The sequence below is a fragment of the Thalassophryne amazonica genome, chromosome 15 (genome assembly GCF_902500255.1).
Source record: "Thalassophryne amazonica chromosome 15, fThaAma1.1, whole genome shotgun sequence".
NCBI lineage: Eukaryota > Metazoa > Chordata > Actinopteri > Batrachoidiformes > Batrachoididae > Thalassophryne > Thalassophryne amazonica.
Genome location: NC_047117.1, coordinates 22,531,572 through 22,819,929, shown reverse-complemented (window position 1 = coordinate 22,819,929; position 288,358 = coordinate 22,531,572). Strand labels below are relative to the sequence as shown.

Here is a 288,358-nt window from a genome sequence, read left to right as displayed (position 1 = left end):
TGCATCGTGGGAACTATCATAACTTATCACTGAAATACTCTGTATTTCAGCGTAATTTACAAACGATTATTCATAGCTATTTATTACAAACCATTCTGTCTTCACGGATAGATCTTTCACAAGGTAAGTTAGCCGCCTGTTTTGCTTAGAGACGTTAAGCTAGCCGTAGTAGCTAATGTTAGCTGCATTGTCTGGTGGTAGTCAACACGACGATCGCTGGGTTCACAAGCCATTCACAAAGTTGTCAGTTAACATTATGTGGTTAACCAGTACACAAACTATTCACCGAAATTGTATTTTTAAAATGAACGGCTTAATCAAAATGCGTCAAATCTGCAGTTCCTTTGTTTTCTGTTGCGTTTACAACACTTGGCGTGTATCAGTGGTTGGAAACTGCGTAAGAAAAGGATTATTTTAAAAAAAGTTGGAGTAAGTTTTGCATTGATTATAATGTGAAATTAATGCACGTAAAACTATTAATTACAAACAACGATTTGTTTTGTGGCCCCGTGAATGAGTACTGCAGTAAAAATGTTTGAGGTGTTTACGTTAAACTACAGCAATGTAAACCGTGTCAGCGTTATTTTCTATTGTAACACTAGTATAACTATTGCGTGCTTCCGTAGAATGTAAACATGATAACCAGCTTAAAAAAAGACTACGCCACAAGTTAGCCAGCCATCGTTAGCTAGCTAGCTGCTGTGCAACCTCGTCGATGCTTTTCTGTTGGTATTGCTTGTTTGAGCATTTAATGAATCATCAGACGAGTATTTGTGTCCCTTAAGTTTTTTTTTTCATTCTTTTCTCATGCAACCAGGTTAGGTAACGATCACTGACCCGACTGCAGGAAAATCGCGTGAAAATGTTGTTTGTCGTGTCGGTAAACACGAATATGAAAGGTGGCAGTTTAAATTGATGTAAATAAGAGTAGGCCTATGGTTCACAACGGGATTTGTAGCTGTGACGTCTGCCTGATCTAATATTAAAACTACGATTTAATCATGATAAACGTGTTGTCTTTCGTGTACACCTGCATTAGTCGCTTCCTCATTTCTCGACAGTCGTTTCCCCCTGCTCAGACTGGATGAACGCGATGGCGCAGTTAGTCAGCTATCTTAACTTTAGCTGCACGATTGACGAGGTTCAGATGAAGCATGGACGAAATCATTAATAACTAGAGCAACACAAAGGTCCATGCCTCGGCAGAACACCAGTTGTTGTGGTCAACCAAACTGAAAATGTTACTCTGTGTTGTGGGTCACAGCCTGTGTTTACATTAAGAGTTACTAACTGAATGGAATCATTCAGGTCAGATAGGTAAACCACATGTATAATTTACATGACAACACTAAAAAAATATAGGTTGGGTAAGGCAAGGCGCAGGAGCCTGCATTGGTACCACACATCATTGCATCCCACGTGCTAAGCATGACCTTGTGTCCTGGATGACATCCACCCAGGCAGAGAACTGGTCCATCCACACTTTTCAAAATTAAATGTTTAAATGTGGGCTTTCTCAAGCTATCTGGGCCCTAAACACTGTGGCATCTGTGTGCTGCATCATGCTTAGAGAACAGTGCCACATGGCCAAAGTCTTGGGGCTGATGTTCCCTCACAATACAAGTGATAGGCCTACTTCTCATTAAGGCTCAGTAAGCAGCCATTCCTTTGACACAGTCATTCCACCAGTACTCCAGGGTCTTACAAAGAGACCTAGTATTATAGGTTTCACACACATAACTGAGTGTAGTGAACCAAAGACAAGCACCTTACACTACATCTGTCATGTAGAATCTATTTAGACCTTCTCAGTATCTTTATAATTGGCTTACCTTGCCATATTACAATAGCTTCAACCATTTGAAGCATGATTCCTTCCTGGATTGTGATGATTTCTTCATCTGGAGTGGGTTTCTGATCTTTTTCTTCCTCCTCCGGCTGCTGCAGGTCAGAAATGAGGGCTTTGTCATTGCGGACGATTCCTGACGATTCAAAGTTTTCTTTACACTTTCACTGCCGGTTCAGATTTGGCTGGAATTTATATGTGTGTGGCGTGTATAAATTCCTGCCCAATCTCAGCTGGCAGGAAGGCTCTAAAGAGCCACATCCTAAAACATAGAATCGTCCACACATAATTGTCCACCCTTATCGCTGACCTGCAGCAGCCGGAGGCGGAAGAAGAAATCATCATCCAGAATCGTCTGCACCGACTATCCTTCCCAAAAGTGGTCAAATCAAAATTGACTTTTATACAGTAATCTAAATTTTCAGGGTCCACAACTTGACCGCGAGTAAAGCCGAATCGAGACTTGCGCCTGCACGAGTTAACGGGGCTCACCTGTAATATTTTATGGCAATTTTTTTTTTTTTTTTTTTTCAAAGCTGAAGAAGTAAATCTAACGTTGTGCTTCCTTTGCTTCATTTCATGACAATAATTAATTCATTCTTCAATTTCAATTTATTTAATTTATATAGCGCCAAATCACAACAAAGTTGCCTCAAGGTGCTTCACATAAGTAAGGTCTAACCTTACCAACCCCCAGAGCATGCACACAGGCGACAGTGGTAAGGAAAACTCCCTCTGATTTGAGGAAGAAACCTCAAGCAGACCAGACTCAAAGGGGTGACCCTCTGCTTGGGCCATGCAATTGACACAGTTGACAAAACAATTTACAAAACCAATATACAGGGAATTTTGCCCGTGCACAGGATGGGAGGGTTGCAGAAGAAGACACCATTCCCATCTCTGGATGGAGCCACACCTCAAACAGAGAAGGGTAAAAAGCATAGTAACATACTATACTAGTATGCTAGCCATACGAAAGGGAAAATAAGTGCATCTTAAGTCTGGAATTGAAAGTCTCTACAGAATCTGACTGTTTTATTGATGCAGGGAGATCATTCCACACAACAGGGGCAGGATAAGAGAAAGCTCTGTGACCTGCAGACTTTTTATTCACTCTGGGGACACAAAGCAGTCCTGCACCCTGAAAATGCAGGGCCCGGGCCAGTACGTAGGGTTTAATTAGGTCAGTAGCTAAGTAGGGGAGGTGCCAGTCTGTGAACAATTTTATAGGTTAGTAGCAGAACCTTAAAATCTGATCTCACAGGGACAGGAAGCCAGTGAAGAGATGCCAAAATGGCTATAATGTGGTCAAACTTTCTGCTTCGTGTCAAAAGTCTGGTAGCAGCATTTTGAACCAATTGGAGACCCGTAATGCTGGACTGTGGTAAACCAGAATATAGAACATTGCAGTACAGTGGTCCCTCGCTATAACGCGGCTCACCTTTCGCAGCATCGCAGTTTCGCAGAGTTTTTAAATGCAAGTTTGCATGCTTCTTTTTTTTTTTTTTAAACAGCGCATTGTGTTCTGCGTCCTTATCAGGCGGGCCGGTCGCGGCACTGGTCGGCATCACCGCGATTGCTCTCACTGCCTCCGATGCGGTTACTGAGTCTGCAGGCTCAGTATATATATTCAGAAAGAGTTTCCAGACATTCAGATTGGCAAAAGCAAATTTATAGAGTTGCGACCACAGAATATACAACTAAGCAGCAAATTGCCACATAATGTCCGTCTTCGTCACCACCACAAAAACTTCATATTAGCACTCAGTGCTTTGCATAAAGTCTATCCTTCTATGGAACTATATTCACATGATTTACCAGAGAAATTTTTGTGTGATCCAGTTAGACGAATGCTAGGTCACTGAATGTGAAGCCTGTTGTGATGGGAAAGAGTTCAAAAAAACCTTTGAATTAGAGGACTCACCTACAGTAACTTGGATGGTTTGGAAAAATGACTGTGATGAAAAACTGAGCAGAGTAACTGAGGAAGGTACCTCTTATGATCTTGTAGACCACATATGCAGCATGATACCCAGTTTTATGCAGCGCTGCTTCATTTAAAGGAAGCAGGCTGAATCAGATGAGGGAAAAAAAAAATGGGATGTTGCTGTTGCTTAGCACTCTGAATCTGACAAGGGTCTCTTGCAAGTGGACTTCTCAGAGAATTATGTCTGCGTTTCTCACGATGAGATTCAGAGTGCCCACTGGCAGCAAGCACAGGTTAGTCTGTTCACTGCTGCATTTTGGTATGAAAGTTTTCTTCATCCCCTCATTTTGTCACCAAATAATCTGACCCATTCCAAAGATACAGTTGTAGCATAAATTGACTGCATTTTGAATGAAGTTCCAAAAACTGTGGAAGAAAAGTGTCAATTTGGTCTGACTGCATCAGATTTTAAGAATAGGATTATTCTTGCTGTTTTGGCACCTTTGCTGGCAAAGCATAGCTTTGACGCATCACGTGGGAAGAGCCCTGTCAATGGCATTGGGGCAGTGAAACGGGTGGTATGGAATGCAGTGAGAAATAGAAAAGCTATCGCCACAAATGCATCTACATTCACTGAGGCAACCAGGGCAAGCAATGTCCAGATATTGAAATGAAGATCTCCAACATTGATGGGATCAGTAGTGAACTGGGAATAGAAGAGGTATTTACAAATGTTCCCCTAGTTCCTGGCATGGCAAATGTTGGCCGCATGAAGTTGATTGCTAGGAAAGCCACCTATTACACCCTCTCTTCAGGTGCAGTATTTAATGCTGCCGAACCTTTTGCTGAATCGGATTCAGGACTCAGAGAATTAAATGCTGACTCTGGAGAGAAGGCTGACAAAAGCTTCAGAGAAGCCAGTTCTATTGTGTTGATGGGTGACTGGTTTGGTGTAGAATATGATGGGAAGATTTACCCAGGGGAGGTAAAATGTATTGAAAATGGTGAATACAAACTTTCAGTAATGATACCAGCTGGCAAATTTTGGAAATGGCCTGTGAAACCAAATGAGATATTTTACACCCACAACAAACTCGTGAGAAGATACAGCCATCTTTTACTGTTAACAACTGCGGTCACTTAGGACTGTCACGATTAGGAATTTCTGTAGACTATTAATTGTCAGGCAAATAATTGCGATTGACGATTATATTGTCTATTTTTTCTTTTTTTTTTCCCTTCTTTATATTCTACTATCATAGTATGATTACACAACTCTGGAAGAACGTTTGGGTTTTGTGAGTGGAGAAACTGGGAATAGTGCAACATTTTTATTTTTATCCTCATTTTACATACAGTCCCAACTTTTTATGATTTGTGGTTGTTTCTGTTGAATTTCTGAAATTACAGAACTGCTATAAAGAACAGTGTGAACATTTTATTGTGCTTTAAAACTTTGTGGAGCAAACACCAAACTCTTATAAAGAAGGAAAAACACCTGGACATGTTCAGAAAAACTGATATAAACTTAACAGAACATTGCAGGCTGATTACACTACCCATGTTTATTTTTTATTTTTTTGTATAAATAAATCAGAATACAGAGGCAACTCACTTTGAAATAATTAAAACGTAGGACGGCTGCCTAAAACTATGAATTGAGAGGAAAAACAAAGACTTAAATAAATGACTTGTCAACTGCTAAATTAGTTGTTAATGATTTCAGTTGTCAGTGTAGTCGTGACTAGTCGTGGCAGCCCTACTTAAAACCGAAATGCATCCACAGCGGTGCCGTGGTACGTGGCTTTGGAACCAGAACCTCCTCACGCTCCGTGTTATTATCCGAGCCTCGCTAACCATCCGACCAAGACGAGAGGAAACAGAGGCAGCGAGGCTGCGTGTGGCTGCTGCAGCACGATGACGTCAGATTCTGAGTTGTTTTATGCAACTTTGTGGCTAGAAGAAGTAATTCACGGTAATCGCGATTATGAAAAATATTTGCGAATATGAAAAATAATCACGATTGGCGAAAATTGTAATAATTGTGACTGCCCTACGGTCACTTTGTTTTTATTATTATTATTTTGATTTGTAGTGATCTCTTGCAACATATTTGAAGAAAAAGAGTTGACCTTAGTATTGTAGAAATGTATATACATGTACATCTAATGGGCTGCTGATGTACATGTATTAGATTTAGAAATTACTTGATCTATTTAGTTAGGTAAATCATGTACACTGGATTCAGAAAACAAAGGGTTAGTTTATTTTGATAAAATATAGAGTCCCCTGGAAATCTGCTCATTCATAGGTTTAGTTTGAAATGAAAAATTGCTTCACATCTGGTCACTCAAATGTGCTTTTCCAGTTTTAGGAAAAAATGTAATGGGAGTCACGGTAATGCGAGTCCTGATGATTATGCAAGTCCCGAAGAATGTTTAGGGAGAAGTATTTTCTTTTCCTTCTTTTCCTTCTTAATATTATTATTATGTGTTACTAATGCATTGCATATATTTCTTTGTTCCAGTCATTTACAGTCGGAGACATTTATAAAATGTAAAATTTTTCACCCTTTTGTGTGTAATGTGATTCACAGTTACGGACGGGTATTGATAAGATTTTATTGATATCGATCCGATTCCCTTATCGATACCTCCTGTGAATTTTCTGTGTACTACAAATAGGCTTTTGTAGGTTTTTGATGTCAACATTTTATTGAGTCTTAAAGTAAATAAATATGAAATTGGTCACTGGATCCTCGATCTCTGTACATAAAGTTTTTGTCATAAGCATTTCCTTTCAGACATTAATGGCATGATTATCTCTCATGATTGTCTGAGCTGATCTCAGCTGGCTGCTGGAGTCTGCAGGTCTGCAGCCATACAGTCTTGGGCTGCTGCACATCAGCACAGGATGTCTCATTTTGGGAGGAAAAAACATTTTTGATCGATCGCAGTTTATTGGTTGTATTACAATGATTGGAAAGAGGTGTCATTTGATTTAAATGGCAATTCGCTTTGAAGTTATTAATTCCGAGCAGACTGTCTTTCTAACTTGACTCGGAGAGCGGTGCAGCGTTTGGAGCAACGGAACAGAGGACGATTGTCGTTTCTTGCCTGCAACAAGACAGGAGTCCCAGTAAGTCGCTTTAATCTGCACAAAAGTGACTCAACGATTAACATATTTAAATGGCTTTGAGAGAGGTTAAGAAGCGGAGTTGCCACTTCTGAAGAGGAACGAAGCAAAGAACCAATGAAACAGCAGATCGGAGCACAGCTTCATTGGTTCAAGGTTCATTTTCATTTTCCTGACAAACACTCTCAAAAACAACGGCCGCCCTGAAGGACTAATAAGGGAATCGTTGAGCAAAAAGTCTGACATTGGTGGATCGAATCATTTCTTAACGATACCCTAAAAGAACTGGTTCTCAATACCAGACCCTATTTGCGCTGTAATTAAGAGACTAATTAAAGATTTATCTTATCACACCTTGTGTCAACTGGGACATGCATACCAGAAATGGTGTCTAAAAATGTATATTGTATGGGAGGTACACAAAAAAAACTTGAAAAGTGACAAAAGAAAATGTAACACAAGTCACATGGAAATGCCCAGATGTGTTCAGTCAGTCAACAGCCAGCTGTAAAACGGAACACACCTGATTTAGCTCATTATATGCTGTTAGAGCTGAGACAAATGGAAAACATGGAGTGCTTTGGGTCCCAAGGACCAGGGTTGGATAACACTGCTGTATGAGAAAACTTTGGCCATTTCAAATGCTGGAAGATCCAGAGCAGTCTGCTGCTCTATGCAAGTGATGAACATGTGCTGAAAGTCCTGTCTGTAAAGTACAATCTGATTAGGTATTTACATGGTTAACAAGTACAAATGGCTTCCTGTTGATGGTTTGTAAAGGAACTGGACCACCTGCCATTACTGCCGGATCTCTGAATAAATCCAGCTGTTTAATTTTGATAGTTTATATGAAATATTTCTATTTTGATTCACAATCATTCTTGATTGTTGGTGTCAGTGTAAATGCAGCTAAATGGCAATGGTTCAGCAACCTCCACTGTTGGTTTCCTAACTCAGTATCACTTATGTCATTGGAATAAATGTGACAAAATCATGTTTTCTGTTGCAGCACTTAATATTGTTTACCAAAGAAATGGTGATGGAGAAGCCAAGTCCCCTGCTTGTAGGGCGGGAGTTTGTGAGGCAGTATTACACACTGTTAAACAAGGCACCTGATTTCCTCCACAGGTAACTATGAAAATGTAGACAGCTGCGTGAGGTTTGTGGCTGTTGGAAAATCTCAACTGTTTTGTTATTGTGTTATTAGGTTCTATGGGAGGAATTCTTCCTATGTTCACGGTGGACTTGATCCGAATGGAAAGCTGACAGAAGCAGTGTATGGACAAGCGGTAGGTAGTGATAATCAATAATGATTTACTTTGAAGGACAGTGTGGTGGTGTTTGGTATTAGTTTATTTAATACTTTGGCATCTGCCTACGTGATCATCCTCTGTCAGGCGGAGGGAGGAACGTGGTTATTGGAATAGGATCTTTTCATGCATCTCTCCAATCACATATGCATTTGTATATCTGTCCAGATTATGCAGGACAACATACAGTTTAAGCTACCAAAGACAACTGGGCTGAATTTGCCAGGCTTTATGAATAATACATTAATAAAACCTTTGTATAATCTTTTTTCAGAGAAGTATGGTAATTGTTTACCCTTCCGCAGGACAGGCAGGGCGGCTGACTGCTCTGCCAGTCACTTCTGAGTAGGGATGGGTATCGATAAGATATTATCAATTCCGCTTATCGATCCGATGCCATTATTGATCCGATTCCCTTATCGATACCTCTTGTGAATTTTTTTTTGTGTACTAAAAGTAGGCTTTACAGTTTTTCTATGTCAGAGGGTCAAAGAGCTTTTTCTTATCGTGCACCTGCTCTGTAGAACGGTCTTCCTGTGACCGTGAGTCCTTGGACATTTTTAAGTCAAGACTTAAAGCCTATTTTTATTTTCTTCCTTATGAATAGTTTTTATTTTTTGTCTGTTTTATTCTTTTCTGTTTTTAATTATGTATTTGAATTTTTAAATTTTAATTTATCCATTTATGTGAGGCTCCTTGAGACAGCTTTTGTTGTGATTTGGCTCTTTATAAGCCGATTGAATTGAAAGGGAACAACATTTTATTGAGTCTTAAAGTAAATAAATATGAAATTGGTCACTGGATCCTTAAACTTTGGACATAATAAACTCTACATGGTGGATCCTTGATCTCTGGACGTAAATAGAAATAAACAAAATCTGTAGTTTTTGTCAAAAGCATTTTCTTTCAGACGTTATTGGCATGAATGTCTTTCCATACATCTGAGCTGAACTCTTGCAGCTGGCAGCGCTGCACATCAGGATGTAATTATAAAGAATGCAGGACGTCTCATTTTGGGAAGGGAAAAAAAAACGTTTTAGTCGATTGTAGTTTCTTGTCTGTCTTGTCGGACCGATAAGGGAATCGTTAAGCACAAAGACTATTGATATCGGTGGATCGAATAATTTCTTAACGATACTCAAAGAACTGGTTCTTGATACCCAACCCTACTTCTGAGACCTCACTCTTCTGAATGTGCTTCACAGGAAAAGCATTTTCAATCCAGAGGAACTACAGCGACACTTAAGAACACATTAAAGAACTGCAGTGAACAAGAGTAGTACTGGTGCTTAGGCTAACTGTAAATAATTAAGACCAAAACAAGTGTGTTCTCATCAGGTTTTTGTGACATCAAAAGACAGATGTTAAAGAAAAAATGGGGAACACTGAGTCAGCTCTGCATCACCACTAAGACTGTTGGTGAAAGTTCTTAATTGCAGACAGAAAAACAGAATGGGGTATATTTGCTCCTCTTCTGTTTATTAGGGTTGGACTATGTGTGTCATTACGAAAGACTGGAAGAGAATATAATGAACAGATCCATGTCTTGAAACTGCTCATGCTAACTGTAAGTTCCTTCTGCTGCTCCCTTGTTTCCACTCAGGGTTGCCTTGCAGCATATCCATGGTTTATCTGCATGTTGATTTGGACCATTTTTTTTTTTTTTTATCCTGGATGTCCTTTCTGACGCAACTCCACATTATTACATGAAGAAATATGAAGCCAAGCACACTAATCACTTGGCCACCACCCCTGGCCACTGCTCATGCTAGCTGTATTTTTAATTATTCATATGCAACATTTCAGGGTAAACCTTGGCCATAATTTTAATCTCACTGTAAGGTTGTTAGAAATGGACACTAATTAGTTACTGAAGGCGATGGTGGGATGTCTTAGGAACTAGGTATCTTCTGAGATCCTTGCATTCCCCTGGAAAGGTGTTTCTAATTCTGACCAAAATTTCCTGTTCTTGTCTGTATATTCTAGGAAATTCACAAAAAGGTCATGTCTCTGCAATTCAGTGAATGCCACACAAAGATCAGGCATGTGGATGCCCATGCCACTCTAAATGATGGAGTGGTGGTTCAGGTCCTCGGAGAACTGTCCAACAACGGTCAGCCCATGAGGAAGTTTATGCAGACATTTGTGCTTGCTCCAGAGGTGAGTGTGTCACCATTTTAATACCAATAATGGTTCCTGTGGTTGAGAAATGAGCAGTAGGACAATTTATGTGATCTGATGTAGAAGGATGAACTGCCAGTTTGATATTTAAACATTACTTTGGACTCCTACTAGCCACTTAAAGAAAATAATTTATTATTAGCGAGAACTAATTTACTACAAAAAATGTGAAGTCTTTTTTTTTTTTTTTTTTTAAAGTGTAATTTAATATGTGCTTAGCTTTTCTTTTCTTAAAATTATGAACTGAAGTATGCACTTTATATATTTGCATTGTTTAGGGTTCGGTGGCAAACAAATTCTACGTCCACAATGACATCTTTCGTTATGAGGATGAGGTTTTTGGTGATTCTGAAGCGGAGCTTGATGAAGGTAAGATGTGGCTTGATCTTCCATGAAGTGTGTGTGTGTGGGACAGAGTTAATATATGCTCATAATAACTTCACAATGTTTCTGGCCCTGTATATTTCATAGAATCAGAGGAGGAAGTTGAAGAAGAGCCAGAAGAGAGACAGCCATCCCCAGAACCACTTCAAGAAAGCCCCAACAGCTCCACATACTATGAATCACACCCTGTCAGGTAAACCAAATTATTGCCACGACAGTATATTGAAATGCAATTCAATTCAAATTTTTTTTTTGCTTTTATTGCCTTTGCCAAGGAGGCAATGTTTTCAGTGTTGTTAGAAGGATTATGCAAAAACTACAAAACTGATTTTATTTAAAAAAAAAAAAATTTTACATGGTGGAAGGATGGAGTATGAGCCAAGGAAGACACTATTAACCTTTGGAAATTTCATTTCTGAGCGTCACCAGCAATTCACTGATTATCACCTTGTTTCTGCTTCAAACTGCACTCCAGTCATCATCTGTCTCAGCGACAGATATCTGAAGCTTTTATACAACAATCATTTCCACATAAAGTAAGCATTATTTCATAATAAAAGACGGCAGACCGATCAGAGTGCACAGCAGCTGCTGCTGCGTCTACGTCATTTCAGAGCGTCAATAACGACTCGCCAATTATTGCCTCGTTCTGCTTAAAGCTGACTTTAGAATGATTTAAGAGGTTTTACCTTGTCATCTGATGGTTAATAATCACATTAATCCATTTGATCACTTTGGGTGTAGAGAGTCTGTCACAGACGTGCTGTGAAATGATGCATGCGCAGTGAAGGCAGGGCGGACCCATTTTTAGGGGGGACCGTTTGGTCTGCGACACTAGCGTATAGGTAGCATTGGGGTGTGACTTGGTATCTCATTATTTGATTCAAGGAGCCATGATTCAATTAAAAATACATTTTTCATTCTAAATTAATTCAGTACATAGAGCTGCTAATTTCAGGAGCTACTAAACTGTGTTGCAATTTGCTAAAGGCAATGTGGCAAATTGTCATAAAAGCAAAAACTTTTAATATATGATGGGAGAGGAAGGAGTGGAGAAAAAAGGGACAAATCACAACCTTTTGCAGTGTTTGTCATAGCAGGTGTGCGGGTTTGCAGCCCCATGGAAGCTCTGATCTAAAATGGTTTGGTTTGTCACACCCAGGGATATATGTGAATCTTAACACCGTATTTCAGTGCAGGCAGCAAGCAGCATTTTGTTAATGAGCATGGTTTGGAAAAAAAATTGAATGCCCGTTCTGTTAATCACAGAAATACGGTGCTCACTTTCCTCGAATCGGCAATGTCCAGGCTGCTCTGTCTGGTACACGAGGGGTTTTTAATGAAAATGCATTGCAATCGTATAGGATGTTTTGTCTGATGGGAGCGAAAATCTGGTATATTAAAGGATTATTAACCGAACAAGAGGTCTGTACAGGGAAATATCACACCAAGGTGTTGGTACAGACCAAGCGCAGCAAGGTCCATGTGGAAAAACACAGAGGTCTGATATCCCTGTACAGACCGAGCATGCATGGTTAATAATTCATTTATTATATGGCTGTTATATACATATAAACATGCAAACTTTCAGTATTGCCCGAATATGCTGCTGGCGGTGTTGAGCTCGTTCGCTTTCTTCGCCTCCATGAAGAACTTGCTAACAGGTGGGCCGGTTGTTAGCTGGTAAGCTTTCAGTCCGTTTGTTTTTTTTTCAGATGTTGTTTAGATATTTATGGAGTACGCTCATGTCCGACTTGGGTTTTCTAATCATGTTTTTAGCTTCCTGATTTGTAACAAAAATAAGCATTGCGGACCGATTGTCATGGAAACCGGTCCGGATATGGGAAAATATCCGACTGGTAATCAGCCAGAAAATCAGAAAATGTTGACGAAAAGCTCTATTTCGCAATGTGAACTTTTGTGTGTGTTAGGGGTCGGGGGCATTCATAGATATGCTCCCTTAATTGGATTCACTCCAAAAGTTCATAAATCTTTTTTTTTTTTTTTTTTTTTTACACCTCTCCCAATGAAGTTGGGCAGAGGTTATGTTTTCACCCCTGTTTGTCTTTAACCCACAATTTTTCATATATTATGACATTTTTACTGGGGATTCATATCCTGATAGGCAAGAACTGATTCAGTTTTCAAGGTGAAAGTCAGAAAAAATCTTTTAAAATTGGAAAAATCCCTATCCTTTAACATTGAATGAATTTTTTAAAATTCACAACTCTCATTTCTTTTCATATTTGATAGCATAACGTAGGATGGTATCCTTTATCAACTGACAAGGTTTGAGCTGGACTACAGAGTTTGTGGCCATTTAAATTTAACATTGAAAACCACATTTTAATATATATTTTACATTATATCTTAAACATGCACCAATCACACTCATATTTTAAAGTGAGGTGCAGAATAGGAATCACTATCACCTGACAGTCTGATCCAGGTTGTGGACATTTGACTTTAATACTGAAAAGCCCAGTTGGAGTACATTTTGAATTATCTCAATCAAAAGTGCCTCAATAACTTCCATTTGTGACAATGAAGTGCAAACTGGCACTCTCAATGAATAGACTGATCCGTATTACGGATTTAGCAGCTATTTGATTCTAACATTGAAAAGCCCTTTTGATCTATAGTTTGTGTTATATTTTAGCTTATGAAAAGCCACTTCTAACAGGACTTTGACATTGAAATTTTTTTTCCAAGTTAAAAATTTGTGAAATTTGAAATTAGTGTTGGTGGAGGTTTGTGCTGAGTGCAGTGCTCTAGGTTAGCCTACACCCCACTATTTCACCAAGGTTCAAGAAAATTTATGTAGTAATTCATGCGTAATCTTACTAGAATTGAACTAAAATAGTTAATGTGGGAAGTGATGGTGAAAGTATGTGCTTTCAGGGCTGTCATATAGGAATCACCCTGTGTGTGTGTCCATGAGTCTTGTAAGTGCACCTTCTACTAAACTTCACATAATGGTAGTACACCTCATGGAGATATGCATGAAGGAAAATAATTACAGTCTGATGTCTTCAACAGGAGATATTTGGCCTTTAGTGTTTGACACACAATACTGACTTAGAGTACACCTTCTCCTAAAATGTATTTTAATAAAAACTTCACACAGTGGTTGCACATTTTTTTTTTTTTTTTTTCTTCCAGCAGACTTGTCTCTTCATTACAGTTTAATTTGGGTGTTTCAACATAAGATTTGCCATTATTGATACATGCAATAGGCTCATATGGTGAAGTGTCTAGTTATGTTGCTGGACTAAAGCAATTATTGGAAATCTTATTTTCCCCAATGTTTTGAATGTTCTTTGTATTTAAACAACTAATAACAAACTTGCCTTTTTCTCTGAAGTAATGGTGTAGAAGAGTCGATAGAGGAACCAGCTCCGGAGCCAGAACCAGAGCCTGAACCCGAGCCCAAAGTGGAGGAGATTAAGCCAGAAGATGATGAGAAGGCTCTGGAAGAGATGGAGGAAAAGACACCTTCACCTGTTCCTGTAGAGTCTCCTCCAAATACCCAGGAGCCTCCCAAGGTAGGATGACTATTTCTGTCACCGTTTGAACCCAGTTGTTAGCTTGTATGACATTATCTGAGGTTTTTTTGAGTATGAAAGCATTGCTGAAGTCTGTGCTGGTTTTCTGCTGATATATCATGGCTTACCTGAATCAAGGCGAGTAGTAATTGTATGCCATCTCATGAAACTGTGGCCTTGCTTTGGCAAGATGATGCCAAACTAAATATGACATCGAGTTATTTCCTGCAGTTTCTGTCGCTGATTTTGTTGCAATGGTAAAACGAAAACGTGCACACAGTAGCAATGTCTATTGCCCCTATTTTAGGTTACGAGGTACAACCTACAATACATGGTCAGGATGACCTTGACCAACACCTTCAGCTATGCATATTCAGGAAATATGGAAAACTTTTCAAGCACTGCTATGTAGGTTCTGGTCAAGGTTCTTTGTGTTATGACACAGCTGAGGTGTCCCCATTCTGTGCATAATCATTGTTGGCTGTCTCTAAACTGTAGTCTTATAACTGATGTTTTTATTTTTTTTTTTAAATCTATAGTAAAAATAAGTGTATCCTTTGGCTTTTCACTTGGGGTTGTCATAGCGGATCTGCCTGTTGAATTTCATTTGGAGTAAAATCAACATGAACATATCAAATGTATTATGCAAAGAACATTGGCACATTACTCCATCAAACAGAAACTTCTATAATAACAGTAGCACTGCCCAGTGCTACACCTGCTAACATGCTGTGGCAGTAAATCGGTCATTGTTGGAGCGCTAATGATGCATTACTGCATCCCTCACAGGCTTTCTCCTGGGCCTCTGTGACCAGTAAAAACCTGCCTCCTTCTGGTACAGTCACCTCCTCTGGAATCTCACCCCATGTTGTTAAAGCTCCAAGCTCACAGGTAACTTAAATCCACTGGCCATAAAATTGGTGGAATATTGATTACAAATTTGACATTTTCTAATGGGGGAAAAGTAAACGGTTGAAAATGGTTCATTTGAAGGCATATGTCCCAGCTTTGGTTGGTGCGCTGCAGAGGATAAAATATTTGTTGCATAGCTTGGCTCAGATTTTGGTTTTATGGAGAAATTGTTTGAATGTGTAAACACCGTGCCAGAACTGTTTGGCATTTACTCTCAGTAAAATAAACAGCAGTACTTTTTAAAATTATTATTTTTATTAGCCAGTAACATTATGGACCTTGTTACTAGTTGATGGCAAGCTTCTGTTGGTAGACAGTTTAACAATTCCGAAAGGTAATTGGTACTTAATGTAGTTATTGAGGTGACCTAAAGCTCTATACCAGTACAGCTGGATTTAAACAAATGACTCATTTTGTGATCACAGATTCTTTGGACAGAGAACGGCTTAGGTGTTGGCCTGGATCTATAGAAAGTCCTATCCCCTCAAGCAGGAAGAGAAACAGCCCTTGGTGTCATTTTGTAGAAGCATATAGTATTTAGATGAAGTACGTGTTCCGTGCCACCATCCCTGTGGTGGAAAAGGACCTGTAGATGCTGTTTGACATTGTGGAAAATTATTACAGGTTGTTCGATGTCTGTGTCATTAGCTGATGATCAAAGTCTTGATGACCTGTGTTTTACTTGACACATACAGAGATGCAGCGGGACCACCCACATGTTTGGGAATCCATCAGTCTTCAGTTGTTTCAGCACACCGCTAAATAAAATCTTCATATTGTGGAGGCACTATTGTGCAACAAGAGACCTAAAGTACCTTCTGGATGTCTTTAGCATGAGGTCTTTTAGAGGGGATCATTGAATCTACTGAAATGACTGTGTCAAATGAAAAGATTCTTAAAGGGATGACCAGTGTTAATGGCAGTTGTAGAGGGGGAAAAAAGAGGCAACCCACATTCTTACCTAGATGCATCCGTTACTTTTGAGAGGTGAGGATGGACCAGCTGTGTGTCTGGAAGGTAGCCATCCAGGACCCAGGGTGGTTCTATAGTGAGGTGATGCAGTGACAGCGAGTACCACCAGTAAATGCTCCCACATCTGACCTGCAGTGCAAGTTCCTCTAAAGCTCACCCAAAAAATGAAAGAGTAAACTGTACTTTTCACTGCCTTTTTCCATTTAGTCATCAGTCTTGCCAGTTTTTTTTTTTTTTTTTTTTCTCCATCCAAACTCATTCTTAAGCTACTCTCACACAGACTATTTCTAGTGTTTAGAGGTGTGTGTGTGTGTGTAGTCCTTGCCACTATACACCACAAACGTGCCACATGGTTGCCGGTGACGCCGACCGAACGATGCCCCTTAAAATCCCCCCCGCCCCCGCCTTCACTGCACATGCAGCGTTTCGGAGTGTCAACACTGATTCACAGATTATCGCCTCGTTTCTGCTTAAAACTGACTTTAGAATGATTTAAGAAGTTTTACTTTGTCATCTGATGGTTAATAATCACATTATTCCCTTTTATCGTTTTGGGTGTAGAGAGTAAGACTCCGAGTTAAACTCGGACGTGCTGCTGTCACACTGTGATTGCTTCCCCTGTCTTTTATTATGAAATAATGCTGAATTTATCTGGGAATGATTGTTATACAAAAGCTTCAGATATCTGTTGCTGAGATAGATGATAGCTGGAGTGCAGTTTTAAGCAGAAATGAGGCGAACTGCTGCTGATGCTCTGAAATGACGCATGCGCAGTGAAGGCAGGGGGAGAGGGGAGTTTGGTTTGTCACACTGACACTTGCAGGGTGTGGTGAGTGTTTGGTCACATTCAGAACACTCGCCACTCAACATCAGTCATCGTAAGGTTGCCTCTTACATGGCACATACATGTCGTCTTTGCGATGAGCTGGAAATCATCAGGTAGTTCCGAAATGCCACATGCATGAATTGAGGGTGAATGAAAAACAAAGTTGATAAAACACTCGCCAGAAAGCAGGAGAACATGTGTTAAATTCCGCTGAACTATGCACACACGCAGCAGTCACACACTGGTAGTCAGTCGATGGTGTTGGTTTCATTTGTCCACGCTGCCTGTTAGTGCCTTTGTGGGCTAGAATGTCAAAGAAGTATGAATGTTGGAATTTGAGAAATTCAGATCACTGTCAAAAATTTGCTCAAATCTGTATTTTCCAGGGACAATTTCTGGTCCAATTTCTGGACAATTTTTTGGTACAGGTTCAACCTTGGTTATTTGTGGTGTTCTACATTCCAGATGTGGCATTTTTTTGTATGTTCGGTCTTTCTAATATGTATATTAGTAGATACAAAGAGTTAAAAAAGCTCAGATGAAATTGGCCTTTAGGTCTGAGCTGAGCACCACTGTACAACTACAGCGTGATGTGTGGCTAATCTGGTTTGTTTTCTGACTCCCACCCCATGCAGCCCAGAGTTGAAGCCAAGCCAGAGACACAAACCCCACCCCTGCGACCCAGAGACCAACGCACACGTGACAGACCAGCTTTTACCTCACGGGGACCGAGACCCGGTATTGCACGCACACACTGTCCAGGATGAGGGGTTGTCACTTGATGAGCCTTTCTCCCCCCACACTCCCAATTTTTCTTGACACCCTTGCATGTCTCTGTCACTATTAGATGGTGTTGCATCTTCGGAGTCACAGACAGGAAAGCCGCACACGAGTTTTGTTAATAAGGGTAATTATCTGTTTGTTTGTGGGATTATTATTTTTCCCCTGCAGTTTTATTTTGCCCTCTTATGTTGCATATAGCATGTATTTTACTGTAATTACAGTCCTGGTCAATACAGTACCCCACCCATCACATAATACACAATATTTTCAAGAATAACTGCAATTATACTGATGATTTTATTTATTTTTTTGTAGAACTGGCATATTTAATGTCCAAGGTTACTAGGGAAAAAAGCTTGCATAAAAGTGAAATAATACATTTAAACATATACCCCTGGACACAGTTCTTGCCACCCTTGACTAATGTTTAGTTACACAACCTGTGGCATTAATGCACAGGTTGTTGGCAGCCTCTAATTCAGGCATGTCAGCTCTACTGTTTGAGAGCACCTGTCCTGCTTGTTTTCTATCTTTCCTGCCCCACCCACAGCTAACTCAGCCAGGTGTGTTCACCCATTCGAGCTGTGAAACACCAGAGTTAAAATAAATAAGTTGTTAGTAGAGTAGGTAGGCATAAAAAACATGGAGTGCAAGTGCTTCCCAGGATTGCAGACCCCCTGCACTTGTTCCTTTCAGCCATCAGGGTACATTACTGGCCAGTTTAAAACAAAGTATTTCCTTCTTACACATTTTATGATTTTGGATCTCTGTTCCGCTGAAAAACTCCCAACGCATCTTGCTCTAAAATACCTTGATGATCATCTGATTTTATCATTCCATGCCTCCAGAACCACAGGAAGCAAAGGATCCGATAGCATGCTATGACCTCCACCCTGCTTTTGAAGGTGTGGGTCTTCTTTTCCTTGAACTTTTATGTAATCCTCATTTTTATATATCCTGAAACCAATTTACACAGACCAAAAAGTACTTATGCCTTCCTTCTTGCAAGAAGAAGGGAAAAATAACCCAAAAAAACGATCCTTTAGATCTAAAAAAAAATAAGTCACAAATGAGTACAAAAACAAGAACATGTTGGACATTATTTAACGTCCCATTTAGCAACACAACAAAGTTTTTGGGATTGTAAGTCTGTTGGTGCACACATGACAGGAATTAGTGGTCGCTGATGTAGTTTATTGCTAATTATCCCTCTCGCTCCACAAGTCAGCAGGTCTATCTCCGGAAAATCTTACTCTGCATTTCTTGGCATGTGATGTACATTTTAGGAAAAGCAAAACCATCCCAATGGCTGACAGACAAAAGGAACGCTGCTACGTCCGATAATGAAGCTTTTGAGCATTCATTCAAAAGTGGTGGTGCTGTTTTACAGCCACATTGAACGCACACGCGGAATGTCTCCACTACGCTGTTTTTACAGAGTGCCTGAACACGCAGATGTATTTCTTACATTGGTAAAAAGTCAGAATACGATATTCTCAGGAAATAATGGACTTTCTACCTAACGTGCCAGTCGTGAGAGAACTTTGTGAAGAGCTCCGTGACATTTGGCTGGCAAGCATGCATGACGTCTTCTTTGGTGGAGTGGACTTTACATATTTAATCTTGGAAATCAATCTACAAGTGGGTCAGGGGTTTTTTTTTTCCCCTCCTTTTGTATTGTTCTCCTCAGTGGAGCTGGTAGGCTTTATTTTTATTTTACTTTGAGAACTTCTTTCTTGATGTGTGCAAGTCTGTTCTGTAATGGAGCAGGATGCACGGTATTGCACAAGGTGCACTTGGAACTCTGTTGTTTTTCAGGCTGTCTGATCACACAGATGAATTTCTTAGATTTTTCAGTTATATTGATGACCATGCTTAAGTGTACACAAAGCTAAGCCTTTAGTACAAACTATTTCATTTCTCACAGTGGAGAGTGGCTGCTGCTTTTAACATGACTGCTTCAAAATTAACAGTTGTCACTTAAAAACGAGTCATCATAACACATCACACTTTGCAGTTAATCTGCGGCTCCATTCTTAAAGTTAGCAGTTACATTCCATTAAAGCGCTCGCTGGGACGTTTTCCTCAAAGCTACATAAACCTTGTCTGAAGCATTCGGAAATGTTGTGATTTCTGTGCGACATGTCCTTTAAAGCATAGAAGATGAAATAATGTACACCGCTATCCAGCAACAAAATCTCAAAGAATGAAAGTATGTCTCAGTGCCTCCAACAATTTCGACTTCCGTTCTGCCGTTTTCTTTATTTAAGCCTCTCTGTTCACTGTCACAGTGGCCGCAGCATTGTTGTCCTCCGATCTGGTTAAACCCGTGGCAGACAGCGTAGATAAAGTTGGTTGTGCACTGGTCTTGGCCTCCGTGATGCCCGGGCGTACTGACAATCACAGTGCCAGTCCACAGTGCCACTGTGGGACATTTTTCTGGCTGGTCGGCTACACGGACTGTGGTCACTGCCAAGACGAAACAGAAAATGCAGAGATCTTCCTCTGATCATTGGGCTTCGTGTAATGCTTTCGTTTTATCATGGTCATTTGGGTGTAAACAAGATAAAATAAAGAGCTGAAGCTGTTTTTGTGAAATTTTCCTGCAAAATGGATTTTGCACCAAGTCTTGTGCTAAAACATCACAAGATGATGCCACAGTATAGCCCCGCTGGATTGGCAGAATAATGGCATGGCGCCGTTATTCCATTGTGTGGGGAGAACCCTGATCTGGCATACGGGACAGGCATGGACCCCTTCTAAATGTTGTGTGGCCTGTTCCCCTGCCACATACAGTGTGCACTGTCCTTAGCAGATTTCTGTTGGGTTTCTTCTTGGCAACATCCTGGAAGTTACTGTATAGTTTTAACTGGATTCTGGGTATAAGAAACTGGAGTCAGCCAGTCCAATTTCTGCCATAAAACAGTCACTGATAGATTCAGGCCATTTGAAAGAGTTTTATATCAGTTGCAGTAACTGTGTCCAGTATGCATTTCATGGGTTTTTATTTCACTATACAGTGCATCCAGAAAATATTCATAGCGCTTCACTTTTTTCCACATTTTATGTTACAGCCTTATATGAAACTGGAGTAAACTAAATTTTTTTCCCTCAAAATTCTACTCACAACACCCCATAATGAAGAAACGTTTTTTACAAATTTATCAACAAAATACAAAACTGAGAAATCACACGTACATAAGCATTCACACCCTTTGCTCAGTAATTTCTTGATGCACCTTTGGCAGCATTTACAGCCTTCTTGAATATGATGCGAGGAGCTTGGTGCACCTATCTTTGGGCAGTTTTGCCCATTCCTCTTTGCAGCACCTCTCAAGCTCCATCAGGGTGGATGGGGTGCGTCGGTCCACAAACATTTTCAGATCTCTCCAGAGATATTCAGTCGGATTTAGGTCTGGGGTCTGACTGGGCCACTCAAGGGCATTCACAGAGTTGTCCTGAAGCCATTCCTTTGAAATCTTGTCTGTGTGCTTAGGGTCATTGTCCTGCTGAAAGATGAACAGTCACCCCATTCTGAGGTCGAGAGCGCTCCAGAGCAGGTTTTCAAACAGGATGTCTCTGCACATCGCTGCATTCATCTTCCCCTTAATCTTGACTTGTCTCCCAGTTCCTGCCACTGAAAAACATCCCCACAGCATGATGCTGCCACCACCATGCTTCACTGTAAGGATGGTGCCTGGTTTCTTCCAAATATGACGCCTAGCATTCATGGCAGAGAGTTCAGTCTCTGTTTCGTCGGACCAGAGAGTTTTGTTTCTCATGGTCTTAGTCCTTCAGGTGCCTTTTGGCAAAGTCCAGGTGGGCTGCCATGTACCTTTTAACTAAGCAGTGTCTTCTCTCTGGCCTTTACTATATGGGCCTGACTGGTGAATTGCTGCAGAGATGGTTGTCCTTCTGGAAGGTTCTCCTCTCTCCATAGAGGAGTACTGGAGCTCCGACAGAGTGACCATTTGGTTCTTGGTCACCTCCCTTAAGGCCCTTCTCCTCCGATCACTCTGTTTAGATGTTCAGCCAGATCAAGGAAGAGTCCAGGTGGATCTGAAATTCTTTCATTTACAGATGATGGAGGCCACTGTGCTCATTGGGACCTTCAACCTTTAATTTTGAGCTCAGGTGCATCCTGTACTTGTCCTTTTTTATTTATTTATTTATTTATTTATTTATTTTTTAATACATTTTCAAAACTTTTTTCACATTGGCCCTCATAAATATTCAGACTCCGCTTCAGACACACCCTCATTTTACGACATGGAAGCCAGGAAGACGGCAATGAAAAAGAACTTCACCAATCACAACGCGTGCCAGTAGAGCGCCAAAAGCGGCCGTCGTATCAATTGTTTTGTAGTATATAATCAATAAAGTGTTACAGTGGTCCCTCATTAATCGCTGGAGTTACATTCTAAAAAATAGCCCGAAATACACCAAACCGCAACGTTAGGCAGCGTTATTTTTTAGTTATTATAGACGTTTCAAAGCTGTAAAACCCCTCACTACACAGTTTATACACTTGCTCAATCAGGCATGAACATTTTCTCACTTTTCTCTCGTGTGTAAACACTCTCAAAGTTCAAACCTTGGTAGGAAAATAATACCAAACTGTTTCAGGCCCAAACATTTGTTTGAGAAATAAAAATAGAAAGTTTTCCTATAAATAATTATGATGGCATTTAGAACTAACGAATTCATTTTAACCATCAACGAACGAGGACACATAAGAAATTATTAATAGTGACTCACCAGTATTTCACAGATCGCTCCTCTGCGTCCTGACGCCGCACCTTTTTCCACTCACACCTGGCTGTAGGTGTTTGTTTCCGAGTGACAAACACAGTTATGAGTAGTTGTTGGTGCTCTTTTTTTCTTCTGGGCGACAAGATTCTTATAAACAGATACACAGAACACTGTAAAAAAAAAAAAAAAAAAAAAAAAAAAAGGCATGCAAAATTGGACTAAATATTCCGCGAGACTCCGAGGCCACGACAGGTGAACGGCGTTATAGCGAGGGACCACTGTATTCTCTTTTCACGTCAATAATTCTTGACGTGGATATTTGCTCGCTCAATTAATAAGACACGCCTAATCTGTCAGATTTCTTTATTTTTTAAATGTATTTCTGTATTTATTTTATTGTGACAACCGAATGGAGATGACAAAACCTGATTGCAGCACGGGCGAATTAAGGGAATGACGAAACTACAGTTGTTGTTATCAATTTCATAGTCTAAAACGATCACACCACATGAAGTTAAGCTCAGCGCTGCTCTGGCTCCAGGCTCGAAGTCTGGAGAAAAGGGCGTGCAGCGCTGTCTTTGCAGTCAGCCCTGTAGCCACGGATCGTGCTCCATAACAATCCCACAAAAGCGGGATTTGTATTGATTATTATGTAGTATAATCAGGAAAGTGTTATTTATGTAACATATGCATTGATTTGTATAATGGCACTGTTTATCATGTTGATCATCTTCATTTTTATGTGGATTCCAGCTTTGGTTCATTTTGGTGTATAATTTACGCCACCTCTCGACCTGGTGTATATGTTCAGCGCAGCGTACGCCAACGACCACATTGATAAATGCCAAGTAGCGCAGCCGTTTTGGCGTACACCCCATATACACTCAAATATCGCCGTACGCAACGTTGATACATGAGGCCCATTGTCAGTATGGGGCATTGTATTTGGACAACTTGATAAGTACTGCAGTTGTGGTGAGGGCATAGGAATGTCTTGGAGAGATAGCAGTGGAGTTTCTAACAGATTGTTTCATAAAATCTTGGAAAGTGAGAGGGTGCCTGGAGAGTGTGCTGGTCCCTCTTTTTTAAGAACAAGGGTGATGTGCAGAGCTGCAGTAACTACAGAGGCCTAAAGTTGATCAGCCACAGCATGAAGTTATGTAAAGAGTAGTAGAAGCTAGCTTTAGAGAACAGGTAAAGATCTGTTTGATGCAATACGGTTTCATGCTGAGAAACAGCACTATGATGCAATGTTTGCTCAGATTTAGAGAAAGCGTATGACAGGGTGCCTAGAGAAGAGTTGTGGTATTGCATAAGGAAGTCTAGACTGGCAGAAAAGTATGTGAGGGACATGTACAGTGATAGTGTGACAGCGGTGAGATGCACAGTAGGAATGACGGACTCATTCAAGATGGAGGTGGGATTACACCAAGGATCAGCTCTGAGTCCTTTCTTGTTTGCAATGGTGATGGACAGGTTGACTGAGATCAGACGGGAGTCCCCATGGACAATGTTTGCATATGACACTGTGATCTGTAGTGAGCGTAGAGAACAGGTTGAGTCTATCCTGGAGAGGTGGAGATACACTCTGGAGAGCAGAGAAATGAAAGTCAGTAGGAGCAAGATTGAGTACATGTGTGTGTGAATGAGAGGGAGCCCAGTGGAAGAGTGCGTTTACAAGGAGTAGAAGTGGTGAAAGTAGAATGGTATACTTGGGGTCAGCTATCCAAAGTTATGGAGAGTTTGGAAGAGAGTGCAGACAGGGTGGAGAAGGGTGACAGGAGTGATTTGAGATTAGAAAATCTGCAAGAATGAGGGGGAAAGTTTACAAGACAGTAGTGAGACCAGCTATGTTGTACGGCTGATGGGCCTTTCACACTGAATCCGTCAGATGCGTCAAATGCATCAAAAATCGGTCTAAAAAGCATTATTTTCAATGAGACGCGTTGCGTTTTAGATGCGTCAGATGCGTTGCATCAAAAGCCGAGCTAAACCGACGCATCTGACGGGAGCGCGCATTGCCGCTTGTCAGCAGGCTGACGGAGTCAAAGTTCAATCCAATCTAACTTCCGACTTGCTGAGCTGTGACGTACCTTTCCGTTGTCCAATAGGAATGATGCGTCGGGCCAAAACACGGAAGACGGGTGGCAGAAACCACTGATCTCTACAAAATGGACGGTGCAGAAACCACTGATCTGTGCAAAACATACGTGTCACAGGATTCCTCATTTATGGAGCAGCTTTCTGAAGAAAAATCCTTCGAAATGTTTTTTGTTGTTACCTCATTTCTGATTACTGTTAAAAAAAAAAAAAGTTTAGAACACTTGTAATTAAAATAGCTAAATAAATCAATAAATGGTTCTTTAGAAACCTTTCATCTGTAAATTAAAACCACCTGTTATTTCAGATTATTTCATTTCTTGTTTAACATAAGGAACCTCGGGCATTTATTTTTAGACAAAATAACATGGAAATTTGTACCTTTTTTTTTTTTTTTTTTTAAGTCTGGTAGATTATTTATATCTCATTTTAACCAGAAAAACAGACACTGTAAATAAATACTAATGTTTATTATAAATGCAACAGGAAATACAACCCCTGGCAAAATGATGGAATCACCGGCCTCGGAGGATGTTCATTCAGTTGTTTAATTTTGTAGAAAAAAAAGCAGATCACAGACATGACACAGAACTAAAGTCATTTCAAATGACAACTTTCTGGCTTTAAGAAACACTATAAGAAATCAGGAAAGAAAATTGTGGCAGTCAGTAACGGTTACTTTTTTAGACCAAGCAGAGAGAGAAAAAAAATATGGAATCACTCAATTCTGAGGAAAAAATTATGGAATCATGAAAAACAAAAGAACGCTCCAACACATCACTAGTATTTTGTTGCACCACCTCTGGCTTTTATAACAGCTTGCAGTCTCTTGAGGCATGGACTTAATGAGTGACAAACAGTACTCTTCATCAATCTGGCTCCAACTTTCTCTGATTGCTGTTGCCAGATCAGCTTTGCAGGTTGGAGCCTTGTCATGGACCATTTTCTTCAACTTCCACCAAAGATTTTCAATTGGATTAAGATCCGGACTATTTGCAGGCCATGACATTGACCCTATGTGTTTGTTTGCAAGGAATGTTTTCACAGTTTTTGCTCTGGCAAGATGCATTATCATCTTGAAAAATGATTTCATCATCCCCAAACATCCTTTCAATTGATGGGATAAGTGTCCAAAATATCAACGTAAACTTGTGCATTTATTGATGATGTAATGACAGCCATCTCCCCAGTGCCTTTACCTGACATGCAGCCCCATATCATCAATGACTGTGGAAATTTACATGTTCTCTTCAGGCAGTCATCTTTATAAATCTCATTGAAACTGCACCAAACAAAAGTTCCAGCATCATCACCTTGCCCAATGCAGATTCGAGATTCATCACTGAATATGACTTTCATCCAGTCATCCACAGTCCACGATTGCTTTTCCTTAGCTCATTGTAACCTTGTTTTTTTCTGTTTAGGTGTTAATGATGGCTTTCGTTTAGCTTTTCTGCATGTAAATCCCATTTCCTTTAGGCGGTTTCTTACAGTTCGGTCAGACATTGACTCCAGTTTCCTCCCATTCATTCCTCATTTGTTTTGTTGTGCATTTTCGATTTTTGAGACATATTGCTTTTTCTGTCTTGACGCTTTGATGTCTTCCTTGGTCTACCAGTATGTTTGCCTTTAACAACCTTCCCATGTTTGTATTTGGTCCAGAGTTTAGACACAGCTGACTGTGAACCAACATCTTTTGCAACATTGCGTGATGATTTACCCTCTTTTAAGAGTTTGATAATCCTCTCCTTTGTTTCAATTGACGTCTCTCATGTTGGAGCCATGATTCATGTCAGTCCACTTGGTGCAACAGCTCTCCAAGGTGTGATCACTCCTTTTTAGATGCAGACTAACGAGCAGATCTGATTTGATGCAGGTGTTAGTTTTGGGGATGAAAATTTACAGGGTGATTCCATAATTTTTTCCTCAGAATTGAGTGAGTCCATATTTTTTTCCTTGTGCTTGGTAAAGTTACTGACTGCCACAATTTTTTTTTCCTGATTTCTTAGTGTTTCTTAAAGCCAGAAAGTTGCCATTTGAAATGACTTTAGTTTTGTGTCATGTCTGTCATCTGCTTTTTTTCTACAAAATTAAACAACTGAATGAACATCCGCCGAGGCCGGTGATTCCATAATTTTTGCCAGGGGTTGTAATTTAACAATGACTGCAGTGTGATTTTAAAGTAGGATTTCTGTGACATAAACCTCGTGATGATTTTATATATATATATATATATATATATATAATTGCCTTTAATGTTGCTATCAGGACAGAGTCATTTCTAAAATATGAATGAATGAGCTTCTACCTGTGCAAATGTCTTTTGACTTTGATTTCATGGACATTTTTAATGATCCATTCATTTATAAAATGAAACAGCTTTTTAAAAAATAATAGTTGCTGTTCAAAGAGCCTTTTATTTAGAAGCAGATGAAGTTCTGCTGGATTCTCTGGACCAGATGAAGGTCTCTTCTGCAGCTTTGAACTCTGGTGGTGTTGCTGAAAAGCAGAGATGTTTTCTTTCGACTGGACTTCGTGGTGTTCAGCTCATCAATGGAAGTTTGGCTGTCTGCACAGCAAATGTTCCTGATTGGGACAAATAAAAATATTTCTTTAAATATAAAGAAACACTAAACAGTTTATTTACAAAAAAAAGGGGGGGGGGGGGGGGGGGACGGGAAAAAAACGATGGAAAAACGTCCGAAAAAACAAGTTATTTAAAGTTGAGCTTTTGTGGTGTCTGAAAAAAGCTGTAGCTTTATTTGGTAAAAAAATAAAAAGACTGAACCATTTAGAAATTAAAGTGTTCACTCAGATCAACTGTGCTAAAAGGCTAAGCTAATGTTAACCGATCATTAAACCTTCAAAGCAGTTCAGTAAACGTCACGTTTTATTTTTACGTTATTCTCACCTCGATAAAGCTGCAGAACTAAACTTCGTTGGGAAAACTGGGACTTCGCATATATCCAAAAAGTGGGAGATTTCGGACTGAGTGGGTCTGCTCCATCACCCTGGCTGCCTGCCTCGGTCTGCCCAGTGATGATGCCTGAAGGCCGGCTTCTCCGTGCGGGTCGGCCTGCTGTCGCGGTTCGATCGATATCCCACCAAGTCGTCGGTCCTCCCTCGGTCGGCGTCACTCCGAAAAGTAGCTGGAAAAAAAAAAAAGCTTCTCCCAGCAGCGTGATGGGAGAATCGTTCTGCTGTTTTTTAAAGCTTTTTTTTTTGTGTGTGGTTCAGGCAACCCAAATTCAAGATGGCGATTGCTTAACTTTTTTCAGATTGTGGAAACAGCCAGAGTGTGACGTGGCAATCTCCACCCCCACCTTTTTTTTTTTTTTTTTTTTTTTGGCCGCTTCCAAAGCAACGCGTCTGACGTCATGCGTCGGATCCGTCATCCGACGGATTCCGACACGTTGACGGATTGGCCTGACGTATTCAGTGTGAAAGGCCCTTTAGACAGTGGCACTAACAAAAAGACAGGATAAAGATCTTGTGATTCTCTTTGGGAATGATGAGAATGGACAGGCTTAGGAATGAACGTCAGAGGGACAGCTCAAGTGGGACGGTTTGGAGACGGTCAGAGAGGCGAGATTGAGATGCTTTGGACATGTGCAGAGGAGGGACCCAGGGTATATAGGGAAAAGGATGCTGAGGATGGAGCCACCAGGCAGGAGGGGAAGAAGGAGGTCAAAGAGATTCATGGATGTGGTGAGGGAGGACATGCAGGTGGTTGGTGTGACAGAGGAAAATGCAGGGTGAGATGGAAACAATTGATCTGCTGTGGCGCCCCCTAACGGAAGCAGCTGAGAGAAGTGTGGTGAATTTTGAGGAACAAACGTGAATTTCCTCTATTTTAGAACAAGGCTGTAACAAAAGAAAATGTGAATAAAGTGAAGCGCTGTGAATACTTTCTGGGTGCACCGTATGAAAGCAGTGAGCAAATAGATAGCTGAATGAGTTATTCCTTCCACTTTCAAACAAGGTAACTCATTAAAATCTTGAAACTCTCAAAATTTAAAGGACATATAATGATGATGATAAAGTGATTAGAAGCTGGTTTGATACAGCACATCAATCCAAAAAAGCAACTTTGCCTTGCTTTCTGTTGAACACCGCCACCTGCTGGACATGTCTGAGTTTGTTGGAGTGAAAAATACCCACGTGCATTGTAGAAAATGTCATTTGTGGATGAAGTAGCATTTAGCTTGAAATGATCTTAGACAGTTTCTTTCATATTCAAAGTCTTGGTCTGGTGGCTGCCAAGGCCACCTATGCTTGGTCTAGCTTGTGTACTTGAAAATCAGCGGTGCCAATAATTTTGACCAGGACTGTAAAGACATTTGACATGGGTATTGCGTGTTAGCTTATGAGGGATTACATTTCTGCACATTATTCTGACCTGCAGGTGGCAGGGGAGACATGGAAAACAGTGAAATGGATGGTAGGCGGATTGTCCGGTACCCAGACAGCCACCAACTTTTTGTTGGCAACCTCCCACATGACATTGACGAGAGCGAGCTCAAAGAATTCTTCATGTGTACGTTTTTCATAATATTCTGAAGGCATTTGTTGTTCCAGGCATCTGTTACTGCACAGGCTGTTTTCTCTTTATTTTCTTGCAGCATATGGAAACGTTGTGGAGCTGCGAATCAACACCAAGGGTGTGGGTGGAAAGCTGCCTAATTTTGGATTTGTGGTCTTTGATGACTCTGACCCTGTTCAGAGAATTCTGGGGGCCAAGGTAGAAGGGGCATGTATTGACATTTCATTACCCACTTTTATTTGGTGCTGGTTTTGGTGACATTTGCTGTAATTAACTTATTTCCTGCTGATTATGGCCTAATTTACTGCAAGGCATGTAATTAAATGTTTTTAGAAGTTCTACAATCAATTTATTAATATATAGTACTGTGCAAACCTAATCACCACATTTGCTGTGCTTACCCCCTGCCCACCCCAAAAAAAGTAAGTTATTAAAGCAGTTTTCTGTGGCACCCCTATAATTAAGTGATTCATATTATAGCTATTACCAATATGATCAAAATTCATGCTGTCTAGAAACGATTTCAAATTTCGATCCACGTGGGTTGATATTCAAGTGATCAGGTGCCATGACGCTCCCCCCCCCCCAAGTGATGTTATGGATCATGTGGGGGTTTCCCCCAAGCTGTGCCAGGATGCTAAGAAGGAAATTTAAGCCGATCTCACAAATTGCATAGACATGGAGTAGATGACTGTTAATCTGGTAGACCTGCTAAAGTGACTGAAAGTGCAAGAAAAAGACACAAAGTTGAAGAAGGGCTAAAAAAGCAAAGGAGGCAGCTGATAAACATCGGTGATCAGAGAACGCTGGTCAAAGGCTCGGGAGTGGATGGTGGAGGAGCTCTTGCGCGGCTGACCAGGATAGTGTTCTACAAAAGCTTTGTCAGCAAATCCAGACAGCAGACAATCATAGACAGAAACACAGACTGTGTTGTCCTTTGTTGATTTTGGGGGTGAATTTGAAATTTGTAACAATAGGGACGGAAAATTGTCATTTAATAAGTTGTACCTGATAACAAAGATTTATAGTTTGTCAAACCTACCTCTTGATCCATTGGTTTTGTTGATAATACAACGTCACTTTGACATGACAGATCGTGCCAATTGTGTTGATCAGCTGATCTTTGCTGCTGACACACACACACACACACACACAAGCACGCTTACTTCCTCCTGTAGTCTGTCTGGAAGGAAGAGACAATATTTGCTATGGAATCCCCCCCCCCCCCGATAAATGTCATCTAAATTAAAATGAGCTGTAATTTCAGAAACAAATGTATTGCGAAGTAAGTTCTCGCATAACAAGGAATTTGAATTTTTCTGGTGTCATTGGTGCGTAAACAACAGTAAAAATAACTGGAAAAAATTCTTCTGTACGAAGTGAAGGAGTCAAATAAACAAAATAGGCAAAACTATGTTCACTGTTAAATATAACATAGTGGAATGCGGCTGTGCAACATTTTACAATGTTACAAAAATAAATTTACATTTATAAAGTTTCCATTTCATTAGATTCCATTTCATTTTTTTCCGTTTTGTGAAATTTGAAAGGCCTTAAATAAATAAACATTAACGCTTATAAAATGCTATATTGGTTGTTTTTGTTGGTAATAAAACATCGTTTAAGAGGTTTCCCTGTAAATTCGCAAAAATCGAGTTATATTTTATCTGGCTCCTACAATTTGAACAATTATTGACAACTGCGTTTGTTATGTACTGGACAGTACATGAAAAAGTAATTGGTTCCTTAAAATAAAATGAGGTTTGTAACTTAATTGATTGGACTCTTTAATGACATGGAGCAAATAAACCACATTTGAATTTATTTGGAACAGGAGAGTGTGGACTTTTCAACTTAGGTTTTTCTGTTGACCCACTCATGGGAGAAACCCATCAAAATGATCAACATTAACATCACAATTATGGTGTCTAATGGTTTTGCACACTGCTGTGTATTTGTGTGGATGCATGTGGATGTCTCTAAATTTAGTTTTTGTCATTTCATTTCATAGTCTGTCTTTTGTGTCCCTGACAATGGCAATTTTAAATGGAATTTTATCTTGAATGAATGTACCTTGAGGAACAGGGAAGCGCATCATAATAGCATGTGTTTTAGTTTGGGTCAGTCTAACTAATCAGAACTGTGACAGATGAGCAGGACTGCGTCTTCTGTTTTCTCCTATAATAACTTTGACCCTTCTTCCTGCAGCCCATTATGTTTCGAGGGGAGGTGCGTCTGAATGTGGAGGAGAAGAAAACGCGGGCAGTGCGTGAACGAGAGACCCGTGGTGGTGGAGCAGATGACAGACGGGACATGCGGCGCAATGACCGGGGTCCTGGAGGCTCACGCGGCATTGTTGGAAGTGGAGTGATGCGTGACCGCGACGGGAGGGGACCACCGCCTCGAGGCGGTATGGCCCCCAAACCTGGCATGGGGCGGGGCACAAGTGGCCAAGGAGAAGGTCGCTTCACAACCCAGCGCCGCTGAGAGGGGCACTGCCTGTGCTGTGGAAATAACACCATGTTCTTCATCAACTGTTCTTGTTAACGAAAAGAAATCTTCATGTATAGGAGCATATGGTTTGTTTGTTTTTTTTTTTGTCCCCCCATCCCCCTCTTTGCTTTGGAATGTGACAGCCTGTCAATAATTTGTTTGTGAAATAGACAAAAAAAGAAAACAAACAAAGCCTTTCACTTATTCGTTGCAAGCTGAACGTCCTTTTTGGGTATCTCAAGAGAAAACAAACTTTAATTTGTAAATTTGTGGAAAAGGCAATCCAACCAGGAATAACCTGCCACATTAAGAGGGACTGATAAGACTTAACTTCGATAATCCAGCCCGTCACTTGGAGAGTATATGCATTGACATAACTGGGCCGCTGCTTCAAGAAATCCCTCTATTGCACAATTAATACGGTCGTTTTTCCACCTGATGCTGTTGGAAAAGTGAGTTGCAAAATTTGTGCGGTTCCAGGGGAAACTCTTGTCTTTTTACTTTTTCCCTTGTGTGAGACCACTGCTTCAAAATTGCATAATGAGCTCATCAATATGCACTAATGGGTACTTTCGTCGTGTTTCATTGACATCCACGCTTGGAGTGCAGCTGGAGATACTGGTTTGTCTCGAAACGATACAACTCAGCAGGCCAGGCATCAGTCACAGCCTGTCTGCCTTGGCCAATATACGTACTTCTGACCCAAAACTGCTATTAAAATTACAGCAGGATGGACAACAGGACCAGTGATTCTATCTATCTACACCCCCCCCCCCCCCTTGTAAAGAAATTCTCAAATCCTGGACTATCGCCACATAAGTGGGGTGGGCGGGGCTTGAGACAAAGCTGAACAATAGTGATGGTGGTTCATTTTATTCTGTTCCAGGATGTTTGGTTCCCCCCCTCACTTTTGACCAGCTACACCAGGAACTTGGGATGGACACCACCTTCCCCTCTTCCCATCGTAACATGCGGAGTAATAGAATAAATGTACAGCAAAACTCATAGTTTACTCTTTTGTTTGGGTGTGTGTGTAACTTTGTCTCAACTTGATAAAAGCATGATGGTGCCTTCTATTTCACCTTTCCAGTCTTACTAAAAAAAAGTGACGTTTCCAGTTTACTGCTGTTCGTTTTGAAGTATTGTCAACTGGGAGAAACTTGCAGTATTCACAGGGTTTAAGTTTTTGAAGTGTGTATTTCTCTCCCTCTCCCACACACTTTTTCACTACCGTAGAAACTGCTGTGAGTCTTATGCATTCTTTTTTTTTTTTTTTTTTTTTTCCCCTGCTCATTGTTCTGGGTTTTGATGAGATAAGGTGCCTCACGTTTAGTTTGACATTAAGATTTGTTTGAGGAACTGTTCCCTGGAAAAAAAAAGTTCCATTAAAAACAATGATAACGAAATGTATGGTTCCATGCGTTAACATGTCACAGCTATAAGAATCTTTTTTTTTGGGGGGGGGGGGGGTGTATGACTGAGACATGAAGTGGACACTTGAGCCTTATTGTCAGTTGGACTGCAGGTTTTTCAGCTCATGGGTTAATCTCTGCCAGACTGTTCTTTTCTCAATGGAAAATTTTGTAATTCTGTGAGGTGGGTTGGCTGTGGTTCCAATCTACAGGCAGGCAAATAATTGCTCACTTTTATAGTAGATGATGCATTTGTATTTTCATATGCTGGTTATTCATTGTGCTGTTGATTTACATTTGACTGTACTACTTAGCTCGTTGTCAGCTTGCTTTTTTTTTTTTTTTAAATCATTTGCTCAATGGGGAGGGAAGATGCTGATTTCAGCTGGAAAGGAAACCGGTGAATGAGGATTTTTTTTGTTTTGTTTTTTTCTTGCACTGAAATGCAAAGTGAAATTGATGTAGCATGAGTTAGTTTTGTCTCTCCCCCACCCCACCCCACCCCAAATGGACAAATGTAACAAGGTCTTCCTTGCTTGGTGGTATTGCACTATTCATAGTATTTCTGGGACAATCTGTCAGTTTGAAAGCAGCTTATACAAATTTCTCAACTGGCTATTTAAAAGGACAACACATCCTAAGCATTAATATTGTCACGTGCCGTTTGAAGTGTGGTTTCTCCTGCAGCTGAATGTGTTTTTTTTTTTTTGTTTTTGTTTAAAGTTTAAATGAACATGTACGTATGCCATTTTCTGCAAGTTTCCACAGTAATGCTCAAACTTTGTAGGTGAGCAGAAATATCCCAAGTGTGACAAATAGTTTTGAATGGAGCCTTAATTTGCTATCGTCAGCTTTCGTGCTTATGAATTGATGAAATTGGTTAGTTGTTCGTGTGGTGTTTTGTGCAGTTGTCTGTAATTTACAGGCTCTGGACCAGACAAACTCCGAAAGTGGTGAAGAAGAGCCATCATGCTTTCTGACTAGTTTGTGCTTACATCTTAATGGTATTAATGTTTTGCGCACATAAATTTTAAGGAGTGATTGTTCTTTTTCACTGAGGGTGTCAACAACTTGCCCTACTCTCATGTCAGATGCGCCTTTTAAGCAGAAGCTGTACATTTTCACTTTTCTGTGACTGAAAATGCAGTAATGTGGTTCCTCATTGTGAATCATTCCAGTCCTTTTCAGGGGCGACCTTATTGGCTTTAGCGGTTCTCGTAAACAGTCGATTGCCATCTTAATTTACTGTGTTTAGCCATTTGTTGCTGGAACCAAACTGTTGCAGGCAGAGATTTTTTTTTTCCTCCCCTTTCCATTTTGAATGTTCAAATTAGCATACAATAAACTACTGATATCAGCACCACTCCCACGTCTGTCATGTGTAGATGGTGTGGTAAAGCCGGAGGTGCTGTAAACGTTTTGGTATCTATCAGTTTTGTCACAGTTCTACATCACACTCAGCTGCTCAATCAACTGATTTTTTTTTTTGAACCTGTGATTTTATAGATTATACTTTGTGCAGATGTTTTTGGTAAAATGTGCAGTTCACACTTTGGATCCTGGTTTTTCTCTGAACCCCAAAAACGTTATGCCTCCTAATGTCTGGTAGGGTTTTATCAGGATTTCTGCATGTAATTGTGCTTTCTAATTGTAATCGCAGGTCATTTTGTTACATTGTAATACCAACTCATTCCAACACCACATGCCCAAAAGTTTACAATCCAAACAAGTAGTGAATGAATATATATATATATATATATATATATATATATATGTACACACAAACACTTTTGTCCAGTTTAATAAATCAAAATAGTGTTTTTCAACTGGTGTCTGAATAGCAGGAAGTGCTGATAAATTGAGACTGCGTTCTGTGCTCCGTGTTCTCTTCCATGAGGTCTCTTTTGGTAAACCCTATGTTGCTGTAGTACTCTACACTCCAAAATCTTGGAGCCCTCCAGCTTGTGTAATGACTTGACAGTGTTTAGATGGAAACTGGAACGCCTGTAACTGGGGAGTGATATTACTCCCAGTTGTGCCTTCTGAGACAATTAGAAGGCAGCATAATGATTTTCAGGAAACTTGTAGGGAATGAGCCCATCACAGGTCACTTCCTCAGCCAAGGCTGGTGCCAGTTTGCAACTGGGTGCACTGGGGCAATGCAGATGAAGTGTCCTGTTCTAGGATTCAGACATATCTTGAGCAGGACTTAAACCCCAGTCAAATATTTACATTGTCTAAATCACAAACTTCTTATGACTGATTTTAGACTCACGCCAGCTTTGCGCTTGAGCACACCCCCACAGGGGCACAGACTTATCCAAAAGTGTCTTTGTAAGGTGTCTAGTCACCTTTCATTTGATTCAATAAGTTTCCGTGCCTTTACTGCAGGGATGGAACACCAATTGTCCAAATGATATGCCCTCATTTGGGGGTCTTGATGATGGCACGATGTAACACAATGGTCCAAAATCGGTTTACCAAATTTTCCAGAGTATAAGTTGCACCTGTTTAAATATATATATTAAAAACATATAATTCACACTGGAGTGTTTTTGTGTGTGTGTGAATACAGCTCTTTAATTTGGAATTTTTGTGTTGTTGCAGTGTACTTTTTTTTTTTTTTAATTATTGGACTCTAGTGTTTTATCATTGGTTTGTTTTGTGCTTTGATTCCAGGGTGAGTACTATGTAAATGGCCATTATTTTTATGATGGAAGAATGTTATTTTTCAGTGTGTAAGTTGCAAATCCTCTCAATCTAGTTGGTTTGAGATCTGGTGACTATAAAGGCCACAGTGTAATTCACATCATTTTCACACTGAATGGGGCAGTGACCCTCTGTGCCCTGTGGGTTGTGCTGCCGTTTGTTAGGCATCAGACACTCATTTGTTCTGCCCCCCCCCCCCCCCCCCGTTTTGTACCTAGATGTAGATAGTACAGCATACAAGGATGACAAGGTAGATGTACTCCTTGGCCAGTACTAGATAAGCAGGTTAAATTTTGGTCTCTGTATGCAGAAAAATAAACTGATTGGCTGCTTGTACTTGAGGTTCAACCTAACAACTTTTGAATATACATATTTTGACTGTGGCAGTTTATTTTGCTTCTCTATGTCTCAATGGAGATGAAACGAGATACTTATGTGCAGACTTTCACAGTTAAGTCTGGGAGTATGCACTGGAACTGTGCTTTGCCACATTCATGATACCACAAAACCTCCTTGGGTCCTGGAATGCTAACCACCCAGGCAAACAGCTGGTACATCCCCACCTCTTGAAAGTAACCATTGATCTGACACTGCTGGGTGAAATGTGGGCATCCCCTTGGCCTTCTCCACCCACTGGGGTCCTCAGTACTTTGGCACCTATGTGCTGTATCATGCCCAGATAAACACTACACATGGCTGAAATGTTGAAACTGATGCTCCTTCACAATGCAAATGATACTTGTGATTGGCACAAAATCATTCCAGCAGCACAGAAGGATCTTCCAAAGAAATCTTGTATGAAACACACCCAGTCATTGCCTTAGCTCACTGGTTTACATCAAGGTCTTGCAGCCATACACCTTGTACTGCCAGATCACCTTTCTTTTGAGTCTACCAGTCTCCATACCTTACAGTAAGCACCAGGACCTTGAAGACTTGAACCTTCGTTCTGCAAAGATGTTGGCCTCACCAAACACCTCTGTCCACTGTCCTCGTGACGCATCAAGTTCTTACGAGGAGTCTCTCGAGCTCAAAGGCTGAGTACCCAGAGACAGGAATTTCACTGCCAAGACAAGTGAATGTGTCGACAAGGTCAACACGTTTACTAGGCACTTACTCATTTCTGATTGGTTGAGTCAAGGAATTGATTAAAAGTTTGGGTCTTAGTCTTGGTCCAAGAGAGTCTCAAACCCAGCTTCTGAAGTGCTAAAACAGAGTATCCATTTATTTCACCAAGTCATGGTCAGTAAATAATTTCTCACCAATAAAAGCAAGCACCTAAATTGCTGGTTTACACAACTATACTCAACAGTCAGTCCATGCAAGAACACATTCCTGACTAATGGATCTTCACTCAGAAAAACTGCCCCAACTATCAGCATCAGCTGGTTATGATGTTGAGCAAATTCTTGGGGATCTCACAAATTCGTAGGATGTCCCAGAGAGTGTCCTGATTAATTGAATTGAAGGCTTTATGAGAGTCGGCATAGGCTACAAAGAAACACGACCAAAACTCTTGTGTTCTGTGTCCTCAGACAGAATGTGGTTGACTTGGGTGTGAAGCCAGACTGGTTGCAATGCAGAAAGAGTCTGGTACTGAATCTTATTAAGAGTAACCCTTGCAAGCACCTTCCCTGGCACAGAGAGCAGTGTAATGCCCTTGTAGTTGTTGCAATCTATGCAACTACCCTTTGCAGATTGGGACAACCACTCCTTTTTGCCAATCTGATGATACCTGTCTCCCAGATTGATAGTGTGCAATGTCAGGAGAACATCACCTGCCTGGAGTAGCTCAGCTTCGCTGCTGCAGATCCCTGAAGCTTTCCCTATAAGTAGCCAGCCCAACGTGACTGTACAGCAGAGGCATCTGTGAGGATTGAACCATTTTCTGCCATAACTGCAGTGGGACAAGGTGTGGTTTGGAAGAGCAAAGTGCTTTGATACCGCTGTAAACATGCTGAGGGTCACTAGACCACAGATGGTTAGTTACCTGGTAAGATTTGTTTAACAAACACCTCCTTTGCCACTATTGGTGCTATTACAGCCTGCTTTCTCAGCTCCCTCTATATACAGGCAATTTCCTTCAAGCCCAGCACTGAGTTTGAGAGCCCTCAGATATATCTTTAAAAGATACTCTATTTTTGTAGGGTATTTCAGAAAGGGAAAATTTTATATATAAGCTGAGGTCTTTCTTCTCATAGACATTATAAAGCGTAGACGCTGCATTGGTTGCTAAGGCGCAAGAAATGCGGCCGCCGTATCTTTCTACATTAAAGCTGTTTATTATTTTCTCTGTTATAGCACTGTGTAAAGCACTATATCATAATGTATTATTATTAGTAGTAGTAGTAGTATAAAGTGCTGAGAGCTGCAGAGGGTGACTGGCCAACCTTCTACAAAGCTCCCAAAGTGTCAACAGTCGCACACACGTCGTGCAGGAGGAGATTGGGATGGAGGATGTTTTCCTGCACCACATTGCCAAACTGACCTCTTTTGACCTGGAGAAAGGAAGCATGAGAAAGACGTTCTGTATATAGTCCTCTTTCAGGGCTTTTACCTGGAAAACATTTATGAGCAAGATTGTACATGTGTAAATATGGTTTGGGGCGGGACGTCATGTTCTTGTGTTAATTTGACAGTTTACATTTACATTACATTTTATTCTCTCTGCTTTGTACAGCCTTGGAACAATCTCTCTCTCTGACCTGATATGAAGTATATTGATACGCTATGTGATATACATATATCATTATATATATATATAATTATATTGACACTCTATACAGTTGTATGTAAACGTTTGGGCACCCCTGATCATTTTCATGATTTTCCTTTATAAATCATTGTTTGTCTGGATCAGAAATTTCAGTTAAATATATCATATAGCAGATGACACGCTGATATTTGAGAAGTGAAATTAAGTTTCTAGGATTTACAGAAAGTGTGCAATAATTATTTAAACAAAATTAAGCAGGTGCATAAATTTGGACAACCTTGTCATTTTATTGATTTGAATACATTTAGCACTAACTATTGGAACACAAAATTGGTTTGGTAAGCTCATTGACCCTTGACCTCCTTACACAGGTGAATCCAATTATGAGAAAGGGTATTTAAGGTTGCCATTTGCAAATATTTCTCCTCTTTGCATCACTTCTAATGAGTGGCAACATGGGAGCCTCTAAACAACTCTCAAATGACCTGAAAACAAAGATTGTTGAAGGGGAAGGATATAAAAAGCTATCTCAGAGATTTCAGCTGTCAGTTTCCACTGTGAGGAACATAGTGAGGAAATGGAAGACACAGGCACAGTACTAATTAAGGCCTGAAGTGGCAGGCCAAGAAATATCTCAGATAAGCTGAAGCGAGGATGGTGAGAACAGTCATAGTCAACCCACAAATCTGCTCCAAAGACCTACAACATGATCTTGCAGCAGATAGTGTCTCTGTGCATTGTTCAACTATACAGAGCACTTTGCACAAAGAGATGCTGTATGATGCTGTAATGCAGAGGAAGCATTTTCTGTGTACACGCCACAAACAAAGTAGCTTGAGGTATGCTAAAGAACATTTGGACAAGCCAGCTTCGTTTTTGAATAAGGTTCTGTGGACTGATGACACTAAAATTATTATTTGGACATAACAAGGGGTGGTATGCATGGCTGAAAAAGAACACAGCATTCCAAGAAAAACACTTGCTACCAACAGTAAAATTTGGAGGTGGTTCCATCATGCTGTGTGGCTCTGTGGCTAGTGCAGGTACTGGGAAGCTTGTTAAAGATGAGGGTCACATGGATTCCAGTCAATATTAGCAGATTCTTGAGAACAATGTTCATGAATCAGTGACAAAGTTGAAATTGCGCCAGTGCTGGATCTTTCAACAAGACAACGACCCTAAACACTGCTCAAAATCTACTAAGGCATTCATGCAGAGGAACAAGTACAATGTTCTGGAATGGCCATCTCAGTCCCCAGACCTGAATGTTATTGAAAATCTGTGGTGTGATTTTAAGCGGGCTGTCCATGCTCAGAAACCAACAAACCTGAGATGTTTTGTAAAGAAGAATGGTCCAAAATACCTTCAACCACAATCCAGACTCTGATTGGAAGCTATAGGAAGCGTTTAGAGGCTGTTATTTCTGCAAAAGGAAGCTCTACTAAATATTGATATATTTTTTTTCTGTTGTGGTGCCCAAATTTATGCACCTGCCTAATTTTCTTTAAAGAATTATTGCACACTTTCTGTAAATACTAGAAACTTCATTTCACTTCTCAAATATCAGTGTTTGTCTGCTATATGATATATTTAAATGAAATTTCTGATCCAGACAACCAATGATTTATAAAGGAAAATCATTAATATATATATATATATATATATATATATATATATATATATATATATATATATATATATATATTTTCATATATATATTTTCATATATATATTTTCATATATATATATATATAGCGTATAGCCTAAACTGTAAACAGGTATTTTTTTTTCATATATATATATATATATATAGTGTTTAAAAAAATACCTGTTTACAGTAAACAGGTATTTTTTTTTCATATATATATATATATATAGTGTTTAAAAAAATACCTGTTTACAGTTTAGGCTATACGTCTTCTTCTGCTACTTATCCCACATCAAAAGGAATCTCGCGATAGTTTGTGTTTACCGGGTAACGATAGCGCGGGTTAGCCGCGAGACAGAGGTGGCTAGCGTGAACCGGTGCTTCTTTCATCACGAATAACAGGAGATTCTTCGCTTTATTTTGTTAAAAGTTCGGGAATTTGTTAACGGTTTTCATAACGTCAGTACACAAACCTTCTAAGGACGTGGAGCAGAACAGCCGATAAAAATGTCTGAAAGCGAAAACTGCGTGAAACAGCACGAAGAGCAGACGGAACTTGACGACGCTGGAGGAGCGGAGGTGAGACGGTCTTAAATGTTCTTCCGTGGACCTATGCATCATAAACCCGACAAAATATTCATCCCTTGTGCCTGTAGTGTTTCTAGGTGGCTGCGTGGAAAATTTTCACTTTGTCAGCGTTAGTGTGAGATACAGCGCTAGCAAGCTAGTTAGCTCCGTCCCTTCAGACAGTGAAGCGACGAGGCCGGTTGTTAGCGGGGGACGAGCGCAGCCCTGTTAGCGTGGATGTTAACCATCTGCTAAGCACAATCGCACCGATGCTTTGTTGTGCTTGTCTTTATAAGATGATCGGATCCGCTGTTTGTGTGCTGCCAGCGACGTTAAAAAAAGTGAAGAGGAGCACGCTAAGCGGTGTCCTCCGCCTCTTTGTTTAGTCCGTACAGCTTCCACTAAAATTTCCTCATCCTCCCACAGAATGAATGATTTGATTGGCGTTAAGATCCACTGTTGATGTGGATACTCAGAACATAGCCAATACAGTCTTCTTTTTTATGCCACAGGAGAAATCTGACTCTTCAGATGCTGGAAAAGAGTCTTCTTCGGATGGTGGGCCTGATGGATCATCCTCCTCTTTTTCATCCAAAACTAAAGACTCTGCTCCAGGTTATGAGGAAAAAATGGTAAGGATACTGTAAAGCTTATATTTACAAGTAAGATGTGTCTGAGTCTACAGCTAGAGCTTTATTAAGAAACCTACCTTGGACATTGGCAAAAGCAACACTTGAATTACCAGCTAGGATGTTACATAAATGATCCAGATAAATGTCAGGTGTTGGGGAACCAGAGAAACTTAAATAGATGTAGACTGCTGGAACAAGATGCTCTGTTGAGCCAGTGGCGAGCAGATTCCAGGAAAACATCCGAGGTCTGTGTCTATAAGTGTGCAGTTTTAGGATTTGCTAACAATCTGCACAAATCCTTTGAACTCCTAGGTCTCTGATAGAGGCAGGTCAATAAATCATCAAGCAAATATAATTGGCCGATATAAGCTATTTGCAGATAAATTTGTATCTGTGCTTATACTGGCTAATAAAAGGTAATTCAAAAGAAACACAGATTTAATGTCAACTATGTGATGCAGCGATTTATATTTCAAATCAGCCAGCCTCACTGAAGCATTAAGTTTTTTAAAAGTACTCATTGAAAAGCTCCCAAACACGAGAACTTACATTGTTATTCTGAAAAATTAAGCTAAAAGGTTAACAACCTACAAATGTATTTAAATGCTGTGGCTGTATTCAGTTGTTTTTCCCATCTTACTGCTGTCAGCAGCAGCAGATAATGCCACTAAGGTAATTATAAAAGTTTAAATAATCTGTAAATTAGTGTAAGATTTCACAAAATGAAATGTTTGCAGAATAGTGATACTGCTGCACTGATTTTAAACCTTACAGAGTGACGTTTTATGAGATGCCGTCTTTTGCGCAAATTCAAACAAATTTAAATTGAAAATATTGAAGGCAGTGTGGTGCAACATGTCAAAAACAATTCTCTGTACCGCATATAGTCGCATCCAGACCACCGTTGGCCACATTTTTTGTAATCAAATTATTTGAGTTACTTGAGTAATTGTTACACCCCTAACTGGGTGCAATGTTGCAGACACAATATTTCAGTGAAGTGAGTAGGGGTGTGTCACATTGGCAAAATGGACAAAGCTGGTAGGCTTTTGGTTTCAGTGTCTCATGAAAAAACGAATGTCTCCGAAGGAGATCCATGAGGGCATAGTAATGACATTAGGGGAGGATAGCCCGTTTTATGCTACAGTTAAACACTGGTTATCCAAATTCAAGAGGGGCAGAACAAGCATTAAAGATGGACTAAGATCAGGAAGAGCCATAAGTGCCACCTCAACCGATATGATCCAGAAGATCCTTGATATGGTTGTCACTGAAAGAAGAGTAAGTGAACATCACATAGACAGTACTGTGGGCATTTCCCAGGAGAGAGTTAATTCGGTTCTGATGGAAGAACTGGGAATGACAAAACTTTCAGTGTGATGGCCGATCAGAAACGCATGAGGTTAAATGTGTCCAGAGAGAATCTTTGACTTTCTGAGGCAGATCTGGATAGCTTCATGAGACGATCTTGACCATGGATGAGATCTGGGTCTATCACTTAGGGTCGGAGTCCAGACTACAGTCAAAGCAATGGAAACATGGGTACTCCCATGCAGAAGAAAGCCAGAGCTGTCTCATCTGCTGGAAAGGTCATGGCCTCTGTCTTCTGGGATACTGAGGGCATCATAATGGAGAACAATCTTCAGAAGGGACAGACTATCAATGGGGCCTATTATGCTTCCCTGCTGTGATAGCTACAGGACAAAATAAAGCAAAAGTAGGGTGGAATGCTCCGATAAAGTATTCTGTTTCACCAGAACAATGCTGTGGACCATTTCACTCATTACATTAGCTGTCATTCATGAATGTGTCTTCAAACTTGTTCTGCACCTACTTTATTCACCTGATTTTGTTCCTCTGGTCCTCCATCTGTTTTAAAACATGAAAATGCATCTTTGCTTGAACTCATTATATAATGCTGATAATGAAATCATATCTCCAGGTTGAAGATGATGTGCACATCTTACAGTGTAGTTGTTGGTCTAAACTAATGGTTCTCAACCCTGGTCCTCGAAGACATCTTAACCTGTACATTTTCCATCTCTCCTGCTTTGCCACAAGAGGATTCAGGTGTGCTCAACCAATCGAGCCCTAACAGACACCTGAATGAGCTCATCTGCTTTTCGCAGTGCATGGAGAGAAATGTGCAGGTCTATTGGTTAAGCGTTGGAATTCAGACTAGAAGATCCTCTGTTCATAACCCAGCCAGACCAAAAAATCAAGAGCCCTTGGGCAAGGTCCTTAATCCCCTAGTTGCTCCCGGTGTGTAGTGAGCACCTTACGTGGCAGCACCTTGACATCGGCGTTTGAGTGTGTTTGTGTGAATGTGAGGCATAATTGTAAAGTGCTTTGCGTGTTTGATGCAGATGGAAAAGCGCTATGTAAAACCATTTGCTTAGCACACCTATCAGAGTTAATTAGCTATGTTGTTGAGCAGGACGAGTGGGAGAAAAAAACAAAAACATGCAGCCGCAGGTTCCCTCCAGGAGCAGATTTGGGATTGTCAACATTCGGTTCAGATGGCATTGTACTATATAAATATAGTTCTTGTACCATTTACACAGTCAATGAAACGGTGATGTCTTCTTTGACAAGTGACTGAAAGTGTTTCCTTGTGTGTCTATAGCAAACAGATCGGACCAACAGATTTGAGTACTTGTTGAAGCAAACAGAGTTGTTTGCTCATTTCATCCAACCAGCTGCGCAGAAGACCCCCACCTCTCCCCTGAAGATGAAACCAGGACGTCCTCGCATCAAGAAAGATGAGAAACAGAATCTACTGTCTGTTGGAGAGTGAGTATACATGCAACAAATAAATGATAGTTGTACATATCACGATAGACTGTATCCTTAATTAAATTCTTTGATAGGTCTTTCGTAGTTTCACTGGAAAGCGCAGCACAAATACACAAGTTTTTGTTGCATGTGTAAAACCCCAAGGGTCTTTTCTGTCTCATAAACAGCCAATAACTCTTGCAAGGGTTTCACGATAAAATTAACAGTTGCACACTTGTTCTTACACAGTGCCCACAAGAAAATCTGTGCTGTGATTTTGGTCTTGTACTTGTAGATACCGATGAGAGGAAACAGTACCATATTCAGTGATGGAAGTTTTCCGGAAATTCACGGAAATCTGGGTTTTTACTTACGTAGTGAACATTTCTGGGCTATTTTGATAGTATACCTCAGAGTCCATTAATAGTCCACACCCAAACAGTAGGTGGTGGCAGTAGTCAGTTTGACAATTCTCGTTATCACGGTCAGTTTAATAACGTGAACCTGTGCGTTGCTATGGTAAAAAATGATGAGACTTACCTTCTTTGTTGAGCTTCTTTAAGACTGCTCTCTCATCATTTTCCATCAAATATTTAGCGATATTTGCATACATGTTTACACCAGTATTTTTGTCAGTCCATCCATCAGTCAGTTTCAGGAGGTCTGGCGTAACAAATCCTCATAATCTTGTCCGATTTGTTTCACCTCAGTCGTTAAAACACAAGGCTAATTTGCAGTTTGTTTTTGTGTTTCCAATGAACATGGAACAACGAACTCTGTGTTTACAAAAAAGTTTAAATTCATGGATTTTCCACCTTTTTAAAGTCATCTAAACTGCACCAATCTCTCATGTTTATATTGCGAACTGCCATCTTTCCCTTGGTGGTTGGTAGCGGTGGTAGCCAATCAGTCCCACACTGAATTAGTTGAACTCAAATCGATTGTCTTAAACCATTTGAGTTTACCAACTTAAATAAAATAATTTTCAAAAATTTGTTAAAGTTTTAGGAATGTAATAATTTATAGTTAATTAAACCTATGTAAATCTAGTTTATGTTTTTCAATAAAAAAAATGACAAATTTCTGCCTTAAAAAAACTTGTATTACATTTTGGATTATATTTTTTTGGAGTCATTCTTTGGTTTACTTGTTGGCTCTGCGTTGTGTTATGACTCTGCCCATTCGCTCCCCTCGGGACGCGAACTCACGATCTCTGGCATGGAAGTCGGACTCTGTAACCAGAAGGCTAAAACCCAGAGCTCTGGCCTTGTGACCAGAGAATTCTTTTGAGCTGTTGGGAGTGAGGTTTGCTAACTACATATGCACAGTGACAGCTGCTGGCCTCCGTTATATAAACTCAGCTAAAATGAGTGAATGGAATGCACTGAAAATACATCACCAACACTTCAATACCCCAAAACATTAAATACACTTAAAGGAACTGAGTTGTTATGGCAACAATTCATTTTTGAGTTAGTTTAATTAATGGAAATGAGTGACTATAACTTTTTTCAAAGTTTGTGTTACATTAACTTAATTATTGTATTAAAATGAAGTGTTCGGTGTAACAGTGCACTTATAAGGCTTGCTTGGTTGCCAGGGCACATAAAGAGTCATGCATGCAAGAAAATCTAGCACCCCACTTGTGTTAATAAATCATTTTAATGCAGTTGATGTAGTGTGACATAGCCACTGAAAATAATTAGTAGTGAGGTTTCTTGGTTCCTTCTCACTTTTATTGAGTGGTGCTTATGTTGTGTTCCATGCTGGCCAGTTTTGACAAAATGGCAAAATGATGCAGATAAAATAAGGTTATTTTTCAAAGGTGTGAGTGATATTTTGACTGATTGTAGCACCTTGTGAAAATGCACACAGCTCAAGCAGAAACTAAAGGATTTTGAATTACCTTTGGGGTGAAGCGTGGCTTGGAAATGATGTAGTGTACTTAATTTTTAGTTCATGAACATTCAGATATTATATTGAGAAGTAGGCAGTTAAATGTGCAAAAAGTAAAACTGTAAAAATTAGTCCTGGATTTAGCAACGGTAGTGGACTGTTGAATGAATGAATGAATGAATGAAACTGTTTATTTTGAACATTTGATACAACAACAATTACAAGATAGATCAATAAAGACAACAACAAAAAAGTTCCTACTGTGTACCCAACATGTCCGAAAAGGGGTAGGGTGAAGCATCAGCTTATTTATCCCTACCCCTTCTTCCCCACAACCAGTAATACCCTTTGCCACATATACACATAGATTCCTACACACCTAAACCGATATCAATATATATATATATACATATATATATACACATACACATATATATATACATACACACATCAACATACATACACATATACATACACATATATACACATATACATATATACACATATATATACACAAACATAAATATACACCTACACATACCTACTTACATACAAAATACTATATATTTACAAGCCGAAGCAAAAAACCAAAACACCCTAACCCTCATTACCCTTCCTCCTCCCTATACCTAGAAAAAAACATATTTTTGTACCGCTGTTTGAACTGGTTCATGCTTGGACATTGTTTGAGCCCCACTCCCAATCTGTTCCACATCCTCACCCCACAGACAGAAATACAGAAACCTTTTAATGTTGTTCGTGCCCACTGATGCTTTAAATTAAATTTCCCCCTCAGACTGTAATCCCCTGATCTGTTAAAAAACATATTTTTAATATTTGCTGGAAGTAAATTGTTTATTGCTTTATACACAATTTGTACTGTTTGAAAATGAACCAACTCTGTGAATTTTAGGAATTTGGATTTTAAAAATAGTGGATTTGTATGATCTCTATAGCCAGTATTATGAATAATTCTTATAGCTCTTTTCTGCATTACTGATAGTGATTATGTTGTACCTTTATAAGTATTACCCCATACCTCTGCACAGTACTGTAAATATGGTAAAACCAGTGAGCAGTAAAGAATGCGGAGTGAGTTGTGGTCCAGAATATGTTTCGCTTTGTTTAGAACTGAAATGCTTCTTGACAGTTTACTTTGTATATGTCTTATATGAGTCTTCCAGTTTATCTTATCTATTATCACCCCCAGAAACTTATTTTCATGTACCCTTTCAATATCTACCCCCTCGACTTGTAACTGAACCTGTATGTCTGTATTACAATAGCCAAATAACATGTATTTTGTTTTACTTAAGTTTAATGATAATTGTTTCTGTCAAACCATATTTTCAATTTTCCCATTTCTATACTGATCCTCCTCAGTAACTCCTGCAAATCCCCCCCTGAACAAAAAATGCTTGTCATCTGCAAATAATACTAATTTTAATATTTTGGAAACATTGACAATATCATTTATATAAATTAGAAACAGTTTTGGACCCAATACTGACCCCTGTGGGACGCCACAAGCATTGTCCAAGCATGATGATGTATATTCCCCCAACTTCACAAACTGTTTTCTGTTACTTAAGTAGCTTCTCACCCAGTGCAACACCAACGCCCTAATCCCATACTGTTCAAGTTTATTGATTAATATGTCATGATTGATTGTATCAAAAGCCTTTTTAAGGTCTATAAATATTCCAACTGAATGTAATTTGTGGTCTATGGCGTTTGTAATCTCCTCAACTGATTCTATTAATGCAAGTGATGTTGAACTATGTGCTCTGAATCCATATTGACTATCAGTAAGTAATTTATGTTTATTTATGAATTTGTCTAATCTATTATTGAATAACTTTTCTAATAATTTGGAAAATTGTGGAAGCAAAGAAACAGGTCTATAATTTGTGAAGTGGTGTCTATCCCCAGTCTTATACAGCGGCACAACCTTAGCTATTTTCATTTGATTGGGAAATTTACCGGTTTGAAATGATAAGTTACAGATGTAAATGGTTCTACAATCCATTCAATGACCTGTTTTACCACCACCATATCAATTTCATTTAAATCGGTAGATGTTTTATATTTACAATTATTCACAATGTATATAATTTAATTTCCATCCACTGCTGTGAGGAACATTGAACAGGGATTTCTTTCTATGAGATTATTATCCCAATCCTCAGGTTGGGAATCGGGAATTTTTTCTGCCAAGCTTGGTCCAATATTTACAAAAAAATTATTAAAACCGTTGACTACCTCATCGTTGACATTATTATCAATGAAATACTGAGGGTAACTCTGTTTTTATTACCATTTTGATAATGCTATTTAATATATCCCATATCCTTTAATATTGTTTTTGTTATTATATAATATGTTACTATAATATTCCTTCCTACATACCCGTATAATATTAGTTAATCTATTTTGTATTTCTTATATCTATTTTCTGCCTCTTTAGTCTTTAGTTTTATGAATTCTCTATACAGTGTATTTTTCTTATTACATGCATTTCGTAACCCTTTCGTCATCCATGGTCGAGCTTGGATTTTTTGTTTTCTGTAGTCTTGTTTAATTGGACAATTTTTATCATATAATGATGTAAATATTTGTAAAAAAGTTTCATATGCACTATCAACATCACTTTCACTGTATACCTTTTCCCAGTTTTGCTCCTGTAAATCCTTCTTTAGTGTGTTCATGTTTTCCTCTGTCCGCACTCGCCTGTTTTTTATTTTCTCCTCTGGCTGATTCCGCCGATGGTTTCTATTATAAACGATGAAAACTGGTAGATGATCACTAATGTCATTGATTAATAATCCACTCACAGTGTTATTCTCAATATCATTGCTGAATATATTATCAATTAAGGTGGCACTATGGGATGTAATTCTGCTTGGCCTGGTGATTTTTGGATATAAACTCATACTGTACATATACTGATAAATTCATCTGTTATTTATGCTTATTTGGATTGAGCAGATCAATATTTAAGTCACCACAAATGAACACAGTTTTTTGATTAGTTTTTGAGAACATTTTTCCCATACAGTCAGTGAATGTTTCAATACTAGATCCTGGTGCTCTATATATACAGCTGACTAATACATTTTTGCTTTTTTTCTTCACATATTTCAATAGTTATACATTCTAATAAGTTATCAATCACAGTTGTCATATTGTCTACTATTTTATAATCCATGTTCTTATCCACATACACAGCCACTCCTCCTCCACTCTTATTTTTCTGTTTACACAATTAAATTCATATCCATCCAGTTTCAAAATCCATTCCTTTATCTTCATTGATCCATGTTTCTGATATAGCAATTGTTAATATTTTTTTAAACTGACTTAAATATTCTTTAATGTTGTTAAAGTTTGCATATAGACTTCTGCTGTTGAAATGGATTATTGATAATTGTTATCCATTCTAATGATCCGATTAAAACTGTTCATCTGTATAATAGCAACAACTGTCATTGATATTTGAGAAGAAATTATTGTCCGGGTCTATATCGTGCTCCAAGTCCAGTACATTGTGGTCTGTGTATTTAAATGTTCTCAGTTCTACTTTTCCATGATCAGCAATCCTTTGAGTTATATCCTTCTTGTCTCCAGATGTAGATGAATAGGTAGTAGATGAATAGGTTCCTCTGGTCTGTGTCATGGTGTTGTGATGTGTTTGTGTCCTCATACCTTATTGGTCATATTTGTCCAGATCCTCGATGTTCCTGATTACCATAACCTTCGCTTGTTCTGGTGTTCCATTCAATTTGATAAATGTTTGCAGTTGGATGTCCATGTCTGTTGAATTTTTCCCTGCTTTTTAAGAAACGAGCTTTCCTGGCGATGTCTGCGTTTCTTTTGGTCAGATGTTCATTGATGAATACGTTTGTTCCTTTGAGTTTCCGTCCCTGTTTTAACAATGCCATTTATGTTTTCTGTTGACAAACCTCATTATAACTGCTCGCTTGTCTCCATCCTCTCATCCTGGGCAGGGGGTGGCACGCTTCAATGTTATTACAGTCCATTTGAATACCTTTAGATTGCAGGAAGTCAGCCACCTGTTGTTCCACTGAGCTGGCCTCCTGCTCACTGGCCTCCCCTCCGCTGTCTTCTGACACCGCCCGTGCGTAGGATCGAGGTTTATTATGAATTCCTGTAATAATAACGTCGTTCATCCTTGTGTACTGTTCCAACTCCGCAACACGGTTCTCCAGGTACACCAGACGCCGGTCTTTCTCGGCATTCTGGATCCGGAGAGCCTTCACTTCTTCCACCAGCTCCATAATGGATTTCTGCTGCATTTTAACCACAGAAATTTCCTCAGACAAAAAGTCCAGGGACTTCTTGATATCGTCTCCCTCCTCCGCCGTCAGTGCCTTCTTCGGACCCATGGTCAGATAACTCCGCGCTGGCGCCTCGGGCCTCGGTAAAGCCGCGCCGGTGGAACTGCGCTGACGCCTCGGGCTTCAGGTGGAGCCGCGCCGGTGGAACTGCGCTGACGCCTCGGGCTTCAGGTGGAGCCGCGCCGGTGGAACTGCGCTGACGCCTCGGGCTTCAGGTGGAGCCGCGCCGGTGGAACTGCGCTGACGCCTCGGGCTTCAGGTGGAGCCGCGCCGGTGGATGTGCGCTGACGCCTCGGGCCTCGGTAAAGCCGCGCCGGTGGATGTGCGCTGGCGCCTCGGGCTTCAGGTGGAGCCGCGCCGGTGGATGTGCGCTGACGCCTCGGGCTTCAGGTGGAGCCGCGCCGGTGGAACTGCGCTGACGCCTCGGGCTTCAGGTGGAGCCGCGCCAGTGGATGAGGCAGAAAAAGCAAAGAGATATTTCTTACACACACAGCCCGCGTCTGTCTTCAGCCAGGATTAGGACGCATTAGCTCACAATTGTTCACAAGAATCAGAATAGCCTTTATTCGCCAAGAATAAAGAATACAAGAATTGACTCCAGTTAGAACTGTACTGTACGAGCATGTATAAATATACCCTAAATAATTCACAGTTAAAATGTGCAACCTCTTTGAATCATTTCAGTCAAGTCTTTGCTATTTGATAACTGTTAATCAATGAAACAGTTTTGTGGTGGGAGCAGTACAAATTTTTCCAGGGAACTACCCACTTTCTCAACTGGGCAAGAGAGGGGAAATGTTAACATTCAACCCTGAGTCTAATACTGATACTTAGAGAAGGATAACCAAATAAATGTGCAGAGGCTCTTGCATGAACAAAGAGTGGCAAATCTTGGCCACACTGACCACGGTCAAGCAACCTGTGTTCCACAAAGGGAAACATACACGCTTTTTGTCCTGACGTCTCACAGTAAATTCCCTGGGCATGCACTGCTGCTTCCCAGAGTCATAGAACGCTTATCATAAGATTTTGTTCCAACTGTGATATTCAAGCACAAACTGACATATGTTTGGATGGCATTCTGGTCATCAATGGCGATGACATGTCATTGAAGTAGTGCATCTGAGCAATTGACACACTCATGAAGTCAAGTCTTTGCTATTTGATAACTGTTAAATCAATGAAACAGTTTTGTGGTGGGAGCAGTACACATTTTTCCAGGGAACTACCCACTTTCTCAACTAGGCAAGAGAGGGGAAATGTTAACATTCAGCCCTGAGTCTAATACTGATACTTAGAGAAGGATAACCAAATAAATGTGCAGAGGCTCTTGCATGAACAAGAGTGGCAAATCTTGGCCACACTGACCACGGTCAAGCAACCTGTGTTCCACAAAGGGAAACATACACGCTTTTTGTCCTGACGTCTCAGTAAAATCCCTGGGCATGCACTGCTGCTTCCCAGAGTCATAGAACGCTTATCACAAGATTTTGTTCCAACTGTGATATTCAAGCACAAACTGACATATGTTGGATGGCATTCTGGTCATCAGTGGCGATGACATGTCATTGAAGTAGTGCATCTGAGCGATTGACACACTCATGATTGATCCGTAAGTAAACTATAAATTATATATATAAAAAAATTTGATTAATGAACTCTTTTTATTATACATTTATTTTAGTCTCATTTTATTGCCCTGGTATGAAATCCGTGGGGATATAGTGATCCGCATGTCCGTCCTCGCTTGTTAGCGTGATTTGTCAAGAACGAGTTGACCAATTTCATTCATATTTGTTATAAGGGTGTACCTGGGTGATGCCTCGTCACTGGTGTGTTACTGTGACTTTGGGGTCAATTTCATGGTTACAGCAAGATATTCTATGTATTGTCATTGGCACCCTTGTTGGAGTGATATCTCAAGAACCAGTTGACCAGTTTCATTCTTATTTAGTATAAGTCTGTACTTGGGTGATCGCTTGACACTTTTTATTACTGATTTATGTGGCTGGGGGGGATATGCCATCGCCTGATGACTCTTGTTAAATTAGTTTTTAATGTGAATATTGTTGCAGAATTGTTCATTTCCTAATTGTGATGCATCTTAAAATAGAAAACTTTACTTAGAATACTGTTTTTTTACAAAAAGTAGATGAACACAAATATTTGAGAATATGACTCCTGTTTGGGGAAGCACTCCGACTCTGACACATTGTGCCTTAATTTGTGGTTTCCAGTACCCGCCATCGCCGCACAGAGCAGGAGGAAGATGAAGAGCTTCTGAACGAGAGCACAAAGACGACTAATGTCTGCACTCGGTTTGACGATTCTCCATCCTGTAAGTAGCTACCTGTTTTCAATTGGACTTCACAGGACGGCACATTTAGCACAGGCAGTATGGCACTTATGTGGACCATAAGTGATACTTGAGAGTTGATTTTCTTTCTTTCATCTAGATGTCAAAACGGGAAAAATGAGAGATTACCAGGTCCGTGGTCTCAATTGGCTTATTTCTCTATATGAGAATGGAATTAATGGCATCCTTGCTGATGAAATGGTCAGTACTTTCTCCCAGTCAGAAATGTTACCTCTGTATGCAGTATTGCTGTGGATTACTTTTGTGTGTAACATTATTTCCTTACATACACCTCTTTGTTGTTTCTTAGGGGTGGGAAAAACTCTTCAAACTATCGCACTGCTTGGTTACATGAAACACTACAGAAACATTTCCTGGTCCCCACATGGTTCTTGTGCCAAAGTCGACTCTTTACAACTGGATGAATGAGTTCAAGCGCTGGGTGCCTTCACTCCGTGCCGTCTGCCTGATTGGAGACAGAGATGAGAGGGTGAGCTGTCAAATTTCACTATTTTCACACAAAGCCCTTTTAAAAGCTCCCCTTACACATACACTCTGGTTAGGGATGTCCCAATCTGGGTTTTATTTATTTATTTATTAGAAATCAATTAATTAATTTTGCTCACTATCCTGATCATACATTTAATATTGAGTATCTCCTGATATGAGTTTCCTAATTGTGCACAATGACACAATGCCAGCAGAAACCAAGTCAACCCATTGTATGTGCTTGACAGTTTAACAGCTCTGCCATGCATTAAGAAGAAAACTGCTTCAATCCAAGCTGCTCCTTAATGTTTTTTTAATTAAACAGTAAGTAGACAGATTTCTTTGTAATGACTTATCAGTTTCCACATAATGTAGCATTGACAGAAGTGTATCAGAGTAATAGTGGTTGAACAACCTTTACTGGTTAAAATACATTAATTTTCACCATTATTATTATTACTTCATTATATGCAAAAAAAAAAAATTTCAAATGTGGACCTTTGCTCTGGGGGTGCTTCCAACCTCTCGCCCCTTTGGCTACACAACTACAGTTTCTGTGAGCAGGAAGAAAACAGCCATGATGACAAGGAAAAACTTATTTATGTGTGCAATGCTACAAGGATGGCTTGAAACAAGCTTTATCTGTCAGAGACAGACTTTCTGTGTATTTGAAGCGAAGATTGAAATGTTTTTAAAATGCACACGGGCAGCGCTGATTGACTGACTGAGTGGTGTCTTCAGCACCGTGCCAGTGAAAATGAGAGACTGGTGCGCAGGGTTGGTGATCTGTGTGAATAAAGACTTGTTGCATATTTAAAGCAAAGAAGAGCGTTAATGTGCTTTCAAAACATGCACCACGGCTGTTTGGTAAAGCAGCATCAGTGCTGTTTGTTTGCCCTACTGGCACCGCGCATTTGAAATAAACTGAGGGGACGTGCAGATACCGATCCCCCCCCCCAAATGCCTTGAATGGGCGTGGTTCCGATTAGTTCATTTGGATCAGTATATTTTACAACAATTTCCCATGGGGGTGTGTGTGTGTGTGTGTGTGTGTGTGGAAAGCAAGTGGTCAAATGCAACGTATCACTGTGGTGCTTACAGGTTCTCTCTACTGTTAAAGAAGTATGTGCATCCAATAAATGCTGCATAGTTTCCACTAACACTCTATTTGAATGAAACTGATGCAGAAATTATGATTTTCTTGTTCTGTCAAGCTTAATAATAAAAATTAGTTTGGGAACCCATGCAATATTGTGGATATTACTACCAACATATGGCCATCGGGTATTGCGAAGACCTGACGTCTGTCTGTCTGTGTACAGCATCGGTCCAGTTCTATTACTGCCACAGTCTTTAAATTTATAGGGAACATTCTTGGACACAGACCTTGGACAAATTCAAACAAGACTGAAAACTCTGCAGATCCGAGCAATTCAGCAGATTTCATCATGTGAAGGGGTGGTGTCAATGTTATACTCTGTATTCGTGATCACCACTGAGTTTTTAAAATGCCTATCGCAAAGCGTTTTTTTTTTTTTTTTTACGACATTGTGCAAGTTTTATAAGTCCGCAGACACTGACCTGTGAGTTAGAGACAAATTTGTGTCCTCACATCTGTGGAAGTCCGCGGGAAAAAAAATACCTCTCTGAGTGTTGCTGTTGCGACAGTTGTTGTAAAGCGGGACTGGTTGGTTGCTATGGCGATGCTCCAAGATGCTGTTCTTTAAGCTAAACGTAGCATGTGGGCATCGCATACTTTAAGAGCCATCAAGCTATTAAAAAATAATTTTGCGGCATGTCTGTGTCACGGAGCGACGTCTGAGAGAGAGAAGATGGCAAGAAACGTGTGAAAAAGTTTGATATGGACAAGCATCTGTGGAATTGGCGCTGGGTTGAATTTAAACTTCGTCATCATGAACACATTAAAAAAAAACAAAAAAAAACGGGAAATGCGAACTGCATCTTGTGCCCTCAAGAAACATGGTAAGATTTTTTTTTCCTCATGGAAAATAAACATGTGCTGTTCAAACAGGGTTTCAGACAAGATTATATTACTTTTTTAAATGAAATGTAGAATTTCTTTCATTGGGAAAAAGGACATTGTGGCTTTGAGTGCATTTACAGGAATTTACACAAGGATAGAAATGACTTTTACTATAAGGTATGTTATTGATATTTTTACCATAATTTTCAAAATGTTCTACAAGCTTTAGCTGTGGTTTTTGAAATACTTTAACACTCTTTTCAATATTCATGAATTTCATGTAGTTTAATTGTTCTGAGTTAATGCATAATTTGGTTTACAATTAAAAGGAAAATCATTGCAGGTCCTACTTCTATGTCATATTCTGTTATTTCAGCATTATTATTGACAGTTCAAATAAAAGGTTGAATCTAGGATTATTTAAATGTACACTTCTTTTGAGATTTTTTTTCTTCCAGGAGATGCTGAAAATGTATCATTAGATACAAATCGCAGCTTCAGGGGGGGCTGCGCCCTCCAGACTCCCTACAAATTTTCCCTGGATTTCACAATTTTCATTTCACATCCTGTTCAATGATGGCTAACCTTGACCTAGTTTAAGAGGTATTTTAAGAAGTTAAAAAGTCACATCTGTTTCAATTTGTTCAGTTTTGTTTTTGAGTGGTGGGGTGACAGCCAGTCAGAGTAGAGGTGCACAGTGATGTCACAGTCTGGTTGCTAGCTGCAAACTCAGGTTTATTTGTGTGTAAATATATCCTCTTTGTCATGTATTATGTAAAAGCGAGTAAGAAATAAACACTTCTAAAACTGAAATACACTTTCTAGAAACTAATAATACTTCTGAAGTGATTTAAGACATTATCAGATGTTAGCATGCACATTAATGTCCGCTAACTTCGGTCTTTTCAAAAGCTCATGTTCACATATGTAAAAGTTAGTGACAATCTGAAACTGAAATCACTGTTTTGGAACCTAATAATTACTTAAACAATTGCAAATGATAAGAACACAATGCTCATAAGGCCGAGGGTATTTTAGCATTGCGTTATATTTCATTTTATTAACATTTGGTCTTTAAAGTACAGTTATTCATGGGTTAGGGGTATTGCAACAGGGTGATCCCATTAAGCCCAGCAAACATCCAAAAAATCTACACACAATATTTTGGTACAAAACTTACTACATTTCTATTTAAACCCCCTGCTCTGTGACTGGGCACAGACCCTGGACATACACACACGCACCAGATTTCATTATAGGCCACATAGCTTTATAAAATATTCAGAATGCTTATTCTCAAAAACCTCATCAATCATTACATTTTTGTGTAAATCACAACAGGGAAACTTTTTTTTTTTCTTTTTTTTTTTAACGTGTATAAATTTGTTATATTTTTATCATTTGGCAGGGGGAGCCTGTTACATCTGATTTTCAGTTATTTATTCTTCTACCCCGGAGACTCATGCCTAGATTTTGTCATGTTTTGCAAGCTATGGGAAAACGTGCTGTAGAAATGCAGGCTTCTTTGAAGCAGATTGATTTCCAATATTATTGGTTATTGTACACTCATGAAATACTGAAATTGTTTAGGTCCCATTATGGATAGTAAATTTTTCAGCTGTCATACTTTTTTTTTTTTTTTACATTCCAGACTGCCTCATCAGAGATGTGCTGTTGCCAGGAGAATGGGACGTGTGTGTCACATCCTACGAGATGCTCATCATTGAAAGGCAGTATTCAAAAAGTTCAACTGGAGATACTGGTCATCGATGAAGCTCACAGGATCAAGAATGAGAAGTCAAAGGTCAGTGGTTCACAAAATCTGACTCTTAAAGTGCTGTATAACACTATTTTGTCTTAATAGTAATAGACATTAGTTAGTTGACAGTTTTATGCACAGCCAAATCCTATTTTTGAGTTAATGTCTTAAAAGAGATTAAATGTCTTTAATTTTCCTGGTAGCTATCGGAAATTGTGCGCGAATTTAAGACGACCAATCGTTTACTGCTGACTGGAACCCCACTCCAAAATAATCTTCATGAGCTTTGGGCCTTGCTTAACTTCCTTCTGCCTGATGTCTTAACTCTGCAGAGGTGAGAATGTTCTGAAACACGAGATCAATGCAGATTTTATCAGATGGCATAGCTGCTCTCAAGTATGAAAGTAAAAATATCTCTGTGATGTGGTTTTAGTTTTGTAATTAGAAGAAAAGCAGATGCCTGTTATGAATTTAATATCTCTTCTTCCCCTCCCAAAGGACTTTGATTCCTGGTTTGACACAAACAACTGCTTGGGTGATCAGAAGTTGGTTGAACGCCTTCATACAGTATGTATTGAATCTTCACTTAAATCATCTGTTAATTCAAGGGTATGCTGTTACTTGTGCTGTATAACTGATGACATTGTGTGTTAGGTACTCCGCCCCTTTCTTGCTGCGTCGTATAAAGGCGGACGTAGAAAAGAGCTTGCTCCCGAAAAAGAGATAAAGAATATTGGGCCTGAGTAAGATGCAGCGAGAGTGGTAAGTACATTGTATTTAATTTATTTTTCAGTGACAAATTAGTATTGACTTGTTGTGGAGTATGTTGTAATATTAACTTGTGTCACAACCCTTCCAGGTACACAAGGATTCTGATGAAGGACATTGACATTTTGAACTCGGCAGGCAAAATGGACAAGATGAGACTCCTGAATGTTCTTATGCAGCTCAGGAAATGCTGCAACCACCCATATCTATTTGATGGAGCAGAACCAGGCCCCCATACACCACAGACCTCCACCTGGTGGTTAACAGTGGCAAGATGGTGGTACCTGGACAAGTTGCTACCCAAGATGAAGGAACAGGGTATGTCTGTGGTTGCCTCAATTTCAATTTTCATTTTTATATTAACTTTTATATTCACCTTGTCCAAGATGGCGCCACGTGAAGGTGCCCTGGTATTCTGGTGCTCCCTGTTTTGTCTGTTTTTGTGCGTAAATCGTGTGTCATCGTGCTCCTACACCCGCGAGGAGTTTCTAAACATCAGATCATCAACACCCATGGACATTATGCCAGTTCTTTTAGTGCCTGCAGCAGAACTGGTTCACTTTGCCTCAGACCAAAGGGACACGCGCGCACGCCCCTACATGGGATATTTCTCTCCAACGTCCGCTCACTCGGCAACAAGATGGATGAGCTGGCACTGCTGATGAAGAAGAGTAGAGATTTCTCTTCATCTTGTGTACTGTGCTTCACGGAGATGTGGTTAAATGCACAGACACCGGACTACGCGCATCCAACTAGAGGGATTCCAACTCCTCCGCGCGACAGAAAACCAGAGCACTCTCCGGTGGAAAAACAAGAGGTGGAGGACTCTGCTTCTATATCAACAACGCCTGGTGCTCCGATGTGACTGTGATCTCCCAACACTGCTCTCCCTCTATGGAATGTCTCCTCATAAACTGCAGGACTGTTCTACTCTCACGTTGAGTTTAACTCCTTCATACTTTGCTCCGTGTATATCCCACGAGCTCGGACGTGCACGAGGCCAAGCGCGCTCGCGGATCAGATTATGAGCGTGGAGAGATTTTCGGACTCCCTTGTTATAATTCTCGGCGATTTTAACAAAGGGAATCTCAGTCAGGAATTACCAAAATACAAACAGTTTGTTAAATGCCCGACCAGAGAAGGAGCACGTAGATCATTGTTACACGACAGTGAGTGACGCCTACACGTGCAGTGGCCCGTGCAGCTTTAGGACTCTTAGAACCATGTGATGGTCCATTGATCCCCACGTACAGACAGAGACTAAAACTCTCTAAACCTGTTGTGTGGAGCAATGAAGCTGTAGAGGAGCTACATGCGTGCTTGGCGCTACGGATTGGGATATGTTTGAGGCTTCAACAAGACAGTCTAGATAAACTACACGGACACGTGACGTCATATATTCATTTCTGTGAAGACAGCATCATCCACAGCGCACCAGGGTGAGATATAACAATGACAAGCCCTGGTTTCCACCTAAACTCCGGCAGCTCCGTCAGCAGAAAGGTGGCTTTCAGAGAAGGAGACAGAGACAGCTATAGAGGTGCAAAGTACAGATTTAGCAAGGAGGTGACAAAGGCTAAATCCATGTACAGTTCACGTCTGCAGCAAAGGTTCTCTGCCAACGACTCGGCCTCTGTGTGGAGGGGGTTGAAAGAGATCACCAACTACAAGCCCAAAGCACCTCGTTCTATTGACGACCTGAAGCTGGCCAACGACCTGAACGTCTTCTATTCACGTTTTGAAGACATGGACTCACACCTCCCCACCCCCCACACAACTGGATATTCAAACACTCTGGACCTCCCCCCGCTGCCCTCTCGGTCCAAGAGGAGGATGTGAGAAGACGTTTCAGAAGGCTGAATCCACGTAAGGCCCCGGGCCCACACTGTGTCTTTCCTGCCACCCTGAGACACTGAGCTGATGAGCTGGCCCCAGTCTTCACGGGGATCTTCAACACCTCCCTGGAGTCATGCCATGTTCCAGTCTGTTTCAAGTCCTCCATCATAGTTCCAGTCCCCAAGAAACCACATGTCACTGGACTTAATGACTACAGGCCTGTGGCTCTCACGTCTGTAGTCATGAAGACCTTCGAACGCCTGGTTTTATCCCACCTGAAGTCCATCACCAATCCCATCCTGGACCACCTGCAGTTTGCCTACAGAACCAACAGGTCTGTAGGTGACGCCATAAACCTGGCCCTGCATTCCATCCTGCAGCACTGGACTCCCCAAGAACCTACGCTAGGATCCTGTTTGTGGACTTCAGCTCTGCATTTCAACCACCATCCTTCCGGCTTTGCTCCAGGACAAGCTTTCTCTGCTCCACGTGCCCGACTCCTCCTGCAGGTGGATCACAGACTTCCTGACGGACCGGAGTCAGCGTGTGAGGCTGAGAAAGAATGTCTCGAACACTCGGGGTCTCAGCACAGGATCTCCACAGGGCTGTGTCCTTTCCCCTCTGCTCTTCTCCCTGTACACTAACTGCTGCACCTCCAGTCACGACTCCGTAAAGCTCATCAAGTTTGTGGACGACACCACCCCTATTGGACTCATTTCGGATGGAGATGAGTCTGCCTACAGGAAGGAGGTGGACCGGCTGGTGACCTGGTGCAGCAGCAACAACTTGGAGCTCAACGCCCAGAAAACAGTGGAGATGATCGTGGACTTCAGGAAAGCCACAGCCCCCCGCCCTCACCAACTGCCCCATCACCACTGTGGACTGTCACTGCTTCCTCGGCACCACCATCACCGAGGACCTCAAGTGGAATCAACCATCAGCTCCCTCATCAGAAGGCCCAGCAGAGGATGTACTTCCTGCGGCAGCTGAAGAAGGCCAAGCTGCCTGTCCAGCTGATGGTGCAGTTCTACACGGCCATCATCGAGTCCATCCTCTGCTCCTCCATCACGGTGTGGTACGCCGGGGCCAGGGACAGACACAGACTGCAGCGCATTGTGGCCTCTGCTGAGAAGGTGATTGGCTGTAGCCTTCCATCTCTCCACGACCTGCACGTCTCCAGGACTCTGGGCCAAACAGGTCGGATCACAGCTGACCCTTCTCACCCTGCACACGGTCTATTCGAATCACTCCCCTCGGGCAGGAGGCTACGGTCCATCCGGACCAGAACCTCCCGCCATAAGAACAGTTTCTTCCCCTCTGCTGTTAGACTCATGAACTCCTCATAACTCAGTCACCTTAACCTTAACTCTGTCACTTTATCATTTTATCACGGGTCACTTTAGACAAATGTACTTTGGTTTTTAATTGCACTCCTCCCACTGCACTGTTTTTCTGTTGTACACAGCATTTCATATTTCATATTTTATCTTATATTTGATCCTATTTTAGCACATATTTTATATTTTATCTTAGCATTTTATATTGCTTTCTGCTTAATGTTGCACCATTATATCAAAGCAAATTCCTAGTCTGTGAATCCTGTTCATTGGCAATGGCAATAAACTTATTCTGATTCTATATAGTGCCAGTTCACAACAAAGCTGCCTCAAGGCGCTTCACACTAGTAAGGTTTAACCCAAATTAACATCAGAATTACAAAATGTCTAGTAGTTTGTCACAAAGTGTCCCCATTTGCTATTATATTGGATCACAGCTTCTGTTGATAAGTAACAGGTGGCAACATCTAAAACATCAGATGCTGCAAACATACATGATTTGACTATTATTCTGCAGATTCAAGGCACACTTACCATCTTTTTCACACCATACAGTATGTCACACTGGAGTATTGGTCGCACCTATCCAAAAATGCACCATGAAGAGGAAAAAAAAAATTGCATGTCACACAGATCTATAAATTGCATTTATTTTTGAACCAAGGTTACTTCTGCTTCATGCAGCAAGAAGCAGAATGAGTTTAATCAGTGAATTATTTACTTCTAATGCAAACACCATGTGATGGTCTCGTGGTTAAGACCAGAGGTTCCCCTGTTCAAACCCTGACCGGAAAATCACTAAGGGCCCTTGGGCAAGGTCCCTAATGCCCTAGTTGCTCCCAGTGTGTAGTGAGCGCCTTGTATGGCAGCACCCTGAATTGGGGTGAATGTGAGGCATTATTGTAAAGCACTTTGAGCGTCTGATGCAGATGGAAAGCTCTATATAAATGCAGTACATTTACCATTTAGCGAGCATGCAATTAATGTTATTGTATGTGGTATAAAGAACACAAGTAAATTACTTCTTTTTGCCACTGAACAAGGAATTTTCTATTCAGAGGTAAAGGTGAGCACATTTACTTTACTAAATATGATTGACTTGAAAACACATTTTTAAACATAGCCTTTAGTATAGTCTGAGCTTGTCACAGGTGTAGACATTGCCATCTTGTGGCTATATATAATAATGCTGTATTTCACGTGTAGGTCATTTCAAAATGCAAGTTGAAAAACCAGCAATAGAAGTTGATGGAGTCACCTTGAAGCAATTTAATCAGTTTAAATCCCTGTGTGATATTTTTGACATTAAACCTACACATGAAAATGTTGTTTTGGTGTGCATTAAGCAATTTAACAAAAATCTGAACCTGGTCTTCTCTTTGCTAATGGATGAGCATATACCTCAAAAAGTAAAAAACAAAACAAAACTTGTATTTATGAGGCCATCTTATGAACAATGCTATTTTTTTGGTTGTGAAGCATGGACCCATAAATCTAAGTCATAAGTATAGGGTCAAAACAGGAGTAAACCTTGGGGAGGTGATGGTCTAGTGGTTAAAGCGTTGAGCATGAGACCAGAGGATCCTTGGTTCCAATTCCAGCCTGAACGGAAAATCATTAAGGGCCCTTGGGCAAGGTTCTTAATCCCCTAGTTGCTCCCGGTATGTAGTGAGCACCTTGTATGGCAGCAACCTCACATTGGGGTGAATGTGAGGCATCATTTGTAAAGCACTTAGAGCATCTGATGCAGATGGAAGAGTGCTATATAAATACTTGCATTACTGTTTTGTAGTTTTATCAACAAAAATAGCAGTTTGCCAGTTGTTTTCATGTGAATAAGGAACAATGACTATATGATTGAGAAGTGACTTTTGAGCAACACTTGTACAAAATTATCTGCTTCAAACTGATGGCCACCATGATTTGTGCACATATAGTAAGTGACTACAGCACTGACTTGTAGGGCAACGCCAGGGTTTTTATATTAAATTGAGGCACGTTATTGTAGGATAGTACAAGGTTGGACTTCTTGCCTTTTGACATGCCATTCAAGTGCAACTTCGGTTCAGAAACACATTTATTTGCTCTGGGTATTCATTTGTGAATCAGGTTTTTAAGTCTTCAGACTTTTATCAGCTTTATGATGATGTTCAAGGACGACTGCTTTATGTGGCAATGTGCAGGTCTGTCCTAAAGGCTCCTGTGTTTCTACTGATTATTTCAAAAGTTTTTCACTTTGTTTTGGCAACAGTGTACGAGCTAATCTAAATGGTGGCTGTACCATTTTAAAAACATAAGTGTCTGAAGCTTTGAAACCATTTTTGTCCCAAACACAGACATATCCCAAATGTCTGAGTCACAGTATACCCACCCGTACAATCACAATAAAGACTATTCCATCTGAAAACTTTTTTTTTTTTTTTTTACAGTGGTTGTTTTGTTTCCTTTTTAGGTTCACGTGTCCTCATCTTTAGTCAGATGACCAGGATGCTGGACATCTTGGAGGACTATTGCATGTGGAGGAACTACGGCTATTGTCGCCTAGATGGTCAGACACCACATGAAGAGCGACAGGTAGAATGTTTTGTGTGTGGTTTCTCATAAAACAAAAAAACAATCTGACTTTTTGGGGGGTGGGAGGCTTATTGGAGATTCACATGAATACATTAATTTTTATGAAACCGCAATGAACAGTAAAAACTTTTCTTTTTTTAATGAACTGTTTTTCAGATTTCTATTAATGCTTACAATGAGCCCAACAGTCCTAAATTTATCTTCATGTTGAGTACGAGAGCTGGTGGGCTGGGTATCAACCTGGCTACTGCTGATGTAGTAATCCTTTATGACTCAGACTGGAACCCTCAAGTTGACCTTCAGGCTATGGTCAGTATTTCAAGCAACTATTCAACGCTAGTTTGTTAGAGCATGTGCTTGTAAGAATACCTAAAAAATTATTGGGTTGGTCTTTTCACAAACAGGGACCTTGACCAATCTCCTCTTCTTCTTTCAGGATCGAGCTCATAGGATTGGTCAGCAGAAACAAGTGCGTGTCTTCCGTTTTATTACTGACAACACAGTGGAGGAGAGGATCGTGGAACGTGCTGAGATGAAACTGCGTCTGGACTCAATCGTCATCCAGCAAGGTACTTCACTGTTACATCACACACAGAGAACGGTTTAGAGGGGTATAAAAGAATCACCCTGTTTGTCCATATAATCACGATGGGGAGCACCAAGATAATCAGTGAATTATCTTAATAAAGTTGCAAGCCATGCAGAACTTAGTGGCAATGTGTTAGCTAAGGGTGTTCATAGATACTGTGCTCAGTCAAAAGTTGCTGCCAAAGAGCGGTTCTAGACTGACTAATGCAAGTTCATTCATTCTTAAATCATATTAGTCAACAATATTGTGGTCAGTGCACAGCAGCCTGACTTCTTAACAACTTAGGTGCCAACCAGTCATTATCACTTGAACTGTCTTAAATGAATTGCAAAGCATGCTGTGAGGTGTGCTGTACTAACAAGTACCTCCAGGCCTTTGCTTTTGCAAATTTTAAGGTTTGTGTCTTGCCTTTGTAAAATTGTAAATTGGTCATCAATTTTAAGTTTAACAGACATGAAAGTTTTTTTTTTGTTTGTTTGTTTGTTTGTTTTTGGCCCAACCATTGTAATTTGCCAGAGAAAGGGTTATGGCTGCAACCATCTTTTGTCATTTAAATTTAATTTGCTTGACTGAGTGACAGACAATCTGACACAAAATACAGCACATTCAATAGGAAATGTGGTCGTGGCTGTACTGTTCTGTATGTAGAATAAAAATCTCCCTGGCCCAATTTCAGCATGGTTGTGTTCCATCGTGGAGTTTCAAAACCCAGAGTCAGTGTCATGTCGACTAAGATGATTTCTGTAGTGACTATTCAGTGTCAAGACATGAGAATATTATTGGAAACAACATTAACAAATGTTACAATATCCACTGCAGTTATCTATTAATCCAAATGTCTTTATCATTATCATTGTACAACAGCAAACGGACAACATTACTGCAGAAGCTGTCATTGCTGAGTTAGCATGACATTAGCGCAGTCGTCTTGTAATGTTAATGGTTGTTAGCAAGCCCGTTAGTGCAATACTGCCACCAACTGGACAAGAGTGTGTAGCAGCAGACTGACAGAACAAGTAAAAGGTCTGCATTAAATAAAAGTATTGCTATAAAAATACACTTAAGTACAAAATGGAGCTAAATACCTAGAATGACCCATTTCAGAATAATATAGATGATATTGTTTGATTATATTTATGATTATTGCACTTTGTCTTCATATGGTGTTATAACATTTTTTGATTGTGTTCAGTGACATTGTGCAGTGCAAATACTGTTGTAATCTAATAATCCCAATCTCATAATGTTTCATATTTATCATTTTTGGCACAGTTTCTTTTTGTTGATCAGAAGCCAGACATTTGACTGCTATTGTGCATCAGAATGTACCCCAGAATGGACCCTGTTGATGACTTCAGGCCTTCGATAATTGCATGTTGACACTTTTACAGCTGTTCCTATAATCGCGCTTACTCGACACAAAAAAGTAAAAAAAAAATTAAGTAAAAGGGGGATTTAGATATTTCACCACATCAACAGTCATCTTTTTTTAAAATAATAGGACGACTTGTGGATCCAAGTGCAAACAAGATAGGAAAAGATGAGATGCTGTCCATCATTCGTCATGGTGCCACACATGTATTTGCTTCCAAGGAAAGTGAGATCACAGATGATGATATTGATGCCATCCTGGAGAGGGGTGAAAGAAAGGTGAGTCTAGATGATTTACAGGAAAATATATGTGGTGATAATGGTGATGATTCTTTTAGAAACTCTATTTCTGGTAAATATTAAAATGTTTGGCACAAAAATAAACCTGTCCTTCATAGACTTTGGAGATGAATGAGCGGCTATCTGCCCTGGGTGAGAGCTCTCTCAGGAACTTCACCATGGACACAGACAACAGCAGCGTGTACACATTTGAAGGAGAGGACTATCGAGAGAAGAAAAAGGTGATATTAGCCAACACCAGTATTCAGCTCTTCATTGCCCCAGTCGAGAACATGAACTTTTGAAAATTTAGGACTTTTTTTTTTCTTCTTCTTTATTCAGGTCATTACCAACTGGATAGAGCCACCCAAGAGAGAAAGGAAAGCCAATTATGCTGTGGATGCCTACTTCAGAGAGGCTCTGCGAGTCAGTGAGCCCAAAGCACCAAAGGTAGGAACAGGCCACTTGACAAACACAAAATTACAACACAAATATAGTGTTACTGTATGTGAGATGGTATCGTTATTTATGGTATAATGTCTGACTCCATTTTCTAGGCTCCTCGTCCTCCCAAGCAACCAAATGTACAGGACTTCCAGTTCTTCCCTCCACGACTGTTTGAGCTTCTTGAAAAGGAAATTCTCTTCTACAGGAAGACTATTGGCTACAAGGTACAGATGAGAACATTGGGAGTTTGATCATAAATGGACTGCATTTTATATAGCACTTTTCCATCTGCATCAGGCTTTCAAAGCGCTTTTACAATTATGCCGCACATTCACACAGACACACTTGCACACTGCCATGCAAGGTGTTTACTACACCAGGAGCACCTAGGGGATTAAGGACCTTGTCCAAGGGCCCTTAGGGATTTCCTGGTCAGGCTGGCGTTTGAACGTAGGATCCTCTGGTCTCACGCCCAATGTTTAACACTAGACCATCACCTCCCCTAATAAAAAAAGAGGGTGTCCTTGAACCAAACCAAGCCTTTTATTTTGCTATCTTTTAATTCATATCCACAATCAACCTTTCAGTATTTGCTACAGTAGGCTATGACAAAATTTGCTTACAGAAAAAAAAACATGCATTCAAAATCTGTAAGTCATAGAAACTCATAAAGTAGCCACAGATGGACTTTACTTTTACAGCACAAAACCACATATAGTAGCCTATCATTTGTGCATCCATCTAGGCAGAAAAATTGCACTTTTATATATGAGGTCTGTCCAAAAAGTAATGGACCTTTTTATTTTTTTCAAAAACTATATGGATTTGAATCACATGTGATTGCATCAGCCAAGCTTGAACCTTCGTGCGCATGCGTGAGTTTTTTCACGCCTGTCGGTTGCGTCATTCGCCTGTGGGCAGGCTTTGAGTGAGCACTGGTCCACCCCCCTCAAATGTCTGAATGATTTGGAGCTTTGCTGCATCAAATTTTTCCAGAAACTGTGAGAGACAGCCAGGTGGACACCATTCGCTAAATTCAGATGGCTTTCAGGGACTATTTTATGGGGATCACACAGATTGAGGAGTGTTACAGCCGGTTTAAAGACCGCCCACAGTGGCTGAGAACGCGCCGCGTTCCGAGCGGCGATCGACAGGCTCAAACGACCAAATCATTTCCAAACTGAACGCTGTGTTGATTCGGGACGTCGTCTGACTACCACAGAAATGGCAGAAGACGTGGACATCTAGACTTTTTCGGCACATTCCGCTGTTACAGGAGTTTTTGTCATGGAAAGAGGAGCGGAGGAATGCACCACCATGCCGCGAATGGCGCGGGACAAAACCACAGGAATTTGCGCGTCGAGACGGAGCCGCATGGCGCAAACCAACGCCGTGATGAAGCCTCACAGGACATGTTCTGGCATGTCCAGCTAATCCACAATTTCTCGGATAGTCACACGACTGAAAAGCCACCGAAAGCTGTCCTATGAGACCAACACGGAGGTGGTTTTGTGCCGCGCCATTCGCGGCACGGTGGTGCATTCCTCCGCTCCTCTTTCCATGACAAAAACTCCTGTAACAGTGGAATGTGCCGAAAAAGTCTTGATGTCCACGTCTTCTGCCATTTCTGTGGTAGTCAGACGACGTCCCGGATCAACACAGCGTTCAGTTTGGAAATTATCTGGTCGTTTGAGCCTGTCGATCGCCGCTCGGAACGCGGCGCGCTCTCAGCCGCTGTGGGCGGTCTTTAAACCGGCTGTAACACTCCTCAGTCTGTGTGATCCCCATAAAAACGTCCCTGAAAGCCATCTGAATTTAGCGAATGGTGTCCACCTGGCTGTCTCTAACAGTTTCTGGAAAAATTTGATGCAGCAAAGCTCCAAATCGTTCAGACATTTTCCTCACAATGAAAATCCGACGAGGGGGGTGGTCCAGTGCTCACTCAAAGCTTGCCCACAGGCAAATGACGCAACCGACAGGCGTGAAAAAACTCACGCATGCGCACGAAGGTTCAAGCTTGGCTGATGCAATCACACGTGATTCAAATCCATATAGTTTTTGAAAAAAAATAAAGTTCCATTACTTTTTGGACAGACCTCGTATTTCAGAAATTATTGTAAGAGCTGCAATTAATTTTTTGTAAACACTTTTATAGTGTGCACTGAAAAAACAATGTACTGTATATAGCTCATTTCTTATAGAAATGAAAACTTTGAAGTCTCTCAAAAAGTATGTTTTATTTAAAATATTTAAAGTAATGTTGGCATTGTATAAATGCAATTGAAAGTCTGTCCCCTCAAAAAGGTGTTGGCCTGGAGTATTTAAAGTGTAAGTCAAAGCCTTGCTACAATATGATGGCTGCATTAGAAAACAGCAGCAGTTGTTACTGGTGGGGTGGTAGTAATACTGAAATATACAGTATCAGTTGAAAGTGTGTCCAAACATTTGACTGGTTACTGTAATCTTGTTTAGGAAGAGAACACTCACTATGCCATTTCACAGCTGTTTCCATCTTCTTTTACATTAAAACCTATAAGATGTGGCCGCACATCTTAAGTCTATCTGTGCTCATCTCTCTTTAGGTTCCTCGTAATCCAGACATGCCCAACTCGGCCCAAGTTCAGAAAGAGGAGCAGGCCAAGATTGACGAGGCAGAGGCTCTCACAGAGGAAGAATTGGAGGAAAAGGAGAACCTTCTGCAACAGGTACCGGTTATGCTTTCTCAGTCCAGTACATACATTTAGACCAAATTAAGTCAATCACAGAGGAAAAGGTTACTTACAATGTGTTTTTTGACAGGGATTTACGATTTGGAACAAACGAGATTTCAATCAGTTCATTAAAGCCAATGAGAAGTGGGGAAGAGATGATATTGAGAACATTGCCAGAGAGGTTGAAGGAAAAACCCCAGAGGAAGTCATGGAATATTCTGGTAAAGACTTAATTTTCTTCTGTTTGCAAAGCGATCCCAGACATTTGAAAGCTATAATGTTTTGTGTGTGTCCACCAGCTGTCTTCTGGGAGCGCTGCAATGAGCTGCAAGATATTGAGAAAATCATGGCCCAAATAGAGAGAGGGGAAGCCAGGATTCAGAGGCGGATCAGCATCAAGAAAGCTCTGGACTCTAAGGTGGCTGACAGTCATTCTGCTGGTCTCATTACTTCTCTCTTTAAGTGTTAAACTGTCTGGCTCTCATCGCTTATTTTGATCTTGATATTATGTACTTCTTCTGATGAATTAATGATCATTCTGGGTATTTCTTATGTTCTTGTCTAGATTGGTCGCTACAAGGCTCCTTTCCATCAACTCCGAATCTCCTATGGCACTAACAAAGGCAAGAACTATACAGAGGAAGAGGACCGCTTCCTCATCTGTATGCTTCATAAACTTGGTTTTGACAAGGAGAGCGTGTACGACGAGCTGCGGCAGTGCATTCGAAACTCACCCCAGTTCCGGTTCGACTGGTTCCTCAAATCCAGGACTGCCATGGTCAGTTTTGGGTTTCAGTGCTTTTTTGGGGGGCTGCAAATACAATATATTTTGTGCTTTATAGTTTTAGAAGGTTGATGTAAAGTAAAGTTGGGTGTCCTTTTTGTACAGGAGCTCCAGAGGCGCTGCAACACCCTCATTACATTGATAGAGAGAGAGAACATGGAGCTGGAGGAGCGGGAAAAGGCAGAGAAAAAGAAGAGAGGCCCAAAGTCTGGTTCAGTAAGTCAGAAATGCAGCTTAGTTTAACAGCTCATATATACTGGTAATGACTGCCCAAAAAAAATTTAATTGCATTCATATCAGGTTGAAGTACATGTACCTGAGGTGTACCTTGTCACTTCAACCACTCAGCCAGAAGAGTAAGGCAGTTCTTATTTCTCAACAGTAGGCAGCTCTCTGTTGCAGCCAATTTCATTAACTTTGAGGCACTGACCTGGAGTACGCTCAGGAAAATGTGTCTCATAAACATATTCTTCACATTCTTTTGTAATGCAAGAAATAACTTCATATGAGATAAAACGGTAATAATCCAGTGCAAGGCAACTTTAAATGATAATGCTAAACATTAGTGTCACACAAAATTTATTAAAAAAAAAAAAAAAAAAAAAAGAAGCTATTTTTGGGGTAAATTTCGTGCATATCTGGAACTGTACGGAATTTTTCCATGAAATTTTCAGTACCTGTCAAAGAGATCATAGGCAACTCGCAGATAAATCTGGATGGTGCTAAATAAAATAATGGCTTGTTCATGACAAATGCAATGCAGATCAGCAGTTAGGCTTCATTATTTTTGAACTAGGCCAAAAGTGAGCAAGAAAATGGGACTGAGAAACGTCTCCTTTAGCTTATGAATTGCACCAAATTGCATGTAATTTTTTGGAATTTTATGGGGGAGGTTCACCCCAGCACTGTTACTTTGCAGGCCTTGCAAGGTGGTGTACAAATTTTCCTTTTTTTTTTTTTTTTTTTTTTTTCCCCTTCAGGGGCCACTTACGTCACTGTAATATTAAAACTCTTTTTTTTTTTTTTTTGGCTTCTTCAACAAGTAATATTAGTCTTTATTAACTAGTAACTAACACTTAGTTTCATGAACTGATATTGATTTTTCTTTATGTCCTCACTGTATAATTTGTCTTGGCTATGTGTTGGGATATTTATTACTCACTCACTCATCTTCAACCGCTTATCCGGGATCGGGTCGCAGGGCAACAGCTCCAGCAGGGGACCCCAGACTTCCCTTTCCCGGGCCACATTGATCACCTCCAACTGGGGGATCCGGAGGTGTTCTCAGGCCGGTGTGGAGATATAATCTTTCCGCCTAGTCCTGGTTATTCTCCGGGGTCTCCTCCCAGATGGACATGCCTGGAACACCTCCCTAGGGAGGTGCCCAGGGGGCATCCTTACCAGATGCCCCAACCACCTCAGCTGGCTCCTTTTCAACGCGAAGGAGCAGCAGCTCTACTCCGGATCCTTGTGAGAGTGAAGAGCTGGTCGGTTGTTCCACGACCGGGACGGAACCCATATCGTTCCTCTTCAATCAAAGGTTCGACTATCAGCTGAACCCTCCTTTCCAGCACCCTGGAGTAGACTTTACCAAGGAGGCAGAGTAGTGTGATGCCCCTGTATTTGGCACACACTGTCTCGTCCCCCTTTTTAAATATGGGTACCACCACCCCAGTTTGCCACTCCTTAGGCACTATCCCAGTCCTCAATGCAATATTGAAGAGATATCTCATCCAGGACACATCCTCCACACCCAGAGCCTTCATCATTTCTGGACAGATCTCATAAACACCCGGGGCCTTGCCACTGCGGAGTTGTTTGACTACCTCAGTGACTTCCACCAGGGAAATTGATGAAAATTCTCCATCAGCTTCCAGCTCTGCCCCTACTAGAAAGGACTCTCCGGTCTGATGCAGGAGTTCCTCAGTGTTCCATCCAGTGGCGGATTACATTCTCAGTTGAGGTCAACAGAATCCTATCGTTACTCTAGACAGCTTGGATGGTTCCCTGTTTTCCCCGCTGAGGTGCTTCATGGCCTGCCAGAAGCACCTTGGTGTCGACCAAAAGTCCTTTTCCATGGTTGCTCCGAACTCCTCCCACACCCACTGCTTTGTCTCCACCACAGCAGAGTCTACCGCCCTTTGGACCTTTCGGTACCTTGCAACTGCCTCTGAAGTCCTCCAAGATAACGTCCTGGAAAGACTCCTTCAGTTGGATGGCTTCTCTGACTGCCGGTGTCCACCACGGTATTCGAAGGTTGCTGCCCCTTGAGGCACCTAAGACCTTCAGGCTGCAGCTCCCTACTGCAGCTTCAGCAGTGGAAACTTTGAACATTGCCCATTCCTGTTCAGTGCCTCCAACTTCCACAGGGATGCTAGAAAAGCTCCGCCGGAAGTGTGAGTTGAAGATTTGTTGGACAGTGGGCTCCTCCAGACATTCCCAGTTCACTTGCACTTGGACAGTGCACCTGACACCAGCGGTTCCCCCTGAGGGTGGTGAGCCTACAGTGTGGAGGTGGAAGGTCTACGTTGCCTTTTCGGGCTGTGCCCGACTGGGCTCCGTGGCAAGCCCAGCCACCGGGCGTTCGCTGACGGGCCCTCCATCCAGGTCTGGCTCCAGACGAGGGCCCCTGACTTCCTCCGGGCCGGGTCTTCCTCATTTTGTCATGGTGTCTTGTGGTGTCTTAGTCTGGCCCCTCGCTGGAGACCAATTTGTCATGGGAGACCCTAGATATCACAGACCCTAAATATCATAGTGAAAATTATTATTACAATTTTTCACTGTGATATTTATTATTACAGTGAAAATTGATCATATTCCAAATTTATGTCAATGAATTTTATGTGTGAAAATGCACCAAATATTAACATTACGAGTTAGGAAAAAAAATCTTTGGGAGGGGGCTGTGCCAAATCCTCACTCTGCCTTGGTTGCTTCACAACCTCACTTCGGATGATTCACTTTTTTCAAACTCTCTCAATGACGTCCCTATTTTAAGCACTTCACAACTGTCCTTCAACCTCATAGGTCAAGCTCCCAAAGACAGGAATGTCATTGCCAAGGTAATGGAGTCATGACAACTTTGGCACTGACCACATACAGGCACACTTGATGGCAGAGTCCAGGAAGACATTGAAAGCCTGATTCTTAGTCTTAGTCCAGGGTGATCACAAACCCAGGCACTGAGTCCTCTATCAGCATCTTCAGTGCTACAGTTAGGTCATCCATGGATTCCACAAGAACATGGCATCAAAGTCAAATTCTGCCAACCTTTCCTGAGTGACAAAGACACCTTCATTATTGGACTCTGTAGCAGTGCCCAATACTCATGAAATCACTGAACACATCCCTGACTCTCCCTCCACTCTCCACTACTCATAATCACACGTCATTTTAAATGTGATGCATTCAGCTTTGGCCAATTTTGGAACAAGTTTCTCATTTTAAAAATGAATTTATGCATGTTCAGGTTCAGATAGCTCTATGGGTCCATTTCAGCTCAGTTCTCAACTTTTAGTGTCTGGAAGACCTGTTGTGATGGGTTTCCAATGCCACGAAGGTTTCAAGTATCAGCAATTGAGACTTCATGATGCAGCAAAAAGTACTAACATCCATAACAGATGTAAAAAAAAAAAAAAAAAAAAGTCATATTTTTAACATCAACGTTCCAGTATGTGCTTTGGAAAATGGCTTCCCATAACCTATTTATAAATTGAACATGTTGGGTTGAAACATCATAATGAAGCAGTGCTGCTCATCACACTGCTGTTTAGAGCCCGACCGATATATCGGCCGGCCGATATAAGCCCTTTTTAAAGTACTCACCATCGGCCGACATTTTGCCGATAAAATGCCGATAATTTCTCATAAACAGAACAGATACTGAAATAATGTTTGTGTCGGCAATGTAAAATGTACTTGCACCGTTTGTCCAGTAAATGGTGCTCTGACTCCATTCAACTGAGAGCTGCTTACACCCCTGCTTAAATGTGTTCATCACTGCCCCCGTAGTTCGCCGTCACACTGCACTGATTGGCTTGACAAAAGCATACAAGTTTATAAGGATGTTGTTTGTAATAACTTTGCGATTACATTCAACCCACATTTCTCCCGTTTCAGTTCAACTCAGTTTGATTAACTCAGTTTATGTAGTAATGTGTCAGATGTGCTTCATTGCGTCGGTCACACTTTTTAATAAGCCCACGTTGTGTAGACCTTATTTCTAGCATGAAAAACTTTTGTTTGCTGCTAAGAGGTTGAAACATTCAGATTCACTCGTCGTCCGGAAGGGTTCTGGGAATTACTGCCGTTCACCTTGCGTTACGGCCCGTTACGATATAATTTTGGACCGTTACGCTTATTTTGGACCGTGTCATCAACCGTTTCTGCAGCGCGACTCCAGTTTGAAGCGTGAATCACTGAAGCAATGCTTCGATTCAATGGCTTGTGGCTCTTTGATTCGCTGCTCTTCAGAAGCGGTAAGTCCGCTTCTTAACCCCTCTCAAAGCTATTAAAATATCATGAGTCATTTTTGTGTGTATTAAAGTCATTGACTAGGGCTCTTGTTGCATTCAACAAACGAGAATCGTCCTCCGTTCCGTTGTCACAGCTTTAACCGCTGCGTGGCTCTGTGCTGAAACAGAGTCCGCTCGGAATTAATAACTTCAAAACGAATCGCCGCTTTAAATAAAATGACACCTCTTACAAACGTTGCAATACAGACAATAAACTACAATCGACTAAAACATTTTTTCCTCTCAAAATGAGACGTCTGTGAGCTGTAGAGCTCAGCTCATAGGTATGGAAAGACATTCATGCCACTAATAATGTCTGAAAGGAAATGCTTTTGACAAAAACTAACATTTTATTTCTGTTTATGTCCAGAGATCAAGGATCCACCATGTAGAGTTTATTACGTCCAGAGTTTAAGGATCCAGTAACCAATTTAATATTTATTTACTTTAAGACTCAATAAAATGTTGTTCAATTTCAATGTAATCAGCTTATAAAGCGCCAAATTACAACAAAAGCCGTCTCAAGGTGCCTCACACAGAACAGTTCAACATAAAAAAAAATTAAAATAAATTAAAACAGACGTAAAAGAATAAAACATAAAATAAAAACTACTCATAACAAAGAGAATAAAAATAGGTTTTTGATTTCCACCCAAAGGGACCAAGAATGAAGGGTGATTGTTTCAAGATTTGTTTAATAACTTTTGTAGAGTTGAGTTTTGTTTTGTTTTGTTTTTTTGTTTTTTTTTGTAACATTATTTATCTTTTCCTTAGAGATTAATGCAACTTTGCACAGATTTTTTTTGTACTACACAGTTCTTTGTTACTGTTCTTGAAAATTGCACAAACATACTACAGGGTCTTGTGAAAAGAATCTTATTTTACTGTTATATGATAGTTTCCTCACATGTTATATCAGGGTCCATGTTTTCTTGTTAAAATGTGCCACCAGCAATAAAACCAACCTCTGCTTGCACTAAGGTTGTTTGAAAGTCTTTTTGTTCTTGAAAGTTGCAGAATAGAAAAATAAAGGAGTCTTGTGAAAATAATGTTTTCTAAATAGTGTTTCTTTCCTCTCACAATTACTTGTCTGCAACTGAAAAAGTTTTTCTACGTGTAATATAACCTATATCTAAATTGCAGCAACAAGAGGTACAAGATCAGATGTATTTCACAACTCTTTTTAAGGATATGTATGAATATGTATGAAAATTCTCTGTTATAAAGTTAATCAATATGAGGACAAAGCTTCAGCTTTTAGCTCATACTTTTTTGTTAAGGGTCCAAAAAAGAACATTTTATTCATTAAAAAAAAAAAATATTGGCTGATTTATTGGCTATCGGCAAATCAGCCGATTTATCGATTATCTGCATTTTTTTCATCCAAGTATTGTTATCGGCATCGGCCTCAAAAAAATCCATATCGGTCGGGCTCTACTGCTTTTTCTTTGATTGGCAGTGACTTTGTTTCTCTTCACATTGTCTTTTATTATGACTGTATTTTAAAAGATTTTTTGAAACTCTTTTCCTAGGCTCAGAAACGGAAGTCTGAGGGAACACCAGATGCTCGTGGACGAAGAAAGAAGCTGAAGTTGTAAAGCTGTAAACAGCTTGAACATTATGTGTACAGCAGAGGTGGAGACCAACAGCCAGCTCTGATGTTGTCCTTGTTTCTGTTTCTATTCCAGGCTGATGTTATTGTGCTGTCACTGACCTAATCACTGAACTGTCTAGTTTTTTTGTTTGCTAGTCCTCTGTTTTTTTATACTAGTATTTAATAAAGTCTAAAATCAAGTTGCTGGGGGCTTTTACATTCTGATACTTAACAGCGTTTCTCTGAAAGCCACGTTGATGCATGTTAACCTGACTAATACAGAGTATTTTCATCCTAACAATTCTCTAGTGATTTTGAAATACTGTATCCATACAGATGACTCAAACCATACATATCACAATCACATAATTCTAAACAATGATTTTAGTGCAAACATCACAAAAAATTATGAATTTGTCATCTGTTTTGGCATTTTTCATACTATCATAAGAAGATCTGAATGTTTTTTTTTTTTTGTTTTTTTTTTGTCAGACAAAAGCCTGGTTCTTTTACAGGCTTCAAGTGTAGTAGTCTGCACAACATAAGTGGAACAACTTCCTCTGGGAAATAATTTGTAATGTTATCATCTACACCCAACAGCTTAAGGCCTGTCTACTCAGCCAATCTTTGGCAGGACTTCATTGTGCAACATTGACCATTGGCAGTTGAAGTTACTAACAGTCTGGTTGCAACGGCACTTATCAGTGGGTGGGATACATAATAGGCAACAAGTTAACATTTTTCCTCAACATTGATATGCTTCAAGCAGGAAAAAAATGGGATGTGTAAAGATTTGAATAACAAGGGTCAAATTGTAATAGCTAAACCACTGGGTTCAAGTATCTCCAAAACTGTAACTTCTTGTTCTCAGTCTGTTTAGGGTCAGTACCTACCAAAAGCGGTCCAAGGAAGAACTGTTGAGCTGGCAACAGGGTTATAAACTACCACATCTGGGTGATTCTTTAACTACGGGCACTATTGGGCTTGTAAATGTAATTTCCACCACACCATTGCCTTTCAATATAAAGCGCCTTGGGGCAACTGTTTGTTGTGATTTGGTGCTATATACATGTGCTCTGATGTCACTGTTTATCTCCGTAGAAACTACCCAAACAATCTTTCATACAAACTGTTTAAAGGGACATTACATGTTGTGGTGGAAATTACGGTGATAGTGTGGGACAACTACATTTTGTTCAAAAAAATCACAACAGTTGTATGACATTGAATACCCCAATTATGTTTTGATTATTTTATTGATATTTTATTCAGAGATATTTTAAAACATTAGAAAAAATGTTTCTTTACCATTCATTTTTATCATTGAAGATCAAAAGTCTGGGTGTGGGACAAGCACAAAATGGCAATATTTGCATATAATGATGCTGAAAAAGGTGAAAAAGTCATCATAGACTACAACCCCTGGCAAAAATTATGGAATCACCGGCCTCGGAGGATGTTCATTCAGTTGTTTAATTTTGTAGACAAAAAGCAGATCACAGACATGACACAAAACTAAAGTCATTTCAAATGACAAGTTTCTGGCTTTAAGAAATCAAGAAAAAAAGATTGTGGCAGTCAGTAACGGTTACTTTTTTAGACCAAGCAGAGGAAAAAAATATGGAATCATTTCTGAGGAAAAAATTATGGAATCACCCTGTAAATTTTCATCCCGCAAACTAACACCTGCATCAAATCAGATATACTCGTTGACATTGACCCTATGCCATGACATTGACCCTATGTGTCTTTTTACAAGGAATGATTTCGCAGTTTTTGCTCTATGGCAAGATGCATTATCATCTTGAAACATCCCCAAACATCCTTTCAATTGTCCAAAATATCAACGTAAACTTGTGCATTTATTGATGATGTAATGACAGCCATCTCCCCAGTGCCTTTACCTGACATGCAGCCCCATATCATCAATGACTGTGGAAATTTACATGTTCTCTTCAGGCAGTCATCATTATAAATCTCATTGGAACGGCACCAAACAAAAGTTCCAGCATCATCACCTTGCCCAATGCAGATTCGAGATTCATCACTGAATATGACTTTCATCCAGTCATCCACAGTCCACGAATGCTTTTCCTTAGCCCATTGTAACCTTGTTTTTTTTCTGTTTAGGTGTTAATGATGGCTTTCGTTTAGCTTTTCTGTATGTAAATCCCATTTCCTTTAGGCGGTTTCTTACAGTTCGGTCACAGACGTTGACTCCAGTTTCCTCCCATTCGTTCCTCATTTGTTTTGTTGTGCATTTTTCGATTTTTGAGACATATTGTTTTAAGTTTTGTCTTGACGCTTTGATGTCTTCCTTGGTCTACCAGTATGTTTGCCTTTAACAACCTTCCCATGTTGTTTGTATTTGGTCCAGAGTTTAGACACAGCTGACTGTGAATAACCAACATCTTTTGCAACATTGCATGATGATTTACTCTCTTTTAAGAGTTTGATAATCCTCTCCTTTGTTTCAATTGACATCTCTCGTGTTAGAGCCATGATTCATGTCAGTCCACTTGGTGCAACAGCTCTCCAAGGTGTGTTCACTCGTTTTTAGATGCAGACTAACGAGCAGATCTGATATGATGCAGGTGTTAGTTTTGGGGATGAAAATTTACAGGGTGATTCCATAATTTTTTCCTCAGAATTGAGTGATTCCATATTTTTTTCCTCTGCTTGGTGTTTCTTAAAGCCAGAAAGTTGCCATTTGAAATGACTTTAGCTTTGTGTCATGTCTGTGATCTGCTTTTTTTCTACAAAATTAAACAACTGAATGAACATCCTCAGAGGCTGGTGATTCCATAATTTTTGCCAGGGGTTGTACTAGAACAAATTTCTTAACACACTTTCATTGTAAAGATAACTATAAAAGTGTGAAATTTCCCCCTTTTTTTTTTTTTTCCTGTTTTTCATACAATATGATCAAAGGACATAAGTGCCCGTAGTCTAAGAATCACCCATAAATAGTGTCTCGCCAAAATACGACAATTAGGAGAGTCAAGACATTGGTTAACTCTCACACCCCAGCTCAATCAAGGACAAAAGGCAACTGTTTTGTTTATTTAAAATACAGTAGTGTTCAGAATAATAGTAGTGCTATGTGACTAAAAAGATTAATCCAGGTTTTTGAGTATATTTCTTATTGTTACATGGGAAACAAGGTACCAGTAGATTAAGTAGATTCTCACAAATCCAACAAGACTAAGCATTCATGATATGCACACTCGTAAGGCTATGAAATTGGGCTATTAGTTAAAGTAGAAAGGAGGGGTGTTAACAATAATAGTAGCTGTTGATGCTACAAACGCAAAACTATTATGTTCAAACTGCTTTTTTAGCAATCCTGTGAATCACTAAACTAGTATTTAGTTGTATAACCACAGTTTTTCATGATTTCTTCACATCTGCGAGGTATTAATTTTGTTGGTTTGGAACCAAGATTTTACTCATTTACTAGTGTGCTTGGGGTCATTGTCTTGTTGAAACACCCATTCCAAGGGCATGTCCTCTTCAGCATAAGGCAACATGACCTCTTCAAGTATTTTGACATATCCAAACTGATCCATGATACCTGGTATGCGATATATAGGCCCAACACCATAGTAGGAGAAACATGCCCATATCATGATGCTTGCACCACCATGCTTCACTGTCTTCACTGTGAACTGTGGCTCGAATTCAGAGTTTGGCGGTCGTCTCACAAACTGTCTGCGGCCCTTGGACCCAAAAAGAACAATTTTACTCATCAGTCCACAAAATATTCCTCTATTTCTCTTTAGGCCAGTTGATGTGTTCTTTGGCAAATTGTAACCTCTTCTGCACGTCTTTTATTTAACAGAGGGACTTGGCGGGGGATTCTTGCAAATTAATTATATAAATAAATTATATAATTTTTTGCACCTGCGTATAAGTTTTCCTCTCTTCAATCAACTTTTTAATCAAACTACGCTGTTCTTCTGAACAATGTCTTGAACGTCCCATTTTCCTCAGGCATTCAAAGAGAAGCATGTTCAATAGGTGCTGGCTTCATCCTTAAATAGGGGACACCTGATTCACACCTGTTTGTTCCACAAATTTGATGAACTCACTGACGGAATGCCACACTACTATTATTGTGAACACCCCCTTTTCTACTTTTTTTTTTTTTTTACTAACAGTCCAATTTCATAACCTTAAGAGTGTGCATATCATGAATGCTTTGTCTTGTTGGATTGGTGAGAATCTACTGGTACCTTGTTTCCCATGTAACAATAAGAAATATACTCAAAACCTGGATTAATCTTTTTAGTCACATTGCACTACTATTATTCTGAACACTACTGTACTTGACCTGTTGGCCACCTGCTGAATACTTCCACCTGCTAGATGTGCCCATATCAAATTGTAATTTATGTTTTATTGGCTATAATTGGTGGAGGATCTGTATGTGCTGTAGCATGTATGTTATTTGTTTCTCAGTCCTGTTTACAGTCACATCCATAGGTATTTGGACATATCACTGTCATGGAGTTGAAATGAAATAGATGTTGTATAGACTTTCATCTGAAAGGGTCCAAGAGTTGGTGTCCAAGTACTGCAACAGTAAAGAAGAACCAGTAACCCAACATCTTGGACCTTCATTCACCTCTAAAGACATGTAAATTATCAAAAACCTGGCCAGGGACTTCATGACTCCATAAGCTCTTTAATTATGAAGTTTGGTTTACCTATTCTAAATGGTTTATTTACAGATGTTGAGGCATCCTGGCACTGACCTCTAATGACCTACAGATGTCAATGAAGAATTACAAAGGGGTCAAAATTTAAAAATGTTCCACTTGTATTGAAAGTTATACCATATTATTTGTCTGACCATAAAGATTCCAAGAAGGTATAGTTTGGGATATCTGAGTGAATGTTAGGGATTTTTGGAGTAAAAACAGCAAAAAGGATGACAAAAGGTCCATTTCAGTTTGTACTGCAGCAAATGAAGTTCAGCTTGCCAAAAACGATGGTGAACTGCTACTCTGCCATCACTGAGTCCATCATCTCTTCCATCACCGTCTGGTACGCTGCTGACACTGTTAACCCTATAAAGCCCACCCTGTGAAATAATTGTCAGAAAATTCTAATTTTTTGAAACAAGAGTCTTTATTGGACCTTTTAACAAACCCACCAAAAAAAAAAAAAAAAAAAAACCTTTTGCATATGTGTTTTTATTTGTATCATATTTGCTACATTCGGCATTCTAGCATAAAAACATCCATTTTAAATCCAGAGCAAACATAACATTTCAAACCTATAAAATGCTGCATTTTCTTAGGGAAATTACTGTGGATCACTTGTTTCAGGCAGCCATTATGAATGTCTCATCTGAAGGCCCTCTGATGCATAAGATACTGATATCTGGTGGTTTGTGCACTACAAGTATCATTGTATACGATGGGTTTTTTTTAGGAGAAAATATCACACTGATGAAGCAGACATCTCAGAAAATCCAGTATCAAATATGATACACTTGGCGTTATAGGGTTAAGGACAGGAGCAGACTGCAGCTTATCCACGCAGCAGAGAAGGCGATTGACTGCAGTCTGCCATCCCTGCAGGACCTACACCTACAGGGCCCCCGAGGTGAGTGAGCAAGGACTGTTGAATGCTATGGAGACCAAGCATTTAACTGTCAAAACTATTCCAGTTATTAATCCTTTTAGCTCCACTAATAATTTGCATCACTTTTTACCAAAATTGGAGCAACTTTAACATTTGACCCCTGTACAAACTGAAATTGACCTTTGCCACCCTTTTACTGTTTTTAACCCATAAATCCATAGTATTCATTCATAGATAGTTCAAGTTAGACCTTTTTGGAATCTTTATGAGCAGACAAATAATGTATATTTTTCAATACGATTAGAGCATTTTCTATTTTCATTTTCAAAAATGGCTGCCATGGGGGGCATTGAAAGTTCATGATGGCTCGATATCCAGTTTTATTTGGAATACCTTTGGTTATATGTGTACAAAATCTTATGTTTTTATCACAAAATGCGCAATTGTTACATTTTAGCTAAGCTGCACCACTACTCCCCAGACATTATTCCAAGCTCAATGGCTGAGGACCCAGAGATGTGAATGTGAATACAGAGAGAAGTAAATGTCTCCACAAGTTCAACACTTAACTGCATGCAGATACTTCTGATGGACAACACCAGAAAGTAACTGAAAGCCTGGATCTTGATCCAGATTAAAGTGCAAAACTAGACACTAATTCCTCATTCAGCTTCTTAAATGCAGCATTTTTTTTATGCTCCCAATTCAAAATATCAAACTGATTCATAGTAATTGTATATTTGATACACACGAGAATGATGTTGCTGATAAAAGTTTCAGGTTTGAGTGTATTTATTCCTTTTGGCGTACACTTACAATAATATGTACACACACTGTTTTTCTGTGGGATGTCAACTACATTAACCTGAAAATGTAAAAAAAAAAAAGATAACACCACACATATACTTATTCAAGTGGGTGGGTATACTGCTGCCTGTTTAAAACTTTTATTTCCACTGTTCACCGAGGTTAGCTTCAGCTAACTTTAAATCATTTTACACAACTGTTCCCGAAACAGAATCATGAACATAGTGAATTACGTTAATAATAATGCAAAACTAACCATCTTTGAAGGGGAACATACAAAATGTTTTGGTTGCTGTACTATCCAATTTAAAGTGTGGTTTTATTCATGAATAAATAGGGTGATCCTGATTGACATCAGTGGCCGCCATCTTGGGAGACGTGCAATGCACAGCAAAGCACAAACTGCTTTCTGTTTTGGGGTGGGAGAATATTCCATATTTCTGTGCTGTTGTTGGCTGTGGGCAACATGCCAACTGTTATATTGGTACGAAAGGTTGGCTAAATTACAAGGTAACATTAGGTAGCTAGCTAACAAGTGAGTGTCAGTATTAGCTTACAAGTGAGTCACCTACCAACTATGTGAGCCCAATTCTTTACTTTCTGCTTTGCCGAAGAGGTATGTAGATATTCTTTCACCTTTCATGCTTCATTCTTATACTGACTGTTAAAAAAGCTAAAGCACTGTTGTGTTTGTTACAGTAGAATCCCTGTCAGCCGCAGTGGGAAATTATAACCAGAGAAGTGGTAAGTCTCCAGTGCCAATTATAAAGTAATCTAATTAAATGAAGATGCCACAGTGTTTTAGTGCTTTACACAACATGAAACACAAACAGGAAGCTCTGGTGCTGATTATTTTTATGACTTTACTGCTTGACTTGTTACATTTTCACCCATTTGTTTGTCTGTTTGATTGTGAACAGCGTATTGTAATGAAAGTTTTACTGACGATTTATATCCTGATAGAAAAACTGTTTACATTTTCAAAGTCAAAGTAAGGAAAAATCGGAAAAAAATCCCTATCTTTGACCTTGAATGAATTTTCAAATATTCATAACTCAGTCAAAAAAGATTAAATGTCTTTCATATTTGAAAGCGTTATGTAGGATGATATCATTTAGCGCCTGATTTGTAAGTGACGACAGTGCACTGTGATCAGACACTAGGGTTAGTTGATGATAGCACACTTTGATCCAACACGAAGTGTGGATTTTCCCCTAAAGGTGCCCTGACACTTGCACGACTTTGATCCGCGCACTTGCACGCACTCTGCCGTGCAGGAGAGTAAACCGGTCTCAAACTCATTGTAAACCGTTGTAAACTGTGTGCGGCTTTGTGCAAGTGTGCAAAGAAAATTTTAAGATGTTCAAAATCTCCATCACGTATTTAATTACATGAATTTCACATGAACATTGCACAAACAATTCAAAAACATTGCATGTGAGTGCGAGTGATTGCATCAGCACACTGCATCACAGCGCAGCTCATCTGAATGATTATAACGAGATGTTAAATCTATCATAAACATACTTTTACAGCTGCTCATAAGAAGGAATGAACATGCAACGGTTTTACCAAGCCATTACAATATAAACATTACAAATAATTACCTTTTTAGATAGTTCCAAATGCTTTTTCCACCTCATTAAGTGCACAAGAGAGCAAGAGAGAAAAGCAGGAGCTGGAACGGTCCTCTATGATTCCGGAAGCGATTAGAGGCGTTTTCAACAGCCATATCTGAGTGAAAGTGATTAATCTGCCACAAAATAATTATTTTATATACGCAGCGTCCAGCCCCCAAAGCGCAGTGTCCAGTGGAACAAAGCATGGCATCCAGCTGGGAACACAACAGGTGGGATTGTCACGACGAAGCGCGTGCAAGTGCACAGATCAAAATCGTGTAAGTGTCAGGGTAACTTAAGGTGCTCCTGGATGAATGAAATTTCTCTGGGGAGGGCCACGGGTCCACAGACTGACATGTGCCCGGCTGGGGTTTGAGCCCCTCTGTGTCCCTGAGGGGTCGTGGGGCGGGGAGCAAATTGCCAGATTTATAAACGACGGCTGTGTGTCTGAAGTGTGGATTTTCCCTTAAGGTGTTCCTGGTGGAATGAGAAATGCAAGACCATGAATCGTGAATATGTGCGAAACGTAGCACAAATCATGAAGAAATTCACGTTTTGCAAGATGTGCATTCACGCTTTGTGAGATTTTTTTTTTTTCAGTATTCACGTTTTGCAATTCACGATTTGCAGATAATTCATGATTTGCAGCAGATTCATGTTTTGGGTGTCAACAGGCACTCACTATCACCTGACAAAGTTTGATCCGGATCTGTCCGAATTCTGGATTTTGTGGACATTTGAATTTAATATTGAAAAGCCCATTTGGTGTACGTTTTGCCTTATATCTCAATCAAAAGTGCTTAAAAATTACTCTCATTTTTTGGTTATGGATTTACATACACCACCAAAATTGGATGGAGGTTCCAATTTAATGCCTGTTTGTCTATCTTCCAGTTATCAGTCAGAAAGCAGTGACAAATTGTGCAAAGCAAAGATAACCACTGTTTTACCACTGTTTTATGAAAATGGTCTGAAAAATAATTCAGAAACCTAAAATATAAAAACAAACAAACCTGACAACACCACAAAAAACTTTGATTCATGTGCATGAACTAAGTACATACTCCTGACATTTGATTACATCTAATTTAGCTTGTGAAAAGTCACTTCTAACAGGACTTTGACCTTGAAAATTTTTTCCAAGGTAAAATTTTGTGGAATTGGAAACTAGTGTTGGCAGAGCTTTGCATGCTACGAGCGCGGTGCTCTAGTTTTGTAATGTCATGCAAGTCATATCTGTTTTTTCTGATAACACAACTGTGGTTGAACTAAAAGAAGTCATATTCTGTTGTACATCTGTGACTATTGCTGTAGATGAATTAACATCCAGTTTATCCTTGCAGCCAAGGAAAATATAAAATGTTGAAAATAATGTTTGACAGCATGTACCATTGAAGTACGTGTTGTGCTGCTGTCACAGCCAGCCATGGCAGAATTTTCCATCCTCTTCAATTTCAAATGATGGAACATCTAGTTTTCCATCTGCTGTAACATGTGAATGCAAATGAGTCATATTCCCAAAATGACTGGAGTCCAGGGGCCAGTGACATCATTTGGAACTCCCTCCTGCACTTTCTTCATTGAAAATTTCCCACATTTTGACAGGACACAGAGGGGTCTAATATAAGCTGGCACCCAATAAAGCAGGTTCATATAATTTACGCGCTCATAAGAGACATAAGTTGGGGATTCAGAATAGCTTGCAGCAACAAAAAGACTCAAACCTACGTACGGTATGTTACAGCAAACAAACAAACAAAAAAGCACCAAAATCCAAAATACTCTGGTTCATGCTCTGCGATGGCCAGAAGTACTGGCACATTGTGTTGTCCACCTTGTCCTGAGTGTTCACTGCTGCAAGACTTCGGCATGAAGGCATGGTTGTCTTAGAAACAACAGTCTTTTTAATAGAGGGCAGGTGTTTGGATGAGGCTGATCATATCTACACCTCAGAGCTGTCTGAACTGCTCCACATATGTGTTGGCCTGTGGCTGTAGCCATTGTAGGCAGAAGAAGACGAGGTGGTGTGCGGAGGGAACTCTGTTTTCTTTTCCTTCTTCTTGCGCCGCAGGAGCAGAATGACAATGGTGGCAATGAAGCAGATGAGGAGGATCAGACCTGCAAGGCCAACCAACATGGGCAGAGTAGAGGTGTCAGCAGGCTCTCTGCCAGAGCTCTCCAGCAAGGGGCGCTCTATGAGAGTGTCACTGTCACGACTGGGAGACCAGGGCTGGCGTTGGCTGACTAAAACCCGGTCTGTTCTGTCCAAGGCAATGTGCTGGATGTTGGTGCCTCGGTTGTTGTTCACACCGATGTCCTGAGCCAGCGCAGGACCAGAGAAAACAGGAGCAGCACGGCGATGCCGACGTGCCACGTTGAAGTCGTAGGATTTAGGCCGAGGCTCTTCGATATAAGATAAGCTGTGATGTAGATACTCCACACTGCGTTTGCCAATGTTGCGGTTGGCGTTTTCTCTGGAGCGGACAGTATAGATTGTGTGGATGAACCATTCTCGACCAGCAGCCACCTGGAGAAGAAGCAAGATGCTTGATAAAATTCTTTTTCCATGTGCATGAGCGTATAGGATGGACATTTTTTTAATATTTATGAAGACCTGGAACAGAGGAGATGAGGAGAGCGTGAAACCATCAGATCCTGGCTGTCTGAGCAAAGGCAGAGCATCAGGTGTGTTTTGGGCCAGTGTGGCCTGGAAGGCAACATCGCCGAATGCTGTGGCCTGTGTGTCTGGCTGGGCCTTATCCTGCAGATCATCCACAAGAATCAGAACTCAAAGTACTTCAAGTGTACTAACTTGAAGTTAGTTTTGGCTGTGAATTCACTGCATCTCACCAGGATCTTGAATCGATATAGTAAAAATGGAGCATCTGCCAGGCAGCCATACTCCTTGTTTGTGGGGTTGTACTTGGGGACATAGCCGTCTGTTCCAGTGCAGAGAAAAACTTTCTCAATACTGCAGGAGAAAGACTCACCCAGATTCTGGACTGGGTCCACCATCACTCGACCGTAGATTGTGGAGCCTGTATCAATAGACGGATGGACTGGTGTTGATACTCTTCAGTGTGATGTTTACTAAAATCCACTTGGTGTCAGTAGTGTATTACCTTCTGAAAAAGCAGCATCGGTGCCCTCTCCAAAGCCCATGGAGCCATCAGACAACCATAACTCCTTCTTTGATAACAAGAACATCTGTGTGTTGAGGCTAAACTCAGCTGCCACTGGGTCACTCACCTGGAGAACAAAACAAGGGTACAGACAAGGGTTTAGCCTGACAGGTAGCATGCCTCCTAAAGGGGAGATATTGTATACAATCAGACACACACCTACACTTACAGTCAATTTAAAGGTTCCAATTCACTTAACCAGCACCTTTTTGAAAGTTGGGAGGAAGAAATTCCAGGCAGACTTGGGGAGAACATCCAAACTCCACACAGAAAGGACCAGGCGGAAAGCAGTCCCAGGACCATCTTGCTATGAGGCAACAGTACGAACCACTAAGCCACTGTGTGGGCCCAATAGGGAATTGTTGCGTGAAAAGCTTTTCAGTATGGCATTCGCCCTTTCCAGTTGCTTAGATCCTCAACACAGAGATGCTTATGCAATGAATCTTGCTTACAGAAGTGCGCCAGATGGCCACAGTGTTGCAGCAAGCCTTTCCTCAAGGTGCAAGTAGTACACATCTGATTCTACCAAAGTATCCATTCTCTTGACACGAAGTCATTCCAACAGTATCCAAGGATGCTCAGAAACTACCTAGTACCAAGGACATGCACTTGTCCTCCTTGCACATTTGCTGTCTTACAAAAGTATCCGCATTGTCAAACACCTCGGTCCAGGGATCTCATAACTTCATAGACTCTTCCCAGTTATCTCTGGATCTCAAAGACTAAGGACCCAGTGATATAATGATGGTGATGATGATGTTAAATATTTGCAATCAGAATGTGACTAACCTGCTGGAAGCGTATGTCCATGTCAAAAGTAAGAGGCTCCCTTGGGTGACAGATGGGAGGGATGCTGAACTCTCCATTGGGGGACGCAATGCAGGGGATCAACTTGATTGTGTAGGTGCCTGAATAGTCGCGCACCTGGCGGTCACACAGACAGGCAGAAGGAACGTTTTGATGAGAACTGATGCATGATGCATTGATCCATCTGACCAGCTCTAATTGCATGAAGACTCACAGCAAAGTCTGAGACAAAACTCCACTGCTGCATTGGTTGGTTGTAGGTAGGTTCAGTCCTGACCAGCGACAGAGTGAATGTCAGCCCAGGGTGGTCAGCACACATCACTATGGATATCACGCTGGTTCCTGAAACCAACCGTAGGTCAAGGTGCATCTTTAAAAAAGCATTTTGGCAAAAATAAAATTAGCAAATGTGCCTACATTTGTATTCATAGAGTGGCCTTATGTGATCTTTGTGCCACTTCTTTCCAAACCCTAAATGTCGCAGTATCATTTTGACATTTGTCATACTGTCAAAACCTCAGTCTGATATTTTCCTGTACAGACCTCACGCTCAGTTAATAATCCTTTAATATGACAACTTTTACATAACTGATTTTTGCTCACATCAGACAAAACGTCCTGTCCCATCGCAGTGTATTCCATTAAAAACCCCTCTCATATACTGGACAAAGCAGTCTGGACGTACCCAGTAATAGAAGTAAGACATTAAAGTTCAGCACAGACAATCGCTGATTCAAGGAAAGTGGGTACCATATTCTTGTGATTAAAAGCCCGGCAGTTAATAAGGCTGTGATTTGTCACTTTTACATTTTCAGTCCTATGTTTCATTTTCAGTGTATGTTAACATCTTTAACACTGATTAGCAGGTATTGATAGCTTAGTGACATTAGCGTCACTGGTTCCATGGTGACTGAGGAAATACGCTAGTTATAGCTTTTATAAGACCCAGTATCCCATTGTCAAAAATATGCATTGATCAAATAAATTTACCCAATTAGCCATAGCTTGCTTGGTAACTATGAGTTTGGGGGCGTGTTTGGGATCCAATTGTCCTGCTCAGGTTAAGCCAGTCTTGCCCAAGCTCCATGTTTTTATCCATTTGTAGCTTGGTTAAGAGTTAGATGGAGTCAGGAACTGTCACATCGAGATCTACCTAGAGCTTCTAACCCACTGTTGGTGGGTATACATGTGTGTGTGTGTCACTCCCATACCTGAATGCGACATAACGAACTGTCCTCTGAAGCGAGCCTCTGTCTTGAAATTGACAACCAGGCGGCCCTCCTCATTTATTCTCATACTGGTGGGGTACATGGCTCCTTTTAGAAGAATGTCACAGTTTTATAATGCAGGCTTGACAGTAAATCATTAGGCCATTTCTTTTTTAACATAAGAGCCAGCAGCAAAACTCTGGTCTGAGAATGTACCTTGTAGCTCGGCCTCAGGTGGGCTGCCAATGCCATCCTGCCACAGAATGGCTGTATCGTACACAAAGGTGAGTTTGAGCTCTGACTGCAGGTCAAAGTGTTGCCAGCCTCCCACGGCGACAGGAGAGTGGAAGACGTAAGACACAAATAGAGGTACGCGCAAGGTGACATAGGACTGGACCAAGTTAAGTACCTTAAATAAAAAGAGAACTAGTCAGAGAATGTTGAGGCTGTTCTTTTCTTCTGTACTGCTGCATGTTTTAAGGTTTGAAAAATGCATTTTTGTGTTAATTTAGAGCTCTACTTCTGGTGCCGTGTTGAAACCCATGTAGTTGAGGTTCCAAATTTTTTGTTTAAAAACAGCATGTCTCTCATAGTATGTATGAACTTGTCCTTTGAACGTGTCCCACCTGACCGTCAGTGCCTATGGATCCTCCGCAGTCGTTCAGCAGCTCTGACATATCATAGTAGCTGGTGAACTCCCACAGGCAGGCCTCTAAGTTAAGGTTCCTGTAGAAGCGGAGAGAGTTGGCTGAGCGCATCACCATGCTGTACTGGTAGGGTGACGTCTCCCCGATGATTTCAGGATTCTTTGTAGCATCGATGATGAAGCCATATCTGGTTTGGATCTCATTAAAGTCAAGTAAATTGGAACAGCGGTGGTTGCCCACACGCGTCCCATCAGGGCTCAGGGTAAGCTCGAAGTTGGAGAGCGGTCTGGTAGAGATTACCGGCAACATGCCTGTTGACAGAGAAAAAGTTGTTGTTGTAAAGCAGTGAGGCTTTCTTAGCATTTCTCAAAAGGTACAGCTAATCACCATCCATGTGAGGCATGTTGATAATCAGTTTGATGAGGTTTGGGAAGTCTGGGTCATCTGGACCAGTGTAGCGGATCTTAGCAGAGAATGGTTCAGCTCCAACTGTACCAAGAACACGAGGCTGACACATACCTGCAAAGGATTAAAGGAGTCATATTGAGCAAAATCAGCTCACAAGAACAGCTCACCATGAATATAATTTACACATACTATAGTATCACGTGACTGCTGAAGGTTGCTGGAGATACCAGTAAGCATCACGCCACCAAAAGATTACTGGTGGATCAACCGCCTCAAAAATAGAACAGTGTATGGATGATGAACCAATTCAATTCAATTTATTTAAATTTATTTAATTTATATAGCCAAATCTTACAAATCACAGCAAAACTGCCTCAAGGCGCTTCACACAAGTCAGGTCTAACCTTACCAATACCTTACCTTTAGCCTTATGTTTCCTCCTATTTGAGGCTATAATCTACACCTTTGACCAGTTATTACATCCCATATGTGGTTTGGACTTCACATCAGAAAATGCAGGTCTGATTCTGGATGAGAGAGATAAGTCCTATGTGGGCCCCGTGTTATGTGTCGACGCGGGTTGAGGAGCGGACCTGCGTCAGACGGAACCCAGCGCTACAAATAACCAGAAAAGCGGTTCCAAAAACAATATATTTATTTCACCCGCTGGTGCATAAAAAGTGTAAAAACAGAAATAGCGTCCCTCTGGTGGAGTGAAGGCTGGCACGCTCTCCAGCGCCCAAAAGGATCGAAGCCCGGCGCTCCTGGACCCACTACCACCGCCAAACACCCCCCCAGGTGGACACGACAAACCGACTCTCTGCGAAGCATAGAAGGTGAGGTAAGTTAGCAATTACAACTAATATCCTTCAAAAGACACACACTATCAGCAACACATACAGGTCTGTATTTTAAGCTTTATGCAAATGAGCAGCTTCTCACAACAGGTGGAGGACCACTTGTCCGCATGCCACAGCAGTGAGAAGCGAGCTGCACAATCCTCATCACAATTCAAGTATACTGCGTAACAAAATACCAAATTACTATCAACAATTAGTCAAACACTTAATCACCTTTGATGTGTGCTGACAGCATGTGTCCCTCACCCTTCCTTGCTTCACGGGCTCGATGTGTCAAACCCAGGCGCGGTCCTCAGCGTCTCACAAACGAACATCACAAGGTCGAGTTCCCGGCAGTTCTGCTTGAATCACACATGACTTAAATGCAGAACGCCATCCAATTATCTGCTTCAGCTGAAAGTCTTTAAGGTTGCATGTGAGCACCATTCACAGGTGCTGCATATGATGTTGATGAGGGTGAAGGATTCTTCAGCCAGCACCTTCTCCACAGACAAATCAGTTCTCATGCCACCTGGAGAGCAAAGAAAAGAAAAGAACACCAAAATATCCAGCCACACCCCCCAACACACAACACCCTGAGGGTTATTGGACTGGTGCTGATTCCCAGAAATCATATCATCAAGTAGATGAGAATCCATGACTCCCCCTAGATGGGGCACTGGTCCATTACCATTTACTTGTCCATCCACAGCACCCATGTAGACTTGTGTTCTCTCTTTTACAAGTCATGGATACCTTTATGTCTTTGGGCATTTGGTCTGGTTTGATCCATGTAGTTGTCTACATTTGGCAGTGAAGCGGTGACCTGTGCGAATGATGTAGTTTTGTGTTTCCATGTTAATCAGCTTCAAAGTGACACAGCTCTATGTATGTGCATGTACAAACTTTACTGCTTGGAGCAAAACTGAGGCCTGGAACAGCTTAAATTACTCCTATAGATATGTTAAATACAAATTATTATGTCAAATACATATGTTACAGCAGTTTTTATCATATAACACCCACTAAGCCCATCTGTCTGTGCACTATTCCCAAAAAAACTGTGAGATAGTGCTGGACACGCAACCCACTCCATGCGTAAAGGCGTTGTGGCAAGCACAAGTGCTTGAATCGAAGGCAACACACACCTCCCAGAGCTGCCAACCGTCCCAGATTCAGCAGGATTTACCCCTTGTACCGCATGAGTGTGTGTGTGGGATGCCCATTAGTCCCACAGTTGTGTGGGTCTGGGCATGCCCCCAGACCCCATAGTTACACCTCGCGCCACTGGAGCTCGCGGCCATGTGTGGGTGTCCTGCATTGTGATGCCAAATGTTGGCAGGTATGACCTCCTAAGTGTCTGTGGGCCATTTTTGCCTATAAACTTTAAGTATTGCTCTTGAGTTACTTCTGACATGTATGACCTCTTTGAGTTGACACCAACAATAATTTTACTGTCATATCTTGTAAGCCTGTAAAATTATATAAATAATAAGAGTGCAATGTAATCATTGTAATCATTGTAGCCTGTCGAAAACCACAACTAATAAATAAATCAAATACATGCCCGATTCAGTTGTGCACTGACGCTTCCATTAGCTTGGCAGCAGGATCTGAATGTTGACAGAGCATTAGCTCCATGTTCAGTACGCACTGACGTTCGTATTCCCCTTCAAGTGCGACTCTACTTTCATCTCTCTTGGAATCGAATGGCTTCTTTCGTCTCTTAACACTCAAGCTCGGACTTTAACGCATTCTTTAGAATTTTATACTTGTGTTTTCAATGGTGAATGTCCTTCTTGGTTTAATGATTGCACATGCTGAAAATCGTACATCGGATCTGTTGTTGTAACAACACGTGGACTGTGTTTACGAAATTAAGCTGGTTTTCTGTGAAAAGTTTAACGGCTGATGCGAGATTATGGGGTGTTTCTGTCGGTGTAAGGACTTCCCACGGAGCGGGACGTCGCGCAACGCTTCCAGGCGCCGTCGTCGGCATGTTTCGAGCTGAAATCATCCTAATTTAAGGCTTAATTCACCCAGGACATCGTGAGAGAACAGAGAAGATTCAGAAGAGGCCGGCATGAGGAATTTATGCGGACATTCCACTGTTTAAGGACATTTTTTTAATGAAAGACGTACGCGCAAATTCGCCGAGTCGTTTCCGTGACGACTCGGCAAATCTGTGTGCGCCGCGACAGGAAAAACACCTCCGTGTTGAAAACCATTTGTATAATTCAGGCGGCTTTTAATGGCTTTCAACAAGTGAGTAACTGAGAAATTGTTTAACAGCTTGGGCATGTTCCAACTTGCCCGTTAAGATTTCCAACGGAGGTGTTTTTCCTGCCATGACCCCCCGCGGTCGGGTCCAGCCCGACATGCGACTCTGCCCGCACGTTCTTTCATTACAAAATGACCGTTAACAATGGAATGTCCGAATAAACTCCTCATGCCGACTTCTTCTGAAAGTTCTCTGTTCTCTGACGACTTACTGCGTCAACAGAGCCTGAAATGTGGAAGTTTTCAACTTGAAACGGCGAGACGCTGCCGCCTCGAAGCGCAGATCGCCGTCAGGCGCCGTGGACCGTCCTTACAGCGACACTACCAGACCAAAATCTCTCATCAGACGTTAAAATTTTTACCGAAAACCAGCTGAATTTATTGAATGGTGTCCACTCAGTTGTGCCTTACAGTTTTGAAAAAAATTTTATCAAACAAAGCAACAGTCTCTGAGCCATTCCTAAACAATGAAAAAAATCGACGAGCGGGTGGACGACTCCTCACTCAAAGACTGCCCACAGGCGAATGACGTAACCGACAGGGCGTGAAAAAACTCTTGCATGCCCACGAGGGTTCAAGCATGTCTGATGTAATCACACGTGATTCAAATCCATATGGTTTTTGAAAAAAATAATAAGGTCGGATACTTTTCTAATACACCTCGTATAACAAATTAATAAGCGTTAAGCTGGTAAATTATGAGGATTTCACTGGGGAACTTTTGTATTAAGTGATTAACGGGAGGAAGTACACATAGTGAAAAGTGACTGAGTACCGTTAAATCCAACCTTCAGGCGACTCACCTTCAGTCTTGCTGATCACAGTAATAGGGCTGGACAGCTCAAGGCCTGCATCTCCATTTGCGTTAAATGCCCTTGCTGCACATTGAACCCTGGAGCCAGCTTGGAAGTAGATGGAATCCAAGGTGATGGACTTTGTGTTGGAGAAGAAAGTGTTAGTGTCAACCTCCCTCATGGGGCTGGTCACTCCATCTGAGCCGGTGGGGGCACTGATCAGCCAGCGGTACTGAGTGTGAGTGTCATTGATGTTCTCCGCAGAACAGATGGAACCGGTTTTATCAAAGTCATGGTACTTAGGGTTGCAAGCCTGAAAGAGACAATGGTGGAAAACATATTTCATGCTTAGAACTGACCCCCCCCCCCCCCCCCAAAAAAAAAACAACAGATTTGGTGGTAACTTTTGTTATAGTGTCAAGAAATGTGTTGATGGGTGTCTCTCAAAAGCATCAGCTGTCTGCTCACCGTCACGCACACAACAGGGTATCCGTTTGGTGGGTGGGGCTTGTCTTTGGCTTTAGCTGTGTCATCATACATGAGCAGGGAAACCACCTGGGGCACGGCAGGGAAGGTAACATCTGCCACACTGTCCAGCTCCTCAATGTAAACAATTGCCTTGTTCATCTAAAGAGAAAGGATGTTGTTAGCCCTGAGGTTTACCAGTACATTAACATGAGGAACATGACTCATTCTTGGCGTGCACCGAGCAGTGATGGTAGCATTGCTAAAGAATCCAACTTGTAGCCCTGAATTGGACCAAATACTGGCCTCTCTCTCCTAGCCTGTGATTGGTTGGCGGCCGAGATGCAGACATCAGCCTCACTTTGATGGGTCGTGAGAGCTGCTCTCCTATTGGTCATTTGGGAGTGGGAAATCTCACTCCAAGATGGAGGCCAGTATCCGGCCCAATTCATAGCCGGGCTGGTTGTCGGGCTATCCAACTTGTAACTTCCAGATCATATGGTATAGAAATATAGATTTTTTTTGTGAAGTTCTTGTGGGTGTGGCCTATTTTACATAAGCTTACAGAAGAATTTCAATGTGTGTGTCTTCCTGTATAAATATTTTGTACAATATCCCACAGGTGTGCCTGAGATTCTGTTTAACTCATTATACAGTAGTGTTCAGAATAATAGTAGTGCTATGTAACTAAAAAGATTAATCCAGGTTTTGAGTATATTTCTTATTGTTACATGGGAAACAAGGTACCAGTAGATTCAGTAGATTCTCACAAATCCAACAAGACCAAGCATTCATGATATGCACATTCTTAAGGCTATGAAATTGGGCTATTAGTAAAAAAAGTAGGAAAGGGGGTGTTCACAATAATAGTAGCATCTGCTGTTGACGCTACAAACTCAAAACTATTATGTTCAAACTGCTTTTTTAGCAATCCTGTGAATCACTAAACTAGTATTTAGTTGTATAACCAGTTTTTCATGATTTCTTCACATCTGCGAGGCATTAATTTTGTTGGTTTGGAACCAAGATTTTGCTCATTTACTAGTGTGCTTGGGGTCATTGTCTTGTTGAAACATCCATTTCAAGGGCATGTCCTCTTCAGCATAAGGCAACATGACCTCTTCAAGTATTTTGACATGTCCAAACTGATCCATGATACCTGGTATGCGATATATAGGCCCAACACCATAGTAGGAGAAACATGCCCATATCATGATGCTTGCACCACCATGCTTCACTGTCTTCACTGTGAACTGTGGCTTGAATTCAGAGTTTGGGGGTCGTCTCACAAACTGTCTGCGGCCCTTGGACCCAAAAAGAACAATTTTACTCTCATCAGTCCACAAAATATTCCTCTATTTCTCTTTAGGCCAGTTGATGTGTTCTTTGGCAAATTGTAACCTCTTCTGCACATCTTTTATTTAACAGAGGGACTTTGCAGGGGATTCTTGCAAATAAATTAGAATCACACAGGCGTCTTCTGTCACAGCACTTACAGGTAACTCCAGACTGTCTTTGATCATCCTGGAGCTGATCAGTGGGTGAGCCTTTGCCATTCTGGTTATTCTTCTATCCATTTTGATGGTTGTTTTCCATTTTCTTCCACACGTCTCTGGTTTTTTTTTTTGTCCATTTTAAAGCATTGGAGATCACTGTAGATGAACCGCCTATAATTTTTTGCACCTGCGTATAAGTTTTCCCTCTCCAATCAATTTTTTAATTAAACTACGCTGTTCTTCTGAACAATGTCTTGAACGTCCCATTTTCCTCAGGCTTTCAAAGAGAAAAGCATGTTCAACAGGTGCTGACTTCATCCTTACATAGGGGACACCTGATTCACACCTGTTTGTTCCACAAAATTGACGAACTCACTGACTGAATGCCACACTACTGTTATTGTGAACACCCCCTTTTCTACTTTTTTTTTTTTTTTTACTAATAGCCCAATTTCATAGCCTTAAGAGTGTGCACATCATGAATGCTTGCTCTTGTTGGATTTGTGAGAATCTACTGAATCTACTGGTACCTTGTTTCCCATGTAACAATAAGAAATATACTCAAAACCTGGATTAATCTTTTTAGTCACATAGCACTACTATTATTCTGAACACTACCGTAGATTTGGACTTTGATAAATTTTTTTAATTTTTATTTTTGCTGTCTCACACCTTATTCAAGTTGCTCCCAAATAATAAAATGCTTTGATTGAAGGGTGGGTAGTTTAACTCAGGTGATGCTCACATTTCTAGATGTGGTGGATGTGGCAAAATATGGTACATACGAAAGTCAACGATCATCAAATTAGAACTTTTGATGTGGTGTACCTCTGTGGTGCGTGCTGCATTAGTCCATACAAAACTGTTACAGTGCACCACATGCATTATAATGAATAAATCACATGCAAAATATTTTAACAGGACAATGTAAACACAGCTGTAATCCTTGGGGTTTGCCTAAATGAGTCATTAAGAAATGTAAAGAGTGTAGTGCTACTGAGAGCAGGTCATAATCTAAAATTGACTGCATGAAGGAGGTTAGACCGAAATACCCTTGACAACTCTAAAAGTGTCACCACTGTGATTGCAGAGATTGTACATATATTTTCATTTCCATTTCATAATGATTGATTTAGCTAAACTCCCATCTATTTTCGTGTTCACACTCTCTTCTAAGAGAGGTGATAGTCTAATGGTTAAGCATTGGGCTTCAGACCAGAGGATCCTCTGTTCAAAACCCAGCCAGACCAGAAAACCACTAAGGGCTGTTGGGCAAGGTCCTTAATCCCCTAGTTGCTCCTGGTGTGTAGCGAGCGCCTTGCACGGCAGCACCCTGACATCGGTGTGTGAGTGTGAATGGGTGAATGTGAGGCATAATTGTAAAGTGCTTTGAGCTTCTGATGCAGATGGAAAAGCGCTATATAAATGCAGTCCATTTGCATTCTACAGTTTGAATACAAAAGGACTTTGTCTCAAGAAATCTATTTATGTTGTGAGAGAGGTCTCAGCCTGATGTGGAGTACATGGGTAGAAGGCCACGGTTCTGTTTATAGGTCCCTTTACTCTTTGGCTCTGCTGGGACATTTCTCCAGCATCCCGTTCCAAAGGGAAAAGCTTTTAATACGACGCTGTAGTTCAGGCATGCTGACAGCAATGGCAGCTGCTGCCTGGCTATTTTAACACGGGCTGACATGACAGGCCAAATGGTCACGTGTGTTGGTATGCAGCACTGTACTTGTGTGCTCATAGTCTTTTTGAGGACTTTCGGATTTACCCCATGCTGCCGTTGCCTCACCTGTATCTCAGCCACCATGTTGTCGTCAGGCTTCATGTGTACAGTGAACGCCTCTCGCATCTCTCTTTGACCATCGTACAGGATCTCAATCTCCACTACGTGTTCCTGATCACCTTCCTTGAACTCCACATCTTGGAAACACATTCAAATAAGTGTGTATTGCTCTCAGACAGGAACATCTCCAAAATAAAGGCATAATTCACACCAAGAAGCATTCAGTGACTTCACTTAGATGAAAGCAAGCAGCACTTTTATTAAACATTTTTATGAAGCTTTAGGGCTCCATTTTGTTTCTCAAAAGCACATAGATTAAGGGCATTTACGTAAGGTGTGTTCAATTCCACTTTCATATTTACACAGTGTAGGGCACAAAGGGGTTGTATTTTGGCACGTAACTACTCATGAGGTGGGTTTCCATCACTTGAAGCAGCATATTTGACAGATTTTTCTGGCGAGGACATGGTTCTGCAAAAATCCCAGTTGTGTAACTTGCTTAAGCTGAAATTTTTTAAGTAAAATTTCTATGTAAAACATTGTTTAATGTAAAACCAATGAAAGTTCTTTGACTTAACATTGATTGTTAGATTCCAGTGAAGTCCTCACCCTCAGACAGCGGGTTGTAGTCCTCTCCGGAGGTTGCAGATCCATCTTTAGTGTGCACTCTCACTACTGACAACTTTGAGGTGTCTCCAACTCGCAGGATGGGAATCTTTACTGTTGCTAAATCACCTTTGACCTGAGGTTCACGAACACTGTACTTGGTCTCAGAGAAACGAATGATTGGTTCTGTTGAGGAGCAGACAAAGGCAATTCAATATGCATTGAACAAAACACTTTGAGCTAGTTAGTTCCCTGCCTCCTTATACGTACAAGCATACTGAACAATTCACAGGCAGGGTTACAAGAGATGATGTGTGTTGGGATGTATGGTAAACTGTGTTTCTTCATTCTTATTTAGGTCATTTCTGGTTAGAAGACCTCTGCCCAGAAGAAGTTTTGATCATTTTTCACTTGGGACTTTAAACAGAACAAAAGCAAAGCTCCTCATGTCTCCTGACTCAAAGGTGGCCACGCCTTCCACTGGCAGTAAAGTTTTGCCTGCAGGACGCAGTAACACATGCAGGGATATTGTGTTTGTTCTCATCCTCCCAATGGACAACAGGATCTTTTTAATTTTTTGTCTCATGGCATTAAAAAACAACTAAAATACTAAATCCTGTGAATAAACATGTTAATGAGACTGAGAATAAAAATTGTATATTCAATTACTCAACAAGAAAAGATTAAAGAATAATTCAGTACCTTTATTTATTAAATTTGTAATTTAGACAAAGATATATTTGCCTTTCATTGCCTTCCAGGTGAAAAATTCCTTTGCACTTTTCTGCATTGAGCACAAATTACATTTTATTGCGACTGCGGATCATTGTTATCATTGATGAATTTTAAAGTCACTTTCATGTGAAAGCTGCAATAAATTTCATGAAAACTGGTATAAAATGTTATTCTTTAATGTGAAGTACAAAAAATTGACATGACATCAAATCCCAATGAACTAAATTTGCACTCACCCTGTGTCACTTAGGGTGCAGGTGCAACTATTTTTTTTTTTCAAAGTTTATCTTTAGACACCCTGGTAAAAAAGCATGTCCGCACAAAAGGAGGCCGGGCTAAACGTGGTATACGGGCCACCAGTTAGTGGCGCCGATTCAGATGCAGTACATCAACAGACTTAAAACAGTGCTGTCCGGAAAACATCACACAAATCACATTTAGAATCACAAAGTCTTCTAGATTTTTTAATGATACTTTGGATTTAGTACCACAGATGTCTGGTGTGAACAGGATGTATTGGTTAGGAGTTTTAACAGCACCATTGGATCGTGTGAATGGAGAGTGTTTCATGAACAAACATTTGCAGAGCAAAAACATATTTGGAAGTGTTATGCCCAAATATACATCTACAGGACTGAAAAATCTATGGATTAGATGTCATATTCTGAAATCTGGAACCTCTTTGACATACTGTCTTTGTCATCCGTGACGGTGATCAGTGTTTCCTTCTGTTCCCCGATAGAAGCTCCATAAGGAGATTTGCTCTTTGCAGTTCCTAGAACCAGCCGGAACTCTTCGTCCTCTTCGTGGATGGAGTCATCCACCAGGTTTACCACACAAGGCTTCTCTGTTTCACCTATGGATGAATGTTTAACATATGCAGTTTGTAGTGTGTATGTGACAACCACGAAAAGATTTACACACTGCAGATAGGTAGCATAGACTAAGACAATGTTGTCTCACCTGGTAGGAACGTGATGATTGATGCATCAGTATTGGGCCTTTCGATGTAGTCCATCATTACCTGAGCAGAAGCCTGGCGAGTGTAGCAGCGCACTGTCGACCTGAGCCTAACATCTCCGCTACGGTATATTATAGCTTTCACCTCCCCGTCAGACTCATCCACTTTGTAACTGCCTTCCTTAAACTGAACCTTTGGCACTGTAACAACACCAATCCACCCGTTACAAGAGTGTCTTATTGCATTCCAGTGAAGTGTTTGTCTGCAATGTGTACTGATGGCTTGAAAATGATGACAAACCCTCTAGCAAGCTGCCACGTGTTTTTAAACACTTACAGTCTGTAACCGTGTCATTGATGGTAATGATAGTCATGCTAGGTTCTCCCAGCACAGCATTCATGGGCATGCGTAGCACCAGGTCAAATGTCTCAGGCCCCTCTAGCTCTGGCTGACCCAGATCATCCAGGATGGTCACCCTAAATGTTTGCATGGTCACTCCAGGTGCAAAGTCCAGGTTACGACTAATACCGACATAGTCTAGACCAGCTGTTAGAAAGATAGAGAAGTTAGCAGGTGAGAGACTCAGGATTGCAATATCTTGTTTCTGTTGAACTACAGATCTTACCCTCTGCTGAGGCAGGATCACTCTTCCTGGAGCGGACTGTGACAGTAGCTGTTTTGGACAGGTCTGTCCCCGTCCTCCAGACCTTTACCTCAACGTAACCTGAACTCTCGTCCACAACATACTCAAGTTCCCCAAAATACAAGGAGGGCTCTGTGGAATTTGGGGGAAAAAAGTCCAAAAAGCAAAAGATTAAGACATGGTATATTTCAAATGCACATAAGGTTTGTTCTTGTTCATGGAAACGTTCTGTCAATTTATTGAAAACTAGGTAATGGTACCTATGGGCATGAACACAGTAAGGGCGAAATTAATCTGACATTTGACTCCAGTGACATTAACTGTGACTGAAATGATTGACCTCTAATTGACCTTGACAAGGAATCCACATCCAAACTGAGCTAAAAATGAAATTTGTTGACCTTTTCTGAAATAAATTCTTTGAGGACAGTTTTGAGATCAGACTTCAATGACATACCAAATTTGGTCAAAATCAGCAAAGGTAGGCCAACACAGACAGGCAGACATGACCTTGATTCACCTTCAGTAAATTTGATTTTGCTGGACAATTCTTGAACCCATCTCCATCTTAAATGTTGACCTTTCATCCATATGATTGACCCTTGTCAAACTTTATCTGGGCAGTTCCAGTACCCACTGACATTTGTGCCAGGCTTCGTAGATATCACAGTGAAAAAAACATAATTTTGGCTGACCCAAAATTTGACCCAATGACCTTGACCTTTGTAAAAAATCTCATTAAGGGCCATTCTGTGGTTGAGAGTCATCCACATATTAAGTTTGGTGGATATCAGTTAAAGCACCTGGGAGGAATAGGGAACAAGCAGACAGATAAACCAAAATTTTGACTTTGTATTCCAGTGACTTTGATCTTTGCCTAAATAAACCCCTTAAGAACAATGATGGGATCAGTCTACATGCACACAGTATGCTTGGTAGAAACTGGCCATATCACCTCAAGGCAGTAGTGCAACAAAGAAACACCTCTTATAGTATGATTCCTTTTATGTTTGTGGCATGACTATGACTATTATGTTTTCCCATTTTAGAGCAATATGAACTTTACATTGTGTGTGGACATTTGGATGCTTGTGGTTAACTTAATATTTTGTTGAAGATCAAGTTCAGGGCCAGGCTGGCACATTGCACAAACTCTCATTTTTGACTCGGCACAGGAAGAGACCTGTCATCCCTCTTAGCCCGTGTATTTTGTAGCTTCCTCCCTCATTTATCTGAAGCCAGACGACTGTCTGAAGTCAGTGCCAAAGAGCTGCTGAGGATATGATGACTAAGGCTTGTGAAAGTCTGATTGAGAGGACATTCCTAGATCTTGATGATGGAGCAGCAGATAAGCAGTAGAAGGATAAGCAAGGACTCAGACCCAAGTAACATGTCACTTCATCTGTTCTCACATCTGCATTAAACTTGTTTTTCATCAGACCCTGTCTCAGAGATTAGCATGGTTACATTTTCAGATTTGTGATCCAATGTCCCTGTAAATTTAGAGCTGCTGTAGGATGGGCATGCGACATAAAAACATGAGCAAACATACACATACTAGCACAATCTCCCAAATGTCAATAGCCAACTATTTTAGTGGGTTTCTTTAGTTATATTTTATTATGTTCATAGTCAATAAATTTGGCTATAATCTGTTGAACCATTAGTCTTTCCTGAAAGAAATTCAGTCAGAGAACTCACATTTGATCACCTTTATTGCTACATCAGCACATAGTTATAGTTTGGCGCCTAGGCTCTGACATCATCACTCATCACAGAATATTACTTGCGATATTTTGGAGGGGGGGCTGTGATTACCTATACAAATCATTCCCCCGTTTGAGCCCAAAGGTTAATGCTAGGGTGGAGACGGGGGCTGACAACAGGCAGCAAAATTGATGCAGCAATGGTGGCATTCACAGGCGAAGGGTGGGGGGTAGCTGGGAAATTGAGTCCTAAACAGCCCTCCCAGTTTGCAGGATGTGTTTGGGTTGATTATGAGGAGAGTGAGACATGATAAGTGAATGTTGAGCAAGGCAAATGGAGCAAGTTTGCTCCATTTATTGGGGAAATAGTGAGAAATACGCGCCGAGGTTCTTTTAAATTCTATAGTTAATCCATTTGTAGTTCATACTTGATAAATGCTGAAGCACCTTGAGGCAACTTTGTTGTGATTTGGTGCTATATAATTGAAATAAATTGAAATTGAGTACTGTTTCCTTATTTTAGTAAATATAAAATCTTTATACAATGTTTTGTATAATTAGCTTTGGTAATAGCTTAGCGTTTGGTGCTATGTCAAGTTGCTGACAATGTATCTATGTATCAGTAATTCACAATGAATTAAATTGTTCACGTGTCTTGAAAACTTGCTAGTGTCAAACAATGATAATGGGCTAATGTTAGTATGAAAAGTTGCTAGCATCACATAACACAATGCTAGCAGGCTAACATTAGCATAAGCTGAGTGCCTCCATTGTGGAAAAAGGATTTATAATGTGCTTTAAAACATACTTAGAATTAGATTTTTTTTCCTGAGAAAAACCTTATTGTACATCTTCAGGCAATTATACATTGCCTGACAAAATAACAGTCTAATATGACATTACTTTGAGGCTATATTCTATATTTTGTAGACAAAATAATTTTAAAAATTGCCAATGCCCAAATATTTATCAAGAAGAAAGAGAAGGAAAAAAAGTGTGGATGGTGCAGCAGACAACAAATGTTTAGTGAAGGATGTCTGACACATTTTTCAAAGCTTTTAAGACCCTCTGTCAGCTATTTGGCATCAAGTGCATGAATAGCAACAGTCAGGGGGAACCAGTGCCAACATGGCAACTTGGAAAAGAAAAAAAAAAAAAAAAAAACGGTGTGAGAAAGACCCAGACAAATACAATAACAACAGAGGCTTGATGTTGGCCAGGGTTCAAACCACAAATTTAGTCAGGCCATGAGATAGTTTCACACATTTACGCAGTCACATTTATGGTAGGGTGTTAGTTCAGGACCCCCTAGGATGTAGAACCACAATGGAGGCTTACACAATGGAGGCTTCTGTTGTCTCTTCATGCCTGGCAATGTAGACTAATTGTTTATGTGTAAAGCTAATTTGTATCCCCAGTTCAAATTGCATGGGTGTCACGGTTTGGTGCGTGAGTGGATCTGTTACTACAACAAGCAAAATCAATAAAGAAAATTTTTTTCAGGAAATTGACTTTCATGAATAGATGGAGACGCAGCGTGAGACCAAATGAAACTTTGTCAGGCATCATAAAAGAGAAAATGCAAATATTAGGGTGATAACAATGTATTACTAAATACTAACAGGGGTACCAGTCTTAGTTTTGATGAAGAATAATTGCCACGTTTTAAGTGTATCTGGTAAGCAGCCGGTCTGCTCTGTCAGCCTGATCCTGTCAGATCTCAGAAGCTAAGCGGAGCAGGATCTGGTTAATACTTGGATGGGAGACCTCTTCGGAATACCAGCGGCTGTGTTTGTTTCTCAAGGTAAAACTGGAGTTGCATCAGGAAGGGAATCCGGCATAAAATGGTGCCAAATACCAATGCGGATTTGGCTGTATTTGCTGTGGCAACACCGAACAAAACAGGAGCAGCCAAATGGACAACAACATAAGTGTGTTTGGTTAAAAAAAAAAGTCATTGGAATCAGCACATCAACACAGTGGTTTAGGGTATAAATAAACTACTAAACTACAGCATTCACGGAGTGCTAATGTTCAGTCTTTTAAATGTGCTGTATGATTGTGCTAAAACTGTTAAATGTGCTTTTTCCTAATAGTGTTAAGCTATTTATTGTACATTTAGATTATTTTTCATTTTATTATTTCATGTTCTGTATTGTATTGATTTAAAATAATTAATGGCATGATTCCCAGAGGTGAGACAAAGTCACCATCAAGTCACTCTCAAGTCATGAATCAGCAAGTCCCAAGTCAAGTCTCAAGTCATAATTAAAACCAATTATTTTCAAGCTGACTTGAGACTTGACTTGAGACTTGGAGATTGATGACTTGAGAATGACTTGACAGTGACTTCGTCCCACCTCTGATGATTCCACACACGCTGATACAGTAGGTGGTGGGATGCACCTCTAAAGCTGGTTTGTGGTCCACTGATAAACAGAAGTAGTAGTTTTACTGAGTGATTTATATGTAGAAGCCTGTTTTCACTGCAGGAACACGTGATGCATTTTAGGGGACCCGACACCTTTGCACATGACTCCACTGCAGGAAAAGAGATTTTTGAGGCCAGTGTTGGTGGGTGAAATTGGTCCCAACTTCATAGTAGGTACTTTTGAATGGCCCTGAAAAAATGTTGGGCGGGCCTTGAAATTGACTGGATGCTAACTTGTACAGCTAACGTGCTCCTGCTATCCATTCTGTTTCAGAAGAACTGAAACAGAATGGATAGCAGAAGCCCCATTTCCATTACAGAAACACGACCGACTTCCCAGTGGTTGCGAATGTTTACAGGATTGGGCCATACCTGGGCTTCTCAGCCACTGTGTCTCCATCACGGTGTAATCCTCATGATCGGTAACAAGTACTCTTTAACATTAGATGTAAGGCAACATAAAAGTTTGCTTGCTAGCTGTTGATAGTATTCAGTGTTAGCGCTAGTCAGGAGGCAATTTGCCTTTCCACTAGCTTGCTAAAATAATATTGTGCAAGGTAATGCAAACTCTTAAAATATCTATATTTCATGAATTGGTTACCTGACTATAGACTTCTTGAGTCTTCAGTCCCTGCATTCCTGGCACACAAAGGGCAGTGGTTTTGTTTGTTGGTTTTGTCATGTGAGCCACTTTTGTTGTTGTGGTCCTTCAGGTGCTTGTAGTCCTGCTTGAACTTTTGAATTCCTCTCAGCATTGTTTTGTGGTGTGTTTAATTCAGAATCCAGGTGTTCTGACATGCCATGTAGATAGTAATGGAGACATGTGCAATGGTGTTGGTCCCCTAAAATGGCTCACAACTTCCTACGGTTGAAACAACCTGCAGTAGATGAACTGATGAGCAGTTAAAGGTGTTGGTTTTGTTCTTGCTGGACAAGGTCCACCATGGATTCCAGCCCTTGAGGAAGAAAGTCAAAATCTATGTTGCATCCAACTGTTGCTGAGTTATTACGCCACTGCATACATAGCTGCATGAGCCTGGTCTGTCTTCACCACAATGGATCCACAAATGCTGGGAAAACTATTCTCTGGTGGTGCTATTCTCCTGCACCTATTTATCAATCAATCAATTTTTTTATATAGCGCCAAATCACAACAAACAGTTGCCCCAAGGCGCTTTATATTGTAAGGCAAGGCCATACAATAATTATGTAAAATTATTGTATTGTATAGAGTTGTCAGACAACTCTGGACAGAGTTGTCTGACAAGGAATTTCTCAATTTTTGTCCATGCCAGCATACCAACAAAAATGGAATAGTGAAAATAAATTGATTATGTGAGTGTGATACACTCGCTGTGGATTTCAGTACAGTGCATTAACATTCTCAGTGGTGCTGTAGAAACTGAAAGCGCTGTGGGACTGGATCAGTCTGAGAATTTTGGTGATATTGAAAGGCAAATATCAACCTTCCGATGACATTATGGTGGGACTTCTAACATGGGGGGGGGGGGGGGGGGGGGTGCTCCAACACCATGAAGTACCACTCTAGAGTGGTCTGATTGAAAAATTGCACAGAACTCCACTAAACAATGGCACGAGTAAAAACAACATCATTCATTTACAATCCTTGCACAACAGTCCCCTTTGTCTCTTCCACCACCTGTGTTTTGTTCCCTGCAGACAAAGGGATGCCATCTCACTCCTCTGTGCTCCACTGAATGTCAATGGGGGGGGGGGGGGGGGTGTCATCCAGGGAGCACAGCACATTTTAGCCCTTTTATGTGTCTGACAGGTGATGGTGTAGTGTAACATCCACTGGAGATGCTGTACTCTTCTCCACACCTGTCTATTGTTGTCTTGTTTCCAACAGTAAGACAGTCAGAGACACATAGACATAGCATAGTGGCTGACAAAACAGCGTGCAAACAGCTGGATACAAACGTGAAAGATGCTGCACATAGGAAAGAGTACAAACCCCAAGAGGCACATACAGTATCCAGGGTTTTCTTGTGGCAGTGTGTTCATTTTTGACTGATTAATGCTAAAACTGGCACAGTAAATCATAAAACATGCACTTAGCAATGGTCTTATCTTCACCTGCCAACATCAGTGACGTCTTCATGCTGTAAATAACCAGTGAATCCAAGAGGAGAAGGTCTATCAGAATTTGGACAGTGATACAATTTTTGTAATTTTTCCACTTTGTACCACCACAGTGGAGTTGAAATGAAACATTTAATGTGATAGATAATGTTGACTTTCAGCTTTATTTAACGGGATTCAAACAGTATTACAGTAACTATTTAGGAATTAAAGCAATTTTTATACATGATTCCTCCATTTACTTAAAGTAATTGAGCAAAGTAAGCCTAACAATTATTTTTCCATACAGATGGTCAATTTTACAACTAGTTATCGTCAGACAAGTCAGGGAGCAGATGCATGAGCATTTCCAACTCAGTGAATATGTCCTGGAATTCATTAACCTTAATCATTTAGAAGTTCTGATGGTATGGTATTCTATGGGAAACCTGTCTGGAGTAGGAGTGCCTATGCAAGAAGGAGACTAGTAAGGGAAGCCACCAAGACACACAGGCAACTCTGATGGTGTTATAGGCCTCTGTGGATGTGTTTTGAGAAACTATGTGCACACTGCAACTTTTGTCTGCTATATCTATGGAGCTTCATGTTGCAGCACGGGAGTTTTCTGTAAAACACATGACATTTTAGCTGCAGTTTTTGAAGAAGGCTCATGGGAAACAGAAGGCTAGACTTGATCTGTCTTCTTGTAGCCTACACCACAAGCCTACACCACAAGCACATTTTGATTTTTTTTTCACCCTTTTCATTTCAACTCCACGTAGTGGCGTACAGAGGCAAAATCACAAAAATTGTGTCGATGTCCAAATACTTATGGACCAGATTGTATGTAAAATTTTAATTAAAGCATTTGATGGATGCTTGCTGACACAAGGAAGCATGGCGATACGATTGCTTCACTCACCATCGTCACTATCTGCCAAGATGGTGACCTTGGCTGTTGGGAAGTTGGCGCCCACCTGGCCGCCCATGGGCATACTGAGGCTGACATTAAAGCTCTCGTCCTCTTCATACAGAGAGTCGTCAATGACGATGATCCGGCAGACTTTCTCACGCTCGTGCTTGTCAAAACGCAGCACACTGGTGTGATCTTCAGGGCGGGTGATGTAGTCCGAGTAGGACAGCACAGTGCTGGGTATGGTGCCAGTAGCTGTGCCTGAAGAATTATAGCAGGAAAATAAGGAGAGAAAAGGGAAAATTCAGGGATCTGTGTGGGTTTGGATGTTAGTAATAATGGTACTTTGTTCATACACAAATGGACACAGGGCCCAAAGCAATACCCTAGTATGCGTGTGTAACTGGTTCATCTTATCTCATGCAAAGCACTTTTAGTTGCCTTCTCTATGAAATGTGTTATACAAATTAATCTGATTTGGTTTAATTTTAGAATTTTTGGTACGTCTGCGGTCTACTTGGCTGCATATAGACTAAAAGTGCTGTCCTGTCTTTGAACAAGAATAAACACAGACAGGTTTGACTGACCTTGATGCGTGTAGCAAACTACCATGAGCTCCTGGCTGATGTCTCCTGAGCGTCGGACTGGCACCAAAAGCTCTCCTATATCCTCTTCGATTTTGTACTCTGCTTGTGGAATGAAGACAGTCGACTCTATTTGGGAAGTGAAATGGAGAAAATGATAAATGATAACATCTCATACATTTAAGTCTTTGAATGAAAATGGACAGGATTCATCTAAACATTGGTGTGTACCATCTCCAGGGTCTACAATCTCCACTGTCGCAGTGTCTGGAAACTCCAGCACAGCCATGACTGGATCTGACAGCTGTATCTGAAAGGTCTCAGAGGTCTCAAACTCCTGGTCTGTGAAGACCTTCACCTTCCAGGTTGCTGTCGTCTGGCCAGGGTTAAATTGGACTTGCTTCTGGGCTTTACCACGAAAGTCCTTGTCTTTCTCAGCTGTGCCATCCTTGGTAGCAATGCCTGGGAGTAAGAGATTAAAATGTTTTAAGTAGATTTAGCAGTACTGCTAAAAATTAACAGTTTATTCTTTAGTAATAAAAAAGCATATTGTAACTGGAATAACATGCTGTGTATCCTGGCTTTTGCAAATGATGGCTTTGAAGTGGTCTGTCCCGACACCTGAATGTGAGTCAAGCTGAAAAGTGACCTAGACAAGCAGCTGAAGTTCCCATGAGAGATCACTACAACTTTTCGGAGATCAAAAATTCCCCTGTAATCAACCTGTTTCGGAAACAGCTTTGAAGAGACAGTCAAAGCACAGGGACCTGTCTTCGGCATGTACAGAGGAGGGATGGAGTTGATGTTAGCTGCAGAGGCTCCAGTGGAAAATCTGTTGAGCAATTCATGAAGGTTCCAGCAAGGTAGCCAAGGAACTGGCTGAGGAGACATAGCATGGGAATGTCTGGGTTTGGCTGAGAAAGAATGACGCAAAATGACATAAAAAAGATCATATCGTTGGCTGTAGAGAGAGGTAGGGAGACATTCCTGCCATTGCCCCACCACCTGGAGATTCTGAGACCAGGGGATGCTATCCAGTGAGGTGGAATATAATCTCCAATTCCAAGTACAGTATGTGATGGCAACAAAGCCTTCGGCTGATTTATCATAAAAAAATAATCAGAATAACTGTTGTCAAAGATTCCACTCAACTGACTTGTAACTCATGTAACTGCAAAAGATTATGTTGAATGTAAAGGTTTCATCTTCATAACAGTTAAAAAATGACTTCGGAAATGGGCACACTCAAATATTTTGGAATGTTCTCGAGTATAATTATTTTAAAAATAAATGTACAATGTGCAAAGAAGACAAGAAGGACTTCGAGACAATCTTTGTCTTCATGCACGCCATTCAATGTATAATCACGTTCTCACGCTTGTGAGAGAGCAGTAAGGGCGCTGTGATGCTAATAACAGTTAATTGTTGTTGTTATCAACTAATTTTGCATTCTTTTATTACAAATGAAAATATTTTCTGCTTCCAGTAACATAGTGATGAATTCAATTCCTGTCTTTTGTAAATGCCATGCATGTCTTTGAATGGCAGAGAGAAATTGAGCAGTAGCGTAAAGCATTTAAAACATATGTTCTTCATGTTTCCAACCAGAGGAAGTAAATATTAGGTATGAAACAATGCATTGTGAATAGTGATAATCATATCGTGACACCTCTATCAAATTGTATTTTTTAAAATTTCATATTTAAAATATTATATTTTAATTTTTTTTGTAATTTTCTAAAATATTTGTATTTGTCTAAAAATTCATATTATAAATTGGTATTGTGATGCCTTGAAATGCCAAGTACTGTAAGGAAGAAATACAGACTTCTTGCATAAGAATCATAAATGATTTCTAAACTATATAAATAAGAAACAGTCAATGACAAGGATTACATTTCGTACTTTTAGGTGCCAGCACTTACTGACAAAAGATGTTTCCCCCAGGTAGCCTCTGCGTTTCAGTGTCACCTCCAGGAATTTGGCATCCTCATCCACTAAGTAGTACTCCTTTTCCAGAGATATCCAGGACCAGTTGAGTCGGAATGGCTGAGGCTTCAGTTTGTTGCCACCTAGAAAGAGGACAGGTTTAATCTCACTGGTACTCCTGTGAAAGACAAGACCTATCCACGGCACAGCACAATAAGGAGACAGATTGTTCACATGAGTACTCACTGAGGCGTACAAATTGTGTTCTTTTCCGGACTGAAGGAAACAAATCAAAAGGGCATTATAATTTTGGAAGGGTAACAGGATAACTTAATACCAGGGCTTTCCTAACCCTTGTTTCACTTGGCTTCTCAGTTCCTCTGATCCACCTTCTACCACTTTAAACTGCTCTCTGTTTTAATTCACAGCCATTTTTGAGGGTTCAAGGGAAACTGACATTTTTAACCAAGGTCCTATTTTTTTTATATACTGTTATTGTACAAGGCAAGTTACAAAGGGTCTGTCTGTCTGACTGTCTTACAGAATGAGTCCCTCATTGGTATTCAACTTGCAATGACCCAATGATGAGCAGCAGTGCAGAATGGATTTCATGCTCTGGTAAGCTGCTAACTGTATAACTGTTGATCTTAAATATATACATTTAGTGGGGTAAACGTGCACAGTTACCTCCATTGGGATCTTGTCCATGCTACCAGTCACTTTTAATAATATTTTTGCCTTCGGTGGTGACAAGATGCAGTTTATGAGTGTTTTTAGCCTGCCCCATACGATAACATTAATTAACCTGTTAGCCCATAGCGGTATTTGCATTGTAAATTAATAACAGCACCAATTCATTTCATTTTTGTGCCCTGTAAAAAAATAAATAATAAAAGAAAAAAATCAAACACCTAAGGGCCCTGTCCCACTGGGGAGAGGATTAATTGCGCATGAATTGAGTACACAAATTGCGGGCGTTCGCTGTCGTCCGCAACAAAAATGGCCAAAAATGACAAATGTCCCAGTATGAATTACAGATATATTAATAATATATAGTGAATATATGATGAACAATCACGGTTATATAACGCATGTAGTGAGGAAACTGATCGGACACATTGAGATTATCACAGCAGTATTACGGGTGTATTATGAATGCATCGCGCACATGTTGCGTGTGCACGGCATCTGCATTGCGGTCATAAAATAAGCGCTCTCGGGCCGTCGGCATCACTATTCATACCAACAATACAGCCTCTGGAGCAAGTGCTGGACTTGGACAAGTTGCTGACAGAGTTAATGTTCATGTTGTCATTTGAGGGTTAACTGTTCATGAGTTTGGGGAGTGGGAGGGGGGGGAAGCCGCTCGGGGTGTGAGACGGTGTTTTTTTTTTTTTTTTTGAGAGTGTCACAGAAAACAGACTTCAGTGTGAGTTGTGGCTAAACAGCAACTCTTCCTTTTGTTGGTGTTAAATAAAAGTCCTGGATTGCAGCAGCTATGTCTTTGTGGATTTACACAGCCGGACCGGCACTGACTGGCAGGTATGTCACTTTCTGCCACATATAGTACTTTGGGTTTACGTGACGTGTTTGTTATGCATTCACAGATTGTCCGCAAATCAGCTGCAAAGCAGATGTAATAAAAACGCTTTATTCGTGGCCAAACTGTATGCATTCGGTACAACATATTTTAGTTTGTGATGTGGACATGATGGGCACGATATATATCTGTTTTAAACACTGTCCCGGTCCTCTGCCAAGCCGCAAATCCCCATCAGTTGCGGTTATCGGCGGTTAACGGCAGATATACAGCGCATAAAGTGAGTATGTATTGTGTATGAATTGAGTATGTATGGAGTATGTAAGGCAGATGTCATCCGCATCCAGATTTTTGAGCTACTCAGAAATCCTGGCTGCGGACATGTGTGCCTCTGAGGATGATCACGGGCGTGTTCGGATGACGGCTGACTCATACAGGCATGTTACACGGATATTGCGGATGTTTGGCGAATATGGGCCAATTTTGTGCACAGTCCATACGCAAATCCTCCTAAACGCCAGTGGGACAGGGCCCGAACATCTAAAATAGAGTCTAGGTTGAAAAATGTCAATGTTCCCCTTCAAATGATAGAATGTCAGCAACAGAATAGAAAAAATGGAAATACACACACACATACGTCAGAGTTGGCCCGTTGTGCTCCACACAACCACTGACTGGATTTGTTGGTCCCTTGAATGGAGTATTGATTGCATCTGAGGGTACACTGTCCCACTTGCTACGTCTTCCAACATTATTTAGTTTATGCCTGTTGTATATGTGTGTGTGCATTTGAGACAAAGAGACATTGGTATCTTTTTTCTTTTAAAGACTCAACTCTGACTCACCTTCTCATACTGACTTCTGTTGCCCTCCTTCCTCCCCTTTCCTCTTTTTTTTTTTTTTTTTTTAACCAAAGATGGCAGAGCTCACGTATGAGCCATGAGGTTTCTCTTCAGTGACCTTACTGCTTTGATCTTCCTTTTCTCTGAAGATCATCTTAGCGCTATTTATTCTGCAGCATTTTCAGTGCAGTCTGTTGGACTTTGATTTAGTTTAGAAATTCAAACATTTTGTCTGTAACACAGGTCAGGATTCATGGTGTTGATCATTTTGCACATATGTAGTCAAACTAGGCACGAATCTTCAAAAGATCAGTCACCTGCCACTAATCCCACAACTACAAAACCAATCCAGACTTTAATCCACACTATCTCATGATTCCCGTAATCCTTCTTGGTCTCTGATTTGATACCAGTTGATAAAGTAAATGAGTTTGCGCTCATAAAAGTAGTACTGTACTTAAAAAAAATAAAGAATGACACAACACCATTTTTCCTGACTTAGATGATACGTGGAACTTGTAGCTCTTGCTGACAAACTGCTTAGATTCACTGGATTCTTAGGAGGGGGTTTGGCTCTCCTTAGTGCTGCACGGCTGCTCAAGCTTTCAGGGGCCCTGCTGACCCGACTCTGCTGAACACGATTAGAGAAGCGCACAAACGTGTTTTGAATCACTCGTATAAAGAAGAAATTGGCAGTGAGATAGAAAGTGTGTTCTTCTTCATTGGTCATAATGAGCTTTGCAGTGATTTTCATCAAGCCTATAGGAATATTTGGATCTAACCGGGAATATGAGACATAACATTTTTAAAGCAAAAAAGACAGGGCTAAGACATTTAATACATTGTAATACATTGTTTTTAAAACAGCAAGATATGCCATGGTCATACAGCCGAGTAGCATGAATTTGTTGTAAAGCTTGGGCCAATCCTAGAATCTTTTATAAAAAAAATCCCAGAACAAGCACATGAATTTGTAACACTGAAAAATAAGACATTTTACAAATACATATATTCTGAAGAAACATACATTTTGATTTTGATCTAAATAAAGGCACAAACCAAGAATTATTTGAAAATATTTATAATATCCACACACAGCAGTTTTGTGTGTGTGTGTGGGGGTGGGGGGGTGGGGTGGGTTGTTTTTGGCACTGTGTGTCGTTCCCCATATATACATATATATATATACATATATACATATATATATATATATATATATATATACATATATATACATATATATATATATATACATATATATATATATATACATATATATATATATATACATATACATATATATATATATATATATATATATATATATATATATATATATATATATATATATATATATATATATATATATATATATATATATATATACATATATACATATATATATACATATATATATATATATACATACATATATATATACATATATACATACATATATATATACATATATACATACATATATATACATATATATATATATATATACATATATACATACATATATATATATATAATATATATATATATATACATATATATATATATACATATATACATATATACATACATATATACATATATATATAATATATATATATATATATATATATATATATATATACGAGGGCTGTCAATAAAGTTACGGTCCTTTTTATTTTTTTCAAAAACTATATGGATTTCATTCATATGTTTTTACGTCAGACATGCTTGAACCCTCGTGCGCATGCATGAGTTTTTCCACGCCTGTCGGTGACGTCATTCGCCTGTGAGCACGCCTTGTGGGAGGAGTCGTCCAGCCCCTCGTCGGAATTCCTTTGTCTGAGAAGTTGCTGAGAGACTGGCGCGTTGTTTGATCAAAATTTTTTCTAAACCTGTGAGACACATCGAAGTGGACACGGTTCGAAAAATTAAGCTGGTTTTCAGTGAAAATTTTAACGGCTGATGAGAGATTTTGAGGTGAGACTGTCGCTTTAAGGACTTTTCACGGTGCGAGACGTCGCTCAGCGCTCTCAGGCAGCGTCATCAGCCTGTTCAAGCTGAAAACCTCCACATTTCAGGCTCTATTGATCCAGGACGTCGTGAGAGAACAGAGAAGTTTCAGAAGAAGTCGGTTTCAGCATTTTATCCGGATATTCCACTGTTAAAGGAGATTTTTTTAATGAAAGACGTGCGGACGGGTCCGCGCGTCGGGACGCAGCTGCCGCGACGCTCCGCCACAGGAAAAACACCTCTGTTGAAAGCCTTAAGGACAAGTTGGAACATGTCCTGCCTGTTAAACAATTTCTCATATACTCACTCCACTGAAAGCCATCAAAAGCCGCCTGGATTTTACAAATGGTTATCAACACGGAGGTGTTTTTCCTGTGCCGCCGCACCGCGTTGGCTGCGTCCCGACGCGCGGATCCGTGGCGCATCAGTGCTAATCACTAAGCCGCTGTGCGGCCTTTTTTCCTGTACAATTCCTGAATTATCCTGTAAAATAAACCGGAAATGGACTGCATTTATATAGTGCTTTTCCATTTGCATCAGATGCTCAAAGCGCTTTACACACTGATGGTACTACACACCAGGAGCAATTAGGGGATTAAGGACCTTGCCCAAGGACCCTTAGTGATTTTCCAGTCAGGCTGGTATTTGAACGGAGGATCCTCTGGTCTCAAGCCCAACACTTAACCACTAGACCATCACCTCCCCCAATAATCCTGGGTAATCCTGTAGGATTTTATAGGAAATAATTGTTATAAAATTCCAAAGGTAATTCTGTTTGTATCCCCATAGTTATCAAGATGGGTGGACAGAGATGTCTGGACACAAATGCAGGACTCGACAAAGCAGCTCTGGTTTTCCAAAGCATATACTGTATGATTAAGCAGGGTCCGGTATACAAAAAGGCCGTCCAAAAACAGCAAACAAATCAGGTACATAAGGCAATAAGATGTGGTCGAAAAGACAGGTGGGTGGTCAGAAAGCACAACGTGGCAAGCAGGACTAGAAAAACACAAGAACAGAGCTGGAAGCGAAGGCATAAATCACAGTTATCTGGCGAGGGACTAGTGCAACCAGTAAAGCTTATATACACCCTGGTGATGAGCTGCAGATTAGAAACAGGTGTGTGGAAAACTCCAGAATAGGGTGTGGCCCAAACAGTGTGCCCCGCCCACCACCAAGCACAAAGAAAGACAGACAAGAGAGATAGGGAAAGACAAAGCCCAAGCAGGAAAAGCCCAGCAAGACAAATCACAAACTGAAAAAAACAATCAAACCTAAGATAAGAAGAACAAACTGAAAAACATGACACAAAAAATCCAGATGATGACAGTTGGATTTTTCTGCCTCAATCCTATAGGAAAAAGGTGTTTCAATTTCTGATAGACATTCTATCAGAATCATATTGACAAAAAACCCATCAGATCCCTATAGGATGTTTGAGTAGGGTGGTGCCGTGTGGCGATGCGTCCACCACACTGAAGAACCATCTTGGGTCTTCAATGACAACCGGCCAGGCAGACCATCAGTCTATCTCCACCTCTTGAAAGTGTCCATGTATCTGTCATAATTGGGTGAAATGTGGACTTTGTGTCGCCATCTATCCAGGGACGCCACAAATGAGGGAAAAATAACGCCAATTTTTACCATTCTTATACGAAAATTAGTTAATACTGTTTATCTTTTAACATAAAATAAATATAAGCCTATAATGATTTCACTGAATAGCAAAGCCTATTAAATAATAATGATGATAATAGTTTCCTTGTTGCCCACCCCCTCTAAAGTGTCTGATGAGCTCTTCAATTTCAATTTCAATTTATTTTAATTTATATAGTGCCAAATCACAACAGAGTTGCCTCAAGGCACTTCACACAAGTAAGGTCTAACCTTACTAACCCCCAGCCCTTCTGGGTCATTACATCATTGCGGCATAACAACGTCAAAATGGCCCAATCTGCCCTGGTGTCTGGTGTCGCAATCTGACACCAGACACCAGGGCCGGCTGTGGTTTGTTAATTCATATTTTTGGGGAGTGCGAGGTGGTTCTCATAATGGTTTGCTTTGGTTTGGCTTAAAAGTTTGTATTTCCTCAGTAATCGTGCATTAAGTGGACCGACCGACACCTGCTAAGAGTGCTAACACGGGTAGCATACAATATTAAATAAGACGAGTTTTACGCAGCATCAATATTGCAACACAGACGTCTTAGATGATCCGCTAGGATGTTTCACTGCACAACCAGAAGTATTATTCCAGTACCGTAACTTCCAGACGAAAGAGCGCACCTGAATATAAGCAGCACCCACCAATTTTAAAAAGAAAAAAAGGTATATAAATAGGTCCCACTTGTCTATCAGCCGCAGGCCTACACATTGTAACATGAGAGATTTACACAGAAAGATGTGAGACAGAAAGATTTTTTAACTTTTAAATGCTTTTTCTCCTGAAGGTGTTCCACGTAAATGTCTACCAGTATGGCATCCAGCTAGCACGGTCTCGCGCAGCGTCTCCGCTCCACACAGAGAACTGAATAACTTTAACTTTTTTTTTCTTTGTGGATCATGAGATAATTTCATTGCGTGCAGCCAGTATCGCCTGGTGTCTGTGGTAAATGAGGCGCTGTGACTGTTACAACTTGTGGCGCAAAGACAGAGACCAGCTGGGGAAGGGTGGGGGGAGAAGGCTCCGCTGACTATTCTAACAGTGCAACTGTGGCGCAAAGTGCCCGAGAGGGACTTTTCTTCAGCCACGACAAGGAATTAAAGTATTTTCAGATGTCGTTTTCCAAAATCAGGAGGCTTTATGTGGATAATTTTTCTTCAGGGCGTGTTGATGAATCCATTAAAATGAACAGGTAAGACTTTATATTTACTTTGTGTGTGAATTTACACCGCATGAGGATCGCAGCTTTCAGCCAATCAATGGACAGCATGAGAAAGCTGTAAAAATCCATAAATTAGCCGCATCATTGTTTAAGCCGCAGTGTTCAAAGTGTGTGAAAAAAGTAGCAGCTTATAGTCTGGAAATTACAGTAATAAAATACTCCAAACAGACTCAAAAGTGAGTGGCTCCATTTCAGTGGGAGACTAGAGGAAGAATTTCTTCTTCTTTCGAGTTTATTGGCGGTTTGCAAACCAACTCAGTGCATTACCGCCACCAACTGTTGGGGTGTGGCGTATTAATAGAATCTGACGTAAGCTATATTAATATGGAGATAAGGGAGGGGAGAAAACAAGTGGTGGAAATTACACTGTCCTATTCTTTTGAATAACCTGTTCCCTTTAAATATGCCAGTACATGCCTAGAGCTGGTGGTGTAAGTGTAGAAAAAGAAAGTAATTCCTGAAGTGTTAAACTGTTCTGTCCTAGTGCTCTGACATTGTCTAATAGTAGCCCAGTCTCGAGCTTTTTTTTCGTGCTCTGTCATGAAATGAGTCGCGTTTTCATGACACATTTGTTTGTTTTGAGGACAAAGACAGAGGCACAGTAAAAATCCAAGACAGAAGTACAGCAAAAATAATATTAATTATTTTTCCCTTGCATTGCATCAGGTAGCTAGCATTGTTATCGTACCTTTATCCATGGTTTGCTAATTCCTAAAGCATTTTGGAGTGAGGTTCGCCAAAACCAACCTACCCAAAATAAACTGTGTTTTGTTGGGGTGGGAATAGTTGATAGAGGCTTTGAGTCAATGTCAATCTCAGCGTCTGTTTACATTTTTATTGAAATGTCATGTGGTTAAGCAAAGCTAAAGTTTTCTCTGCTTGTAATAGCTAAAAAGTTCTCGGCTAAAAAATGCTGCCTCCACCTGTGTGTGGGTGGTGGAAGGGTGGGGGGCCCCATTTAAAATCTTGCCTAGAGCACCAAATTGGTTAGGACCGGCACTGCAGACAGGCATAGACTAAGACACACAGATGGATGCTGCATCGTAATACTCATACTAGTATACTATATATAAAAGGCAAAAGGCAGTATGCACAATCCATAGGTTGTCCAGTGCTCAGTCTGTAGTAGTTGTCATTTGGTGCCCAGATTCTGTACTACCTCCATAGCACACAAATGGACTGTACACTATCCAATGATGCAGCTGGAGCCTGGTAACTGAAGAAGAAGAACCTCCTGGGAAAATTCAAAGGCGATAGCGGACAAATGTGAAAACTGTAGAGACATCCAATGGACAGTAGAACTACAGTGGCGGTGTGTGGATGTACACCCCCCTATGTTCTGCCTTTAGAATCATTTTCATAACCTGGAATTATGATGTCTGGTTAAAATAATAAAGCTGCAAGTTGTCCTTGAACCTTTTCTTGAATATGCACTGCTTCCTACAGGAGGACATGAATAGAATCTTTGACGTGGAACTAAGTAGAAGTTAAATTCTGTTGGAAATACCGTCATACCAATGTGATGGACAATGAAAAAAGGAAAGTCTCTGACAAATCTGAATTATTAAATCGTCTCTGGGGTGGGGGGGTGGGGGGGGTGGGTTTGCGTTGGCAGGTTGATATGACAAGTATCTTAGCAGCTATCATCAAGGAGTATCAGATAAACATGACACAAGCAAAACATGACATATAATTTGATATCAGGCATCTGGAAGATTAGCTTGAGCTGTGATGTTTGACAGACTGCTGGCACATCTTTGATAATAAGAGAAAGAATTGAAAAATGGCACTACACAGATTACCCCTGGTCTTTTCCTGAAACTGTGTTCAGTATCTAACTGGAGATGTGGAATAAATAGTCTCTTTCTTGCAAAACGTTCCCTCCCCTTGATCACATGGAGCAGACTGACAGCTGTACTCTGCACACCTCCTCCCCAAGGGTTCTCCTTCCTCCTGGTGTCAGCTTTGTGCACCAATAGGCTGAACAACTGAGAGGGACAGCAGGCGACAGACTGGGTGGGTCGGATCCTCTGCCACTGCGCCCCTCCCTGCCTGCCTTCACATTATTCACACAAGTGCCAGTCTCCCATTCCCTGCCTTCTTTTGTATATCAATCAATCAATCAACTTTTTTCTTATATAGCGCCAAATCACAACAAACAGTTGCCCCAAGGCGCTCCAATATATCAAAAGTGCTGTCAGACACTGAGACAGAAGCTGGCATGTATCTCAGCAAATCGGGAAATAATCAGAATGCCAAGTTCCTCAGCAGGCCTTTACTCTAAGGCAAACATGAGCACACATACTGTGTAGAAAATAGAAAAATAACAAAAGACTTTTGAGAAAAAAGCACGTGCACAGTGTGGTAAATCTGCGTCAAGCAGGCTATCCTAAAAACGGCATGACTGTGCATAAAAGAGACAAGTGAGGGAAACCATCAAGGCATTCAGGTCAACATGAAGGGTCAAGGCCTGATTGCAAAGACAGTAAAAAAAAAAGACAGAAAGATCCAGGGATCTGCAGTGTTGAAGCTGGTCTCCTCTGGTGGAGGAGGTGCTGTTCTCCTGCCATTGCAAAGATTCTTTGTTTCAACCTGGGAAACAAGTGTCATCCCTATGAACTCAAAGAAAATCCCACTCTGGAAAGGAACCAGCGATCTCTTGACTTGCAACAATTACAGAGGTATTACACTGCTCTCTGTACTGGGAAAGGTGCTTGCAAGGATTATTCTTAACAGGCTTCAGTCCCATTTACTTGTCCCTCAGTGACTGTCTGGCTTCACAAGAAAAACCCAAAAGGTCAACCACTGACCACAATATTCCTCTGTATGTACTATGTAAGTACTCATTGAACACGAGCATGGATATTGGCCATAATTCTTTTCTGCAGACCAGATTACTGAGTGGATAAGGAGCTGGTCTGCCTGTCTGTGTCTTTGGACAAGACGCTTAATCTACATTGTACCAGTTCCAAGCTGTAAATGTTAGGGATGCACCGATCCCGATACCAGTATCGAGTATCGGCTGATACCATATCCATTTACTTGTACTTGTAATCATAAAACTTCACCGATACTACGACACCCAATACCACTTTACAGCAGCGTGATGTCAACCTCTCAACAGGGGATTTTCACACACTACCACGCTCTGTAATTTCTGGGCTATAAACTGCTAATTTTCAACAATGATGTGGCAAATTTATTGATTTTTACAGGCTTTCATGTAATTTACTCATAAATCGAAATACATCCATCAATGCTGTCCATTGATTGGCTGAAAGCTGCATGTTCTCATGCGGAATAAATTCACAAATTGAGTAAATATAAAGTCTTACCTGTTTGTTTCACTGGAATTCATCATCACATCCTGAAGAAAAATTATCCACATAAAGCTTCCTGATTTTGGAAAACAACATCTGAAAATACTTTAATTCCTTGTCGTGGCTGAAGAAAAGTTCCTCTGTGACATCGCACTTTGTGCCACAGTTCCTCTGTCAGATCATGCTTTCAGTGGCAGAGGTTGTCCATCAGGTGGCTGAGTTGCAGCTCCTGGTGTGGCTATCCAGGCAGATGTGAGACCAGTTTGGTGTGCTACAGGTGTAATCCATTTTTTGGATGTCTGTGGTGCTGCGAGCAGAGTCCCCCCCCCACAGGCTGCACTTTGCGCCACAATTTGAAAGAATCACTGCGCCTCATTATGTTTCAGTTACTATGTTTCAGTTTCTATCTGCATGCGATAAAATTATCGCATGATCCACGAAGAAAAAAAAAAAAAAAAATTACTTAGCTTTGCATCTGTGTGTAGCGGAGACGCAACACCATGTGTGTGCGCGATGCCATGCTCCTCAGTATCTACATGTTCCACCTTTGGGGAAAAAAACATTTACGGTATGTATTTGTGTATGTTGTAAATACTTGTTTAACTAAAAGTAAAAAAAAGTAGTGTGGAGCGTGAAATGCTGTTTAGCTCAGTGTCACACATTGTAGATGAAAACAGAAACAGACATAACAGAGAAATCTCTTTTCATCAAAAAGAAGGTGCCTCTCACATTTTCAAAAAAAGTCTTAGTCCTCACAGGCATAAGTGATGAACAATTTCAGTTCTGTTGGTGTAGGATTATAGATAATTTTGTAGTGCTGAAGTTCACAGGTTACTTTTAAGTGAGATGTCTGGCAGTGTCATGTTAAGAAACACACGGTTAATGTTAAAAGACAATTTGTTATAGTCAAAAAGTGAAGTTACATAATTTAAGTGAAATGTTTGCAGTGCAGTTTGTAAATAAAAAGAAAGCTATTCATATTGGTGCTCTGTATTGACGAGTACCCAAATGTATGCACTCGTACTTGTACTCAGTCTGGAAAAAAATGGTATTGGTGCATAGTAAGTGGATACTGGCCTTGGCTGGGGAAGTAATCTGTGTTGGACTGCCGTCCTGTGCAGGGCGAGTCGTAGACTCTCATCTGCTTGATGCTGCTGAATCTGGGGATAAGCACCAGCACCAAAGGGCTTGAGGACCTAATGTAGGACTTACTTCTTTGCAGTCAAAGTTGGTTTTTAGTTGCATTTGATTTGCGCCAATAGGCTTCTCTCTGAGACATCTTGAAAATTTACAGTATCTCCAAAAAGCTGCTGGACATCATAGATGATCTATACACAGGTCCTGTGGAGCAACTGCAGACTTCTACCAAGTGAAATCTGGCATTCATCAGCAATGTGTTCTGGCTTTGGCTCCTTTCAATGGTTACATAGGTGCCAGGAAAGGTTTACTGACCTTCAATGTGCAGATGATGCTGTTACTTTTGTGGAATTAACAGTTGCCCTGATTGCAGTACTTGAGACGCTGAGTGAGAATTCAGAATGTATGAGTTTGTGATTTTCCTGGATCAAGACTAAACTCCAGGCTTTCAATGACTTCCTGGCCATCAGAAGTGTATCTGTATGCAGTGAAAGAGTCAAACTTGTGGAGACATTCACTTATTTTGGCAGTGATGTTGTTCATGTGTCTACAGCTTCAGTCTTTAAGATTGAGAGATGCCTGGGAAGAGCTTGTGGAGTCACGAGGTCCCTGAACAGAGGTCTTTGATACCTTTGTAGGAGAATGAAGGTCCAAGTCTTTAGGGTCCTTGTCTTACTGAATCATTGTGAGGCTTTGATGCTAACCAGTGGCCTAAGGCAGTGCCTGGATGTTTTTGTAAGAAGACTCTTCAAAGAATCCTTGGGTATTACCGGAGTGACTTTGTGTCAAACAAACAGTTACTGAGTCTCAGATGAGGCGTATTACTTCCACTGTGAGGGAATGTTGGCTGTGGCATTTTGGCCATGTGGTGTGATTCTTTGGGCATGATTCAGAACATAGGTGGCTCAGTGTTGAGGATCCCAGCAACTGGACCTGTCTGCAGCAGATAGATGGCTATGTTCCAGATATAGTCATGGGCGGATCCTGTATGTCTCCAGGGCTCCAAGGTGAGCAAAAAAGATTATGGCTGATCCTTCCCATCCAGGACAGAAACTTTTTGTCACCCTCCCCTGTGGCAGGAGGCTGAAGTCCAACAGGACCCAAACCTCAAGAAACAAAAACAGCTTCTTTCCATCCACAGCTAGACTCATAAACAACATCAGAGACCCCACTTACTCTGCCTCCCTCCCCCACTACCATAATGAACAGATTGGTCATCCTGCACTGAAAGGGACTGTACTCCAGTCACCTGTTTTGCATGGTCCCATTCCATTATGGCTTATTTATTTAACAGTGAATATAGTTTTGTCTATTTGACTCTTTTTACATATAGAAGTGTTTTCTTTTCTTATTGTTTATGCACCAATAACACCAGATCAGATTCCTTGTATGTGCGAACTTACTTGGCAATAAATTCAATTCTGATTATATGAATGGGTGGTTGTCATCCAGGACCCAAGGCGGGTTCCACAGTGTGGTGGATGTGGTGACATGTAGGTTTCCATTTGATAGCATAATGATTATACTTTTAATACTAATACTAATAATGATTATACTTTTATTTTCCTATAGTATGCTAACAGAGTTACTTTAGATGGATACCAGTAGACTCATAGCTTCTGCTTCTATAGCTTAGTCTACTAACTATATTTGATTTTACTACTAGTCTACATACTAAATTACCTATACTACAATCTTGTCCTGTGATGTCTTATCCTTCTTATGTCTTATTATTTATTATATTAGATATACCTTTTTCTTGAGCTGCTTGGGTGGGTAGGGAGAGTTCCCATGGGATAAAAAAGCTTTTTAATCTACCATCCCTGGTTCTCAAGACCAGGCACCTAAGTGGCTCTACTTTACTCTTTTCTACTCCCCTATTTTACTTTTCATTTTTAGATATTTAGATATACCTTTGTGGCATAGCTCCACCTTAGAATTGGAATATAATATATAAGATATACCTTACTGAATTTTCATGTGGCACCAGTGCATGCTCCTAGACCTGATTTATTGACTTGACTTCATCTTATACAGTGGAATTAGCGCTATGATTGTCAAAGAACTTTCCTTGTCCAAACATCCTTTGACAGCACGTTCCTCTGGGTCACATTTCAACCCTGTCTCATGGCATTTCATGATGGCATCACGAAAAGAAATGTATTAGTTCATAATACCATCATGAAAATGTGGCGCCTTTTGTGCCAGGAGCAGAAATTCATTTTGTGATGGTATCAGGAAATGCGGGGTGACGTGCCGGGGGTGGGGGTGGGGTGCGCTGTGGGAGCTATGGTTTTGGTTTGGGGAAGTGAGAGTGTTAGGTTATGGTTAGTGTTAGGCTAGGGTTAGAAATAGTAAAATAAAAAATAAAGTGTCACGAAAATGTGACTTGTTTCGTGAAGGGAGCATGAAAAAAAAAGCGTGAGACACAGCAGCGCTGCACCATACATAGATGCAGATAGACAGTGGGTCAGCCAGGAGATATCCTTGGAAAGGAAGGTCAACGGTAGGCTTAAACATTTACCAGCATGACGCAAGAAAGAGCAACCTTCTAATAATATCCTCATCAAGTGACAGACAGCGCCATTATTGCATTTCCTCCTAAATCATTCTGCTGATATAAATACCGGGGAGGTTTCAAGCAACTATGCTTGGCATTTGAATACCAGAATATATGTTTTTTTTAACACTATGACTAATACAAGGTCTTGATTAAGATAGATGATTAGAATGCTCAAGCGCATCCTCGCATTTTTAATATGAAGCTGAAAGTAGGTTCCTTTGTGCATTCCAAAAAATTCATTTCTGGAGTGATTTGTATTAATCCATCAGGACACCTGCAACATGTGCTGTACATTGACACACGAGAGTGAGTAAATCCCTGCTGCAGTGCAGAGACGTGATACCTGCAGGATGTTGCAAATCATATTTTGACAGTACATGACACCTGCATCCTCTTTGATGCTTGTTTAACATACTTGTGGCAGAGATCAAGTTCGAGTCAGTTAAAGCTGAATTGGAGTTACGACCAGAACGGGGGGATTGGAACACCAGGGAAATGATCACATTACAGGTACAATTGGAACTGATCAATTCTCCTTTCCATTTTATTAATTTAGATTATTATGTTAAGGTTTTACACTGGGAAACAGCATTTTTAATAAGGTGAGAGCCATTGTTTTCTGGATGGGGGTGGGGTGTAAAATAAAAATTCCCCTAAAAAAGTGTATTTTTACTCTTTCATCATTTTGAAGCAGAGGATCATAACATTAATTTGTTTGTACAAAAAAGTCAAATCATAAAACTGAAATGAGCTTAATTTTAAAGTCCTTCTCTGTCATTTGAGAGTGTTGTAGTAAAGTATTTCCTTGATAGATCAGATGTTTTATTAACTTTCATCTAGAAATGGCAAGAAGTGTGCCTAAAATAACAACTCTTATTTTTCCTCATGCTGCTGAAGAATGGAAAAACTAAAGCAGATTACATTTCTTTGATAGTCATACAAAGAAGTGCTTCCACAAAATAAATGTTTTACATTTTGTTGGGCTTTTAAACATTTTGAATCATGAACCGATGCCGATATCAGTGAGACAGATGGTGAGGATTTTGAAGAGGGTTTCTCAGATAATCAGTGGCGTAATACTTGATTGTAGGGGTTAGCTTGGTGCTTCCTTTTAGGAGTTTGCATATAAATGGAATAAATCGGAATATTTTATAGAGATTGGCTGCCTTGTTCATTTGTCCCTTATGAATTATGAGGCACCTTTTTAGAAAATCTCTATTTTGGAACCCCGTGTGAATGCAGGGTTTCAAAATTATGTAAGGATGCAAGACACGTAGCTATAGGCACAACTGATCTGGATTTTCTGATCATGAAGTAGATCTTCTACTTCTGTAAGCTGTTATATAGAAAGCATGTCCATCCACCAAAGGCCCAAAATATCCAACCTGTCAAACTCAAAAACAGATTTTTACCAAAGGCCATCAAATATGGCCACTGGGTATTGCAAATGCTTTGCATCCATCCGTCTGTCTGTGCTCAACATAAGTTCAGTCTTATTACTGCCACAGTCTTCAAATTCACAGGGAACATTCTTGAGACACAGACCTTGGGCTATTTCAAAGATAGCTAACTTGATGTATTTTAGAGGTTAGAAAAGTCATATTCTGTTCTTATTTTTATGGTATGATCTCATGGATGCTAGCATGGTGATGTCACCTCCTGGTGTCGCTAGCTGCTAATTTTGCTTCATTTTTTGGCTAAATATAACATTTTTTCACATACGAGGTCTGTCAATAAAGTATAGGTCCTTTTTATTTTTTTCAAAAACTATATGGATTTCATTCATATGTTTTTACGTCAGACATGCTTGAACCCTTGTGCGCATGCGTGAGTTTTTCCACGCCTGTCGGTGACGTCATTCGCCTGTGAGCACTCCTTGTGGGAGGAGTCGTCCAGCCCCTCGTCGGAATTCCTTTGTCTGAGAAGTTGCTGAGAGACTGCTGAAACCGACTTCTTCTGAAACTTCTCTGTTCTCTCATGACGTTCTGGATCAATAGAGCCTGAAATGTGGAGGTTTTCATCATGAAACAGGCTGACGACGGCGCCTGGGACCGCTGCGCGACGTCTCGCATCGTGGGAAGTCCTTAAAGCGACAGTATCACCTCAAAATCTCTCATCAGCCGTTAAAATTTTCACCGAAAACCACCTTAATTTTTCGAACCGTGTCCACTTTGATGTGCCTCACAGGTTTAGAAAAAATTTTTGATCAAACAAAGCGCCAGTCTCTCAGCAACTTCTCACACAAAGGAATTCCGACGAGGGGCTGGACGACTCCTCCCACAAGGAGTGCTCACAGGTGAATGACGTCCCCGACAGGCGTGGAAAAACTCACACATGCACACGAGGGTTCAAGCATGTCTGACGTAAAAACATATGAATGAAATCCATATAGTTTTTGAAAAAAATGAAAAGGACCTATACTTTATTGACAGCCCTCGTATTATGTAAAAGCTAGTGAGAAATAAACACTTCTAAAACCAAATACGCTGTTTTTGTAACCTGATAACACCTCTGGAGTGATTTGCAAGATATATCGTGGACGTCAGCGTGCACGCTAACTTCTGCTCTTGTCAAAAGCTCATGTACACGTAGGCATGGCCTCCAGCAGACACCGTTAAAAAGGTAAATGTTGTTTATGATTGATTGGTTGGTTGATTGATAGAGGGGCTTTATTGAACATGTCCAGATTGTACGTAACACAGTAGGATATTAATAATTAATTAAACAACTGCAAATTATAAAGAAGACAATGCTCATACGGCCAAGGGTATTACAGCATTGCATTATATTTAACATTTCTCAGCTCCACCGTGAAAATGAATCATATCTTTTTCAGGCCAGTCTCCAATCTTTAATCAAATGTTGTGAAATGTAATTTTAGTTTTTAAGTAATGGGGTTGACGGCTTGGTTTGCATCAACAGCTCTGTCATCTGAGCACAGATAAGAATAACTGCTGCAGCCATGCATCATGTCTCCCACTCCCCGCAGCCCTCCAACTGCATAAATCAATACAGAAAAAAAAGAGGATGTAAGCAGAAAGATGGAGGTGTAGGATGAGGTGCACACAAAACAGAAAAAATAGAGAGGTGAAAACATGAATATGCCCTCCACCCAAAAAAGTGGGTTTATTTAGAAGTGTGTGGTGAAGGTGTGTGTGTGTGTTTTTTTTTTGTGGGGGGGAGTGATGTCTGGTCATAAGGGGTCTTGACTGTGGCACCATTACTCCGTAAATCACCTGGTGCCTGTTGACGTGGATGACATGTAAGATCCAAAAACACAGGAAGTTGGTATGTACAGTAACATGGCTGCAAGACAGTCGGCCACTGATGTAAACCTGTCCACCGACGTAAAAAAAAATCTAACAACAGAAAGTACAATTGTGTCCAAATCTACTGCCATTTTTATTAATTTAATTACATTTTTTTGGGGGGGGGGGGGGGGGTGATCAGTATCATTACTCTTTTGAAAAGGCATCCTCACAGTTATCTTTGAGAGATTGGGTTGGATTTCTATGGAGCTGAAAGTGGAGTCGTGCAGGGCTTTGAAATGGTATACCCCCAACCCCACCCCACGTACACACCTGTCTACTCTAGATACAACTTTAGTGTCTAAACCATTCGACTGGAGTCTAGAGTCTCTGTGTCACTGTGTTCCTCTTTTAGCTCTGAATGTTCACGTAGTCTCTACATCAGGGTCTGTAATCCCCCTCTGGTGCTGGAAAAATATATTGTTGTGATGGGAAAAGACCAACTGAACCAACCGTATCTCATGCCATTTCATGATGGCATCACGAAAGGTAAATTACTTTATGGTTTGTGATACCGTCACAAAAAGTGCCACATTTTGTGATGGTATCACAAAATGTGGGGTGACGCAGTGGGGGTAAAGGTTAGGGGAAGGGAGAGGGTTAAGTTAGGGTCAGGAGAACAGGTAGGGTTTGAAATAGTAAAAAAAAAACAACAACCGAATCACAAAAATGTGACTCATTTCGTGATGGGAGCACAAAAAAAGAAAAGCATGAGACTGGGTCTGACTGAACTTATGTTTGTATTTCCTTTTTTAATCTGTTCATTAGTTTAATTAGTATTGTAATGACATATAAAAGTTGTCTTGCATTTATTTTTATAAGAATATGGAGAACACTGGGTCCCAATATCTCATGATTTGATTAATTTTATGATTCATTTCTTTTATGAAGTGCCAGAAAACAGCAAAACCTTGTTTGACCGACTGTTCAAAGCTGACTGTTGACAGAGAGGATTTTTATTCTTGACAGATCCTTTGATGAAAAGAGTTGATCATAAATTTTATTCTGACTAACTAAACCATTAATCAACTTATTGTGTCAATCATACCCTAACCAATCATACCCTAACCAAAAGATAAAGAAACCTGTCTCAACATGTCCGACAGTAAATAGAGGTTTCTTTCTTAGCCTCTGGCCCACGAGTCCTTGGCCTGATAGACAAGAAAATACGAGAGCTGTATAACTAGTAATTATCACTGGAATATACCACATTGAATGGCTGTAGGGAGTTTCTGACCTGGTCACTTGGGGGGTGATTGCAGGTGATTACTCACTGAAACATCAGAAGTTAGATATTTTTTTCTTGCTATGTGCTAAGAATTAATCTTCTATGACTAATAATAATGACAATAACAAACTTTTTATTTTTGTGAACGCTATTAATCTGAAATTTACTTTAGTCCCATAACAATCCTTAAAGCTCCATCCATCTATTTATAACTCCTTATCCTCTTCATCCAAGACTAGAATGAACTAAATGTGTTATCAGACCTGGACAGGTTGGCAGTCCAACACAGTCATTCTCATAGTCACAGTACACAATATTGTCCAGTGAGCTAAAACACAGATTACCCACTAGAACCCTAAACGGGCTCAGTCTTTCCAGAGAAACCACTTGAGATATAGTATAATTGAAAAACTTTTCGAAGTATCGAATGTCATGGAATTATGTCTGATTTCTGTAGAAAAGCACAAAACCTGAAGTGAAAATGTCAACTGGTCGGTTTGTAGTGAAGTAGAAGTCATTTGTAATTGCTCAAAAATGAATAAGACTACTTCCATTTCTGAGTCTTTCCAACAGAAATATGTTGAGGTCATTATTGGGAACTTTTACATTTCATTGTGTTTTTGTAATTGTCAGATGTTTCCTTATGAAAAGCAGCAGCTCAAGGTAGAATATCTTTGAGATTAAAATCTGTAACAACAACAAACACTGATCATTTCAGACAACATTCTATAGTTGGTTAAAGTCTGTGGTGGTGAATGAGTCCTGTTATACGTATAGTGGTGACAATTTAAAAGAGTTAATCAGTAAAAATAAAGGGTAAAAGTAAGTCCCTTCGGCTGCTCCCTTGTTTTCACTTGGGGTCCCCAAGTGAAAACAACCAAGAGCCATCTGCACTTAAACCATGCACACTAACCACTTGGCCACCACCCCCCAAGTAAGTGTAAAGGGACAATATCTCAAATGGAAGAATGACAGTAAGACAGGAGACAGAAGTTGGTGGAAGAACTGAAGATGTTGTGATTTTCCTTGGGAGGGGTGAGGATGGAAAGGTTTGGGGTCAAGCATATCACATGGACAGTGTTGGTTGGACAGTTTGGAAACGATGTGAGAGACGCAAGTCTGACTTGATTTAGTTTGCTGGTTATATCAGACAGATGCTGAGGATGGAGCCACTAGCCAGGAGCCCTTTTGCAGTGTTAAATAAACAGACAAACAAAAACAATTCGTCACTAAAATATAATTGTCTTCCCTGACTCCAAATTTGTCATTCAAATTTTGAATGCCATGTGACTGTTGTTACCAGACGGGCTGGATTGGGTTTGACAAAAACCTTTGGATCTACTGGGATTTCCAGGCACCACCATCTCTAGACTCAACAAAGAATGGTTCAATAACAAAGAAACATCCAGGGAGAAGTGATTCTTTAGACGCAAATGCCTTCTTGATGTCAGAGAACAGAGAAGAATGGCCGTATTGGTTTGACCTAACAGAAAGCCAACTGCAACTCAATCACTTGTTACAACCAACGTATGCAGAAGAACATCTATGAAAACCCAACACGTTAGTCTTTGAAGCAGATTGGCTACAGTGGCAGAAAACCACATTACGTACCATTACTCTCAGCTAAGAAGAGAACGCTGATGGTATAGTGGTCACGAGCTCAGCAAAACTCAACAGTTAAAGACTGTTTATGGTGTAGTCTATGGTGTGTGTGATGGTATGGTCAGAATGTGATGTAAACAACATGAACCCATCCATCCTGACTTGTGTCAACAGTTCAGAATAATATACGGCAATGGTGTGGACGCTCTGTGACCAAACTGTCTGAGGAATGTTTCCAGCACTTCAATAAATTCATTTCAGGAGGAATAAAAGCATTTTAAGGCATGTCTGTCGGAACAAAAGGGAAGGGGCGGGGACGTGTCCCCCAATTTGGTGTACCTTATGAAGTGGCTATAAAATGTAGTTTCAACTGAATTTAAAACTGAGTATAACACTAATTGAAGAAAAAAATTAAGGAAAATAAAACTAAATGACCACTTGATTTATGACGCAAACTTAAATTCTCTATTAATTTAAAGCCACTTGATTGTAAGCTAACGCAAATGTTAACTGAATCCAAAAGTAGCTGACCATGAATGTACTGACTCTGAAACTAACTGAATGTAATCCTAATTAAATATAAATTAACTGATTCTGATACTATCTGAATATCAAGGTAAATTAATCCAAAAACAACTGAATGCAAAACGAATACAACAGAAAAAATGGTCTGAAAAGGAAACAAATGTTAAGCTAACTGAAAAGCTAATACGTTCTAAAAAACAAAAAATACTGAATCTAAATTTAAGTAGCAGAGAACAGAAAAAGCATAAATCTTTTTGAACAGTCATCAAAATTTCAAAGTGATTCATTTTTTAAAAATACTGTTAGATAAAATGTTCTACTATGAATACAAAAATGAGTCATTTAATTCAGTTCAGTTAATGCACATTTATAAACATTAAAATGTAACCAAAGAAAATCTATTTTCAGGGGATGATCACTCATGACCCCACAAACAGCTGCCTCAGGTTTATTTGCAGATAGTTTTGCCATCAGTGAGCTCTCCACCGGCATGTCTCCACATGTCCAGGACAAAGCCCCCTCAAAACCCCTGAGCTGCCTGTTCAACACTTTGGTTGTCTCATCTTGCTGTTTTTTTTTTTAAACCCTAAATGCATCTATGGCTGAGTTTGCAGGTGGGTTATGTGGAACCATATATTAATATGAATAATATAATGTATGTTTATCTGGCGTGTGGTGAAGGTGGCGCTGTTTGTGACCCTTGTACATGAATTGTTGTCATAAAAAAGACTCATAAAACATAAAACTATGCATGAAATGTGGGGTGTAAGATGGACATGTTTTATGCCCATGTGGAAGACATGTTTTATGTCTCAACTTGCATGCATGCACCTGGTTCAGTTGAGTCACCTGGAAGTGTACGTAAAGTGGGAAAACAAAAGAAAAAAGGCATGTTGAGCCTTTAAAGAGCCTATATTTAAAACTTCTTCTGTAGGCAGAAAATCCAACCAGCATTACATCAATCAGATGGTAAATGTACAAAGTATTTAAATGTATTTATTTATTTAAAATTATTACTTATATAAGTTTAGAATATCGAATAATGTGCTTTTTCCCTAGGCTTTGCAAAGGCTTTGGAATGTGTAAAATGTAGATTAACAGCTAGGTGATCATCATACCGTCATGTGCTGTATTTGGACAATGACACATTTCTAATTTGGCATTTATACATCTATGCATCTTTAGTAACTTGCGCCTCCAATGGTGGCTGTGATTTTGCCGCAAGTTGTGGACAAAACCACTATATAGGTGGATTTGATGAAAGTGGTTTGAATGGAATAATTGTTGGTGTGTCTACCATGTAAGTTTTCTGGCTGCTGCAGACTCGGTGGGTTGAACGTATATTAAATTTTCACTTATTTCCAGTCCTTCCAATATTGTGAATGTACTTTATTCCAAGCGTTCCATTTTTAGGAAAACATGGAAATGCACATGTTCATCCCTGAGATGGTTATTGAAACATCCAGGGACACAACAAGTAATCCCCACTGGCATTCTGAGCCTTTTGTTTACTTTCTGAGCATGTCTGTGTGTCCGCAGCAGGCACACATTTCCAGAAATCCCCAGCGCGATCAAAATCCAATATGGCAGGTATACAGTACAATGCCCCTGTTATCGCCTATTAATAACAGTGGACCAGAATCATTTTCCTTCAGGCATATCTTCGTATGGTGTGTTACCACCGTGTGAAGTTTCATTGACATTCTGAGGAGGAATTGCGTTTATAAGGCTCTTGGACATAACAGGGTGATTCCTGTATATCCTGCCAATTGTTGTTTATGGGGGGGTATAAGCATAAACCTAATACCTTCTTACAAAGACCTTTATACATCAAAGCATATCATGAAACAAGATGAGACATTTGAAAGCTACCCTTAGGGAAAAGACCCCATTGCTCTTCAACAGTAATGATTAAAGCATCTACTCGTTCCACCTCTTTCACTTTTACCAACCTTTAGTTAGTATTTGGCTTAAGTCCCCTTTGACCCCAGTCCTCTAAACCTTCTGCTCTTTTCAGTGAGGTGGAAAAGAAAGGTGGAGGGTGGGGGGTGTCCTAAACTGGGAGCTGCCAAACAGGTTGTCTTTTATGAATCAAACACTTTTGTGACTGAAAGAATGGCAGGAAATTTTAAAGCTTTTAAGCTGTTTTTGAGACAGATATGTGTGGGAAATCTATGATATATATATATGTAGGTGTCAGTGCATGATTTAAATATTAACGAATTCTTACCATTGTCTTCAACAGTGAAGTAGAAGATATCACTTGTGGCATTGTTCCCATCCAACAACACATAACAGATCTTCATATCATCGATGTCAGCTGTCGTGAAAACAGATGTGGGGATACAGTGTGTTACCTGAACAATGAGGTAACTGTTATAAAAGCATTTAAAATACAGAAACAATGTGGCCAAAAGCATTAAATATAGCATTTTCCGTTGTGATCGGAAGTTTACCAACACTCATCATGGACACAAATGTCATGCTAATTTTGTGCTGTTAATGATGTCCTTGAACTGTTTTTTTTTTGCCAGTGTGGATTAACTGTACAGCATACATTAATTCATTTAGGATCTTCTTTAATCCACACAGGGTCAAAATTATACATACAAGCTCAAATACATTGTCTTTTAATGTGACCAGGCCAAGCCCGAGACCTTCCCAAATTGTGTAAATCTACAATTCTCCTTCTTCAATCTTCACTGAGTTCACATAGTGGACTTTCCACCTACTACCGTGTCTTTCAACAGAATTAGCTACACTGAAAAATTGGCAGTTGTATTTGTAAAACTGGGGTGCAGAACATGGAACAAGACAACAGCTGTTACTAATATATATATATTCATGGGTATTTCATTTGTAAACCACCTCTCAAGCAAACCCAACTACAAGAAAGAAACTAAAAAAAAAACCCTCTAATGGAAATTGCTTTTACAAGTCATATATTTAATTTTCAAGAATAGAACATACAATTATTGAGTTTTTAAAAATCAAAGAATGTTTTTAGTCCTTATTTAAATGAGACAGAGATAGTGAGTCATAAATAATGAATGTGGGCACTCTTCCGAAGAACAAGCGTATATTTTCTAAAAGTAGGAATCACACCTAGACAACCAAAGACTTCAGTATTATGACCAGTTAGAAAATTTGTAATGCGCTGATGACACTTGTTATTTCATGATTAAATAACTGAGTTACATTATGAAATGTATCCCCCTGGAAGTCAGTCTGATGCTGAGCTGTGAAATGATACGTCTGTTTGTGGTGATACTTGTAAGGACTCTGCCGTATTCAGAATAAGTTGGTATTTTGTTTTGGAGGTTTTAGGCCGACCAGCAAAAACAATCAATCAATCAATCAATTCAATCAATTTTTTTATATAGCGCCAAATCACAACAAACAGTTGCCCCAAGGCGCTTTATATTGTAAGGCAAGGCCATACAATAATTATGTAAAACCCCAACGGTCAAAACGACCCCCTGTGAGCAAGCACTTGGCTACAGTGGGAAGGAAAAACTCCCTTTTAACAGGAAGAAACCTCCAGCAGAACCAGGCTCAGGGAGGGGCAGTCTTCTGCTGGGACTGGTTGGGGCTGAGGGAGAGAACCAGGAAAAAGACATGCTGTGGAGGGGAGCAGAGATCAATCACTAATGATTAAATGCAGAGTGGTGCATACAGAGCAAAAAGAGAAAGAAACAGTGCATCATGGGAACCCCCCAGCAGTTTACGTCTATAGCAGCATAACTAAGGGATGGTTCAGGGTCACCTGATCCAGCCCTAACTATAAGCTTTAGCAAAAAGGAAAGTTTAAGCCTAATCTTAAAAGTAGAGAGGGTGTCTGTCTCCCTGATCTGAATTGGGAGCTGGTTCCACAGGAGAGGAGCCTGAAAGCTGAAGGCTCTGCCTCCCATTCTACTCTTACAAACCCTAGGAACTACAAGTAAGCCTGCAGTCTGAGAGCGAAGCGCTCTATTGGGGTGATATGGTACTACGAGGTCCCTAAGATAAGATGGGACCTGATTATTCAAAACCTTATAAGTAAGAAGAAGAATTTTAAATTCTATTCTAGAATTAACAGGAAGCCAATGAAGAGAGGCCAATATGGGTGAGATATGCTCTCTCCTTCTAGTCCCCGTCAGTACTCTAGCTGCAGCATTTTGAATTAACTGAAGGCTTTTTAGGGAACTTTAGGACAACCTGATAATAATGAATTACAATAGTCCAGCCTAGAGGAAATAAATGCATGAATTAGTTTTTCAGCATCACTCTGAGACAAGACCTTTCTGATTTTAGAGATATTGCGTAAATGCAAAAAAGCAGTCCTACATATTTGTTTAATATGCGCTTTGAATGACATATCCTGATCAAAAATGACTCCAAGATTTCTCACAGTATTACTAGAGGTCAGGGTAATGCCATCCAGAGTAAGGATCTGGTTAGACACCATGTTTCTAAGATTTGTGGGCCAAGTACAATAACTTCAGTTTTATCTGAGTTTAAAAGCAGGAAATTAGAGGTCATCCATGTCTTTATGTCTGTAAGACAATCCTGCAGTTTAGCTAATTGGTGTGTGTCCTCTGGCTTCATGGATAGATAAAGCTGGGTATCATCTGCGTAACAATGAAAATTTAAGCAATACCGTCTAATAATACTGCCTAAGGGAAGCATGTATAAAGTGAATAAAATTGGTCCTAGCACAGAACCTTGTGGAACTCCATAATTAACTTTAGTCTGTGAAGAAGATTCCCCATTTACATGAACAAATTGTAATCTATTAGACAAATATGATTCAAACCACCGCAGCGCAGTGCCTTTAATACCTATGGCATGCTCTAATCTCTGTAATAAAATTTTATGGTCAACAGTATCAAAAGCAGCACTGAGGTCCAACAGAACAAGCACAGAGACGAGTCCACTGTCCGAGGCCATAAGAAGATCATTTGTAACCTTCACTAATGCTGTTTCTGTACTATGATGAATTCTAAAACCTGACTGAAACTCTTCAAATAGACCATTCCTCTGCAGATGATCAGTTAGCTGTTTTACAACTACCCTTTCAAGAATTTTTGAGAGAAAAGGAAGGTTGGAGATTGGCCTATAATTAGCTAAGATAGCTGGGTCAAGTGATGGCTTTTTAAGTAATGGTTTAATTACTGCCACCTTAAAAGCCTGTGGTACATAGCCAACTAACAAAGATAGATTGATCATATTTAAGATCGAAGCATTAAATAATGGTAGAGCTTCCTTGAGCAGCCTGGTAGGAATGGGGTCTAATAAACATGTTGATGGTTTGGATGAAGTAACTAATGAAAATAACTCAGACAGAACAATCGGAGAGAAAGAGTCTAACCAAATACCGGCATCACTGAAAGCAGCCAAAGATAACGATACGTCTTTGGGATGGTTATGAGTAATTTTTTCTCTAATAGTTAAAATTTTGTTAGCAAAGAAAGTCATGAAGTCATTACTAGTTAAAGTTAATGGAATACTCAGCTCAATTCTGTTCTGCTTGAAATACAGGCATGAACTTGTTTATGTAAATCAGATAAGTTATCTTCAGATAAGCTGTGTTATTTTAGTTGCATTCACTCTCCGATTTATGTTGCTAATATGTCTATCAAAGTTCAGGTCAACATCTAAAATACCCTTAAGAGTCAAACTGTGCTCAGTGGCTTTTAGGAACACTGGTTCTATGTATGAAGTGATGTCTCAAATTATTAGTACTTATTGCAAGTATTTATGATTTGTTAAATTTTATTTTATAGATTTACAGATGTTCAGTGATTTATTTAATTGATAAAGTTTACCTGCTTACTTAGGGGGCAGATATGCTATTAAGCATTTATTATTCATAGTCAGGAACATTTTGTATTTTGAAAGTGCACAATATTTGCAATTTTGCCTCTGTACACTGCCATGGTCGAGTTGAAATGAAACACTCAAAATGTGATTGAAGTGTAGGATTTCATCTTTAATTCAAGAGGATTAACAAAAATATTGTGTTAAAACATTTAGGAATTATGGCTATTTGTATTCCCCCCCATTTTCAGAGAATAAGGAATATTTTTAATAGCAATAATATTACTTTTGCAGCTGTTTTTGTTGAGACATGTTAGGGGATGGAAACAATACATTTTTTCCACTTTATTTTTAATATTTTAAGAAAATAAATGTAGAGAAAAACAGAAAATTAATTCAGCAACATAAATGATCATTCCATTTTCTGTCTGAAAAGGAATAGGGTGAAGCCAGTTGCTTATCTAGTCCTATGCCTGTACTAACTCATCAATAAGTCACATCACCTATTGTCTTAGAATTCATTTACATTAATCATTAAGAAACAGAAACAATATGGAACTACATGGTAAATCTGTGTCTGGAGTAAGAAGCTGTCAAACACTGAGTGACCAGAATGAGACGAGTGATAGAAGCCACCAAGGTACCCATGACAACTCTGAAGGAGTTATAACTTCTGTGGCTGTGACTGCAGAAAGTGTCATTTAAATTCCGCTGTGGTGGTGACTTGAGGCAAAATAACAAAATTTGTTGTTGTCCACTTACTTGTGGACCTGACTCCATACTCTAAATGGGAAGACTTTATTCGTTCTGTGCTTACTATTCCTCATCTATGAAAATCTTTCCCAAGATATTAAATGATAACAAATTTTGGTTTTTAAAGTTTATTAAGTGTATTTCTGGTGTTTCATTGGCTTACCTTGTGTGAAGGTCTTGATGCTGTCATTGCCCAAAGCAATGTTCATGATGAAGCCATGTAGTGGAGCCTGAGACACCCTGTACTTCAGAACTTTCTGGGGGCTATCACGATCCTCAGATCTAAGGGACTTGCTGGTGATCAGGAAGCCCATGTGGCCTGTGGGGAGGACTTTAAGTGAGGCAGCTGCCTTATTCACCACAATCTGGGGCATACCGTTGTCCACTGTGTTGATGTGAATTGTCATCATCTGGGGCTTGCGTGTCTCATACACAGTGTCAGGAAAGACATAAAAATCAGTATGTGTGCCATCTGTGACAGTGAAGGAGAAGCTGTCTTCATTGGTCTCAGTCCCATCGTGCTTGTAGCTGATGAGGTTCTCGTTTAGGTCCTGTTTGGTAAAGGATGTGATTGGTTGGTTATTGCTGAAAAGCAGCTGACCATGCACTGGCACCTGGGTGACTATGAAGCGCAACATATCATCTGGCGTATCACGGTCCTCAGCTGTCAACTCAAATGGAGTAATGAGCTTGGTTTCTCCTTCTTCCACAATCAGTTTGTGTATAGTCAAGACAGGTTTCTTATTATCAACATCAGTGATGGACACTCTGAAGGTACGGAAGACGGGATTGTAACCATCTGTTACCTCAAACTCAAAGCTGTCCATTTTGATCTCATCATCAGAGGTGTGGATGTAGTAAATCTTGTTGCCAGCAAGCTGTAATTGGGTGAAAGTGGAAATGGGAACACCTGGGTAGTCAGTGCTCTCTAAGTGTCCTCTGCTCGGGGCACGTGTGATGCTAAAACTGAGGTATTCATCAGGACTATTGATATCACTGGTGCTGAGGAGGTCTGTTGTCAGAGTTACTTTGCCTCCTTCTTTCAGTGTTACACCTTTGTTGATAACATCTGGAAAGACCATGTCAATACTTCCAATGTTGATGTAAAAGTAACGATCAATAAGGGGATTGATGCCATCCGTGACATCAAACTTCAGTAGGTCACGGATTCCCTCTTGGCCGGTGTGCACATACTGAATGAGGTTATTGTCAATTTCTTCCTGGGTGAAGTTCATTCCAAGGGTGATGTTGCCTATTACATCACCAAACTTGCTAATACGTTGAAGGTAGCCTTGGCCTGGACCATAACGCACAACATATACCAAATGTTTATCTTCAGAGTCAAGATCTGTGGCCTTCAACACTTTGTTACTGATGACTTGTGTCTCTCCGATCTCAACATCAAGACCATCATTTATAGCCATTCTTGGTGTTTCATCATCAACAGGAATGACCATGATGAGTACTGATTGCTCCACTTTGTGCTTCCCATCTGAAAGCCTGATTTCAAAGCTGTCCTCTTTTGTCTCTGAATCATTGTGTTCATACACAATGTTGGATGCCTCTTTGATCTGTTCTAAGTTAAACCTGTCCACAGGAATGGTGCCTGTGCTGAGTTGCTGGACTATTGTACCATGTTTGGGGTTTTTGATTATCTCAAAATGTAGCTCATCACCAGGAATATCGACATCAGCTGCATTTAAGATTGGTGTGTCAATGACCAGACTCATGCCCTCCATTACCACAAACTCACGAATGAAAATCTCAGGTTTCTCATCATTCGTTGGAATAATGACTATGGGTAAGAAGTGACGTTCAGAGAAGTTAATACCATCTGAGCAGCGGAAGGCAAAACGATCTTCCACAGGTTCCACCCCTTTGTGGATGCTTTGGACATAGTAGATATGACCAAGCACAACATCTTTAATGCTAAAGGCAGTGATAGCTGTTCCCGCCCTGGATTTCTCAGAGCCTGTGGATGGGGAAATATTCTCCACATATCCAGATTTTGGTTGGACAATGATTGTGCACAGGATATCATCATTGTCTGTGTCAATGTCCTCAGCCTGGATATGGTCAAGAGTGATGACATTCTTCTCCCCTTCTACGACAACGAACTGCCCTCCAACACTGACTACAGGTGGAATGCTGTCAACAGGAAGGATTGTAACATGAACTGTTACACCTTGGACCTTGTTGCCGCCAACTACCCACTGATCTGACATATCAGAAAGAGTAAGGTTGAAGGAGTCATGCTTTTTCACTGGTCCAATTTCACCAGATGTGTGAGCATATACCACTGCCCCGTTAATGATGTCTTCCTGGGTGAACCTCTCAGCAGGGGCACCGTTTACTAGGATTTCACCCAACCTGGGAGGTTCTTCCACTATAAAAGTTAGCATGAGGTCGTCTGTGTCTTCATCTTGGCCCTGAATGACATTGCTTGTTATTTCTGTTGCTCCATTCTCCAGTACATCGATGGAGGCTCCGAGCAGGCCCTCTGGGAGCTTGATAGTTGGGATCTCGTCATCGACTGGCTCTATGATAATCTTAATTGTGATGGGCACTTCATGGAAACCATCGCTGACATCAAGCTTGATGATGTCACTGAGTGATTCTTCTCCACCATGGCTGTAAGTTAGCCGGCTATTTTCTATGTCTTCAAGGGCAAACGTCTCACCATTTGACATATCAATACCCAAATATCGTAGCTGCCCAAATATCGGAAACTGAGTTACAGTGAATATGATGTTTTCATCATCAGTATCTGTGTCTGTGGCATCCAGTTCTTTTTTGGTGATAATATATGTGCTTCTTTCCATAACCGTGAACCCCGTGTTGGTAATAAGTGGGGGTTTGTTATCAACTGGCTGCAAGAAAATGGTGAAAAGACCATCTGCTCTGTTACCAGCTGTGTCTTCTACGGTGAATGTGAACTGGGCCACTTTTGGAGTAATGCCCAGCTCCTGGTCTGGAGGCATATAAGCAACTTTGTGGTGATTCACCTGGGCCTGTGTGAACTCAGTTATTATAGTGTCAGGGCTATCGGTCAGCACAATTGCACCCAGGATGGCTGGGTTGTTCTCATCTGTGTCAGTTGGAGGCTTAGTGATGGTATATTTCAGGTCTCGGTCATCTGAATCCAGATCAATATAACATAGAAATTTCTTCTTGAAGTATGTCAGCTCATACTCCTTGACGGTCATATGAAGGTTGGTACCTGGATAAAGCTCTGGGGGAAGGTCATCGACAGGATGGATTTTGATAGTGAATGTGTGTTTGTCTGATTGGTTTGGTGGGTCATTGTCATCTTGAACCCGGAACACAAAATGATCAGTTACACTGGTTGTGCTATGGGGTCCAATATGATGGTAGAACAGCTTTCCATCAAGAATGTCTTGCTGAAACCATTCCGTTACCGCCTGCTCAAACATTTCATCTGTCTCACTGAACTTCCACAGACTGGGGTCAGATGGAAGCTCCACTTGCCTTAGCAACAACTCCCCTACGGTAGAATATGGCGCTTCTAAGACAAACTTAATGGATGAATCCTCTGAATCAATATCTGTGGCACTTAGAATGAATGGAGAAATCTGCATGACTTCATTTTTAAACAGCACCAGACCCGTGTTGGCATTAATAATCGGGGGCTCATCGTCAGTGGGAGCAATAGTGATGGGGAACAAAAACTCCACTTCATTACTGCCATCAGTAATTCTGAAAATGATGTTATCACTGTAAGTATCGCTGCCATCATGCTGGTACACCACAATACCAGCATCTAGATCAGCAGGTGTGAAGAACTTCCTGCGAGTACCAAACACGGTCAACTCTCCATGCTTCAAGCCATCAACAACAGTGATTCGTACATCTTCTAGATTATCCTCATCACTAATCTCTAAATTCTGGGAGCTAGACAGAGCTCGGGACTGTCCTTCAAACAATAGTTGTCCTGTATTTTTTGTTGCAACAGGAGCCATGGTATTCATAGGTTTTACCACGATCATGAAAGCAAAAGGATCAGACACAGCACCATCAGTGTCAACAATTTCAAACTCTATCTGGAAAATCCTCTCTACATCTGAATCCTCTGAAGGCGGTTTGTAAGCTATTTTAAGATCTCTGACATCTCTCTGATAGAAGGAGGTGATGGGCAGGTTTTGATCATCTGTGCTGATTATATATCCCTGCTGAGGGCTGAGCGATGAAGTAATGTTGAAGATTAAATCATCTGGGTGAGATTCAACATCTTCGGCAGCCAGCATGTCATTTGTAATAGCTGTCATCACAAACTGATCAACCTCCATCATCATCATGGCTACAAAGCTTGGTTTTGGAGCAGTGTTTTCTGCACCTTCTTTGATTCTAACCATAATTTGAAAATGCTCTTGCATTATGGCGCCTCCATTATCCTGCAGCTCTACCATCATTGGGATGTAGTCTCTGTTTGGTGAGTTGGTCTTCGCAGTGTGCTTGTAGCGTATACCCTGCTTCACAAACTCATCACAGTCAATCATTTGGCCGTTAGCAGGACTGTTTAAAAGTGTGCCATACCTGGGAAGACCTCCAGCACCAGCCAGAGTAGCGATCTTACACTGTGTAACACCATCCTCATAAGAAAATTCTAAAGCCTTTCTGTCAATAGTGTTGCTGTCACCATTGAGCTTTTCTACATTAAGGGGCATATTCCTAGTGAGGATCTCAAGCTGCTGGAACATCACGTCCACTTCTAGCATGAAAGGAATGACAACTGTGTCCGTGTGGGAGTCATAACGGAGTTGTAGCTTCACACGATCCTTGTTGGGGCTCCTAGATCCAAAATGAGTATATTTGACTTCATTTGGTCCAAATAAGCAGGGGAACTTTTTAGGGGTCAACACTCCAGGTTTCTGGGCCAGTGGGTCATTATCCAGAACTGTGATGTGACAGCGGTCGCCAGGCTGAACCTCTATTATCAGGTCATTGATGGGGTCCAGAAACAAAGACCTCCCAAATGGTACCCTAATCCCATTGTTAGCGACAATGATGCTGTCTTCATTAGGTCCGGACCTAAAGCCATAGAGGTTAGCCGGGTTAAACGGCTCTGCTCCAGCTGAGGCAAAGTAGAAGCACAGTGCAAACAGAACAAGAAGGCATTTCAAAAAAGCCTGTGTTATGCAAGATTTGGAAGTTTGTAGACAACCAGCCATATTCACTGCTAGTTGCCTTCCAGTTTATTTAAAATCAGCAGGAGAAAGCAGACTTTTGTTCCAAGCAGGGAAAAAATTAAATCAAGAAAAATATCTGATGGTTTGGGCCTTCCACTCCTCTGTGTCTTCTCTCTGTTTCTAAGCAGCCACACACAAGCACAAATGCAGTGAATGCTGCCCGGCTGTGCAGGTAATAATGAAACAGAAGACAGTGACGGGCTCAGGCTCCTCCTTCTGTCAGTGCTGAGAGGGAGCCTCCTGCCCCCATGGCTAATTTAAGAAAAGCCATTGGACAAGACTGTGAAAGTACTCCCCCATCCGTCACTCATTCAACACTCGCAGTCTCTCACAGAAAAAAAAAATGTGTTAGGATTCTAACTAGTTTAATATAGAAGAATATCTGCTATTAAAATAACAGGCATTCACTATGTTTAATCCAGTTCATCAAAATATTTTATTTAATTATTTTATTATACATAACATTTAGGGACATTTATTCATGTCTCATGGTCTCTACAGTTTGTTTTTGAATGAACCAATTAAAATATGAGAGCTAAAGTTTACTATTGGAACCTAACGTGCATCGGGATTGTGTGATGTCGACTAATTTAACTTTTGAAATATTGTATTTTAGCTTGTCTTCTAGTTCTAAACAGATCTACACTGTGGCCATTAGTCCTAAGTTGAACGATCGTAAAGTATGGGCATGACAAGTTGATGGTAGATATTGATCAGCACTTCACTGATCAGATAGCTCAGTGAGATAAGGAGTTGTGTTACCAATATGTATACCTGGGACCACTTCTTGGTCAGACTCCCTCTCTTTGTCCCCAGACAAGAAACTTCAGATGCTTCCTCTCAGTCCACTCAGCTGTAAATTGACATGTATTTTTTCTATATACAACCCCTGGCAAAAATTATGGAATCACCGGCCTCGGAGGATGTTCATTCAGTTGTTTAATTTTGTAGAAAAAAAGCAGATCACAGACATGACACAAAACTAAAGTCATTTCAAATGGCAACTTTCTGGCTTTAAGAAACACTATAAGAAATCAGGAAAAAAAATTGTGGCAGTCAGTAATGGTTACTTTTTTAGACCAAGCAGAGGGGAAAAAAATAGGGAATCACTCAATTCTGAGGAAAAAATGATGGAATCATGAAAAACAAAAGAACGCTCCAACACATCATTAGTATTTTGTTGCACCACCTCTGGCTTTTATAACAGCTTGCAGTCTCTGACGCATGGACTTAATGAGTGACAAACTGTTGTGTGGGCCGCTGAAGAGGAGGTACTGCTGGCCCACCACCAGAAGGCGCCCTGCCTGAAGTGCGGGCTTCAGGCACGAGAGGGCGCTGCCGCCTCAGGAACAAGCCGTGGTGACAGCTGTCACCCATCATCCGTGACAGCTGTCACTAATCAACACATCTGGTATAAAAGCAGGAAGACGCCTCCACCAAACTGCCGAGATATCATCTTCATCTGGAGGTAATACTCTCAGCCCTTTTGTGAGATTTATAAATCTGTTATTGTGAGTGTTTGCAGGAGAACCGGTCGTTTTTTGCGGAGGCTGTGCAAGACCGCGCTCCTTTTCATCTGAGACCGCTGCAACGTGTTGAGTGAGAGGTGGAGGTGGCATTCCCACCATTGTTACTGGGTGTTCACACACCCACCCTTTGACTGTCTTTTGCTTTCTGCCAGCAGTACCAGATCCGACACGCCGGGAAGGTGGCCACCTGGGGACTCCGGGACTTGGCAGCTCCAGTATTCCTCGGGTTCAGGTGGCGGTGGAAATCGTGTGGTTCCGGTTCGTTTCCAGACGGGCGTCTCCTATCGTTGAGCCTGCCCACACGACACCTTTATTAATTGACTGTTGCATATTCTGAATCTGCTGTGTTTGGTTGTGACGTTCACAACAGTAAAGTGTTATAATTTGACTCCTTCCATTGTCTGTTCATTTACGCCCCCTGTTGTGGGTCCGTGTCACTACACTTTCCCAACAGGATATCTCGGCCAGCGTCATGGACTCCGAGGGGCGTCACCAGGCTGTTGAACAACCAATGGGAGAGCAGGGAGCGCAGGCATCTGCAGGAGGCGTGATTGGTGAGCTACAGCATATTCTCACCGCCTTTACGGCTCGAATGGATCAAATAGCCGAGCAAAACATCCTCCTGAACCGCAGGGTGGAGGCTCTCTCCGCGCAAATGGCGGCGAGCGCTCAGGGCGCTGCTGCAGCTCCTCCTCCTGTCGATCCTGTGCTAGATATTAATGTTCCAGTGGTGGTCCAACAACCCCTCCCACCATCCCCTGAAGCATACATAAGCCCTCCTGAGCCGTACGGAGGTTGTGTGGAGACGTGCGCGGACTTTCTTATGCAGTGTTCGCTCGTCTTCGCACAACGTCCCGTCATGTACGCGTCAGACGCAAGCAAAATAGCTTATGTGATCACTCTGCTTCGGGGAGAGGCACGCGCTTGGGCTACGGCGCTTTGGGAGCAAAATTCACGGCTCCTTCACACATACACTGGGTTTGTGAGGGAGTTCAGAACTGTGTTTGATCACCCTAACAGGGGAGAGACCGCTTCAACCGTGCTGCTGTCGATGAGACAGGGACGCCGGAGCGCAGCCGCTTATGCAGTCGACTTCCGCATCGTGGCTGCGAGGTCCGGCTGGAATAACGCTGCGCTCCGCGCCGCCTTTGTAAACGGACTGTCGTCAGTCCTAAAGGAGCACCTAGTGGCCAAGGATGAACCGTGGGAATTAGATGGGCTTATTGATCTCGTTATATGGTTAGAAAATCAGTTGGAGGAACGCCGTCGGGAACGAGACGAAGGACGTGGCCGGGCGCGCGCCGTCCCTCTTCCTTCCGGGCCCGAGAAAGGTCCGCCCTTCCCACGCTCCCTGGCCTCTACGTCCCGTGGGGCGACAGCTCCCCCTGCTGACGAAGCTATGGACACGAGCAGGGCCACATTTAGACCACCTAATAGACAGAGGAGGTTTCCACGCGGGGCGTGTTTTGCTTGTGGCTCAATGGAGCATCAATTGAGCGATTGCCCCGAACGGTTAAACACCAACGCCCGCCCCTAGAGACTGGGCTTAGGGTGGGCCAAAAAATTCACGTGGGACACACACATATTGCCGCATGACTCCCAGTTACAATCCTTAGTGGGGATTTAACCCTTCAGGCCCCAGCACTGGTAGACACAGGGTCAGAAGGGAATCTGTTAGACAGCAGATGGGCCAGGGAGGTAGGGCTCCCTCTGGTGGCGCTACCTACACCATTGCAGGTGCGAGCACTAGATGGCACCCTACTCCCTTTACTCACACACAAGACACCACCAGTAACTCTGGTAGTGTCAGGGAATCATAGGGAGGAGATTGAGTTTTTTGTGACTCCTTCTACCTCCCGTGTGATTCTGGGGTTCCCCTGGATGTTGAAACACAATCCCCGGATTGATTGGCCGTCTGGGGTGGTGGTACAGAGGAGCGAAACCTGCCATCGGATGTGTTTGGGATCCTCGGTTCCTCCCGGTTCCCAGGCTAAGGAGCAGGTCCAAGTTCCCCCCAATCTGTCGGCGGTGCCGGTTGAGTACCACGATCTTGCTGACGTTTTTAGCAAGGATCGGGCACTTACTCTTCCCCCGCACCGTCCGTATGATTGTGCCATCGATTTGTTGCCAGGCGTGGAGTTCCCGTCCAGCAGGCTGTACAACCTCTCCCGACCTGAGCGCGAATCAATGGAGACCTACATCCGGGACTCCTTAGCTGCCGGGCTGATCCGTAACTCCACCTCTCCGATGGGAGCAGGTTTCTTTTTTGTGGGCAAAAAAGATGGCGGTCTTCGTCCATGCATTGATTATCGGGGGCTGAACGAGATCACGGTTCGCAACCGATACCCGTTGCCTTTGTTGGATTCAGTGTTCACCCCCCTGCATGGAGCCAAAATCTTCACAAAGTTGGATCTTAGGAACGCATACCACCTAGTTCGGATCCGGAAGGGAGACGAATGGAAGACGGCATTTAACACCCCGTTAGGTCATTTTGAGTACCCGGTCATGCCGTTCGGCCTCACCAACGCCCCCGCGACGTTCCAAGCTTTGGTTCATGACGTCTTGCGGGACTTCCTGCACCGATTTGTCTTCGTATATCTGGATGATATACTCATCTTTTCTCCGGACCCTGAGACCCATGTACGGCATGTACGTCAGGTCCTGCAGCGGTTGTTGGAGAACCGGTTGTTTGTGAAGGGCGAGAAGTGTGAGTTTCACCGCACTTCTTTGTCCTTCCTGGGGTTTATCATCTCCTCCAACTCCGTCGCCCCGGATCTGGCCAAGGTCGCAGTGGTGAGAGACTGGCCCCAACCTACAAGCCGTAGGAAGCTGCAACAGTTCCTTGGCTTCGCAAATTTCTACAGGAGGTTCATTAAGGGGTATAGTCAGGTTGTTAGCCCCCTGACGGCCCTGACCTCACCAAAAGTTCCCTTCACCTGGTCGGATCGGTGCGAAGCCGCGTTTAGGGAGTTGAAACGCCGGTTCTCGACTGCACCGGTCTTGGTGCAGCCCGATCCTGGTCGCCAGTTTGTGGTTGAAGTGGACGCCTCTGTCTCAGGGATAGGAGCCGTGCTATCCCAGAGCGGAGAAACCGATAAGGTTCTTCACCCGTGTGCTTATTTTTCCCGCAGGTTGACCCCAGCAGAGCGGAACTATGACGTGGGCAATCGAGAGCTCCTTGCGGTGAAAGAGGCCCTTGAGGAGTGGAGACACCTGCTGGAGGGAGCGTCAGTGCCTTTCACGGTTTTCACTGACCACCGGAACCTGGAGTATATCAGGACCGCCAAGCGACTGAACCCCAGGCAAGCCCGCTGGTCACTGTTTTTCGGCCGTTTTGACTTCTGGATCACCTACCGCCCCGGGACCAAAAACCAAAGATTGGATGCCCTGTCCCGGGTGCATGAACAGGAAGTCAAGACCGAGCTGTCGGATCCACCGGAACCCATTCTCCCGGAGTCCACTATCGTGGCTGCTCTGACCTGGGACGTGGAGAAGACCGTCCGGGAGGCCCTGGCACGGAGCCCGGATCCCGGAACAGGGCCGAAGAACAGACTATACGTCCCACCAGAAGCCAGAGCTGCCATTCTGGACTTCTGTCACGGGTCCAAGCTCTCCTGCCACCCAGGGGTGCGTAGGACCGTGGCAGTAGTCCGGCAGCGCTTCTGGTGGGCGTCCCTGGAGACTGATGTCCGGGCTTACATCCAGGCCTGCACCACCTGCGCCAGGGGCAAGGCTGACCACCAGAAGGCACATGGACTTCTACAGCCACTTCCTGTGCCTCACCGCCCCTGGTCCCACATCGGTCTGGATTTTGTCACGGGCCTCCCGCCGTCCCGGGGACACACCACCATACTCACGATAGTGGACCGTTTCTCCAAGGCGGCCCACTTCGTGGCCCTCCCGAAGCTCCCGTCGGCCCAGGAGACGGCAGATCTCCTCGTCCACCATGTTGTCCGGCTGCATGGGATACCAACAGACATCGTTTCGGATCGCGGTCCCCAGTTCTCCTCGCAGGTGTGGAGGAGTTTCTGCCGGGAACTGGGGGCCACTGTAAGCCTCTCGTCTGGGTATCACCCGCAAACTAACGGACAGGTCGAACGGGCCAACCAGGAGTTGGAGCAGGCCCTCAGGTGCACGACCTCCGCACACCCGACAGCTTGGAGTGAACATCTGGCCTGGATCGAGTACGCTCATAACAGCCAACGGCCTCTCCCCGTTCGAGGTGTGTCTGGGGTACCAGCCCCCTTTGTTTCCTTTGGTGGAGGGAGAGGTCGGTGTGCCCTCGGTCCAGGCCCACCTGCGGAGATGCCGTCGGGTGTGGCGCACCGCCCGTTCGGCCTTGTTGAGGGCCCGGACGAGGGCTAAAGCCCATGCAGACCGTCGACGGTCCCCGGCCCCTACTTACCAGCCCGGGCAGGAGGTGTGGCTTTCCACCAAGGACATTCCACTCCAGGTCGAGTCCCCCAAGTTGAAGGACCGATTCATTGGACCCTTCCCCATCCTCAAGGTCCTCAGTCCTACCGCAGTGAGGCTCCAACTCCCGGCCTCACTGCGGATCCATCCGGTCTTTCATGTCTCCAGGATAAAACCACATCACACCTCGCCCCTCTGTGCACCCGGTCCAGCGCCCCCTCCTGCCCGTATTATCGACGGGGAGCCGGCTTGGACAGTTCGCCGGCTCTTGGACGTCCGTCGAATGGGCCGGGGTTTCCAGTATTTGGTGGACTGGGAGGGGTATGGACCCGAAGAACGCTCCTGGGTGAAGAGGAGCTTCATCCTGGACCCGGCCCTCCTGGCCGATTTCTATCGTCGCCACCCGGACAAGCCTGGTCGGGCGCCAGGAGGCGCCCGTTGAGGGGGGGGTCCTGTTGTGTGGGCCGCTGAAGAGGAGGTACTGCTGGTCCACCACCAGAAGGCGCCCTGCCTGAAGTGCGGGCTTCAGGCACGAGAGGGCGCTGCCGCCTCAGGAACAAGCCGTGGTGACAGCTGTCATCCATCATCCATGACAGCTGTCACTAATCAACACATCTGGTATAAAAGCAGGAAGACACCTCCACCAAATTGCCGAGATATCATCTTCATCTGGAGGTAATACTCTCAGCCCTTTTGTGAGATTTATAAATCTGTTATTGTGAGTGTTTGCAGGAGAACCGGTCGTTTTTTGCGGAGGCTGTGCAAGACGGCGCTCCTTTTCATCTGAGACCGCTGCAACGTGTTGAGTGAGAGGTGGAGGTGGCATTCCCACCATTGTTACTGGGTGTTCACACACCCACCCTTTGACTGTCTTTTGCTTTCTGCCAGCAGTACCAGATCTGACACGCCGGGAAGGTGGCCACCTGGGGACTCCGGGACTTGGCGGCTCCAGTATTCCTCGGGTTCAGGTGGCGGTGGAAATCGTGTGGTTCCGGTTCGTTTCCAGACGGGCGTCTCCTATCGTCGAGCCTGCCCACACGACACCTTTATTAATTGACTGTTGCACATTCTGAATCTGCTGTGTTTGGTTGTGACGTTCACAACAGTAAAGTGTTATAATTTGACTCCTTCCATTGTCCGTTCATTTACGCCCCCTGTTGTGGGTCCGTGTCACTACACTTTCCCAACACAAACAGTACTCTTCATCAATCTGGCTCCAACTTTCTCTGATTGCTGTTGCCAGATCAGCTTTGCAGGTTGAAGTCTTGTCATGGACCATTTTCTTCAACTTCCACCAAAGATTTTCAATTGGATTAAGATCCAGACTATTTGCAGACCATGACATTGACCCTATGCGTCTTTTTGCAAGGAATGTTTTCACAGTTTTTGCTCTATGGCAAGATGCATTATCATCTTGAGAAATGATTTCATCACCCCCAAACATCCTTCCAATTGATGGGATAAGAAAAGTGTCCAAAATATCAACGTAAACGTGTGCATTTATTGATGATGTAATGACAGCCATCTCCCCAGTGCCTTTACCTGACATGCAGCCCCATATCATCAATGACTGTGGAAATTTACATGTTCTCTTCAGGCAGTCATCTTTATGAATCTCATTGGAACGGCACCAAACAAAAGTTACAGCATCATCACCTTGCCCAATGCAGATTCGAGATTCATCACTGAATATGACTTTCATCCAGTCATCCACAATCCACGATTGCTTGTCCTTAGCCCATTGTAACCTTGTTTTTTTCTGTTTAGGTGTTAATGATGCCTTTCGTTTAGCTTTTCTGTATGTAAATCCCATTTCCTTTAGGCGGTTTCTTACAGTTCGGTCACAGACGTTGACTCCAGTTTCCTCCCATTCATTCCTCATTTGTTTTGTTGTGCATTTTCGATTTTTGAGACATATTGCTTTAAGTTTTCTGTCTTGAGGCTTTGATGTCTTCCTTGGTCTACCAGTATTTTTGCCTTTAACAACCTTCCCATGTTGTTTGTATTTGGTCCAGAGTTTAGACACAACTGACTGTGAACAACCAACATCTTTTGCAACATTGCGTGATGATTTACCCTCTTTTAAGAATTTGATAATCCTCTCCTTTGTTTCAATTGACATCTCTCGTGTTGGAGCCATGATTCATGTCAGTCCACTTGGTGCAACACCTCTCCAAGGTGTGATCACTCCTTTTTAGATGCAGACTAACGAGCAGATCTGATTTGATGCAGGTGTTAGTTTTGGGGATGATAATTTACAGGGTGATTCCATAATTTATTCCTCAGAATTGAGTGATTCCATATTTTTTTTCCCTCTGCTTGGTCTAAAAAAGTAACCGTTACTGACTGACATAATTTTTTTTCCTAATTTCTTATAGTGTTTCTTAAAGCCAGAAAGTTGCCCTTTGAAATGACTTTAGTTTTGTGTCATGTCTGTGATCTGCTTTTTTTCTACAAAATTAAACAACTGAATGAACATCCTCCAAGGCCAGTGATTCCATAATTTTTGCCAGGGGTTGTATATATTTTTGTAACTTAGTTAAATTGAAGTGGATATTTTGAAGTTATACATAAGTGAAAATACATTTGTTTATCTTTAACAGTGAAAATTCTAATGCGGAAAGGTTCATCTGTTTATCGGACACGCTAATACCGTGAGGCACTCTGCAACCTCTCGAGCATAGGCTGAATAGCAAACATGCCATATATATCCTTTCTGTATCATACTTTTCATTGCATCGTCTAAATAAATCCTTCACCCTTTTCACCCGACCAGCCAAGAATAAAAAAAGAAGGCACACACCACCCAGTGTATCTATAGAAACAAACACACCAAGCTGTTTATATACAGTTACTCCTGGATTTCATTCACATTCTTCCCACGGTGAAAAAGTGTGCTGCAGAAAGCCGTAAGTCAAAACTGATGTTTGGCTTCATATCATGCTGACATTGAATCCTACATCATGTTGTAAAATATGAAACAACCTTCATGGCATTAGGGGTCTCATTTTGAAGTCAAATAATGAATCCAACTCATACAGCAATCCAATTTAGTGATGAATCCTCATTGTTGGAGGAATGACTTTAACAAGGTTTGAGGAAAATAGAGACACAAACTGGGCCAAGCGAGGACCTGGTGCCTGGGATCAGTTCTTCCTCCAGGGATCACCTTTTGATGACAGCAGGCTCTAATGATCTCATGATGGATAGAGAGGAAAATTTAAGTGGATCCAATCTCTGTGTTTGAAACAGCCACCCAGGGAGAAGATGGGGTTTACTTTCTTTCTTTCAGATGTAATTATCAATCATTGCCAGCTTAGGATGTCTCAAATAGACACAAATGTATTTTGTTGAAATTAGTTGTTTGGGTAAGATGTCAAGATAGAGGCACATACAGATAGAGGAGATATTTTTTTTTAAACTAGGTGGTACTTTGTGCTGTGCACAACCATTGACTGGTTTGGTTACTCCAGATGCGAGGATACCATCAATGGAATATTGATCTGATGTCACACGGGCCCAAATTGCTATGTCTTATACACTAGCAAAATGGGAGAAGGGGATCCCCGCACCACCTCATGGGCTTAGTACCCTTCATATTTAATGTTTATGTCATTAGTTTATCCATAGAATTTCAATTTAGTTCATACCTGTAGTTTTTAGATACTCCACTCTATGCACAAACAAATTTGTGCTGGTTTTAGGGCAGTCTAATGGCGTGGTTACACCGCTACATGGGAGCTCACTTTTGAATCTGTATTATTAGTATGGACAGTATACAGTATTCTTCACTCACACCCCAGTGCTACTAACGGTCCCAAGGACCTTGACCTTCAACAGGTCTTGCTACTTGGAATAAATGCCGATTGTAGCTGTAAAACAGAGGGAGGTGATGCTGAACAAAACAAGATCAGTTGCCATATCTATATAGATTAGTATTCCTATACGTAATGTCCAAGTTATTTGTTCTTTACAAATTACTTTATTGCATCTTTATCATATCTTTTAACGTCATTTGTTGCTTTTAGGAACTGGAAAAGGCCAAAGGTATGCCCGTGTAGCACTTGGCTGTTGAGTTCTTCTGTACTGGTGAGTTGACACCAATTGCACCTTCATTTAAATCAACATAGTATGTTACAATGAAAGAGAAAGAACACAGTGTTAGGTTTGGCTCTACACCTAAATTTTTAGATGATATTATATTCAAATGTAGCTGCAACTATTCCTTGTACGGCAAGTAAGATGATGTTTGGAGAATCCCCAGTGACCTCAGGATGAAATTCCAACAACAAAAATTGGCAGCCCCTGGTGATGAATCTTGACTGAAGGCGGAAAACGTGTGCATTTTATGGCACATAAGCACTATCTAGGCAAAATGTAAAGTAGGTTGTTTTCTTCACATTTATCACTTTGTTTCTGGGCAAGGCTGTACACTTTGTCAAGGTCTGTGTGTCATTGACCATGAGGCTGCCTGGTTTTGAAGGTGTACCTACAGAACAAGTCTCTACTTCAGAGTCTGTTTTCTTACCGAACCCGCCCTGATAAACACCTTGTCCCCTTAGAATAGCTGAGGAGGACAGCCCCTAAATCCTCTCACACTATGCACTAGTATTCTAATCATTCAGCCCGTTGTAAATATATATTGTGTATAAATAGAGGACACTGAGACCTGAGACTTTTGGATCCAGTTCCGAGGGTGTGAGCAGGAAGAGGTTTGTGTTCTGCTGCACTGGGTGATTTGGTGCAGGGTGTCCATGACTGCGGTTGGGTTTGAGAGGTCCAGGCACAAATTTTAGAGCCACTCTCATTGCCACTGCTGCACCACTAACTCAGTGCAACGTTTCATTTGGTTAACGGCGGATTAAAGCATCCTGCTCACAGATTGATATAGACTGCTGCTATCACTTGCAGGCTGGATATAGCTGCTGGATCCCACCCAAAAACTGGGTAACACTTCTCTGTAGATGGAAAAATATAAATATGTTATATGCCTCCTGAAATGAAAATGAATGCAGTTCTAAATATACACTGTTCCTTTAATGGTGAGCTTTGCCAAACAGCAGATTGAGCCATGATCCTATTGACACTAATTTGGATCCTTTTCCACTTTAATGATTTATTAGTGTCAATAATGAGCTCACTACATATTGTAGTTGCATTTAAACACAACAGTGCCAGAAAGAGAAGGATGGCTACAGAAATGTACAATACAGTGTTTACTGTTTTAGTGCCTGCCTGTCTAAAATGTTTTGCCTTATGACATCACAAAGAAAAATGTTGCTTGATGATGTCATGAAGGAAAAAAAAACAAACATTTTGTCCCAAGACATTGTAATAAAGGAAAATCTTAACTATAGAACTATAACAAGAATAGTTACAACAAGAAGTTACAACAAGTTATAACAAGAATAGTTACTTGTTGTAACTATAGAAACAACAAGTAGTTGTTCCTCTGTGAATGGCTGTTTGATTTTTGGCTGAGTACAAGAAACTGGATCACTTAAGAGTAACTGTAACTGAGAGATGTAACTATAGGACCTAAAGTAGGAAGGACTGATAAGCAAACAGGGTTAAAGGTCAGAGATTAGGATCAAGGCTCATAAACTAAGATCAACAATCAAAGTGATCTGGATAAAAGATGTGTTTAATTTAGACTAAAGGAGACTACGTAGCCTAGGTGAAGGTATGCACTGTCTGTAATGAAACAGTTAGACCACAATAATTTATTAAAATTCAATATTTATTTATTATGTATAACATATTTATATATATATATATTTCAAGGTCATACAACATCAGCAAATTAGAAAGACAGAAACAGTACAGAGCAGTACAAAATAACAATGGCATCCTAATTAATACGCATCCAATTAAGTATTATATATATTTAAGCGTTTATGGTCATAATTTTCTATTGTTATTGTTTTTATTTATAAAACTATGATATATAGAAATATATTGCCTTGTACAATGAATGTGAAAAAACACATAATGCTGAAATTCTACATTTAAACATTGTAACTGTGACCAGTTTGAAGACATGCGCTATGTTAATGGATCACTGTAGCCTTGTTCATGTATGGACCTGTATTTGCTTGCCTGGTGTTCCTTTACCAATTATTTGTTTTGTTTTTTAATCATCAATAAAGAGGAGCCATTGTGGAAAACTCAGCTTTGCCTGGTGACTCTTCTAAAGCTTTCTGGAAGCTAAGTTATACACAAAGTGCACTGATGTCACACGCAACATGCGATTTTGTGTACGCAGCCATACTGGATGGCAAGCTCCGTGTACACCACAGTATGACTGACACTGGATCATCGGTGGACAGCTAAGCTAATGTGTCCGATATAGCTAAAGTGCTCAATCCTGAACATCAGAAGAGGTACTTAGAGAAAATACAGAGAATCAACGTGGATCCCTACAATATTTCCTTCGAGAAGTTAACCAGTTTTATCGATTCTAAACAGAAGCCAGACATGCGGTATTCAGACATTTTCAACGACTTTATCAACACTCCATCACCCTACATAGGAGAAGCCCTGAAGACTTATAAATGTTTGGATGCGTACAGCTTGTTCGCGGCTGGGTGCAGAATGTGGTCATCAGTTGGGTTACTGATGACATCTCGGTAATAAAAGCAAGCGTAATTACAGTAAAACTCGCCTAAACCATCATTAAAGTACAGCCCTGACACTCACCGATTCGAGGAAAGTGGGTGCTGTATTTCCCTGATTAAAAGCCCAGCCGTTTTTTTTTTTTTTTTTTAACCGTGCTCAGACACGGGATCCGCAGTCTGATGTGCACCTCCTAAATCAGACACCGCAAAAGGCTGTGATTTATCACTTTTTTTTACACATTTTTACTCCTTCTTCTCTCATCATATTTTAAAAGTTTTTGCAGTGCGCACACGATTACATTTCGATCATGGATCAAATACGTTTGGCAGAAAAGCCAGAAAATATGACCAACTTCACAACACAAAGTCAGAAAATGATGTGCAAATGACCCACAGTTCATGGAGGAAATTGAACACATTACCTTTGGTTTGGAGGATGGTAATTGTAGAAAGAGCTCATTGAGGGACAAATTAATTCAGAAAAAGCATAATCCAGAAAAACTGCATAAAGACGCAACAGCGAACTTTAAAATGGTCACTTTTCACACCTCTCTTTATCAGGAAAATCAATCAATCAATCAATCACGGCTTGTGTAATCCTATGCACAGCAATGAAACACCAGTTTGGTATAATTTGTGTAAACAGGCGTAAAAAGCAACAGGGCACACCTGCTAAGCATAACATGAAATTATTTGCCGTTCATGCAATGCGGAAGTTGCCATCCAATATGACTGCGTAAGCACATATCACATGATCCGTGGCGTCACCTGCACATTATCTATTAGCCGAGCTGACACTTGCTCTCCTGGTCAGTTCAGACAAGATCCCTTTGATTGATCCCTGCTTATTCTATTTATACAAATGCTAAAAGCTGCAGCAGGTAAAAACAGGTTAGGATCAGTTAATCAATGGTAATCAATAATTTAACTTAGAAACTTTTATGTAAGCAGTGTTGTGCAAAAAAAAAAAAAAAAAATCTTAGCAGTTAAAAAATGTAACGCAAAGATGCTATAAAAATAATGCAAACCTAAGGGCCCCTTCACACATAACACGAAAGATGCAGAAACAGGAAGAAAATCTCAGAACCATACACGAAATATGGAACCATGAACCATCCACCTGCTGTCGTGAGGGACGCACGGTCGCACAGGTGTGCACGACACACTGGTGACGGTTTCATGCATGCTCGTGTGCGTGCACGAACACAGTGCGAGCAACTGGAATGTGTTGCACCACATTGCGCTGCTGAAAATAAAAAAACAACCAGCTGTATAATTAGTGAAAATCACTGGGTTGATATAAATAATTAATAAAAGGGGACGCAATACAGAACCCTGCAGTTAAATAACCCTGGTAAAATAAAAAATAAATGCCGCTCACGGGATTCGAACCTGCAGTTTACAAAAACTCAGATTACCAGACGGAAACTTAACCATTGTGCTGCAATCACTGTCTTATAACAGGAAAAAATGCCTAAAATCAACAAGGAGATAAACATATTTTTTTTTAAAAAGAGAAAAAAGCACCGTAATAACTGACAAAATGTGTTTGTTACGGAGTATTTTTGGTGATACGTGACTGAAAGTGGTGTATTTGTGGCACTGTTGGCGTGTCATATTGTTATAGTCCTGCGGCATGCGTGTTCTGCCGGAAATGCGTGTTAGGCTGGACACACGTGACAGATCGCCTGCTGTGTGATCTGATGGTCTGGTTTGCATAGAGCAGTCTGCCGAGGTGCGCAGTGTGCGGCCACTGCAGCGCGGCCACTGCAGCGCGGCTGTGTGTGCTCAGACTTGGGTGTCCGGCCCCTGTGTGATCATGTCTGTACATACATATTAGCAAGGTTGGGTAGGATTACTTTGAAATGTAATCCAAAAGTAATCAGATTACAAGTAATCCAAATGTATGTACATACATACATGTAATCCACATGTATTCTTTCAACGTAATCCTACCCAACCTTGCATATTAGCATGTCATGTAAGTGTGCTCTCCTCCTGCAGGCCACATGTGTCGGGGGGAGGACACGCACGCCACGTGTGGGGGAGCGTGACACACGTGCGATACACACACACGCCACGTGTGTTGCTTTGCAATGCCGCACTTAGTCAACTTTCACTGCCAGTTCGAAAGTGGTCGCCTGTTCACTCTTTTCATATTGACAACGTGAATGGCCACACATTTTCTAAGTGTCCAGTGAGCGGTGTTGAATGTTCACGTGTGACACCTGGGATTTGGCTGACACCTGCCGTGAGAGGGATCGAATGGGCTCTCACAGGGCACTCTCTGTCTTTCGGCCGCTGGTGTGTGCGAATAGTTGTAGCGACAGGTGTACTAGGTGTTAGAGGCGGCTCCAATTTTTCACGAATGGCTTGCAATTCCTCCTTTGTGTGCTAGTCGGCTTCAATCGTGTTATGTGTGAAGGGGCCCTAAGAATAACTTCTCTTGAATTATTTCATTGGATGGCTGGTCTAGAGTTGCTCATTGTTGCTTCTCGTATCCTGGCAAGAAGCAACCATGATGAGTCACATTCTCGTCCCAGCACATGTCCTCCCCCTTGTGGGCGGGTTGCTCTTTGGTGGCCTTGCGTGGCTGTGCGGCTGCATCTCAATTCAGGGGGAATGTGGCACTGAATGTGGCATATGTGGCACGCATGTGACTCCTCATCAACATTCACATGATCACACGTCCACATAGATTCATAGCTTTCACACACACACACACACACACACACACACACACACACACACACACACACACACACACACACACACACACACACACACACACACACACACACACATATATATATATATATATACACACACACACACAAATGTATATTCAGTGTCTTCTCAATATACAAGGTAACTGACATAAAATCTTGCATATTTCAAAGACCGTAAGTGTCATCCTGACTCCCTCCTTGAGTATGACACTATGTTGTCACGGTACATATGCTGTTTGCTTATTTGTTTCTCTGCTTGTTGTTTATTGCTCTCTGTTTCTCTTCAGAGTCCTTGTTGCCATCTTTGTTGTTGTCACAAACACAGTCTTTGTTGATATGTCCTGTCACAGTTATTGTCACTGATTTATGGCGCCGTTATGTGTCACCCCCTTATTTCTTGGGAATGAGAAAAAGCAGCAAATCACTGTTGGAATATTCAAAATATAGATACTCTTTATGCTATGACTTCGCTGGGATTTATGCTGCAGTCCTTACTCTAATACCCCCGTCACACATAGCCAGAATCACGTAGAATGGCGTCAAAATGATGAATCGGCGAACATCCGAAAAGTGTTGGATTTCAGTTCCAAAATGTTCTGACAGTCATCTGTAGAAGTCGACACAGTTGGTCAAAATTGGCCGATGGCCCTGAACGTGATGCACATGTTCAAAACCCTCCGGGCGCCGTTGAGATGGAGCACCTGTGCGATGGTGGTCCATGTGCAATCTGAGGACCGTTGGACTGCAATTTACATATTCTGATAGTGGCAAAACAGGATCCAAAATGATTTGAGCACATATGAGGGAACCTCAAGATTGATCTGGCATGGCAAAGCCCGGATTATGGCAATATTAATATGGTTCCTGCACATTCTTGCTATGTGTGAGGGGGCTTAAAGATCCTCTACGTCACTGAACATAACATTGATCATGGCAATTTATTTTCATCCGGTTTTGTTTGTTTGTTTTTTGTCAGTATTAGCTGGCTCTTTTTCATAGCCCTACCCTAAGCAGTCAGCCACGAAGAAAAAAAACATTATTTAGTGTACATAAATTACAGATTTTCCAGCTAAACAGTTAGAAAGTAAAACTACCAATATTCAGTTTACCCAAATCCCAATGTGGTAGCGTGGTTAGGCCAGCAACACAGCTACTGTTGGTGTTATGTTTCAGTGAATATGTCATAATTTCTCTAACAAAATTATGAAAAAACGTTAAGGCAATGGAATATCATGTTTCAAATTACCATTGGGAAATGTTCAGTGCATGAGTATGCTTCTTTCTTTCTTCTCTCTTTTTTGAAGGGGTGGGGGTGTTAGATTAGTATGACCTTTTTTAATTGACATATTACTTATAACTTCTAAGATGAATTAAAATATTTAATTGATTTGATTTATGCAGAGTAACATATACTCTGCTGGGGCTACATTTCCTGTATTTATAACAGGAAATGTAAATCAACTCTATTGTAGTGGTAAATGAAGTTGTTGAACTCCAGAATCATTTGTACTAGGGATGGCACCATACCACTTTTTCATGTTTGATACAATACTGATACTGGAATATTCTGTCTGCCTAATCCAAGACTCTTTTCCCTGTCATAAACAACTAATCTCTTAATTAATCCATTTGTCTAGATGTACTTTGCAATCCTAGCAATCTAACAAAACATTGACTCAAACTGTGAAACAAACATTCTACCAATATCCTACCCAGTTATATTTTAGCCAATATTGGATCAATACCAATCCAAAATAACAGATTGGCACATTCCTGATTTTTCCCACGATAGAGCTGCTTTCTCTTTGGAATGTGACCAAATGTCCGGACACAGTAATTTTTACTCTGAATAATTGTCTCTGTTTTCCCACTAAGGCTTTGAGAAATAAAATTTCATATACATTATATTGGATTTTATGTTTCATACATAAATGCAAATGTGTTTTTTTTTTAGTCCTTCAAATCCTTGAATAAAATTGATATAATTTTCATAAAAAAACATTTGGTCTTTTGCTACAAATGAAGAGAAAACCACATTAAATCCACCTTTACAGAGAAATTGTAGAATTACAGAAAAATTTTGCACAGCATTTTACACCTTTTACTAATGCAAAAAAACAAAAAACAAAAAACATTTTCTCTGTATGTTTTGAAAATATGAAAGAAAAACCTGAGCACAACTGATACAAGTAGTTAATGTAAAAAGCCCATCGACGATACCAGATTACTCTTCAACAAGGAGGTCATTTAAATTGATCACATGATGTCAACACAGTCCTCCATTTCTCTCTAGGCCACTTCAATCTGAAAGAGAGGGAAAAAAAAGATAAAAACAACCATAACAGTTTCCCAGTGTCATGTGTTCTGCAGTCATCAGCCCCCCCCTCCCAATTATAACTTTTGTTTTGGCCAAGTTTATGTAGCCTTTGCCATGAACTTTGACCCTTGTGGTGCAACATCTGTTTTGAGGTAAAGCATAACTGACAATCCTACTTCTCATCTGCTGATGTCAGTTATACTTACACAGCTGTTGTGTGGGCCGCTGAAGAGGAGGTACTGCTGGCCCACCACCACCAGAGGGCGCCCTGCCTGGAGTACGGGCTCCAGGCACCAGAGGGCGCTGCCGCCTCACAGGAGCAGCCGGGATGACAGCTGTCACTTATCACCGACGACAGCTGTCATCAATCACCAGATCTACAGAGGTATATCAGCAAGACAGCATCTCCACCTGATTGCCGAGATATCGCTCTACTAAGGAGGTAATATTCTCAGCTGACTGTGTTTGTTGACAGGAATATCTGTTACTTGTGTGAGTTGGACAGTATTCATTCTGTTCCTTTTTTCGACGAGAGGTGGAGGTGGTTTCCCACCATACGTGTTGCTGGGTGCACACGCACCCACTTCTAACTGTGTTTGCTCCTCGCCAGCAGTACCAGATCCGACACGCGAAGGCAGTGGCCACCTGGGAGTTCGGGACTTGGCGGCTCCAGTATTCCCGGGGTTCGGTGGCGGAGAAATCGTGTGGTTCCGGTTCGACTTCGGACTGATGTCTCCTATCTTCGGGCCTGCCCACATGACATCTTGTATTTGACTTCATTCACTATTGTAATCTGTTGTTGTTGTGCATTTTCACAACAGTAAAGTGTTGTATTTGGCTTTATCCATTGTCCGTTCATTTGCGCCCCCTGTTGTGGGTCCGTGCTCCTACACTTTCCCAACAACAGCAGCCTAATGGGACAGAAATATTTGAATAAGTAAATAATGACTTATTTCTCTTTGAGTCACTTTTTTTTATAACACCTGTCACTTTGAAGACAACATGTTTTCATTTGGTTTTAGGGCTGTCTCATGTATTGCACTTTGACAGTCATTCAAGCCCAATTTCAAGGTTCATAGAGGTATTTTGGTTTTTAATATCTCCTAAGATTAATTTTTGCAAACTCACCTGAGTTTGTCTGAACTGGATCCAGTATAAAGGAATTTGGTTTTGGTCATGTGGCTGCTGCAAGTCGGCTCAGATTGCATGAAGCTCCACATTACATCTCAGTCTGTAAAGCTCTGCTGATCTGAGCCACTGGGGCAGATAATGATCTGTAGAGACCCGTGAGCCACCACAGAGAAACCGTGGTGCTGAAAGATCGGACATTCCAAGGAGAATTCGGGAGTGTGAAAATGCTGAACTGAATCTCAGGCTAACCTGTATTATAACTGATAGAAGACAGTACTGTGTATTACACAATAAATTGCTAGTGAGAAAGTATTATAAACAACTGAACTTGTAAAAATCATATACCTCAATTTTGACCTAGGTGGTGTCACCTAAGGTGCCAAAATAAGACGCTGTACCATTCACTGTACCGTGGCCTACACATAAGTATATGATAACATTTCCAGAGTGGCAGCTATAGCCAGTTAGGAGTCAATTAAGGACAACACAGGGAACAACATTTATCATTACTGCACATATTGAAATATATAAAATATAATTTGTGTACTAGTAAAGTTTGTAGTATCTACATCCTCAAGTTATTGAGTTATGGGGTAAAAATGGTGGCAACAAAAATACATTTCGGTTTGAACAGAGGTAAAAAGAAATTAGTTGCTCCAAATCTGGCAAAAAAAAAAAAAAGCTAATTGACTGAGCAAATAGAATTTTAAAAAAGGATTAATTTTCCCTATTTTGAATGTTTGGTTACCAAAGTAAAGGACAAACAAGACTAAGGTCCACTGAGCCAAGGTTCAACTCACAGGGTGTGTGGGCGGGTCTGGTCACACTAAAAAGACTTAAAAAGCACCCCCCCCACCCCCACCCCCCCCTTGACATTCGGAGAGGCCTAGAAAGAGCTCATGGATTCACATGCAGGTGCTGGGACAGAGGTGTTTGGCAATGCAGATATCTCTACAGGAGAATGAAGATCTAAGTGTTCAGGGTAGCTGGGCTCCCTTCAAGGAGTTAATTAGGCAAACTCAGGTAAGTTGTATCATTTGCATCATGAGGGCGTATCAAGTACAACATTTTGGCCATGTAACACGTTTCTCTCTGCATGATCCAGTGAGCAGGTGCCTCAGTGTTGAGGACCCAAGTGGCTGGAGAAGGTCAAGGGCATGCCCACTTTTTACCTGACTGTGGCAGATAAATGCATGCTTTCGAACGGTGGGGATAGACCAGTGGTCTTCCAATGTGGTTGACACCAATGGCCATGGTGTGGTGGATATGGTGATGCTTGGCATCTCCACGATTTCAGACTTGACTTAGGTGTAATTGTAAATATTGCAGTTTATTTTGCATATATGTGCTTGGAATTATCTTCAAATACACCTTGCAGTGCAAGTGTAATTCAGTTGTGGACACCCCTAAAGTGGACCCCACTATCTGTTAACCTTAGTCGATCATCTTGTCTGCTTGCCTCATTTTCATTATTGCATTAGCCAACGAGCTAATGTTAGGTCAGCACTGAGCTTATGACATTTGATGTATTTTGCCACATAATGTGGTATTACAGATGGTTCAAACTAGTTAGCATAAAAAATAATCAGTTCACGGTTTTACTTAAAACAGGGAGTGAATGATAACAGAGACGTAGCAAAACAACAGTGTGACTCTGTCACACAGTTTGAGGAATGTGGAGCCGATGCTGGAGGCGATACCAGCAGGTGAATGAATGTCTGTCTGTCAGCAGGCATCCTGATCACAGAAGCCAGCGGCACAAATCCAGGCCAGGAATGTAAAAAAAAAAAAGCAAAAAGCCTGGACAAGGAAATAAATGAGGGAACTGTCCCAACTACAACTCTACATTTCTTAGGGATTTACATTTCTTAGGACTTTTGTGGAAGAAAGAATGGCAATAAAAACAACTTCTTAATATGGTTTCACTGTCTTTTTGTTTAAATCATATTTATAGTAATTATTTTTAAATTAACATTTCATATTTTAAGAATTCTACTACCTACTTAAAAAACAAGCAACATACTACGTTTGTACGTGTACAAACCCTGTTTCAGTACCAGAGGGTGCAAACTGACCAGAATGTTTCAAAACAATTGGTGATGCAATGAGGCCCCATGTGATATCTTCCTTCTGCTATGTAACGCAGACCATTGTTTCAAATCACAGGTGGTGCAAAGGTTTTGAAACATTTTGTGGTGTTTTGAGTTGGGTGTCGATATTGAAGCATAGTCGGGGGAGGGGGGGTCTTCAGTTTGTTGGGCTCAGGGTCTCATCACTGCTTTTTGCAGATGATGTGGTGCTGTTGGAATTATCATCCTTTGACCTCCAACATTCACCAGATTGGTTTGCAGCCGAGTGTAAAGCTGCTGGGATGAGGTTCAGCACCTCTAAAGGCCATGATTCTCAGCAGAAAGCCGGCGGATTGCCTACTCTGGGTAGGGAATTCGGTCTTTCCCCAAGTGAAGGAGTTCAAGTACCTTGGGGTCTTGTTCATGAGTGAGGGGACAATGGAACGTGAGATTGACCAGAGAATCGGCACAGCAGGGGCGGTGTTGCATTCGCTCTACCGTACTGTTGTGACGATAAAGGAGCCAAAAGGCGAAGCTCTTGATCTACTGGTCAGTCTTCGTTCCTACTCTCACCTGTGGCCATGAGGGTTGGTTCATGACTGAAAGAACTAGATTGCGGGTACAAGCAGCCGAAATGTGTTTCCTCAGGAGGATGGCTGTGGTCTCCCTTAGAGATAGGGTGAGAAGCTCAGTCATTCGTGATGAGCTCGGAGTAGAGCTGCTGCTCCGTCGCGTTGAAAGGAGCCAGCTGAGGTGGTTCTGGCATCTGGTAAGGATGCCCCCTGGTTCCGTTCCTGGATAGGTGTTCCAGGCACGTCCATCTGGGAGGAGACCCTGGGGAAGACCCAGGACAAGGTGGAGAGATTATATCTCCACACTGGGAAGGCCTTGGTATCACCCAGTCAGAGGTGGTCAGTGTGGCATGGGCAGTTTGCAGTCCCCTGCTGGACCTGTTGCCCCCACGACCCGGTTCCGGATATGCGGTTGAAGATGAGTAAGAGTGAGTGTTTTGAATTAGCCCTCACTAATTTACAGTACAGATGCAAAGTTTTATTACCATCCTCAGTTACACGTTTAGTCCATTGTTTCATTATGGTTTTATTTTCCCGTTTTGCTCATGTACTGAGCCTTTTTCCTGATCTGGTACAAATTGAGGTTCTGTCATGCAGTTGTTTTCTCATCACAGCTGCTGGTGCACATTGTTTCTGCAGAGCTGCTCAATAACAGAGAAAGAATGCGGCGCCAACCATGGCGCCACATTATTCTGTTAGCAGTGTTGTGTACCTTTTAATTACAGGGTGACACCCCCCCCCCCCCCCGCCCCCAAAAACAGAACCCATAAAAATTGTAATAAATCCTTCAAAGGTCTAGCAAATTTCAAGAAATATGCTGGACTTAAACTACAGTCTGTGTACAATCATTCCCCCAAGTTTCAGTTATCTTGGTCGCTTTCCATAAAAGTCATGTTCTTTCAAATTTATGCTCAAAATTATGATTTGTTGCTGGAATAGGCTTCTAGGCAAAATGTCTTTTCCTCGGTTGACATGACTGCATAAATGAATATTGTTGTGTGTGCCTTGAAAGTATGGCTTGCGTTTCAATGTGTGTTCCAGGAGAAAGAACCAAACTTTTATGTGCTGCTGGATTTAATTTAAGGTATGTAAAAAACCATCCTATAAATACTCCATAAATTTTTACCCAGGTCTCATTTCACCGTATGAAAAGTTGTTTTTGTGTTGTTTTTGTGTGTAATATCACATGGCACCTAGTAAAACTAGATATTTTGAGCTGGGTGTCACTTATAAGAGCTTCTAATAGTTGCAAAAAAAACACCATGTGAAAATAACCGTTCATGTGTCAGATTTAATAAATATCTTGCTCTCACAGGTATTGAGATATTTTGTTCGCACACACACACACACACACACACACACACACACACACACACACACACACACACACACACACACACACACACACACACACACACACACATGCATGCACAGACAGACACACAGCAAACACTGCCCCAGTCATGCAATACCACAGTGTGCAATTAAAAAAAAGAAGCAGAAAGAAGAAAAAGATATCCAAAGAAAGTGTTGTAATTGGTATCTCTGTGTTGATTGCAGCCATGCTGCCAGCCCACAGTTTATAATGATGTAATGTTTTAGAGTTGATCCATGAGCAGTAGGGCTCGGCTCCACTATTCGGCATGCACATGAACCATGGATTAATTGCAAGATTTACATAATAGTATGAACTACAGATTCAACATCATGTTGAATTGTTTATAAAGCACGGACTGTGTAAATCTTGATACGTAGTTGCAATTAAATCAAAGCAGTTGTTTGTGGGGAAAAATCATTTATGCATTCATGTGAAACAGAACATGATAAAAGCAGATAGTCTGTACCACTTTGCACTCCACATGAAGCATGAGGAGGTGAGATCATTCAGATCAGTGAGTGAGCGCCTCATCTTCCCTGTGCTGTCCTGAGTCCAGGGCTGGTAGTTCACTGAGTTCCAGAAAAAACAAAACAAAACAAAAAAACAAAAAACCTTTTCCCTACTTGTCTGAGTGGTGTGCCTGCTCAGGACGACTAGTACATTTATTATTATTATTATTATTATTATTGCTGATCTGAAAAATTATCCAGTCTATGCATAAAAACCGTGATCCAATCTGAACTGTGATTTTTTTTAATTTTTTATATGGATTGGTCAGCTGGTAAATTTATCAATCTGTTAAAAAATTTAGTATATTCAGTGGTTCATATCATATGCTAACAATGCAAATGATAATATTTTACTTCATGTTAGGTGCTGATTGTTGATTGATATCATGTGATTCATCTTCGCAAGAGGGCTCATAGTGAACTATAAATTTGGTGACATTACCTCAGAGCTACACAGTTTTTTGGGGGGCAAAATTTTGTAAAAAGTGATTGATTTACTTTGTAAATTACTACTCCAAATAAAGTAATGTTTGTAAATAGCACATTTGCACATGTGCATGTTTCTATGCACGTACTTCACATTGAATATGCACAGGATACTGTTGAAACACACTGGATTCACAGTTCAAAGGGGAAAAATGCACTGAAATCTGTCGTTGTTGATGCGCTGTGTATGCAGGAACTTTAACAACCACCATAGAGGCCCAGAGAGCAACACCCCACACCACACACATCCCCAGGACACTCAGGCTAGCTACCAGGGGTGAAATGCAGGCACGCAGCCCGAGACACTCACCAGTGTCCCCCCTGGCCCCCAGCTGCACAAAGGCTCAAGATGCATCGTGGGGGTGGTCCACTCCAGCTGGAATGTGTCGATGCCCATGACTTTATGGCAATGTTTATCTCCTTAAGCTGTCAATTTAAACTTGTTGGTTTATGTTAGAAGTCCAGAACATGCAAGACAAGGGTGTGTGTGTGTGTGTGTGTGTGTGTGTATGTGCTGCTGTACCAGCTGTTTCTTTTGCTCGTGAGAAGGGCGTGTCATTCAGCACTTACTTACATTCCCTGCTTCCCACACAGCAGCTCAGGTGTAGCAGCTGATCGCCAGTTTGAAGTACATCAAACGCATTATAGCTTTCGCCCACAGTTATTACCAACATCCTACACTGGTGACATATGCAGTCATTATCCTGCCCACTATAAATCTGTTTACACCAGCGGTATCACCTGCGGATATAACTATTTCTAGGAAGATGATTGCATGACTCTGCCTAAATGAAAATGCAAAATGCATACGTTATGAACTATAACCTTCAGTTTCAGATCTTTGACCCTCCTCATTTCCGTGAACTGTTCTTGAACCAATGCTGCCACAGCCTCAAAAATACCCCTTTGAATCAACAAAACGCTGCCTTCAGGAAACTACTAGTTTCGCTTGCCTCACAGTTAACTCACACGTCCTGTGAAATTTTCACCCGACGCCTTCCTCCAACCATCAAACATGAAAGCCGACTTCTGACTAGAAAATAACATGGTGAAGTCTCAGCTCTAATTATGCTGCTTTACTTTATGACCTGTCAGCTCATATCCATTATCCTGCACTGCAGAATAGTGAGGTTCCTCCTCAACTTCAGTTTCCAGCTTCTGCATTGCTCCCCAAACCATGTGGGAATGAAAGAAGAGTTCACTTTTCAGCAATGTTATTTGCTGCTTTTGTAATGTGAACATGTTCTATTCTGTTGCAACCAGTGCCAGGTTTCTCTAAATCCATTTATTCATTCATTTTCTGATGCTTATCCTGGTCCCGGTCACGATGACAGCAGACCAAGCAGCTCAACCCACACTTCCCTACCCTCTGCCAAGTCTGGTAGCTCTTCCTGGGTGATCCTGAGGAGTTCCCAAGTTATCTGGGAAATAAAATGTCTGGGTCTTCTCCGCGGCCTCATCCCGGTTGGACATGCCTGGAAAACCTTCCTAAGGAGATGACCAGGGGCCAGGTTTGCATACACACTGCCTGACTCTGTCCTGGACAAGCCATTTCACATGCATTGTCTACCCAGCTGCAAATGGTTACAGGCCTTGGCTGGGAAAGTAACCTGTACTGGACTGGCATCCCCTACAGGAGGACTCTCTTTGGCTTGATGTTATGGAATCTGGAGATAAGCACCAGCAGCAAGAAACTCAAGACCCATGTGGGATTTCTTCTATGAAGCCTATGTCAATTTTCACAAAGTGCTCAACTTGCTCCATCAGACTGACAAGTTGCAAGATCACCTCTAAGTTGCTGCATATCACAGGTGATCTATACACAGGAACTCTGTGAATGATCTTGTGTGACCCAGCCAGAGCCCAGACCTGAATCCGATCAAACATCTCTGGAGTGATCTGAAAATGGCTGTGCAATGATGCTCCCCATCCAACCTCACGGGGCTTGAGATGTGCTGGAAAGAGGAATGGCCAAAATTGCCCAGAGATATGTGTGTCAAGGTTGTGGCATCATATTCAAGAAGACATGAGACTTGAATATCTGTTAATAAATTAGCAAAAATTTAAAAATAAATTACTTTTTTCATGTTGTCATTATGGGGTTTTGTGAATAGAAGTTTGAGGAAAAATAAATTTATTTTGGAATAAGGCTGCAACATAAATTGTGGAAAAAGTGAAGTGCTCTGAATACTTTCTGGATGCACCGTATATATATGCAAAGTAGTATGTAATGCAATATGTATGGACTAAGTACTTATGGAGAAGAATATATCCACAATGTCCATATACGTATGGACCTTCCTTCCTTCCTGCCTTTCAGCAATGTCCAGACAGCAAACATTACAGCCTAATGTAAATAAATAAAAATATTGATCAGTCAGCATCAAAGATTGGTGAGCTTCTGTATTGCATTGATATGGTACCATCTTACGTTGATTCGGCATCATCTCATTGTATCATCATGTAGTGACTGGTCATCTTAAGGCAGTAAGAGCAAAGATGACAGCTATTCTTTTGACACGTAACAGAACGTGTGAGATGAATTGTGTCGGCACCAACCTTTTACAGCATTGTTGCCATCTGACTCCTTCAGGGATTCTACAGATGTTTTATTGGACACCATGCCTTCATCATCAGTTTTCTCCCCCAGATTTTCCTCCGCAGGTGCGTGAGTCTTGTCTAAATTGTCTTCTTCCCCAGCGTCCCCTGGGCCATCTGCAGGCGAAGGTGGCACTGCAGCCTCAGCAGCAGATTTATCAGCTTCAGCTGTGAAGGACAACAAACCATACTGATTTTTAAATGGTTCTTAAAGAACTTTTAATCCGACCGTTGTGTAGTTTACAGTTTTGTTGACCTCAAATGTGTTCTGCATTTAGCAGCCCCATAATAACAGCGTTTTGTTATGCACCCCTTCTAGAAGGGATTTCTCTTGAATGAAGCCATCTGAAGGGGGCTACCATGTTGGTAATGAGGCGGCTGATTACTGACCGGCTTGTAATGATTCACAACCGTGCAGCTGTTTGAGTCTGTGGGAAAGTCGAGCAGCCCCGTCATTATCTGACCCATAGTTAGGAGGAGGGAAAGCGGAGATGAAGGGGGTGGGGGGAAGCCAACTATGGTTCCTTTTGCAATCAGGCAATCATCATGTGTGTCTTACATTGGAGGAGGGGGGTTGATTGTTGTTTGCAGGTATGGTGAAGAATCTGCATCTCTGTTTTAATGTTCACAGCCCACTTTCTCTTTTATTATTCTCTTTATTCTTTACAATGGAAATGGACAATTGTTTTGAATTTCCTTTTCAGTAAAAGTTTAAAGTAGGCACATGTATTCAGTGTTCTCAGCAAATTTCAAATACGAGGTCTATTAGAAAAGTATCCGACCTTATTATTTTTTTCAAAAACCATATGGATTTGAATCACGTGTGATTACATCAGACATGCTTGAACCCTCATGGGCATGCGAGAGTTTTTTCACGCCTGTCGGTTACGTCATTCGCCTGTGGGCAGTCTTTGAGTGAGGAGTGGCCCACCCTCTCATCGATTTTTTCATTGTTTAGGAATGCCTCAGAGACTGCTGCTTTGTTTGATCCAATTTTTTTCAAACCTGTAAGGCACAACTGAGTGGACACCATTCGATAAATTCAGCTGGTTTTCGGTAAAAATTTTAATGGCTGATGAGAGATTTTGGTCTGGTAGTGTCGCTTTAAGGACGGCTCACGGCGCCTGACGCCTGCACATCTGCGCTTTGAGGCGGCAGCGTCTCGCCGTTTCAAGTTGAAAACTTCCACATTTCAGGCTCTGTTGACGCAGTAAGTCGTCAGAGAACAGAGAACTTTCAGAAGAAGTCGGCATGAGGAGTTTATTCGGACATTCCGTTGTTAACGGACATTTTGTAATGAAAGAACGTGCGGGCAGAGTCGCATGTTGGGCTGGACCCGACCGCGGGGGGTCGCGACAGGAAAAACACCTCCGTTGGAAACCTTAACGGGCAAGTTGGAACATGCCCAAGCTGTTAAACAATTTCTCAGTTACTCACTTGTTGAAAGCCATCAAAAGCCACCTGAATTTTACAAATGGTTTTCAACACGGAGGTGTTTTTCCTGTCGCGGCGCACACAGATTCGCCGAGTTGTCACGGAAACGACTCGGCGAGTTTGCGCGCACGTCTTTCATTAAAAAATGTCCTTAAACAGTGGAATGTCCGCATAAAGTCCTCATGCCGGCCTCTTCTGAATCTTCTCTGTTCTCTCACGACGTCCTGGGTGAATTAAGCCTTAAATTAGGATGTTTTCAGGTCGAAACAGGCCGACGACGGCGCCTGGAAGCGCTGCAGGACGTCCCACTCCGTGGGAAGTCCTTACACCGACAGAAACACCCCATAATCTCTCATCAGCCGTTAAACTTTTCACCGAAAACCAGCTTAATTTCTCGAATAGTGTCCACTCAGAAATTCCTCACAGGTCCAGAAAAAATTTTGATAAAGCAACGCGCGCCGTCTCGAGCAGCGTGTGAAACAAAGGAATTCAGCCGAGAGGGCGGGACCACATCTCACTCAAGGCCTGCCCACAGGGAAATGACTTCACCGACACGCATGAAGTAACTCACGCATGCGCACAAGGGTTCAAGCATGATTGGTGTAATCGCACGTCATTCAAATCCATATAGTAAAAAAAATAAATAAAAGGGTCGGTTTATTATCTAATAGACCACGTATATAATGCAATGCTAAAATGCCCTCAGCTGTGTGAGCATTGTGCTCTTTATAATTTCCAGTTGTTTAATTAGTTATTAAGATCCTATTGTCTTACGTACAATTTGTACGTATTCAATAAAGCCCCTTTTTCAGTCAGTCAATCAATCAACAACAATATTTACGTTTTAACGGCGTCTGCCTTGCCTGTGCATATATGAGCTTTTGAGAAGAGCAGAAGTTGTGCAAACCAAGGAATATTTGTAGATCACCCTCTGTGCATTTGCAGGTATTGAGACAAATTTAACTCCAAAGGAAGTTAGCTATGAGTTAGTGGAAGTTAGCATGCACACTAACGTCCACGAATTGTCTTATAAATCAGTTCAGAGGTGTTAATAGGTTCCAAAAACAGGGATGTCAGGTTTAGAAGTGTTTATTTCTCGCTAGCTTTTTCATAATATATGAGAAAGGTGTTATTTCTAGCCAAAAATGAAGCAAAATTAGCAGTTAGCAAAACCAGGAAGTGATGTCACCACGCTAACATCCGCGAAATGTTTTGTAAATACTTCCAGAAGTGTTATCAGGTTACAGAAACAGCATTTTCAGGTTTAGAAGTGTTTATTTCTCGTTAGTTTTTACATAATATATGAAAAAGGTGTTATTTCTAGCCAAAAATGAAACAAAGTTAGGAGGTAGTGACACCAGGGGGTGACGTCACCATGCTAACGTCTGCGAGATCATACCATAAAATTAGATACAGAATATGACTTTTTAGCCTCTTAAAATACCTCTTAAAATAGTTCAAGGTTTGCCATCTTTGAAGTTGTCCAAGGTCTGTGTCCTAAGAATTTGTGAATTAGTGAATTTGATGACCCCGGCAGTAAAAGGACCGGACTTATGCTGAGCACAGACAGACGGACAGATTGACGGACGGATGGAAAGTCTTTGCAATACCCGATCGCCATATTTGATAGTTTCGGGTAACACGTCCCGTGGTTTCTTCTTCTGTGTGCAGCTTACCTGGTTTCCTTATGTGCATTTGTCTGGTTTCTCTCTTGTTTGTGGGTGTGTCATTTTTCTGTCTTGCTCTTGCACCAGTGTTTCATTGTTAATCACACACAGTTCACATTTCAGTTCAATATATCAGCCCTGATGCCACTATGGAGGTGTTTTTTTGTTGTTTGTTTTTTTAGCAGCAGCAGTTTGATTTCTGCTTTGGTCAGTATTTGGCCACTGTCCAGAGGGCGATCTGGATGCAGGAGTGCACACATGCACTGACAAATTTTGATTTTACTGTATTTGTGGAAGACTTTGGTCAGCATTATACAGAAGAGACACACACTTATGCTACTACATATAGTTGGAGAAGAGGGTCACAGCAACCATTTGGTATCACCCACATATTTATTGTATGTGAATTGCAAATGTATACATTTGCACTGTTGTTCCACGTGGTCACAATGAACCTTGATTATCTCAGAAGGTGTTTTGCTGTTTAGATCACAATCCAGTGCTTTAATCATTTTATCTTTAGTAAGTGCTGTTTTTTCAGTGCAAATGCAAGTACTGTAAATCTACTCCGCTGTTAGGCAGCAGGAAAAGCATTAAACCATTTTTAAATTGCTGTTTGTAAAAGCTTTTTGAAACTTCATATTGAATTTATTGTGTACAGAAAATGATTAAATAACTTCACTAATGCCTCACTGCTCAATAAAATATAACATGTTATGTCAACTAAACCAATTAAATAGAGAGGTATTGCTGAAAGAAACAGATACATTATGTGCTAACCTCATGGGGCCTCAAAAAAGGCTGTGCAGGAAGAAAATCTTTTCAGTGAATGCAAGTTTTACCATCATTATGTCTTTAAGGATCCTTGTGTGCCACTGGAATGACTAGTGTCAATTGAGTGGTTACTTGGGAAGCTTCAGATGATGTGTGGGGGGAACATCATCTACAGCATTTTGACCACATGCTTTGGGCATGATCCAGCATGTAGATTCCCTCGTCTTGAGGATTCCAGTAGCTGGAGATGGCCAAGAAGAGACCAAAGTTTCACCTGGTTATGGGAGTTAAATGGTTACATTTGAGAGGTGGGAATGGACCGGTTGTCTGCCTGGGTGGTTGCCATTCAGGACCCAGAGCAGTACCATAGCATGGTGGATATCACAATGTGTGGCACCAGCTCATTCTCCCAGACCTGATCTGAATACGGAAAAGTGGATCATTACAGTGGAGTGTAGTTATGGATCTCCTTTACGATAGCTGTTTCATCATCATTGCATTATTTGTCATCAGTTATTCTCTTTTCATTACAATGCAGCCATTCTTTTTTGTGTACACCTGATCCTATCAGATCTCAGAAGTGTAGCAGAGTAGGACCTGATTACAACTTGAGTTTGAGCCCACTGGGGAACACCTGTGGCTGTATGTATTTCTGCATGTAGAACTGGATTTAAATCAGGAAGCGCATCCATCATAAAACCTGTGTCAAATCTCAATGTGGGTCTTTAGTGGATCTCCTGTGGGGGCCCTGAGTAACCGGACACAGCCAAATTCAAATGACAGTTTTGTTGTTTCTTTTGTGTACTTCACATTGAAGTATCAGATTAGGATTTACATGAATACATGACCCTCCCAGAGCTGACTGTGCAATTGAGAAGTTGATACTTTGGTGTTAGGCAACCAACAGGAAATGACAAGTCAGACTTGAAGGCCACATGCTTTACCTTTAATTGCACTGCAGCCATTTAAATGCTTTTTTTTTTGTCCGTATCATACACCTTAAATGTCACCAACACATAACCAGTTGCATGTGTTTTCTACCATTGCTTGTTTCTATGTTCATCTATGTGTTAATCAATGTGTCACTTGGTCAGAGTTCCTTTAGTTTAACATATTTTTCATCATCTTGACGAATGATTGCTTTTACACAAGTGATGTGTTTCACACTTATTTTATTGCTAGAGCTCTTGGAGAAATTCTGTGGTACCTGCCTTAATGATAAACATCCACCAGGTGGAGATATTGCTCTAGACTTGGGACACAATGGCAACCAACCTGTTGCTTATAGCAGTAGATGTGCTTAAACTACTCATTACTGAATGAAACAAAATGCACATGCATGTATGTACATTTCCTAAAACAATGTTACAAAAGTTTATGCTGAAGACCAATTTAAAAGCAAAGGTTTTGGGCTGCTTTTGGGCTGTTTGCATTACAGCCCAGTTTTGTAAACTCAAATATTTTTGTCATTAGCATGTGCAATTAGTATACAGCAGCTGTTCCTAAACTTAAGAGTGGTGTGGCCCATTTTCAAACCTGAAAATCATCTGGGCCCCAGGCAATCACAACTTATTTCTTTTGACACACACACACACACACACACACACACACACACACACACACACACACACACACACACACACACACACACACACACACACACACACACACACACACACACACACACACACACACACACACACACAGACATACACACACACATACATATATATGTGTGTATATATATATATATATATATATATACGAGGTCTACTAGAAAAGTATCCGACCTTATTATTTTTTTCAAAAACCATATGGATTGGAATCGTGTGATTACATCAGACATGCTTGAACCCTCGTGGGCATGCGAGAGTTTTTTCACGCCTGTCGGTGAAAAAAGGATGAAGCCAGCACCTGTTGAACATCCTTTCTCTTTGAAAGCCTGAGGAAAATGGGATGTTCAAGACATTGTTCAGAAGAACAGCGTAGTTTGATTTAAAAAGTTGATTGGAGAGGGGAAAACTTATACACAGGTGCAAAAAATTATAGGCTGTTCATCTACAATGATCTCCAATGCTTTAAAATGGACAAAAAAAGAGACATGTGGAAGAAAATGGGAAACAACCATCAAAATGGATAGAAGAATAACCAGAATGGCAAAGGCTCACCCATTGTTCAGCTCCAGGATGATCAAAGACAGTTTGGAGTTACCTGTAAGTGCTGTGACAGTTAGAAGACGCCTGTGTGAAGCTAATTTATTTGCAAGAATCCCCCACAAAGTCCCTCTGTTAAATAAAGGACATGTGCAGAAGAGGTTACAAAGAAATATTTTGTGGACTGATGAGAGTAAAATTGTTCTTTTTGGGTCCAAGGGCCACAGACAGTTTGTGAGACGACCCCCAAACTCTGAATTCAAGCCACAGTTCACAGTGAAGACAGTGAAGCATGGTGGTGCAAGCATCATGATATGGGCATGTTTCTCCTACTATGGTGTTGGGCCTATATATCGCATACCAGGTATCATGGATCAGTTTGGATATGTCAGAATACTTGAAGAGGTCATGTTGCCTTATGCTGAAGAGGACATGCCCTTGAAATGGGTATTTCAACAAGACAATGACCCCAAGCACACTAGTAAACGAGCAAAATCGAGCAAAATCTTGGTTCCAAACCAACAAAATTAATGCCTCGCAGATGTGAAGAAATCATGAAAACTGTAGTTATACAACTAAATACTAGTTTAGTGATTCACGGGATTGCTAAAAAAGCAGTTTGAACATAATAGTTTTGAGTTTGTAGCGTTAACAGCAGATGCTACTATTATTGTGAACACCCCCTTTTCTACTTTTTTTTTTTACTAATAGCCCAATTTCATAGCCTTAAGAGTGTGTATATCATGAATGCTTGGTCTTGTTGGATTTGTGAGAATCTACTGAATCTACTGGTACCTTGTTTCCCATGTAACAATAAGAAATATACTCAAAACCTGGATTAATCTTTTTAATCACATAGCACTACTATTATTCTGAACACTACTGTATATTTCAGCTAAAAGTGTGCATGTACTCTTCAGTGTTGTCTCACACACTGGAATCAGTAAAGAGATTCTCACTGAATATATATATATATATATTGCATCCAGAAAGTATTCACAGTGGTTCACTTTTTCCACTTTTTTATGTTTCAGCCTTATTCCAAAAAATTCTACAACACCCAAGCATGACAACATGAAAAACATTAAAAATAAAAAAAAGAAGAAATCACTTGTACATAAGTATTCACACCCTTTTGCTCACTACTTTGTTGATGCACCTTCGGCAGCAATTACAGCCTCAAGTCTTCTTGAATATGATGACACAAGCTTGGTGCACCTATTTTTGGGCAGTTTTGACCATTCCTCTTTGCAGCACCTCTCAAGCTCCATCAGGTTGGATGGGGAGCATCAGTGCACAGCCATTTTCAGATCTCTCCAGAGCTGTTCAGTCAGATTCAGGTCTGGACTCTGGCTGGGCCACTCAAAGACATTCATAGAGTTGTGCTGAAGCCACTCCTTTGATATCTTGGCTGCGTGTTCAGGGTCATTGTCCTGCTGAAAGATGAACCTTCGCCCCAGTCTGAGGTCAAGAGCGCTCTGGAGCAGGTTTTCATCCAGGATGTCTCTGTACATTTCTGCATTCATTTTTCCCTCATACCTGACTAGTTTCCCAGTTGCTGCTGCTGAGAAACATCCCCACAGCATGATGCTGCCACCACCATGCTTCACTGTAGGGATGGTGTCTAGTTTCCTCCAAACATGATGCCTGGCATTCACGCCAACGAGTTCAATCTTTGAAGACTAGACAATTGTGTTTGTCATAGACTGAGAGTCCTTCAGGTGCCTTTTTGACAAACTGTACCTTTTACTAAGGAGCGACTTCCGTCTGGCCACTCTACCATACAGGCCTGACTGGTGGTTTGCTGCAGAGATGGTTGTCGTTCTGGAAGGTTCTTCTCTCTCCACAGAGGAATCCTGGAGCTCTGACAGAGTGACCATCAGGTTCTTGGTCACTTCCCTGACTAAGGCCCTTCTCCCCTGATTGCTCAGTTTAGACAAGTGTCCAGCTCTAGGAAGAGTCCTGGTGGATCCAAACTTCATCCATTTATGGATGATGGAGGCCACTGTGCTCACTGGGACCTTCAAAGCAGCAGAAATATTTCTGTACCCTTCCGCAAATTTGTGGCTCGAGACAACCCTGTCTCTGAGGTCTACAGACAATTCCTTTGACTTCATGCTTGATTTGTGCTCTGACATGCACTGTCAACTGTGACACCTTATATGTAGACAGGTGTGTTTCTTTCCAAATCATATCCAGTCAACTGAATTCACCCCAGCTGGACTCCAGTTAAGCTGTAGAAACATCTCAAGGATGGTCAGTGGAAACAGGATGCACCTGAGCTCAGTTTTGGCTGTGAATACTTATGCACACGTATTTTTTAGTTTTTTTATTTTTAATAAATTTGCAAAGATCTAAAACAAACAATAACAACAACAATAAAAAACAACTTTTCTCCCCATTGGCATTATGGGGTATTGTGTGTAGAATTTTGAGGAAAAAATGAATTTCATCCATGTTGGAATAAGGCTGTAACATAAAAAAGTATGGATAAAGTGAAGAGCTGTGAGTACTTTCTGGATGCACTATATGTTCTGGGCTGTTTTACAGCCATGTGTTAGTTATTCCCTCATTATTTAAGTCATTTTCTGATTACAGGTCTAAATTTGATTACTGATATTACATATCCTTTAAGATTCAGCAAATTTGGGTATTAAGAAATGAAAATTGTGCCACAGTGCAGCAGGCTGTCCTTAAAAATAAGCAGCCACGCACAAAGGAGGTTGATGAGGGAAGCCATGAAGGATCCCCCTCAGAAGTGTTTAGGGGTTACATGCCAGGATGAGGTGAGAAGGTACATTTAAATCAGGTGAGATTGTGCCAGTGGAAACAAGATTGTTACAGAAATCCCTTTATGTTAGAGGAAAAAATACTGCTGCAGAAATTTTAAAATGGTTAACTGCAAATTTGAGTGCACTGGAAAGCACTCAGAGCTGAATCATAACATCTTGAGCAAACCCAGGTGGGTGATTGTTGTGAGGTGTCCTAAACATTTCATTTCTTTCCTGTGAGAGTAAGAGAGCTATTTGAAAGTAGCTGCTTTCTGAAGTGGCCATCAATGCTGTCCTTTTAAGCAAAGTGTGGCCCCGGGCAGAGAGGCAGGTCCAGACGTGACTGCACCGTCTACCTGTGAACGCCAGCTTGGGTGACCTCTGAGTGCAACAGGGGCAATTAATTCAGAAAAACAAAGAAATCAGTATAACAACTAGCCAAATATTAGGCCACGCCCCCTCTCCCCAAATACATTTTTTAATAGAATATTGATTTTGGTGTCAAACTATTTCCATCATGCAAAACCATTGGCCTCCTGCTTTACAGTATCTTTTGGCTGTTTCTCCTTTTGCTCAGGGTTACAACAGCTGATTGATTTGACACAGGTTTTGTGCCTGATGCCTGTCATTGACACAACTCCAGATATACACTGACACTCTGCAATCAAGAAAGATATTGACTCCACTGTGATTATTTACATTTTATTTAGTTTAATTCTTACATTTCTCAAAATCAATTGATTTGCTGACCTTTTATGGCAGTAATGCAAGGGATTATTTCCATAGGGGGCAAAGGTCAAAAAGTTGTTTCTGGTCATTTTCAGGAAATATGTTCACTTAGATTAATTACAAGCTTGGGGTCACTGAGTAATTTGAGGCAAAAACATCTGCTCTTGAGCTTCAGTGAATACTGAGATCCAAGTACCATGTTTTTTATTAGTTTAGGAGGTTCTATGATTTATATTCTGAAAAAACATAAAAGGAAAAATATTGCATTATCATCTGTGGCCACAAGATGGCATCATCTACATGTGACAATCTGCTGCTGTGAACTGAGGTACTATATTTCCTACTCTGGGGCAGAAAGTGGTGGTAATGCACCATTAAGCTGGATGAAAACTGCCACAGAACAATAATAATAATAAGAACAAAATCTGACTAAAGAGGTGTGCTGTGTCTTGAATGAATGAAAATAATAAATTGTGCTCTCAAACTGAAAGACCACACTCTTGAATAAATAGAGGGAATAACCTTCATACCCCTTGGCACTACTCTTCTTTGGACTGTGTGTGAGAGCCAGAATAGCAACAAGTAGGACTGCTAAGATAAGGTTAATCTAACTGTAATGTTTTCAAAGCGTATATAGAATTTTAAAACATTTAATTACATTCAGTGAGGTAAATGTACATATATTCATCTCTGAACAGACAAGTGGTGACAAGAAGCAGTTTCTTGAGTTCTTTGTGCCTCATATAACAATCACCCCGTTAGCTTCTTCTCACTAACACAGTGTTCGCATTACAAATAAATCATGCTCCATTTAAATTCATTTTGCTACTTCTTGCATGAAACAATAGCACCATGTTTTAAAAATAAATGCTACTTATAGACTGGTGCAACTCATATATATTTTTTCCTTTCCATGAGACATTTTGGACAGATGTAATTAATATGCTGATGTAACTTATAGTTTTGAAAATACAGTAATGGGTGAAGTGAGTCTGTTACCATGGTAATGCTTGAGTGCCTGTGTTCCATTAAACAACTTGAAATAAGTGCCAACCTCGCTGGAGTAGAAGGTAGAGTATGGTTGTGTCCATTTGTCCATGCTTGAATTTTTAAATTTGATGACTTTTGGCCTTGATTTACAGCATGCAACCAGATAGCATGTTGGATAATGTTGAGGGAAGCGTAGTCAAGGTAATGCTCAACAGTTAACCTCAAACATCAAGGTACTTCAAAACAGGTTTCTTCACATATTGCATTAGGCCCCATTAAAAAACAACAACAACGAAAAAAAAAACATCCCCACCCACATGCCAAAATCAGCCCTCATCAGTTTTTTTTTTTTTTGGGGGGGGGGGGGGGGGGGGGCTAATTTTATTGACAGTGGTACAGATGGTGCAAGGACCAGCATGTCTGCTATGTGGCGAGTGTGCTTTGGCCAAAGACGCCCGAAGTTTACCAAGCTGGACCCAGAACTTACCACACATGTGAGGACGATGCCGTTTATCATGATACAGATTGCTGACAAAGCCAAGAAACTGAAGGCATGGTACGGAGTGAACGATCCCCCCGAGGCAACCATGAGTGTTATTTACAGCCAGTTTGCATGTGGTATGCTGGACCACTGAGGTTGCACTCGTGCTCAGTAGTTCCAGCCGCTTGGTCCGGCCCACGAGTTTTTTGTTTTTGTACAATACTTCTGGTATTATGTACATATTTTTGTGGATGTTAATGAAGTACTATTGCAGAACTGTGAGGCTGGTTTTGTCATAGTTCCAAGCCTCACAATTTGACTGTATTGTTTCTTCTCTGTTTCTAAGATTTTTTTAATCCGCCCTCCCTCATCTCTTTTTTCTGATGTCAAGGATGATGAACTAAGTTTTTTTTTAATGGATGGATTATTCAGTGAAGACCATTTATCTCTCAAGGTACTTTTTTGTGGCATTGTAATCGGTCTGACCTCATTTGGGGCCAGAAATGATAAAAAAAAATAATCTAGTAATTGTAGGGTAAGATATCACTCCATGTTTTACTAATCTTAACTTGCTTGGTAAATTTGCTTTGTAATATGACATTAAATAAAGAATGTACAGTGCACCCAGAAGGTATTCACAGCGCTTCACTTTTTTCACATTCTTTAATGTTATATCCTTATGCCAAAATGAATGAAATGATTTTTTCCCTCAAAAATTCTACACACAATACCCCATAATGACTACATGCAAAAGTTTTTTTTAGAGATTTTTGCAAATATATTAAAAATAGAAAACTAAGAAATCACATGTATTCACAGCCTTTGTCATGATAGATAGATAGATAGATAGCTTTTAATTGATCTACAATTATTACTTATTTACCGTAATAATGGCACACATCAGAATTAAGACAACACATATACATTTGACATTGTTTATGTGAGCTAAACTTGAAACAGTCCGTTTTCCAATTGAGGCGATGTGAGTGTGTTGGTAGCTGCTGCAACTGTCAAGTCGCGCAACCTGCCAGCTTGGGAAGAACGGGGGTCTGCCGCGGGGGGGAGGGGCAGGAAGAGAGGTAAGAGGAGAAAACTGGAGCATGCTTCAGTCCATATGTAAGTCTGTCAGTTTATTGTCCTTGTGGAGATAAGAATGGAGCCGAATAATCTCACCAGAGCCTGAATAAATTCCTCTTATGAATTATGAATTAAGAATATTCACCGGCCTCCGAAACCTTCAGCTTCAACTGCAAGGCATGCATCAGCTCCAAGGTGTCATCCAATTTGCATCTGAGTTCAAGAGTCAACGCAGTCTGAGAATGCACTGCCTTGCCAACCTTGTTAATCATGACAGACAAGCGAGGGCCCGTGGTTCTTGATGCCGCCATCTTGCCAATTTTCCGGTAGATCAGGGCAGCACATAAGCCAAAAAGTACCAGCCCTGCTGCCATGAGACCAAAAATTAATAAATCCTCGACATCCTCAACAGAGAAAGGCGCCAAGCATGCCACACGCCAGGAACTCCAGGAGTCGAGGACATAGCCCGCAGGATACATTCCATCTGGGCAGGCAGGATCCCCGGTCCTGACCTTCTTGTAGAAAAAATGGTGTCAATAGCATTCAGAGACCAGCTGATCAATTCCATGGTTAATCCAATAGTAGTCCAATAGATCCAGAATCCAATATAGTTTTGAGGAATTCACACTGGTGAAGTAGGGACTTGAAGGTTAAAAGCAGAGAGATAAGGGAGAGTGGAGGAGATGCGACCACCCTCGTCGGAGTCCCAACCTGAATGAAGCTCAAAATTGAGCACAGGTGCATCCTGTTTCCACTGATCATCCTTGAGATGTTTCTACAGCTTAATTGGAGTCCACTTGGGGTAAATTCAGTTAATTGGACATGATTTGGAAAGACACACACCTGTCTAAAATAAGGTCCTTCAGTTGACAGTGCATGTCAGAGCACAAACCAAGCATGAAGTCAAATGAATAGTCTGTAGACCTCTGAGACAGGATCGTCTCAAGGCACAAATCTGGGGAAGGGTACAGAAACATTTCTGCTGCTTTGAAGGTCCCAATGAGCACAGTGGCCTCCATCATCTGTAAACGGAAGAAGTTTGCATCCACCAGGACTCTTCCTAGAGGTGGCCGTCCATCTAAACTGAGCTTTTGGGGGAGAAGGGCCTTAGCCAGGGAGGTGACCAAGAACCTGATGATCACTCTGTCAAAGCTCCAGCATTCCTCTGTGGAGAGAGGAGAACCTTCCAGAAGGACAACCATCTCTGCAGCAAACCACCTATCAGGTCTGTATGGTAGAGTGGCCAGATGTAAGCCACTCCTTAGTAAAAGGCACATGGCAGCCCGCCTGGAGTTTGCCAAAAGGCACCTGAAGGACTCTCAGACCATGAGAAACAAAATTCTCTGGTCTAATGACACAAAGATTGAACTCTTTGGTGTGAACACCAGGCATCATGTTTGGAGGAAACCAGGCACCATCCCCACAGTGAAGCATGTAGGGACGATGCATCATCAGCATCAGGCAAGCCCTAAGCATGCTCTCGCTTCTGGCGTCAAGCGCCCGGCTCTGCTGGTTGTGACACGCTTCGGCGACAGTGGCAGGTGTGGAGTTTGATGGGGCAGTACACCTGTCAAATGGTAACACAGGTGTCCTAAGTCAAACTCTGGGAGGACAGAAGCCTCTTGTGGAGCAGAAGGGAAAAACCTTGCTTGATCTTGATTTTCAGTATGAATACAGACCGTGAAAGCGGGACCTCATGATCCTCCTGACTTTTTGGGTTTTAAGCAGGAAGTGTTGCAAAAGTTACCACAGGGACAACTGGCTTGTGGCAGCCAAGCATTCATAGTGAGGTCCTTTTTTGATCCTTCGATGTCAACTCTTCCTGTCATCATGAAGCAGAATTCACCAAGCATTGGATTGTTCATCCAAGTGCATGACTCGAAGGGTGGCGCGAAGCACCATGGTGCAGTGAAACTGAGAGGCGTGCAGTCAAAATCCCACAGATGTTTGTACCATTGGCTCCTCAGCCAACTGCATACACCAACCCATAAAGAAATTCATGTTTTGTGACTTACGTTTTGCCAGACCTGTGGTTACATTTCAGGAGATATTTTTTCAGTAATCATGTTTTGCAATTCAACGTTTGTGGATAATTAATGATTTGCAGCTGATTCACGTTTTGGGGGTTAACAGTTTTTGCTTTTAATAAATTTGCAAAGAAATTCAAAAAACCTTATTCGTGATGTCATTATGCGGTGTTGTAAGTAGAATTTTGAGGGAAAAAATTATTTACTCCATTTTGGAATAAGGCTATGGAGAGGTTGATTATAATATATGTACCTAGATTTTTCTTAAAAATATGTCCCTCGGCATGGTGGCCATGAGTGGTTGGTTCATACCAATGCCATCTACTGGCCAGTAGATGGGAGTGTTCATGGCAGTGTGAATACAATTGCTGCAACAAATTCTGCCACAAGTGCTGAATCCACTTAACAAACAGAATTTTCAGTTTTCAAATTCATATTTCATTCATATTTACAAATACAGATTTATTTGTAAAACCCACCACACATTTCAGTAAGTTGTGTGTTATACTGACTGGTATAACACAATAACTAATTTACCAATAATGCACTGCAACATGTGTCTAAACGCTAAAACCTTTCAAATTAGTGCATTACTTTAAAATGAAAAGCTAATATAATAATAATACTAATAATAATATAGCTAATATTTTCACTTTATAAAATGACAGCCATGACATTAATTTGAATGAATGAATGAAAACTATTTATTTCGAACATTTGATACAACAATTACAAGATAGATCAGTAAAGACAACAACAAAAAAGTTCCTACTGTGTACCCAACATGTCCGAAAAGGGGTAGGGTGAAGCATCAGTTTATTTATCCCTACCCCTTCTTCCCCACAACCAGTAATACCCTTTGCCACATATACACATAGATTCCTACACACCTAAACTGATATATATATATATATATATATATATATATATATATATATATATATATATATATATATATATATATATATATATATATATATATATATATATATATATATATATATATATCAACATACACACACATATATATACATATATACACACATATACATACACATACATATATATACACATATACACAAACATAAATATACACCTACACATACCTACTTACATACAAAATACTATATATTTACAAGCCGAAGCAAAAAACAAAAACACCCTAACCCTCATTACCCTTCCTCCTCCCTATACCTAGAAAAAAACATATTTTTGTACCGCTGTTTGAACTGGTTCATGCTTGGACATTGCTTGAGCCCCACTCCCAATCTGTTCCACATCCTCACCCCACAGACAGAAATACAGAAACCTTTTAATGTTGTTTGTGCTCACTGATGCTTTAAATTAAATTTCCCCCTCAGACTGCAATCCCCTGATCTGTTAAAAAACATATTTTTAATATTTGCTGGAAGTAAATTGTTTATTGCTTTATACACGATTTGTACTGTTTGAAAATGAACCAAGTCTTTGAATTTTAAGAATTTGGATTGTAAAAATAGTGGATTTGTATGATCTCTATAGCCAGTATTATGAATAATGCTTATAGCTCTTTTCTGCATTACTGATAGTGATTGTGTTGTACCTTTATAAGTATTACCCCATACCTCTGCACAGTACTGTAAATATGATAAAATCAGTGAACAGTAAAGAATGCAGAGTGAGTTGTGGTCCAGAATATGTTTCACTTTGTTTAGAACTGAAATGCTTCTTGACAGTTTACTTTGTATATGTTTTATATGAATCTTCCAGTTTATCTTATCATCTATTATCACCCCCAGAAACTTATTTTCATGTACCCTTTCAATATCTACCCCCTCAACTTGTAACTGAACCTGTATGTCTGTATTACAATAGCCAAATAACATGTATTTTGTTTTACTTAAGTTTAATGATAATTTGTTTCTGTCAAACCATATTTTCAATTTTCCCATTTCTATACTGATCCTCCTCAGTAACTCCTGCAAATCCCCCCCTGAACAAAAAATGCTTGTGTCATCTGCAAATAATACTAATTTTAATATTTTGGAAACATTGACAATATCATTTATATAAATTAGAAACAGTTTTGGACCCAATACTGACCCCTGTGGGACGCCACAAGCATTGTCCAAGCATGACGATGTATATTCCCCCAGCTTCACAAACTGTTTTCTGTTACTTAAGTAGCTTCTCACCCAGTGCAACACCAACTCCCTAATCCCATACTGTTCACGTTTACTGATTAATATGTCATGATTGATTGTATCAAAAGCCTTTTTAAGGTCTATAAATATTCCAACTGAATGTAATTTGTGGTCTATGGCGTTTGTAATCTCCTCAACTGACTCTATTAATGCAAGTGATGTTGAACTATGTGCTCTGAATCCATATTGACTATCAGTAAGTAATTTATGTTTATTTATGAATTTGTCTAATCTATTATTGAATAACGTTTCTAATAATTTGGAGAATTGTGGAAGCAAAGAAACAGGTCTATAATTTGTGAAGTGGTGTCTATCCCCAGTCTTATACAGCGGCACAACCTTAGCTATTTTCATTTGATTGGGAAATTTACCGGTTTGAAATGATAAGTTACAGATGTATACTCAACAAAAATATAAACGCAACACTTTTGGTTTTGCTCCCATTTTGTATGAGATGAACTCAAAGATCTAAAACTTTTTCCACATACACAATATCACCATTTCCCTCAAATATTGTTCAAAAACCAGTCTAAATCTGTGATAGTGAGCACTTCTCCTTTGCTGAGATAGTCCATCCCACCTCACAGGTGTGCCATATCAAGATGCTGATTAGACACCGTGATTAGTGCACAGGTGTGCCTTAGACTGCCCACAATAAAAGGCCACTCTGAAAGGTGCAGTTTTGTTTTATTGGGGGGGGGGATACCAGTCAGTATCTGGTGTGACCACCATTTGCCTCATGCAGTGCAACACATCTCCTTCGCATAGAGTTGATCAGGTTGTCAATTGTGGCCTGTGGAATGTTGGTCCACTCCTCTTTAATGGCTGTGCGAAGTTGCTGGATATTGGCAGGAACTGGTACACGCTGTCGTATACACCCGTCCAGAGCATCCCAAACATGCTCAATGGTTGACATGTCCGGTGAGTATGCCGGCCATGCAGGAACTGGGACATTTTCAGCTTCCAAGAATTGTGTACAGATCCTTACAACATGGGGCCGTGCATTATCCTGCTGCAACATGAGGTGATGTTCTTGGATGTATGGCACAACAATGGGCCTCAGGATCTCGTCACGGTATCTCTGTGCATTCAAAATGCCATCAATAAAATGCACCTGTGTTCTTCGTCCATAACAGATGCCGGCCCATACCATAACCCCACCGGGGCACTCGATCCACAACATTGACATCAGAAAACCGCTCACCCACATGACACCACACACGCTGTCTGCCATCTGCCCTGAACAGTGTGAACTGGGATTCATCCGTGAAGAGAACACCTCTCCAACGTGCCAAACGCCAGCGAATGTGAGCATTTGCCCACTCAGGTCGGTTACGACGACGAACTGGAGTCAGGTCGAGACCCCGATGAGGACGACGAGCATGCAGATGAGCTTCCCTGAGATGGTTTCTGACAGTTTGTGCAGAAATTCTTTGGTTATGCAAACCGACTGTTTCAGCAGCTGTCCGAGTGGCTGGTCTCAGACGATCTTGGAGGTGAACATGCTGGATGTGGAGGTCCTGGGCTGGTGTGGTTACACGTGGTCTGCGGTTGTGAGGCTGGTTGTACTGCCAAATTCTCTGAAACGCCTTTAGAGACGGCTTATGGTAGAGAAATAAACATTCAATACACGAGCAACAGCTCTGGTTGACATTCCTGCTGTCAGCATGCCAGTTGCACGCTCCCTCAAATCTTGCGACATCTGTGGCATTGTGCTGTGTGATAAAACTGCACCTTTCAGAGTGGCCTTTTATTGTGGGCAGTCTAAGGCACACCTGTGCACTAATCATGGTGTCTAATCAGCATCTTGATATGGCACACCTGTGAGGTGTGATGGATTATCTCAGCAAAGGAGAAGTGCTCACTATCACAGATTTAGACTGGTTTGTGAACAATATTTGAGGGAAATGGTGATATTGTGTATGTGGAAAAAGTTTTAGATCTTTGAGTTCATCTCATACAAAATGGGAGCAAAACCAAAAGTGTTGCGTTTATATTTTTGTTGAGTGTATGTTAATGGTTCTACAATCCATTCAATGACCTGTTTTACCACCACCATATCAATTTCATTTAAATCGGTAGATGTTTTATATTTACAATTATTCACAATGTCTATAATTTCTTTTCCATCCACTGCTGTGAGGAACATTGAACAGGGATTTCTTTCTATGAGATTATTATCCCAATCCTCAGGTTGGGAATTGGGATTTTTTTCTGCCAAGCTTGGTCCAATATTTACAAAAAAATTATTAAAACCGTTGACTACCTCATCCTTATTTTCCTTCTTGACATTATTATCAATGAAATACTGAGGGTAACTCTGTTTTTTATTACCATTTTTGATAATGCTATTTAATATATCCCATATTCCTTTAATATTGTTTTTGTTATTATATAATATGTTACTATAATATTCCTTCCTACATACCCATATAATATTAGTTAATCTATTTTTGTATTTCTTATATCTATTTTCTGCCTCTTTAGTCTTTAGTTTTATGAATTCTCTATACAGTGTATTTTTCTTATTACATGCATTTCGTAACCCTTTCGTCATCCATGGTCGAGCTTGGATTTTTTTGTTTTCTGTAGTCTTGTTTAATTGGACAATTTTTTATCATATAATGATGTAAATATTTGTAAAAAAGTTTCATATGCACTATCAACATCACTTTCACTGTATACCTTTTCCCAGTTTTGCTCCTGTAAATCCTTCTTTAGTGTGTTCATGTTTTCCTCTGTCCGCACTTGCCTGTATTTTATTTTCTCCTCTGGCTGATTCCGCCGATGGTTTCTATTATAAACGATGAAAACTGGTAGATGATCACTAATGTCATTGATTAATAATCCACTCAGTGTTATTCTCAATATCATTGCTGAATATATTATCAATTAAGGTAGCACTATGGGATGTAATTCTGCTTGGCCTGGTGATTTTTGGATATAAACTCATACTGTACATTATACTGATAAATTCATCTGTTATTTTATGCTTATTTGGATTGAGCAGATCAATATTTAAGTCACCACAAATGAACACAGTTTTTTGATTAGTTTTTGAGAACATTTTCCCCATACAGTCAGTGAATGTTTCAATACTAGATCCTGGTGCTCTATATATACAGCTGACTAATACATTTTTGCTTTTTTCTTCACATATTTCAATAGTTATACATTCTAATAAGTTATCAATCACAGTTGTCATATTGTCTACTATTTTATAATCCATGTTCTTATCCACATACACAGCCACTCCTCCTCCACTCTTATTCTTTCTGTTTACACAATTAAATTCATATCCATCCAGTTCAAAATCCATTCCTTTATCTTCATTGATCCATGTTTCTGATATAGCAATTATGTTAAATATTTTTTTAAATTGACTTAAATATTCTTTAATGTTGTTAAAGTTTGCATATAGACTTCTGCTGTTGAAATGGATTATTGATAATTTGTTATCCGTTTTAATGATCCGATTAAACTGTTCATCTGTATAATAGCAACAACTGTCATTGATATTTGAGAAGAAATTATTGTCCGGGTCTATATCGTGCTCCAAGTCCAGTACATTGTGGTCTGTGTATTTAAATGTTCTCAGTTCTACTTTTCCATGATCAGCAATCCTTTGAGTTATATCCTTCTTGTCTCCAGATGTAGATGATGTAGTAGATGAATAGGTTCCTCTGGTCTGTGTCATGGTGTTGTGATGTGTTTGTGTCCTCATACCTTATTGGTCGTATTTGTCCAGATCCTCGATGTTCCTGATTACCATAACCTTCGCTTGTTCTGGTGTTCCATTCAATTTGATAAATGTTTTGCAGTTGGATGTCCATGTCTGTTGAATTTTTCCCTGCTTTTTTAAGAAACGAGCTTTCCTGGCGATGTCTGCGTTTCTTTTGGTCAGATGTTCATTGATGAATATGTTTGTTCCTTTAAGTTTCCGTCCCTGTTTTAACAATGCCATTTTATGTTTTCTGTTGACAAACCTCATTATAACAGCTCGCTTGTCTCCATCCTCTCTCCTGGGCAGGGGGTGGCACGCTTCAATGTTATTACAGTCCATTTGAATACCTTTAGATTGCAGGAAGTCAGCCACCTGTTGTTCCACTGAGCTGGCCTCCTGCTCATTGGCCTCCCCTCCACTGTCTTCTGACACCGCCCGTGTGTAGGATCGAGGTTTATTATGAATTCCTGTAATAATAACGTCGTTCATCCTTGTGTACTGTTCCAACTCCGCAACACGGTTCTCCAGGTACACCAGACGCCGGTCTTTCTCGGCATTCTGGATCCGGAGAGCCTTCACTTCTTCCACCAGCTCCATAATGGATTTCTGCTGCATTTTAACAACAGAGATTTCCTCAGACAAAAAGTCCAGGGACTTTTTGATATCGTCTCCCTCCTCCGCCGTCAGTGCCTTCTTCGGACCCATGGTCAGATAACTCCGCGCTGGCGCCTCGGGCCTCGGTAAAGCCGCGCCGGTGGAACTGCGCTGACGCCTCGGGCTTCAGGTTGAGCCGCGCCGGTGGATGTGCGCTGACACCTCGGGCCTCGGTAAAGCCGCGCCGGTGGAAAACAATCCTGCTGCTGAAACCTTTGCTCACTCAATTGGAATCGTGAGCCAATTTAAATAACTTGTCTGGAATTAGTTTGTTTAAAATTTTTAACCATAAGTCAAAACTGTCTGCCTGTGCATGACTTGAGTGATATGCCAGCGAGTGTGGAGAGATGGTGTGAAGAGAAATTATCTTTATTTTCCTCCTTTTTCCCTTTTGCTCTTCTCTTTCCCTTCTTTCTGGTCACCAGGTCTCTTGCTGAAAAAAGAATGATCTAACACAGCAGCGTTGGCTCGTTGTTGTGTCAATAGCTGCTAGTGTACTGAAGTCAATGCTGAAAGTTTTCGGTTTAGCTTTTATCTGTAACGTCCACTAAATGTTTTAGGGGTTTATTGGTTTAGCTTTATAAAAATGAACTTTTCAGTTAGCGGATTAATTGTTATTGAAGCTAACTTTTTGGTTAGTTGTACCCACCACTGTCCTTCAAGTGAATTAATCAGTATGTGGTTTTTCCATCATGTTTTGGAGCAAGAATCCTTTAAAGTGACATCTGGTCAAATAATGTTGGATAACATTTTCTTTTAACATATGCACCAGCAAAAGGCTTGTTCTGCAGTTGCAGCAAGTTGATGAGGCTTGGAATTTGTTAATTTAACCTCCATTTCCATTCAGTGATGGACTTGAGCATTACACATACCATCTTCAGTTTTTCTGCTTTGATAATGAGGAACTGTTATTCAGCTCTGCCTTTGCTTCCTGTGGAACATATTTCAAAATTTTCACTGAACGTCTTTAGCTGTATGAGTCAGGATTAGCAGACACCTTCCACAAATCAAGCATCAACATGAGCGTTCCTGCTATTTTACAGCATCAGAGTTTGAAATGATGTAGCAAGTTGTCATGTAACATACTTCCTTTTATTCTGACTAACTGATCTTACAAAACAGGATGTCTCACACCTTATGTGTAAACTGCTTATAACTTAGCATCCAGGTTTCCAGTAATTCAAGCAAGTGTTCTGTATCTGCTTTGTAAAAACCCTGTTAAAGCTGAAATCAGTCACAGCTTTAGTGTTTGGACTGACCTTTCTCTTCCTCCTTTGCTACTGGTGCCGCCTCTGATTCTTCTGCAGCTTTTGTAGTTGTGTCTGCATTCTCAAATGTCTGTAAGCCTGAAGAACACACACAGGGGTCTGAGTATAGACGACTTTAAGAAAACACTCTGTTTATTTTTGGGGGGCATTTTTTTCTGGTTGCGCATACACAATTTTTGTAATTTTGCTTGTGTACACATGCTACTGCTGTGTAGCAAATCTGTCTGAAATAGGCAGGCGTGAAAAACTGAGTGATCAGGCAAGAAGGAAACTCGTGAGGGAAGCCACCAAGACAACCAAGACAACTCTGCAGGAGTTATGGACGTCTGTGGCTGGAAGTGGAGAAACTGTGCATAGTACAGCGTTTGTCTGTTGGATTGCCAGGTTCAGCTACATGGTGGAGTCGAACAGAGAAGGATGTTAGTACAAGAAAAGACATTAAACCTGTGGCCTCTGACAATAACTGAACTGTGTACAAAAATGGCTTTGATGCCTTCTAGTTCATGCTGTGATATGGGCCTCAGGGTCTATATACAGGGTTTACGTCTTCTTTGACTTAAAGCTGATAGTCTGCACTTCAATCACATCTGGATTGTTTCAACTCCATTGTGGTGCACGGAGGAAAAAATTACAAAATGTGTCACTGTCCAAATGCTTATGGACCGTATGTTCTTCAGCTGTGTCTATGTTGGACACACCGTTCTGTGGTGCAGCGCCTGCAGGCACTTCAGGCTCTATGGCGCTCAGAGGGATGTTTGCTTCATCTGGTCTGGAAGCAAAGTCAACAGAGTAGCGCTGTCAAACAAAAAGCACATGCACATCAGAGCCACCACACCTTAGTCACATCAGTGTATAGTTGTGGTGGCAGGAATCAAACTTACCCTTCCTCTTTTGCGTGCAAAGTAGCAGACAAGTACAAACACAATGGCTGCAATAATCATCAGCACGATGATGATGATGATGCCTTAGGGAGGTAATACATATGGTCACAGTAACATTATGCAGTAAAATTATGCAACGATATAATGCAGTAACAGTAACATAATATCAATCCATTATTTTTTAACAGCACATTGCGAACCACAATGCGACACTGAGATGGTGAGGCATGTTTAAATGTCACTCACCTGTGTTGCCACCGCTTCTTGAGGTTTCTGGTTTGACAGTGGTAGCTGACAGAAGTACAAAAGAACATTGATTTTTTTTTTTGTTTTTTTTGTTTTTTTTTTTGTTAACAAATTCGTTATCTCAACAAAAACACAAGAACAAAAATTGTAATGGCATGGAATCATACAAAGCTCTGATTCAGAAAGGCGCTTTAATGATTCTGTTCACTTATCAAGTCAACTATAAACCCTGAAAACAATGAGAAATAGAAAATTAAAACTAAAAAATAATACAGTGGCTTGCAAAAGTATTCAGCCCCTTGGTATTTCACGCATTTTAATTTGTTTATATATTTCAAATACAAAAAGTAAATCAGGCTTCTCAATATAAAAATTTCTAAAATTATCTTCCTTAGACTCAAATTGAAAGTACATTTCTACAACTTGATATAAATTAATTAAAAATATAAAAGCCAAGATGATGGGTTGCATAAATAATTAGCCACTTTGGTATAATACCTGTAAATGATTAGTATAATTGCTAGTTTTCTTCAGACAAGTCAGGGGATGGATACATGAACATTTCCAAGTTACTGAATATGTCTTGAACTTTATTTACATCACTTATGAAGAAATACAAACAGTATGGCACTCTGGTAAATCTGTGTGGAGTAGACAGTTCTCAAAAACTGAGTGACTGTGCAAGAAGCAGAAGAGTGAGGAAAGCAACTAAGACATCCAGACAACCCATAAGAAGTTACAGGCTTCTCTGCCTGTGATTGGAGAAATTGTGCAAGGTGCATATTGTGCATTTTGTATCCCCAGTTATATATCTTCATGATGAAGTGGTATAGAGGAGGATTTTGTTAAAAAGAAGACCTGAAACTTCAGCTACAATTTGCCAGAAGGTACATCTGATATGTAAGCCTTGATTTGATGTTTTGGTGAAAGAAAACCCTCCTCTGGATTGTGAGGGAATGTCAACTACAACATCATGGCAATGCTGAGCATGAGTCAGCATGTAGCTGCTTCAGTGCTGAGGACCCCAGTAACTGGAAAAGGCCAAGGAGGCACATACATATGGTCTGCTTTTAGCAAATAGATTGACTGTTTTTGTGAGGTGGATATAGAACAGTGGACCTGGGGCCATTCTGTAATGTGGTGAATGCAGTGACAGTCGTGACTACTTGACTACTCCCTGACCTGACCCGACCCTGACAGTTACTCCTTTATGACCGGTGGGTTTTCCACCTTATTGCGTTACAAAAAGGTAAAGGCTTAAGTATGACAGAAGGAATCCATCATTTTATACCAAATGACAAAAAAACCTTTTAAAATTTATTGAAAATAAGGTGGCATCAAATTTAGACATTCTCATTTTCAACAATAAGGATAAAAACACAAAAGCATTTCAGGAAAATAACACATATGTAAGTTTTAGGATTCACTTTCTGATGTTGCTAATCTAACTGCAGAAACATTTGGAATTATTGAACAAACGGGGGAAAAAAAATCACTGTAGCATTTGGCAGCATTGCGTCCCCGTTTTGTCAGTACAGTATACCTGATTCCACTGAATCAAATTCTTTGCTAATCTACCATTAGGGAGAAGCACATGAAAATATGACGAATTTCCAGAAGTGATATAATCAAGAAGTGAAGGCCTAAAGGCTATTATTTATTGGTTCCATGCATCTTAGACAATGCCCCATAGGTCCTATGTAGACTTTGAAGGCCCACTGGTGCCTGTGATGTTCCCCAGATACCATAGCTTGACACAGACGAGTGTCTACATCTCCATTTGGATGCCATGCCAGTCCATTGCAGGTTATTTCCCCAGCCACGTATTGGGACAGTGCAGATAAAGTGTCTTGTCCAAGGACACAGACAGGTAGCATGACACAGAATCAAACCCAGGCCTATGTATTGAGAGCCCAGCTCCTTATTCCATTGAGTTACAGTTGTATGTAAAAGTTTGGGAACCCCTGATGATTTCCATGATTTTCCTTTATAAATCGTTGGTTGTTTGGATCAGACATTTCAGTTAAATATATCGTATAGCAGACAAACACAGTGATATTTGAAAAGTGCAATGAAGTTCATAGGATTTACAGAATGTTTGCAAAATTCTTTGAACAAAATTAGGCAGGTGCATAAATTTGGACACCCCAACAGAAAAAATGCACCAATAATTACTACATCCTCCTTTTGCAGAAATAACAGCCTCTAAACACTGCCGATAGCTTCCAGTAAGAGTCTGGATTCTGGTTGAAGGTATTTTGGACCATTCTTCTTCACAAAACATCTCAGGTTTGTTGGTTTCCGAGTATGGACAGCCTGCTTAAAATTACACCACAGATTATCAATAATATTCAGGTCTGGGGACTGAGATGGCCATTCCAGAACGTTGCACTTGTTCCTCTGCATGAATGCCTTAGTAGATTTTGAGCAGTGTTTAGGGTCGTTGTCTTGTTGAAAGATCCAGCACCGATGCAACTTCAACTTTGCCACTGATTCATGAACATTGTTCTCAAGAATCTGCTGATATTGACTGGAATCCACGTGACCCTCAACTTTAACAAGATTCCCAGTACCTGCACTGGCCACACAGCCACACAGCATGATGGAACCACCTCCAAATTTTACTGTAGGTAGCAAGCGTTTGTCTTGCAATGCTGCGTTCTTTTTCAACCATGCATACCACCCCTTGTTATGTCCAAATAACTCAATTTTAGTTTCATCAGTCCACAGCACCTTATTCTAAAATGAAGCTGGCTTGTCCAAATGTTGAACAATGCACAGAGACACCATCTGCAGCAAGATCATGTTGTAGGTCTTTGGAGCAGGTCTGTGGGTGACTGTTCTCACCATCCTTCGCTTCAGCTTATGCAATATTTTTCTTGGGTTACCACTTTTGGCCTTAACTAGTACTGTGCCTGCAGTCTTCCATTTCCTCACTATGTTCCTTACAGTGGAAACTGACAGCTGAAATCTCTGAGATAGCTTTTTGTATCCTTCCCCTAAACCATGATGTTGAACAATTTTTGTTTTCAGGTCATTTGAGAGGTTTTTAGAGATTCACCTGTGTAAGGAGGTCAAGGATCAATGAGCTTACCAAACCAATTTTGTGTTCCAATAATTAGTGCAAAATGTATTCAAATCAATAAAATGACAAGTTAATGCACCTGCCTAATTTTGTTAAAATAATTATTGCACACTTTCTGTAGATACTAGAAACTTCATTTCACTTTTCAGATATCAGTGTGTTCGTCTGCTATATGATGTACTCGTATTTAACTGAAATTTCTGATCCAGACAATCAATGATTTATAAAGGAAAATCATGAAAATTATCAGTGGTGCCCAAACTTTCGCATACAACTATACATGCTCTGCATATATCTTCAAGACAGGGCCCTGAATATGGCTGGGATTAAAGTCATCCAGGTTTTGCAATGTAGGACCACCCCTGCCTCAAACAAAGTTTAGGTGTGAAAGTGCTTGTTATTATGGACTGTTTTATTGGTCAGTGAGACATGACTAGTGGCTTTTTTTGTGCTTTAACCAATGTCCACTTAGCTTCTGAAGAAATACTCCCATGTGACATTGCTCTTGCATCTCTCCTATAGGAGAGAAATCCCAGTGAGAAGCAATTGGTTTCCATTTGAGGAGTATTTTTTAATACAAATTTTAATTCTTAGATGTGCAGAATTGTATGAGGTGTGTAGGACCTCTTTAATCAAATTTGCCCAGACCATCAGCAGTTTTAGTTTTACCTCTTTTGTTCTGTGTAGGCAAGCTGGTAGGTACAGGAGTCAAGGGTTTAGGTGAGGTTGAAGGCCTTGGCGTGGTTATCACCTCAGCTTTTCGAGTGGTTTCTTGACCTGAAACATTCCACAAGACATCAACGACACAACTGCAAAACAGAGTTACATCAGCTTGACTTATTTGAGGAAAGGAATCATATTCGAGAGAAAACAGCAGCTGCTCACCTTTTGTTTGTGTAGTTGATGGTGTGCTGCTGATGGAGCTGCTCATGAGGTTGATGAAGGTGGTGCTGAAGGGTATGGTACTTCTAAGATACATCTCAGTAGCGGTTGAATTACTGTTAGACATTTGGCTGTTGAATGACTTTGTTATGTCTTGTGCTATAGCAGAAGCCATAAAAATACCTGTGGAAATCAACACAATATTTCTAAAACTAGCTATCAGATAAAGAGAAAATGTTCCATGTTTAAAAGGATTGGATTCTTCACTTTTTAAGCAAGTAACATTTATAAAAACTGTTTGTTGTTTTTGCCAAAATACCACCAGAGTAGGTATTAGTGTGCCACGAAGGGCCAAGATGACTGAGGTTGCCCGAGCTACCGATCATGTTAGCAGGTAGTTTTATTGATGACCTCCACCCTTCAGCCTACAGCACTTATCATCTATGAAACCACCTATGAGGCTGATCGATAGCCAGGGAAACCTGCACCATCTTGGCCCTACATGCCCACCCCTGCCAGAGACACTGAAGTGACCCCACCCACAGAGATTTCACTTTTTGTGCTGTACGTTCTTCCACACATTGCTACCGAGAGGGTGCATGTTTTGAGTGCCAACCTGAGCATTGTGTGCAAAGGGGCTGGATTAATGGTGCACATTATTCAAGGACGTGCTACGGGCACTTTGTAGTCATAACCTAACATCAACTATTGAAAATGTCACCTGATGAGGAAAATGATCTGCATGGACTGGGTGAGTACACGCAAGAGTGTACAGAATCAGCTGGTAAAAGGTACTGCCATAATGGTTAGATAACACATATGGTAATATTGCATCTTTTAACACTTGTTACTCTGCTGAGGTAAAGACTGTCCACTGACCGCAATGCAGGAGACATGCACATACTGCAAGTTGTAGCTGTTGCTGCTGCTCTTAGATTAGGGTTGAGCCGGATACCCATGTCAGACGAGTATCCAGCACAGATAGAGCATTTTTGACGAGTATGAGCATGATACAAATAAAACTCCTCAATATCTGTGCTCTTGCTGAAGGAAAATTCTCATTGGTTATCTGACTGTCTTCACACTCTGTGACTGGCCAGTCACACACAATGCCTGCCTCTCCCTACACAGACACGTCTCTGCAGCTTCTCACACACACACAGACAGGATCTCTCTCTGTGCTTGGCTTGATTCTACCTCACGTTGCTCTCAGTACTCCTTAAGTTTTCTTCAGCTCACCTCTTTTTGCGGTTTGTATGATACAAGTATTTAAAGTTACTTGGTGAACTTGTTTTGTATCGTATGCGGTGCTTTTGACAGAGCTGAAAACGGCTTATGTCACGTCTGTCACTGCCTCCACTCCGGTTGGGTTTATTTATTTTATTTATTGATTTTTTAACTGTTTGTTTGCTCTTCGTTTTGTTGGTGATATAATGTCAGGTGGAAAACTTTGCTCCTACTGAACGGGGTGCTTTTGTGAAGTATATAGTGAACAAGGCTGACATATTATTTCCCTGTTTGCCTTCACTGGATGTTTGCATGAATCACCAAGTTGACACAGATCATTAAAAAATAAACAGTCTTACAGACCACTTACATACATAGAGCTGAACACAAAAAGTAGCCTATATTAATATTTTTGTTGAATATGGCTGCATGCAGTATCTGACACTTTCTCACTGCAGTTCATATAAATAAATTGGTCAGTTGAACAACCTCTCTCCCCCTCTCACACAGTCACTCAGTCACACACTCGTGCACACACAAACAGACACACACACACCTTAATCAATATTGTTTAACTTTGGGTGCATCTGAGTGCTGCGGTCTTAAAATATCACAGTCATTGCTCTAGAATTAGGAATGTGCCAGGTTTGTGACTGACCACACCTTTTTTTCCGACAAAAATGGAAAATGGTCGGCTAAGGATGAAAATATCAACTGAACTGAGTGAAATCCAGCAGTGACACTTGCTTTGTTTCATAAGCTGCTTTACATGTATGAGAAGATCTGGCGACTTCAGTGTGTGATTAAGAAACCCCAACCATATTTCATTTTAAAATATAAAAATTTTATGCAATATGTCCCCTTTAAATAATTTGTCATCGACAAACAACAGACAGTACAATTATACAAAATAGAATGCGTTTAGATGTGGCCCTGCTAAGAACCATTTTTTTTTTTTTGTTTTACAACATAACACTTACAAAATTACTAAATTAGTATGAACCTGCAAATTTATAGGCACACATAAATATATAAGGACACTTACCCAGGATCAGGACAGAACTACCTGATGCCATCGTCACTGTTTGGTGGAGGAAAGACGTGCAAAATGTTGGAAAAGTCTAAATATATATGTCTTCCTGAAGGTGTTGGCTTTGTAAGCTGCTTCTCTTCCTGGATGTCAAAATGTTGCTTGTCTCTAAAGCAACCAGAAAAAAGATCAACGCCTATGACCACAGCAGAGTACATCAGTGTTCCTCAAAACTGTTGATACATTGCTTCAGCCTCTCTTCTAATCACACAATACATCTTCATTCGTCACTGATACTCAGAGACACTATATTTTTCTTTGATGTTGAACCTGCTTGTTTTGGGGAGGTTGTTTGTGGAAGAAAATATACTGAGGCCCCGATATTGATACCAGAAGCAAGAAGAGCTATGCAGATGTAGCATTTTCATTTGGGGTGTGTCCTAGTGCACAACGCTGTTGAACTGTGGAAAATGTCAGTGAAATGGGAGCAGGAATGTTTCAGAAGCATGTCATGTCATCAACCAATCAAAGTGTTATGTCTTCCCCTTTAATGGTGGAGATGTGCTGGAACATGGTGCATGAACACAGGAGGGAGTGGTTTGGGCGCATAGTGCGCTTGTATGGAATTAGCAGGCAGAGGAGACTGACAGGCCCGCAAATCAGGGAACTGTAACAAGTCAACCACATGGCCTCAAGGACAAAGGCTGAGGCCTACAGTGCTCATAAAAGCTTAAAACACATGGTTGTTGGAGACATAGGGACATATACCAAAGTCCCTTATCACTGTTGCCCAGCATGAGGTAAAAGGAGCTTGAGACAAAGTGGGACAAGACCTCGTGCCACGATTAGATGATTAAAAACATTCACAAACCTTGGTGGCAAGGTGGAACTTCAGTGGTATACAAAAAAAGGACATCAACAGACCATCAACCTCTTTTTTCGGTTCCAAGATGGCCCATGGAAACTAGTCACCGAGAGTCTCTCAGCTTCAACGCAGTACCTGGTGCCAACCAATGACTCACTCAAAGAACGAATCGATGTCAGCCGCTCCCATGCCAAGCCAAATCTGTTTGCACTCAGAGCTTCACTAAGTTGCTACCAAAGAGACTAATTGAAGCTATAAGCACCAAGCTGTGAAAAAATGTATGATTTTGCTTTCCAGGACAACCCTGCACACTGGGGATGGACTGCAACCAAACCAAATGTCTCACAGTAAGGTTACTACATCTGGGAAAAGGTTTTATGACATATGATAGCAACACTTCCAGGTGTGCAGTATTTTAAGAATGTTCTTTTAAATTTTTATTATTGATACTTATTTCCAGGGTGGTGCCCTGAAACTGAGTTTACTAATAAATAAATAAATGTGCATAATTAACTTTGACATATTAATTTTGACGGATTCACTTGCACTGGATGCGTCCAATGCATTGGATGCGACAAGGTGGGGTGGGGGGTTTCTACATCACTATCTGGCTTTTTGAGGGCCGGATGAACAAGCAGGACAGTCGCCATCTTGGATTTGCGTCAGGAAAAAGTGAAACATTCAGTCTGCCAGTCACAACAACAATATTATGAGTAAAAACCAGAAGAACTAGTGACGGACATCATCCTGCTGGGAGAAGTTTTTTTTCAGTGACTGGTTGGAGTGCCGCCGAGCCGAGGGGGGACCGATCAGTCCACAGACCTGGGCAGAGAGACACAGCAGCCGGTGTGAGCAGACCCACTCAATCCGAAATTCTTCACTTTTGGATATATATAAACACACAACTTGAGCAATGGAGCTTCTGTAAATTTGTCTGAGGTGAGAAAAAAAGTGATGTTAGTGCACCGCTGAAGATTTATCCATTAGCTTATCCTTTGTCCTGTAGCTGCAGAATCACTCAATCAAACTGAGTGAACATTTTATATTTGTAAATTGTTCAGTCTATTTTTATTTTACCAAATACCAAATAAAGCTACAGTTTTTAAATTGTTGCTGCTCTGACTACAAGAAAAGTCTAAACTTAACCCCTTAACGCCTGAATTTATATAGCTGTATATAAAAAAATGTTTTGTGTGTGTTTTTGCCTTTAAGTAGATGGTAAATAATGTTGAGATTATTAATTACACTTTTGCACAAAAAATAAATAGTAATTTTGGTATTTTGGTAATAATTTATGTTATAATGTTCTAATAATAATAATGGTATGTTGCAAATTTGCGACAACAGGCATACTGGTCAGTTTGGTATGTTGCATATTTGAGTCAAATATTGTAGCATATATGCGACAATAGGCTTTAAGGGGTTAAAATAACTTAGATTTTTAGTTTAATTTTTTATAACTGTTTCATGTTTCTTTATATTTTAAGAAATGCAAACTCACACCTGCTGCTACACTTTCGAAATAAAACAGCTATTTTATTATTTGAAAAGCTGTTTCCTTTTATATTTTAACATTAAGTGAATGAATCATTAAACATATCCATGAAGTCAAAGTTCATGTAGAAAGACACTTGCACAGTTGCAGACCCTGCCCCTATTGTGTGCAATTTCAAAGCATTCACAATCACTAGAAAAGTCAAATTAATATTTTAGTAATTACTCTGTCCTGATTACAACATTAACTGCTGGTAACGGAACCTCCTCATGTTCCATCGCGGGCTGCTTTGCACTGCAAGTTGAAAGACTCACAGTCCCTCATCTGTTCATAACGTCTTAGTCTGCATATGATGAAATTATCCTATGATCCACAAAACCATAAAATAAAATAATGTGAAAATACTGTTTTGCCTCCATGTCAAGTGGAGAACCTGCGGACACTGTGCATGTGTGCTCGTCAATATAAGTGTTCCATCTGCCAATCAAAAGGATTCTGCCGGTGAGATGTAACCGTTCTGACACTGAAAACACAGTGCAGCACCAATCCGAACCACTCGGTGGAAATGGGGCTGTCAGTAGCCTGTAAAAATCCATAAATTAATCCATAAATTAATGAGACTATTAAGATAATGGCTCCGGTGCAAATGTCACTTCCTCCTTCTTCTCCAGTGGGGGACTCACCCAGAAGTTCCTGGTTTTTAGTGGCGTGCAGCTCAAAATCTGAATATTTATCACTTCAGTAACTGTACACCAGGAAAGGATAAATTTCAAACTGTTGTTTAATTTTAGTCTTAAATACTCCAAAAAACAAACAAACAAACAAACAAAAAACTTATTGTGTCACTTATACTTTAATATTTCATCATAACGTGTTACACTAACTGTATTCAAGAAGGAAATAATATTTATTTTAAAAATAGCTGATATTTTCAGTCCCTCATGACATTTTTCACATTTGAAATGTATGTACCTGTTTCTCAGAAAAAAAAAAAATCCACACTTCCTCGCCACTTTTTTCAGATGTCACAGATAGTAAAACAAACTATTACGACAAAGAGCTGACAAAAAAATAAAAAAAAATTCTCACCTCCACCAGCTTGCCGAAATCACCTGCATTATTTATTTTTTTATTTTTTTATAATCACCATTCTGTGTTTTGAACTCTGCCAATATTGTCACTGTTGTGAGACTGAAGGTCTTCCTCCAATGTTTCGTCACCCTCGTTGTGGTCTAAATAAGGCTCAAATGATAATGCTTCTTAAAAACACCTTCAGACTGGACTTAAAAAAAACCTCCACACTAGAAAAAAAAAACAGCTCGACCTCCCCAGTGTTTACAATTGATTTGGGCTTGAATCAGCAGGTCCTGTTTTCGTGATGATGTAGCAAAAATATGGCCGTGGCTGAGGGCTGAAATAGAGTGCAGGCTTCAGACAGCTGCTGTTTATCCTTCACCCGCGCACTTATCATCTACTTTTATTAGAAGGTCAAAATTATGGCCAATGTTTATATATAAGGTGTACTAAGAATGGGTATTTCAAGGATTAATTTAAAGATAGGCCTACGTTATTATAAAACCATAATGTAAAGTTGTATATCATCTGTAGATTAGTCATATGGCCTTTTGATCTCGGATTACCTTGAGAGGTCAAACTCAAGATGATTAGTGTTTGGCTCAAACAGTTTGGAGCCAGAATTGATTAAACATGAAGGATCGTGTGCTGGTCAAGGATGAAGTGGGTCAGGTTTGGACAGAACTGATCAAATATCAAGGTCACACACAACCAAATATATCATGGTATCTGACTCACAAAGAATAAATTTTCATTGTGTCAAACCTGTCAGGTGTGTGCATTTACTTTGTGAAAAAGAAGAGATTTCCTTAAAATTTAGTGTAGCAGTAGACCTTTGGTCAAAGAATAAATTCTTATATTTACAACCAGATGAGTGTCAAGAGAATTTTCTTTATTTAAAACTCTTATAATACCTCCCATGGATTCAATTGCAGTTTGTACTTTTGGATCCTGGATCCTACTATAGTTAAAAATACTTAAACAGGACACTGCACTCTTTCTGAGGGCATGTCGAGATCAAAACGTTACAGAATAAGTGGTGATGCTGTTTTTACTCAGAAATGACAATACTATTTTCTTAGCACTAGATGTCGCTGTGACTAAGGGGAATGCACCAAAGGAAATAACGTTTGGCATTCCTGGCTACAGGCAGGTACAGCACGCACGCACGCACACACACACACACACACACACTCTCTCTCTCTCTCTCTCTCTCTCTCTCTCTCTCTCTCCCTCTCTGGAAATCTCTGCCGACCAGCCTTCAGGTCTGTTCATCGTGATGCATGTATGTGCCACGTATCAGCACCGAACCCAGACACCAGCCCCGGGATAGTGGATGAGCTAATCACTGCTCTTCAGCATGCAGGAGAAAGGAGAAGAGAGGAGCGATGGGGTGAGAAGAGGGTGTGTTTCTATGTGTGTGAGAGAGGGAGAGCAAGTGCTGGACCACCCACCCGGAGGATTCAGAGCCACAGGATTCACAGCCCATTCTGTTGACCCGCCACACCGCTCCAGCTCTGGGCAAGACCCTCCCCAATTGTTCCGCCTGCTAACACGAAAGGGGGGTTGGACACAGCGGGATGGGGGGTGGACGAGCAGTAAACAGTGGGCTGAGCTACTCTCCTTCAGCGCACAAAAGGCCTGAATTGTGTCAGCGCTGGAGCACATTTTAGAGTGGCCCTGCCATGGGGCCTGAATGAAACATCTGTGGAGGCTGAGCCTGAGGGCAAAAATGCACACGGACAACCTGTTTTCTCTTGCTTACCCCCCACCACCCTCCCCGAGCTGTTAGTTCTCTCTCGGCCTTGTAAAATAATTCATACTGTATACTGGCATTCGCTAAGTAACAGGCAGCAACATTCAATAAGGTGAGAGAGAGAGAAGGAGGGAGGGAAGGAGGTGATTTCAGGCGGGTTGGGGATACAGTATATTAGCAACTGCATTTCACATTTCACAACCATTGTCGTGCGTTCGTTGCCAACCTAAACCTATAAATTGAGAATGATCTAAGGTCAAATCCTCTTCAAGGCTTGATGCGATCTACGTTGTTTCACAAAATCTTAACGTATGGCAGGGTGACATCACAACTCACGCCATCAGCTTTTGTGTTGAGACATGCTTGGAAGTCTTGATGATCTATGGTACACTTTCTGCAGTGCAATGCATTTTGGGGCATATTCAACTCCTCAGTGCTACTGATGTGGTACATAATCTGCACAAAGAAAGAGTTTTATACACTTAGTTATCTACTAATATAAGCAACAGGTTGGTCATCATTGTTGGTGTCCCACAGCAGCCTATACTCATGGTTCTTGAAATGGTGCAATATCTCCACCTGGTGGATATTTACCATTAAAGCAGGGACAGTAGAGTTTCACCAAGAGCTCTAATCATTCACTCATCTTCAACCGCTTCCTCAAATTAAGGGTTACGGGGGGGCTAGAGCCTATCCCAGCAGTCATAGGGCGTGAGGTGGGGTACACCCTGGGCAGGACGCCAGTCTGTCACGGGGCCTCACATAGACAGACAAACACATTCACACCTGTATGCACACCTATAGTCAATGTAAAGTTTCCAATTCACCCAACATACATGTCTTTGGATGTGGGAGGAAGCCGGAGCACCCGGAGGGAACCCACAGAAACACAGGGAGAACATGCAAACTCCACACATAAAAGCCACAGGCGGGAATTCATCCCATGACCTTCTTGCTGTGAGGCAACAGTGCTAACCACTGTTGGCGCATTGCCTGGTGACATTAAGTCCACTGATGTCTTCAACTAAGGATGGAAAACCAAAAACAATATCATGTAAAGATCCTGTAGCTGGTGAAGACTGACATACCCTTTCTTCAAAGATAATCGAGGAGGTGCTGTGACCCAACGAGACCCTGTTGTCAAAACATACTCATGTAAACCCATTCAAGATGAATGAATCCTTTCAGACTGGCTGCCAACACGGTTTAACCCACATCACAGTACTGGATGGAAAAGAGTGTAACATAATGACATCATGATCTGCCTGTGCTCTCTTTCTGCCATAATTTAAATTGTGGCAAAGTAATAATATGTGATTTCTGTTTACTTCACTAAATGTAAATAAACTTTTTAAAATGAGCATTTGTAGAGTTAGCCGCTTACCTTAGCAACCCTCCATCGTGGACTGGTGCTCTCCCCCCCGAGAGAATCTTGCACGGGATGGCCTTTCTGATGCTATTCCAGTTCTACATGGAGAAACCTGCCGGTGTTCCCAAGTGGTCTCCTAGTCAAACACTAATCAGCACTGACTCTGCTTCATTTCTGAGATTTGATGGGATCATGCATACTGAGAATGGCTGTGGCTACTTTAGAAATATCCTGATTGTACATAATTGACTCATTTGCATTTATTCTTGCACATATTTTAAATTACGCACTTAAAATATGAATGTGCCAATATTTCTGAGTAGGACTGTCCCTTGCCAGAGCTTTTTCAGCTTGCAACCATTTTGTTATTAGTTTAAGGTATATTTGGGTTAATTTTGTTTTGTCTCTTTTTGTCAGGAGGGGGTGTATGTGTTGGTCTGTTTTGTTATCACTTACCTTTGTTTCAGGTTACCTGGCCCTTCCTCCATGCACTTTCCTGAGTCTCACACAAGCCTGAGCACATGCACCTGTCTAGTGTTTGCAGAGCAACTGCCTTCTGCATGCTCTGATCACTTGCATCTGTTTTCCATCACTGATTACTCTCTGCACAGCCTACATTCATCTGCAGGCCATTACTCACATTATTTTGTTTTTTTTCTTCACTGTCCCATTGCTAGATTGTCATGTCTCTGTCCTGTGTTGTGAGTTGTTCTGTCAGTGACTCTGACCCTGCTCACTACTTTGGGCAATGTTCATTTGTCACTAGGTAAAGATGACATGAATCCTGTTAAGCTTGTGTCAATGTCTTCTGGTCATTCCAGTTCTTTTATACTCCATCTTAAAAGAAATGTGGAAACAGATGGCCACTCTACTAAGCTTGGTTTGCTTGAGGTTCCGACCTGTTTGTGTTTTTTCTTGCTGTTGTTCCTGAAACGTTGCTTGACATCAAAGCCAACCTATACACAGGTGCTGTGAATGCTGTGCAGAGCCGAGACAGAATTTCTGACTTTTTCCCCAGTGACTTCGGGCAGTGGTAGAGATGTATCCTTGTGCTGACATTGTACAGTAGTTGCATGGACTGGGTGTTGGGTAGGGTTGTGAAGACAGGTGGACTAGGTGCCTTTGTTGGTGATGAAAGTTTAACCAACCTTGACTTTACAGAAGAATCTTTGCAGAATCAGAGATGCCTTGATTGCAGCACTTGAAAAACTGCTTGAGAACCATGGCAAACCAGGATCCAGGCTTTTCTTTATTCCTGGATATCAGTAGCATCTCTGCATGTTGTTAAAGTTTTGATGTTGTTGAGAGATCCACTTATCTCTGCAATCATATTGCTGGGGTTGCAATCTTTCAAATCGAGTGATGCTTGGGAAGCACTTGTCATGAGGTCTCTGGACAGAGGTGTTTGGTGATGAGGATACCTTCATAGGAGAATGAACGTTCAGGTCTTTAGGATCCTGGTGCTTCCTGTCTTATTACATGATTGTGAGGCATGGGTGCTAACCAGTGACCAAAGGAAACGACCGGATGGCTTGGGTATAACGTCTCCTCAGTGGATCCTTGAGTATAGCTGGAATGACTTTGTGTGAAATCACCAGATATGTGGGGAAACTTTTGATGAGGTGTTGCATGTGCACTGTGAAGGAACATTAGCTACAACATTTAAGTCATGTTCTTTTTGTTGTGAAAGTGTAGGAACACGGACCCACAACAGGGGGCGCAATGAACGGACAATGGAGAAGGTAAATAACAAGGTTTACTATTGTGAAACGAGCACAATAAATACAACAATCACAATTTGGGGTCGAATCCGCTGGTGTCGTGTGGGCAGGCTCGAAGGTAGGAGACGTCCGTCTCAGTCGAACCGGAACCACCCAGATCTCCTCTGCCACCGAACCCTGGAAATACTGGAACCGCCAAGTCCTGAATTCCCAGGTGGCCACTGCCTCCGCTCGTCGGATCCGGTACTGCTGGCGGGAGAGAGCAACAACACACAGGTGTGGATGCGACCGCACCCAGTAACGGAGAGGGGAGAAGCCGCCTCCACCTCTTGTCAAAGTACAGCAGGAAGGTGAGTACTTATCCAAGCAATGAAGCTATCAGTAGTCAACAGTCCTGAAAAGGTTTAACAAGTTTAGCTGGTTGTTCAGAATATAAATGCAGAGAATATTACCTCAGTCTTAGGCGATATCTCGGCACTGAGGTGGAGACGCCGTCCTCCAGATATACCTCTGTGCTGAGTGGAACAGCTGTGTCTGGTGATGGGTGACAGCTGTCACCCAGGCTACTCCCATAAGGCGGCAGCGCCCTCTGGTGCCTGGAGCCCGCACTCCAGGCAGGGCGCCCTCTGGTGGTGGTGGGCCAGCAGTACCTCCTCTTCAGCGGCCCACACAACAGGACCCCCCCCCTCAACGGGCGCCTCCTGGCGCACGACCGGGCTTGTCCGGATGGCGACGGTAGAAGTCGGCCAGGAGGGCCGGGTCCAGGATGAAACCCTTCTTCACCCAGGAGCGCTCCTCGGGTCCGTACCCCTCCCAGTCCACCAGATACTGAAAACCCCGGCCCATCCGACGGACATCAAGGAGCCGGCGGACAGTCCAAGCCGGTGCTCCGTCGATGATCCGGGCAGGAGGCGGCGCCGGACCCGGGGTGCAGAGGGGTGAGGTGTGAAGGGGCTTGATCCGGGAAACATGAAAAACTGGATGGATCCGCAGTGAGGCCGGAAGCTGGAGCCTCACTGCGGCGGGGTTGATGACCTTGAGGATCTTATACGGTCCGATGTACCGTTCTTGGAGTTTCGGTGAGTCAACCTGTAGAGGAATGTCCTTGGTGGACAACCAGACCTCCTGCCCAGGACGATACTTGGGGGCCGGGGCTCGCCGCCGGTCTGCATGTTTCTTCGCCCTCGTCCGGGCCTGCAACAAGGCAGAGCGGGCGGCACGCCACACCCGACGGCACTTCCGTAGGTGGGCCTGGACCGAGGGCACACCGACCTCTCCCTCAACCACCGGAAACAAGGGGGGCTGATACCCCAAGCACACCTCAAACGGGGAGAGGCCGGTGGCTGATGACACTTGGCTGTTGTGGGCATACTCGATCCAGGCCAGGTGGGTACTCCAGGCTGTCGGGTGCGCGGCTGTCACACAGCGAAGTGTCTGCTCCAGTTCCTGATTCGCCCGCTCTGCCTGCCCGTTGGTCTGGGGGTGGTACCCAGACGAGAGGCTGACCGTGGCCCCCAGTTCCCGGCAGAAGCTCCTCCAGACGTGTGAGGTGAACTGGGGACCGCGATCGGAGACGATGTCTGATGGTATGCCATGCAGACGGACGACGTGGTGGACCAGGAGGTCCGCTGTCTCTTGGGCCGTTGGGAGCTTCGGGAGGGCCACGAAGTGGGCCGCCTTGGAGAAACGGTCCACTATCGTGAAGACGACGGTGTTTCCCTGGGACGGCGGGAGACCCGTGACGAAGTCCAGACCGATGTGGGACCAGGGGCGATGAGGCACGGGCAGTGGCTGTAGCTGCCCTGAGGTCTTTCTGTGGTCGGCCTTGCCCCTGGCGCAGGTGGTACAGGCCTGGACGTAGTCCCGGACGTCGGCCTCCAGGGATGCCCACCAGAAGCGTTGCCGGACGACTGTCACGGTCCTTCGCACCCCTGGGTGACAGGAGAGCTTAGAACCGTGACAGAAGTCCAGGACTGCAGCCCTAGCCTCTGGTGGGACGTATAGTCTGTTCTTTGGTCCGTTTCCGGGGTCCGGGACACGGGTCAGGGCCTCCCGGACGGTCTTCTCCACGTCCCAGGTGAGGGCGGCCACGATAGCGGACTCCGGGATGATGGGATCCGGGGGATCCGACGGTTCCGTTTTGACTTCGTCTTCGTGCACCCGGGACAATGCATCCGACCTCTGATTCTTGGTCCCGGGACGGTAGGTAATCCGGAAGTCAAAACGGCCAAAGAACAGTGACCAGCGGGCTTGCCTGGGGTTCAGCCGCTTGGCGGTCCTGATATACTCCAGGTTCCGATGGTCAGTGAAAACCGTGAATGGCACGGCTGTTCCCTCCAACAGATGTCTCCACTCTTCGAGGGCCTCTTTCACAGCAAGGAGTTCCCGATTGCCGACGTCATAGTTCCGTTCAGCGGGGTCAACCTGCGAGAAAAATAGGCACACGGGTGAAGGACCTTATCGGTCTTCCCGCTCTGGGAGAGCACCGCTTCTATCCCTGAGTCCGAGGCATCCACTTCAACCACTAACTGGCGGCTAGGATCGGGCTGCACCAGAACTGGTGCAGACGAGAAGCGCCGTTTCAACTCCTTGAACGCGGCTTCGCACCGATCCGACCAGGTGAAGGGGACTTTTGGTGAGGTCAGGGCTGTCAGGGGGCTAACTACCTGACTATAGCCCTTAATGAACCTCCTGTAGAAATTAGCAAAACCGAGGAACTGTTGCAGCTTCCTACGGCTTGTAGGTTGGGGCCAATCTCTCACCGCCGCAACCTTGGCCGGATCAGGGGCGACGGAGTTAGAGGAGATTATAAACCCCAGGAAGGACAAAGAAGTGCGGTGGAATTCACACTTCTCGCCCTTCACAAACAGGCGGTTCTCCAACAACCGCTGCAGAACCTGACGGACATGCCGGACATGAGTCTCAGGATCCGGGGAAAAGATGAGTATATCGTCCAGATACACGAAGACGAACCGGTGCAGGAAGTCCCGCAAGACATCGTTTACCAACGCTTGGAAAGTCGCGGGAGCATTAGTGAGACCGAACGGCATGACCAGGTACTCAAAATGACCTAAGGGGGTGTTAAATGCCGTCTTCCATTCGTCTCCCTTCCGGATCCGAACCAAATGATACGCATTCCTAAGATCCAGCTTGGTGAAGATTTTGGCTCCATGCAAGGGGGTGAACACTGAATCCAACAAGGGCAACGGGTATCGGTTGCGAACCGTGATTTCGTTCAACCCCCTGTAATCAATGCATGGACGAAGCCCGCCATCTTTTTTACCCACAAAAAAGAAACCTGCACCCATCGGAGAGGTGGAATTCCGGATCAACCCGGCAGCTAATGAGTCCCGGATGTAGGTCTCCATCGATTCACGCTCCGGCCGTGAGAGGTTGTACAGCCTACTGGACGGGAACTCACTGCCTGGAACCAAATCAATGGCACAATCATACGGGCGGTGGGGAGGAAGCGTGAGAGCCAGATCCGTGCTGAACACGTCAGCGAGGTCATGGTACTCCGCCGGCACCGCCTTCAGATTGGGCGGGACTCGGACCTCCTCCTTAGCTTGGGAGCCGGGAGGAACCGAGGAACCTAGACACTCCCGATGGCAGGTTTCGCTCCACTGAACCACTACCCCGGACGGCCAATCGATCCGGGGATTGTGCTTTAGCATCCAGGGAAAACCCAAAACCACACGGGAGGTGGCCTGAGTCACAAAGAACTCGATCACCTCCCGGTGGTTACCTGACACCACCAGAGTTACTGGAGGTGTCTTATGCGTGATTGGTGGGAGTAGGGAGCCATCTAGCGCCCGAACCTGCACAGGCAAGGTAAGAGCCACCAGAGGGAGCCCTATCTCCCTGGCCCATCTACTGTCAAGCAGATTCCCCTCAGAGCCCGTGTCCACCAGTGCTGGGGCCTTCAGGGTTGAATCCTCAAACAGGATCGTGACTGGGAGTCGTGTAGCAATGTGGGTGTGTCCCACGTGAATGTTTTGGCCCACCCCTGGCCCAGTCTCTAGGGGTGGGCGTTTGGCGCTTGACCGCTCGGGGCAGTCTCTCACATGGTGCTCTATTGAACCACAAACAAGACACGCTCCGTGGGTCCATCTCCTCTGTGCATCTGGTGCCCTAAATGTTGCCCTACTCGTGTCCCTAGCTTCGTCAGTAGGGGGAGCTGTGACCCCACGGAGCGCAGGGGCTGTGGAGCGTGGGGAAGGCGGAGCTCGATCGGAACCGGAAGGGAGAGGGACGACGCGTGCCTGGCCACGCCCTTCGCCTCGTTCCCGACGGCGTTCTTCTAACCGGTTGTCGAGTCGTATGACCAGATCGATGAGCCCGTCTAAGTCCCGCGGTTCGTCCTTCGCCACCAGGTGCTCTTTTAGGACCAATGACAGTCCGTTTACAAAGGCGGCGCGGAGGGCAGTGCTATTCCAGCCGGACCTCGCCGCCGCGATGCGGAAGGCGACTGCATAGGCAGCTGCGCTCCGACGCCCCTGTCTCATTGACAGTAGCGCGGTTGAAGCGGACTCTCCTCTGTTGGGATGGTCGAACACCGTTCTGAACTCCCGTACAAACCCAACGTATGTATGAAGGAGCCGTGAGTTCTGCTCCCAGAGCGCTGTAGCCCAAGCGCGTGCCTCCCCGCGAAGCAGATTTATTACATAAGCTACTTTGCTAGCATCAGTCGCGTACATCACGGGACGCTGTGCGAAGACGAGCGAACACTGCATCAGAAAATCCGCGCACGTCTCCACACAGCCTCCGTACGGTTCTGGAGGGCTTATGTATGCTTCTGGGGACGGAGGAAGGGACCGTTGAACGACCAGTGGAACGTCACTTTCACGCGCAGGGTCCTCGGGAGGGAGAGCCGCAGCGGCGCCCGAAGGGCGCACCTCCACTTGTGCGGCGAGAGCCTCCACCCTGCGGTTTAGGAGAACGTGCTGCTCGGTCATTAAATCGATCCGAGAGGTGAAAGCGGTGAGGATCCGCTGCAACTCACCGATTACCCCTCCCGAAGCCCCCGACGCGCCTTGGTCTTCCATTGGCCGTTCAACAGCCGGTTGACGCCCCTCGGGGTCCATGACGCTGGCCGAGATATCCTGTTGTGAAAGTGTAGGAACACGGACCCACAACAGGGGGCGCAATGAACGGACAATGGAGAAGGTAAATAACAAGGTTTACTATTGTGAAACGAGCACAATAAATACAACAATCACAATTTGGGGTCGAATCCGCTGGTGTCGTGTGGGCAGGCTCGAAGGTAGGAGACGTCCGTCTCAGTCGAACCGGAACCACCCAGATCTCCTCTGCCACCGAACCCTGGAAATACTGGAACCGCCAAGTCCCGAATTCCCAGGTGGCCACTGCCTCCGCTCGTCGGATCCGGTACTGCTGGCGGGAGAGAGCAACAACACACAGGTGTGGATGCGACCGCACCCAGTAACGGAGAGGGGAGAAGCCGCCTCCACCTCTTGTCAAAGTACAGCAGGAAGGTGAGTACTTATCCAAGCAATGAAGTTATCAGTAGTCAACAGTCCTGAAAAGGTTTAACAAGTTTAGCTGGTTGTTCAGAATATAAATGCAGAGAATATTACCTCAGTCTTAGGCGATATCTCGGCACTGAGGTGGAGACGCCGTCCTCCAGATATACCTCTGTGCTGAGTGGAACAGCTGTGTCTGGTGATGGGTGACAGCTGTCACCCAGGCTACTCCCATAAGTCGGCAGCGCCCTCTGGTGCCTGGAGCCCGCACTCCAGGCAGGGCGCCCTCTGGTGGAGGTGGGCCAGCAGTACCTCCTCTTCAGCGGCCCACACAACACTTTTGGTGTGATCCAGCACAATGTTGAGGATCCCAGCTACTGGAGAAGGCCAAGGGGACACCCACATTTCACCTGGCTGCAGTGGTTAGATGGCTACTTTTAAGAAGTTGCCATCCAGGACCCAAGTCAATTCCATAGTGTGGTGGATTCAGGGATGTGCGGCACGAGCACATACTGCACCATACTGACCTGATTGTTACTAATGCACATGTTCATAGGATTAGGGAAGACCTATAATTTACTCTTTGCTTATAGTACTTTGATTTGACTGCTGTGGTCCTAAAATGCTGTATGTTCATCTAACTTAATTCACGGCCAAGTTGGAAATGCTGAATTTCTGAATGGTAAGAATTGGCAGCAATGGAAATAGAGGTGACATAGGAGATTACAAAAACAGAAAATCACCAATAGAGGAAGAAGTAAGAATGTGAGGCAAAACATTTTCCTTGTTGAACTTTTACCCAAGTTTTATGTAACTGCTTGATGAAGAACACCTGTATGGCAGCAGCTGCAGATTTGTCCTCTCAGTTTTTGAGTTTTTTTTTAATTTGATGCCTGTCTTCATGTTTTGCCAAACTCTGATTGCAGACCCTTTAAATAATCCTTGTACTCCTTCGAGAGCTGTCACCCTGCAGACAGCTAAAGTGAATGCAGTCTTGTTTGGAGGTTATCATGAGTCTTAGCATTCCTCTATCCATCAACATCACCTCTGGGTAATAACTCCCACACCCCAAAAGAGGGGTGGTGACACCACTGAGACATTTAAGATCCCCGCTTACTTCCTGGTCACTCATTGTCTTAAATGAGTTTCCTGTCCTTGGTTCTATATGATCTGTAATTATTTTTCCTTTCCTGCCCCATGTGGATTCCTCTTGAAGTAATGGTACATGCACACTTATTGCTAAATCCCCCCTACCATAAGCAGGCAATACCTTTGGCATCAATACCCGTAGGTCCTCCAGCCCACCCTTTGGCTCCTTCACTGTGAACAATGGAGAAGGCCCACTGGCTCCAGAACCCCACCAAGCAACCCTTGACCCTGCACACCACCACTAATACACCCCTACGCAGACATTTTTAAATATTTTTACATTCAGGACATAGTCATACAGCCACATGAGCACCCAATGAGTGGGAGAAGGGGGGAGTCTGATCACACTAAATACCATCTCAGCTTATAATCGCTGGAGTTTGAAGAGGTCAAGAAGCCGACACACTCATTCACGCCTTGCTTTCATCCTTGTTGCCCCCTGTCACTTATTTGCTGATAGGGCCTCTTTGATCCAGAAGCTGGTTTCACAGAGTAATGCCAATCAAGCAGCATCAACCCGAGCAAAACAATGAGCGTGCTGTCTTTCTGATATTTTCAGCAACCAGCGTTCATAAGTGAGACAAATTCAACAAACCACAAGCCAGACATCTCCATAATGCTTCCTTCAGCATGCCAGACAAGACAGAATATAGTGAAAACATGCACTCTTTTGGCAGGATGGACAACCTGAGGCAATAGGCACTGTGCACAAATGCAGTTTGTTAACTTCAGTGTTCTCGGGCTGGGACCAGAGATTCCAGCTGTAAAAATGCTAAACCTGCCATGATACCTCCAACAGTTTTCAATAATATTTAATGAAGTCCAGAGAATTGTTGATGCATTAGTGAAAGCCCCCACCAGCAAATGAGAGAAATTTTAAAGCTTTACAAGTCAGAGACAAGACCAGGTAAACACATTTGCTAACCATAAGCTAGCTTGGCATTAGCTAACATTACACATATTTCCTTTTGGACTTGTGGCATTTTTAGTGACACACCTACACACTAACAAACAGCACACTGGGAAAATGCTATAAATTCACTGTCTGTCTTTGAACAGGTTTTTGTGAAATTGTTCCACTTAAGAAAGAAGACACCAACTTTTAACATTCATCTACACAACAATATTGACTATGGACTGTATCACCTTGCAATTTTTAATGCCTATTTAATGTGAAGGTATGGATTTTTCAGATACTGATGCTAAGTCACAGACATTGAGTATTCAGTGCATCCAGAAAGTATTCACAGTGCTTCACTTTTTTCACATTTTGTTACTGTATGTTACAGCCTTATTCCAAAATGGAGTAAATTCAGTTGTTCCCTTAAATTTCTAATCACAACACCCCATAATGACAACATGTAAAAAGTTTATTTATTTTATACATATTTATTAAAAAAACAGCAACTTAGAAATCACAAGTATTCACACCTTTTGTTCAATCAATATGATGCCACAAGCTTGGCGCACCTATCTTTGGGGAGTTTTGCCCATTCCTCTTTGTAGCACCTCTCAAGTGCCTGCCGCTGAAAAACATCTTCACAGCACGATGCTGCCACCACCATGCTTCACTGTAGGGATGGTGCCTGGTTTCCCCCAAACATGACACCTGGCATTCGCGCCAAAGAGTTCAATCATTGTCTCATCAGGCCAGAGAATTTTGTTTTTCATGTTCTGAGAGTCATTCAGGTGCCTTTTGGCAAACTCCAGGTGGGCTGCAATGTTCCGTTTACTAAGGAGTGGCTTCCGTCTGGCAACTCTACCATACAAGCCTAAATGATGGATTGCTGCAGAGATGGGTGTCTTTCTGGAAGGTTCTCCTTTCTCCAAGAGGAATGCTGGAGCTCTGACAGAGTGACCATTGGGTTCTTGGTCACCTCCCTGGCTAAGGCCCTTCTCCCCTGATGGCTCAGTTTAGACGGGTGGCCAGCTCTAGGAAGACACCTGGTGGATCCAAACATCTTCTGTTTATGGATGATGGAGGCCACTGTGCCCATTGGGACCTTCAAAGTGGCAGAAAGGTTTCTGTGCCCTTCCCAAGATTTGGTCTGAAGACAGTCCTGTCTTGGAGGGATACATTTGAGCTGAATTTTGAGCTTCATGGCAAAGGCTGGGAATACTTATGTATGTACATGTGATTTCTTGGTTTTATGGGTTAGGTCTAGCTCGAGTTCCCAAACACATGAAGCTATAGCTAAGAGGCTAACTTTGGTTTATTTGACTGACAGATAGATAGTTTTGTGGACTGGGTGGTGGTTTTATTAACAGATGTATTGGATGCAGATATTAGTGTTGTGAAAGTGTAGGAACATGGACCCACAACAGGGGGCGTTAAATGAACGGGCAATGGATAAGCCAAACAGTAACAATTTAATGTTGTGAAGTGCACAACGGAATACAGACAAATACAGTTTTGGTAATACAGACAATTATATGTAGAGTGACGTGTGGGCAGGCTTGAGGATAGAAGACGTCCGTCCAGAACCGAGCCGGATCCCGCACGGCCCTCACCGACAATGGATCTGAAGAACACCGGAGCCGCCAAGTCCTGGATCCCCAGGTGGCCACCGTCTCCAGCTGTCAGACCTGGTACTGCTGGCAGAGAACAGAAACAGTGTAGATGAGTGTGAGTTCGCACACTCAGTAATTCCACAGTCTGTGTTCCTTTGGGAGGGAGCACCTCCACCTCCAATCACACACTCGTGCAGCTCCTGTCTAACCACTTATCTGGTTGGAGTGTGAAGCGAAGCCGTCGCTGATCACACCAAACGCCAATTCCACAGATAAGGAAAACACCACAGGAAAACGGCTGCAAAAGAGTTCAGACTAAGACACAGTTTTAAGTCAGCAGAGAAATGACCTCTTACGGTAGCTGTTTTCTCGGCGGGGAGGTGGAGTTGCAGTCCGGCTTTTATGGTGATGTGGATGATGAGTGACAGCTGGTGCTGATGATGAGTGACAGCTGTCACTCTCTGTTGCTCTGACGCCCTCTCGTGCTTGAAGCCCGCACTTCAAGCAGGGTGCCATCTGGTGGTGGTGGGCCAGCAGTACCTCCTCTTCAGCGGCCCACACAACAATTAGTACAGTTAACCTCAGAGCAAGCCTTTTATCTCAGACATTTGTAATAAAATATTCCAAAAAAAGTCAACTTGACTGTGTCGTCTACAACAGCTAGCTCTGACTCCACCACACATTTGTTTCTCAAAGCGAGCATTCCCCGAGTGATTCATGTATTTCATATAGCTTAAACGTATAAAGTCCAATAATAATAATAATAATTAATAATAATAATTTCCCGTCCTCTCAACTTCCCCAGTACAGTTGTCTTGAATTGGGAAACTAGCAAGACAGGCCAAAACCATTATTTTTTTTGTACTGGGCTATAAACATATAACATTATTTCTGCTGTAAAATGGGAGATTTTAACATGGGGCTCTATGGGGGAGTGACTCGCTTTTCGAGCCAGCCTCAAGCGGCCATTCAAGGAACTGCAAGATTTGTCAATTCAGCATTGGCTTCATTTCTAAACAGCAGAGTTTAAGGCTTGGGTTGAGTACATCACCTGTTACTTCAGAAAATTTGAGTACATCTGGCATAGACTGGATGAAAATCACCTCCAAATTGCACACACACCTTTACTGGACTCCACATTTCCAAAATATGACCACCCAGAGAACGCAGCCCATACCACCCACACAGTGGATTTATCACTTAGCTGATGCTTGATAAATGAAAGCGGCTTCCAGTGTTGGCATCATTGCTCAGTTTGACTGGGAAAAGAGCAGGAAAGGTGGTGCCTGCAGGCATCTATCACAACGTCAATGCCAAGGAAATTGCTGGAGTAATATTGTATACCTGGGAGGGAAATATTAGTCTGTGGTAATAAGGGGCTGAGATAAGCTTCCTCTTTGTCAGGAGTGTCAGCCAAAGGATTCCGTTGCTTGTCAATAATGAGACATTCATGTTCCGAACATTTGGATACAAGGTGGCGGATATCGTCTCTGTGTTTTATCAGCATGCTGCAGATTGCAAAAAACGCTTTACTCTTTCAATTCAAGTACTCTGGCTCTGTCACCACCCTGTGATCTGTGCCGTACCACCTATGTAGCAGATCTCACCAACTGGTATCAGTTGACAGACCACTGATGCAGGGGTTTTTTTTTTGTGGGAAACACACGGAACAACGGCGATGGGAAGTACAAGACAGATGTTGGCCCCAGAATTTGTGGAGTATTTTTGGCGTATCTAATGTGCAAATGATAACGCTCAATGTGTGTGGTCAGGTGGTGACACAGATGCACGCTTATTCGCATCCAACCGCGCCCACCCACATGCAGAATGACTCTTTGATTGGAGCCTGTGGTCTTCATCAGGTCAATCAGGGGAACTGTGAGACCTGAAGGCTTTTGGCCTGGACATCCTTCTGCTTCCAGACATCAATGAGGCCTGTTCCAGTAACCTCTGAGCAAATACAGGCCTTCAGAACAAAGGGGAGGGGGTTAGTAGTCGTATTAGTGCTAATAGATAGCCTGAAGCGAGCGCTGTGTGGGGTACAAAATGAAAATGAGGGTTTATGACCTCACAATCATTTACCGTAAGACCCTTCAGAGTGCTTGTTTATGATTGCCCGGATACCACATGCGGGAAGTGCGGAACATAGTTGGAAATGCACCCTGGCACTGTACATTCAGTAAAAAATAAGAGGATGCGTGTTAGTCTGTATCATCGTTGGGCCACCTGCGATTGTGTGTGTGCACACGTCATGCATATCTGCTGGCTCGCATCTACACGCACACAAGCGGCGCTCACCACAGGCAGAGCCCATCACAGAAGGTGCACAGATGTGCCGCTGGCTACAAGTGAAGTAGGTCTTACACTGAGAAGTGATAGCTCTCATATGGCATACGGCAAGAATAGCGGAATCTGACATCATTCCCATTCTGGAAAATAGAGCCAGAGCAAGAAGACAGATTGTAGCTTCACTTGGTTCTATAAGGAATATTCATGACCTTTGTTGCTATGAGGACACTGATAAGAAAAGCAGCTAATCAAGAAGTTCCACTTCATTGGTGGTTTGTGTGACACATAGTGATTAATTTTGTTTGCTTTATAGGAATAGAAATGTTTCGCCTGAATTCAGAACCACAAATGGTACAGCTTTCAGCGTCTTCCTTAATATGTATAGAAATCGTGCCACATCAAGCACAGTAACCGTATTCATGAATGCACATTAAGCCTTGTTTGTCGTTTCTTCAGCAGACATCTCTGAGTGATTCCAAACCCAATTCCTTCCAAGCGTGACTGATGATGTGTCCTTTGCCCAGTGCCAAAGGAGGTACCGCCTCATTTCTCAAGAAAACCACAAATGTAGTAGATTGCAGCGATAGCGCACCAGGCCTGCCAGTACTAACTAGCCCTGTCTAAAAGTTGAAGCAACACATTCTCATTCAGGCTTGTCAAATAGTGATGCTTTGTTCAAGCCCATGGTGTCGGAACTACAGTAGCTGATCGGGGCTACAACACTTCCAAATTAAAACAACACTCGCAAATGCAGAAAACACGTGGCAATACAAGATACAAAAAACAAAAACAAAAAACAAACCAAAAACAGAAATCATCTGCATCAATTCTGCCCCTGTAACATACAGAACCAGCCCATTCTCACATTTTTTTTCATGCTCCCGTGACGAAATGAGTCAAATTTTCGTGACAGGGTTTTTTTTAACTCACTATTACTAACCCTACTCCTACACCCAACCCTAACCACGCTAACCATAACTCCCCCCTGCTTCACTTTTAATTTCGTGCAGCCATCACGGAATGAATTAGAATGAATTCGTGCTGCCATGGCGAAAATGAGGCGCTTTTCATCACAATATCATGAACCAATAGATTAATGTATATTTTGTGCTGCTGAATCACGACTTGCCGTGAGACCAGGTTGTACAGAACATGTATCAGTTTATCTGATAATATGTCTGCTGCAAATTCACACAAAATGCACAAAATCCCATGCACGCCGCAAAGCTCCACAACGCAACGGACGTACTCGCAGAAAAAAGAAATAGTGTTCTGCCTTGAGGACTTTAACTAATGGGCCGCCCTGTTTATCACAGCGCTCCACTCTTTTATTTACTTACTTTATTGATTATTTTCTTTTACTATAGCTATATTTTCAAGTTATATTATTTTGCGATGCAAAGCCAGGCAGTTAACCAGGTTACATTAAGGAATAAATCAGATACATGAAATGGTAAATAAACTATTAACTATTATGTAACGCCTTGGTGGTTTGTATGTCACATGATAGGGATCATTTGTCCCATTTGCCATTTTGTTCCATTTACTGTGCAATTTTGATTCTATACATTTTGTACCATTGCATGCCGCGACCACCACGCTCTCACACTAGTGGCGCAGATGCATAGCTTGAAAACAAATATGACAGACGAGGATTTGAATGAGTTTATTGACGGTGCTCATTCTTCAAACACAAAAAACTAAATCCAGTACACCGTAAGCCGTCTCGAGGCATTTGCTGTATTCACCAGGACTTTTCTAGCTAAAGTACAGGCACTGTTGGATGAAGTGCTCGACAAATTTCTGAGATTTTTCAGACTACAACGTCAGGATTGTTTTCCAACTGTTTTTGATTGTTTTGACCTTTTATGATAAGGATCTATTTTAGGCATTATATAAAACAAATAATGAATGTTTTTTTCATTTGTGCAATGGAAAGAATATTTTATTTGGTAAAAGATGAAATGTTCCATCTTTCACCTCATGAAATATTCTTACCATTGCACTCATAAACATTCATTATTTGTATACTAGCTACTTTCTGCCCTTTTGAAATTTATGTACATTTACGATACAGATGCGCAGGACATACATTGTGGTTCGTAGTGGAGAGGCGTCGATGTGACATGAACATAATTTCAATGACTGCCAGACTAATTCAAAAATCTTACTCAACAAAATTGCATGTGAATATATCATATTTGTGTTGCGTTCACATAAATGTCAAATGTTCCATGTGGAAACGGGGCTATGTTTGTCATGGTGTTTGGAGAAAAAAGTTGTGCCAGCATTTTACAAAGACCTTTTTCTCTGAAACCTTCGCTTATGTCTGGTGCACATATCAATCAGTTAAGACCAGCGATGCGCACTGCTAACCTAAGTATTAGCTTAAATATCTGCTAGCTGAAAAGTTGTTAATTTTAAACTCCTGAAAAACAGACCTAAAGAGCTGAAATTTCAAATTGCTGTAGTGTAAAGATGGAGGTTCCCAAGGACAGGTTTACATGCCAGGATCAGATGATGACCAAGATGTGTACAATGAAATGAACAAATTAAATTAAACAGTAGTTTCTCTCCAACATATGAAGGTACGTCAAAGGGTTTGCAGACTCACCAAGAAAATGTAACATTATTTTTCAACATAGTCTCCCTTAACTTCAATGCACTCTGTCCACCAATGTTCAAGCTTTGCTATCCTCTCATAGAAGAAAGTCACATCATGAACCTGTGGATACTTTTGTTTCCGATGAGGCCGAGAACTTTTTGAAGTACACGTGTACAGTTTATGCTCAGTTCAAAAAGTATTAAATTGATAAGTAAAAACAGACGTGGAAAATTTTAATAATAACTAGAAGCACTCCGAGAGTGCAAACCTCCGCCAAGGCCATGGGGTCACTGACGCCATAACATCTACACGCCGTGGAATCATTGAACCTAAAAAAGTCTAACAATGATGTTTGCTCAGTAGTAAAAACAGTTTCATCTGCTGTGACTGGATAGCATGTACCCTTAGCGCTTGGCATCACAGTTTATTGCAGCTTGCAGCTACTGTCATCTGAGCACTGATATTGATATTGGATGTGCTTATAGACAAAAACAAATAAGAGACACAATTCAATTTATTATTCAACTAAACTGCAAATATATGAATTTTTTAACATTTATGAAACACTTCTCTAAACAAGGCCATAGGGTCACTGACCCTAAAGAGATTCCCTCCTTGGCACAGTGATGTATTTCTTTTTGTCTTTTTCTCTAAAATTGTATATAATAATCATTAGATTATTAATATATAAACAAAAATAAATTTAAGAAATATTATAATTTGAAAACAAATGCACCTGAACGTGATAACAGCTGCAACTGATTAATGCTAACTTTTAACATTGAAAATGCCATAGACATGCTAACGCATTAGCATCGGGATCCAGATCGTCATCCTGATCACCGCTAAAATTTAATCACTTGTTCCCCTTGTCATTTCCAACCACTCCACAAATTTTCATCAAAATCCGTTCAAAACGTTTTGAGTTATCCTGCTGACAGACAGACAAACAAACAAATGCGACCGAAAACATAACCTCCTTGGCGGAGGTAATTAATCAATTAATGTATAAGCATCAACTGGAACAAACATCTATGATTTTAGGGTTTATAAATGTTTTTGGCCATTAAACTATTCAAAAATGTCAGCCAACTTAAACTTAGCGTAACTAACTAACTAACTAACTAACTAACTAACTAACTAACTAACTAACTAACTAACTAACTAACTTTAGTGGATGCTAATTGGTCCCTGAATGGTTTTCAAAGTTAGTTGAAAAGCTAATCCGCTCACGACAAAGTTAGCCTTGCTAATTAACTGATACCTGATTACCTGAGTTCTGCCCCCGCTGGTCAAGACTAGAATAACTTAAAGTCTGTCTTCATCACAGAGGTTACTTAGAAGCTACAGACACTGTAGCTTTCTAGATAGCATCACTTCAATTTTGCATAAATTTTCAAAAGACCGGAAATGACTACATCGCAAATTGGCCAATTGCTTTGGAAAACTGGACAAGATTGATCCCAAAGTTTTATCTTAGTCCACAACACAGCATCAGAGATCATGCAGGGTTTTCCGAGTACTGTGATAAACTGAAAAACTGGCACTGACCATTAGAGAAGGTGGTGGGTGGAAAGCAGGGATGGTCGGCATTGCGTCACAAATTTTCCCCCAGTTTCTTTCATCTCCTCTGATAAGTGCCGTACCTAATCAGGTTAAAGCAGCACATGACACGAAAAGAGAGGAAATTCCGGCTAAATCGGCATCGTATCTGTTCCACTCTCATGTGTCACATTCCTTCAGGTAATTAGGGGTAAATATCTGACCCCGGAGAGAAAACGTCCACATCAGTCCAACCAGTCAGTCGGTGTGGTCCATATGTACTTGCTCTTTTTCACCCTAATTTGACACACACACACACACACACACACACACACACACACACACACACACACACACACACACACACACACACACACACACACACACACACAACAACAACACCACCACAAAGAGAAAGCATTCTCAGTAGGATTCTTTCTTTCTTGTACTTGTTTTCCACTATGAGGACCCATCATTCCTGACCTGACAGTTCTTTTCATACTACATGGCACACATCCTCTCTTTTGTCTGCTCACAGCTATGCTTCAGTCATTGAGTTTGCAATCTTTGGAGCCCAACTCCTCATCCCACTGAGCTGCCTGCTCCACAATAAGATACATGTCACAATGAAAATTACATCACGAGCTAGAAATGTACAAGTTACTAACAGGGTTGGGATAACACCATATTACCTTGTTTAAATGCCCGGGTGTTTAATTTTTTCAAATCATGCTCAGACCCGGTGCCTAAATGAGGCAGGTCTTTATTCAAGGCCCGTGATTATTAACAAAATGCTGCTTGCTGTCTGCACTGAAATATGGTGTTAAAGTTCGCACATATCACTGGGTGTCGCGAACCAAAGACAGCCGCTGTAGATCAGAGCCCTCTGCGGCACTGCGTACCCTCTCCGAGCCCCTCTCCGTAGCTTGACCTGCACCTCCCAAAAATTGAAACAACACGTTAATTACAGAAACCGCAACGTTTTGTGATTGGTCACTTTTTCGGTTTCACGCCTTCCTCTTCCATCATATTTAAAAGTTTTTGCAGTACGCACACTGATTACATTTCGATCATGGGTCAAAGACGCTCAAATGACCCGCAGTTCATGGAGGGAAATTACACGTAACATTGGTTTGGAGGTTTATCACTTCTTTATCCCATTGTCAATGAAGCTCATAAATGAGCAGATGGCTCAGGGTGGACAGAAAAGATAGTATAAGAGCATGTGCTGCTGAATTTGCACTAAGATGCTGGTATGATTTTGTATATTATGTATTTGTATTTAAATTTTTATTTATTATGTAATTGATTTTGATGCATGGGTGGTATGTGTTGGATGTGTTGTTTGTGCAGCAGACCCCTCTGCCCAAGATAAATTTCTCCCTAGGGAAACTAATAAAGGCACTTTGACTTTGTTGGTGATTGTATAAAGAAGTGGAGCTTGTTGAGGGACCAAATGGTCCAGAAAAAAGGGGGATGGAGTGGGGGGGGCAACCAGGAATAATAGACTGTACATATACCAGGAACAGTGGCGATGCAGGTGAAAAGAAGGTCCCAACAATGTTCTCCACTTTGCTCCCCTACTATTCCAGTGGTAAATTGCATGACGACACCCACCAACTTGACAGAAAACTTCTAAAGGGTCACGCCCACGTCGCCGTCAGTGCGTGGCCATGGACTTGTTGACACATAAATCAGGCCCGGCACATTTATTTTTTTTTTTCAGACAAAGTTTTGATCTGGCCATTAAATGAGGCAGGCCCCTACTGAAGGCCAGGCATTTAATTGAGGAAATATGATAATGAAAATCATTAGTCCAGTAGTCAGGTACCATTAGTTCTTGATAACTAGTAAGTAAGTCCCTTTGGATGATTCCTTGTTTTCCACTGGGGTCGCCACAGCAGATCTGATATGGATTTGCATGTTGAATTGGCACAAGTTTTACACCGGATGCCCTTCCTGACACAACTCCACATTACATGGAGAAACTGGCGGGGGTGGGGTTTGAACCGAGAACCTTCCACACTGAAACCAAGCACCCTAACCACTTGTCCACCACCCTTTCTTTTTGTCAAAAAATGAATGAAGTCGCATTTTAGCAGTGAAACTTCAACTTCAAATAGACTTTAAGTAAAACATGTATGTCAAACCACAGGTTGGATGCTTGATATTAACACAGTGAACAACATGGAAATGATATTTATGGTATAACAAAATGCAATATATTTGTTTAAAGCCCTGAAGTGATGGGAGTGGTGACTGCTGGTGGATGTTGGTTTGATGTTAAATTGGAAAAGTCCAAATGTCATCATCTTGGCAGAGCCGGACTCCAGAGGCAGCTATACGACGTCTGTTAGAAAAGTATCCGACCTTATTATTTTTTTCAAAAACCATATGGATTTGAATCACGTGTGATTGCCTCAGCCAAGCTTGAACCCTCGTGCGCATGCGTGAGTTTTTTCATGCCTGTCGGTTGCTTCATTCGCCTGTGAGCAAGCTTTGAGTGAGGTGTGGTCTACCCCTCTTGTCTATTTTTTATTGCGAATAAATGTCTGAACGATTTGGATCTTTGCTGCATCAATTTTTTTCCAGAAACTGTAAGAGACCTCCAGGTGGACACTGTTCGAAAAATTAATATGGCTTTCAGGGACGATTTTATGGGGATTAAACAGATTAAGGAGTGTTACTGCCCCTTTAAGGACGGCCCACAACTGCTGAGAGCGCAGCCGATGGACAGGCTGACACCCCGCACAAACAACCAGATCATTTCCAACATGAAAGCTTTGTTGATCCGGGACCTTGTCTGACTTTCACAAAAAGGCAGAACATGTGGACATCAGCACTTTTTCCGGCACATTCCACCGTTACAGGAGTTTTTTTTCATGGTAAAAGAAGCCGAGGGACGCGCCACGGAGCCGTTCATTACGCGGGACAAAACCACCTCGGTGTTCGTCTCACAGGACGGCTTAAAGGTGGATTTCAGACGGATTCCGGTTGCTTTCCGGTCGTGTGAATATCCGATTGTGATTGTGCATGAGCTGGACATGCCAGAACATGTCCTGTGAGGCTTCATCATGGCGTTTCTTTTCGCCATGCAGCTCCGCCGCGACGCGTGGAATTCCTCCGCCTTTGTTCCTCTTTCCATGACAAAAACTCCTGTAACAGTGAAATGTGCCGTTCATTTCTAAACTGGACGCTGTCTTGATCCGGTATGTCCTCTGACTAGCACAGGAATTGTGAAAAGACATGCGCTCTCAGCAGTTGTGGGCCGTCCTTAAAGGGGCAGTAACACTCCTTAATCTGTTTAATCCCCATAAAATCGTCTCTGAAAGCCATATTAATTTTTCGAACGACGTCCACCTGGAGGTCTCTCACAGTTTCTGGAAAAAAATTGATGCAGCAAAGATCCAAATTGTTCAGACATTTATTCGCAATAAAAAATAGACGAGAGGGGTAGACCACACCTCACTCAAAGCCTGCTCACAGGCGAATGAAACAACCGACAGGCATGAAAAAACTCACGCATGCGCACGAGGGTTCAAGCTTGGCTGACGCAATCACACGTGATTCAAATCCATATGGTTTTTGAAAAAAATAATAAGGTCGGATACTTTTCTAACAGACCTCGTACATGGGTTTAGAGGTGGAGTATGTTCAAGGCCAACATGACCTGGGTAGGACTATCATCTATGTCGTCAGAATCTATGTAAAATAAAACTGAAAGTATGAAGAATGGTGAGTTTGGTTTATACTCTCAACAACTTTCAGTGTAAATTCATAGTATTTTTGGTCTGTAACCGTGTACATCACATGTCAAACTCCAGTGCTTAATTGGTCGTAAAAAACAGATTGTCTTAAAATAGGGCTGTTGCTTTAAATCGTGTTTTGACCATAAACTACATTTCCCACAATACACGGCGATTATGTTACCCACGAAGTGACGGCCAGAAGCCCTATGGTTACAGCATCCCGCCACTACATCGCAGTGTCCACAAGTGAGATTCATCAGATTGAGAAATATCCACAAATTATCCCCAAATGTCCAGGAAGCGAAAGATTGATGCAGATGGAAGGCAGTTTCATGAAAGATGCGAAGGCGAATATATGTTTGTGCTTCAGGGAGAAAAACCTGTATGTCTTGTGTGTTAGGAGGCGGTGTCGGTCATCAAAGAGTACAATCTACGTCGGCATTTTGAGACCAAACACGGAGCTAAGTATGCTGAAGTTAGCCTTCAAGAAAAACAACAAATTGCAAAAGAATTAAAAGGCAAACTGCGATTGCAACAGAATGTGTTCACAAAGGCCACCACCAAAAATGATACGGCAGTGAAAGCTAGCTTTATTGTGGCTGAAGAAATCGCTCGCGCTTCAAAGTCTTTTTCGGAGGGTGCCTTTTTGAAGCAGTGCATGCTGAAGGTGTGTGAGCAGGTGTGCCCTGGCCAGACAGAGACTTTTAAAAATGTCAGTTTGTCAAGAAACACCATCGTGGACCGAGTCAAGGAGCTAGCAGGAAACCTGTCAACATAGCTGGCCGACAAGTCACGCAGTTACACAGCTTTTTCATTAGCTGTTGATGAAAGCACAGACAACATGGACACGGCACAGCTATCTATTTTTATTAGAGGCGTAAAGACGGACCTCTCTGTCACCGAGGAGCTCTTGGATGTAGCTGCCATGCATGGGACCACAACGGGACGGGATATTTATGAAGTGGTGGAGAAGTCCGTAAGTAAAATTGGATTGCCCTGGGAAAAATTGGTGGGATTAACTACAGATGGTGCACCTGCAATGAGTGGAGAAAAAATGGGCCTGGTTGAATTAATGACGGAGAAAATGCAAAAAAGTAACTGTCACGTGCATCTGATAACGTATGATTGCATTATCCACCAAGAAGCTTTGTGTGGAAAGGTGCTGGGGATGGAGAATATAATAACAACAGTCATGAAAACAGTGAACTTCATTCAGGCGCGTGGCCTGAATCACCGCCAGTTCCAGCTGTTCTTGCAGTAGATGGGCTCAGAGCATGAAGACGTGCCGTACCATATAGAAGTGCGGTGGCTGAGTAGGAGCAAAATCCTCAAACGATTTTTTGAGCTTAGGAAAGATATTGCTGTTTTCATGCAGAGTAAAGGAAAACCGTGTCTCAACTGGCTGATCCAAACTGGTTGTGTGATTTTGCTGTTATGTGACATAACTGACCATCTTTCCCAACTGAATAAGAGGCTGCAGGGACGCAAACAAATGATCACGCCGATGTCGGACATGATCACGTTTCCAGTGTAAACTTGACCTATGGAAGTGGCAAGTGGAACAGGGCAATCTTGCCCACTTTTCTGTTTGTCAAAACATTTCAGCCTCAGTTCCCGGTGTTTTTTCATGTACCAGGTTGGCTACCAAACTGAGCCAGTTAATGAATGAGTTTGATTGGCGCTTCTCTGACTTCAGAGCACAGCACTCGAGCTTTGCCATCTTTTCCAGTCCTTTCACCACCGATGTCAGCAGTGTGCCCCATCACCTTCAAATGGAGTTAATCAAGCTTCAAAGCGACAGTGGCCTGAGAGCAAAGTTCCAGGATGCTGAAATCGAGGACTTTTACCGTCTTCTGCCCCCTGGTGTGATGCCACAGCTTCGACTTCATGCTGCCTGTGTTCTGTTTATGTTTGGGAGCACCTATCTGTGCGAACAGATGTTTTCAATAATTTATCTGAACAAAACCAAGCACAGATCACGCCTCACTGATGACAACCTCCACACTGTTTTACGGATTGCCACAGCACAAGAGCTAAAACCAGACATTGACACACTGACCAAAGGAAAACGGTGTCAGACATCTGGCCAGAAAACAGATAGGTAAGCATTTTTTAAAAACCTAATTAAAATATATGGTAATAAAATGTATTTCAACCAAGAATAAAATAGTTAAACTGAGTGCAATTTAATGATTGTGCTTGCATTTTGTTTTGTGTTTGTTGTTTTCAGAATATGATGAATGGATGAGGATGGTGGAGAGGGGATCCACTTGGTGTGTTCAAGGACAGGCAGTATTTATTCATAGTCAACTCAGTTGTTAATTGAGACAACCCTTATTTTGTTATTTTCAGTTTATTACATATGCTACCTTATGTGTAGCAATGCATTTGTTGTTTACAGGTTTATGTGTTTATGCAGACAGATGTTTACTCCTGCAATGCTGTGTTCAGCCATTTATTTTTGTAAAATGTTACATCTGTCACACATGTTCTTAGCATCTGGTTGGTTGTATTGACTGGTGGTTGGCTCTCACTGCGGTATTGTATCACTTCCTGTTCTGCAGCACAGCGGTGTTTTACTGTATCTGTTAGCTGTTTAATCTGCGCAGTTAGATTGATCTAGATAACTAGATAACGATTTGTTTCACAGTGTAATCTTCACGTGCCTTAACTAAAGCACTCCCTCTGCTGAATCACCTCTAAATTATTTACACATTATTCACTTTGTGTGTTTTTAGGAATCCGCTAGCTTAGCGCAGCTACTAGCTCTTAGCCGATTTAGCATGGCGGCATCTCCTGTCTCTCCCGCACTTTTCTGCTCTGGGTGTGAAATGTTTAGTTATTCCTCAGCCTCCTTTAGCAGTAATGGTACTTGTAATAAGTGTAGCTTATTCGTAGCTTTGGAGGCCAGGCTGGGCGAATTGGAGACTCGGCTCCGCACCGTGGAAAATCCTACAGCTAGCCAGGCCCCTGTAGTCAGTGCGGACCAAGGTAGCTTAGCCGCCGTTAGTTCCCTTCCAGCAGATCCCGAGCAGCCGGGAAAGCAGGCCGACTGGGTGACTGTGAGGAGGAAGCGTGGCCCGTTTTTCCCCACTCGGCGACACACCCGCCGAGGATCAAACTCTGGTTATTGGCGACTCTGTTTTGAGAAATGTGAAGTTAGCGACACCAGCAACCATAGTCAATTGTCTTCCGGGGGCCAGAGCAGGCGACATTGAAGGAAATTTGAAACTGCTGGCTAAGGCTAAGCGTAAATTTGGTAAGATTGTAATTCACGTCGGCGGTAATGACACCCGGTTACGCCAATCGGAGGTCACTAAAATTAACATTGAATCGGTGTGTAACTTTGCAAAAACAATGTCGGACTCTGTAGTTTTCTCTGGGCCCCTCCCCAATCGGACCGGGAGTGACATGTTTAGCCGCATGTTCTCCCTGAATTGCTGGCTGTCTGAGTGGTGTCCAAAAAATGAGGTGGGCTTCATAGATAATTGGCAAATCTTCTGGGGACAACCTGGTCTTGTTAGGAGAGACGGCATCCATCCCACTTTGGATGGAGCAGCTCTCATTTCTAGAAATCTGGCCAATTTTCTTAAATCCTCCAAACCGTGACTATCCAGGGTTGGGACCAGGAAGCAGAGTTGTAGTCTTACACACCTCTCTGCAGCTTCTCTCCCCCTGCCATCCCCTCATTACCCCATCCCCATAGAGACGGTGCCTGCTCCCAGACCACCAATAACCAGTAAAAATCTATTTAAGCATAAAAATTCAAAAAGAAAAAATAATATAGCACCTTCAACTGCACCACAGACTAAAACAGTTAAATGTGGTCTATTAAACATTAGGTCTCTCTCTTCTAAGTCCCTGTTAGTAAATGATATAATAATTGATCAACATATTGATTTATTCTGCCTTACAGAAACCTGGTTACAGCAGGATGATTATGTTAGTTTAAATGAGTCAACATCCCCGAGTCACACTAACTGCCAGAACGCTCGTAGCACGGGCCGAGGCGGAGGATTAGCAGCAATCTTCCATTCCATCTTATTAATTAATCAAAAACCCAGACAGAGCTTTAATTCATTTGAAAGCTTGACTCTTAGTCTTGTCCATCCAAATTGGAAGTCCCAAAAACCAGTTTTATTTGTTGTTATCTATCGTCCACCTGGTCGTTACTGTGAGTTTCTCTGTGAATTTTCAGACCTTTTGTCTGACTTAGTGCTTAGCTCAGATAAGATAATTATAGTGGGCGATTTTAACATCCACACAGATGCTGAGAATGACAGCCTCAACAATGCATTTAATCTATTATTAGACTCAATTGGCTTTGCTCAAAATGTAAATGAGTCCACCCACCACTTTAATCATATCTTAGATCTTGTTCTGACTTATGGTATGGAAATTGAAGACTTAACAGTATTCCCTGAAAACTCCCTTCTGTCTGATCATTTCTTAATAACATTTACATTTACTCTGATGGACTACCCAGCAGTGGGGAATAAGTTTCATTACACTAGAAGTCTTTCAGAAAGCGTTGTAACTAGGTTTAAGGATATGATTCCTTCTTTATGTTCTCTAATGCCATATACCAGGGGTAGGCAACCTGTTCCAGAAAGAGCCATGAGGGTGCAGGTTTTCTTTGCAGCCACTGACTCCACCAGGTGATTTCACTGATTAACTGATTCCATCTGCTCAAAGTGATATTAATCAGTAAAATCACCTGGTGGAGTCAGTGGCTGCAAAGAAAACCTGCACCCTCATGGCTCTTTCTGGAACAGGTTGCCTACCCCTGCCATATACCAACACAGTACAGAGTAGCTACCTAAACTCTGTGAGTGAGATAGAGTATCTCGTCAGTAGTTTTACATCCTCATTGAGGACAACTTTGGATGCTGTAGCTCCTCTGAAAAAGAGAGCCTTAAATCAGAAGTGCCTGACTCCATGGTATAACTCACAAACTCGCAGCTTAAAGCAGATAACCCGTAAGTTGGAGAGGAAATGGCGTCTCACTAATTTAGAAGATCTTCACTTAGCCTGGAAAAAGAGTCTGTTGCTCTATAAAAAAGCCCTCCGTAAAGCTAGGACATCTTACTACTCATCACTAATTGAAGAAAATAAGAACAACCCCAGGTTTCTTTTCAGCACTGTAGCCAGGCTGACAAAGAGTCAGAGCTCTATTGAGCCGAGTATTCCTTTAACTTTAACTAGTAATGACTTCATGACTTTCTTTGCTAAAAAAATTTTAACTATTAGAGAAAAAAATTACTCATAACCATCCCAAAGACATATTGTTCTCTTTGGCTGCTTTCAGTGATGCCGGTATTTGGTTAGACTCTTTCTCTCCAATTGTTCTGTCTGAGTTATTTTCATTAGTTACTTCCTCCAAACCATCAACTTGTCTATTAGACCCGATTCCTACCAGGCTGCTCAAGGAAGCCCTACCATTAATTAATGCTTCGATCTTAAATATGATCAATCTATCTTTATTAGTTGGCTATGTACCACAGGCTTTTAAGGTGGCAGTAATTAAACCATTACTTAAAAAGCCATCACTTGACCCATCTATCTTAGCTAATTATAGGCCAATCTCCAACCTTCCTTTTCTCTCAAAAATTCTTGAAAGGGTAGTTGTAAAACAGCTAACTGATCATCTGCAGAGGAATGGTCTATTTGAAGAGTTTCAGTCAGGTTTTAGAATTCATCATAGTACAGAAACAGCATTAGTAAAGGTTACAAATGATCTTCTTATGGCCTCAGATAGTGGACTCATCTCTGTGCTTGTTCTGTTAGACCTCAGTGCTGCTTTTGATACTGTTGACCATAAAATTTTATTACAGAGATTAGAGCATGCCATAGGTATTAAAGGCACTGCGCTGCAGTGGTTTGAATCATATTTATCTAATAGATTACAATCTGTTCACGTAAATGGGGAATCTTCTTCACAGACTAAGGTTAATTATGGAGTTCCACAAGGTTCTGTGCTAGGACCAATTTTATTCACTTTATACATGTTTCCCTTAGGCAGTATTATTAGACAGCATTGCTTACATTTTCATTGTTACGCAGATGATACCCAGCTTTATCTATCCATGAAGCCAGAGGACACACACCAATTAGCTAAACTGCAGGATTGTCTTACAGACATAAAGACATGGATGACCTCTAATTTCCTGCTTTTAAACTCAGATAATACTGAAGTTATTGTACTTGGCCCCACAAATCTTAGAAACATGGTGTCTAACCAGATCCTTACACTGGATGGCATTACCCTGACCTCTAGTAATACTGTGAGAAATCTTGGAGTCATTTTTGATCAGGATATGTCATTCAATGCGCATATTAAACAATATGTAGGACTGCTTTTTTGCATTTGCGCAATATCTCTAAAATTAGAAAGGTCTTGTCTCAGAGTGATGCTGAAAAACTAATTCATGCATTTATTTCCTCTAGGCTGGACTACTGTAATTCATTATTATCAGGTTGTCCTAAAAGTTCCCTGAAAAGCCTTCAGTTAATTCAAAATGCTGCAGCTAGAGTACTGACAGGGACTAGAAGGAGAGAGCATATCTCACCCATATTGGCCTCTCTTCATTGGCTTCCTGTTAATTCTAGAATAGAATTTAAAATTCTTCTTCTTACTTATAAGGTTTTGAATAATCAGGTCCCATCTTATCTTAGGGACCTCATAGTACCATATCACCCCAATAGAGCGCTTCGCTCTCAGACTGCAGGCTTACTTGTAGTTCCTAGGGTTTGTAAGAGTAGAATGGGAGGCAGAGCCTTCAGCTTTCAGGCTCCTCTCCTGTGGAACCAGCTCCCAATTCAGATCAGGGAGACAGACACCCTCTCTACTTTTAAGATTATGCTTAAAACTTTCCTTTTTGCTAAAGCTTATAGTTAGGGCTGGATCAGGTGACCCTGAACCATCCCTTAGTTATGCTGCTATAGACTTAGACTGCTGGGGGGTTCCCATGATGCACTGAGTGTTTCTTTCTCTTTTTGCTCTGTATGCACCACTCTGCATTTAATCATTAGTGATTGATCTCTGCTCCCCTCCACAGCATGTCTTTTTCCTGGTTCTCTCCCTCAGCCCCAACCAGTCCCAGCAGAAGACTGCCCCTCCCTGAGCCTGGTTCTGCTGGAGGTTTCTTCCTGTTAAAAGGGAGTTTTTCCTTCCCACTGTCGCCAAGTGCTTGCTCACAGGGGGTTGTTTTGACCGTTGGGGTTTTTCCGTAATTATTGTATGGCCTTGCCTTACAATATAAAGCGCCTTGGGGCAACTGTTTGTTGTGATTTGGCGCTATATAAATAAAATTGATTTGATTTGATTTGTATTAGTAATTTTTATATTATTCTGACCCTCTCAACTGGGTCAAAAATGTTTTATTATTGTTATTTAAATGTTTCTTTATTTACTTGAATAGTTTGATCATTGATCAGTGGAGTAATGTGGGTTTCTTAACCTGCCAGATATGGGATTTTAAGGATTATTGTTAACAGAGCAACAAGCAAACACATTTTTGCATTTATGCAAATGTATATGTAATATTTGTAACTTCAATAAGTAATAAATACAGAAAGTTATTTAACAATATGTTACGGAGTAGTTACATTTATTATACATTATATTTGGTTACATTTATACAGTTTTACAGTTACATCTGGCCCTTTGAGGGCAACCATTATGCTGATGTGGCCCTCGGTGAAAATGAGTTTGACACCCCTAGTATACGAGGTCTCTTAGATAATAAACCGACCCTTTTATTTTTTTTTTTAACTATATGGATTTGAATGACGTGCGATTACACCAATCATGCTTGAACCCTCGTGCGCATGCGTGAGTTTTTTCACGCGTGTCGGTGACGTCATTTCCCTGTGGGCAGGCCTTGAGTGAGATGTGGTCCCGCCCTCTCGGCTGAATTCCTTTGTTTCACACGCTGCTCGAGACGGCGCGCGTTGCTTTATCAAAATTTTTTCTGGACCTGTGAGGAATATCCGAGTGGACACTATTCGAGAAATTAAGCTGGTTTTCTGTGAAAAGTTTAACGGCTGATGAGAGATTATGGGGTGTTTCTGTCGGTGTAAGGACTTCCCACGGAGCGGGACGTCCTGCAGCGCTTCCAGGCGCTGTAGTCGGCCTGTTTCGAGCTGAAAACATCCTAATTTAAGGCTTAATTCACCCAGGACATCGTGAGAGAACAGAGAAGATTCAGAAGAGGCCGGCATGAGGAATTTATGCGGACATTCCACTGTTTAAGGACATTTTTTTAATGAAAGACGTACGCGCAAATTCGCCGAGTCGTTTCCGTGACGACTCGGCAAATCTGTGTGCGCCGCGACAGGAAAAACACCTCCGTGTTGAAAACCATTTGTAGAATTCAGGCGGCTTTTAATGGCTTTCAACAAGTGAGTAACTGAGAAATTGTTTAACAGCTTGGGCATGTTCCAACTTGCCCGTTAAGATTTCCAACGGAGGTGTTTTTCCTGCCGCGACCCCCCGCGGTCGGGTCCAGCCCGACATGCGACTCTGCCCGCACGTTCTTTCATTACAAAATGACCGTTAACAATGGAATGTCCGAATAAACTCCTCATGCCGACTTCTTCTGAAAGTTCTCTGTTCTCTGACGACTTACTGCGTCAACAGAGCCTGAAATGTGGAAGTTTTCAACTTGAAACGGCGAGACGCTGCCGCCTCGAAGCGCAGATCGCCATCGGGCGCCGTGGACCGTCCTTAAAGCGACACTACCAGACCAAAATCTCTCATCAGCCGTTAAAATTTTTACCGAAAACCAGCTGAATTTATTGAATGGTGTCCACTCACTTGTGCCTTACAGTTTTGAAAAAAATTTGATCAAACAAAGCAACAGTCTCTGAGCCATTCCTAAACAATGAAAAAAATCGACGAGCGGGTGGACGACTCCTCACTCAAAGACTGCCCACAGGCGAATGACGTAACCGACAGGCTTGAAAAAACTCTTGCATGCCCACGAGGGTTCAAGCATGTCTGATGTAATCACACGTGATTCAAATCCATATGGTTTTTGAAAAAAATAATAAGGTCGGATACTTTTCTAATAGACCTCGTACATTCTGTGACAGCTTTATATGACCATCTAATGTCTAAATATGTGAGTAAACTGCTGGCTGATTAAGGCGTGTGGTGTAAACGGCAATCATGACTGTCGTCAGCTGACTTGGCCTTTCAGGCTTTAGATCTGGGGGAAATGAGCACGGATGGAATCTAATGAAGCCTGGATTCATTTGTCTTTACACTGACAAACAACAGCTTTTGCCCTGACAGAACTTGCAATTTGTTGAAATCACATTGCAATGCATGTTCAGGACTGGCGCTGATGTTCAAAGAAACAACAGCTGATCCAAAAATTATTTTAATGTCATTGTCAGCTTCTTGTCATAATCAATCCTGAGAAGAGTTTCCATGCCGTGCTCTGACAGTTAAATCAAAACAGTCCTTGGTAATTTGGCTGCTTCCATTCACAGCCCATGTATTTATAACTGCACAAACAGACTGACTTTATGTCTCATCAGCTGACGTACGCGGCACGCCACACACATAGCAGCAGAAAGCAGCCCAATGTATTGCAGTCCAAGCTGTATAAATTTGCATTTGCAGAGGAAAGAAGGTCGTGCAGACGCACATTGCTGACCCATGATCCTGACATATGTGCAAGTGGTCCACATACTCCGAAGTGGACTGCGGACAAGAGCAACAACGTGTGGGTTTTGGAAAATACTCAGACTACAGGCAACCATGCAAAAAGTGTTTGTAATCCATCACAAGATAGCTATCATTCTCTTGTGACATCATGAAATATTACATATAAGCATAATAATAACAAAGACATATTAATGAACGAAGGCCGATCCCTCTGTGACATCACATACAGGTTTTCTGAAGAGTGGACTCGAAGCTCAATTGGGGCGGTTCCAAATGTTGACCTATTGAGTTTGCCTGACTCCACTTCACTCCCGGCCAACCCATAAATGGGTAAAGAGGTAGAGCACCTGCAAGACAGGCATGATTTTGGTGGGACAAATTAAGCCTGAACATGGCACACCCCCATCCCCGCCAACTTGGAGTTATCAAACAAGCTAAGCTGACAGGCTAATGTTAATCTGGGTGTTTGAGCAAAGTATGTTTTTGTAGACTGAGCAGTAATTTTCATAATGGGTGGCTTGGGTGCAGGTTGTAAAATTTTTGACTTGGGCGAGGATAGGGAAATGTGGGATGGGCTGCTTGGTCTACTGCCACTGTGACCCAGACCCAGATATGCAACAGAAAATGAATGAATGAATATTTACTCAGTAACTGGGAAGTAATAGTGAAGCTAACACTCATAGACTACAGATATTAGTTAAAGCCAACAGCGCTAACATTACAAATTAAATAATACTAAAACTTCAGTAAAGGGAAATACTGGAACACAGACCTTGTAGATGGTCCATTGGTACAAATAACCACATGATAATCCATATAATGTGAAATATTTGCAATAAAATGCAAAATCTTCTGCATTCTAAAACTCGAAGAACCATAAAACTCTCAAAATCAAATTTTTTTTACATTAATGCTGGGAGGTCAGAGCTCTGCCTGCCCCAAAAATCATGCATTTCTGATATCTATAAATACCTTTTATTTTTTTTTAACTGAATTTTGGGTTTCAAGTAGGAAATGTAGCAGAAGCCCTGAAATGCTTGCATTGCCCCTAGATGGTGACAAAAACTGCTCAAAAGTGCAACAAGGTCTCAACTGTTTGTTGTTATTGTTATTATTCATTGGATAAGTTAGCTTTGGTGAAAATAAGATGGGATAACTGCCAAAAATTAACTTACAGTTGTGTCCCTTGCCCTGTATGGAAAATTTACTTATGTTGTTGGAATATTTGTGACATTTCAGACCAAAAGGCAACCATCATGGATCTGATTTTATATATATATATATATATGTGTGTGTGTGTGTGTGTGTGTGTGTGTGTGTGTGTGTATACAGTGCATCCGCACCACAGCGCTTTACTTTTTCCACATTTTGTTATGTTACAGCCTTATTTCAAAACGGATGAAATTCATTTTTTCCTCAACATTCTAGACACAATACCCCATAATGGCAATTTTTTGGAAAATGCATTAAAAATAAAAAACAACAACTAAGAAATCACTTACACATAAGTATTCGCAGCTTTTGCCATGAAGCTCAAAATTAGGCTCAGGTGCATCCTGTTTCCACTGATCATCCTTGAGATGTTTCCACAGCTTAATTGGAGTCCACCTGGGTTAAATTTAGTTAATTGGACATGATTTGGAAAGTCAGACACCTGTTTGCATATAAGGTCCCACAGTTGACAGTGCATGTCAGAGCACAAACAAAGCATGAAGTCAAAGAAATTGTCTGTAGACATCTGAGACAAGATTGTCTTGAGGCACACAAACATTTGTGCCACTTTGAAGGTCCCAATGCGCACAGTGGCCTCCATCATCTGTAAATGGAAGAAGTTCAGATCCACCAGAACTCTTCCTAGAGCTGGCTGCCCGTCTAAACTAAGCGATCAGGGGAGAAGGGCCTTAGTCAGGGAAGTGACCAAGAACCCAATGGTCACTCTGTCAGAGCTCCAGCATTCCACTGTGGAGAGAGGAGAACCTTCCAGAAAAAAACCATCTCTGCAGCAATTCACCAATCAGCCCTGTATGGTAGAGTGGCCAGACAGAAGACACTCCTTAGTAAAAGGTACATGACAGCCCACCTGGGGTTTGCCAAAAGGCACCTGAAGGACTCTCAGACCATGAGAAACAAAATTTTCTGTTCTAATGAGACTAAGATTGAACTTTTTGGCATGAATGCCAGGCGTCATATTTGAAGGAAACCAGACACCTAACAGTGAAGCATGGTGGTGGCAGCATCATACTGTGGGGATGTTTTTCAGCGGCAGGAACTGGCCCAGACAGCAAATGGATCCGGGCCGGATGTAGTCCAACATCCGGTACCAATCCTGAAAACGCATCCGGTCCAGACAATTTTTGCACCCTGGCCCAGATCCGGCACGGCTCCACTTTACAGTTCTGGAACAGATCTAGATCAGATCTGAACCGGATCCGCAAAAGACCAACCGTTTACAGCCCATATGCCCATATCTGTCACGGATCTGGGACAGATTTGAACCTGTGACTCTGTCACTGTTAGAGGATGTGGCAGCCCATATAAAACCATCAGGTTCCCCTCATGATGTCAGTATCCACTAGAGCCAAACACAATCACCTCTGTTTTTTATCATTGAAATTTAGAACGTTTAGGGTCATCCAGGCTTTAATATCTTCAAGATATGACAGCGGGGTTTGAGAGAAAAGGAATCGCTTTTCTCCCTGTACATGCTTCCTCTAGGGTTTATCTTCAGAAAACATGGTGTTGCTTTTCATTACTATGCTGATGACAGACAGATATATGTCCCCCTGAGGAAAAGCGATGCCTTTTCTCTCAAACCCCCGCTGTCATATCTTGAAGATATTAAAGCCTGGATGGCCCTAAACGTTCTAAACGTTCTAAATGATAAAAAACAGAGGTGATTGTGTTTGGCCCTAGTGGATCCTGTGTATCTTTCCTTATTCATTTGGGTCCTTTGGCAGTTTATGCGAAGTCTACTGTTACTAACTTGAATTTTAAGATGGACAGCAATTTTAAATTGGACTGTCAAATTAGTGCAGTAGTTAGGTCAGTTTTTTTTCACCTCAGGCAGGTTGTTAAAGTGAAGCCTTTTCTCACACATCAGCAGTTTGAAACAGCAATCCATGCCTTCATTACCTCTCGGCTGGATTACTGTAATACACTTTATTCTGGAGTTTACCAGTCCTCCATTGCACATCTCCAGTTAGTTCAGAACGTTGCCGCCCATCTGCTAACTGGAGTACGAAAGAGGGAGCACATTACACTTATCGTGGCCCTCCTCCACTGGCTGCCTGTGCACTTCAGGGTTCATTTTAAGATTCTTTTATTTGTTTCTAAATCTTTAAATGGCCTTGCCCCACCCAACCTCTCTGAGCTTCTTCATCCCTACGTCTCTGCACGGTGCCTCCAGCTGATCAGCTGCTTCTTGAGCTAAAGAGGTCCATGCAAATGCTCTGAAGGGACCAACTGTTCTTATGCTCTACCTGTGCACATTTGGCTGGCCTCCTCACTGTCTGTTTTTAAAACCAACCTCAAAACCCACTTTTATGCACTGGCGTTTAACCCAGCATGAGACTTTGCTCTGTTTTTGTTGTTTTTATTTGTTCTCTGCTGTTTTTATTGCTGGTTTATTTTGTTGTTTCTTATGACCCCCCTTTATAGCACTTTGTTTCTGTTGTGACTGTTCTAAAGCGCTTTATAAATAAAGTTGAAGTTGAAACTGGAAAGAGCTGACATTTACCATTTGGTATGCTTATGTATTTTGAGTCAAGGATGAACGCTGCCAAAACGGAAGGTTGATAGGACTAATATTTTTTGGAGAAATTAGCCATTTTAGCTAACCAGTAAACAGTGGACATTGTGCTGCAGCACACTATGGGCGTTCAAAGGTTTGAGGTTTTAAATGTTGCTATTGTGGTTCATTTTAGTTTAACAGTGTTATTAGTGTTATTGATTTATTGTGTTAGTTTAACAGTTTTGTTAGGGTTATTTATTTATTTAGTTTTTGTAGTTCAGTTGGCTTAGTCCAGTGGTGTCCAAAGTATTCCAGAAAGGGAGTGGGGGAAAGAGGGTGCAGGTTTTCTTTGCAGCCACTGACTGCAGCAGGTGACTTCACTGAGCAGATGGGATGAGTTCATCAGTGAAATCATCAGAGACCTGCAGCCTCTTGGTCCTTTCTGGAATACTTTGGACACTTTGGAAGTGTCATGTTGTTACCATGAATGAAAACAGTATTGCTTTTGATGTCTTCTGTCACCCTCTCTGTAGTGTGTGTGTAAAAATCAAAAACACCTGCTTGCAGCAGCCATGGTCTCTGTTTGTGTGTGTGTAAAAAAAATAAAAGCACCTGCTTGCAGCAAAATGCAGAAAAAATGAAAGCTCTGCGTGCGTGTGTTCGCGTGACTGGGGACAGCTGACATTTGCCGTTTGGTATACTTATGTATTTTGGGTCAAGGATGAACACTGCGAAAACAGAAAGTTGATAGGACTAATATTCTTGGAGAAATTAGTCATTTGAGTGAAACAGTAAACAATGGACATTGTGCTGCAATGCACCATCGGACTTCGATAATGTTGTCATTGTGGCTCATGTTAGTTTGACAGTGTTGTTAGTGTTATTGATTTATTATGTTTTTGGAGTTCAGTTGGTTTAGTCAGTTTAGTTATGTGTAATGTTGTCGTTACATGACTGAAAAGTGTTTTGTGTTTGATGTCTTCCACCACCATCTCTGTTTGTGCGTGTGTAAAAATTAAATGCACCTGCTTGCAGCAGAAGGCAGAAAAAACAAAAAGCTGTATGTGCATATGAATGGGGACAGCTAACATTAACTGTGTGCTTATGTATTTTGGGTCAAGGATGAACGGCCCCAAAACGGAACATTGATGGCACTAATATTTTTGGAGAAACTACAGCTATTAGCTAACATTGCTAATTCTGGACTAACATGCCTTTCTAGCAGGGGCGATAAATCATCTTTATATCCAAAGCTTGCATGTGTGTGTGATTTTATTTCATAAATGCAATGTACACAATATGATTGCCAATATGTTAAAAATACATGGATAACACAAGAAAGTGAAAACACTTAATTCCATTGTGGTCCATTTAAAAATAAAATGACAAAATAGAAGTAATAATAATAATAATAATAATAATGATAATAGTGTGTATATGATAACAAGAACCTAAACAATGTATAAATACATTAAGACAGTAACTTAACATAAAAAAATTACATAATTAACAGGAAATAAAAGGGTTGAGTTCTTCTAAAAATTGTTGAGGGCTAAGGTTCTAAAAACATTCTGGACTCGCATGCTATTTGCGTCATTAATTGGCTTCACTTCCTAAGTAGGGCCATCTGCCCATTTACATGGAACAGGTCGATGAATGTCATGGTATCTTCGCAGATTGAATTGTTTGGGACACGTAAACATGCCTAAATGATCACTTTTTACACTCGTGTAAACAGTACTGTTAGATTCGGTGAAAGGAATGATTTCTTTTGGCTTGAAGAAAAAAACTCCTTCACGTAAACTTAGCTAATGTCTCCTCCTAATCAACATATAATACACCTTGGATCTTCAACATTCTGCTAAATGATAAGCGACGTTTTATTATGTTCCATGACAGAAAAAGAACACAACTTTGTAATTTAGCAGCCTATCTAACAGCTGCAACACTTTGTCTGTATTGTGGCCAGCAGGTGGTGCTGTGCAATGAGTAAACCCCAATGCCTGCCATGAAAGACTACACTGACAACTCTGACTACTCTGACAGTTTTTTTTTAAATACTAAATTTGTTGAAAGTTTGATGAATGTCCTCTCATGTCTTACCTCAAACATCCAGTAAGGAAGGGTAGTAAAAAGTTAAATACTTTTTAGAGCCAGAAGGGGGCAATCAGTGTCAACCTACAAATTGTCAGTGTAACCACATCAATATATTAATAGCCAAATGGTCTCTGTGTGTGTGCATGTGTGCATGTGTATGGTGGCGATCATGGAGGAACTGGGGAGAGCTGACATTTGCTGTTTGGTATGCTTATGTATTTTATGTCAAAGATGAATGCCGGCAAAATGGAATGTTGATAAGAGTAAATTTTTTGGATGAACTACAGACATTAGCTAACAACACTGAACAATGGAAGTAGATAATTACATTTTGGACTCACAAGACATTCCAGCAGGGGGCGGTCAATTATCTTTATATTAAAAGCCAAGTGGCGTTTTTGTGCGTGTATGCGTGCATGTGATTTTATTTAATAAGTTCAATGTAAGTACGTAATATAATTATAAATACATTAAAAATACACGGATGACAAAAGAAAGTGAACACACTTATTTCCATTGTGGTCCATTTAAAAATCAAGTGACAAAATAGAAGTAATAATCAAATTTAAATAATAATAATGATAATAATAATAATAGTGTGTACATGATAACAATAACCTAAACAATTTATAAATACATTAAGACAGTAAATCAACATTAAAAATTATGTAATTAACAGGAAATAAAAGGGTTGAGTCCTTCCTCTAAAAACTGTTGTGGTCTAAAGTCTAAGGTACTGAAAACATTCTGTACTCACACGCCGTTCCAATTCATTGTTCAAAACAATTTATTACCACCCTTGAAAACTGTCAGTTACCTATTTTTTTAAACATTACCCAATCTATTACCCCATGGATCCCCACGAGCAACACACTAGTTAAGATTAATATACTTAGATCTCAATCTGCTCTGTGTAAGCCTGATCCTGTCAGATTTTAAAAGCTAAGCAGAGTGGTTATTGTTTGGATGGGAGACCTCTTCAAGGAGGGTAGCTGGTGTAAAACTTGTGCCAGATTCCAATGTGGATCTGTTGTGGATCCACTGTGGTGACTCTGAACAAACAGGAGGAGCAGCAAGGCAAACAACAACAACATGGTAGGACTAAGTACGAGGGTATTTAAAAGGCTTATCTGCCTCACCAAGAAACTGTTGGGAAAGTGTAAGTACACGGACCCACAACAGGGGGCGCAAATGAACGGACAATGGAATAGGTCAAATAACACACTTTACTGTTGTGAATATGCACAACAAGTACAACAGATTACAATAATGGACAAAGTCAAATTCACACAGGTGTCGTGTGGGCAGGCTCGAAGATAGGAGACGCCTCTCCAAAGTAGAACCGGAACCACACGGTTTCCTCCGCCACCAGACCCCGGGAATACTGGAGCTGCCAAGTCCCGAATTCCCAGGTGGCCACTGCCTCCGCGTGTCGGACCTGGTACTGCTGGCGAGGAATAAAGAACAATTAAAGGAGGGCGCGTTCGCACCCAGGAATCCGAACGGCAGGTAAGCTACTTCCACCTCTCGTTGGAAAGTTCTCTCAGAGTAATGCACAAAGTCACAAAGCTCACTGTCAAACAGTTAGCTGAGTACGTTACCTTCTCGGTAGAAACGATATCTCGGCAAAGAGATGGAGACGTCGTCCTGCTGATATACTCCTGCCGATCAGATGATTGGTAACAGCTGTTGCAGGTGATGCGTGACAGCTGTCACCCTGGCTGCTCCTGTGAGGCGGCTGCGCCCTCTGGTGCCTGGAGCCCGCACTCCAGACAGGGCGCCCTCTGGTGGTGGGCCAGCAGTACCTCCTCTTCTGGCGGCCCACACAACAGAAACACAAATAAAAAAGTATTTGTAGGCTCAATATTTGACATAGACTGGAAAAACAACAGCAAAAATCTATTTATATCCTTAAAATTGGCTGTGTTTCCAAATTTGGGTTTGGGGGGCATCAATCCAAGGTCAAATTCTGCAGGAGTGACAAATGAGCAATCTTTGTAGCTGTATTGGACATCACATTAGTGTTCTGAAAGTGCTACAGCTAACAAGAATTATAGGACAACATCCTGTATCTTCAGGTAGATTTCAGAAGACCACCACCTGAACCAATACAGGTTGGGACTTGAGCACCACTATGCAATAGATGACATCTCAGCACCACACCAGTCATCACCCTCAAGGGACATGACCCTTGGTGCTTTCCAAAAGTCTGTTCTATTCTATGTTTAGGGGTCCAGATGGCTTTCCCCCATCCCCGTCCACGTTGTGTGCTGTTCTGAAAGGCAATGGCAGAATTATTCCCACCGAATACAGAAGCAGATCTTTTGTTTTGGTTTTGAGTTGTGAGAAAGGGTTTTTAATTTTATTTTATTTTATTCCAACCAACAAGGGGAGTTGTCCATGGGGGTTTTGACAGTAACATATCACTATGTGCCACATTGTCTAAGTCTGATACAGATTCCAGGTGACTCATTGCTGAGGACTCTAGACCAAGTTGAGCCCATGAAATGCCTTGCTGTGTCCAAAAATGGGTTATGATATCCTGGATAGTTGGAAGTCTTGACCCAAAGTAACTCCTTAAAATAGTGAATGTGGCCATGCTCAGCGCAAGCACATACTTCCAAACATAAACTTTATCTTCAGAAGTACTGTTAAAGCAAAGTCTAGAAACCGTACCCTTCTGCAGACCGTAAAGCATCTGAGAACCACATCTGGGGATAACAGCTAGCATTTACACCAGGGTGGGCCACAATAGGGGTTTTTTCCTTCCATTTTCTTCACATTTGAGCTCATATTTACTCCGTGGAAGGTAATTATCTAAGTGATCAGAAACCATATTTATTCCCATGTGGTATACCACAACACTTTTTTTACTTTGAAGTGTTTGCTGAACAAAAACACCATCTAAATGCTTACAGATATAAAGCTGGAAACTAGCGCGGTCTGGGTTTTTTTTTTTGTGATGTACAGGATTTGCTTTTTGAAATAGGTAGAAATTATGGTGACTGAAATAAAGTAATTCATATGTACATATGAGCTGCAGTATATGTGGACTGCAGTGTGGAAGACACCGTCTCTGTGGTTGTACTGCAGTTCCTACCCGTTCATTACTTCCACTGTCACACAGACAAATGGTGATGAAACGATACAGCCCATAACTTCCAGGCGGCAGAAATAAGCGCACAGTGCAGGACAGGTGTCAGTGATAGTGTACAACCAACACAGTTGTTATTTTCACACCCAGTGCCCATGCTAGGAGCTGGCCAGAGTGGTAGGATGCATCCGGGGGGGACATACTGTCTGCACCTAATGGAATATAGAGATCAGCTGGTTAGAAGTGTATGAAAAGGAGGTATTCAAATACTTTGCCTCAGCGAGCTGTGGTACATGATTGCTGCTCCCGTAAACGATCCACTCGTATGTGTTAAGATTACAACGTTTGCCAGAATACCTCTCACATCTCCACCCACCAGCTAAATCCCAGTGTGCACGATACTGGCACACTGGTATCTTTAGGGAGGTGGCAAATGATTACCTGATTGGTTTGTTTCATGTTGTACCCAGAACATGGCAGTGAATACAACCCATTCTACTTTGCAGTCAGATTGCACAACGTATAAATAGCAAAGGAGAGTTGGACACATCCCACATGCACTTGCGTGATGCAATTCAGGCTGAGTGCCATCGATTGTTAAAACAGGGCCTATAATCTCCTTGGCAAGATGCAAAGATCAATGATCAGGGTCAAAGATCAGCAATCAGTGATCACACCTGATCAGGAACAAAGATCAGGATCAAGTAATCTTGGAGAAATACTCACACAGAAATAAAAGGAAAAGGGCTGTAATGGACTCTGGGTCCTTGAAGGGTACATGCATTGTCTGAGGTTTCTTCTCCGTTTCCTCAATTGTGAAACTGGGACTGAAAAATAACATGCATTTCCTCGAATGGCCGCTTGAGGGTGGCTTCAAAAGTGAATGAGTCCCCTTGGACACCCATGTTAAAATGTCCAACTGTACAGCAGAAATAAACATGGTTACAACTTTGGTCTATTAATAGTTTTAATTAACTAAACAGACTAAAACTATTTAGTCTGTATAGTTAATTTGCCATGCATAATTAGGGGCGAGGTCGATTATGTGATATGTAGCTATCATTCAGATAGTTTTCTGGTAGCATTCCTATTTCCTTTTTGAGCATTTTAATGCAAATATGAGATAATGTGGCTTGCTGTGTGGTTAATTGTATTAACAGACCATTCAATAAGTTCATGCGTCAGTATTTTTGAGTGAAATTTTAGTATTATTGAAATTTGATGTTAGTATCACTATCACTGATTAGCATTTATAAGTAACAGGGTAACATTAACTACAGTGACAGGGCCATGTATAGAGTTGTTATATGTCGGCCAACGTTTTGAATCCTGCACCCAAGCTAGCCATTATAAATCACCCAAACCCAGGTAACCTTGCTTTTTAGCCTTAAATGGCTTGATAACACTGGGACAAGTGGGCTTGTTGTAACTTTGTTCATACTCCCCAGGTCACACCAGCCTTGCCCAGGCTCCACCTATTCACCTGGGTTGGGCTGCAGTTAGGCAGTCAGGAACTGGCAAGATGTTGACATCTAGAGCCATCCATAGACTGTATATATATATATATATATATATATATATATATATATACTGGAGAAACCCTACATGAGATCACATATGACTGGGTGCTCTGGGAGTCACTATGTTGGCAGTGCTTACTCTGCCTACATGACAACAAACCCATTAATATATAAAGAGATGAAGCATGGGTGAATTCATCTATGACCCAGGTGGGGCAAAAGAAGCCTGAAAATGCTCCTATCTTCAAGTCTGAACCACCTAACAGGCTAACTTTGGCTTGGGTGTTTATTAAATCATATTTTTGGGCACTGCGTGGTGTTTCCCATAATGGTTTGCTTTGGTGTGGGCATTAAAAGTTATGACCCGCTTATTGTCTCAGTAATAGTTTATCAGCGGGACCTAACGAATCAAGCTGCTAAAAGTGCTAATGTCATTAGCATACATTAAATAAGACAAGAGTTTCAATCAGACAAATACTGCAGATAATTAATTAGGATATTTCACCACATAACAAGCCATATTATTCCTGGCATTTGCAATAAAATGCTTAAAACAACAGGCATAACAACTAGCGACTGCATCAAACAGCCTCTGAGCTACTGACGCTATGAGAGTCAAAGGTGTTTGGCTCAGCAGCTCTCACTAAATGACCATGCCCCTAATTATGCTTAACTTCATGCCTTAAAACATCTAAAAACTAAGAAGCTAGACCCCCACCACCACCACCACCTACTGCGTAGAGCTGTCATAGAGGTGGAAACTAGCTATAGCTGTAGAGATCAACACTGTTATTTCTGCCAGATTGTAAACATTTATTCTGCTCTAAAGTTGAGACTGGAATGGGAACCTGCTCGCTTTTGGAGCCAGCCTCAAACCAAGGGACTTCTTTTCTTGTTCTGGGTGGGCTTCATCAGATGCCATCAAAGCTTATCTCATTGAGTCGCCCCATTTAAGCTTCAAATTGGGTCTTCAGAAAATTTACAGGTGACCTCACAGAGGGTTTGTACAGTATATATGCAGGCTATGGTTTTAGTATACTTTTCTAAAACACTTTAAATATCTTAAATTTGATTTTAATTGTTTTATTGATTTGTTTATTTATTTATTTATTGCCATTGCCCCATCTAACAAACATTGACAAATACGAGGTCTGTCCATAAATTATCGTACCTTTTTATTTTTTTCAAAAACTATATGGATTTCATTCATATGTTTTTACGTCAGACATGCTTGAACCCTCGTGTGCATGCGTGAGTTTTTCCACGCCTGTCAGTGACGTCATTCGCCTGTGAGCACGCCTTGTGGAAGGAGTGGTCCCGCCCCCTCGTCGGATTTTCATTGTCTGGAAATGGCGGAATGAAAATGACTTTTTTTCCCATCAGAATTTTTTCAGAAGCTGTTAGAGACTGGCACCTGGAAACCATTCGAAAAATTTATCTGGCTTTCAGTGAAAATTTTACGGGCTTCACAGAGAATAAGGAGTTTAACTACAGGTTTAAGGACCCCTTTAAGGATGGTCGGTGCGCCGCGCTGCGAGCTGCGACGATGCGGCACAAACCACTGGATCATTTCTAAGCTGATGGCTCTGTGGATACGAGACCGTCGTGTGCTCTTTCTCTGGTTATCACAAGACCTGGACATCAGCCATTTTCCGGCAGATTTCACTTTTAACAAGAGATTTTGTCATGGAAAGCCGTGCGGAGGCTTCGCGCGTCACGACCGATTCGCTGATGAAGCGAGACAAAGGAACACCTCCGTTTCGGAGTGTTAGAGGACAAGTTGGGACATGTGATAACCAGAGAAAGAGCACACGATGGTCTCGTATCCACAGAGCCATCAGCTTAGAAATGATCCAGTGGTTTGTGCCGCATCGTCGCAGCTCACAGCGCGGCGCACCGACCGTCCTTAAAGGGGTCCTTAACCCTGTAGTTAAAGTCCTTATTCTCTGTGAAGCCCGTAAAATTTTCACTGAAAGCCAGATAAATTTTTCGAATGGTTTCCAGGTGCCAGTCTCTAACAGCTTCTGAAAAAATTCTGATGGAAAAAAAGTCCTTTTCATTCCGCCATTTCCAGACAATGAAAATCCGACGAGGGGGCGGGACCACTCCTTCCACAAGGCGTGCTCACAGGCGAATGACGTCACTGACAGGCGTGGAAAAACTCACGCATGCGCACGAGGGTTCAAGCATGTCTGACGTAAAAACATATGAATGAAATCCATATAGTTTTTGAAAAAAATAAAAAGGTACGATACTTTATGGACAGACCTCGTACACATGAGCATAGGGCTGTTAATGTGGGAAACAAGGCTTACAGCGGGTCAGTGTTTTTAGCTGTTTCAGGCAGACGAATCAATGACGTGTGCACAGCTTAGAAAGGGAAAGCAAAGTGATTCCTGGGCAGTGATGTGTGACAGGAGATATCAGAGACCTGGAGCTGGGTCAAACATCACTGACAGCCATCACGCCTCGCGACATCCACATGAGACACTGAGAATTGTGCTCAGCAGATACGGGTCAGCGGAGGCTGAAGATGAGTAGGATCGTCACCTCTAGCACAGTGATGGTCATTAGGTTTAGGATCTGATTCCAACACCGACTGCTCAGGTGGTCCTGAAACACGGGGAGAGGAGTTGGTGTGTTCAGGCGAGCAGGTAACCTAAACCTTCACACCCACTGCCTGCAGCTGCCTGTTCTCCCTCAGGAGCCTGGGCTTCTTTTACATCCTCTGTAGAACATGAGCACTACAATAATCTCCACCAAGAAACTTGAGTCCATAAAAATCTAATGGAGTAGGATGAGAGAGCAGGAGAGGAACTAAAGCTTGCTGAGCAAATCTCAGAAGCAAAATAGATTTTCTGTTCTTTAAATATCTTGTAAAACTGCATCTGGAGTTGAATGCAAGTACCTAAATAAGTGTACAATTTTGGACACACTTTTCAAAAGCATCTTCACAGTATTAAGGAACTTGCAAAGAAGAGTTGACAACTTCTTTATAATAATGATGTGTAATTTTCTTAAGCAGAACACACACTTAAAAGCACAAAAATGCATCACTTGGGTCAGAGAATTGACCACTCTTATAATCAATGGTGGACACAGCTAACCTAAAAGTTAGCTTTGATAACTGCTAATCTGCAAACTGAAAAGATAACCGTAATAATGCTAAACCAATAACCAGCTAAAATATTTAGATGAAGCTACAGCTAACTGCTAGCTTTCTTCTTTGTAAAAAAACACCACCAATTTAGCTTTAGTGTTCTTCATTTATTTTCTTTTTTTTTTTTACTTTAAAACACGGATAAACAGACCTAAATAGCTGAAATTTTGGTATGATGTGGTGTAAACATGGAGATTCCCAAAAAGGTATAAGTCAAGATCAGATGATGATCAAGATGTACATAAATAATTAAATGAACAAATAAAATTAAGCAATAGTTTCCATTCAGTATGGAATTTATTCACAGTACACAAAGTATTGCATAAAAAAAAAATACACACAAAAATAATTCACAAACCATAAACTTTAACTTGAACTTATTTGGCACACAACTTGTCAATAACAAAAAGTGATTGCTCGAAGGACCAATGCTGTTGTATTCCTTGTCTACGTGGTCTAGTCAATAGAATGATAACCACTGCTATCTCACCAGCCAGACAGGATTCAGCTCAGGCATGCCCCCTTCTGGGTAACCATCCAGGCGATGACGATGATGAAACTGATGAAGAAGAGGACTACGACCACTATCTTCCAGATCTGTTCCCTGATCCAGGTGATTATGGTGAACCTGACGATGACCTCAACACCAACGATAAGACCTCCCGAGTGTAAATGTATTCTTACCATTGTTTAATGACCCTGCAGCTGAAAATCTGAATAAGAAGTGGTTGCTTAGTAACAATTGTTTACTTTTAGGTGAAGATGTAATACCGTTGGAATGCATGATAAACAGGGGGGAAATGTTGGAGTTATTCTGTAGATACACTGTTTTATTTTATCATGCATGTTTTGTGTTCTCTGCTCTGGTAGAATGTAGTTCTCTCTGCTCTGATAAAGTGTATTGTACTGATGTGATGGGTGACGGTTACTTAAGATATGTGACATGACGTGTTTCTGCAAGTTGTGGTATCTCTGTGTGCACGCTAAGCTCTTTTTAGGACATGTACCTACAGGAGGTACAGGAGCTGTACCTTTGATAAGAGGAAGAGACAACCAGGCAATAAAACAAGTGAGAGATAGAATTCAATTTAAGCTCGCGAGGAGTGCAGTCAGGCTGTACACCAAAGCTACACTAAAGTCTGGCCTGCGCTCCCGCTCTTTTTATTTAGGACTTCCCTACATACATGGGCGGTACAGCTCCTGAGGGGAAGAGTGATAGCGCGTGAGCTGTTGCCGCAGAACTGCTGATTGCACAATACATTCAGGATGTTCAGAACCTTTTTAATCTTGGGCTCGGTTAAGATGTGTTTAAGACATCTAACGATTAATCACACTTCTTCTGACAAAAGGACTGATGTATCACAATCACACTGTGGTTGGAACATTCAATTCTCTATTCTTTATCTTACTGCTCAGCTTCGGCTGCGTCCTGCATGAGTCATCTTCACATGTCCTAAAAAGAGCTTAGCGTGCACACAGAGATACCACAACTTGCAGAAACACGTCATGTCACATATCTTAAGTAACCTTCACCCATCACATCAGTACAATACACTTTATCAGAGCAGAGAGAACTACATTCTACCAGAGCAGAGAACACAAAACATGCATGATAAAATAAAACAGTGTATCTACAGAATAACTCCAACAGTGATATACAAGACAATTCCACAGTGACATGTGTGACCAAAAAGGGGGTGAGCAGAAGCAAAGCTTATAAACGCCCACCCCATATATACATACATACATATATACACATTACCAACCCCCAGAGCAAGCACACAGGTGACAGTGGTAAGGAAAAACTCCCTCTGATGTATTGAGGAAGAAACCTCAAGCAGACCAGACTCTAAGGGGTGACCCTCTGCTTGGGCCATGCTACAAACACATTTAACAACACAAACTCAAATCCCATTATCATAAACATATTAAGTGAACACCGTGTCTTCGTCTACATACATATACAGTATACATGTATACACACACACTAACATACACCTACACATACATACATAATTACACACACACACACACACACACATATATATATACATATATACACACATACACACATACATATATATACCTATACATAGATATACATACATACATGCACATACACAAATGAATGTTACTGAACAAGTTCATAATTACAACTGACAACACAAAACTCATCGTACTTCATTAGATACATATCTTGAAAACATAATTTTTTTATATTGATTTTTAAACTGATTGATATTTGGACATCGTTTGAGTTCATCTGTCAGGTTATTCCATAATCTAGGGCCACACATGGAGACATAGAAACCTTTCCTGGTCGTCCGAGCACCAGCAATTTTAAAATGATACAAGCCCCGTAAATTATATTTTGCTTCTCTCTCAGTAAAATATTCTTGAATTCTAAATGGCACTTGTTTATTTTTCACTTTGTGCATTAATTGAACAGTCTTGAACGAAACAGTGGGTTCATTATGAACTTAGTTTGATAATTAGCTGTTATTCAATTCACTGAATAGCTATTATTATATAACTCCTAAATAGATCCTTGTCATTTGATTGGTGGTTTGTATGTCACGATAGTGATCATTCGTCCCATTTGCCATTTTGTTCCATTTACCATACAATTTTGGTTCCATTCATTTTGTACCATTGTACGCTGTGACCACCTTAATGTAAAAACGCGGCTACTGTGCTTAGTTTAAAAACAAACTTGCTGGGGTTTGTTTTGGTGACAGACAACAATTTGAACAAGCTTATTGATGGTGCTCATTCTTCAAACAGAAAAAAAACAAACAAAAAAAACAAATCCAGTATGCTGTAAGCCATCTGAAGGCATTTGCAATATTTGATTTGGACACTGAGTAATCCTGTATTCAGAGCATGCAGGGTACAGGATGGCACATAGGGTTTATCACATTCAAATATAAGGTGCTGGTCATAAAGTTAGAATATAGTGAAAAAAGTTGATTTATTTCAGTAATTCCTTTCAAAAAGTGAAACTTGTATAATGTATACATTCATTCTACACAGACTGATATATTTGAAGTGTTTAGTTCTTTTAATTTTAGTTGTCAGTTATAATCATCAAGATTAAAAGAAATAACATTTGAAATATATCAGTCTGTGTGTAATGAATGAATATAATATACAAGTTTCACTGTCTGAATGGAATTACTGAAATAAATCAACTTTTTCATGATATTCTAATTATATGACCAGCACTTGTATGTAGGTACGACTCAGAGGGTGCTTGACCATTTCAAATTTTCTAACTTAACAATAAAACGTTGAAAAGTGTCATGAGTCATGTCACAGCAATAAAAATAAATAAAAAAAATCTGGAGGCTTGGCTATCTTCTACAACCCCAATTCCAGTGAAGTTGGGACATTGTGTGAAATGTAAATAAAAACAGAATACAATGATTTGCAAATCCTCTTCAACCTATATTCAATTTGAATACACCACAAAGACAAGATATGTAATGTTCAGACTGATAGACTTTTTTTGTTTTTGTGCAAATATTTGCTCATTTTGAAATGGATGCCTGCAACACATTTCAAAAAAGCTGCAACAGGGGCAACAAAAAACTGGGAAAGCTGATGAATGCTTAAGGAACACCTGTTTGGAACATTCCACGGGTGAACAGGTTAATTGGAAACAGGTGAGTGTCATGATTGGGTATGAAAGGAACATCCCCAAAAGGTCCATAATATAATCAGAAGATTCAGAGAATCTGGAGAACTTTCTACATGTAAGCGGCAAGGCCGAAAACCAACATTGAATGCCCATGACCTTCGATCCCTCAGGCGGCACTGCATTAAAAACTGACATCATTGTGTAAAGGATCTTACCGTGTGGGCTCAGGAACACTTCAGAAAACCGTTGTCAGTTAACACAGTTCGTCGCTACATCTAGAACTGTAAGTTAAAACTCTACTATGCAAAGTGAAAGCCACACATCAACAACATCCAGAAACACTGCCGCCTTCTCTGGGCCCGAGCTCATTTGAAACGGGCAGATGCAAAGTGGAAAGGTGTGCTGTGGTCTGATGAGTCCACATTTCACATTGTTTTTGGAAATCATGGACGTCGTGTCCTCCAGAAAAAAGAGGAAAAAGACCATCCAGATTGTTATCAGCGCAAAGTTCAAAAGCCAGCATCTGTGATGGTATGGGGGTGTGTTAGTGCCCATGGCATGGGCAACTTACACATCTGTGATGGTACCATCAATGCTGAAAGGTACATCCAGGTTTTGGAGCAACACATGCTGCCATCCAAGCAACGTCTTTTTCAGGGATGTCCCTGCTTATTTCAGCAAGACAATGCCAAGCCACATTCTGCACGTGTTACAACAACGTGGCTTCGTAGCAAAAGGTACTTGACTGGCCTGCCTGCAGTCCAGACCTGTGACCCAATGAAAATTTGTGGTGCATTATGAAGTGCAAAATATGACAACGGAGACCCCAGACTGTTGAACACCTGAAGCTGTATATCAAGCAAGAATGGGAAAGAATTCCACCTACAAAGCTTCAAAAATTAGTGTCCTCAGTTCCCAAATGCTTATTGAGTGTTGTTAGAAGGAAAGGTGATGTAACACAGTATTAAACATACCACTTTCTCAGCTTTTTTGAAATGTGTTGCAGGCATCCATTTCAAAATGAGCAAATATTTACACAAAAACAATAAAGTCTATCAGTTTGAACATTAAATATCTTGTCTTTGTGGTGTATTCAATTGAATATACAGTAGGTTGAAGAGGATTTGCAAATCATTGTATTCTGTTTTTATTTACAATTTACACAACGTCCCAACTTCATTGGAATTGGGGTTGTATATGCATGTTGCTTTGTTATCAACAGCAAATAACAATGATCCCGTTTGCTGGTTAAAGGGACATGTGCCCATATTGATCAATTACTGGAACAATGTGAGCCTGTGTGTGTTTTGGGGATTGCACTTTAATTTGTATTAAAATAAAAGGCAGTGGGTGTTGGACTTCACACATTTATCACCATTTTGTAATGTTTTTGTACTTCATTTGTACCATCCAGATACATTTTTTTGATAGAACATCAAGCACAAATGCCCTTGAATTAACAGTCTTCTGGGAGTGGACAGCTGCGCTGCACAGACCCCAACACCCCAAACCTACTCTTAGCCCCCATCCCAAATTAGAGCTCAGGTCTAATCAGAGACAGCTTGGAATTGTGGGTGGAAACTAGCCACAAACCTCTTCAAATGACTGCTGGTTACTGTGAGAGGCCCCCCTGTTCTGTTGACTGTGCAGAATGGAGTACTGGACAAGACTCCCAGTTCTCTTGACCACACAATGGAAAATGGGACAGACCACACAACAATGAGGGATTTCTAACACAGTAGGCTGACCTAAACTCAGTTTGGAAGTGAAAACCTGCTTGAAAATTACCCAAAAAGAACAAAATCCAATGCTGCAGTGGAATACAACAGTTCTGTTTTCTCTTGGAGGATAAAAAGTCTGAGAATAATTAACTTTTAGACATGAGAAAAGATAGATAGATAGATAGATAGATAGATAGATAGATAGATAGATAGATAGATAGATAGATAGATAGATAGATAGATAGATAGATAGATAGATAGATAGATAGATAGATAGATAGATAGATAGATAGATAGATAGATAGATAGATAGATAGATAGATAGATAGATAGAATAGGTGGTAGACAGGCATTCCTGTCACCACATACAGATACACTTTTGATGGCTGAGTCCAGGAGTCCATTGAGAGCCTGGAACTTCGTTTTGACCCAAGAGAGTCACAAACCCATACATAACCATATGCACGAGAAAAGCTTCTGAGGAATGAATCTGTTTTTCTGCACCATCTCACAAACCCCTGATTAATCCTGTCAGCTACACTTAACTAAACCCATCTACTGTAACATATTGGAACAGCTCGTAGAGCCTGCAAATAGATGAATTAATAACAATAAAAAGGCTTTCATTAATTCTGAGGCTTGATTGAGGTGCACATTTGGAAATGCAGTAGACATCAGTCAGTGTAGATATACACACATCACCAGGTGCAAGGCTACTGCAGTGAAGATGAAACAATAAAAAAGCCTGCACACTTCTTTGTCACATTAAAGGCAGTAACAAAGTTTCGATCCCACTGGATCTTCCTCTGGTCATCGAAACATTGTCACATTAAAGGCAGTAACAGAGGAGTAAGTGTGCAGACTTTTTTTTTATTGTTTCATGAAATGCAGCAGACAGAAACAAATCAAGTATACAGGGACCCAACAAGACGTTTGGTATCGTAGCCATTTGACCTTGGAAAACTTGGCAGTTGCTGACGTCAGCATTAAATTAGACAGCGATTAGCCAACAATGAGTCCTCTTCACTCGTTGAGTTAAATATAGAAATGAAAGCATTAGTGGACATCTGGCAACCTCTCCTTGGCAGGCCTGCATGATTATCACTTTGTGTGGAAGCATTCATTTTGCTCTCAGTTGTAAGACAGAAAAAGTCAGTCCCCCTCATTATAACAGTTATAAGGGATCTGGCTCAGAGCACATGTCCAGTCAGTGGACTGCTGCTTTGCTACCTACACCGCTGATGCCGGAACATATGGGTCCATATTTAAACCTTGTCAAGGGTAAAATTGGGGATGTAGCTTGTAATTACAAGGTGGCAAATAAAGTCTAATTTGGGTCCAGCTGTGGTGGCCTTAACAGCAGTTTGTGTTACAGTTTTATGGTTCCCTACGGCATGTGTGTCTTTATAAAAACAAAGCTAATGTGCTTATTTCCATCGGTAATAACTGGAAATTTGTAATGGTGAGCACTCTCGCCCAAAGGCACGGCAATTTTATTTATATAGCACATTTCTTTACAAGTAAACTCAGAGTTAGGGTTGTTTTTCTATTGTGGAACCAATAAACATTAAGAAATGCAGAACTCCCACCAGTAACATGACCAAAATTCAACAGAGTACCCCATATATTCCTCCATAAAGGTAACAGCTGTTGTGTAAAAAGGAATAGTTTGGGGTGTTAAATATTGCCGAAAGCACAAAAGAATATTTGGCACTACTATCAAGTGAGCTAATGCTATCGTCACAATTCTTTTTCCATTATAAAAACTTCATCAATAGCCAATCCCCTTCTCTCAGTAGTGACATTATTCATGTTGACTGCTCATTACAGCTGTTCAAACACTGGATGGCCAAATGAGCCATGCTCTCGAAAAACACAGATCGACTCTGGCAGCATGTGCTAAAATAATCTGAAAGGGAGCATAATAATGTTTGTCATAACCTGTAGGACACAGAAGATCTGGCGAGAGGCCTTCAAACCCAAACACTGTGCGTATGAATGTTTGTGTGTATGACACAAACCCAAACAGGCAGCTGTTCACACTGGACCAGCAAAGAGGGAAGCAAGTCCACTGACAGAGGCCCTTCTCAAAGTGCTTGTTTCATCTGCTGAGGAGGTCTAAAGATCAGAGGGACAGACGGGGAAAAGACTCTTATAAGAACGATCTCAGGAGCCAAAAATAGTGGAGAACGCCTCCGTCTTGCTCCCTCTCTCTCCCTCTGTGACTCATTTGGAGTGTGTCAATTAGCATGAGAAGGTTCACTGCCTTTGTGGCTTGAACTGCACGCTGCATGGTGGTGACAAGGCCCAAAACAAACGTACTTTAAAGAAGGGATGGAGGCGTGGAGGTGGTTAAGAGGAGGGTCAGGGAGCGGGTACGGGAGGATGTGTCACAGTTGGAAATTGACGGTATTACCAAATTCTTCCAAGGACCTCCTTGGAAGGAAGAAGAGAGGAACAAGAGGTGTTTAGTTGCTTGATGTGCCAGCACCAATCCCAAGGCGTCAATTCATGACACTTTGGCAGAGCCCATAACACTTCCAGCAAAGGCATCTTTGTTATTTTACATTTCTGAATGTAAATAAGACAAACCCAAACCTTAACCCTTATTTGAATTCCAATCATACAGACAGTAAAAGAAGATTACTTCAGATTTTGCCAGAAAATCGGCTGAGAGAATTTTCAGGTACCACAGAAATGACCGTGTTAAGTGAGCGATTACTTATGGAGGCAGTGATAAGGTTGATTATATGCATTGTGAGGCAGTGTCAGCTGCAGCATTGGTCATGTTTAGCATTTCTGTGACTCTGATCAAGCATGCAGGTGTATCATTACTGATGATGATAGTGATGACAGGCCAAGAAGATGCCAACGTCATCAGAGGACAGGGTGAGATGGAAATGATTGATCTGCTGTGGTGACCCCTAACGGGAACAGCCGAAAGACAAAGAAGAAGAAGAACATGAACACAGCTACCTAAGCTTCACTAAAAACCCCACACTTAGATAAAGTTGAGGCCGTGGAGCACTCTGGTTACTAATAAAATGAATTTAAAAGGGTAGGAAACATAGTACCATACTATGCCAGTATGCTAGCATTACGAAATGGAAAATAAGTGCATCTTAAGTCTGGACTTGAAAGACTCTACAGAATCTTACTGTTTTATTGACACCTGGAGATCATTCCGCAGAACTGGGGCACAATACGAGAAAGCTCTGTGGCTCACAGACTTTGTATTCACCCAAGGGGCACAAAGTAGTTCTGTACCTTGAGAATGCAAAGCCCGGGCTGGTACGTAGGGTTTAATTAGGTCAGCTAAGTAGGGAGGTGCTAGTCCATGAATAATTTTATAAGTTAATAGCAGAATAGCAGATTAAAAGCATCACCAGTGGAAGATGGTCATCCTTGCTCAGAGAGGTGTTGAACGTGTAGTGATTCACCTTTCACAGCAGGGACATTCCATGTCTCTGGATCCCTTTGAAGTTGGGAGATATCAGGGGTGATTGAGAAGTTTTGAGCCTGACCCAGAAAAAGTGGGGCATGATTTGTCATCTTTGCATTCTGAGAAACCAACATTTCTTGAGAATGTGCCAAGTTTTGACTCACTGGGCATAATGTTGAGAAATGTTGGTTTCTCAAAATGCCAAAAGATGGACAACCACGCCCTACTTTTTCTGGGTCAGGCTCAAAACTTCTCAATCTCCCCTCCAACCAGTGAAGAGCTTTTGGAGTTATCAGATTCCTGGAGAGAGTTGTTTGCCAATCTTGATACATAATACATGAGTGAAGGTCCAGGTCCTCAGGGTTCTGTGCTTCCTGTCATAGTGCCCTGGTGTGAGACTTGCTCGCTAACCAGTGACCAAAGCGGATGATTGGATGGCTTTGATTCTTGATCATTCCTGAGAGTCCTTGTGTACCGCTGTAATGTCTTGGTGTCACATTAACAGTTACTTAGGGAGAGTCTGGTGAGGAGTATCTCTTGTATAGTTAGGGAATGTCAGGTATAACATTGACCATGTGCCATATTTCTCTGGACATGATCCAGCACACAGGAGCCTCAGTGTTGAAGACCCCAAGAACTGGAAAAAGCCAAGGGGCAACCATGTTTCACCTGGCTACAGTAGGCACATGGCTAGTTTCGAGAAGTAGGGATGGACCGGTTGTTGCCTGTGTGGTTGCCATCCAGGACTTGATGTGGTTCTTTGGTGTGCTGGATATTGCGATGTGCAGCATTACCGCATGCTCCCAGACCTGACCTTAAAAGCATGCAGCTGCACTGTAGCTCAGTACAATGAAAAAAACCCCACCAGTTAACTATAATGTGCTCCACATGCCGTTGGCCATTAAATTACAACATCTGCACATCAATTAATTCAACTCCATGTTCTCCACCAAGAACACTGACCATTCATATATCATCACAGACTCTGCTGAGCAAATAAATGGCTTCATCATCTCTGTATGTTGTGGGTCAATGTTTTCATTGCATTTTCAGTCATATTGATTTATGTCTGGACCTGGTAGCTGTGTGTGTGTGTGTGTGTGTGTGTGTGTGTGTGTGTGTGTGTGTGTGTGTGTGTGTGTGTGTGTGTGCATGCGTGGTATAGAGAAAGAGAGTGAGGGTGGAGAACAAGAAAATAGAACAGACAGCCTTTGTGTATGTTCCTCTGCTTGTTTCCTTGTAGACGAGATGCTGCTGGAAATAAGCCAGTAAACTTTAGACAGCTCACCATGTACAGCTTGATATGTTTTGCGGGAGGGATTGGGTGGGGATCAAACAACGAGCAGCAGATATGAGTTTGTGTTCCCGGCTCGTCGAGGAGGGGAGTTGACATACCAGACATGGTGAGCATACATTTCCTCTGGCCCTAGGCGTATGCTGAGGATCTGTTGGGTGGACTCATTACTCACTGTGAGCCAGAAGTCTGTCACACCCACTACGCACTGACCGTTGTGTAATCCCTCCTGGGGTTGTGGAATGAGTTTGTAATGATGACTGGTTTTGATTCTTCTTCACCCCTTGACACACGTGGAGGCATACAGCACAGAAACAGACAGTAAAACTTGCTGTGATGTAAGTGATACTACCTCGCAAGAGCTTCTGTCTCCAATAGGGGGTACTTAGCACTATCAGGTTCTATTTGACGCGTTCTTGTCTGCAGATTCAAGCATTAATGAGCTAGTCAAGTCTGGGAGCATCCACCACACTACGGAACTACCCTGGGTCCTGGATGGCAACTTCCGTGGCATTCAGCCAATCCATGTGGGTATCCCATGCAAAGAGAAACATGCCACATGTCCAAAATGTCATAGCTAACATTCCCTCACAATGCAAGTGATACTCCCAAACTGAGTCTTCCTAAGTAACCACTTTTTTGACACAAAGTCATCCCAGCGGTAATCAAATATCTCCTGAAGAGATACTTTAGGTCACTGTTTTTTTGCTAAATGCACAGCATTCTCTATATACCAGAGAGACCGTGGTATTTTTGTGTTAATTTTTGGCAACATGTATAAATGTATTTGACAATGTTCTAATTACCAAAAAATTAATGTAATTTTTCTGTTGATGTTCAGGAGTTAAATGACTGAAAGCGGTTGGGTAAAATTTTAGAATTGCCTAAATATGGTACAAAATCGTGCCAAAGTGTTCTTTTTGTCATAAAGATTTAGAAAAAGTATAGTTAGCCATATCTACAATGTGTGGTTAAAGATTTAAGATTTCAAAGCACACGTATTGCTATAATCAATGCTGTGTTCTTCCACACCAGAAGGGGGAGATAGCTCAAGAGTCTCTTTGGAAGATGACACAGGAAATAAATGGCTTTTTTATTTTAAAAAAGTTTAAAATTGTATTATACATATCAGCAGTTCAAGATCATTAAACAATAATTTCAAACAACCCCCCAAAAAAGAAAAAAAAATTGAAAAATAATAATTGAAAAAACACGATTGGAATTTATTGGGTTATGGCCATCTCTGGAAGTTATTACTTCCGGTTCCAAACAGTTGATTGACATGTCACAATATGTGTGGCAGTGACTACGAAGCACTTTTCTGCAGGTGAAAAACTGCATCAGCGTTCACAAAAATGCATTCAAATGCACTCACTGAATAAGGTTTTCATACTCAGCCGAGCTGATCTGTGACCACGTCTGATCAAGTATGAAAGACAAAGCCTACAATGTTCAGGTATGGCCTACCATTACCAGTGTTTTTATCTATAGAGACAATTACTCTGAGTTGTTGCCTTTATGAACATATTAATGTTTAGAGCCAGAATCCAGTGTCACAAAGGAGTTGCTAGGGAAATGAAGTCACACTAAAATGGTAAATGATGATGGCAAATGTAATCCACTTTACAGAATAAAGTCTTTATGAATCAACTTAACAAAATAACGCACTTCACTGATTCATACATTCATTTTTTCTATTTACTCACCATCCACATTGTTATGTAAGCCTGTTTAACTGCTCATTAAAGCAAATATCAGCCAATCACGTGGCAGAAACTTAATGCATTTAGTCTTGTATACCTGACCAAGAGGAGTTCAAAACAAACACCAGAATGGGAAAGAAATATGATTTAAGGGACTTTGAACATGACATGGTTGTTGGTGCCAGATGGGCTGGATTGAGTATTTGATAAAGTGCTGATCTACTGGGACCCAACCGAAAAACCATCTGTCAGACCTGCTATTGCTGGCATCCAATATTATTGGAAAAAAAAAAAACAGGAGTAATTTATGCTTTTTATTTGGCGTCCCAGTAGACTGCTAACATAGTGTTGGCTAATGCAAACTCTTAAATATCTATATTTCATTCATTTTTTACATACCGGTAACTCCAAACTTTAAGAATGCAATGTCCTTTCCAATGCAACATCCGTCTTTGTGCCACAGACCTTTGCTGGTGTACAAAGTCTATGGTGAAGTATTCCATTGGTATTTCAGTCTGAACCATGTTTGTTGTTGTGGTCATTCAGACGCTGGTCATCTTGCTTAAACTTTTCTCTTGGCATTGTTTTGTGGTGTGTTTAATTCACCAGTATCCAGGTGCATTGATGTTGATATTTTCATTCCTTCTCGAGGATTCGAATCCTTGCTGGACCTAAACTATTTCCTATACCTTCTCGTCAGGTCCATATGTCGGCTCTGCTATCCTTTCTGTTAATTTTCTTATGCTCAGTTTTGGAAGTGCCACTTGTTGTTGTGGTCTTCTCTTGCATATAGTGTCTCTTGCCCCATTTCAGCATTTCAGGGCCTCTCAGAAGTACATACAGTGAGCAGTCACTTATTTCACTCCAAAAAACGCTTCAAAGAAATCACCTTTCATGGGGGGTTCCTGTGGTGGAGACACGTACAAATGTGTCAGACCCTCTAAAATGGCACACAAGTCCCTGTAGCGGATCAGGGCCTTAGGGCCCCTTCACATATAGTGCAAAGTTTGCCTGAAGTGCACATGAAGCAGGGATCGTGTGCAAAACATGTAAAATTGTCCCTGCCTCAAACACCTCGTACACCTGTTGTCGGCCAAATTCCAGCTGACACACACAAACATCTAACACCGCTTGTTTGGTACTTAGAAAATGTGTGGTCATTAGCACTCCTGGCATGACAACAGTCTGCAGACAATCACTGTTGTGCTGGTAGTGAAATTTGAAATTTGACAGAAGGATTGGTGGAGATCTGTCAATACCAGTTGGACACATGTACTGTGTTTGGAGGGACATGGCCTAACAACTGCCCACTGTGATGCGCGTATGTCTGTTTGCTGTCATCATGTGAACATAAATTCAATTAAATTCAATTCAATTTTATTTATATAGCGCCAAATGACAACAAACAGTTGCCCCAAGGCGCTTTATATTGTAAGGCAAAGCCATACAATAATTACGGAAAAACCCCAGCGGTCAAAACGACCCCCTGTGAGCAAGCACTTGGCGACAGTGGGAAGGAAAAACTCCCTTTTAACAGGAAGAAACCTCCAGCAGAACCAAGCGCTGGACTGGTTGGGGCTGAGGGAGAGAACCAGGAAAAAGATATGCTGTGGAGGGGAGCAGAGATCAGTCACTAATGATTAAATGCAGAGTGGTGCATACAGAGCAAAAAGAGAAGGAAACACTCAGTGCATCATGGGAACCCCCAACAGTCTAAGTCTATAGCAGCATAACTAAGGGATGGTTCAGGGTCACCCAATCCAGCCCTAACTATAAGCTTTAGCAAAAAGGAAAGTTTTAAGCCTAATCTTAAGAGTAGAGAGGGTGTCTGTCTCCCTGATCCGAATTGGGAGCTGTTTCCAGAGGAGAGGAGCCTGAAAGCTGAAGGCTCTGCCTCCCATTCTACTCTTACAAACCCTAGGAACTACAAGTAAGCCTGCAGTCTGAGAGCGAAGCGCTCTATTGGGGTGATATGGTACTATGAGGTCCCTAAGATAAGATGGGACCTGATTATTCAAAACTTTATAAGTAAGAAGAAGAATTTTAAATTCTATTCTAGAATTAACAGGAAGCCAATGAAGAGAGGCCAATATGGGTGAGATATCCCTTACCAAAAAGTAGTATATGCAAGTATGTTTCAAGTATACTTCTAGTTTACTTTTTATATACTTATCAGTACTATTTTTTGGTAAGGGATGCTCTCCCCTTCTAGTCCCTGTCAGTACTCTAGCTGCAGCATTTTGAATTAACTGAAGGCTTTTCAGGGAACTTTTAGGACAACCTGATAATAATGAATTACAGTAGTCCAGCCTAGAGGAAATAAATGCATGAATTAGTTTTTCAGCATCACTCTGAAACAAGACCTTTCTAATTTTAGAGATATTGCGCAAATGCAGTCCTACATATTTGTAAAAGCAGTCCTACATATTTGTTTAATATGCGCATTGAATGACATATCCTGATCAAAAATAACTCCAAGATTTCTCACAGTATTACTAGAGGTCAGGGTAATGCCATCCAGAGTAAGGATCTGGTTAGACACCATGTTTCTAAGATTTGTGGGGCCAAGTACAATAACTTCGGGTTTATCTGAGTTTAAAAGCAGGAAATTAGAGGTCATCCAAGTCTTTATGTCTGTAAGACAATCCTGCAGTTTAGCTAATTGGTGTGTGTCCTCTGGCTTCATGGATAGATAAAGCTGGGTATCATCTGCGTAACAATGAAAATTTAAGCAATGCTGTCTAATAATACTGCCTAAGGGAAGCATGTATAAAGTGAATAAAATTGGTCCTAGCACAGAACCTTGTGGAACTCCATAATTAACCTTAGTCTGTGAAGAAGATTCCCCATTTACATGAACAAATTGTAATCTATTAGATAAATATGATTCAAACCACCGCAGCGCAGTGCCTTTAATACCTATGGCATGCTCTAATCTCTGTAATAAAATTTTATGGTCAACAGTATCAAAAGCAGCACTGAGGTCTAACAGAACAAGTACAGAGATGAGTCCACTGTCTGAGGCCATAAGTGTTGTGTGTTGGGGGGGTTTGGCTGGACATTTTGGTGTTCTTTTCTTTTCTTTGCTCTCCAGGTGGTATGTAAACTGGTTTTTGTCTGTGGAGAAGGTGCTGGCAGAAGAATCCTTTACCCTCATCAACATGACTTGTGGATGATGCTCACGTGCAAACTTAAAGACTTTCAGCTGAAGCGGATAATGAGATGGCGTTCTGCATTTAAGCCATGAGTGATTCAAGCAGAATTGCTGGGAACTGGACCTTGTGACATTCATTTGTGAGACGCTGAGGACCGCGCCTGGGTTTGACACATCGTGCCTGTGAAGGAGGACGGGTGAGGGACACATGCTGTCAGCACACATCAGAGGTGATTGTCTGAATAAGTGTTAACAGTAATTTGGTATTTTGTTACGCAGTATATGTGAATATTGATGAGAGTTGTGCAGCTCGCTTCTCATGGCCGTGGCATGCGGACAGATGATCCTCCACCTGTTGTGAGAAGCTGCTCATTTACATAAAGCTTAAATTCAGACCTGAATGTGTTGCTGATAGTGTGTGCCTTTGAAGGATATTAGTTGTAGCTGTTGACTTACCTCACCTCTTCTATCCTTCACAGAGTCAGTTTGTCGTGTCCACCTGGGGGGTGTTCAGCGGTGAATGTGAGTCCAGAAGCGCCGGGCTTCGATCCCTTTGGGCGCTGGGGAGCGCGCCGTCCTTCACTCCACCACACAAACGCACTTTATGTTGTACACCAAGTTTTGCACAAGAGGGGGATAATAAAATTGTTTTGTTTTTTGGAACCGCTTTCTGGTTATTTAGCGCTGGGTTCAGTCAGACGCAGGTTCGCTCCTCAACCCGCGTCGGCACATAACAGTAGTTCCCGGCCATTCTAAAATGGACCCAGCGGCAGAAGCGGTTCCATTTGCCGAATGAGTTCAAGAACACTTGGAGAAAATATGGGAGCAATTACAGCATCTCGCAAACCAAATTAAACAAACAGATGCCCGCATTACGGAGCTTGCAGCGCAAGCCGTTCTGCTTCCTGCTGCTCCAGCTGCGGCACCATCGATACCGGTGCAGATAACTCCGTCACCCATAGATTCGGCTTCCGAACCGATTGTTTGTTATCCGGAGCCTTATGCGGGAAACGTTGAAGCCTGTGCTCCATTTTTGATGCAATGTTCTCTGGTTTTTGCTCATACCGTTGCCCAACGGTTGCTGAATCTCAGGCAGGGGAGGCGGAGTGCGGCGGAGTATTCTGTGGATTTTTTCTGCTCAGTCCGGTTGGAATGCCGCAGCTTTAAGAGGAGTGTTTGTGGATGGTTTAAACGAGTCATTAAAAGACGAGCTAGCAGTCCGTGACGAACCAAAAGATTTAGATGAGCTAATATCTTTGGTTATTCGTCTAGATGATCGGATAAAGGAGCGTGGACGTGAGAGAGGGCGGACATCAGAGTGGGTCTTTTCGTTTCGGGGCTTTCCCCGACACAGATCTGGGCTGCCTCTTCTTCGCCCCACTGAGACTCCTCTGACGGGACCTCTGGCTCCTCTTGCGGATGAGTCCATGCAGCTCGGACAAGCTGAAGCCGCCATATTGCCCCGTCACATAAGCGTCAAGAAAAACAGTGATGACGTATCTCCAGGTGTTCTGGGACAGGCATATTAATGGACGCAAAAAAAAAAAAAAAAAAAATTTATTTGGGCTGTTTTTGTTTTTTTTGTAAGGGGTTATAAATTGTTTGGGGATTTAGAGGCGGTTCTGGTGGAGTGAACGACTGGCGGTTCGGAGCTCGGCTGGACTCAGTCAATCGTTGGTTTTTATTATTTGTATTTAGGTATTTTCTGTTTGGGATGGGGTCGTTTTGTTTTGTTGTTTTTTATTTCCCTGCTTCCCTAACCCCAACCTCACTCGCCCTAAGACCGTTCATCTTGTGGGTTGTGGGGTGGTGCAGGTTGGTCACGCTGAGTGTTCTCAGAAGACCTCTGCACCTGGGGGGGGTTGTCAGGGGTGTTTTTTTGGTTTGGTTAGGGCCCGGTTCTACTCCAGCCTCGGTGGGCCTTTGACCGTTCGTCATTGGTGTTGCCGGGGTGTGGTGCAGCGGAAACATACCTCAGTCAGAGGGGTGGGCCGATCTGTTGCCGTTCGCCATTTCGGTAGTTCCACTCCTCCCGATAGGCTGGGGGTATGGTCGGGTTGGGGCACCGGACGTATTTCAGGTTTTCCGCTGCGCTTCGGGGTTGGGGCCAGGTTAGTTTTTCTTGTTCCCTTCCCCGGCTTAGTAATTTTGTGCCGTTCGCCAAAATTGAGCCGACGAAGGGCTCTGGGAGTGATCTGGGGTCTTTCGGGGTGCTGGGGGAGGTAACAGGGTTTGTCGGTTGTTTTATTTGCCCCCGGGGTAGTTTAATGAAGTCCACCGGGGTTTGGATTTTTGTGTTTCTTATGTTTCCTTCCAGGTTCCACCTCCAGGGTTGATGGGACGGTCCTCTGGGGGGGAATTGGCTTGTGGGGCCGACTAGCCAAGTGTGGCCGGGTCTGGGGTTCCTGGGTTGTGGGGAGGGTGCCTGCTGGGGTTGATGATACGGTCCTCTGGGGGGCGCTGTTGCTCCATGTGTACCTGGGGACCTCTGTGGGATTCCGGCTTTGGCTATTTCTCCTGGAACTGGCGGTAAAGGTCTTCTGGGGGTGTTGGGCCCTGCAAGTCGTTCTGGGGGGGTTGTTTGTTATTTTTCTTTGTGAATTTATGTTTGTATTGTGTTGTTGGGGCACATAACAATAAGAAGATCATTTGGAACCTTCACTAATGCTGTTTCTGTACTATGAGGAATTCTAAACCCTGACTGAAACTCTTCAAATAGACCATTCCTCTGCAGATGATCAGTTAGCTGTTTTACAACTACCCTTTCAAGAATTTTTGAGAGAAAAGGAAGGTTGGAGATTGGCCTATAATTAGCTAAGATAGCTGGGTCAAGTGATGGCTTTTTAAGTAATGGTTTAATTACTGCCACCTTAAAAGCCTGTGGTACATAGCCAACTAATAAAGACAGATTGATCATATTTAAGATTGAAGCATTAATTAATGGTAGGGCTTCCTTGAGCAGCCTGGTAGGAATGGGGTCTAATAGACATGTTGATGGTTTGGAGGAAGTAACTAACGAAAATAACTCAGACAGAACAATCGGAGAGAAAGAGTCTAACCAAATATCGGCATCACTGAAAGCAGCCAAAGAGAACGATATGTCTTTGGGATGGTTATGAGTAATTTTTTCTCTAATAGTTAAAATTTTATTAGCAAAGAAAGTCATGAATGTTGGGGAAAGTGTAGTGACACGGACCCACAACAGGGGGTGTAAATGAACGGACAATGAAAGAGTCAAATATAAACACCTTACTGTTGTGAAACAAGCACAACCAGAACACAGATGATTACAGAATTTATACATAGCTTCGTCAGCAGGGGGAGCTGTAGCCACACGGAGCGTTAAGGCTGTGGAGCGTGGGGAGGGCGGAACCTTGTCGGACCCGGAAGGGAGAGGGACGGCGCGTGCCTGGCCACGTCCTTCGTCTTGCTCCCGACGGCGTTCTTCTAACCGATTGTCTAACCGTATAACGAGATCGATAAGCCCATCTAAATCCCGCGGTTCCTCCTTGGCTACCAGGTGCTCCTTCAGGACCGACGACAGTCCGTTTATGAAGGCGGCGCGGAGTGCAACGTTATTCCAGCCGGACCTCGCAGCCGCGATGCGGAAGTCGACTGCATATTCGGCTGCGCTCCGGCGCCCCTGTCGCATTGACAGCAGCACTGTTGAAGCAGTATCTCCTCTGTTTGGGTGATCAAAAACCATTTTGAACTCCCTCACAAACCCAGCATACGTGGTAAGGAGCCGTGAATTTTGCTCCCAAAGCGCTGTAGCCCAAGCGCGTGCCTCACCTCGAAGCAAGTTGATTACATAAGCCACCTTACTGGCGTCAGACGCGTACATTACGGGACGTTGTGCGAAGACGAGCGAACACTGCATCAGAAAGTCCGCACACGTCTCCACCTCCGTACGGCTCTGAGGGACTTATGTATGCTTCAGGGGATGGGGGGGGGGGGGGGGTCGTTGAACGACCAGAGCAACGTCTATATTCCGCACTGGGTCAGCAGGAGGAGGAGCTACAGCAGCGCCCTGAGCGCGCGCTTCCACCTGCGCGGTGAGAGCCTCCATCCTGCGATTAAGGATGACGTTTTGCTCGGTCATCAAATCCAACCGAGCGGTAAAGGCGGTGAGGATTTGCTGCAACTCACCAATTACGCCTCCTGCAGACGCCTGTGCACCCTGCTCTTCCATTGGTTGTCCAACAGATGGTTGACGCCCCTCGGGATCCATGACGCTGGCCGAGATATCCTGTTGGGGAAAGTGTAGTGACACGGACCCACAACAGGGGGTGTAAATGAACGGACAATGAAAGAGTCGAATATAAACACTTTACTGTTGTGAAACAAGCACAACCAGAACACAGATGATTACAGAATTTATACAGTCAATCTAGAAAGGTGACGTGTGGGCAGGCTCGAGGATAGAAGACGTCTGTCCTGAGAAGAACCGGAACCACACGATTTCCTCCGCCACCGAACCTGGAGAATACTGGAGCTGCCAAGTCCCGAATTCCCAGGTGGCCACAGTCTCCGGATGTCGGATCTGGTACTGCTGGCGAGGAGCAAAAACAGTCAGAGGTGGGTGCGCGCACACCCAGTATCAACAATGGTGGAAATATCACCTCCACCTCTAATACAAGAACGTGCAGAGTAAAGCAGTTATCTCTCAGGGGGAAAAGGAATGCAGTCCTAGCTCCCAATCACCAGCTCCTGCTGTCCTGAGATTAAACAGATACTCCTGCAAAACACGTACAGAACAATACTTATGTATAAGCACACGAACGGCTGAGAGTCGTTACCTCTACAGGTAGATGATATCTTGGCAGCGAGGTGGAGATGACATCTGGCTTTTATGGAGTGATGAAATGAAGATGGGTGACAGCTGTCACGAGTTGATGTGTGACAGCTGTCACTCCCGGTTGTGTCCGTGGCGGCAGCGCCCTCTCGTGCCTGAAGCCCGCACTTCAGGCAGGGCGCCCTCTGGTGGTGGGCCAGCAGTACCTCCTCTTCTGGCGTCCCACACAACAATGAAGTCATTACTAGTTAAAGTTAAAGGAATACTCGGCTCAATAGAGCCCTGACTCTTTGTCAGCCTGGCTACAGTGCTAAAAAGAAACCTGGGGTTGTTCTTATTTTCTTCAATTAGTGATGAGTAGTAAGATGTCCTAGCTTTACGGAGGGCTTTTTTTTAATAGAGCAACAGACTCTTTTTCCAGGCTAAGTGAAGATCTTCTAAATTAGTGAGACGCCATTTCCTCTCCAACTTACGGGTTATCTGCTTTAAGCTGCGAGTTTGTGAGTTATACCATGGAGTCAGGCACTTCTGATTTAAGGCTCTCTTTTTCAGAGGAGCTACAGCATCCAAAGTTGTCCTCAATGAGGATATAAAACTATTGACGAGATAATTCCTTCCCACTGTAGCCAAGTGCTTGCTCATAGGGGGTCGTTTTGACCGTTGGGGTTTTTCATAATTATTGTATGGCCTTGCCTTACAATATAGAGCGCCTTGGGGCAACTGTTTGTTGTGATTTGGCGCTATATAAGAAAAAAGTTGATTGATTGATTGATTGATAATCTATCTCACTCACAGAGTTTAGGTAGTTACTCTGCCCTGTGTTGGTATATGGCATTGGAGAACATAAAGAAGGAATCCTTAACCCTAGTTACAGCGCTTTCTGAAAGACTTCTACTGTAATGAAACTTATTCCCCACTGCTGGGTAGTCCATCAGAGTAAATGTAAATGTTATTAAGAAATGATCAGACAGAAGGGGGTTTTCAGGGAATACTGTTAAGTCTTCAATTTCCATACCATAAGTCAGAACAAGATCTAAGGTATGATTAAAGTGGTGGGTGGACTCATTTACATTTTGAGCAAAGCCAATCGAGTCTAACAATAGATTAAATGCAGTTTTGAGGCTGTCATTCTCAGCATCTGTGTGGATGTTTAAAATCGCCCACTATAATTATCTGAGCTAAGCAGTAAGTCAGACAAAAGGTCCGAAAATTCACAGAGAAACTCACAGTAACGACCAGGTGGACGATAGATAACAACAAATAAAACTGGTTTTTGGGACTTCCAATTTGGATGGACAAGACTAAGAGACAAGCTTTCAAATGAATTAAAGCTCTGTCTGGGTTTTTGATTAATTAATAAGCTGGAGTGGAAGATTGCTGCTAATCCTCCGCCTCGGCCCGTGCTATAAATAAAAACATATTGCTGTGGCCATATATGTTGTGGGCTGCAGCGAGCATGCACGCGCTCCCTCGCTGCAGCCTATTGACAGGGTACCCCAGGCTGAAACGGACCATCAGATCAGAACAGTGGGTGATCTGACTTTCACGTCACCCACATGAGTTCTGTTCCATATGACAAGTTGTCTGTTCTGGCATGCTGTCCACAAGATACGCATGTCGGGCAGGACACCTGCGCGGGCCGGCTGCACACGTGCCAGCAGATGTGGACATGAGAAGAGCAAACTGCTTCTCATTCATGTCATTTCATGACTGTATGTCTGTGACCATGGGCCATCTACAGAGGAACAGATGGATCATATTTGTATTGCCCGCTTGACAACAGGGATTCAATATAAAATGCTGTGTTTTTTATGGTGTATCTTTAAAAAAAACATCCATCTCTTTGTTGATTTTAGGCATTTTCCCCACACCATTTACAGGCCACTGATGGTAAGTAGCTCAGTGGTAAAGTTTCGGGCTGGCAATCAGTAAAGTACAGATACGAATCCTGTGGGTGTTTTTTTAAATTTTTTTATTCCACATCAGCGGCGCAATGTGATTCCACAGGTACCAGCTGGTTTTTATGTTTTATTTATTCCACATAAGCGATGCGATGTGTTTCCACAGGTACCAGCTGGTTTTTATGTTTTATTTATTCCACATCAGCGGCGCGATGTGGTGCACCTCTCACTGTGTTCCTGGTCGAAAGACACCATCGTGTGGATGAACCTTCGCACTGGGATCGTGCACGCTTGCCTGTCGGCGGGATGTTTCGTGGTGTGCTAATTCGAACTGTTTTGTGCTGTTTCGTCGTATTCGACCAAACATTTCACTATGTGTAAAGGGGCCTTTATTGAAGTTTGGAAAAACTTTGGCCAGTTTGATGAGTTTCTATTTCTGCTGCCAGATTCAAATTGTACAGTCAGAATTTGGTGTAAACAACTTGAAAAGCATGGATCCATCCTGCCTTGTATCTGACATTTCAGGTTGGTGGTGGTGGTGTCATGGTTTGTCCATATTTCCAGCACAGTGATGAATTTATGGTATGAATGATTAAGTCGGTTAGGTCTGTTTTGAAAGCAAAAGAGGTTCAATCCAGTACTGGCAAAGTGTACCTAATAAAGTGGCTGGAGAGTGCAAAAAGTATTATATTTTATACAAAAACACTATCAATATTAATTGATGTGCAGTCATTGTAATAAACATTGATGCCAAGATGATTGGAATGAATTCATGAAATCTGGAAAAATGTGGTTTATCCGAATGCTTTATGGACATAATAATTTGAAGCCCATTCTGACTAGATGCCATTTATATGGTCTCTTGGGTACTGCTGGAATGACTTTGATGAAAAGGAAAAGTAACTTAAGGATATCCAGATGAGGAGTATCACTTGCATGGTGAGGGAGCTGTGACATTTTGGCTATGTGATGCATTTCTCTGGACATGATCCAGCACGCAGGTGCTTCCATCTTGATGACCTCAACACTTGGAGAAGGCCAAAGGGATGCTCACGTTTCACCTGGCTGCAACAGGTAGATAGTTACGTTCAAGAGGTGAGGATGGACCAGTTGTCTGCCTGTGTGTTTGCCATCTCGTACCCAAGGCGGTTCAGTAGTGTGGTGGATGTGGTGATGATTGGCACCAGTGCATGCTTGCAGACCTTATCCTGACCTTATCTGTTTCTGTAACTGTTTTTCACAGCATTGTCAGTGTAGAGGCAACAAAAATGTTTCCTAGATATTATGACACTACATAGTGTTTTTGTGCTATAAAATAGATGAGTTTTGAGTCTTTTACTGGCAAAAGATTCATCACTAAGAGCAGCCACATTTGTTTTTGTAGTTGGGGTTTCTCAATGACATCACTGGGGGTTTCCCAAACATTTACTTACCTCCCTACACAGGGAACAGTTCTGGCTATATTTGAATATGATATCATCTGCAAAACCAGATGTAGGCCCAAATCTTTTTTTTTTTTCTTGCTTGAGTTTTGGCCTGGTTGGTCAATGCTGCCAGTTGCCACAGTGGATGAGGATTTGGTGCAAGTGCCCTTCTTGAAGAAAACCCAGTTGTACTGGTGTTCCTAAGTGATCTACCACTTAAGTACTCAGCAGGACCTACTTTGCTGAAATCTGACAGGATCATGTGTGCACAGAGTGGAATGGGTGCACATATAGACCCAAACCTAATGGGGATAGTCCACAGAGCACCGGCCCTTCCTGTTTATTCCCGAATAGCAACTCTGGACATGTTTTGAAGCATCAAAGTAAGTTCTTGATCCATCTTTGTTATTCTTGAGCAAACATGACATACATAGTGGTTACAGCCATCATTGGCACCAGATTTGAAATCTGGATCCAATTTTTGAACTGTTCAAATATTTCATCGCAATTCTTGAAATCATTGATACTCCATGGTAACGTTGGGGTATGCATAGTCTTAACAGCTTCAAACATTTGTTGCATTTTTTGATCATGTCTCGCAGAGGGCACTTTTATTTTGTTTTGGGGAGCATTGCCAGGTCTGTGCTTTATAAGCCAGCCAGTTGCCAGGGCTGCACATTATAAGCTAGCCAGTTGCAAGGTATACACTTTATGAACCAGCCTGTTGAGAAGCAAGGTGGATTAAGCCATTTTATCTCATTTTGCACTTTTTTGGATTGTGGGCAGTGATAGTTGAACGGCGCCCTGTGGAATAGCTGTTGGTACCATGTTAATTTAAGTCAAGTTGTAATATACTGCAATTAGTGAAGTGTCAACCCACTAGTAGTAAAATAAATGCCTGTAACAGTTTACACAGATTTGTTTGAATATGTTGCTGAATTGTGTTGCATAAATGACAGTATTATTTTGCATGAACCCCCTCCCGCTCCCCAAGCCTTTTGAGAATTAAATAATGTGCAAACATTGTCATTGTGCAAAGCAAATATCTTTATGAATAATTGAGATTGTTTTAGAGAGTTGTTTGACCTGTTTGTACTCAGGCAGCGTAATTAATTTCAGCCTTGTGATATTTTTTTTTTCTAAGAGTATTCTTAGATCTATGTGAATGACATCATCTTGTTCGCGGGTGTTGCCATCAAACAGCCAAGAGAGAGGAACGGCACCGGGCGTAGTATCCCAATCCAAGCCCTCAGCAGTCACCCTCTTGAGCCAGAGGACCTGGACACCAGCAGAGAAAAATATGCCAAATCCCCCCTGAACCCCACCCCAACCTCCTCACCCGCACCCCCCACTCCCCCCAATTAATTCTACCTCTCTTCTTGTTCTTGAAAGCTTGGTTACATCATCCTTGGTATCCACATTTCAATAATGCCTCTGAAATCTCCTGCTGGCTTTAATCTACGGCATGGGGTGGGGTTGGGGGGTTGGGTGGGGGCTTGCATGATGAAATATGATGGAATGGACAAAATGAAAATGCACTTACATCAAACAATATTTTGGTTGCATGAATAGAGTTTCGAACATTTCCACTTTCCGGCTGGATGTATTTTGCCTCTTGTCGTAATCCCTCCGAGTAGATGTGTAGTGTTAAGCGTTTGTATTGACTCGGGTTGGTCAGCCAAGCTCCCCCCCACCGAAGCCATTCAGTCTTAGTGTGTGTGTGTGTGTGTGTGTGTGTGTGGGGGGGGGGGGGGGCTCTCTGCAGGCCCAGCCATAGCAGACATTTTTGTGGTGAAATCATTAAACCCACGTGCAGCTCTCTCTCTCTGTGGTCACTGGGGGTCGTGCTCCTCTGCCTTTAGCTGAATAAATCATAAAGTTTGCCGGGGGACCACACAAGAAGCCAGCCCAGTGCAGCCTGTGCAGCCAGCGAAAGACACATGCACGGTCCCAGAGCTTGTTATTTTTCAGAAGAACACCAGCGGAGAGACAGAGACAGATGAGCGAGGAGGCAAAACTGCGAAGGTCCAAAGAAACGAGAGCGAGAACATTGCATAGCAAAAGATGCAAAAGAGATCATAACATGCACAAAATGCATAAACAATAGAAAAAAGATGTCAGCAGTGTTTGCCTTTGACATCGGTTTGCTCACGACTGAAACACTACATTTTTCTGTCAGAGCTGAGGTGCACCATAAAAGAGCGTGACTATCTGTCACTGTGTATCTGAGTGAGTCAGACTGATACTTGATGGGAGGACATGCTGTCCTGTCTGAAGATCGCACGGGGAGCCGTTGCACAGGAAGAATGTCCATGTCTGTGCAGTCCTCCCATTAATGACTAGAATAGATCACTATTAAGACTTTCAAGCAACTGTTCTATCTACATGGGTGTTCCAGCAATGGATATTTCTACTCCAAATGTGGTCATTTTTCAATGTGGACTACAAATATTTATATCTGTCTACCATACCATATAGGAGCTAAAAGCAGTTAATGAAGTTTTGAGGCCATTAGGTTATTAAAACCAGGTACGCCAGTTTTTGTAAGTGTCTATTTAAGTAGGAAAATTAATTTAAAGTATGGTGGATGGGACCGAGTTGAGAAGAGAAAGTTCTCTTGGAAGAAACTGTGGGATATGGAAGCATTTCAAGCAAGCTTCATTATATCCTGGAGTATGTGGCCTTCACCATCATCCCATCAGCATTTGCAGAAGAGTTTGGCGAAGAAGGTGCAAAGCAAATCATGGTGTGCACATTAAATCTAGAGACTGGGTAGCTGAATGAGGTGCATTATTGGAGACTTTTGGTGGACCTAAAACAGGCTCTGCTCCCATGTGACACCACCATAACCAACCACCATCTATACCAAACAGCTTCCGGTGCCCTGGGAGGATGCTGTGGAGGAGTCCCACAAGAGCCTTAAAGTGCAACGAACCTAGTTTGTTATGCTTTATATAACAATGAACTAAGTCCCAAAAATACACTAAAAATGCTTTTTTGACAATTTTATTAGATTTAACATTTCCCGTGTGAATTTCACTCTGACTTCTCACTGAAATTGTGAAGCACATGTGAGGTCGATCCAAGAAGTCTTCACTTTGCTCCGCTTGAAAGCACGGACATTGGACCACCAACACTGATAAGTCAAGACTTCATTCAGCGTGGAAATATGTCCTCTATAGTGTTGCCAGTTACTTTGAAAAAGTAGTGCAGTTACTGATTACTCTTTGAAAAACTTAGTTACTTTACTGATTACTCAATTATAAAATAACTGTGAGATTACTAGTTACTTTTTTAGTTACTTTCAGCAGCTGCTGACAACACCCCCCTCCACCTCAACTTGAAAATGATAAACTGTTTTGCCCATACTTGCTTTATAATCACCCTTTCTTGACTTCAATGAACATAAATACTTGTTTGATAAAAAAATAAAATAAAGACACCTTTCTTGACCTCGTATTTAAATGTTGATCAAAACTTACCATTTCTTTTTTATATATATATATATTTTATTTATAATTTTTTCAAATAATACAAGAAAACACACAAACAAACAAACAAGGCTCAGATGCATGACAGTTACAAATGACTACAGATTCACAATGTCAAAATGATGCAGAGGACCCCAGATTCTAAAAAAGATGTCCATCGAACTAAGACGGAGCTTCTCCATTTGAATTATGGTCATCATTTCACTGATCCAAAGCTGAAATGAAGGAGGAACAGGGGACTTCCAATCTCTCAGTATCAGTCTTTTAGCAACCACCAATCCAAGATCCAGGGATTTTCGAATATTGGCAGGCAGAGATCTCAGAGTCTGCGTGCAACCAAAAATAACCAGTCCAGGTTCCGGTTGCAGGTTTGTTTTATATGCTCGGGAAAACCAGTCAAATATTTTTGACCAAAACACTTGTCAGAGAAGAGCAGGACCAGAAAGTGTGAGATAGTGTACCATCAGAAACCTTACACCTGTCACACACTGGAGAAACCGAGGGATAGATTCTGTGCAATTTGGCTTTTGAGTAATGTAAGCGGTGAACAATTTTGAACTGGATTAATTGGTGCCTGCTGTTCAAAGAACAAGTATGAATGTTAGACAGACATGCGCTCCACCTGGAATCAGACAACTCTATACCCAGTTCAACACACCAGGTATCCCTGATTTTTCCAGTTAGTGCAACAGTGCGGTCATCAAGCAGGTGCACAATTTTTGTAATCAAGTGTTTGGAGTCAGAAGGGCTATTAAAAATGTCAAAAAAAATCATGCTCCATTGGGAAAGTTTTTAAATTTTCAAATTTTGTTTGGGCATAATGCCGGACCTGCAGGTACTGAAAAAATTGTGAATTGGACAAAGTATACTTTTCTTTCAATTGATCAAATGATGCAAATTTACCGTCAATGTATAAATCTTTGATAGACTCCAAGCCCCTCTGTCTCCAAACACAAAAAGACTTGTCATGCCAAGGAGGCATAAAACCATGATTAAAACATATAGGAACCTGTACTGATGTTTCTGGTAATGACAAAAAGCTCCTAATTTGGTTTAAAATTCTTATTGACTGCCTTAAGGGAAAAGATAGACTCTTATGAAACTCTGAATTTTCAAACTTTGAAAATAGCATAGCTGGCAGAGAGGAATTGTTCACACAGTTGGCTTCCATTTTAACCCACACTGGTGTTGTTGGGGTCTGAGTATCTTGCAGGCCCTGTCGCCAAAAAATCAACGCTCTAACATTAGCAGCCCAGTAGTAGCGTTTAAACACCGGGAGGCCCAGTCCCCCCTCCGTTCTAGGTTTCTGTAAATGTATTTTTGAGATCCTGGCATTTCTGCCATTCCAGATATAAGATAAGGTAATTGAGTCTAACTCTTTAAAGAAGGCAGCAGTAAGGTAGATTGGGAGATTTTGGCATAAATATAAAAATCTAGGAAGAGAGACCATTTTTATAGAGTTTATACACCCCACCATAGACAGAGGTAGAAGTTTCCAGCATTCAATATTCTGCTTTAAGCCTGATATAAATTCCATAAAATTCAATTTAAATATCAACTTTGGGTCCTTAGGTATAAACAGGCCTAAGTAAGTGAAATAGTTGTCAATTATTTTGAATGGAACCCCTTGCAGAAAACCTGGCGAATACACCTTGGAAAGAGGCATAAACTCACTTTTGGACCAATTGATCATGTAGCCCGATATTTTACCAAAAGATGTAATTAAATTGAGTACAACCGGAATAGAGTCCTCAGAATTACGCAAATACAGAATTACGTCATCGGCGTACAAGCTGATGCGTGTTTCTATGTCTCTGATCTGAAGTCCCTTCACTTGTGGGTGGGTTCCTATTGTTTCAGCTAGCGGTTCCAGAGCAGTCGCGAAGAGAGCCGGTGACAGCGAACAGCCCTGTTGTACTGAGCACAGCAAAGAAAACAGGGCCGAACGGTCTCCATTTGTCAGTACAGAACACATTGGTTTTGCATAAATCAGTTTCACCCAGGATATAAAAGTCTGACCAAATCCAAACCTGCGTAATGACTCTAGCATGTAAGGCCACTCAACCTGGTCGAAGGCTTTGTGTGCGTCAAGGGATAAGATGGAGGCACCTGGAGTGTTACTATAATCAGAGTAAACAGTGTTAAGTAATCACCTAACATTGGAAAATGAAAATCTGCCTGGAATGAATCCAGTCTGATTGGGATGTATAATTGAAGCCAAATGTCTGTTCAGTCTAGTCGACAAGATTTTGCTTATTATTTTACGATCATCATTGAGTAGCGCTATTGGCCTATAGCTTGCAGGGTCACTTTCATCTCTGCCCTTTTTAAAAATAAGTGAAATGTTAGCTTCATATAAGGTTTTTGGTAATTCTTCATTATTTTTCGAGTCACGAATCATCCTGAGCAGGAGTGGCGCCAGGATGTCAGAAAAGTTCTTGTAAAATTCAGAGCTAAAGCCATCAGGACCTGCTGCTTTACCTGATGGGAGTGATTTTATAGCAGCAGTAACCTCTTGTAAAGTCGGAGTCAAGGTGCTCCTTAGCGGTGTCACTCAGGCTGGGTAACTGGAGAGAGTTGAAAAAGTCATCAAAATTTGATTGTGAAACAACATTTTTGGACGAATAAAGATCACTGTAGAATTCTGCAAAACGATTGTTTATGTCAACAGGATTGCTTAACACTGTGCCAGCTCTTGATTTTATATTGCAAATTGCTCTGGAAGCTTGTGCATCTTTAAGTTGTTGTGCTAGTAGTTTACCAGGTTTGTCTCCTAGCTCGAAGTGATTCTTCCTCAATTTCAAAAGCGTATTTTTCACTTGGTCACTCAAAATTCTGTTGTACTCATATTTAAGTATTTCTTTATAATCATCAGGTGACTTAGTGTTCTGGTAAGCTCTTTCCAAACCAGGGAGAGTATTGTTGATTACTGTTAAACGATTATCTCTCTGTCTTTTCAGACCTGAAGTGTAAGAGATCACATCCCCCCTTACCACCTTTAATGTCTCCCAAAGGGTCGAATCAGACACCTCACCATTATCATTCAGGTCTATAAAATCTTTCAACTTAGATGTCATGTCTTTACCAAATTTATCATCCCAGAGTAAATTTGAATTAAAACGCCAAGAATATGTCCGTCTAGGAAGAGAGAGATTCAATAATATTGTTAGAGGGCTGTGATCAGAAATTAAAATATTGTGATATCTAGAGCTAGTGATTTGGGAAATAAGATTAGAGCTAGTTAAAAAATAATCCATCCTGCTATAAGATTTATGCACGTTTGAGTAAAATGAGTAATCCTTCAATCCAATCCACTTTATTTATATAGCACATTTAAACAACAGAACAGTTTCCAAGGTACTACACATAAAAATGATTAAACAACTATACAAAACAATAAACCCACTCAGATACTAATAAACAATAAAACAATAAATAAATAAAACACTGGACCAAAGACAACAGAGGACCATACAACTCATGCAGAGCTAAAAGCCAGAGAATAAAAGTGCGTCTTCAGACGAGACTTAAAACACTCCACTGTGGGGGCTGTTCGAACGTGGAGAGGCAGAGCGTTCCAGAGTCTGGGCCCAGCCACAGAGAAGGCCCTGTTCCCCCTGGTCTTAAGTCTCGTCCTAGGCACCACAAGCTGGAGCTGGCCCTCAGACCTCAGAGCACGTGCTGGGGAGTAAATTTGGAGGAGGTCTACAATATATTGTGGGGCCAGTCCATTTAAATCTTTAAAAACAAATAATAAAATTTTAAAATCAATTCTAAAATTAACAGGGAGCCAGTGCAAAGATGCAAGAATGGGTGTAATACGTTCATGTTTTTTGCTCCCAGTTAAGAGGCGTGCAGCAGCGTTCTGGGCTAACTGCAATCTGTGAAGTGTATTATGATTAATTAAAAAAAAAAGTGAATTGCAGTAGTCCAGGCGTGAAGAAATAAAAGCATGCATGACGCGCTCCAAGTCAGAAAAGGATAAAATTAATTTAATTTTGGTTAAAAGACGAAGCTGATAAAAGCTGGATTTAACAACCGCCTTGACCTGCCTGTCCAGTTTAAGATCAGAGTCCGTAATGACGTCAAGGTTGGTGGCTGTGGGCTTCATGTGTTGACTGAGAGGGCCCAGGTCTAATCGAGCTGTGGAACCAACACTGGGCCCAAACACAATCACCTCGGTTTTGTTCTCATTTAAGCTAAGAAAATTTTGAGCCATCCAAGCCTTGACGTCTTCCAGGCACACAAGCAAGGGTGTCAGGGGGCTGCTAGAGTTCTTCCTAATAGGCAAGTAAATTTGAGTATCATCTGCATAAAGATGATAAGATATGCCATGTTTCTAAACACCTGACCTAAAGGGAGAAGGTATAGGGTGAAGAGAATAGGCCCAAGAATAGAACCCTGGGGGACTCCACAGTTCAGAGGAACAGAAGACGAGGTGGACTCCCCCAGCCTGACAGTAAATGAACGGCCTGTAAGGTAAGAGTGGAACGAGTCCAAGGCTGTCCCCCTGACACCCACACAGTTCTCAAGAAGAGATAAAAGAGTTGCATGGTCAACTGTGTCGAAGGCAGCAGTCAAGTCTAAAAGCACCAAAACGGCAGAATCACCAGAATCAGTGATTAAAAACAGGTCATTAAAAACCTTTAAAAGTGCAGACTCCGTGCCGTGAAATAATTTATAACCTGACTGAAAACTGTCTAAAATGTTGTTCGTTTCTAAAAACTCTTGTAGTTGTACAAGAACAGCTTTTTCCAAAATCTTTGAAATAAAAGGAAGCTTAGATATGGGCCTATAATTAGAGATAACAGAGTTATCAAGACTCGCTTTCTTTAAAAGAGGCTCAACTACAGCCTGCTTACAAAACGCAGGAACTTTTCCTGACATAAGGCTGCTGTTGACCAAAACAACAACATCAGGGCCGATAGTTCCCCAGACCTCTTTAAAGAGTCGTGGGGGGATACAGTCTGAGGGACAAAATGAAGGTTTGAGATTTTTAACAATATTTGATAAATCTGAAAATAACAGGTTCAAATCGGTCTAACACAGCAGAACAGGTGTGAGCCATGATTGAACTGGCCGAAGTGACAGTCATCCCAGCCTTAATACTGGCGACCTTATCACAAAAGAAATTTAAAAAGCGATTACAAACAACTTGAGTTGCTTCCAAAGTGGTGGATTGGCCAGGGTTTAACAAAGATCCAATAGTTTTAAAAAGAACACGAGGTTTGTCCCAGTTATCAGAAATTAGATTGGAAAAGTATTTTGCCTTTTCAGACCTGACCATATTTTGGAATATGGTCATAAGAATTTGATAAGAGACGGTCAGTCCATCTTTCTTCCATTTGCGCTCCGCTCTCCTACACTCACGTCTGGCCTGTTGCACAGTTTCATTCAACCAGGGCTCCTGCCTGGGTTTAGGGCGCATAGTTTTGAGTGGAGCAATAGTGTTCATAATGGTATTGCATGCCAAAAGAAAAGTAGATGCAATTTGTTCTGTGTCTTGGCATGTGACAGCTACATTGTTTTTTGAGGCAACAAAAAGGGAGGAGAAATTATCTCCCGCTTCTGGCCTCAGCTGCCGCCGATAGCATGCAGAAACACTGGGTTTATTACTGCTGTCCAAAATAAAATTAAATTACACCGGACGGTGATCAGAGAACACTGCATCCAAAAGCTGAACATTACTGACATCAAAACCATTAGTTAAAAGCAAGTCCAACCTATGACCAAATATGTGTGTTGCTTCAGTAACATGTTGCATAAAATTAAATGTATCCATAAATTCTAAAAACTCAGTAGCCAAAGGCTTGGACGGACAGCAAACATGAACATTAAAATCACCCAGAAGTAAGATTCGATCATACTGTGGAATAACAGCTGCAAGCAAGTCAGAGAAATCATTTAAAAAATCTTTGTTGTGCTTGGGTGGGCGATAGATAAGTGCGCACAACACAGGATTGCGGTGTCCCAGTTCAAAGCAGCATAATTAAAATGACGAAAAACATCCAGGCACAATACTTCTATATGCCAAACTGTCTCTGAAAATAGTAGCAATGCCACCACCCCGACCACTGCTTCTTGGAACATTAATGAATGAACAGTTCGAAGGAACCGGGTCAACAAAAGCTGAGGACTCACCCGCAGAGATCCAAGTCTCAGTCACAAACAATACATCCAAAAAGTGTGTGGAGAAAAAATCCTGCAAAATGAAAGTCTTGTTCATCACGGAACGCGCATTAACTAGCGCACAGTTGATAATCTGTGTATTAGCCTCCGAAGCTACCTGGCTAAGGCCTTGGAGGTTGGCGTGGTTTATGCCTGGAGAGACTTCAGCTCGACGTGGCTTGGTGGTACGTAGCGTCCAGGGCTCCACATCAAGCGGAGGAACCACAGGAACCAGCCAGGCGCCAGAAAAGTTCAAGGCGCGGCGCGACGTGAAACGACAAAAACAGTCCATATATTCAATGGGGATATTGTACAAATCTGCAGAATGTGTCAGCCAAAGCTTCAGCTTGACAAGAGTACCCCCACGCTTCCCTCGACGTCTCTTCTTTCGTTTAACAGGTAAGATGCCGGTGCGCGACAGGTACGCAGGAACATTAGCCAGCAGAGGGGAAAAATAAGTTCCACTATTACGATATGCCTCCACCGAATCCACCTCAGATTTTATTTTCAAAAGCTCATAGCGGTTATAGCTCAGCAGAGAGTCAATGGACCTTGTCATCAAACACAGTATGATTAAAAAACATACAACTATCGCCAGTACAAGACGGCGTGCCAAGCATGCCGGCGCCATCTTGAAGAGAGAGATCTTCAAGATGGCGCCGGCATGCTTATCTGTTGGATGCTGGTTCCTCCAAATATCCACTAAGTTTCTCGTTTTTAGCAGGTTGCTAAGAAGCCTTACAGAAGCAATTTCCGGTGCCGGCTTTGTAGAAAATCTATCTAGAAAGAGGTCCAAGTAACAGTTTAAATCTCCGGCGATTATTAGGTTTGAATCATTCTTGTCAGGCAGCTGATCAAAAACTTTTCTAAAAAAATCAGGCTCATCCGCATTCGGGCCGTATATGTTAAGGAATGTTACTTTGAGTTTATAACACCGGTGACTAGCGCAAATCTTCCAAGGGGGTCATTAATAACTGTAGTGGCCTGAAATGGAATATTTTTCCGGAATAATATAGCCACACCATGGGCATGTGATGTGAATGGTGACTGATAAATTTGGGCTATCCAATTACACCTTAAACTATGTTGTGCAGTTTTATTAATATGAGTTTCTTGCAGAAAGACAATATCAGCTGACAAAGACTTTAAATGTCTGAAAACTTTTCCCCTTTTAATCACACTGCCAAGCCCCCTGATGTTCCAGGAAACCAGTTGCAGGTCTCTGCCTCCTACATGAATGCTATTCTGCACATCCGACATTTGAAAAAAACAATATACAGTAAATAGTGATTAGCAACTGCAATATTACAAAACTTAAAACGAAACTTATGCATCTGAGCCTACGAACACAAACATGACACCACAACACCCCTCCCACCTCCCACTGCACCACGTCATCCAAACGAGACGTGAAGCATCCCCTCATTTTAACTGGAGCTACCGGACAGGTAATAGAACTCACAATTCCCGGTGCTCCCCACCACAAAGCACGCACATTTACTAAATGTCGCTGAACACCACATTTAAAACATTAAACACAGTGCGCCCCCTGAAAGGGTTAATGCTGCGCTCGATATTATGAGTCAAAGAACGCTATTTAGCATACTAAAACACAGTTCCAAACGAAAAAAAAACACAAAAAATTCAGTGGCGCACTTACCAAAGTATGAATATCACAGCAGTTCTGGATGAAACTTTAAAGCATCACGCTCAAAAACTAAAATAATTTAATCTTTTACTGAACCATTGCGTCCTCTCTTCAAACGCGCCGCCTCGGCTGCCGCTGGGTCGCTGTAGATCACCAGTGCGTCCTCACCGTGCCACTGGACGTGGAGCCTGGCTAGGTAGCGCAGAAAGTGTTTGATTCCCCCTTCTCTCAGAGCCTGCAGCACGTCTCGGAAAGCGCGGCGCTGGTTCATGACCTCGCTGGTGTAGTCTGGCAAAATGAGGACCTTGTTCCCCTTATACTCCATCGGTTGCGCCCTAGCGAGGCGCATTATCAGCTCTTTCACCTGAAAGTGATGGATCCGAGCCACAATGATGCGCGGCTTGCCACCAGGCGCTGGTTTGGGCTGCAGTGATCGGTGCGCACGATCAACTTTTACAGTCTGTGGGAAATGTTGTTTGCCAAGCAGTTCAGGAATAAGGCTAGAGACAAACTCAGTCGGCCGCCCCTCTTCTGAATCTTCTTTAATCCCGACAATCTTAATATTGTGTCTCTGAGAGCGAGCCTCCAGATCTAGCACTTTTGTATGGAGCCCACTAGCATATTTCGTCAAGTGCTCACATTTAGCTTCCAGGGCCTCCACGCACTCATCAAGCGTCACAATCATCTGCTCTTGATTGTCAATGCGGCTCCGTAACTCTGTTTGCGCAGTGAGCACAGACTGGAACTTTGTTTCAAAAGTGTCGAAACATTCCCCCAATCTCCCCACAACCAAGTCCGACATCTCTTTGTATATCTCTTTACATATTTCATACATCCGAGCCTTATCATCTGATGCCTTTCCCTCAGCTTTAGCCGCAGTTTCAATGGGGATGGTGTCAGCATTAGCATTAGCGATGAATCCATCGATGGTTTTATTTTTGCCCAAGGCAGCTTTTGGCGGAGCCATCTTCAAGTTTAGAAAGTCCAGCCCTTGGGGCAAAGGCACAAGCACAAAATACCCGCTTCTGAGAGGATTTAGTGTGGCGTAAAATAGTTTTGTTAAAGTTGTGGTGGAGAGCTCAAGCTAAACACGTCTACATGCCGCGCCAGCGCACTAGCGCCCCCCAAAACTTACCATTTCTAACCTACATTGTTTGTTAATGTAACTATTAAATTCTTTCTAAACATTTTAGTTGTTGAAATTATTATTAAGTAGTATTAGTAGTAGTAATAGTATGAAAAAATGTCTTCAAAAGTGGACCTTTAATCTAGGGCTGTTGTGGGGTGCCATGCCCCCCCCACACCACCTATGTTCCCTTCCCACGTAGATTCGCCCCCTGACATGGTGTTTCAGCAAAAGAATAGATAACGTTTATTTATGCAGAAAACACGACCAGATTAACAGGTAAGAAGGTTTTATCATCCTTTTTACATCATGTCATCCTCAGAAAGAGACGTGGGTACATTTGGGTGGAAAAAAAACTGTTAGTATTTGCACGTTGCGGATCAGCTGTTTTTAACGAGGACACGCACAGAGCATGGCACAGTGTGTTAAAGAAAAAAATGTAAAAAAGCCTGTAAAACCATAGCTCTAAGTGTCACCGCACTTTGAGAGACAACTGTTCTTCAACTGGGAGCTGAGCTACACAGTTTATGTGGTTCTGTACAGCTCAGCTTGCTGAAAGTGGACAGTTCAGACCTCCCTCTGCTTCTTGTCGGGACACCTGTTTTAAAGCCTTTATCGACCCACAATACAAAAACAATAGTAATGCACAGTGACTCTGATTAGTAACTTTACTCTGATTACTGATTTGGAAAGCTCAACGTGTTAGATTACTCGTTAATGAAAAAAGTGGTCAGATTAGAGTAACGCGTTACTAAGTAATGCGTTACCAGCATCACTGGTATAGGTGCATTGTGGCTGAGAGAGATGACAGGCAGAATGTGAGTATTACACCAAACCTGGGAGAGCTTTCAAAATGGATCTATATTTTATTATAGTCACATTACCCACATCCCCATCAGAGTCTCTGCTATATTTGCTCCCTTTGTTGTTTGCTTCAGATTACTTTGCCACTTATTTTGAAACATGTAGTGTGATCACCAAATAGAACTGCCACGTTATCTTCTCTGTTAGTGTTTGAAGTGCCTGTCTTATACGAGCTTTCAATCACTGATAAAATAAAGTTTTCCTCTGAGCTGCTTGTGGGAAGTTTCGGTGGGAGCCCAGATTTCCCGAGGGTGTTGTGGTCTGTCCCCTGTCTGTGGTCCATCCTTTGTTGGTATCCTGGGGTTGGTTGTCATTGTGTTCTGTCAATGCCCCTTTGATGGTATTCTCTGTGTTCTGCCGCCTGTCTGTGTCTGTCATCCCTGTTTGTCATCTTGGTGATCTGTCCTCTCTCCGTGTCTATGTGTTTTGCCATTATGTTTCAGTTCTGTGTTCATCCATTTATCATGTTGTGTTTCCCCTGTTTGAACTCAGTACACTTTTGAGTTTCATGATAGTTTTCTGCCTGTGTTTCCTTGATTTGGTATTTGGTTATTTTGTGGTTCTCTTTTTAATTTGACTGTTGTTATCATGATGTTTTTTGGTTCTACACACCACGGGTTTCTGTTGCGTTTTCAGTCACCTTGTATGTTTTAGTTGAGCTTGTGTGCTGCACCCCAGTCTCTCCTAATTCCCACACCTGCTGCTTGTTAGTGCAGGCTTAAATACACAAAGGAGCAAGTGAACAATTTCCTTGTTTAGTTGCCAGTTTCTTCTCTTTGGTTCTGCCCGTGATCCTTGCGAGCATTCTGATTATCTTTGTCTCCTTCCGTTCTTGTTCCATGAGTTTTTCGGTTATCTTTGTCACCTCCTGTGCGTAGCCATTCCCTGTTTATTAGTTCAGTTTATGACCTTGAGACCACCGTTGTTGGAACATGTCGTATGTTTGTTTTTGACTCCCATTAACCCTTGTTCTCACGTTGCTTGTTGGACTGTTCTCAAGTTTTATGGACATTAAATCACCTATGTTAACATCTACCTCCCGTTTGCTTGCTGCCTGCATTTTTGGGTTCAGTTAGACATTGCAAAACACAACAGAGGTCCGCGAGAAGAAGAGTCTCTGCTGGGCCTTCTCCACCAGCTCCTTGGTGTTCACTCCCCACCAGTGATGCCGGTAACGCGTTACTTAGTAACGCGTTACTCTAATCTGACCACTTTTTTTAGTAACGAGTAATCTAACGCGTTCATCTTTTCAAATCAGTAATCAGATTAAAGTTACTTCTCCATGTCACTGTGTGTTACTATTATTTTTCATTGTGGGTCGATAGCAGCATTAAACTTGGTCTGTGGGCAGGAGGTCGGGGTTCGACTGAACTGCCCACTTTAAGTGAGCTGTGAGCTTTTCATCCGCGGTTTTTTGCAGCTGCTCGACTCGTTGTCTCTTAAAGCACGGTGATCAGCACACCTGCACTGAGCTTTACAAAGACATTTTTATACTTTTTTTCCTCCTTTATTTAGAGCTGAGCTGAGCCGCTCCGTATCTGCACGTTAAAACAGCTGATCCTCCACGACGCGTCAACAACTAACACTATTTTCCACTCAAATGCACCTAAACTCTCTTTCTGAGGACCACATGATGTGAAAACACAATAAAACTTTCTTACCTGTAAATCTGGTCACGTTTTCTGCATAAATAAATGTTATCCATTCTTTGTGCTCAAACGCCAAAGTAGGGGCGAATCCAGATGGAATGGGGGCGTGGGGCAAGGATGTGCCCCCCTCCCCCACAACACCCCTAGATTAAAGGTCCAGTTTTGAATCCTTTTTTTACTACAACTACTAATACTACTTAAAATAATATTAATTTCTACAAGTAAAATATTTAGAGAGAATTTAAATGTTAGAAAAATGCTAGAATGAATTTAATAGTTACATTTATAAACAATGTAGGTTCGAAATTGCAAGTTTTACTGTTACAGGTCTGTCAACAGTTAAATATGAGGTCAAGAAAGAGGTCTTTATTTTACTTTTTATAAAACAAGTATTTATTTTCATTGAAGTCAAGAAAGGGTGACTATAAAGTAAGTTTTGGCAAAACAGGTATCATTGTCATGTTGAGGTGGCAGAGGGTTGTTGTCGGCAGCTGGGAAAAGTAACTAAAAAAGTAACTAGTAATCTAACTTAGTTACTTTTACAATTGAGTAATCAGTAAAGTAACTAAGTTACTTTTTCAAGGAGTAATCAGTAATTGGATTACTTTTTCAAAGTAACTGTGGCAACACTGCTCCCCACATCAGGTCCTCTGAGATGTGAACATCAAGGTTCTTGAAACTCCTCCCTAATGTGTATTAGGATCACAATCATTAATTTTTTCCCCCAATGGAACAAAACACATACTACAATGTGATTAAAAAAAGTC

General features: G+C 41.6%; 5 protein-coding genes across 6 annotated transcripts in view; 3 read left to right on the top strand and 2 right to left on the bottom strand.

The window, feature by feature from the left end:
* The window catches only part of g3bp2 (GTPase activating protein (SH3 domain) binding protein 2), a 32,829-nt gene extending 44 nt beyond the window's left edge, over window positions 1-32,785 (top strand). The window contains exons 1-13 of one of the 2 annotated variants that reach the window (XM_034188613.1): window positions 1-123; window positions 7,918-8,036; window positions 8,116-8,197; window positions 10,205-10,378; window positions 10,678-10,768; window positions 10,871-10,976; window positions 14,148-14,328; window positions 15,118-15,219; window positions 17,674-17,776; window positions 17,886-17,945; window positions 29,079-29,210; window positions 29,296-29,423; window positions 31,425-32,785. The exon at window positions 1-123 is cut by the window's left edge and continues 44 nt beyond it. In XM_034188613.1, the coding sequence (XP_034044504.1) occupies window positions 7,942-8,036; window positions 8,116-8,197; window positions 10,205-10,378; window positions 10,678-10,768; window positions 10,871-10,976; window positions 14,148-14,328; window positions 15,118-15,219; window positions 17,674-17,776; window positions 17,886-17,945; window positions 29,079-29,210; window positions 29,296-29,423; window positions 31,425-31,703 (1,533 nt within the window). In that variant the 5' untranslated portion in view covers window positions 1-123; window positions 7,918-7,941 and the 3' untranslated portion in view covers window positions 31,704-32,785. The remainder of the gene's footprint in view (window positions 124-7,917; window positions 8,037-8,115; window positions 8,198-10,204; window positions 10,379-10,677; window positions 10,769-10,870; window positions 10,977-14,147; window positions 14,329-15,117; window positions 15,220-17,673; window positions 17,777-17,885; window positions 17,946-29,078; window positions 29,211-29,295; window positions 29,424-31,424) is intronic. The other variant, XM_034188614.1, reaches the window with a different exon arrangement.
* A 7,726-nt stretch (window positions 32,786-40,511) lies between these two features.
* smarca5 (SWI/SNF related, matrix associated, actin dependent regulator of chromatin, subfamily a, member 5) lies at window positions 40,512-76,014 on the top strand. Its single transcript, XM_034188615.1, is given in 31 exon segments — window positions 40,512-40,773; window positions 41,274-41,393; window positions 44,020-44,186; window positions 52,660-52,760; window positions 52,879-52,983; window positions 53,089-53,150; window positions 53,152-53,268; window position 53,663; window positions 56,903-56,974; window positions 56,977-57,009; window positions 57,012-57,055; window positions 57,214-57,328; window positions 57,331-57,344; window positions 57,509-57,582; window positions 57,671-57,772; window positions 57,870-58,003; window positions 58,006-58,061; window positions 58,063-58,096; window positions 63,404-63,525; window positions 63,682-63,834; window positions 63,962-64,094; window positions 65,616-65,764; window positions 65,884-66,006; window positions 66,107-66,214; window positions 66,322-66,435; window positions 68,794-68,916; window positions 69,011-69,143; window positions 69,222-69,340; window positions 69,488-69,700; window positions 69,812-69,922; window positions 75,753-76,014. Coding segments are annotated over 31 exon segments (3,090 nt in total). The 5' UTR covers window positions 40,512-40,701; the 3' UTR covers window positions 75,819-76,014.
* An 8,950-nt stretch (window positions 76,015-84,964) lies between these two features.
* Window positions 84,965-143,158, bottom strand: frem3 (Fras1 related extracellular matrix 3). The gene is made up of 24 exons (XM_034189319.1): window positions 138,012-143,158; window positions 133,527-133,616; window positions 110,334-110,480; window positions 108,640-108,870; window positions 108,412-108,537; window positions 107,834-108,085; window positions 100,675-100,824; window positions 100,386-100,595; window positions 100,052-100,249; window positions 99,780-99,944; window positions 98,357-98,539; window positions 97,754-97,884; window positions 94,466-94,624; window positions 94,007-94,310; window positions 90,064-90,195; window positions 89,656-89,987; window positions 89,246-89,438; window positions 89,033-89,137; window positions 88,036-88,163; window positions 87,804-87,938; window positions 86,955-87,081; window positions 86,683-86,870; window positions 86,447-86,593; window positions 84,965-86,359 (listed from the first exon to the last, which is right to left on the bottom strand). The coding sequence occupies exons 1-24, from the start codon at window positions 143,035-143,037 to the stop codon at window positions 85,775-85,777; spliced, it is 9,444 nt and encodes a 3,147-aa protein (XP_034045210.1). The 5' UTR covers window positions 143,038-143,158; the 3' UTR covers window positions 84,965-85,774.
* Window positions 143,159-160,487: 17,329 nt separating this feature from the next.
* On the bottom strand, window positions 160,488-198,890 carry si:dkey-27h10.2. Its single transcript, XM_034189322.1, has 9 exons — window positions 198,702-198,890; window positions 196,433-196,612; window positions 196,217-196,324; window positions 192,463-192,507; window positions 192,217-192,299; window positions 192,034-192,130; window positions 191,327-191,413; window positions 169,365-169,571; window positions 160,488-160,647 (listed from the first exon to the last, which is right to left on the bottom strand). Exons 1-9 carry the CDS (start codon window positions 198,730-198,732, stop codon window positions 160,643-160,645), a joined length of 843 nt encoding a protein of 280 aa, XP_034045213.1. The 5' UTR covers window positions 198,733-198,890; the 3' UTR covers window positions 160,488-160,642.
* A 28,827-nt stretch (window positions 198,891-227,717) lies between these two features.
* On the top strand, window positions 227,718-228,496 carry LOC117527137 (general transcription factor II-I repeat domain-containing protein 2B-like). Its single transcript, XM_034189323.1, has one exon. The coding sequence runs from the start codon at window positions 227,956-227,958 to the stop codon at window positions 228,397-228,399; it is 444 nt and encodes a 147-aa protein (XP_034045214.1). The 5' UTR covers window positions 227,718-227,955; the 3' UTR covers window positions 228,400-228,496.
* Window positions 228,497-288,358: the final 59,862 nt, after the last annotated feature.

Bases quoted from the DNA above. Each gene is read 5' to 3' on its own strand.
- si:dkey-27h10.2 (XM_034189322.1), bottom strand. From the start codon at position 198,732: ATGGCATCAGGTAGTTCTGTCCTGATCCTGG. The intron at 192,300-192,462 runs GTGAGTGACATT...TACCTCCCTAAG, and splicing joins AAGAAGCGGTGGCAACACAG to GCATCATCATCATCATCGTG. The intron at 169,572-191,326 runs GTCAGTCCAAAC...TGTCCTTCACAG, and splicing joins AGCAAAGGAGGAAGAGAAAG to CTGAAGCTGATAAATCTGCT.
- LOC117527137 (XM_034189323.1), top strand. From the start codon at position 227,956: ATGAATGAGTTTGATTGGCGCTTCTCTGACTTCAGAGCACAGCACTCG.
- frem3 (XM_034189319.1), bottom strand. From the start codon at position 143,037: ATGGCTGGTTGTCTACAAACTTCCAAATCTTGCATAACACAGGCTTTT. The intron at 108,086-108,411 runs GTCAGTCAAACC...ATAATTCTTCAG, and splicing joins AGTTTGCTACACGCATCAAG to GCACAGCTACTGGCACCATA. The intron at 97,885-98,356 runs GTGAGGACTTCA...TGTGTTTCCAAG, and splicing joins CTACAACCCGCTGTCTGAGG to ATGTGGAGTTCAAGGAAGGT.